General features: G+C 42.4%; 19 protein-coding genes across 55 annotated transcripts in view; 10 read left to right on the top strand and 9 right to left on the bottom strand.

Moving 5' to 3' along the window:
• The window catches only part of oxr1a (oxidation resistance 1a), a 169,462-nt gene extending 163,612 nt beyond the window's left edge, over positions 1-5,850 (top strand). For 7 of the 8 annotated variants that reach the window (XM_030394578.1, XM_030394582.1, XM_030394577.1 and 4 more), the window contains 4 exons: positions 693-845; positions 959-1,054; positions 4,223-4,296; positions 4,480-5,850. In XM_030394578.1, the coding sequence (XP_030250438.1) occupies positions 693-845; positions 959-1,054; positions 4,223-4,296; positions 4,480-4,615 (459 nt within the window). In that variant the 3' untranslated portion in view covers positions 4,616-5,850. Of the gene's footprint in view, positions 1-692; positions 846-958; positions 1,091-1,313; positions 2,425-4,222; positions 4,297-4,479 lie in introns of those variants that run through there. The other variant, XM_030394581.1, reaches the window with a different exon arrangement.
• A 2,383-nt stretch (positions 5,851-8,233) lies between these two features.
• On the bottom strand, positions 8,234-17,884 carry sqlea (squalene epoxidase a). The gene is made up of 11 exons (XM_030394575.1): positions 17,371-17,884; positions 16,091-16,349; positions 14,853-15,030; positions 14,413-14,509; positions 14,155-14,268; positions 13,000-13,171; positions 12,366-12,461; positions 11,304-11,446; positions 10,918-11,014; positions 10,647-10,734; positions 8,234-9,475 (listed from the first exon to the last, which is right to left on the bottom strand). The coding sequence occupies exons 1-11, from the start codon at positions 17,647-17,649 to the stop codon at positions 9,283-9,285; spliced, it is 1,716 nt and encodes a 571-aa protein (XP_030250435.1). The 5' UTR covers positions 17,650-17,884; the 3' UTR covers positions 8,234-9,282.
• A 1,528-nt stretch (positions 17,885-19,412) lies between these two features.
• Positions 19,413-25,396, bottom strand: LOC115566703 (xylose isomerase-like). The gene is made up of 14 exons (XM_030392647.1): positions 25,282-25,396; positions 24,905-24,981; positions 24,740-24,812; positions 24,480-24,592; positions 24,346-24,371; positions 23,805-23,942; positions 22,731-22,840; positions 22,551-22,646; positions 22,371-22,454; positions 22,165-22,291; positions 21,946-22,051; positions 20,817-20,999; positions 20,642-20,716; positions 19,413-19,903 (listed from the first exon to the last, which is right to left on the bottom strand). The coding sequence occupies exons 1-14, from the start codon at positions 25,307-25,309 to the stop codon at positions 19,820-19,822; spliced, it is 1,320 nt and encodes a 439-aa protein (XP_030248507.1). The 5' UTR covers positions 25,310-25,396; the 3' UTR covers positions 19,413-19,819.
• Positions 25,397-26,649: 1,253 nt separating this feature from the next.
• Positions 26,650-42,004, bottom strand: rnf144b (ring finger protein 144B). The gene is made up of 8 exons (XM_030394963.1): positions 41,692-42,004; positions 36,159-36,431; positions 34,755-34,859; positions 33,339-33,399; positions 31,098-31,311; positions 29,964-30,108; positions 29,768-29,857; positions 26,650-27,804 (listed from the first exon to the last, which is right to left on the bottom strand). The coding sequence occupies exons 2-8, from the start codon at positions 36,333-36,335 to the stop codon at positions 27,637-27,639; spliced, it is 960 nt and encodes a 319-aa protein (XP_030250823.1). The 5' UTR covers positions 36,336-36,431; positions 41,692-42,004; the 3' UTR covers positions 26,650-27,636.
• A 2,231-nt stretch (positions 42,005-44,235) lies between these two features.
• On the top strand, positions 44,236-47,415 carry LOC115566733 (uncharacterized). The gene is made up of 5 exons (XM_030392690.1): positions 44,236-44,376; positions 44,952-45,093; positions 45,259-45,297; positions 45,889-46,038; positions 46,228-47,415. Exons 1-5 carry the CDS (start codon positions 44,287-44,289, stop codon positions 46,410-46,412), a joined length of 606 nt encoding a protein of 201 aa, XP_030248550.1. The 5' UTR covers positions 44,236-44,286; the 3' UTR covers positions 46,413-47,415.
• A 127-nt stretch (positions 47,416-47,542) lies between these two features.
• On the bottom strand, positions 47,543-50,791 carry drc9 (dynein regulatory complex subunit 9). Its single transcript, XM_030392689.1, has 10 exons — positions 50,653-50,791; positions 50,161-50,290; positions 49,956-49,990; positions 49,754-49,876; positions 49,521-49,605; positions 49,205-49,366; positions 48,949-49,023; positions 48,344-48,475; positions 48,156-48,245; positions 47,543-48,075 (listed from the first exon to the last, which is right to left on the bottom strand). Exons 1-10 carry the CDS (start codon positions 50,691-50,693, stop codon positions 47,956-47,958), a joined length of 993 nt encoding a protein of 330 aa, XP_030248549.1. The 5' UTR covers positions 50,694-50,791; the 3' UTR covers positions 47,543-47,955.
• A 2,084-nt stretch (positions 50,792-52,875) lies between these two features.
• On the bottom strand, positions 52,876-93,815 carry spire1b (spire-type actin nucleation factor 1b). Of its 6 annotated transcripts, none has more exons than XM_030394134.1 (18): positions 93,140-93,815; positions 88,991-89,019; positions 75,976-76,212; positions 72,760-72,885; positions 65,975-66,049; positions 65,456-65,620; positions 65,212-65,298; positions 64,358-64,487; positions 61,332-61,382; positions 60,201-60,364; positions 60,007-60,100; positions 59,705-59,847; positions 59,045-59,236; positions 57,417-57,554; positions 57,149-57,219; positions 57,005-57,032; positions 56,477-56,781; positions 52,876-55,553 (listed from the first exon to the last, which is right to left on the bottom strand). In XM_030394134.1, exons 1-18 carry the CDS (start codon positions 93,507-93,509, stop codon positions 55,298-55,300), a joined length of 2,661 nt encoding a protein of 886 aa, XP_030249994.1. In that variant the 5' UTR covers positions 93,510-93,815; the 3' UTR covers positions 52,876-55,297. The 6 variants fall into 6 exon arrangements, with proteins under 6 accessions (XP_030249994.1, XP_030249996.1, XP_030249998.1 ...); XM_030394135.1 differs by lacking the exon at positions 61,332-61,382 and adding an exon at positions 63,645-63,686 and having other exon boundaries at positions 55,298-55,553; positions 93,140-93,509; XM_030394136.1 differs by lacking the exon at positions 61,332-61,382 and having other exon boundaries at positions 93,140-93,814.
• Positions 93,816-96,341: 2,526 nt separating this feature from the next.
• LOC115568009 (V-type proton ATPase subunit C 1-A) lies at positions 96,342-105,305 on the bottom strand. Its single transcript, XM_030395001.1, has 13 exons — positions 105,142-105,305; positions 104,458-104,619; positions 103,780-103,847; positions 102,119-102,204; positions 100,971-101,065; positions 100,764-100,855; positions 100,466-100,564; positions 100,255-100,323; positions 99,992-100,084; positions 99,730-99,823; positions 98,994-99,091; positions 98,724-98,850; positions 96,342-97,042 (listed from the first exon to the last, which is right to left on the bottom strand). Exons 2-13 carry the CDS (start codon positions 104,587-104,589, stop codon positions 96,944-96,946), a joined length of 1,152 nt encoding a protein of 383 aa, XP_030250861.1. The 5' UTR covers positions 104,590-104,619; positions 105,142-105,305; the 3' UTR covers positions 96,342-96,943.
• A 4,022-nt stretch (positions 105,306-109,327) lies between these two features.
• On the top strand, positions 109,328-118,479 carry LOC115567398 (antizyme inhibitor 1). 3 transcript variants are annotated; one of them, XM_030393941.1, is made up of 12 exons: positions 109,328-109,568; positions 111,216-111,337; positions 112,834-113,044; positions 113,229-113,402; positions 113,828-114,000; positions 114,345-114,479; positions 114,673-114,754; positions 114,899-114,973; positions 115,266-115,431; positions 115,749-115,864; positions 116,872-117,092; positions 117,212-118,479. In XM_030393941.1, the coding sequence occupies exons 3-12, from the start codon at positions 112,943-112,945 to the stop codon at positions 117,324-117,326; spliced, it is 1,359 nt and encodes a 452-aa protein (XP_030249801.1). In that variant the 5' UTR covers positions 109,328-109,568; positions 111,216-111,337; positions 112,834-112,942; the 3' UTR covers positions 117,327-118,479. The 3 variants fall into 3 exon arrangements, with proteins under 3 accessions (XP_030249801.1, XP_030249802.1, XP_030249800.1); XM_030393942.1 differs by lacking the exon at positions 109,328-109,568 and adding an exon at positions 110,202-110,452 and having other exon boundaries at positions 116,875-117,092; XM_030393940.1 differs by lacking the exon at positions 109,328-109,568 and adding an exon at positions 110,202-110,452.
• Positions 118,480-118,730: 251 nt separating this feature from the next.
• On the bottom strand, positions 118,731-121,714 carry LOC115567397 (Krueppel-like factor 10). Its single transcript, XM_030393938.1, has 4 exons — positions 121,550-121,714; positions 120,691-120,921; positions 119,558-120,482; positions 118,731-119,401 (listed from the first exon to the last, which is right to left on the bottom strand). The coding sequence occupies exons 2-4, from the start codon at positions 120,910-120,912 to the stop codon at positions 119,145-119,147; spliced, it is 1,404 nt and encodes a 467-aa protein (XP_030249798.1). The 5' UTR covers positions 120,913-120,921; positions 121,550-121,714; the 3' UTR covers positions 118,731-119,144.
• Positions 121,715-129,001: 7,287 nt separating this feature from the next.
• Positions 129,002-159,215, top strand: ubr5 (ubiquitin protein ligase E3 component n-recognin 5). Of its 13 annotated transcripts, none has more exons than XM_030393160.1 (59): positions 129,002-129,247; positions 132,875-132,919; positions 133,033-133,114; positions 133,793-133,869; positions 135,412-135,531; positions 136,159-136,438; positions 136,622-136,781; positions 137,009-137,158; positions 137,960-138,171; positions 138,411-138,527; positions 138,662-138,772; positions 138,976-139,130; positions 139,627-139,744; positions 139,944-140,128; positions 140,271-140,380; positions 140,851-140,963; positions 141,162-141,308; positions 141,429-141,540; positions 141,634-141,788; positions 141,898-142,095; positions 142,287-142,497; positions 142,815-142,941; positions 143,156-143,307; positions 143,685-143,780; positions 144,389-144,512; positions 144,653-144,750; positions 145,128-145,285; positions 145,715-145,806; positions 145,935-146,081; positions 146,299-146,417; positions 146,580-146,706; positions 147,020-147,149; positions 147,384-147,544; positions 147,706-147,945; positions 148,202-148,325; positions 148,585-148,696; positions 148,847-148,978; positions 149,369-149,401; positions 150,023-150,280; positions 150,371-150,639; positions 150,840-151,051; positions 151,325-151,558; positions 151,911-151,984; positions 152,203-152,375; positions 152,772-152,936; positions 153,301-153,518; positions 153,838-153,958; positions 154,178-154,550; positions 154,732-154,819; positions 154,918-155,062; positions 155,382-155,512; positions 155,653-155,713; positions 155,869-156,050; positions 156,219-156,303; positions 156,420-156,575; positions 156,861-156,974; positions 157,141-157,285; positions 157,419-157,504; positions 158,458-159,215. In XM_030393160.1, exons 1-59 carry the CDS (start codon positions 129,186-129,188, stop codon positions 158,668-158,670), a joined length of 8,595 nt encoding a protein of 2,864 aa, XP_030249020.1. In that variant the 5' UTR covers positions 129,002-129,185; the 3' UTR covers positions 158,671-159,215. The 13 variants fall into 13 exon arrangements, with proteins under 13 accessions (XP_030249020.1, XP_030249023.1, XP_030249029.1 ...); XM_030393163.1 differs by having other exon boundaries at positions 137,978-138,171; positions 158,458-158,734; XM_030393169.1 differs by having other exon boundaries at positions 152,787-152,900; positions 158,458-158,734.
• Positions 159,216-160,065: 850 nt separating this feature from the next.
• Positions 160,066-170,535, top strand: LOC115567627 (protein LYRIC-like). Of its 6 annotated transcripts, none has more exons than XM_030394387.1 (14): positions 160,066-160,735; positions 160,986-161,105; positions 161,790-161,868; positions 162,202-162,375; positions 162,764-162,814; positions 163,013-163,153; positions 165,008-165,091; positions 165,208-165,276; positions 165,391-165,536; positions 167,039-167,149; positions 167,474-167,581; positions 167,824-167,950; positions 169,413-169,414; positions 169,532-170,535. In XM_030394387.1, exons 1-14 carry the CDS (start codon positions 160,406-160,408, stop codon positions 169,664-169,666), a joined length of 1,677 nt encoding a protein of 558 aa, XP_030250247.1. In that variant the 5' UTR covers positions 160,066-160,405; the 3' UTR covers positions 169,667-170,535. The 6 variants fall into 6 exon arrangements, with proteins under 6 accessions (XP_030250247.1, XP_030250246.1, XP_030250250.1 ...); XM_030394386.1 differs by having other exon boundaries at positions 165,208-165,303; XM_030394390.1 differs by lacking the exon at positions 169,413-169,414 and having other exon boundaries at positions 165,208-165,303; positions 167,824-167,902.
• Positions 170,536-171,382: 847 nt separating this feature from the next.
• LOC115566590 (lysosomal-associated transmembrane protein 4B) lies at positions 171,383-184,561 on the top strand. Its single transcript, XM_030392442.1, has 7 exons — positions 171,383-171,693; positions 172,699-172,810; positions 175,435-175,508; positions 175,903-176,025; positions 176,224-176,322; positions 178,316-178,411; positions 183,257-184,561. The coding sequence occupies exons 1-7, from the start codon at positions 171,598-171,600 to the stop codon at positions 183,335-183,337; spliced, it is 681 nt and encodes a 226-aa protein (XP_030248302.1). The 5' UTR covers positions 171,383-171,597; the 3' UTR covers positions 183,338-184,561.
• A 1,738-nt stretch (positions 184,562-186,299) lies between these two features.
• LOC115566790 (matrilin-2-like) lies at positions 186,300-196,577 on the top strand. The gene is made up of 14 exons (XM_030392780.1): positions 186,300-186,466; positions 188,649-188,849; positions 189,007-189,579; positions 189,695-189,817; positions 190,819-190,941; positions 191,603-191,725; positions 191,926-192,048; positions 192,606-192,728; positions 193,059-193,181; positions 193,912-194,034; positions 194,116-194,526; positions 194,624-194,776; positions 195,771-195,863; positions 196,293-196,577. The coding sequence occupies exons 2-14, from the start codon at positions 188,723-188,725 to the stop codon at positions 196,346-196,348; spliced, it is 2,274 nt and encodes a 757-aa protein (XP_030248640.1). The 5' UTR covers positions 186,300-186,466; positions 188,649-188,722; the 3' UTR covers positions 196,349-196,577.
• Positions 196,578-196,902: 325 nt separating this feature from the next.
• Positions 196,903-205,797, top strand: LOC115566994 (calphotin). 2 transcript variants are annotated; one of them, XM_030393107.1, is made up of 4 exons: positions 196,903-197,314; positions 200,982-202,397; positions 204,292-204,357; positions 204,508-205,797. In XM_030393107.1, exons 1-3 carry the CDS (start codon positions 197,227-197,229, stop codon positions 204,351-204,353), a joined length of 1,566 nt encoding a protein of 521 aa, XP_030248967.1. In that variant the 5' UTR covers positions 196,903-197,226; the 3' UTR covers positions 204,354-204,357; positions 204,508-205,797. The 2 variants fall into 2 exon arrangements, with proteins under 2 accessions (XP_030248967.1, XP_030248966.1); XM_030393106.1 differs by having other exon boundaries at positions 196,909-197,314; positions 200,979-202,397.
• Positions 205,798-206,922: 1,125 nt separating this feature from the next.
• LOC115566996 (2-iminobutanoate/2-iminopropanoate deaminase-like) lies at positions 206,923-211,842 on the bottom strand. Of its 3 annotated transcripts, XM_030393111.1 has the most exons (6): positions 211,679-211,842; positions 210,756-210,861; positions 210,606-210,660; positions 210,446-210,514; positions 207,552-207,607; positions 206,928-207,446 (listed from the first exon to the last, which is right to left on the bottom strand). In XM_030393111.1, the coding sequence occupies exons 1-6, from the start codon at positions 211,741-211,743 to the stop codon at positions 207,387-207,389; spliced, it is 411 nt and encodes a 136-aa protein (XP_030248971.1). In that variant the 5' UTR covers positions 211,744-211,842; the 3' UTR covers positions 206,928-207,386. The 3 variants fall into 3 exon arrangements, with proteins under 3 accessions (XP_030248972.1, XP_030248971.1, XP_030248970.1); XM_030393112.1 differs by lacking the exon at positions 210,446-210,514 and having other exon boundaries at positions 206,923-207,446; XM_030393110.1 differs by lacking the exons at positions 206,928-207,446; positions 207,552-207,607 and adding an exon at positions 208,947-209,225.
• Positions 211,843-212,044: 202 nt separating this feature from the next.
• On the top strand, positions 212,045-224,896 carry pop1 (POP1 homolog, ribonuclease P/MRP subunit). Its single transcript, XM_030393104.1, has 16 exons — positions 212,045-212,182; positions 212,419-212,530; positions 214,408-214,533; positions 214,882-215,057; positions 215,182-215,442; positions 215,553-215,640; positions 215,904-216,082; positions 216,284-216,558; positions 216,663-216,756; positions 216,857-216,965; positions 217,081-217,200; positions 220,396-220,517; positions 220,732-220,923; positions 221,804-221,958; positions 222,643-222,879; positions 223,560-224,896. The coding sequence occupies exons 2-16, from the start codon at positions 212,422-212,424 to the stop codon at positions 224,257-224,259; spliced, it is 2,943 nt and encodes a 980-aa protein (XP_030248964.1). The 5' UTR covers positions 212,045-212,182; positions 212,419-212,421; the 3' UTR covers positions 224,260-224,896.
• Positions 224,897-225,509: 613 nt separating this feature from the next.
• nipal2 (NIPA like domain containing 2) lies at positions 225,510-253,077 on the bottom strand. 2 transcript variants are annotated; one of them, XM_030393109.1, is made up of 12 exons: positions 252,800-253,077; positions 242,761-242,824; positions 242,396-242,464; positions 241,481-241,649; positions 234,609-234,668; positions 233,736-233,857; positions 231,414-231,510; positions 230,971-231,106; positions 230,599-230,687; positions 227,316-227,379; positions 227,127-227,224; positions 225,510-226,094 (listed from the first exon to the last, which is right to left on the bottom strand). In XM_030393109.1, the coding sequence occupies exons 4-12, from the start codon at positions 241,590-241,592 to the stop codon at positions 225,988-225,990; spliced, it is 885 nt and encodes a 294-aa protein (XP_030248969.1). In that variant the 5' UTR covers positions 241,593-241,649; positions 242,396-242,464; positions 242,761-242,824; positions 252,800-253,077; the 3' UTR covers positions 225,510-225,987. The 2 variants fall into 2 exon arrangements, with proteins under 2 accessions (XP_030248969.1, XP_030248968.1); XM_030393108.1 differs by lacking the exon at positions 242,761-242,824 and having other exon boundaries at positions 252,800-253,076.
• An 8,446-nt stretch (positions 253,078-261,523) lies between these two features.
• kcns2 (potassium voltage-gated channel modifier subfamily S member 2) lies at positions 261,524-264,384 on the top strand. 2 transcript variants are annotated; one of them, XM_030392646.1, is made up of 2 exons: positions 261,524-262,162; positions 262,433-264,384. In XM_030392646.1, the coding sequence occupies exon 2, from the start codon at positions 262,454-262,456 to the stop codon at positions 263,891-263,893; it is 1,440 nt and encodes a 479-aa protein (XP_030248506.1). In that variant the 5' UTR covers positions 261,524-262,162; positions 262,433-262,453; the 3' UTR covers positions 263,894-264,384. The 2 variants fall into 2 exon arrangements, with proteins under 2 accessions (XP_030248506.1, XP_030248505.1); XM_030392645.1 differs by having other exon boundaries at positions 261,526-262,162; positions 262,340-264,384.
• The last annotated feature ends 19,377 nt before the right edge of the window (positions 264,385-283,761 follow it).

The following is a 283,761-nucleotide window of genomic DNA, read 5'->3' as shown; positions in this document are numbered from 1 at the left end:
GCTCCAAATGAGTCCTAGTTGGCACATTCGCCAACAGTTTGCCAATATGCGGCTTCCTTTAATCATCCTTAGGACAGAGCTCAGAGCTCAGGCACAGCTCACAGCAGAGCAGAGTTGAGCCAAGTCGGGGCTCATCTTCCCGTGGCTACGTTTCCAGCTTGCTGATTACAGGACAGCTTCAGAGCCACCAGTGGAGGATGTGCTGCTGAACCAACAAGAAAAAGGACTGACCAATTATTGGAAAGCAAACAGAACGTCTAATGGCCTTTGTTCCACTCAGAGGAAATGGTGCAGCATACTGTAAAAAGTTGTCATTTTAATTCCATGTTTCAGTCCGCGTCTGTTTTATCTGTCTATTAACACGAAGCATACACTGCTCTGCTCCTCCAGTGCCTTTGTTGGCTTTATCTCCCCATGCACCACAGCCGCCGTTAATCCTTCAGTCTGTCAGCAGCAGGGCAGCAGGCTCTCTCAGGGAGTGCTGGACCTCTCTTTCTCTTGAGACGGTTCTGTGTTTGGAGCCCTGTTACTATTCTTTAAACGCCAGACAGTGTTAAAAGGTCACCGCAGATGTAATTGAGCATTGGTTGCAGTGGCCTTTCTGTGTTTCATATCCTCTCTCTTTTTCCCTCTTCCACCCTTCCTCGTTCTTTATTATTCCCCCCCCCCCGGCGCGCCACACACACACACAGCTTGCCCGGAATCTCCCACCACGGACCATTGGGTACCCATGGACACTTGCTTTTGGCACGTCAAAGCATGGCATGAGCATTAAGACACTGTACAGAGCCATGCAGGGCCAGGACACCCCAGTGCTCATGGTCATTAAGGACAGTGATGGCCAGGTAAGCTTGCAGAGGCCTTAATTCATCATGGCATCATTCTCTGGTCAATGATTTAGTTACATCCCAAGTACACAGTAGTCAGTTGTCCTTCTGCTTGATTTCTTTGTTTCCAGGTATTTGGTGCGTTGGCATCTGAGCCTTTTAAAGTCAGCGATGGCTTTTATGGCACAGGAGAGACCTTCCTCTTCACCTTCAATCCAGAGTTTGAGGTACGACACCTTCCTCACTTTGAGGATCGGGTTTAAATTTTCTTAAATACTTATGTCATTTCTGGTTCACATTTTTATTTTGGGTGTGTACTAGAAAATGCTGTTGTTCAAAAACACAATATTTTGCTCATACTGTACATTGTTGCAGCACCTGCTGGTGTTTTTGCAACCACTTGCAGGCTGGGGGTGTGGCTAAGGCTGGTGGCTGTATAGTTGTGACTTAACAACCTTACAGAAGTTGATGGCTCGTTTAAAGGCGAGCTGCGTGCTTTTCTTTGTGAAGTGAGACCTTTGATACTGCAAATTTTACTTCCTATAATATGGACCCTTTTAAGTTGTACATTTATATTTTCAGTTTTGTTGATATGTGCAGTATACTCTCAGAAGACATACAGCAGCACTAGTGCACTTGTGGCTAATATTACTTTTTGAATATTTTCATATTAACAATGGGTAAAACGACTGTGTGTAAAGGGAATGGTGCCACTTGTAGTGACAAGCCATCAGAAAATAACTACCCAGCTCTATAGTTCCCCTGAGCTCAACAAAACTTGTTCGTTGCTCATTCTTTTGCTTTTACTACTAACTTAACTGTTTTAGTTTAGTTTCATCACTGACAACAACCTGATTTCCAGCTGTTTTCAATGAAAAAACGTTGATGAGCAGACTGTGCACCAAGTAACAAAAACCTTTAGTAAGAAACAAGCTGGTGAACATAGTGGAGCTAAAACCAACCTAAAAGGAGAGCTAATATTTGATTTACGTTCATCTGGTGGACACAAACAGGACTTCAAATGAATGCTAATGTTGCTTTGTATCTGCTGGATGTTTAAATAAGCAGCTGTTTGCGAATACATTCACTATGTCAAGTGGCAAAAAAAAGAAAAAGCTTTTAATGCTGTTTTAGAAGATACTGTTGTTGTTCCACCAGGGCCAAAACACTTCTTACATCAGAGAGTGGAGGCAGCATTGGAGTACATGCATATACACCCATTTCCAACACAGTGCCTCACGAAGTCTTTTTCAAACTTGTTCTTAGTTCCACACAACAGCAAAGTGTGTTTATTTACTACATACTTGAACACAACTGTATAATGCACTTAACGTGGCAAATGCAATGCAACTCAATTACAGTGCGATACACCACATAATGTATTCTGTGAATTTAATTGCTCGTCACATGCCGTTCTCGACGCATGTGACACTCTAAACACATGCTGTAATAGAGATCTGTTTGTACATCTTTATAGATGTTGAGAGTATTTACACCACATTTATACAACCCAGGGTCACCGAGATGAATGGGCTGAAGGCAAATTATTAGCCGTTTTTAGACAGAGCACCAAGCCGTCAATTTGCTCGTCCTTTTGGCGGCTCGGTTCACGGTTTTAGACTGAGGGCGGCAAATTGGGGGTCTGTTTTGGTCCACCGATTTTCTGCCTCAGAGGGTACACATATTTCCGCCTCGCCTGCTATCTAAAAACGAGGCGGAAATGTGCCGGCCTCAGTGTGAGGTGGGCGGAGGTGTCAATGACCTGCACTGTTGTGCGACCCACAGCCGGGGAGTTTTAAAACCAAGAAACAGCTGATCACAGCAGTCAGTCCATCACTTCATCCGCGGACATTAAGATGAACAACTGGACAGCCACTGAGATCCAGGAGATGCTAGCGTCTCCTCTGTCTCTGTAGCTGTTTGGTTGTGTTAGCTTGATGTTGTGTCGGCAAGCTAGGAACGGTCGCTACTTTCAAACTAAAAGCCCCCGGCTAAGAACCCAGTTCTAAACTCCAATGGGGTGCAATGTAAAGCTCTTATTTTGAAGACAAATTCTATGTCACTGTTCACAGCCCAACTTCGAGCTTCACGTCACGTCACATGTTTACGCCTACCTCAGAGGCGGCTTTTGGAAAAGGAGGAATATTACGCCTCGGTTTTAGAAAGACAGGCCGGCACATTGCTTTCCTTACCTTGGAGCAAATGTGCCGCCTTTTCTATCTAAAAAGGACAATTGACAGCATCTGGGTTTATAACAAGAACTTATACCACAAGGAAAAAAAATAGTATGGCTTACACTATAATGTAAGTTGTGAATCTCTAGGCACGTTACACTTTGATTGTGATTCAGAGGGCTATTACGCATTTAGAAAGTGATTATCAATCTGCATCTTGATTTCTGTACACTATCTATTTATTCCCACTGTGTGACTTCTTTCTACTTTTAAAGAGGTAATATGATGCTAATTTTTAGGTTCATACTTTTATTTGGGGCTCCTAGCAGAATAGGTTTACATACTAAAATAAAATAAAAAAAAAACACATTATTTTTCTCATGTGATGCATCCCTGTTTACACTGTGTTGAACGCTTCGTTTTAGTTCAGAGTGAGACATCTCGCCTCCGTTCAGTCTTTGGTGAGAGTTGCACATGGACATTACTTCAAGGGCGGGATGCAGCCACTCAGAGGCATAGTAGGGCCCGTCATGCCAAGCAAGGTAGTGTGATCCAAGGACGTTAAAATTGATCCAAACCACAGCTACAGCTGGTAAGCATGTTGTGGTACAGCCGGATCATAAGTTACTGAGGTAAAGGCTCGACTCCACACCAGGTGTTTGAGGCAGTGCAGGAGCAGTGTTCTCTGGGGGAAAGAGTAACTCCCTTTGGCATGGACTTTAGGCTTTTTTAACTTTGCAGACCTTTCACATGCACAAAAATGCTACAGAACACAATAAAGGAAAGGCGAAACCCCAAAAGCAAAATATGACCTATTAAAAACAGAGAATAATTCTAAATGATCCATGATAAAAATAAAGGATGAATTTAGATCCTTTATCTTTGCTCGCACTCCATTAAGTTTTCATAATGTTGAGAACTGATTTTTACATTTCCGATTTATTGACTTTTCTGCACCTCGACATCATTTCTAAAGAGAGAATCACAATTCCGATAAGTATCAGTCCCCCACCCTTTATACATGGGCGCATCAGATATTTCCTTTGGTCTAATAGCTGTAACTGAATTATCAGACCTTCATTCTGGGTCCACCCACAGAGGGAAACATGCCTCTCCTGTTCTCAACCCGATAAAGACTACCGCCAGAGAATATTAGATTATGTAAACATTGACTTTGTCGTACAACGTCTTTCTAATATATGCTCTTTTTGTCTGCAACAGGTGTACAAATGGACGGGTGACAACATGTTCTTCATCAAAGGAGATATGGACTCCTTAGCTTTTGGTGGAGGAAGGTGAGCACACAGTAACAGCAATGTAGCAATTCTAGCCACATCTGTTTAATTTGAATCTGTTGTTGCAGGAGAGTCTAAAGTGAGGCTACCAAATGAAATAATGTTATAAAAAAGAAGATGATGTATGTTGATTGACATAGGCACTTTGAGAAATATTGACTTTTGTTCTTTTTTTCCTTTTAGTGGTGAGTTTGGCCTGTGGCTGGACGGAGACCTCTACCATGGGAGGAGTCACTCTTGTAAAACATTTGGGAACCCCATGCTCTCGAAAAAGGAGGATTTCTATGTGCAGGACATAGAGATCTGGGCTTTTGAATAACAAAACAGTGCACCACAGGGAAAAAAAAAAACAAGTCCTGCAAAGGGCAAACAGAGGAGTCCTCCTCCTTTAGAACAATGGCAACGTCCCAAACCTAACTGCACATCACCAGGGCTCCCCAGGCCGGAAGCCAGCTATCGGATGCTTGTTGTGCGTTACTACTGCAGTTATTACGGAGCTTTTTTTCTTTGTGAAAAATTACCTTTGTGTGTATCTTGTTACAGCCTTGTGCAGCGTCTTTGCAGAGTAGGGGGAGTGTGTAAAGCAGTGAAAAATGATCGTGAGATGAGGTTGTGTCAGGGGGATGAAGAGGGGGAAGCATCCAGGCTTGAAGAGGCAAGGACCATCGGAGCTCCTCTCATTTGAGAGGTGGTGAAGATGATGGCGGCTGAGGTTTGGGACTGCTGCGAGAAGAGAGAACTGCCCCACTGGTCCAGATTGTGTATCTGAACTTTACAGAACCTCGAGGCGTCCCTGCACCCTCTCAGACCCCCCTAGAACTTTGTTCATTCAGTAGGATGTTGCTCACTGTGCTGTCAGCCTTGACGGAGAGAGACCCAGTTTGAGGGAAATAAACGAGACAAAAGCTGAACACATTCCATTACTCTTGATGATGGTGGAGTGTCAGAATAAGTTGTGATTTGCAGTAAAACTCCAATATATACAAAACTCATCAGCAGCAGGATACGATGACGCTTAACTCAGAGAAGAGAGGATATTTGCTGGGGGGAGGGAGGGGTTGGTCTTTTTTCAGTACAGTACAGTTTTGGGTTGTCTTCTGAGGCTAAACTATAGAGTATCGTGTATTGTAGTCCTCCTGTTGTTCACTGTCATAGCACACCATCTGAAAGCACATAGCTATAATCAGATCACCCATCGTCGTAATGTTCTGTTCAGTGGGTGTATGTGTGAGTCCAGCTAACACCAGCTCCTCTCGCAAGGATGCTGGCTGTACTGTTTGTAGACAGTAACGTGTTGCAATAGATTTGTGGAATATGCAAATAACTGTCCTGTGACCTCAAATACCCGCAGGTCGTGGCATTTTTGCCGCCGCCTGTCGCTCTTTCAAGAGAGAAACTTGTAAAGCTTTTACGTCTTGATACACAATTGCTTTTCTGGGTATCATTTGAAAAGCCTGAGACGTGGTTAACTGTTTTACATGCATATATGACAATTATATATTGGTATATATGATTATATATGGATTTATATAATCATATATATTTTGCTGTTAAGTGTGACAGTGATCTCTTTGTGCTGATATTTCAGCTATTACAATATAATGTATATTACCCTGTAAATTAATGTTAAAATAGTAATTTGTTCACTATATATATATATATATATATATATATATATATATATATATATATATATATATATATATATATATATATATATATATATATATATATATATATATATATATATATATACCAGAAAAATATATATAAAGTGTGGATTGGTGGGTTGCTTCTAGCACTTTAATCTGGTGTAAAAGCGTCATGGCCAGGTTCTTATATTCTCTTAGCAGTAGCTGTACAGTACTTCTTTGTTTAGATCATTAAGATGTTAACTGTTAGTAGAAAGCTTGCTGCTACCAATATCAATAAGGGTTTGCCCTAATGCTCTGTATGTCTAAAAAGGAGGATTACTCTAAGGTAGGAAGGGGGGGTTGAACGTGGTTAAACGTGGCAGCAGGGCTGGTTTCTCTCCTCATGTGGCTGTCAGGTGAGTCTCAGTAGGCACAGGTAGGTATGCAGGCAGACTGACCTCTGACAGGCAGATGATGGCGGGCGAAGGGAAGTGTGTACAGAACATTACCCTCCCCAGGAGCTTTCTTCCCCCCTTTCTGGTCTTCCACACCAGTATTTGTGTCCTTGTGGAGCGTCACAAAGAATAATATGGATAATTCTTCCAATTATTTCACCAGAATACAATGTATCAGTGATGTATAAATAACAATAAAGCTGAATTAATTGTTGTAACCTGGGATATGACTGGATTTGTGCTGCGTCTTTTTCACAAGTTTTGTTACCTTTTGTTTTAAATCCTCTGACTTCATGACGAACCAGTGATAGACGGTGGTTGCTGGTATATTGAATCGAAAGTGTGCCACTTAAGCAGTGTTGAATTAAGATACATTTATATATTTATAAAAGCCATTTTAAATTGTCCAATTAAAGACAATTTAACTTAGAATAACAATGAATGTTCAGATTAATAATTGAGCTGTTCAGTATTGGCAGGGGTCCTGCTGCTGCTCTGTATGTTTTATCAGTTAATTAAGTCATACACTGCGCACACACACCTTTAAATTATTTACCTGGGCAGCTGTCTTTGAATAAGAGAAATTATTAGGAGGTAAAAACGACATGTTCAGGTCATTCATTTAAAAAACAGAACAACAAAATTGAATTAACTAGTAAATGTAATTATTGCTTTATCGGTCTGTTTACCTTCACACTGCCTCCTGTTAAAGCAAATTGATCTAATCGATTCATGAAAGCTTTTTTAAAGTGAGACAGTAGACTTTTAGTTGTGAACTCCAGTTAATAATGACTGTCTCAACCCTTACAATGGAGCTCGGCCACTGGTTTGAAGTTTAGATGCAGGAATCAAGAGACATAGCCAAAGGCCTGTTTCTCTTTTGTCAAGTTTTCTCTTGAAAATGGGATTCAACATCTTGAAATAGGCTCTGACCACAACAGAAAAATCAGCACAGCCTGCCTGCCACATCGGCCACTCGGTCTTTGAAGATCTTTACAGGTTTGTGTATCTGATGGGTCTGATTGCACTGTACCTACAGTTCTTAGTGTACCTTGTACAGTGACCTTGAGTGAAGTTTGATTTTTTTTTTTTTCAAAATAAAACTGCAAATTGATCAACTTGGTTCACCAGTGAATCTCTCAAGTGTCAGTTTTTCATATTTAAAAAGTATAGTGATGAACATCAGCATTGCTACAACATAGAAATTATTTAAAAGGTGATTTTATACGGCAAGAATAACAAATGAGGCCTCTGTTTTGTCTAATGGCTGCTGTTACAATCATTATAGTTTGTTTTTAGATCATCTTACCCTCCAAGTTTTTTTTTATTTTTACATCCCTGAGTTATTAAACATGGGAACATTCCCTGGTCGCTGACTAACTGCTACATTTATTCTAGTTGAAAAAAGTAAAACCTCTTCAGTGTTCCCACTGTGCTTTATTAAAACCAACCCAGATAAAAATAGCTAAAGCAATATTGAAAACTCTCGCAATGTCAACAATTCATCGTGTTCCAATACATTTCTCCTGACTTTCGATGCTGAAGCACAGCAGGGTACCACAATCCATACCATTGAGAGCTGAACCGTGATAGGCAGAATGATAAACAGGGCCTCTGTTTCTAACAGAGCTCCTTTAGCTGTGAGTGAGCGCCATCTAATGGTTGCATTTGGCAGTGATGGTCCGGTAGGTGTAAAATTTAAATGTATTGGTATGCCCCCAGGGGTCCATTAGGTGCTCACTCTATGCTCTGGTTATTCTCAGATATTTAATCAATACAAATAACTGTAATTCTACAAATGACCCAAAGAAGTCTGATGTAAGAAGACAGGAAAACTGGAAACAACAATTCTTGTCTGTCACGTATGATTTATTTAATGGCCCGTCAGGCCCACGGCAGGCACACCTTGAGTTTTCTTCCATGTGTCAGCTCAGGACAAACAGCACCTGAGCATTATCCACCGATCCTGATGCGATCGTTCCTTCTCTCACAGGTCCAAGTCAAACCCAAACTTCCCCCAGGCAACATGCCGTGTCAGCTCCTTACTGACACCCGGCAGGACCAAAATAGTGCTGGGATCATTCTCGGGTTCTGAGATTGGGGTTTTGTCAGCTGCACTGTCAGCATGTTTTAGGCTGGCTAAAAAAGCACCAAAAATGCGCTACAAAAAGTCCCTTATCACAATAGGTACAGAGCAACAGTATCAGGAAGGCAGGAAATGATCATTACCGGAAAGAATGTGTGTGATGTGAACAAATGAAGTACTGAAAGCCTTTTCCTAAACAGAATCATGGTGAAGTATACTGGATTTTTTTGTGTGTGTATGAAGACGAAACCGCTTCCTGTTTTTATGACATCCCATCATCAGTGCTTCAGATTAAAATGAATTTCCACATTAAATACAGGCCACAGTAGCTCAAACAGCAATATGTACAGAACAAAAGTGGCTCTATTGCAAAATCCTTATAAAATTCAGACGCCATGTTCCACACAGCAGTTCTGTTTGGCAGGAATGATTCCACAATATTGAATATTCAGTGTAATTTAGGGTGTGAGTTTATACGCCGTGCATTGCAATCCCCCAGCATATAGGCCAGAGTGTGGGTGAGCACAAACAGGTTTACACCAAAGGCATTGTTGCATAATATGTCCAAATTAAACAAGGCATTAAGTAGGACACTGAGACAATGACATCTTCAGTAAGGCAGGGGGATACTGCAAAAAAAAACCCCACGATAATAAAGTCACAGTCATGATTTAAGATGGCCAACAGTGCCACTTTCAGCAGGAAGGCACACAGAGAAACTACTGACGAAAAAAACAATGTTTCGTTTTGCTTCCAAATCAGCCAGAGGTCTGTTGGGACCCGGCCTTTCTGTGTCCACATGAAGCGCTCCTCAGTACACCAGGTACTTGAGTTCAGAGTAGATGAGAGGCAACATGACTGTGCAGGCCCGGTACAGGATGGCTCCGCTCTTGAATAAAGCTCGAGGTTTGGTGCTCCACGACTCAGACTTGAAGTTGTAGTATATTGCGTACAGTGCCACGGCGAAGAAGTGTCCGATGAGGGTCATGGGTTTGGGTGACAACCTGATAAAAACCAAGATGGCGTTTATTCAACAACGCGCTGCGTCTCGTGTTTTTAATGTTGTATTCAAAAGCACACCGTGTCGTTTCTGCCTCTAAAAGTCCCTCAGACGAAAAATAACAACAAAAATGTAGTTTGAAAGTTGTATACAACTCAACATTTAAGACGTTTGAATATGTAAATGTTATATATGATGCCTTTAAAGGTGCACTATGTAGTTTTGGGGAAGACATTTCAATCAATAAGAGAAAGATCTGTATTGACTGATTTTATTTAACGCCTAAACCAACCAAATAAACAAACTGACCCTAAAGGACGACACAGTTTTACACTGCTTCAGTTTTTTATATTTGGCGGACCCTGCCACCTTTCTAACTTCAAACAGTGTTCAGATGAGAGCAACTTCTTTATGCACTTATAGAAAAGATCAGTATTCCTGAGTTTGTATTATTACCTCGTTAATCTTGTCAATATAAAAATTCGGATTTTGAACTTCATCTCCAAAAGTACATAGTGCCCCTTTAAAGAAAACATTCAACATTTTGGGAGGCAGGCATATTTGCTTTCTTGCTGGGACCAAGACGAGTAGACTGATACCACTCTCATGTCTGTATGTTAAATACAGCTAGCTTAGCTTAGGACAAAGTCTGGAAACTGAGGAAAACGGGCAGCAACCGCTGCTCACTGGTCCCATCTATGAAGCAGTCCAGCACGTAACCCCCTATGAAACTACACTTGACACAACAGTTAACTAACACGATGACATTTTAATAAGTGGTCTTTAGTTTTATGCTAACTTTGTGAATCTGTACAAAAACAAGTTGTCGTTTCACAGGGAGTTGCGTGTCGGACTATCTCTTGACTTGACACAGTAACTTCCTGGAGTCTTGTCGTCAGAGGTGCTGGTAGGCCAATTTTGGATTGAGAGAAGCTAGCTATTTCCCCGTATCCAGTGTTTATGCTCAGCGAGGCAAGCCGGCTTTAGTTTCAAATTTAGACTGCAGACATTAGAGCGGCATCAATCCTCTCATTTAACCCGAAGCAAGAAAGCAAATGAGTGTGTTCCCCAACATGTAAAACTGTTCCCTTTACCCCGGCCTGCTTTCAATTACGCCATATCAGAGACATCGCGTCTATCCTATTCTGTTGTGGAAGACATTATTCAATGCTTACACTGAGAGGAGTCCAATGGGCCCATTAATACACTCTCCACCAAGCTTGAAGTAGCGGAAGCAGGCTCTCCTCAGCTCGTGAAGAGACTCTGGTTGACACAGAACACGCACATAGACACAGGGATCAAAAAGGCGATCAAGTGTTGTTTGAAATGATTACAGATTTTTGACTTTTAGTGCTTATTCACTGCAGAATAACAATCGTGTCTGATCCCTCTGTCATTGTTTTTTTCCCCGAGTGTTATTAGATGCAGAGGCAGGCAGAGACTCACTGTCAGTGGCTGCAAACAGCTCATACAGGGCCTGGGCCAACACATTCACCACGAAAGAATGTGATGACTTGCGTTCCCAGTGGAATTTTTTCTTTGCCTATTGAGAAGAAGGGAAAAAAAGCAGAGTGTAATATCGCACGCTGGCCTGCAGTCTCTCACCCTCAGCAGAGGGAATAATAGGACAAGCCAGATGTGATGCAGTGGAGGCTCCAAATATAGCTTCTGTAATCAATGAACCTTGCCGCTGGCACTTGTTTTTTTTGTTTTTTTTTTCTGACTTCATACATTTTTCAACAGTCTTAACGTGAGGACTTGTCAGCCCTGACAAGGAAAAGGTTCTTGAATTGTGGGCATGAGAACGGGGCGGTTCTAGTTCTTGCGTTCACCTGCAGCATGGCCTCGTCGTCGTACAGATCGGGGATGTTCTGGAGCAGACTCCTCCAGATGCGAACGTCGTTGAGCGCAACGCTCATCCCCCCTCCCGTCAGAGGGTGCCTCATGTTGTAAGCGTCGCCCAGGAGAAGCACGCCTGAAAAACAACAGACTGCTGTTGGTCTCACATCCAAAATACATGACCAGTTGTCGTCCTTGTCTTTTTTTTCCTCTTTCTCGTCAGCGCTTTGTAATCCGCCAATTAGTGTCAAACACGGCGAGCGGGATGGCGCGTGGAAGACGACTTGTACCGTTTCTCTGTGCTATTATTTCTGATGTTCCGACAGTTAAAACCTTACGGGAGTGTTTAAGTTTGTCACCGCTCATTACACCAACGGAGCTACAACTCCAATCCAACACCCACATACACACACATGAGTTAAATGAGAAGATGATCCCACTCGTGTGTGTGTGTCTGCGTGTGTGTGTGTGTGTGTGTGTGTGTGTGTGTGTTCTGTGTGTGTGTGTGTGTGTGTGTGAGATACAGATGAAGCTACCAGAAATGTATTTTAAAACCTGGATATGTTAGCCTTGTTTCCAAATCCAACAATTAGCAAAGTGTAAAAACTAAAAAACTTAACAAACTTTTTCCATTTTTTTATGCTAAGCTAAGTTAACAGGCTGTGGGACTGAAGCTTCATATTTACCATACAGATATGAAAACTATGTTGATCCTCTCATCCAACTCTCAGCAACAGTTCACATGGGCTTATTTCCCAAAATGACTAATCTGTATAGTGTTGTAGTATTGTCCAATCAGGCTAAAAAAATATATTAATTACGCATTTTCCAAAACCCCTGGGAGGAGCATGCATTCACATCAATTTCTGAGTTTAGCTTAAAATTCGGACTTACTGCAAATTGGGAAAGCTGTTTAATTTGATTCGTCTCACAGTAATGACCAAAGTGATGCGCTACATAGCTTCCTGGACACGCACTGTACACAAGCTGGAATCAGATCAATAGATTCCCTCTGGCTATCTCTAACAACGCGGCGGTCAATAACACTTCAGTACCTGGCTTGTTGACAGGGGAGGGAGGGAGGAAGCTCGCAGGCATGGACCTGAGTCGATCGTTCTGCAGCGCCACCATGAAAGACTCCTTTAAATGCTCTGAAGGGAAGAGAGAAAGAGAGAGCGCAGGGGGTCCGTCACTCAGCTACCTCTGCGGATAAAAAAACCAAAGGTGCACACCGGGCACCTGCACACGAAAAAAGCCTTTTCTTTTGGTCTCTGAATGTACATTTATCAATGTATCAGTGTGACTGACTCCACCGTTTCAGCCGGACCTCTGTCAAGGTTACCCGAGCTAGAGCTTTGATACCGAGGCTTTGATATTTCAGCTGAATAGCGGAGCGCACCATGAATGTCAAATCCTTCAACTGCAGCTTCCTTGGCCGTACACACACACAACAGCACAGGAAGCGGTCCGGACATATTCCTGCCCACCGAGGAGTCTGGCATCACTGCTTCATGAACAAACTCTGGATGGCTTTCATAAAAACCTGATTACAAAGTCGGATCATTTATCACGCTACAGGGATTCTTCCTCAGGGCCAAAGGCCTTTTCACATTAGCGATAATTAGAGGAATAAAAAACCTCAAGGGACATTTTCAAAATGAAGTTCAAATCTGCCCTTGTTTTTTTTACCTGGCAGCTGTGGGCAGATCTTCTCAGCCATGTACTCTGAGAGGTTGCGAGGCATGTCCCCCCTGATGTCCACCAGTACCCTGGTGTCCGAGGAGGAGATCTGGTAGATTAGAACCGGGCTCGGGTTGGCCAGCACTAGCTCAGCGTGGTTGGCTTTAAACTGAGGACAGTCCTGGAGAGAAGCACAGCGATGACTCAGACATGAAGATAATAATAACTAGAATCCTGAGCCAGTGTTGTCATGAGTCCAGCCGAGTTTACAGAGTCGTTCACAGACACGCGTTACATTGGAAACGGAGGGGGCCCTTCAGATTAAAATATCATTAATATGTACAAAATGGTCACAGATTTTAATCTAGAGCGCAATTTAACATTATTTCCATTATCGATTTACTGTACAGTAAATTAACTGATTAATCATTTTGTATATACACTCAGTGGCCACCTTATTAGGCACATCTGCAGTATCTAACTATGTTGTTCAATCTGCATCGATATGAAAACTTTTTTTCACAGAGCATAATGCAGAGAAAAATGCTTGGAGTAAATTATAATGATTCAATTCCCAGTGAAGTTTACTGTTTGAGTCACGAATGGAATTTGTGTTCATGTTTATTGGCTGATACATCGATATCTATACTTTTTTCAACTACCTGATACCAGAATCTGGCCCAAAAATCAAGTATTGGCCGGGTAATGATAAATTTTAGCATCAAGGTCATGGTTCTTTTTGTGTTGTTGTAATGAGCTGCATCATATTCAGAGATGTTTCTAATATTCTGCCCCAGTCATGTATGTAGACAGGCAGGACAAAAATATTAGATAGACCTCTTAATATAATTTTGTTGAGCACAACACCACACCACCTTAAACAATGGCCACAGTCATAAACATAAACTGGAAAACTTCCTCATAACCCTCATAAAAGTAGCATTCATGGCAGGGCTGTCGTGCTGAGTTGCATTTAGATTGTAATGTTTAAAACGTCTCAGAGCCCACAGTGTCATCTTCAACATATTTTTTTCGGTTCAGTCTCATATGTGACAGAGAGAAACTGGCTTTTAGGAAAGATTCCTATTTATAAAGCTGGAAACAGACAGTGTTTTCCATTCTCAGTGCAGAATAAAAACTGCACTGACACCGAGTGGTATTTACCCTCATGAGGCATCCGACAAAGTGAGAGGAGGTGTGAGCTTTGCCCGAGACCAGACTCTTTCTGAATTTGGAGAAACAGCCGTCGGCCACAACGGTCAGCGGTGCGTGGACTTCCTGCAGGGCACACATCACACACACACACACACACACACACACACACACACACACACACCATTCAGCACTTAATACATGTTTCTTTCCACGAGGTGAGGGGGCCGGAAAGTGGAGTATACAGTTGCAGAGTTTGCCTCTTCTCACCTTGATGTCTCCGGTTTCTTTATCTTTGTACTGGACTCCGGTTACGCAGCCCCCCTCCTCCTGTAAGCTGGTCACCGAGCCTTCTACGATTGTGACACTGGGGGGCGCAATTACACAGTTAAGAGACGACACCGTCACGCGCCAGTGAAGAACAGGTGACATGAAAAGAACAAACTAATCTGACAGGCCAAAAATGCGCTTGAGATATTAAGAGCTCCTCGGTAAACCATCATTTCCTTGTGTTACAATATAGCACTACATTTAACTAACCACTGGTAACTGCATAAACAGTCCTTTACATGAGAACAGAACGTGTGACTACGAGACACGAGGCGGCCACCAGATTTTAAAGGACACTCCTGCACATTTGAACTCAAACACAGTCCGAGCGGCCAGATGGTCAGCTGGCACACGGGCTCTATTTTCAGGACTCTGCTCACTTTGGCTCGGCCAGCGCGGCCCTCCTCAGGCCCATGATGAATCGACCGTGATGGAAAGCGCGTCCGCACTGGATGCTCTCCTCCGCCTGGGGGTAGGGGATCTCCACCTCTGTGCTGCTCTCCATGTCATGGATCACATAACCGTTGACCAGATGGGCGTCCAGACCCTCCACTGCACCTGAGGGCGCACACACGCAACAGGTTGTAGTCCCAGTGCGCACATTCATCATTCACTCAGTCTGCTGCTGCTTGCATAGACTTGTGTGTGTGGGATTGAATGCATGAAGACTAAACGAAACACGGGTGAAGAGCCACTGCTGTAAGTGGAGGATTTGGTTTAAAATGATGAAATGATGATGATTTTTTTTTTTAATCATAGCAGAACATGATGTAGCGTAATTTCTGATGACCTCAGACTACATTTAGCAGATACTGAGTGAGTACTGATTGCTTTCACTGGCTAAACTAATAAATAAATCATTTGAGGCAGACCGAATAGTGTCGAATAGAATTTTTAAAAATCAGTTGGGTTTTTCTTGATTGAAGTTCCAGAAAACATGTATTTTCTGAAGCCAGTTTTACAGATGTAAAAATGAAAATGTCATTGGTTGTATGAAATATCAGGAACACTGTTATTTTCCCTGCAGTAAGATAACTGCAGGTAAAATAAAAGCCATCATTCTATAGTGAATTTCCCTTTCAAAACAATACTGACATGAAGCAGGTGGAGTTATTCATCAGTATTCACTGAAAGCTTGGTTTTAAATCTTTGATTTCAGCTGATCTGGTCCTAAATAGGGAATGTTTTTGACAGAGTTAAAGGAAAAGAAAGCAGAAGCTTTGTTAATACTGTATTGGTCAGATCTCGATTGACAGCAGTGGCAACATGAGCAAACAGCCAGACTACTGTCACCAGATACTGATTTAAGTGCTGCTGGTTCCGATTGGTGCAGAGAAATAAGCGTTGTCACCTGAGCCCGCCCACTTCAACCAAGAGTGAGGAGCGCAAGCAAAATGACAAATACAGAAAGCTCCAATGTGAAACACACACAGCAGTATCTAACTTTAACAGAAAGGAGTGTTTTAAGTGTAGTGTGAGTATGTTTCTCTTCAGAAGCTCGTTGAGAGATCGTTTTTTCAGCGGAACTACAAGTTATGCAAAAAGGTCTGACTATGAGGCCGAGGCCCCTGATAACGTGTCACTATTCTCTGAGTCACCTCCAGCTTCTGTCACTGACCTTCCAGTCCCAGCTCTTTGAGCGCTCTGTATCCTCCAGGCTGCAGCAGCTCCCCCACGATCCTGTCAGGCTCCTTCATTTCCCTCTCCACCACCGTCACCCTCTTCCCATCCCGGGCCAGGACGGCCGCCATAGCTGAGCCAAGGACCCCGGCCCCAACTATCACCACATCTGGCTCTGGTGCCGCTGAGGGGCCACTGGCTGAGGCGCTCTGCGAGGCAGAGGACGTTATGTCCACTCTTTTCCTTGTTCTCCGGCCCTGGGAAAAAACAGAGAGCCTACTTACACACAGAGTCCAAAGTGACTTGCACTGTAAGGCAAACACTGGAACATGTACATTAACCAGGTATGTCCCTCTGATGTAAGCAGCTGTCCTCCAGGTGGAACATATAAGTACATTTACACAGGTGGCTTACTTCAGTTCTAATTCAGATTTTAATTACTAGTTACTTTAAAAGTAAAACCTTTACACACAACACATACAATGTGTGAGTGGGAGAAATTACAGCAACTACATTAATCAATCACAGTAACCAGCCAATCAATGATCAGAAACGCAACTATTTTGATGACATTTAAGTTTTTTTTCCATGTAAAAATATTTCAAGTTTCCAGCATCACATGTGAAGATTTGCTGCTTGTCTTTTTACTTACTTTTCATCATTTTAATCTATTTTTAAATAATGTTGAGGTTTTAAATGTTTGTCGAACAAAACAAAGTCTGAAGTTCCACTTTGGACTCCAGTGATAGTGAGACATTTAAGAGCTTATACAAGCCAAATATTCAATTTATTATTTAATCAATTACAGTAACCAGTGCATTAATCTATCATGAAAATAGTCATAAGAGGCAGTACTTTAAAAAATATATCAAAATGAGCTCTAGGTCAGCCAACATCAGTATCATATCATTACATAGATAAGGATGTAGTTACATTACTTAGTCACAGGGGACATTTTACTTTACTGAATAACTTTAAATTCAACACTACGAGTACATTTTCCAGATTATGCCAGCATACTTTAACTCGGGTAACATTTTCAATGCAGGAATTCTACTTGTGACATCACTTGTATTTAATTCAGAAATGCTTAAATAAAAGTTGAGAAGAAAAAAACGCGTTTTTTCTTTTTTTTCTCTAAAGAAAACAGAAATAAAACAAATATAGTAACTTTAACCTCAGTTAAATGGACAAAAAAAAGTTTTTCATGCAGGTATCTCTTTGTCTTCCTTTGTCCACACAAATAAAGCCATCACGTCTCCATATGAACTGTCTTACCTTTTTACAGTTGTTCTCTGCTTTCTCGCTGCTCCCTGTTGAAGACTGCGGGATAAAGTTGTTGATGACAGGTAAAGAAGACAAGAGGCTCAGAGGCAAATGGATCACCTGAGAGACTCTGAGCTTCTGGTCCTGAAAGTACCTGGTGTATGAGAGCATCAGCCCGGCTGTAAGTAATAAGGCTGCGGCCATCACCAGCTCTTTAGGAGCCAGAGTCAACACTGTGTCGGACTTTTTATACAGGTATGTGAAGCTCGCTATTCCCAGGAAAGTCCACATCTTTTTGAATTGAGAAAAAAAATTAAATACGAGAGAAAAAAAAATCAATTAAATGGTGAAAGCACTGGTGAGAAACGGGGTTGTGGGCTGACAAAAAATAATAATAATTAGTAAAAAAACAAAACAATAATTACCCCTCTTCAGATATTGTTTCTCATGTGCTCCACAAACAAGTCAGCCAGCCCAAAACAAAGTGTTACCTTATTATCTCATGATAACTTATCCAGGCGACCGGAGCGATGCTGCTGAATATTTTATGATAATGAGAAACACGGACCACTTCTGATTCGCTGGCTTCACATCCCGCCTCCTCCACAGCTCGACCCTCCAATCAGGAGCGACGCGACGGTGAGCAGAGCTCACGCTATCCGCCGATTGGACGGCCGCGCCGACACTGGGCCTCCCCTCGGCCGCTGATTGGACAGTCGGCTGGCAGGATGGTAGTATGATGTGATGTCAGGGGAAAAGGTGCGTGTGTCATTTCACTTACAGAACAGCGACCTGCTTGCAGAGATTGTTCATGTGTGACAGGAGACATCACTCTGTGGCGTATAAACCCGGACCATCCTTGAGTCAGCCTAGCTGCTCTTGTGCGCCATCTCGAGATGACAAGATGTTACCATGGCAACCAAAGTTGTGCCTGCTCTAAAGATCTCAGTAACAGATCACCAATTTAAAAACACACACTTTCGCATACTATGTTGCGTGATAGTGAATATTAGTAAATCTTCAGTGTTTGTAACAGAAGGTCAAAGGTTCCACAGCAATACTTTTCTACACTCAGGGTCGTGCATCTGAAGCACACAGGAGAGACATTCATGGTACCCAGAAAAGGCGCAGAGTGAGACCTCTTTTTTGCTTCTGTTGGTAAAATAAAGCTTTGTTTGGCTGCAATAAAACCTCTCTGTACATTCAGGGAGTTTACCTGCAAAGTACACGAGACATGCATCCTGCATAAAACACCAGCTGACTGCTGCTAAATCACACTGCGGAAGAAGCTGTGGTGAAAAGAATGCAACTCTATTTCTGCCCAGAACTGAAAACCCAGCTTGCAGTCAGTTATATAAGAAAACATTTAAAACATGCATTATGTTTGGTAGAACACTACTTGAACTAACTTCGGAAATGGATTAATACACAAACAGTGTCCTCAGGACTGCAGCTGTATATCATAACACTGGAATTATGTCGGATCTAGAGGCCGACTGATATACCGGTTGGCCGATAATGGCGTACCACGGATATATTGGTATCGGTGTATATCTTGTCCAATGTGCGCCAATATGATTATTTTCAGACATAACAATGCAGAAAAATACGTCTGTGGCGATTCGTGAAATTGCCAGAAAGGTTTACGGTTTCAGTGATATAATTTTGACAATAAAAGTTTATTGTGAAACTGCAAAATATCCTGCCTCTGTTACATATCTTAGTCAAGAGTGTTTGATAACAAAATGCACTGAAATGTACTCCCCAAAGTATCGATTGGACTCTAGTTGCAACCCGACTAACCTTTCTCCTAAAATCAGAAGTTAGCAATGTTTACGGTGATAACTTGTTTTCAAAGATATATAATTATGTATGTGGCAGTTTAAATTTTATATATAGTTTCCTTTTATTTGTTTTCCCTCACAGCAATATATACTGTATGTTTATAACAACATTGTGAGCTTTCACAAACTATGCAATTTAGTAAGAGATGCTCTCTTACAATAAGGTCTAAAAATAGACAGACTGGATTGCATAAATGATCAGATAAACAGGACTTTGTCAGGAAAATGTGTTTTATTACACAGTAAATATCAGTCTTCAGCTAACATGAATGATGCTTCTTGGTGTCATATCAAACAGCAGATGAGCACTACAAATACATACTGATACACACATTTGCAAAAGTCTACATTCAGTTAGGCTCTCACTCGGTCTGTCACAGAGACTACAGCACGTCAGGTCCCTTCCTACACTGTTCAACATCAGTTTTTGTACTTTTTCTATTAGCGAAACAGCTATAACAAGTGTTACTGTTGATCCCAGTAGGATTACCGAAGTGCGCTACCTTTCTAACACTATGTGCGATTTGCTCAGTCGTGTTTCAACACCGGTACTGACGCAGAGCAGCTTCTCCTCAGGGTCATCGATTAATCATATGCAGACCCAGATCGTAAAGTTTTCATATGTAATGATTAAAGATGGATTCATACTTCTCTTGCTTCCCCGATGTTACTTTCGGCTCCCCGTTCTGCTCGATGAAGGCCTGCGGACACAAAACGCAGAATATTATATATCTGAGACCAACATGTCTCACGGAGGATTTCTATTCACTTTAGTGTTCTGGATGTGAACCCAGCAAGGGAAATAAGACCACTGTGATGGGCCCCGAAAAAAAGGATTCTTCACAAAAACTTCTGGTTATAGGTTCAAAAGGTGCTGTATATGGAAAAACTGGCCACATGTTGAATTCATACTCAAAACAAATAGGGGAGATCATACCACTGAACTAACCGCTAGCTGTTGCTACCTGTAGCTGCCACTAGCAAGTTAGCTCAATTAGTCCTGTAGCTAGCTTCATAGCTTTTTATAGCGCTAGCAGTGGAGCTTTGGAACAGGACCAGCTGGTTTGCACGCTAACTTCAGTAGATATCTCTGCACAACAATACATAGATCTCATCATGTCACACTGTTGTGAATTTCTATGTTTTGCGATTGTGTTTGCAACAAAAAAAATCGTACACATTGCACCTTTAAAAACAGGACGCCGTTTGAAACTCAATACACGTGGCAGACTGGAAACTAGTCAAATTCCATGCTGGAGCAACAAGTCTTCCTCATCCATCTTAATTACATCCGACTGATACCGTAATTAAACCTAAGCACAACGCAAAGGATGAAATACACAGACCATCAGATAAACATGTTAAGCTATAAGACAACAGAGATGGTCGGTTAACAGTGTGTGAAGTTAAATACACAACTCTCTAATAGTCCCAGTTACCTCCATTTCCTCTAAGGTGGCAGAACCGTCCTCCACTTTCTGTCCGATGCCGTGACCGAAGCTCGAGTATCGCTCCTGTTTAAATTACACACACAACCAGACAGAGACCAGACATGATGTAGCACGTTTCGTAACATCACAGTACCTGACAATCAGAGTCTATCTGCACACATACCTTCACCATGCCAGCGATGAGCCCGTCCTCAAGAATGCGGACGGCATTTCGGAGTCCTCTCGCGAAGGCGTCCATGGCCCCGATGTGAGCGATGAACAGGTCCTCCAGGTCTGTGGACTCTCTGCGCACCTTGGCGTCAAAGTTCAGGCCTCCTGGCTGCAGGCCGCCTTGTTCGATGATGGTCTGCAGGAGATTAAACACAGAAGAATAACTATGTTCCTGGATCACTGGGCTCATCTGAACAGGTCTTGTGCAGCTGATGAAGTACTGACCGCGAAAGTGAGCCAAAGCTTTTTTCACTCAAAATTCCCCACGTAAAATGTTGTGTCAGGGTGCAACAGACGTTCATATGAATATCAAAGCTGCACTGATCAATGTTTTAATATCAAAAAAGGATCGGGTGAATGTGTAACGTGAGAGGGATCCCAGCCAGCGACCTCCTCATAAACCTTGTTTACTGCCGCAGAACGCTGCTGATGTCAGCGAGAATGTCCTCGTAAACCAACATGAACCATAAACCACATAAACATGCAAGTGTTTGCTAACATTTGCTATATGTAAAACACTAAGTATATCAGCAATGTTAGCTGAAGCTGATTGTTTCCCATACAACAGTGTTCAGACAATTAAACCTTCACAAACTTTGCTGCCAATAAACAGCTTTTACAAACCGGTGCACTCAGTAGAGTAGAGACTGTATCATCATTACATGTTGGGTGTGGAACACATCTGCAGAATCTCTGGTTCGAGATGGGACCAGACTCTTCTACAAATGTGAGTTTTTGAGCCATGAGAAAGGCCAAAATGTGGCCTGCATACAGACTAGTTATTAATAATGCATATTGTAAGATGTGCTGACAAGGACAAAAGTCACAGCTTAATGATACACTTTAAAGGGCTTTATCAATATTTATCTAAATTCACAACACAACCTGCTGTCAAGGGACTGAAATTTGGCACCAGCTGATCCAACGCGATCAGGTACTTGGTAGCAAAACAAAGTACTTCGCGTCCAAAAAGAAAACAAGATTCCAAACTGAAGAAGTTAAATACGAGGCTGATTGTGGACTGATACACACCCTGACACACTTCAGGTGTCTGGAGGGGGCGCTTAAAGAAACGAGCTCACCTTCATGACCAAGGTGGTGTTCCTGATGTCCATGGGGAACTGGTCTGTGTCCCAGCCCAGGTCAGGAGAGCCCGTGTTGGAGTCAACTGAGCCCAGCATGCCAAGCCTGTCCACCATCAAGCAGCGATGACACGTAAAATCAGGAACAATGTCACAGTGCAGACGTCAGCTGAGCTCAGATATTAAGTGAAATGTCTGGGAGCAGTTAAGATGTCTCACGCTGAGGCCATGACGATGTCGTGTTCATACGAGTGTCCTGCCAGCGTGGTGTGGTTGGGCTCGATGTTCAACTTGAAGTGGCGCTCCAGCCCATAATGCTGAAGGAAGCCTATAACGCTCATGGCATCTATTTGAATACACAGAGACGTTATGACACGCGTGACATTAAACAGCGCATTCATCTGATCACGTGTGAGTCGCCTCACCGTAGTCGTACTGGTGTTTGCACGGCTCCTTCGGCTTGGGCTCGATAAGAAACTGGCACTTCAGCCCGATCTTCTCTTTGTACTCTGGCGACAGATACGCAGGGCACGTGAAACTGAAGGCGTGACCCATCCTGACCCAAAACTGAGATCAACCCCAATGGCATTCGTGTGCACACTTACTGACGGCCATTTTGAAGAAGTTGGCCATGTGCTTCAGTTCAGCAGCGACGTCGGTGTTATGAACGGAGAGGAAGCCTTCCCTTCCTCCCCAGAACACTGAGGAGACAATGACACAACGAGCAGGACAGTGTTATTGCACGGACGGAGCGTGTGGATATTTCAGACACCAACGAGCCGTACCGAAATTTTCTGCGCCCAGCTTCTTGGCGATGTCGAGCCCCTTCTTCACCTGAGCACCAGCGTAGGCCAGAACGTGACAGTCAGGGTTGGTGGCTGCGCCGTTCATGTACCTGTCGCAGCAATAACGGGAGTATAGCACGAGTAAGAGTACAAATCCCAACAATGGAATTCTGTGTTGCTATTTCTAACATAGGCCGGGAGCGTACCTATGTTCCCCGGGTTTAAAAAAAGGTCCTATGTTCCCCGGTTTGTTCATCAACCGGCAACAAAGCGGGGAACATAGGACCCTTTTTTTTTAAAAAAAAAGGGTCCTATGGTTCCATACAAAGCGGGGAACATAGGACCCGGGGAACATAGGACCCGGGGAACATAGGACCAGGGGAACATAGGACCCGGGGAACATAGGACCAGGGGAACATAGGACCCGGGGAACATAGGACCAGGGGAACATAGGACCCGGGGAACATAGGACCAGGGGAAGATAGGACCCGGGGAACATAGGACCCGGGGAACATAGGACCAGGGGAAGATAGGACCCGGGGAACATAGGACCAGGGGAACATAGGACCCGGGGAACATAGGACCAGGGGAACATAGGACCAGGGGAACATAGGACCAGGGGAACATAGGACCAGGGGAACATAGGACCCGGGGAACATAGGACCCGGGGAACATAGGACCCGGGGAACATAGGACCCGGGGAACATAGGACCAGGGGAACATAGGACCCGGGGAAACATAGGACCCGGGGAACATAGGACCCGGGGAACATAGGACCAGGGGAACATAGGACCAGGGGAACATAGGACCCGGGGAACATAGGACCCGGGGAACATAGGACCAGGGGAACATAGGACCCGGGGAACATAGGACCAGGGGAACATAGGACCAGGGGAACATAGGACCAGGGGAACATAGGACCAGGGGAACATAGGACCCGGGGAACATAGGACCCGGGGAACATAGGGATGATCCCCGTAGGCCCCACAGTAAGATTTAAGCCTAAATGAGGGAGAAACTTGCTGTTAAAACCTCAGGATTCGCTTGCCAGGTTTTCAAAAATAAAATACTGACCTCGGGTGGGCAAAGAGATTGCAGGTGACCCACAGCACCTTGATTCCGGTCTGAGTCTGCAGCTGGAGAGCCAGGTCTGTTATTTCATCCAGATTCCTGTTGGACTCCTCCAGGGTGGAGCCCTCAGGGGCCACGTCCCTGTAGAAAACAGAGGACAGACACGGATCAGAGTACTAGAATACACACGAAAACATCAAAAACCGTAGATTTCATTGTTTTTCAAACTTTTTAATGCCATTAAGTGTATTTATCGTGGCAATGTGGCTTTAAAGAAAATCAAGGTTTTAAGGACTTTCGCCCACCACAGCACCACTGAGCATATCCTGCAGGTGCTAGATATGCCAGTGGTGGATGTTTGAGAGTCAAGGACAAAAAAAAATGTTTAAACAAGGGCACCAACGCTTAGAAAGCCGTCATATAATTATGGTGAAGACAATGCACTTCACCGTGTTTTGTCCCCCCTGAATCTTGCAGTGAGATGATCTAATACTTCATTTAAACCCTGACCCATTAAAACGTATCTTAAAAAAAGGTGGGTTACCTGTCATGGAAGGTGTAATATTTCACCTGTGAAAAACAAGCACAGAGGAAGCACAAAGTGAAGAGAAATTATAACACGGGTATAACTCAGTGTAACAGTGACTTTCATTCTAAAATGGAGGCGATTTCTCTCACACCAAGCTTGGTGAAAAACTCAAAAGCAGCCCGGAGTCGCTTCCTGGCTGATTCCATCGGAGGGCCTTCATTCCAGGGTCGGTGGAGGGTTGGAGACCCGAAAGGATCAGCGCCTAAGAAACACAAAACAAGTTAATAACACACCGTAGACACAATGATGAATTCATTCCATTTATTTAGAATAGGATGAGGAAAAGATGAAGAGCCCAAATTAAGGAGCCTGCTGTGCAGGCCTCTGTGTTACAGAGCTGTTACAGTACCAGTTCCACAGAAGGAGTGCCAGTAGCAGACGGAGAACCTCAGCCAGTCCTCCATCTTCCTCCCCATCAGCACCTGCACACAGGATCAGAAGCGTCACCTCACACTCCCTCTGTATTCACATTCTGTATGTAAACTAATGCACATCATGTTAACTGTGTGCCCACCTCCTCTGCATGGTAGTGTTTGAAGCACATGACCTCTCCTGGCCCAGCACTGGGTACATAGGGGATCTTGGGAATGCCTGTGCAGCAGATATGTCATAAAGTATTCAATTAAATAGATTTCGAGTGTCCAAACGTCTACACTGTACCATTCATTGCATACAACACAGAGATTGCAGGCCTGTGTGTCAACAGCCAGAAGCAGTACCAGTGTCATCCACTGCACAAACAGTTTGGTTTGCTCGAGAATCGGATTCATTCGGACTGCACTTCTGCAGAGCTCCAACACAGCCTTCGACACTTCATGTCCGCAACACACACGCATACACACAACAGAGCCCGTGCACGGTGATTCCGAGCAGTGAAATGAAACATTTTACCCGTGAAGAACTCCTCCTGCGCTGCCATGTCTCGATCACAACTCGTTCAGTTCCTGCAAGTGGGCTGCGACTCTGTCCCCGTCCGTGCCCCGGAACAAAGACTGCAGTACCGTGTTCACACCACAAGGTGTCACTGAATCCCTATAAAACAAACCTGTTAGCCGCCACCGGTCAGTTCAGCTGAGTCAGCTGCTGCAGTTGTGTTAGTTTGTATTTTTAGTAGAAATGTACAGGGAATTGCCGTTAATTCCTTGAATATAGCAGTTACACGTGTTCTGTCAATGCATGTCTCTCATTGGTATTCAAGACATGTGTATGCACACGTTCAGGCGCATATATTTTTGAACATAAAGCAGAAATGGTTACTTTTGCATGCATTACTTTTTATTTAACTACTGCAGGGTTTTTTTTCTCTCTACCTCTTTGAAACATCAAACATATTTTGAATTATGACTTTATTATATTATTATTTTGCATAAAAATGTACTTAAAATTGCTGTCTGACCCTCCGGTGTTCCTGTGGGTGATACACTGTAACATCCTACAGGGATATTCATACTGTGTATATAAGATGTAATGTGTGGGTTTAGTTTTAGCTACAGTTTCGTAATACTTACAAGGTGTGAAAGTATTCAAATGTGTCTACAATGTATGCGGAAAACAGATACTTGGTCAGAATACATGTAAGCACATACAGTCCATTATTTACCATCTATATTCATATGTCGAGAGATTTTTAGATTTTCAAATTGAATTTTCAGGAAATGTTTAATTGTTTTGAATATTCTAACATAATAATAACATAATATGTTCAGCAAACACTTCACACAGTAAACACCAGACTTGCATCATTCATATTTAGGAACCAGATGACCTCAGGTCAGATCCAGATGTTTGTATTGTTTGTGTTTTTTTTAAGTCAAGGCTGAAGTTACTTTGTTTGGTACTGAATTAAAAAAAAAATAATAATAATAAGATTATTATTCCAGGCTGGAATTTCTTATTCTCCACTTGAATCTGTGTCGATCAAAACTCCATTTTAAGTTTCATGCGCATCTTATCGTAGTGTGTTCCTTTAATAACTTGTCTCTTAATGCCTTTCATGTCTTATGAGGTGCTATACAGATAACCTTGTCCTGAAATAAGAACTGCATAAAACTGCAACATACATGAGTTCACTTCAAGGCTGTGTATATATTTTACTTTCATACACAGCTCTCTAAATTCCAGGTACTGCGGTTTGCTACCTGTCCTTACCGAGTGGCCAGTGAATCTTTATCCATCTTTATCCTTGCCGTGAGAACGACACGTGAGGCAGACGTGAAGCACCGAGCCGTGAAATGATGAACGTCACCAGCACACACACAGTACCATCTGATGCATGTTTATTTTCCATTACAATGGTGCTTTTATAAAATATCTGATGCAGAAACATCAACAGAAACGTAGAAATCATAACAGGAAACCATACACACTGAACCCATAAATACATATTCACACACTTTAGAAAAAGTACACATTATCCTTTAGAGCCTTTGGTCTAGAACATTAAGCCAGGTGGAAACAACAGACATTAGCAGAAGAAGAGTTCTCTGTGCACCAACTGAAGCCCTATTATATTTCTTAGCAGTACAGAATATGCGGTGCACACGTGACGCCGTTCGCCTTCTCCCGTCGCAACAGAATGTTTTGCATCGTTTAGGGATTTACGACCCTGTGTAATCCCGACGGTTGTCCATTTTCATAATGCTAAAACCTTTGCATAAGATAAAGATAGAATGGAAGGCAAAAGAAATACAACCAAGCACCAGGCACTGTAGAGTGAGGCACTTGAGCACCTAACACCTCTGGTTTGGCATCATGACGTTTGGCACATGAGGGTGGCGTTCTGAACTGTGTGTGTTTGTGTGTGTGTGTGTGTGTGTGTGTGTGTGTGTGTGTGTGACAGAGAGGTGGGCCAGAATAAAAGCCCTGTCCAGGAAAAACTCTCACAGCCGTCGCCCTCTGCGCTCTCCGTACCCGTTGTGCATCTGAAAACGTCCGCTGTAGGTAAGTCACGTACATTCATTCTCCTCATATTTACACTTCCGCCGTAGAAAGTACGCCCTTTTGCACTCCACGAGTGATTTTTGAGCCGCTCTCTCACAGAGCTTTAAAAAATGAAAAATCCACATTAGTTCGTCCAGATGACTTTACTGAACCACAGGCTAGGCCTCCGGTCTGGTCTGTCGACTCATGAAAACGTACTCCATTGTTCCACAACTTTTATCTTTCCCACTCGCACTCCCTCGTTTTCCTCGGCCCTCAGGAGGTCAGAGGAGTGATCCTGGGCTGGGCTGATGAGAGGGGGAGCTGCTATGATGTGGAGGAGTCCGGCTGGCTGAGGTCCTTCTTCCTCTTCTTCTTCTTCTTCTTCCCGCTGCAGGGCTTACAGACGCAGCACAGGATGCAGGGCGAGGCCAGCAGGAGGAGCGGCGAGGTCACCAGCACGATGATGCTGACCCCCACCAGGATACCCACCACCTGAAGGGCAGCATGACATTTTTAAAAGCTGCATTAATCGGTATAAACAGCGGATGAAGTGAGTGTGGAATGTGACAGCCACACCTTTCAGTGATGAATGTCAAGAGCGTTTTTTTTTTCCTCCATCTTTTAGCTCATTGTTTGGATCTTAGGAATGAACACTGTGTGTGTTTTGATTCAAATTTCACTTTTTCAGCCCTGATATAAACCTACAGCACGAAACAGTCAACAGACAAAGTTAGCACCTATCTGATGAACACAGTGGAGCATTTAGCAGCTGAAGGGCCGGATCTTCCTCAGGTGTCGGTGGAGAGAAAAACAGAGCTAAAAGCAGAGTGAATATAGATTTTCAGAAACAAAAGTAAAACTAAAAGGATGCTGATGTTGCTCTGTGTCTGCAGGATGTGCGAGCTAACACATCAAGCCACACCAACTCCATCAGGTGATGTTCTGTCAGTGTAAGTTATTTAGCAAAGACGTTAGATTGAACGACCACCCGACTGATTAGAATTATATAAAATAGGAGACGCTGCCGCCAGTGGCATGAAATAGTTCTATTTTGGAAAGGATCCTGTTACTCCCCAGTGTTTTGTTTGTGGTGCTAAACTAATGTCAAATATTCAGACTTGGACTATAGTATAACGTGTAATATTTCCAACATTTTAGCAACAGTTTGAGTGTGGCCCTGTCCTCTTTTAACTTGACAACGGCCCCGCGCACAGAGAACATGGTTCGACATGTTAGGTGTGGAAGAATCTGACTTGCTCAGAGCCCTGACCTCAACCTCATCCAACACCTATGGGGTGAACTGGAATGTCGACCGTGAGTCACACTGCCCAACACTGCCATCCAGAGTCACTAATGCTCTTTTGGCTGCTGGGTCACTGTTGTAGCAGCATATAAAATGGCTCTGGTAGGGGAAGTGACATGTTCAACAGTCACACGTTGGTGTAATGTTCAAACGTCCATGTATTTTTGGCCATGTAGCGTACATCAACAGTTAGTATGGTCGTCTATCGAAGTCTAAATTTGGAAAACATTCAATGCCAGTGTTGTTTACAGCGTAATTTGAAAGGCAGCGTCACTGCGGTCGGATTCGGAGGCAGCTGAGAGGGAGTTACAGGGGCAGAGGAATTTGTGACGAGCAGATCATAAAAACTGTTCGACCTGTTGGGCAAGGGTGTAACCAAGTCAGTCATGAGTTGTTTTGCAAAAGGCGCTGCGCTGTTGCAATTGGCCTCTGCAGACTTGTTGCAATGTAGACACACCAGGACGCATTCAGGAGGGCCGCCGCAAACTTGATACCAGTCATGTGATGATGGCATCGGAGCAGGAGGAGCGGAAGAGAAAGCAGGGTTTGGTGGCTGATCGCGATCATTACGTTGAACGCGCAACGTCACCGCGGGGCAGGAATTTGAGATTAGCGCTGGGATTAGTTCAGCTTAATGTCTGATAAAGGACAGTTTGGGCACACTGGTGGAAAACAACAAGGAGCTAACACAGACTTTATGGGTCTTAAAAGAGAAATTCCGCAATAAATGGAGCAGCTGATGAACAGAGCAGAGCTGACAAAGGTTTCCCAGGTCTGATGGCGAACGAGACTAGATATATGCGCCGTCTTTCGACTTCTGTTGAGGTGTTCAGCAAAGTGAAACCTGCCAGACTGGAAGTTTTACTGTCCTGCGTGGGCTCCTGTAAAGTCCTCACCGCAGATTATTTCAACAGGGGCGAACGGAACGGACAGCCAAACAGTGCGGCGGCTGGGATGGAGTCCAAAATCTTTACAGTCCAATCCCGGTAGAGTGATGGCACAGTTTTACTAAAATCAAACCCACGCGTGTAATAACCTACAACCCGCAGATGAGTGGCTCTGCGGGCTAATCCATTCGGTCAATGACAGCGCCACCGCAACCCGCGAAATGAATACCGTGCGTCTGCTCTGCCGTCTGCTAAGTGGCCTCACCTGCGTCCTGTTCCACATAACTGAAGCCCTGGAGTGTCCCAGCTTGTTCCTGCACGGTCCCTTGTCGTAGTGCCGCAGGAAAATATCACCCTGCAATTACAAAAACACACATGTTAAGACATGAAATCTGCATACAGACACAGGCTAGGCAGTACGGTTCCCATGTGTTGAGGTGGGTAGCAGAGGGGAGACTCACATCCAGGTTCTGCAGACAGTACCAGCAGAAGGTGTGTTTGCAGCTCTTACACAGCATCTGTGCACAGCCCTGGTTCCTCTCGATGTAGATACCGCACATGGGACACTGCTTGATCGGCATGTCGGAGTCACTGTCGGAGCGGGCCCTGAGGGAAACACAGGGGAGGTGTCAGGTATGGAGCACTCGGCGGCCTGTTGTATGAAGCCGTGCAGGCCTCACCAGTCTCCAGGCGGAGTGTGAAATCTTGATGTAGCGGCAGAGTTAAGGGCCAGCGCACGCTTACGAGATCAGATGGCGGACCGAGTAATCCAATGAAAGCTTAATTTCATTTCAGTGGGATTATCAGCCTAGTTTCATTAGATCATTATGTGTGTGGGTAGATAAAATGAATTCAGTTAAGTCAAAAAGTACTAAGGTGGGCAGAGGGCAGTATTTCTAAAAACACCGGCTACAGCGCGGGTACATCGGGATCGTGTTTGATGAAGAAACCTGCGGTCTGAGGCAACGTTATATCATGTTCTCAAGTTCAGCTTGAAAGGTGACTGTCCCCCATGCCTGCTCCATCCTGGACAGCACACTGCAGAGACCACCGCTTCACTGCAGTGCACGGGCTCCTTCTGTACAGTGAACTAACTGGCTCGGTGCCCGCCCTCCTCCTCCCTTTGGCACTGAGACAATGGAATTCCAATATAAGTCAGTGACTCCCCAATGACATCAGTCAGTCTGGCAGAGCCACAGCTTCGGAGCAGCACAGTAATGTAGCTGTACAACGGGGACGACACAGAGGGCACTGCCGAGGAACACCGAGCTATTAATCCTGAAGTAATGTTTACATTCAACTCAGGGCCTCTGCTGGGAGGGGAGGAACGACACATCACTTGTACAGTCAACTCAATAGCTGTCAGGTCTTTTTTTTTTATATGTAATGGAAGTGCAGTACTTTTAAAAATAGGAAATGTGTCTGCACTTTTACAGTTTAAACAGTGAGCAGTGAAAAAAAAAACAATTAATTCAATCATGATTAGGTTAGCAGTTTGTTTACAGCAGTAACAGGTTTTGTCCCAACGAACACCCTCAACCTGCTTTCACCACAGCTCAGACTGTGTGGCTGCATTCAGCGGGCGCCTGACTGACCTGCTTTCATGAGAGGGTGAGGGTGACATCATGGGCTGGCGCTCGGGGCAGGTATGGCCGTCCTGCCACGGCCCTCTGCACCCGGAGCAGAAGACGGCGTGACAGGTCAGACACGGCACGGCGGTGGGCCGGCCCTCGGTGCTCGGCTGCAAGCTGCACACCGCCTGGCATTCAAGCACCGGGCACCAGGCTTTACTGGGGTCCAACTTCACTCCTGTAGGAAGAAAAGAAGAAGGTGTGGAGCAGATGTTGAAGTAGCTGAGATATAAAAAATGTAAAAAAAAGACAAAACAAATGTGTGTTTTGCTATTTGCCCCAAGTAATCCCAACCATACTGTCTGTGTCAGTATCAGTCACGCTCCTGATCTGACTTGGAGGTAGCTCAAGTGCTTTTTATGTCGCTGCATGGTTCGGGACTAACAGCATACACGATGAAGCAATTAGTTAGAAAACATGAAAATCCTCTGAAAATTGTGGTAATTGTGGTTTTATCAATAATATCTTTGAGTTATGAACTGTGATTGGTAGACCAAAGTCAACAGTTTAACTGACAATGAAAACATGCAGCCCTAAATAAATCCTGTAATGTTAGATGTCAGTTCAATCTCAACTTGATGGCTGCGCTCTAACAGCTTCAGGGACGTGGTGAAGGTAAGAGCACCGAGGCAGCTTCTTTGCAATGCAACTCTGTGCACTTTGAATGCCTGCCAACAATCAAACAACATCAAACCCTGCACTTCATTGTCTTACTTGCAGCTTGTCACTCTGCCAACCTGTTTATACATCGGTCCCCTCGCTACACACACAATTACAGGATTATAAATATAACACACCAATATATATACACACCTTATATATACTGTATGTAATCACCACTTATGAAATTGCGTCTATTACCCTAACAAACCTTTGTAAAATAAATTAGTGTTCAAGACAAATCTCATCTTACAAAACCTCACTGCACACTTGATAATGATAGCGCCATGCTTACACAGAAAACCTCATAAAGAAGCCAAAACTACTGAAAAAAGAGATTCTAGCAGTTCTTTAAGGCTGCACTGACAGTAGCTAATGCTAACATGCCCACATGCTCACAATGACAATGTTAACACGCTAATGTTTACCAGGTTCGCGATCTTAATTCAAAGCGTTAGCATGCTGACATTGGCAAATTAGCGCTCAGCACACAGTTTAGTGGGGGGAGGCAGGAGCTTGGTCTGGGGAACCGAAGGGGGGCCTCTTCTAATCCAGCACAGACCAGTCAGTGTGGAGCGTGAGGTCAGTTCAACTCTGTCTGTGAAATAACAACTGTGTGACTACCCATGAGGGACTGATAAAGTATACAAAAAGAAAATAACAAAAGCTGAGACAGATGGTGAATGTCACGTCTTTGAGCTGATGATACTTGAAAAAAGTGAAGGGAAAAAAAAAAGTTATTATGGCTAAAAATGTCCCACAAATACATTGTTCTAATTCCTAACTGGTTATCTGTGAAGGCAAAGGACACTCCTGTTTATACCGCTCGGAGGGATCAACATTCAAATGCAACACGAAAAAAAAAAGAAATCTGTGTCGCAACCCCAACAGAAACTGGAGCTTTCATGATGTGCTGCACCAGCTCATACTTTCATGGTGAATCATAACAGATGACAAACATTGTTGCAAAACAGCCTGCACTTTGCACTTCTTTATACTTCCAATATTATGAGTCCTGTGATTTATGGCCAGAGTAAACGATAACTATTATTGGCTTCACAGCGTATTGTTACTGTGCAACTGGAAAAGACCAATATAGCTACGAGGCAAACCGACCCTCGGTTTTGCAATTTGTAAATGTCAACAGAACCCTTCCTGCTCTCAGGCCTCCGCTGCACCGCCGAGCCTTCACCAGCATTGTGGTGCAATCGGTTGCAAATAGGTCACGCAATTTATTAGCGCTGAAGCGCTCATTACTCCCAATTTTTACAGAATAGTCACATGGACCTCTTGAATCGTTATTGAATTTCCTGCTGCTAATGTTCGGTTTAAGTGAAGGTGCCACACTTTCAGCAGCCCCCAGGGTGAGACTGGACCAGACCAGGCGAGAAAACAGGGCACACACACACACACACACAATATCCCAGGCATGTGGAGCTCAGCACACTGTGGGGCTGCTTAGCGTAATGCCACCAGCCGAAGTGCGACCTGAAATAGCCCACTGCCCGACACCGGTCTCCAGCATGCTTATGCAACAATACCCACCTCTCTCAAACTTCAGACGTTGATACAGCTCCCCCTGATCTTCTGGGGCTAAGTAGGCTATCTGCAATCACAGCAAGCACAGGGGGGGGGGGGGCTTAGTCACGTGTTATTACATATAACTCTTGCTTCTCAGTGCATGCGAGACGTCTGTAGGTCAAGTTCATACGTGAGGGTCAAGATTTCAATGCTACGTGGTTTAAAAGTTTAAGTTTAAAAGTCAATATGCAACACAAGATTATATACGTTTGTTGTCTAATCTAATTTGAGTTACTACGCTACTAACAGAAAAACACAAAACTATACAAAAATAAAAACAAAAATAAAATAATGAGTTAATAATGAAGATGAGTTCAGGAGTCTCACAGCCCAAGGAAGTTAAACCTGCTCTGTAGCTTGATACCATATACAGTATAGGTGTTATATGCTCTATATCCTTCGCTGGTACTTCACAGATCATCTAGGATCAACTGGTCACCTAGCAACTGCAATTGTCTGCATTGGTCTTAAGAAACTTTAGAAGTTAGCGAACTGCTTCTAAAAGAAAGAAGACGCCATTTTTATGTTGCAGTCAAGGCTGCAAGGTGTCATCCGCACACAATCTACTAGAAAGATCTTAGAAAAGTTGCTTGGACCAATATTAGCTTACTGTAGCTAATGCTGAAACAAGCCGGCAAGCTCTAGAAAAAATGTATTCCTTACTCAAATCTTTTAAGACTAGGGACAGACTTGAATTAGTATCAACACTACTTACTATGCAGTTTATTCCCCCACAGTAACACTGTTTCCAAGTCCAACATCTGCCCTAATTTCACTACTGGATAATAGGGGATAGAAATTCTACAATCAAATCAGTTTTAATTGAAATAAATGGAAGGCCAATGAGCACCAGCTAAAGCGTCTTTTCTTACAATTAGTGTCTGAACGCAGTCGTTTTGAGACAAGAAAAACATCGCAAATGAGGAACTGAGGGGCAGAATTCCTATTTGTTTGTGCTGTTAAAGTTCTTCTGATAAATGTGCGACAGCTTGTGGAGTTTCACTTTCTGTCTAAGTGCTCGAAATGACCTCACTGTACTCTTCGCAACAAGAATTTCCTTAGAAATTTCATTGAGACTGGATACACGGCATTTTCGCAACACTTGATCATGATTAATCCAGCCCACATCATGTTAAAAAAAAAAAACACAAGGGTGCAAATCCAACTTCTTAACACATCGGCTTGCAGCCCTGTGAGCTGTAAAACAACGTGGTGTAGCCAGCAACATAGGAAGTCTGAATTTACCAAAATAACAGTTTAGCTAAACAGGTTTTGAGTTCAGTTTGTGCATCAGCATCATGTTTGTATGTTGTGGCCTGTGAAGACTCTTTAAATGTTTCACTCATGACCTACATATCGCTGGTTTTAAGCAGGGCATACCTCAGAGTCCAGTAGCACTCCAGTCTTTTGGCAGGCCATATCTGGGCAGGTGATGGGGGCCCCCCCACCCTCCATGATGGCCAGCTGAACATACTGCTGCAGACACTGAGAGGGGGAAACAGCGTCAGCAGCATTAGTCTGGATACTGAACAGGAACAGGGAGAATTGTACCATCATTCATAATGTCATACATATTTACCGTCCACAACACAGAGCACACAATACATCAAAACATGACATTTGACAAATGGAGTAAAAGCAAAGAAAGCAAAGGAAAATCAGCTGTTGTGCAAAGAGGGCAGGCCGAATGCCAAACAAACATGAGTTCATATCAGCGTCCACTCGTCACGTACGTAAGGGTAGGGGGGAACTGTTTAAACATTGCGCAAAGGCAGACAGTTTTGAGGAACAGAAAAGGGAAACAAGTTTAATTGTCACTTTTCTCTGGAAGATGGAAAAACAAATCTATGGCGGAAGCGCGGCACGTGTTTTCAGCGCTCGGACCGCGGCTTATCATGTGCTTTCTCATAAAGCGTGATGTACTGTTCCTCCTAACGCCGTCTGAGCTCTGAGTGGAGGAGATATTTCAGCTTAATAAAATGAAGTCCAACTGATAAGCAGGGTTTACTGTATCCATTTCCCTGCCTCTTCCCCCGTGACACGGTGCATGCGTGCGTGTGTGTTTTATCTGTGCGACCTTGTGCGTACAAAACACTGACAACTCCGCCAGCCTGGACAGAGATTAACACCTGCCACTATCGAGCAACCTTTGTGTGTCAGGGCACGATACCATCAGCTCAGTTTCGACAGGCCAGGCAGGCGCGTGTCAGACAAGAACAGAGCAGTGGTACAACTCTGTACTTTTGGTCCAAGTAAATGCGCTCTGTATTCTACTGGTAGCACGCTCATAAAAGGACTGAGAAAGAGTTTGATATATCACAAAAAAATTCCGATGGAGACTAAGAACGTTAGTGTGAGGCCAATCCTGTGTTGAAACCACTCTGTGTCACTGGGGCTGTCGTATGCGAGATTTGCTCATAAAGGGTCTATTTTAAGATCGTAAAGGAGGAAGTGGTGCCGCAATAAAAAGGAGCATCCCATTCCAAGTTATTTAATGTCGGAGATTTGCCTAAATTGCCCAAAGAAAAGTTTGCTGTTGGATCACTTGTGCAATCTTCACCACCTACAGAAAGTGACTAAAGCCGTGAGCAACATGAGTGTAGAGGACACTTGCATTTTCTAGGGAAATCTAAATATAGACTGGTGGCACCCTATTCTGTTTCAACAACAAAGGTTTGGTTTCCAAAGCAGCTAATGTGTCTTGAGGAGTTATCCTGATAAAAAAAAAAAAAACACTTGGATAAGAGGATCATCTGCTGTTAATGCGTGTCCGCGCTCTCTTACCGCTGAGCAGAAGACACAGTTGCAGCTCTGCAGTTCCCTGGTGGCTGCAGGCGGCTGCTCGCTGAGGCACAGCTTGCAGAAGACCTCGGGCCCTGGATCTGGATTGATGCCGGCCTCAGGGTTCCCCGGTGCCGAATCCCCAGCTTCCTGGCTCGGTGTGGGTCTCCTGCTGGCCATGTTGGGGCGAGGTATGCAGGGAAGGGAAGGAAGGAGGAATCAGGCCGCTGCTAGCCCTTCTGCCGGGGACTGAGAGGAGCTACAACCTCCATGTTCCTGAAAGCAGAAACAATGCAAATCCCTTCAGTTGGAGGTGTATCACCTTCCTTTCCCTCTTTGTAACTGCCGGGCCCTCTGACAACACTGCACCCTGTTTCTGGAAACCTGTCGTCTGTTCTGGTACCTGGCAGACCAGCAGCGATTACTTCACTTATACCTGAAGCAACACATTGTCATTGTCTCGTTACCCGAGAGACGGATTAGTCACCGTTTAGAGCTGCGTGGCTCATGAAGTACAATATAATTATCTGGAATTACTGCAGTATTATAGATTTCTCATCATGCCGGTTATTTCTCCATAAATGGCTGTCATTTTTGAGGCTAAATCCCAAGGTCAGTGTTTACTGGGCCTACAGTTATTGACCAGCTGGTCGTTTAGAAACATGGTAAATAGCTTACGGAGGTGACACGTACGTACTTAGCACAAGCTATTTTGTGTAACATGTAATGCCTCCATTAGGCAGAATAACAGGGGTTGAAGGGTGGAAATAAGAAAGTTTACTCAAATAAATTACTAGCTCTGAAAACTCTAAAAAAAAAAACGTGCAGAGATGAGAGGAGGATTCATCAGGATATCACAGACGGGTGACATTTCTGAAAATGTTTTTTTTTTTGTTTATTTGTTTCTGATGATCAGATTAAGAGAAGAGATTAACATGAACAATGTGGAGGAGAGGCGCCGTCATTACAACATTTCTCACTTTTCAATCTGCTTAGAGTGATGAGGAGTGAAACCAAACGTGTCCGCTGTCCGATGTTACACATGAAATTGTCCAGTTTGAGTCTTCATTGTGACAGCGCGAGCTGAAGTCGCAACACCGTTAAAGACAGAAATGAAACTGAGTTTAATTGATGTCCTTGAAAAGCAACAATGTTTTAGTCGGGCGACTGTTGTTACATTAATTCATGGCAAGATAATGTTAAAAAATTAGAATGATATCAGATCTCAAACTTCATGGATAACAGCTGGAGTTTGCGTGTCCTCCGTCTGGGTTTAGATGCTCTGGTTAAGAATAATGTTTATTTTCCTTATATTATTGTTTTTAATTCTTATCCAATATATTATTTGAATATAAATATATACACAAGAAGTATGCCTAAGTAAAGAAATGAAGAGGGTAATTACATCACAACAGACTACACCTTGTTATTATAAAGCTAAATATAAAACCTTGTGAAAGGGCATCCTCCCCTATGACCCGGTGATGACCGTAACGTCTGCTCATATTAAGTACATTTTCTGTCGTCCCAGGAGGAGGACGATGCGCTGCCGTTTGTTTCCAGCCCTGCAGCACGAGAGCGAGCAGCAGGCAGAGCTCACAGCTGACCGACTTAACAACTGATAGCGGAGCGAAACACACACAGCAGGACTGCGAGTTTCTGTTCAGAGGAACATAAAGTGATAAACAGTGAACTAGAGCTTTACGTGACAACACGACGCAACTTTTAAATGTACTGAAGTACTGAGTAGAGTTTGTAACGGACTTTGAGGCTGGAGTTACACTTTGCATCTGTGTACGTCCGATCAATCTTAAACCAACCAGCTACAAGCAGTGGCCATGTGGGACTGAGACAGCTGAGACTGAGGTTTATTTCATTTGAATCAATATGAAATAAACATAATTTTTCATTTCCTCAACTTGTTAAGGGCGATTTCACTAAGCCATTTATGACTGAAAACTACAGGTGATAACAAAGTGAAGAAACATTCCTTTGATCAGCTGATACTGCTTCCAGAGATCGGTGATCATTATCAAGCACCCTTCATATTTACTACCCCTACAACATAATTACTGAATTTGATTGAGTTTATAACCCTAATCTGATTCAGTATACAACTTACTGACATCTGAATACTAGCCAATAGTTGGAGAACATTTTGAGGAGGTCCATGAAAGTGTGCGCAGACTCTTGGGTAGGTCAAACGTAATGCCACAGCCACAAATGTAACGTATTGCAAACGAGCTGCTGGTCGCACCCATGCACTGGCGTTCCTGTAGCACGCATGAGTTGCGGAAACTATGCAAACTGAGGAAGAGCACATTCAGTACATGCAGACAACTGCGTGAATCGTATCTCCACAACATTTATTTATGTTGTTTGTTTCGGACATGTCAATTCATAAGCATCACATTTCATCATTGTTCAAATAATACAACACACATGGCCGAAAGGGAAAAGCGGGAGAAGCCAAAGCTTATCAAGTCCCGCCCCCAACATCACAAACACAGTTTAATATTCGAAAAATAACCCTGGATCTTAATTGTTATATGTGTGCATCACAACTCTCAACACATTTAAGACTGTCGACTGTCCCCTACAGACACGGGACTAAAGTTAAAAAAGTCAAATGGAAGTTTTTGTGTGGAGTAACTTATTTCACTCAAGTTTACAGCGAGCAGCTCTGAGGCCGTCTTAAATTGAGGGTTAACAGCATTCTCACACGTTCGAAGTGATAACGCAAAAATGCTGATGTTCATGAGATTCAGTGCTAACTGTGTTAATTTTAGTTTAGCAGGTTAGGATCCCATCATTTGCCAATTAACACTAAACACAAAGTACAGCTGAAGCTGATGGGAATGTCAATAATTTTGCAGGTATTTGGTCATAAACCAAAGAACTGGACATGTTAACGTTTTGACCAGATAATGGTTGGTAATGGCCATGTTAGCCAGTCATAATGTTAGCATTGCACCAAGCCAACACTTGTCAATGAACACTTAAAGACAGCTGAGGCGATGAAATGTCAGAGGATCACCAGAGTTATTAAAATGTATCCAGCCACTGTTTGTCAGTTGTCTACAAATGTCCCTTAGAAAAAGGTCCAAAAGAAATTGAATGGAAAACTCCCAGTTACGTTTTTTTTTAATCAGTGTATAATCAGCTGACACTCAGAAGCAGTATGTTATTATTATCTGAAAGTGAGACATTTATATCAACAGCGAAAACAGGTTTTCTTTCGCGGCAGCCATCATGTTTCTGTAGAAGTCCAAAGTGAAACACTGGCTCTAAAGACGGCTCGACACGTTTTTAGTCACCACCATAGGGGAGAGTGAGACAAGTGAGTTCAGATGACACCAAATATTACACACTGGACCTTTAAACCAAACATGTAAACCTTGTGGTGGTGCTAAAGGAAAAGTCAGGGAATAAAAAGTTACAATACAAAAAAATCTGTTTGACACAGCATCAAACTGCAACATCCACCTTAGGTTATCAGACATCTTGCATTAGTTCCACATTCTGGGGCAGCACCAAAGAGGTGTGTGGATAATAAAGGCCTAATCTGGTGTTGAAGGGAACCAAAGTCACCAAACCCAAAAATGATCCCTTTGGTTCGGTCCAATCCCAAAAAGCATGAGCAATAATAACCCCATAATCTGGGATTTGTGATTAATCCCGTAGATAACAGTGGTTGGGCACGGAACAGGGTCACACAGGAAGCGGTGGCGTTAAAAACACACTCTGCAGACTGAGGCGGCTGTTGAAATCACACATTATCCCGCTCACAAGGCTCTTCTATTTCGGCAGGCTGTTAAAAGTTGGCAGGGAACTTTTGGAGCGGCTCAGTCGATACAGCCACCACCGCGGCTGTCCTAAATTTCAGCGAGCGCTCTTTTATCATGTGCTATCGATCAGCGGCGACACACATTCAGATGGCTGATGGTGGCGCTTGTGGGGCTGCGTGTGTCAGTATTTCTGCACTGTCACGCTGTATCCTCCCGCACCGCCAGCTGAGCCGGCTGCAGTCATCATCCCACAAAGCCCTCGGTCCCGTCCTGCCCCGGGCGTAAGCAGCCCCGCGGTCCCACATGGGAAAATAACAGGTCTCTAATCAGCCGGCTTCGCTGCACGGAAACTCCAGTGTGTATCTAATAACAATGTGGAGCCTTTAATTCGTAAACATCTCCAAAGTTTACAGGAACTTGAGATCGCCTGGGTGTTTTCTGTCAACACACGAGGCTGGTAGAAGTGTCTCGGCCTTGTCTGACAGATTAAATCAGTGTTGTTCCACCCTTGATCATAGATATGAGTACGTGTGATTCGTCATAACCACATTTGTGCCTTTAATAAAACTGTATAAGCCGTGGTTGTCAGATTCTGATGACACACACAGAGGATGGATTTTAGTTTGAAATGGGTTTGAGGGCCAAACCATTGTCTCAACACCCTTTCAGAAGAATTCCCACCCCGAATGTTTGCAGGTGTGACCAAACTTCGATACTTACTGTCAATGCAAAACGCTGACAGCCTTGGCGCTTCCCAGGAAATACATCACTGTCGGTATCAGCTTTCGAAAAAAAAAAAAACCTGCTCGACTGCTGCAGTCGCAGCTCCTGAGCAAGCGATTAAAGCCGAGGAGTCCACATTCAAACTTGACTCTCCTCTGCTCGAGCTGTTCATTAATCAAAAACGCCCTTGTGTGCTAAACAGCTTCCTTTTAGGTGTGTGGAGCTGGCCATTCAGTGATTAGCAGTCCCGGGCGGATTAAGGTCTAGATGGCATTTCAGCCAAGGGTGAGGGGGGGGGTCAAAGCATCATTGTTGACCGGGGGGGCAGAAACGGAAAAACCAGATCTGCCCGGTGGGGGGAAAAAAAAAACTGCCACTGCTTTTACACAGACCGCCACTGTGTTGGGAAGGAGGCAGCTGGGACTGTGTGCTCGGGGAGTGAGTAGCAGAATTTATATGGCATCATTTGTACAGCTGCAATCACTCCCCTCCCTGGCCCAATAACCTGTGTGTGTGTGTGTGTGTGTGTGTGTGTGTGGGAAGGAGCCTATAACAAGAGCGCAAGAAGTTAAAACACATGAAGAAAATGATGGGGTGGGGAAAATGCAAGCCCTCACCTCGCGTACATCAGTTTAACCAGAATCCAGTGTGAGTGCGGTGGGGATTGACTTTTATAGCTGTCACTTGAAAAAAGGTGCATTCTCTCCAGAGTTACATCCTGACAGGGTGCTGCGAAATGTGCGTCTCCAGTCACCCCGTGGGTGGGTGTAGTATGTTTCAAGACAGAGTAAAATGTGCAGCATCTCACCTGTCACAGTGCACGCCAGCAGACCACACATGAAATCTGACACATCTGCATCATCCCCCCCCCCCCCCTCCCCTTCCTCCCCACCTCAAGGTTGCATTCTCGGATAGGTCAAAACTGAAATTCTGACGCATTCACGGTGTAATATTTCTTAGGTTCTTACGTTATGTGATGCAGGCAAAAGCCAGAAGGGCAGAGGAGAGAGAGGGGGGGAACCTACCTTGCCTGTGGTGTAGGAGCTGCCCGAGTCCAGATCCACAGCCGCAGTGCTCCTCCAGTCACACATGTGTTGATACAGTCTGCTGTTGTAACTACCTCCGCTGTCAACGTCTAATTCCACCGCCGACCCGATGCCGCCCGTCTCACACACGTTACCGCGCTGAAAGAAAAACCTGAAACCATGTTGGGGGCGTCCTGCTCGCTCCTGTCTGGCCCGTGTCGGTGTGTGTCTGCTCAGCTGCTGCGTGTTGTTTCCATCCAGGAAGCAGTGGCTGCTCTCTCCGCTGCTCGCCACTCTTGACTGCTCCTGCCGGTTATTTCACTATTTTCATGCTGCTTTCAGGTGCGGTCGGAGAAATGGGAGTCGCACCACGAACGGCTCAGGAACATGTGATGGGCGTTGAGGCCAAAAACCAACAATAGCCTACTAAATAGTGAAAATACTATGACTTAATAAATTAGTGAATAGTTAGATAATTAAGAAATCAACTGATTGGTGATGAATGAAAAAGGAGGGAGTTCTCACTCACAAACAGTGGCGGTTCTAGACCAGTTTTAATAGGGGGGTCTTTTTTGTTAGGGGGCACATACAACCTGGAAAAAAATATAAATCCCTCATTCAGACAAAACAGTGTTTACAATTTCAGCAACTTTGATTGGGTAGCTAACTGCTGAGACACTTTAGTTCTGCCTTTCCATTCAAAACAAAATCATTGCAAGAAATCAGTCATTGTATTATTGATGCAGACTCCCTGTCGGGGGGGCCACAGGGGGGTCCAGACTCAGAGTTACGGGGGCACTGGCCCCTGTTGGCCCCCCCCCCCCCCCTAGAACCGCCCCTGCTCACAAAGATCGGAACACCAACTTGCTAATGAAAGCCTATGACCCTGTTTGTTTGTAACCTTAGGAGAATGATGGGGAGGTGTACTTTTCTAAGATCATTCAAAGTCATTTCAACTCAATATATTCCCATTTAACTACTTTCAGACTAACAACAATTAACAGATAAATACTATATAATATTATTCTATTATTATGTAATACTAATATTTCTCCCCTCGAGTTATATTCCTGGTCATGTATAGACCTTGAACCCCTCGTAATGGGAAAGGCAATTTGCACAATAGGTACTGTAGAACTGAAGGAATACTGAATATATTGAATACATTACATTTTGAATTTTGGGGGTTTTAAAATAAATTCTTGATCTCGGACCATGTTGATGGTTTATTTTCAGGAGGCGTGAACAAGGACTTTTCAATTAGTCCATTTTATATCGATGTTTGTTAGATTCAAAGTATTTTCTAATTGTTTGTTTGATATTTGGTTCTCTTTTTTTTCTCAGTGTGTGTTTCTTTAGTATTAGAGTACGTGGCATTTTGTTTTTATTGTACACCTCACTTAAGAGGCACATTTTGGGAAACAACCTAATTTATACCAGCGTCCTCGTGGTTGCACTTCTCCTATTTAATGTCCATATATGGTGTCATCCATATATCCATCATTGGGCTCACACTTTGCCCATCTACCAGTTCAGTAATATGATCTGGGTGACTGTGACCAATCCTTACTAAACTCATCCATGTGTGTATGCCTCATTGGCTCATATGCAGGCTTGTGTGTATCTGATTGGTTACTTCCATTTGCACTTTTGATATCGTGGCATCACAACATTGTTTCTATACTACAAGCTTTGGTTGAGTTTTGACCCTTTTAATCTATTTCTCTTCTCGTCATACAAATTAGGTGGCGGATAAAGTTGGCTGAAGTTTCCCCACACCTATAATGGTGATATGCTCAGTTTACCTCTGAAGAGGATCGTCCTGTTTATCTCACCAAGTACTGACATTTAGCTTTGCATTATTTAATTTCCTACAATGGCATGGCATTGAAAAGATTTCATCACTCATCTTTTCAAAAGCAGGCCATGTGAACTGCTCATGCCTTTTGTGTGGCACGAAATCAGCTTGTGTTCCTGTTGCATCATTTCCTCCTCTTTGTTCTGCTGCTTCAGTGCAAAACAGGTCCTCGCGGTCTTATATATCCAGGTGTAAACAACATGTACCACTGTGCAAATTCTGCGTGTATCCACTTGTTTAATGAATCACAACTTTTAAATTGAGGCTTCAGCGTTATCTGCGAATTAAGAGTTTACGAGGTGCATTGAAGGCATCGGGACAGAGTAGGTGAGACTCGGCAGAGGGGCAGAGACAAGTTCCCTGTTTATGCAAACTCGGGAAAATGTACATCGGCCTATGACATAATTCAATATTGAGAGGCTGCAATATGACTGATGTATCCGTGGCTGTATATCTTGCTGACTGCAGGCACACACTTGGAAATAATGTAGGTCCGCAAATGTCACGCAGTAATGTCATGGGGCCACGGGCCAATCAGTTCTCGGCACATGCTCGGTGTTTAGATATTACCCACATCAGGCAGCCGGTAAACAAAGGGTTTTCTTCTGCGTATGGAAAGTCCAAGTTAAAGTGCGCATGCGCTCCTTTGATGGGGACTTCTCCAAAAAAGATTTCTTTGGGCTATATGAGTCTGTGTTGGTCCCTCGGAGGAGTAAAGTGTCACTACCACATGAACGATGCACAACTCGGACCCTCTGTCTCTGAGTCCGTTGAGGGCTGACAACAGCCATTTAACTAAAGTGAAGGAGAGATCGACGATCAGTCAGGTAGGTCTTTTTAAATTTTTTAAATAAAATAAATATATATTATTCTACTAACCTGTTTGCTTCCTGCCAAGTGCTTCGACCCGTGGTTTGGCGTTATTTCTAGAACAATATGAGTTTAGATTTCATGTAAATCAAAGTACCTGTATGTGACTGAGGTCCGCCTGTCAGACCTACACCTGGGCAGAGTTAGACCACAACTACAACTGAGAGGAGTCAACTACTGCCGCCGTGCAAATAACACTGTACAGTATGATAGACCAGGCTGCTGTGAGTGGCAGAATTTAATAGTTTTCATTTCACAAAAATAAATAAAGAGAGATAGAGAGAACACACTATATTTAGTTTTCAAATTGGTAAAACATTTGCGGATACTTTCAGGTGCGGTTTACGGTTTGTTTGTTTTTTTCTCCCAATGACATAAAGTTTCCAACCGCAGCGAAAGTGCATGTGATCTAAAAAACCTGTAAGGTATACTGCGATGTAAGCTGTTGTTTGTACAACAAAAAAACATTTCAAAAAGTGAAATAATGGCGTTGTGTGACGTATTGGATAACGTGCCTGTGTTTCTCCGGTAGGTGATAAGGTGTAAGGCTGCCAACATGGAGAGGATCCTCCAGCTGGTGCAGCGAGTGGCGCAGAAGAGCTGCATAAGAGCCTGTCAGCTGTTCTGCTGCCCTGTGGACACCCTGCTGTATGAAAAGATCACATGTTGCCCAGGTAAGATTCAGATATTCTGTTATAAAATGGTGACAACCTGCATGACAAATTCCCCTTTAACTGCTCCGATATTGTCATATTTACATGTAAGCTTGTAGCACAGATGCCAAAAGACAGTTTCTAGCGAGTGAAAATGTAACTTCACGTCTCTTTTTGTCTATAAAGCTCGAACTCAACAAACTATGGATGCTAAAACTGCACAAGGTAAGTTCACGTTAAGTGTTTCTGTTCTTTGTTCCTCAAATCTTTTTTCATTAATGCTTCCTTTTGTACTGCGTGTCTTGCTTTTATTTTTTGTATGGACCTTGAGTCTGAAAATAAAGCTTATCTATCTATCTATCTATCTATTAATGCATTGTAGGTATTATTGTTCTTGCATCCTCAGGAACATTTTCATGGTTAGGGTTTTTCCAACCTCATTTATTCATTTTGTATTATTACAAATATATATGTTATTACGTTATTACAAATAAACTGTTGAATCACTGCAGTCTTAAAAGATGCCAGTGCCTTTTCCATCATTTAATGCATCAGTTTGATACAAACTGGTTTTCAGTCTCTATGTTTCACATGAGTGAGGATGACTTGAACGAAATCATTTCGTCAGCAGCACCTTTGCACTGACCCAAACACTTTCTTTTCTGCGACTTTTCAAGCTTTTTCCAAATTTACCGGGAACTCGCAAGGAGAACCCTGAGGCAGTGACACATCTCTCTTACGTCACTCTGGAACAACTACTTCCCTTTCTCATATTCTCTTCCCTTTTCCCCTTTCTCTGTCTCGCCCACATATAAGCACTGGCAATCCGGAGTCCGCCGTCGACCATTTTGATTGTGAACATCAGCAACTCAACCTTGATCGACTGCGTCATTGGCAACGACACCTACTCATCTGTGATGGCAGAAAGTCAGCCTCTGATGACTGAATCTCAGCTCCACATGCACGGTTGGTAACAGCCAAACGTACATTATTCTACAGAACATTTCATGAAACTGAAAGCACTTCGAGCTGCGATTTATACTACCGTTGTTGTATGAATTGCCAGTTTTTTGTAGTTTTGTTTACTGGACATATCATAGCGCTCAAGCTGCACTGATGAGAAATGAAAACATGTCATTTGTTCACGTGATACAGATCAGGCCAGGTGCAGCTATGGCTGTGGACAGCAGGGGCCAGCACAGACCACCCCTGCTCCCCCGCCATCAGCCGAGCCTCCAAGCATCACCATCCACAGCTCCCAGCTCAACTGTGTCATCATCGGAGACAACAACTACATGCATGCTGACCAGAGCCACTCGACAGAAGCAGAGGAAGTGTGACGCTCTGGACGCACAGAGCTGACACTCACACTACCCACTCACAGGGAACTGGCATCGTTGGAGGGAAAACAACGTTAACTCAGTGTTTGGTCAAACAGTTTAAGTCTCCTGACCACTGTTTTTTCGCCTCAGTTTCTGTTCGGAGTCAAAGTTGTTATGGGCTTGGCCACCATTGGCTATAGACCTAATAGCTGTCTTTTGTACTCTGTCAACATTAGTTTTAGGGCTACATCTAACAGAGCTGGAACCAGATCATTTTTGTCACTTTGGATGGTGTAATAATGACTTTAAATGATAAATCAATGACTGCAGATCACTGAGTCATTGTTTCAGCTCTGCTATTTGACCTTTGACTTCCGTAGCGGTATCGGCTCTGGTTTTGGGTCAGACGTGCCCCAAACCAGGTGTCAGCGCTGATTTAAAAACATAACCATCGCTCATCATCACAGTTCTCCAAGTGTTGTAAGTGTCTGTACGCACAAACAAACGTCAGCTCTCCAGCCTTATCCTGAAAATAATTTAATAATTTCCTGTTTCGCAATGTTGGGCCTTCTGCTCCTCTGTCAGATGTGAGGACATACAGTTGGGATTATTTTACTGCATTAATTTCCCTCACGGATGTGACTTTGGCCTGACTCATCTCTCTATGATCTTTTGATCCTTCTGTATTTGATGTGTAGTGGTCAGATGTGCTGACTCGTGTCCTCTGTTAGGAAAGATGTGTTGCTGTGTAATTCAGTTCATCAGCTCGTTGTATATTGTGTGATTGCAGGAACGTGCAGTATTGAAATGCTGTTCGACTGCGACTGAAATCCTTATCATGTCATGATAAAGGCGTTGACATACGTTCAAATGTATGGCCTATGGTCATTAACAGTAGACTACTTAGTAGTGTTTGTTGCTGGAAGTCATGTTGATTTCTTGGAATTGTATTTTCTTGTTTTTAATCTTAAATCGTTGTTTTACTCAGGTCAACCTGTACATAAAGTATGGAGTAAGGGGACTTTGGATTAAGGTGCTACTTTTTTGTTTGCTCATATGTTTACATACAGTATGATATGATGATGATATGCTCCATGTTACCTTCACACAATGTACTACTTTTCTTAACCTTCTGAAATTCAATTCAATTCAGTTCAAACAACTTTATTTATCCCCACAGGGCAATTCAGTTTGCAGCCTCAGTCACATAGAAACAAAGAAACAACAACAAAAACAAAAGACACATACAGCATCCACTCTGTCAGTACCGCAGGTTGGCAGAGGCAACCGGAGCTAGCAGCATGTAACAATAGGAAATAAATAATGAATAAATATACACATTAAGGCTCTCAGGTATACAATGCCTGGCCTGTGTTCATTAGCTGTCAGCAGCATTTAATGCTTGTATGTGTTTTGTTTTGTCATACACTGTATGTTTGAAATGGCAAAAACATGTTTTTATATTTTTAATGAAAGAACAAAGAAAAAAGTTTGATCAGGAATTACATGACTCTTTATTATTGAATTCTATGCGTTATTTAAAAGTCTCCAAGGAGTAAATTCATTTCTTTTTCTTCTTCTTTCCTTCCTTCTTCTTCTTCTTGCCTTTCTTGTCTTCCTCTGCTTTTTTAAAACTGCCGATTCCCCGACGGACCATGCAGCCTCTCCACCAGGCCTGTAGCTGCGGGGTCAGAGGTCACAGAATCAGAATCAGGAATCAGACCAATTCATCTGATCTGAGACGTGATTGGATGTTGTTACCTTGGTGGCAGTTCTGGCCTCTGCCTGCTGTTGCCGCAACTTCTCCTGCTCCTCCCTGTCTTCTAACACCACCTGCTCCATCTCCCTGAGCTGAACACAATTCACAATGTTCATCCAATGGCGACTTTGCATCCTGTGCAACATTGGCATATATTCATTGAGTCGTGTTCAGCACTAGAACTGCTCACCCTCCTCTTCATCTCCATCAGTCGATCCAAATTCACTGTTTTTTTGCAGCCCACAGTGTTGAGCTGCTGCTCCTTCTCCTGCTGCATCTGCTTTGTGTCCCGCTGCCACTGCTGCAGCTGCCGCTGCAACTCCTGAATCAACAATGGCAACTAGATTAGCTGCTGCAGCATTTCATGGATAGTAAGAATAATTAAATCAGCAGAAAAAAAACAAATATTTTCAAAAAAAAAAGACAAAATATTTAAAAAATAACTTTGAAAGACACCCCCCCCCCCCCCCCCCCCCCCCCCCCAAAAAAAAAAAAAAAAACTGTTAAAGTCTGTTATATATTACAACTTAAGCATCCTCTTAACTTTAAAGTATTTCTAAGTGGTAAGATGTGACAACCTTTTTGTATTCCTAAATTTGCAATCACAAGCATTAGAGGCAGTTTTTACTTCCATCAAAGTTTAATAGTTTATTAATACAAGGTACAGTGACCTCTAGCGGCTCCAGGGGCATTTCTTCAGGACACAGGACCTGGATTTATACTAAACCTGTTCCTGTGTTGCAATAATAATTGATGATAAAATAAAAAAGTTAATAGCACTGTTGCTGTACCAACCTCCTGGTGATTTTGCAGGAATTTCTCTGACTCCTCATGAACTCTCTCCTCCTCCTTCAGCTGTCTCTGCAGCAGCTGAAAGACAAGGAGATAAAACAGGACGTGATTTGGACACCGTTGAATTCTGGAGTCTCAGCGTACATTTGTCACTGTAAAAATCTGACAAAAATGTGAGAACACTAGTAAACTGCATATTTTAGACCATCAGCTTGAAAACATCCGTTTCTGTAGACTGGACTTGAGTAGATTGACCCACCTCCACCTGGTCCTCCAGCAGCTTCTCAGCCTGGCTGCACTCTTTTTGTGCCTGCTGGAGCTGCAGCTCATTGTTTTTCTCCACAATCTTCCTCCTGTGCATGATGTTTAATGACTGTTCATGCAGCTGGTGCCTCAGGGTATTGGCAAATTGGTACATGTCCTGAGAGGGGGTAGATGTCAAAGTTCTAAAGTACTGCATTCACATGTTTGATTTTATTCTCAATTAAAGGGTCAGTTCACCCAAATGACCACATTTTCACTCCCCCTTAACAGACATTCATGCACACAGTTTTGGTATTTGGATCGTGTCTCACCTGCAGTTTCTTAGTTTTCTGTTCGAGCTCCTCTTTTTGCCCATGTAGATTTTGTTTCCTCTGCTCCAGCTGTCTCTTCGCCTCTCTGGGTGGAGACGTACTCACATCAGTGATTTGATATACATACTCCTTATTCTCTCTTCCTACCACACTGTGTCGACAAGATCTGTAGTCGCGCATTCTTATGACAATTATGATCAGTATTATAGTTTTCAAACGGTGCAGTGATAAACCTTCTCATGTTCTCGGCCTCCTTCCTCTGCTCCTGTTCTTCTACCACTCGCTGCAGAGAGCTGAATCGCTGCTTCTCCTTCAGCTCCACATGCAGCTTGGAGAGCTGCTGTGAGATGTACTGACTGCAGAGAGGGACAGGGGACAGACTTAATCAGAAAAAATGTTGATGCGACATAATTTGATTTTGTCTGTACGACTCACCAGTCCCTTCTCAGCTTGGTTAGTCTGGCTTTCTCCTAAACACACACAGGAGAAAGAGATCATGAAATGGAGAATAGGCTGTGGCCCCTTTATGTTACACAAAAAAACAAATACATACAAATATAATATATGGGAAGCAGCAGACAGCTGTTTTACAGATGTTTTCTCTGGACTGTAAACAGGTTATAAGGACAGTGAAGCTCACCTGTGCTGCTGCGGCCCCTCTCTCCCGGCTGATCTGCACCGTCAGAGTGTGTCCCACTATGTCCAGCTGATCTGAACAGTCCTCCAGGACAGCGGCCACAGTGAGCCTCTGACTCTGGGATAAAGACATCCTGTGGAGAGTGTAGGACATTACCGGCATTTAAGATAAAAACAGTTTCCCACAGATACGTGCGGTTAATTATAAGCTAGGTGGATACACATTTATTCAGGTCGGTGCTGCTTGGTGCTGTTGGGAAAATTTCAACACATCATTAATATGCCGAATTTATCAAAAGACGATTAAATAGAACTGTCCTTTAGTACAAGGCACGTCATTTAAAAATACGCACTGTTACACCAAACTAAGAGATGTTTATAATGGTGTCTGGTGTAGTTATGAAGTCCTAACGGTTGACTCTATCAGGGTGCAAGATAACTTTAAGTTCCGCGGGAGCAGACAGTTTCAGCTGTAACAGGTGTAACAGTCACTTACTTCAGTTCTCCCCGTAACAGCCCCTCTCCCTCTGGGTACATATTACTTTGTCATTCAAGAAAAACAACATTATTTTCTCAAGCACATTAGCTAATGGTGGCCGACAGTTTGACCGTTTACACGTCACCATGGCAACACGTCAACCCCCCCCCCCCCCCCCCCCGGTAAGACGTGACACTGTATTTTTATGACGCGTTCAGTATCGTAATGACAAACACGATGTTTACCTTCTTTTCAATTTGCATTACATAGGCTGTTTGTGCAACCAGATGACCTATCCAGAACACACGCACTGAGTGTGAAGGGAATGAATTAATATGGACTCACCATGGATGCAAAATGAGCTTTCAAGCTAATTATAGCAGTGATGCAATGACATGAAGAACAAGCAAGTGTATGGAACATGAGGCTAATATATAATATTATTGTTGGTAATTAATCATCACATCCAGATATTAATTAACTTAAAGTTACCTAATGATTAATAACAGTCTCCCAGTGTGTCCTGTAGTTACTCACCATTATCTACTATAGACTTTGAATCACAGGTATTCAGGAATTAGGATTAATCAATCATCAGGTCCTTCCTGATTCATTCCTCAGTCCTTCCTTAGTAACCAAGCACTCTGTGTATCTTTATTTCAAGTGAATCTAATAAAATGGCTGGACTCAGGGCCAAAGACAGCACCATTATCACTTTAGCAATGAGGTGTAGTGTAATGCAAGAGGGTTAAAAGAAACGTTTTGAGACAAAGATGATTTACCCATATATATAATATTGGAATAATTCTTTAATGGAAGTTTAATGTTTGGTTTGTTACCAATGAAAATACCACACAAGGGTGTGAGGAAAACAAACTTTCCACAAAAACATGCATTCATAAAGTTTTGGCAATTCCCAAACATAGTAGTTTATACATTTGGAAATGATATGGGAGCGAAACAAAGTCAGGATCACAAATGGAAGTAGAATAGTCTGGGGACATCTGGTGGACAGATACAAAATAATGCTGAAGGGAGACAGGAAAGATTGAGATGTGGTGGTCCTGCATAGCCAGAGCTATCTCCACAGCTCTGTGTCATTGATGAGGTTGGGAGAGGAGCAGACATTGTGACAGTGAGGAACATCTCTGGCTCAGGTTCTACAAGCTGGAACCTCAGTTTCTGGGACTCTCCCCAGTGTTCGGTGTGGTTCACCAGGTAGCTTTTTTCTTTCAAACCCAAGTGTATTAACTGGCAGGGTTGGGTAGTAACATGTAATCAGAGTTACATTATTATATTACAAAATATAAGTCACTATAAACAGCTCTGATTACAATAAAAAAAAATGTGATAGGTTAGTCGTTATACTGTCAATAATTCCTTTTCAATTACGTCTTCAGAATGTGTCAATTTCAGAATTATGAGACTTTTCCTCATGAATATGAACATGCTGAATAAGTTGTATCAAAAATACGTTACTCCTCTCGTGTTGCCAATTTTGTTAATGGTGACTTAAGTAATATTCATTGTTGTTTGTTAATGATTAAAATGGAGCTTTCATTCATTTTCATGTACATCTAAAATGGAAGGTGAACATTTTGGGTGAGTCCTCCTCTTGTGTTACAAGAACAAAGTCCTTCATGTGGCCTGTGATTAGAAACAGCAACACAAACTTACATCTCACGTGTTGTACTATAAACAGAGTGCACCTGCAAAACGCACTGCATTTGCATTGAAAATGTTTTTGAGATGTTTAAAGAGAAGTAAGAAACTCTTAATGTGAACTCAAACCTTTGTGGGTGCATCCATTTCTTTTAGTTTTTAGTATAATCTGCAACGTTCAGTGTTTTAGTGTAGTAATCCTAAAGCAATCCAAAAGTATTGGGATAAGATTCAATTCATTGGACTTCAATAGATTGTGTTGCTTATTACAAAAATATCCATGTAATTTGTATTACTTAATTTACTACATTTCAATGTAAGCGACCCAGCCCTGTCAACTGGATACTGCTTCTCCATTAGATTTCTTTTGGATCCCATCACCGAAAGGGAGCCCAGTACCTAGTAGGATAGGATTGTTTGTAGTAGCGCTCCTGGATCTCAGGTTATGACATCGTGGATCCGAACTCCGTCATCTGCCTGACTTGCCTGGAGGGAACTTTAGGAGCCAATCCAAGAGAAAGCAAAAGTTTCTCTTTTTTGTGCATACTTTTGAATATAAGACAAAGAAGATACGGATACTTTGATCAGGTATTGCATTACAGTTTATTGTTGTAGTCATCATTTGTTGCACTCTCTGCAGGGAGATACAGCATGAAGGTAATACAGACTGAAGGTACGAGCTACACCGTAGTACATGCATGATGCTGTCACACTGTGAAGTTTCTTCTGTGGACATCCCTGTCCTCCCCTGAACACACTGTACTGGGAGAGTCTCCCTCTCAGAGACACAGATTTACAGCAGTCTCACGGTCAAGATACCAACGAGGCAACACCGAGCCGATCTACGAACAAACCAGTAGAAACAAAGTATGTACACATACAGTAGATGACTGTTCAACATATGCGTGTGATCATAAAAAGGCAGTTCTTAAGGCAGAAACATCTTAATCAGGAAGATGAGGAATGTGATGAAGAACCAAACAGACATCCAGGCCTCGAGTCAGGTGCTTCTTCCTGCCCACGAGACTCTGACTGATGGAGCGAAAATCATAAAGGCGTTTTATTAAGACTTTAAGTATGCGTTGAACGGCAAGACGGTATGTTCCTGCCTGAACAGTGAACTAGGTTTCATGGTGTACATCTGTACAAACACATAAACATGAGCTTGTTGCATTATGACTCATCTTTGCACAATACCGATACAAGTCAGGAACTTAACATAGTTAATATATACTGTATATTTACCATTGAATTTATTTATAGGTATTTAAAAATGCAAAAATATGCTATTTCCTGTAAATTATTTAAAAGCAAGTCTGAAAAAAATCCTCCACGTGGTACTGCAGGTAACAGTGTTTCCATACCTGCTTTTGTGCACATCTGAGTGATCTCAGTAAAAACATGGGTGCAAATGAACGTAAAGTGTGACTGTATGATGAAGAAATGTGTTTAAAGAGTAGCTCCACTAATCGTACACATTAAAGTGTGTTTACAGGTCTTGGGGAATACTATTGCAAATGTGAAAAAAAAGCAGAACAAAGTGGCTCCAGTGGAAGCTGCATGGAATCTAAAGAAAATGAAATCCAGTGATGTCATTCAGCGGCTAGTTGCATTGTGTGTAATGTAGGCAGCACATTTTGAAAATAAGGAAGAATGCGTGGATTCAAAAGGTGGTATCTCTCATTCTACTGTATCGTTTTGATCATTTCGGTTTTAAAAACTGTCCATAATGAGTTCAACATTGTTGAACAGTGCCACCCTACTTTACACACAAAGCATCTTAGTCACTTAGTAATATCACTGCTGGCAGTTTATTAGATTACATGCAGCTTCTCCTTGAGCCATAAAAGGATTTATACTACTTTATTCACATCTGCAGTAGTACTCGCCAAGACCTGTAAACAACTTGTCAATGTGTATAATTGGTGGATTTACCCTTTAAAGGCCCTCAAAACATTTGTTTCTATCTGATCCTCACTCTAAGCTATGAAGCACAACATTTTCTGTCATTTAGAATCCATTTGGTTATAGTATCAGAGGTTTTTTTGTATGTTCATTTTTTGTGCTCTTGTGCTCTGCTCACTAGTCTGAAAATGGGAATCATGGGAGATGTAGGCTATGGGATTTTATTTAGCTTGACCTGTGTCAACATAAAAAAGTTGGCATTTAAAATTTTGCAGCCTCTGCAACTTTTCAGGCGACCTAATGTAACATCATTTCTCTTCGAGATCTGAGGAAACGACTTCTCTTTTGTCGACATACAGATCAGGATGAAGTTATCATTTGGCACTAAATCTGCATAAAACGGTTTCTTTTCTAAATGTGACGCCAAAATGAAGGACACAAGGACGTTTATAGACTTTCCAGGAGCATGCCTTCAAGCAGCTTGGTGACGAATACAGAGGGGGGGACAGCAAAATAAAATCTAAAACAGACGGTGACTTTTCATCGAACAATCATTTACTGTACACACACATGTAAAAAAAAAAAAAAAAAATACAAAATGTTTTATACTTTGAGTGTCACTCTCAGTTACAACACGATCCCTCCCTAGGCCTTGTGTCTTCTATAGTGCCAGTGCCTGAGGAAAGCCAAACACACATCAGACCTTCTTGTGCTTATTGATTTGAGTGTGAGTTGGGTTGGACCGCGCAGTAATGCCATCGGAGGGGAGGGAAGCTGACCCACTTTGAGGCCTTGCCAACAGTTCTTGTCTCTCTACTCAAACACCGTGTCCAGAGATTAAAGGATCGTCATGATATGGTAAAAAAAAAAAAAAAAAAAGATTGTCCGATCTACAGTATGCTGTTGTCTGTAGGAGCTGTACACGATCATCAGGACACCGCGACAAAAAACACCACCACCGAGGTTCATATCAGCCATTCTGACAGCTTTATCTGACTGAAGTATACATGAACAGAAAGATCATATCCAGTGCTGAGTCTTTGTAATTGTGCCATTGATGCTGGAAGCAGCCAGAGAGAGATAAACATAAAGAGTTTTAGATCTCCTTGATTGTCCGTTCAGAGGGCCGGTACTCCTCCCTGCCTTTAGGGGAGGACATGTAGAAGGACTGGGTCTTGCGTTTTAGGCGAGCTCTCTTTGTGGCCAGGGAGAGGCTGTGCTTGCTGGAGGCGATAATGTCAGTGATGAACTTCTTGCAGTCCACGCACACCTCCATGGTGGCCCAATCCTCCGTCAGCTCCGAGGGAAGCTCCAGTTCCTCATGAGACTTTAAGGAGCCGTGCTTTGAGAACCTACAGAGAAGAGACACAGGATCAGAGAACTATATGCTGATTTGGGGAGCACATTTTGGTTTACTTTGAACAAAAGTTTGACTAAACTATCCAGCGTATGTGGTCATAGGCAACCCGTTCTGCAGGTGGTCATAAACAAGTACTGGGAAGGATCACTTAATCCTAATCAAAACATATTTTCTCATTTACATGCAGTATTGTCTGGTCATGTTTAGGGTTGCAACTAAAAAGTATTTTTTTAATCATCCATTAAACTGCCGATTATTTGCACGAGGAAGTAAACAATTAATTGTTTAGTCCAAAGAGACATCCTCTAATTGTTTTAAGCAGTCCAAAACCCAAAACAGAATATAGAATACAGCAGCAAATCCTCACATTTAAGAAACTTTTTTTTTTTTGCAGCTCTAGAATTGTTCTAGGTTCTGTGTTCATCACAGTTCATCATATATATATATGTGTGTGTGTGTGTGTGTGTGTGTGTGTATATATAAGGTTTGTGTATTTTTAAGAGTAAAAATCTCACAAGTAGCAGTTGATGAAATTAACAATGAAGATTTGACTCCTCTCCTCTTATCAGCCACTAGATGTCACAGTGACAGTGCACTGTGGTACACAGATACAAACTAGATATACTGTATGAGCAGTAGCTAATATGATTGAAGATCTGTTGTATTTTTATTTTGTTTAAATGTTTCTTTTATATTCTGTGATTATGAGCAAATGTGTTTTCATCTTTTGCATATGTTTTAGTATTTGCAACATTGTGCAATTCATTTCTTTTTAAGTATGTGCACTGACTCACTACAGTGTGCATTTTAATCCACTGTGCCAATATAATACAAACTCTCTATAGGAGATGTGCATTATAATGACATAAATAGTATGACTTCCTCTATCTGAATAATTATGCTCAAAGCTCTTACTTCGACATAGTCTTCTGAATGCCGTGGCGCTGTGGGCTACCACTGGATTTCTCAGATTTAGCAGCAGCTGCTGCTCCAGGGGCTTTTCCAGCTCCTTTAGATGCTCCTGCTGTCGCTTCTTTAATAGGGGACTGCGCCGTGGCCCCTTTTACTGCTGATGGCTCTGGCCCCGGCCCTGGCCCTCCTGCCACAGAGAGTCCTTGTCCTACAACAGCCATGGCACTTAGCCTATCCCTGGGGAGAGTGCTTGTTGAGCCAATGGAGTAGATGGGCAAGCTGGAATAAGGTTTGGATGGCAGCCGCATCTATTAGAGTGGGAAGACATGAATGTTAATAAAGAGAAGCATGATAGTTATTGGCAGTCAATTCTGATGTCAATCATAGTTTGATTTTAATCCTTAAGTTTGCCTTCAACAGTATTTGCCCTTATTTTGAATGTGACACCACAATACTGACAGCTGACTGATGAAAACAACAAGAGGCAGTTTTTCATGCTGCACAGGCAGCTGACTGGACTGTCTGGCCTACCTTTTTGCAGCACTGCGAACACACAGGCCTGCAAGGAGAAAACAGAGACAACAGAGCAAGTGATGAATGAACTCTTGTCAAACGTCCTCCTGAATAGTTTTTATTTGACGTGCAAAAGGTGAAGATAAGGTGAAGATGTCTTACTTTTTGCAAAACTGGCAGATGTAGGACCAGGTGAAAAAGGAAAACCTTTTGGTTCGACAACAGAAGCAAAGCTGCAATAAAAAAAGACGAAGAGAGAATAAAAATAGTCATGCAAACATTAGATTAGTTTGACATAAAATGTGATTAGTTGGAACTCTGAAGAAAGATGTGCACTCTTTCCCTCACGGGGAAGTCAAGAGCCCAACTCCTTCACTTGATGTCTCATACTGTACACCAAACAAGGAACATGTGTCACAAAAGAAGTCACCTTTCCCTTCTTCATAGCGTTGTAGATTTCTTTGTACTGCTGGAACTTCTCCAGCTCTGCCTTAACCAGCACCTGTCTGATGTGCATCACCTCCTCTACGGTCAGAGACAGACACTCCACGGGGAAACAGAACTCCTCCTGCAGCAACACAAGCGCGTATATTGTACAGACACACACAACCGTCAGTGACCCTGGCAACGGCAGCTCTCACACACAGAGCTCAGTGTTTATCATTCAGTGCACATGCGGCCATCCCTCTGCATCTTTCAGTGCAGCCTGTGTGGGTCCAGACTGCATTTGGCTCACAAAGATGTTCTCACTGTTCTTACTGAAGAAAGAGGCAGATTCAGAGAGGGCTCACGATGCGTAAACAACTGGACTGACGGGAAGACATGATCCCAGCAGCGATGCAGGGCAGCGGAGCTCCTCACAAACTGGGCAATAATTGCCTGGAAGAGGTGTGTGTTACCTGCCACTGTATATATTCTGTGATACATACCTGTAAAACATTTTTTAATTTAAACTGACTGGGGGAAGGCATTGTGCCTTGGTTCTGTTGGTATAACTAGGTTCTAATCAAAAGGAAGTGGGTTACATCATACTCTCTGTGAAGTAACAAATGAAAAATAAAATGTTGACGATGTGGTTGATGGTTTTACATTTCAGTACAGCAAACAGCTGTAACAGCTCGTACAGATCTTTGTTTTGGACTCGATTAGTTCATTTCACATTGAAAAAACATTAATGTAACTGGTGTGTGTTTTTTTGGTTTGCCATGACATCCTGTCGGAAGCATTTAAACAGTCACACATCACGAGTCACTGACTGACTTCTATAGTACAAGTTAATCCACAGTAGCTCCTGCTGATCTCATGACTCCTGACAGCTACAGAATGCTGTGTTGTGACTGAATGGGAGGAAAAGCTGGGGAAGAAGCATCAGACAACAAATCTTGAGAAATATGTGTTACTGAACTGTTTCCTTATACTGAATTATAGTGCTACAAATTAACCAAACTATGGAGGTCAAAATCACACACTTTATTGTAAATACACCCCAGAACTCGCAGACATATGCTTCATTTTTTGTTGAGCACCACTGCTGGTTTAAATGAATTTTAGTTGCGGCTACCTACTGTCTGGGTGTTAAAATGTGATCTAAAGCAGTGGGGAGAGAGATTATTAAAGGTCCCATATTGTGTGCTTATTTTAAGATTCATGCTTTTAATTTCAGTGTCTACTAGAAAATGTTTGCATGATTTTTCTCATACTGTCCACTGCTGCAACACATCTATTCACCCTCTGTCTGATCACTCTGTTAAAGAGTCTCTTTAAGGCTCCCATCCCTAAAAGCTCAGTCTGCTCTGATTGGTTAGCTCAGACGGGCATGAGCATGCAACCGTAAACGGCAGGAAATCTCACTTTCTGCAATATGGGACCTTTAAATAAATGATATTGATCACTAGCTGCATGATCACACATCTGATAAAAAAAGCAGTTCTCCTCAGTCTATTATTGCAGCATTGTGCTCTACAGGTGACTGATCTCTAGCGAAGCAGGAAGCAGTAGGAGAGGATGGGCAGCTACAGTTATTATTAAACCAGGACGGACTATGGGAGACTGGCAAACCTTGTCCGACTCTCTTCCTCTGATGTAAATGCCCCTGCACAGGGCAAAAACTGCCTTCATCAACCCCAACACAAATGCCTCGATAGGGTTGGAGCTCCGCAAGGGCTGGAGAGTGAAGGGAGAAGGGCGGAGGAGAACCTGAACGAGAGAAGGTGAAGGTGTGTGTGTGGAGGAGGAGGAGGAGAAGGTTTCCTGCAGTTGCCAGGGGACAATGCGAGCACATACAGTGGATTTAGTGACAGAAGAAGAGGAGGGAAGAAATCCAGCAGGACACATGTCAGGCAGATATAAAAGAGAGATGACAGTGAGTGTTTCATTTCAATCCCGTCTCATTTGTTTCTCTGTGAGGATCCTGCCCTCCCTCACCAATTCTCCAGTTCTCCATCTTTTCCGTCTCCTTATTAAGTCACTGGACAGGATCTGTGGTTCGGGGCTGGATTAAAACTTTGCCAGGCGACGCTGCCCTCAGAGAGCCCACAGCAATATGCCGTGATACTGTTGCGCCATTCGTTGTTTGTAACTGCTCTTACGAACCGTTTGAAAATAATAAAACCACAATGAATGCTTCGTATCCTGCCTCTTTTTTGCAACTTAAGCATCATTTTTATCTCACATTTAATCCATTGAGGATAAGCAGGTCTTGAAAGGTGTCTGACTCACCAGAGACTTGGAGTTCTGTTTGGAGGGCGGCAGAAACTGTCGGACATTGGTCGGGGTTTCCTTCTCGATGGAATGTCTCCTCTGGGGGGTCTTGCGCCTCTCTGGCTGGGGTGTAGAGGAAATGGGCAGGAACATGGGCGGAGCTGGTGTTCGTAGAGGAGAGAGAGGTAAAAGAGAAGAGACGCAACAGCTTAACTGGTGGGTTTCATTGATCGGTTAAAAAGAGCACAATCTCAGGAAAACAGTGTGTGGTGTAGTTGAGAAGGCATTCTTCAGGGATGTAGAAATAATTCCCGACTCACTTTTCTTCCCCACCGCAGACTCCGGGGATGTATCATCCATCACAGATGTAGCCACACTGGAGCTGCTGGCTGATCGGCGCCCAATAATCTCATCCTGAATGAATGTAATAGCCAAGCACTTCATAATTACAGGCTCCGCACGTGCCAGACGTAATTTCTAAACATTCATCCCAAACATGCAAACTCATACTGACGTCAGAGTCAGAGCTGTCCAGCTCGGCGAGGCTGGGAGCCTTCAGAAGCCTCTTCCTCTGAGGCACAGACTGAGAGCCGGAGGGTTCGGCCCTCGGAGATGCTGAGCCATTGGTCAGAGACAGAGTGCTGGACGTCCTCCTGCCCATGTATGGACTAAACTCATCTGCACAGAGTCACACACAGGGGAGTCATTGAGATAAAAGGAGGAAAAAAGCACTTGAGATGAACCTCAAAACACCTCCTCGTGTGATTCCTTGCATCCAGCATTATTCTCGCTCTGCCTGTTCTGTTCTGCCCCCGGAAAGGGGGACTTTTTTTCAAATCACAGCTTTTATACGAGGTGAGAAGATGCGATGAATCTACAAAGAGGACTGAGTCTTGAGATCCATTCCAAGGTTAAAGAGGTCGGGAAGGGTGAGTTAAGTTGGTCTGAGGGGGGGCAGAGGAGCAGGCTGGTGTTACACACAGAGCATGGATGCCTCTCTCATGAAATATTCAACCTCTGAACTCCTAAAATTGGATTCTCTCTCCTGACATCCTCCAGGGTATATTTTGGGGGGGAGCTGAATCATTGAAATTGACAAACTGACTAACAAGATCATTCTACACGGAGAGGAGTTATTACTGTATGTCCGAAAACAACCACATACCAAGCTGCCTGACACTAGCTGTTGTTTCTAGGGGTGCAAAATGGTTGAAAAGAGGGAGGGAGGGAGGGAGGGAGGGTGAGAAGAGGAGACAGAGAAGTGCTGCAAAAGACAGATAAAGAGCTGCAGCTGATAGGATCTATGGGAGCCCTGAAACCTCTCTCTTCTCTCCTTTCAGTCTCTTGTTTGTTGGGAAAAGCATCCACATGGGCCCGCCATTTCAGCTGCTGGACTGGAACTAACTGTCCGTCTGCAACCTAAGATGCCTACGAGACTACATCACCAGGCTTTGGATTTAACTCCAAACACAAATAAACCGGCCATAATCAGCCACAATGGTGCACTCTACCTGTTTCTCAGCCAGGCTTCAAGCTTCAAATACTCAAAGAGGAGATATTAGTTTACAGCCAGGGAGGCAGACAGATATGGCCATTAGGTTTAGGGTTAACAAGGCCTTCCAAACCACAGCAGCTCATACTTTACCTAGTCCAATACGGAACATATCCTGTGGCATACTGCGAGTCATGCCAAAACCTAAAAAAGGGGGACACCTGCTGCATTAGGATAGCTATAAGACTACTCCAATAATTTATGATGTCTGTGTTGTTAGATCCCAATAATGTGTCAGGATGCTTTTCAGCTGAAGCCGAGGTGTAGCTCGAAGAAAATTCCAAAACACATCAAAAGCAAAACACACCGTTCATGGCAGCAGCAGCTCAAAACCGGTGGAAATGTCCCTTATTTGGATTCTCACTGAAAATTTGATGAGCAGAGCTACCTGGCCAACTGAGGTACACGCCAACGTCAGCTGGCCACTTCAGCCAAAGATAGCTACAGCTTAGAGAAGCAAGTCCCAGTGTGGAGAAGTGTTTGCCAAGAAAAACACACACATTTAACTCTTATTAACTCAAGTTAATAAGTGTGTAGTATATTTTTTTAAACACTGGAGGGAGCCAGGCTAGTTCCCCCCCCTCTGCTCCTAGTCCTTATGCTAAGCTAAGCTAATCACCCACTGGCTACGTAGACATCTTTGACAGAACATGTTGTTTGTTCTCACTCACATCTAATTCTGCAAGAAAACAAATACAGGTATATTCTCCAAAATATGAAGCTATTCCATGAAACTGTTAATGCATTAGAAACACCCCATTAGGACACATCATCTCCATTTTGCCAGTTACCGAAAAAACTGCCAAACATAACTTAAATGATCCAGAGGTGCATGAGTTGTGTAACCACCGTGTTTATATCTTGTGAAATGGATTTCCCCCTTGAGGGAGCATTTTCATGTTCCTGATTAAAACCTTAATCATGTTTATTAAAGTGTCAGTGACTTGTGGGCTACCATCTCCCCCTGAAATATGGAGCAAAGTAAGAAACAACCTGCTCACTCCGAATAAAAATGATCCACTGTAGAGGGCAGGTCTCACACACACACACACACACACACACATTATCAGACAGCATGAATGAGTAAGCGTGAGGTGATAAAGCTTGTGGTGTGATGAGAGATACTAGCTTCAGTAGGAGGGCAGTGGAGCACAGCAATAATCTGATTCGCCTGCCTCAGCAGTATTTCCTTATCACCTCAATCAGAACTGTCTCATCTGGTTGGTCATATGAACTTGAAGCGAAAAACATCACCACTGAGAGAACATAACTCAGTTTGCTGAGTGTCCAGTGCTGTGCAGAGCATGAGGCTGCACACTGATCCTTCTGCACCCTGATTAAATTCTGCAAAGTCATGGGGGTACATAAAAGACTCTTTTGTATGAAGCTGATGGGTCTTTAAGAGACAGAGGTGGCAGGAACTCTTTCAGCTGCTCCTTTTCATTCCTTGATTAGATGGCTGGATGCATGCACATCCAATTAAGATTCGCAGTACAGCAGTATGTTTGATAGATGATGTACTTAGCAATGGTAGGACTATTCTTAGCGGTTAGAAATCAGTAGGCTGATTTAATTATGTCCATTTCTCTCACATGAGCTGCATATAAGAAAAAAGTGTATGAGCTGTACTAGCTCTCAGTAGCACCATCACACCAAATGACTTCCTCTAAAGAAAGATTTGAAGTGCACTGAGGCACTATTGCACTTTTTGCTTAGTGAAGCACTTTGGGCTGCATGCCTCTATGAAAAAGGTACAATACAAATAAAGGTGAGTTGAGTTGAGCTATTGATATTGTGATAATCAATATGAGTTCAAATCCTATTTGTGTACTTATCTCCATCATAAAAACACATTTGTGTTTTTTTTTATTAGATAAGCTACTCTTGGATCTTTTAATGTGCCCCCTTGTACCTGCACCTGGGGTTGGATCGTACACTAATGTACATAGCCCGAACACAAAAAAAAGTATTTACGTTAATTTTATTTCTTATTCATTCAATTAGCTTATATTCTCTTTTCTTTTTTTTTTTTCAAAAAAGAAGGACTTAATGCTTTTTTTTTGTGCATTCATTGAGCAGCGTATGCAACACCCACCATATGTACCCATACCCATCAAATTCCCTAGAAAAATTAGAATCCTGTTGGTCCATGTGTCACTCATCATTTTGCTCTCATCAGCGTCCTCCTACTGACCAGTGTCTCACATCACCATGATTTCACCTCCACAGACCCCGGCCAACCATCACCAACCACTGAAGCATGACATGAGATGCGTGTGCGGAGTGCTGATACACTGTGTTCGATGTGTGTGCGGGCTGAGAGAGCAGATGAGCGGCCAAACGAGGAGGGAAAGAAAAAGAGATTTAAAAAAAAAAAAGCCAGGTAAGCAGCGGGGTAGACTTTACCTGACGCATCAAAACTGAAAGACATGCTAAGTGGCCGAATTACTGCAACGAGAAACAGTCATGGCATTGGACAGTTATTGCTTGTGATTAGGAGTCAGATTAAGGCAAGTGTTACTGTAATACATTCAAAGATTGTAATCTGCTTCTATTAGGCAAAGGAATGCAGGGGTACAGCATGCTTATTCCTAAATTGTAGGTATAACCACCCTCTTAACAGGATTTCAAATAAGTCACAGCCAATGGTGAGAGATTACTGACATTGAGAAACAATAGCGGTAACAGTGTTGTTAGTGGTAACGGAATTGCAGACACTTAGCATTAATATTAATGGAAGACTTCCACTACATATCGCCATGTAGTACAGCAAAACAATAAAAGGCATTAGTTGCAACACAAATATGAAAAGTTAGAGAGCATTAGCTACGACAGCCAAAAGCAGAGGCACAAATAATAGTGTAGTAATGTGTAAAAGGAAGCTAAACAGAGTAGCTCAAAATGATGAAGCTATTTACACATTTCTCAACTGAATTTAGTTGCTTTGCACATGATGCCCAGCAGGTGCAAGCATCAGCTCCATACTTCAGCTTAAAAAGTACATTTCAGACTGAAGTATGTTTTTTTTTTTCATGTGCATGAGGGTGTGCATATTTTTTGTGACACAAAAGTGTAAAATATCCCAACATCTTGGAATAAGAAGCGCAGAGTGTCCTTACCCAGCCTTCCCCTGCGGACCTCACCAGGCGACACCGGTCGAAGTTTCCTCTCTGATTTGATTCCCTCCAGGATCCGCTCATGGAGAGTCGGAGGAGGCTGGGTCTGTGGCTTCAGCTTACGGGCTGACACCTGGCGCAAGTCGACGATGGGCAAATTGTGCATAACGACAGAGAATAAGCAGAGTGGAGCACAACCTAGACTAACGAACAGGGTTACAGCCAGCAGACTTGTTCATCACTCCCTCCTCATACCTCCTGTGACTGATTGTTCACCTCATTAACAAGACCTGAGGGCCCTGCTGAAACAGCGCCTGCTACTCCTGCAGTAAGATTCATATCAGCAGAGAACTGATGAACGCAGCATTTCACTGGAATGAGACAGCTGCAACATGCATATTTCACAGAGAGGCTGTGGTGGTTTTTAAAATTCAGATTTTAAATATACTGCATTTTAAAAGAGATTTATTTTTTATGTGATGGTATTAAAGAAATAGAATCCAGTTTAGAGCATCCCTTTTTTCTCCTATAATCTTTGCATTTTTACTCTCATTTACTGGATTATTTCACCTCTTTGAGTCTCTAAAACGTGTTCAAATAAAACAAGGGATCGATTCACCCTTTGGCTGAAATGGTCACCGGCTGATAAACACATGATAGAACTCAGAGCTGGTTAGTATGTACATAGATCCTGCTTTGCTTAAAAAGTCACCAACCTATAAAGGTAGGAAACCCCTTTTCTAGCTAAATAGTTATTGAAGATAGTTCACTGGTCTGTTCTAATGAACGCAGGTTTCTACAGGCTGCCTGAGGATGGGTTGTGATATTTAAGCCCATAGACCTTAAGTGGTACTTACAGGGTTGAGAGGTGGTCTGGACCTGATGAACTCCAGGATGACTTCGTGAGCGCTCTTCTTTAACCTGGGTGGGATGTCCCCATTTACCTGAAACAACAGATTAGGGTCAAAATGTAGGAAAAGGTTAACACAGACATGAAGACTGACATTTTTTGATTGGAACAATAAGAAAGCAGAAGTGACCCAAGCAGCAGGCAGGCATCTTGGCATCAATATCAACGTGTGGTCCAAATTGGACACTGACCATGACTTTGCGCAGTTTGTAGCGTTTGGACCTGATGTCGTCCATGAGCATCTCATAGGGAGTGAGCTGGAACTCGATGGGCAGCGGGTTGTACTGGCGCTCCTGCACCTTCTTCAGCTTGACTCCTTCACGCAGGTCCCTCATCACCTGAACCCAGAATCGAGCCTGACGGAGCAAGCAAAGGGCAGCATGACAAAAAAATGAAGCAGAAAATACCATGACCCTGCGAACATGAATTTATTTGGACAATGGCGATCACCCGTTCTCTGACCTCTCTGTGCTCACACAATAAGGAGGGGAGCAGTATCCATCCCAACATGGTTCCTTAAAGGTTCTTTAACCGCTGCCTATTTAGAGTGTAACATGCATTCGTAATGATTTCTTTACGAGAACATGTAGTCATGGAGAATCTTTGATGTAAAACCATAAGGGAGTATGATTCCCCCTTTTTGTTTTCAGTGAGCTAGACTTGAGATCAGTTGAGGCTGGAGGTCAGAGGTCAGAAGTCCAGTTGCCTACCCAGTCGTCATTCTGTAGCTCATTCAGGTCTCGGCCAGGCTCCTCCGATGACTCTGCCTCCATCTTACGGAGATTCTGGTGGAAAGAGAGAGAGAGACACACAGTTTGAATATTAAAGAAGAAATCAGAAAGGATATTTAACAAAAAAAAAAAAAGCTCAATAGAGAAGGATAAAGAGCCAGTACACGTGGACCAACAAAGTCACTGCTGTGTCTCCAGTTTAGCCCTGTGGAAGAAAAAAACACTCTGGTGCCATTCAGTATCAATTTAACACTTAATATGTGATACACTACCAGGCACCATTTTCACACACTGTATCTTCACAAGACTGGCGCCACCTCAAAATAACTGCTCGTAGTTTATGTAATGAAAGATTGTCATTTTACCTTTGCTTGACTGACATGACAGGAGGGTTTAAAGAGGCTTAAAAAGAATGCAACTCAAGGGCAAAACACACCACATTTGCATTTTTTGCAATGCTAGCAACTACGCTCAAGCGATGACAAAGTTGGTTGATTGGTCATCTGGTCCAGACTGAAATGATCTCACCTACTATTGGATGGTAAGCCATGAAATGTCTGTTTATCTTTGACTTTGACGGCTCTGTTTGCCCGGTGCTAATTTCACATGTCAGCAAATGTAAGCCTGCTCACATGCTAAGTAAAGAATGTGCCCATGGTCCACGTCATTACATGCTAAACACTAGCATGTTAGTATTGTATCTGTCAGCATGTTAGCATCACAAACACAGCCTTATTGTCGTTTTTATATTAACTTCTCCACGACCGCTAAGAATCAAACGTACCCGACAGGTTGGTTTTCTTTTCATTGAGCATTAGCCTGGTGGTAGCATGGCTGTTGGCTCACTGACTTTCACTGAAGACATTTTGACATGTCACAGCAGAAAAGGCAGTGTAAATACTAAAGTGTAAATAATAGCACAGTAACGACGACTGAATTCCTTTTAGCTGCTTCTGTTTCAGAGTATTGTTCATGCCAGCAAACTGTCACACTGTCATGGCTTACTGGGACACTTGAATAATGTTATTAATGACACCTGCGCTTTTCCTTGACCATGTCAAGTCAAAATGTATTCAGTGAAAAAAAGGCCCATTCACAAAATTGCTGACATGTTAGCACACTTAGCTAAGACGGTGAACACAGTAAACCTAATGAACATCAGCATTGTAACATTTGGTGAATGTTGGCATAACAACCACTTTAGATTTAATAATTTTTTTACATTTACTTCGTAACAGCAGCTAAGAATCTAATTTAGACTTCCAACTCAGGTTTTTGATTTGTTCTGTTTTTGCGAGCAACACTACACAACAGAACAGCTCGCATTTTCTTGAAGATCATTTTTCCGGAGCATGCTCCCCATCTGCAGAGGCTGTGTCCTCAATGCAGCAGACCACAGGCTCCCATTCAACCTGTGGCCCTTTGCTGCGTGTTGTTCCCTCTCTCTGCCTATTTCCTTTCAGTCTTCGCCGGTCCTGTCAAACAAGTCCACGAAAATGCACAAAATATAATAAAAATCCCCTTTTTATGTTCGGCACCACTTAAAAGTGGCAAGACATGGACCTGAGACAGTTCCTGAGTGAGTGAGGCAGTCAACAGTAAACCTAGCTCCTCCATCCTGACACCTGTGTGAACCTGCGCGACGTGAGGCAATTAGTGTGTTGTAAAACACTAACAGCCTGACTGACAGCATGTCTGTGGGAAAACAAGGAGCTATACCTGCATTCCTCTGCTGCTTTCTAAGTTCAACTGAGGACAATGCCAGTGTGTGTGTGTGTGTGTGTGTGTGTGTGTGCGTGTGTGTGTGTGATAAAAGAGAATAACAGAGAAAGAGGAAGTAGTCGAAGGAAACAACAGCGTTTGAGAGCAGTAAGCTGATGGAATATGTTCCCTGTGGTTAATATTAGCGGTGAGACCATTCTTGTCGCGTCCCAGCAGAGTTTGATAAGACGATCAGGGGACGGGAGTCTGCCCAGCCCACGCCGACCTCGTGAAATCACAGTCAACCATCATCCTGACAGGGAACAGCTGCCTCGACTGAACTGTTAGGCTTAATGTATCGGTTACATAATATGACTCACAACATATCGCACTTTGCTGCATTGTAACTCTGCATGCCTTTAGTGTTTACAGTACTTCGGTGTCATGAGGTAACACTCAAGAGCTTAATGGTTTATAACAGCCCGTCTAATTAAAACACTCAAATCCAGCCGGTGAAGAGCATAAAGAGAGATTAGTTCAGTTGCTTTTAAACACCATTATCTTGTTGGTGTGAGTGGCGTGTCATGAAATCACATCAAAGCCACATATTTCCATTTCAAAAGGTTTGATTAAGCAGTGTTCTCTGCACTCGATCGGGACAGCATTTTAATTAAAGCATGCGCGGCGGCCCTTGTGTGGACAACACCGCTCTACTGCTGCAAGTCCGCCTGAATAATTAGAGCATTTATACCAACTGCATCCACTACCTCATTTTTTCAAGTCCGTAATTCTGCTGTTTGTTATTCATTTTCAGCTCTCAAGAGCTGACAAGAAGCATTTATCCGTGAGCAAACAGGAGGCTGAGTTGTTTCTGTAAATCACCAATAATTCAGCTGCCTTGCTGTGAGTCTCCAGCAGCAGGAGGCGTCTTTGTGGAGAGACAACTCGCAGCCACGGCTGGCGCGGTGGATGGATAAAGATAGATCCCCCTGTGGGCTGGCACAGCTCTGCCATGCACACTGGCAAGCGGGGGGTGGGAGGCGCCTGGGTGTTTTTGACACACATAATGTATATATGGAAACTGAGGCAGAAAATCAGACAAACACAGGCACAGACTCATATACATACATTAACAGGCAGGAGCTTTCACACAACTGTTACACACCCACTCATCCTGCTCACGCTGACTGATCTGCGAACGCATCATGCAGGCATAAATATGCAACCACAGAGTCACATGCAGACACACACACACTGGTCTTTCTGACCTTGCCTCACACGCACCAGTTCACCGGGAGGCTTCCCAACATTTAAGTCTTCCATATGTGCTGCTGATGACACTGAAGTAAGATCTCTTGCTATGCTAGCATCTGGAGACAGTTGGGCTTTCTGTTGGCCCACAATTTGTAATGTCCTCAATGTGTTTATTGCATTTCATATTTTTTATGATGTCATGTCAGTGTTGGAAGTAAAGCCAGGGGTCATTATTATGGGAGCGATTAACGTCTGACACAATTAATGTCAATCAATCCAGTGGTTGTTGGACAGACAGGCAGCTGACAGACCAACATCACTGAGGTTACTAGCTAGTTTTTTTTTTTTTTTTTAAAGGTACAATAAAAGGATACAATGGAAAAGTAGGATAAAATAATAATCAGTCATTATACAATATTTATTTCATCAGGGTCCCATTTCATTCAGTATTTTTCATTGTTGTCCTCCTTTAGCCATCAAATCTTTGTCCTTCAAAAACAGCATGCAAGAATTGTGTACCTGTGTTACCTGAAGTGCCCAATACAATGATAAACAAAGTGATGACTGTTTTTAAAAACATTTCTTGTTCACTCTCAAGGCTAAAGACGTTGCATTCCCTAAGTTTCCTCTCCCTTAGTGTTGTTTCTCAGCCTTCTCCACCCCTGCAATAAGTTCTCTCTCCTAACAGAGAGTTATGTAACCAACCAAATCCCCTCTATTCATTCAGATGCATTACGCACACTGAAAGGGCAGCAGCAGTAGTGCATAGCAGGAAGGAACCCTGAGGTGGAACACACACACACACACACACACACTCACACACACACACACACACACAGACACACACACACCACTCCTCACGGGAAATGTTCCAACCCACAGCTGAGCTCCAAAATGCTCCTGAGCAGAAACAAAGCCCAAATGACTCCTGCACTTCGTCTAAATGAATGTGTTGAAGAACAAAAGAATGAAGACCTGTACAGAAACAAATCATGTCGTTGTGTTTGGAGGAACAAGCCCCAATGTGAACTTGATCTGAAAAATGAGCTAATATAATGCATCAGTGAGGAAATTATTATACAATGAGCTCATGGTCATTCTCCCAAAACCATTCATTTTCAAGCCATGTCATCGAGTGGACAGTGATGATTATGATGCATTCTAACTGTGCAAACCTGCTAATTACACATCACTGGGGAATATAATTGGAAATCACCAGCAGCTCCCTTTTGAAGAAGGACAAATGACCCATAACAGGCTGCGCTCCAATCATACATCGAACATTAATCCTTTCTGGTATGTGAACAAGTTGGAAACATGTTACATCACAGACCCACCTACCTACCACGACCCTCTCTCACATGATTACTTGACTCATGCCTGTCTGAATATCAGCTGAGAGAACCTGAACTCAGAGTCAGCATGTCTCTGGATATTGTTATCTACGCCTGACATGCACAACAAACATCCATCCATCCTCCTTCACAGTGGCCCATTATCAAAACTGCCAAAATGTACGTGTATATCATTGTTTTTTGTCACGTTGGAATATCCTCTAAAACAGCATGGAGGCCATGAAACTAATAATAAAATCTACTTATCTTTAATTATATCCATTATTAATGTCATTCTTTTTAATGTTATTGTAGCTGATGGACAGCACAAGTGAAATGCCGATTAGTGTACCAAATCTATAAACACAACCCACATTAGTAATCGAGCATCATCAATACAAGGGGCTGTAAAAAAGTGACTTTGTGGTGAAAAAGGGGGTTGAACCATGCGTTACACATAAGTGAATTTACTGTTGGAAAATAATGGCAACACCCCTCCAGTGTATATACCTTTATATCTCTGAACTTCTGATGTGCACCACATATCAATGCAACCCTGAAAGAGAGACACTGCTAATTCTCTGCAAAGGCAAAGTGATATCTTTTTTTTCCTCTGAACTATTTTGCTAATGAATGCTTAACTAACATACAAATTAAGGATAAATAACAGTCAAAAGACCCTCTCCTGCTCTTTGAAAAAAGCCAGACTTTGTCACATACCTTTGCTATAAGTTTTTATTTGTATTTTTTGTTTTAATGTATCAACGTAATATATCCCTAAACCTTTCACTGAACAGCTACATCAAGGTGCAATTGTCGTAGAACTGTAACAGTGGATAAAACACCTGTATAAAGTCATCGAAAGACCAAAGAAAAGCCTTATAACATACCTCATGCCCCTGACTGGGGCCTGTCTTCTAATGTTGCAAATTAAAGCTGCTATAAGTGCTGTTTTAGCTAACTTCCTGTCCGCTTTACAGTTAGCGATCCCTTCTCTTCCCTTTTACGTCACGACACTTGCACGACTCCTTTCCTTTTTGGAGGCAGTTATCCTTGCCTCTTTGTAGCTTTCTCTGTTCTGCCATGGCCAATGTCGGTACCGTAACAGGAGGATCCTGCTCTGTGTTTTCATCAAACAGACAGAACCACCTTTATATGGACATCTGTGTCCCGATTGGATAAAGTGGGCAGGGATACCAGAAAATGTTTTTTGTCTTGAACTGCACGAGCAGGGGAGGAGAGACACGGTCTACTGACCAAATATTTTATAACAGTGGTGTCTGTTGGCACTCATTTTAACAAGAAGGTATCGCTTACAGCAGCTTTAAGGGAAACACAAGTCATTAAATTGAGAGCTGTGAAAGACCCAGGGTTTATTCAAATGGATATATGTATCAATAATTCACGATTTGAAAGATGCTTTTAAGGGATGTTTGTCCGCTAGTATTTGTTGTTTTTTTCTCTTGTGTGGCGATTTCTGAAAACCAGCACTCTGGTATAAGCGATCTAAAACATGTGTCAGCATATTCTTACATGTTGTGAACAATGAGGAAAGCCAACGACGAGGGTTAAGCTGTCAGCGAACGCTGTGAGTCACATTTATTGGATGCTGGATAAGGAATACAGGCTGTGCACTCATGTGTCCATTCATTTCTTTATCCACAGTCATTACCACGGATGCCTTTCTGTATCAGCTGAGCGCCTCTGCTCCGTCACACAGGAAACATGGCTGTCTGACTGCTGTCTTAATGTCTCTGTGTGTGTGTCTCTGTTATGTCCGCACCTATTACATGCTACAATACAGCCCTTTCTCACAGAAGTGATGGCGTACTGAGATATAGGCAGGATGGCGCACTAACATGTGATTTCTTTATGCTCCGCCGGTTTGCCCATTTAAACCTTTTATACACAACAGCAGAAAGAAAAACTGACTTTAGACTGGCATCAATGCTTAACATTAAACACTACAGCACCTACTGCTTTCACTTAGGTTAACATTACCAGAATCACCAAAGACTGACATCAATTGTGTGTGTGTTTCAAAATGGATACATATGGAGTGTGTGTGATATGCAGAGCAGTCATATTACTTTCATATGGATTACTGTCACGATATATATCAGGAGTTCCGCAGTATATGACCTCCGCCAACACTTTCAATAGTCTCCACAGAGAGTGAGGCTCGTGTTAATTATAGGGTGAATGAGGGTATGTAAGGTCACAGATGCCCGGCTATGTCATGCAAAGGTCAGTGATCATCCTGTAACGAGGGGAGTAGAGGGAGTGCTTTTAAATAACACTGGTGTTATAAAGCGAGAGTTTATGCATACACCATACCCAAAAGTTATGTTGCTATATATTTTCTGTGTACTGTGTAACTAAAACACACACTCCAGCGGCTTAAACTGCAATTAATGTGTCTGAAACAAAGAGCAGAACAAGCCCACAGCCACGATGATGGTGACAAGGACCCACCTCTTTGGCACTCTTGATCTTCTCCAGGAAAGTGCGTAGCTCCCTGGTTTCTGTGTACAGGGCCCGGCACACTGCCTGGTAGTGACTGGGGGCGTCTGATAGATTGGGCAGATGAACCATGCACAGCTGCAAGAGACAATGAAGTAAAGAGATGTTCAGTACACAGTTCACACGGTGCCCCATCGCAGCCATGTTGGAGGTCATCGGCGCTTTCTCAACACTGTCTGTGAACAGATTTCTAAAAGAATGATGATAAGTTGCCTGCTGGCTTGACAGCCAGCGACGTTATGGTGTTACATGTTATTTTGATTATCAGTTCATCTGCCAGGTATTTTCAATACGTCAATCAATCGCGTGGTCTGTAAAATGAAAATTTAGAAAAGTAAAAAGAAAATAGTGAAACATGCAAACAATTGTTAAAGAAAATTTCAGAGGCTGGAACCAAAGAACTTGGCCAATTTTTATCAAAAAATTACTTACTTAACTGAAATGACTGATTAATTTTCTGTTGAACAACTAAGCTTGGGTGTCCCAAACACATGTTTCCAATGTATGTGTTGTGTGAATGTTGATTTCACAATTTTTACACTTTTTATCATACTTGATTATGAATCACTCAACAGCAATTTACAGTGAATGTTTAAATGCGCTCTCAACTTGTTTTTCCCTAATTAAACAAAGGCTACTTAACTACCTACCTACCTACCTACCTACATACATACATACCCAATTATCACCTTCTCTAAGGGGGTAATGTTTTCACCTGTATCCGTATGTTGGTTTATTGGTTTGTTGGCTTGTTGTTCTGTACCAACGGTGAAAAGGCCTTAAAATCAAAGGGGACTCTTGGGGCCTGGCAGAGCTCAGCACTCTATCTCTATCTATATTTATCCTCTGCACCTGCACCTGCACCACACTGTAGAATTGGTGATGCCTAACCGTGAAGCTTTGCCAAAGGATGTAAAGGATGTTGCATAAAAAACTAAACACCCCTAAAAAACATTTGTAGAGACACTTGTAAACAACTGTTACTGCCTTCTGAGCACAATCCACAAGACAGCTATCCCTGAGGTCATCCATGCTGCTGCTCACACACACAAACACACAGAGAGAATTTGAGAGAAAACAACAGTGATGACAGAATAATGTCCTTGTCTCTATCAGAGGAACAGAAGGTACCCTTGGTGAATTGCTAGGCATGCTCTTGGCATCCATTTGTCCGGACATTGTTCATTCCATTTAGAGAAAATTTCACTTATGCAAAAAAAACAAAAAAAAAACAGACAACTGTCTGCTTTCACACATGGAATAGGAATAACAGAAAATGTTGTATCTAGGATAGATGTATACCCTATTGTTATTTTTTCATAGAGTGAATAAATGTGCTACTAAGTTAATGACAGTTAATACTGTATTCCATGTCATCCAGGGTGAGTACAGTAGGACAAAGGGTGAACTAAAGGAGCATAGAGAGTGAATGGGCTGAGGGAGAAATACGCTGAGACAACAATTGGAGCTGACAGCTAGCCCACCATCGGGTCGGCCACACTGCTCGGATACATCTCCTTGGAGGGCAGCGTTTGTGTGTTTTTGTGTTTGCAACTGGGTATGTGGTCATTATGTAAACAGTGTGAGGCGATGTGAGGACTGACACAGTGACTCTGTGCACCATAGGACATCAGAGATACATGACTCCCAGCAAGGATGAGGCTGGCAGCCAGACTGCACTGTGGTAGTAATCTGTGTTGGGAGCCATGTTTAACATTATCATATTCTCACACGTCCTTTCCTCGCCGACCCTCCCTGATATCATCTGTTCTTGGAAATTCATCTGTGGATTACGTTCAGTCTAGAACTGTATTTCCACTTTAAGCCTCTTTATACTTTTTACTCCAGCAGTCGACTTATTTAACAGCTCTATTACGTAGTTACTTTAAAATGAACATTTATGTGTAAAACATTTGATGAGATTACAATATATGACATATTGTTCTATGAAAACTAGTACTGTACAGTAATTAAACTGGCTCCGCCTCAAACAGCTTGTATATTTGAATGCTTACAAGGAAATGTGTCGGTAATAATAATCCATCAATATGAATGATATAATCATAGACCACATGCTTTACTTTTGATACTTGACGCATATTTCACTGACAATACTTCATTCACTAATGCAAAACTCTGAATGGCAGACTTTCATTTGTAAACGACTCAATCTAAATTGCGATTTTGAAGCTAAGGGTAGGTAAATAATTTGTATGAACTTTGTCCATCACTGAACTCCATGAATTCAGATTCCTCACACCTGCACTTCTCTAAGAAATCATGACTTTAACATTTCTAAATGGATCTTCTGTCACCTAATAGCTATTCAACAACCTATGTTCAGGGAGGGAGCCTGGTGGGACCCATGCCCACTGCCGAGTGGCTGTTCTCGGCTGCCTCCAAGAACAGGCACTTGTAAACCTTGGTGCCCTGGTAGCCCACTGGACAACCACAGGGAGGGTGGGAAGTCAGTGGGCCACAGTGAATTCACTGTTGAATCAAACAACAAATGAAACCAGAATTAGCTAGATTGTGTGCTATTTCCTAACTGTAGGTTCAGTGGTGGTCTGGTGTTCATGGTTTAGGTCTCAACAGCTAGCCAGGGAGGAGTCATTTGTTTTGAAATGTTTTTTTTTGGGCAACTCAATGTATTAAAGCGTAACATTCACTCTCATTTTAGCTCTATTTTGGTTTCCACCAACCCCTGACGAAAAGATTTGACTCTTTCGTTGTGAAATGCTCAACCCTGCTGAAAAGAAGGTTGATGATAGCCGTGATAGTGACCCAGAACAGTGTGGACTTCAACCAAAACAGTGAGCTCAAAGACACTAAAGTACTCTCTAGAGTTGAGAGGACCTGGAGAGTAAGGTAATCATTTTCTGATGGGTCATCAGTATGAGCCACATCTTGAACATAACACATAGTCGTTTGATCCATTGCTCATCCAAAAATGGTTGAATTGTATTATCTGTTCATAAAACAGCCTTCCCCTAGAAAAATCTACCTGGAAACAGGAAGTGATGTGTTTTATGTCTCCAGCGATAGCAAAAATGATTTGTTTGCAATCAGTCAAGAGGCCAAATGGCTAATAACCTTAAGAATAAATAGCCAACAATGACCAAACAAACATAGACATGACAGCCACAGTCACTTATCCACTGTACCTACCTGAAGGACATCTCTGTAGCCGTGAACACTGGAAATGTTGTCAGGGTCATCCTCTGCTTCGTCTTCTTCCTCTGTGGCCTCATAGCCCTCATCAGGGCAGGCATCCCTCTCCGTCTCGGCCATGTTGGTCATGAGGTCAATGAGCTCCTCCAGAGGAGGGCTGAGCTCCCTCTCCTCATTCTCCTTCAGCCCGTAATCCAGAGCCTTGTAGATCATGATGCCCAGGGACTCAATCACCTGAGAGAGACGGGAGATAACCAAAATTTAGCGTCACATGATCTGTGCTCATCTTTGTTCTTACTGCTCTGACATATTTACACTCATTTCTGCAATTGTCACGTCTTCCTGTAAAGTTTAAATTTGACATGATCTGCATGCTCTCATGTTTTGTTTAGTTTTGTTTTAATCGGTGACCTTTGTTACATCCACCTGCAGTAAATAACTAAAACCTGATAATGAAAATGGATAAATTCATTTTCAAGCAAACAATACTTTAATTTGTAAAGAACGCATCTTTTATCCTGGACATTGTTCTGTTGTTCATCTGCCACATAATGAAAACAAATATGGATTTCTGTCTTTGTTATATAATCTGATCCTCTTTTGTGTACCAAGCCTGAGCTGAACAGCTGTAATATGTTGACCTCATGACCTCAACCTTTGATGAGCGAGCTCCCTCAGCCATTCATACACACACGCAACTACACTCGCTCAGCGGCTTTTTCCACGCTGGTCCTGGGAGCAGATTACAGACAGTGGGTCTTGTGATTAAGTGACGCAGCAAGGAAAGCACCATCCTCGCATCATACACATCCACACTGAGATAGAGTCAGTCTTTTTAGAGAATGTCAGAATTCAGAGGCAAGAGCCGAGGTATGTAAGAGGTCAGCTGACATTTGTTCACTGTTTGGGATTCATCCTAGATTTCGAGGACATGTAGACTAGAAAGATTCTCGATCCAAAATGTTAGTATAAAATTCTGACACCCAAAAGCCGGTCTTCAAATGTATTCATCTATTCAGCCACGATGGCTTAATAAACGGAATGACATTAGCATTATGACACAGAGGTTGCATTTGTCTTGAGGGACTACCTTTGCTTAGCAACCAATAAAAGCATCCACAACAAACCAAGCAGTTTTTTTCCAAATACAATTTGACATTTGGTGAAAATACAAGTGCTCACAAAATTCTGAATGCTGAATAGTTTGAGATGTTTTTAAAGATCTTCTGATACTTTGTTTTTGCCATTAAAAACCTTATCTTAAACACAACAGTTTTGATCTAGGTATAAAAAAAACCTTAAACCTGCATTAACTGATCATTTGACCACTTTAGGGCGGCTTAAAATAAACACACATTGACACATTTATGTGTGTTAGCAAGCTATTTTTTAACATATCCAGCAAACACACCCCATATGTCCCATTACCGTTCATTTTGAGGCGTGTTTCTGGTCACCATTTATGTAATGTAACTAATTACCTTTTTTGCCGCAACTCAGTACAGCAATACTTTTTTAAAGGTTCATGCAGATTAACACAAGCTTTTGAGATTGCTTTGAGAAACCGCGCTACTGTTTTCACAGCCAGAACGGAGGAGTCAGCTGAGCAGCAGTATCTCATTTCATCACATCTATGTGGTAAAAAAGTCAAACTAAGAAGACAGACAATGAGCTCAAACCGCCTGTGGGAAAATGGAAAATGTGACTTTGATGGTGTCTCACATTGACCTCCGGCAAATCTTAGAAGTCTGACACACTTGAACACACCGCAATTACACTTTTTCTTGTGAGACTACAACCGTTCCTCGAAACTGAATTCGCACAATTATATAACTTTGACAAAAAGGATCAGCTAATACTGTAAGGAGAACCAATGGCTGCCGAGATGGTGGACACAGTGCATTATTCAACCTTAACGAGGGTTAGGGTAAATGCAAAGTGTATTAGAACGAGCAGAAAAGTCTGGTGAGTTTTACAGTCAAGTTTTTAATGACATTACTTTACTGTAATGCAGCCTTTAAAACCAGTAAAAGACAACACTTAGGTCATATGGCGATATAATGATATCCAAAATCGCAAATGGTATAGTCTCATTTCACAATAACCATACGTGTTGTTTATATTGCCCAGCCCTAAGTGGTTGGTGCTTGTAGTTCAGGAGAGGCTAGGCTTAGCACTCAATCTGGCTTGGAATTGGACTGTCATGGTGGATAAAGGCAGCAATGCCAAAGCCAAGACAAAAGACAAGAGTGGGAAATCACACTGGGGATTATTCTGCAGCCCTGAGCATTGAGAAAAGACTTGGGGAGACAGCGAGACAGCATATAAACCACTGAGAGGAGAGAAAGGGAAGAAGGGGGAATGAGGGGATGCAGGAAGGATGAAAAAAGACAAAGACTGACGACAGGAAAAAGAAGCAGTGAATGAGATGATGAGGGTCATCAAATTGGATCAGAAAGGTCAGGGGGGAGGAGAAGGTGAGACATCAAGAGAGACTAAATCATAAAGAGTATGTGTGTATGTGTGTGTGTGCAGACGTGAAGATCAAGGGCAGATCAATGGACACTAACAGTGGGAGGAGGAGTCATATGAGAGATCTGTCCTCCTCTCCCCCATCAGCACCGAGAGCTGAGCTGGGTTTCCTCAGGGGGGAATGGCTGAATGCCACCTCTTTGTCTAAGCTCCACCCGGATCCACACCCAATGATATATGACACCATGCAGGCGCGCGCACACACACACACACACACACACACACACACACACACACACAATGCACATGCAGACGTACACCTCCAGGGACCCGGTGTAACCTCAGGCTATAACTGAGAGATCCCCAGCTGGAGCAGCCTGTAGTTGTAAGTGGGACTGATTAGGATTGTTCTGCGCTGTCAGGCAGCTTATGCTTTCATGTGTTAAATTTGTGAATTTTTCAGGCTCCTGTTTCTTATCTTATCTAAAATCCAACGTCTTCAGGAATTCAGTCAAAGGCTAAAACATAATCTGATCTGCAAAAATAGATTCACTACAGATTTTTTACATCTTTCTGATTTTATAACATTTACTGACTGATAAAAAAAAAAAGGTTTTAAGATTTCGGAAATTAATCTTTAAATCTTACAGAGATTTAAGGCATCAGAAGGCTAAGATGTTCCACATTTTGAAATATATTATCGATCTTTCAGTCTCTGTACCCTACTTCTTTGGTTTACTGTAGAAGTCAGAACACAGTACAGCGTCAGGAACTCTATGAAAGATGTAGTACAGCGACTTGCCTATGATATAATCAAGGTTGAATTTGTGACCATTATAATCAGCTGTCTTTCAAGGGGGCACTTTTTATGCCAAGCACTTAGAACCGATGCTAAATGAGGCACTGCTTAACACAAAACTATTACATTTATTTTTTTTATCAATATTTTTCATTTTTGTATTAATTTTCTTTTCCTTATTTATGCTTCTTTACCTGCAGTACTTGCTTTTGATCTTTCTTTATACTGTCTTTTTTCTACATACTATGTTTACTGTACTTACCAATAAAACTTGTGTCTGATTCTGACATAGATAGTCCAATATTCTATAACCAGGATGTTCATGTAGGTGGCTATCTGTTACTTTACATGAATGGAGTGGAAAGGCAGTGGCAATTCTTCACAGGGATGGCCAGGTGGGGCAACTAAAAAATCTTGGAGTGGCGAAAGTTGGGAGTGGGGATGTGACGGATGATCAGCAGCAGTGACTGGCCAATCATTTGTCATTTCGACAAATTAACTATTACCAAAAAACAGCCATTATTGAATGATTATTGATTTAAATTATTGTTGATAAATATGTCTTGAAAAAGTAACACTTCTTTAAATAATCTAACATTCAGAGACAAGTCGCACTTTAGCAACGTCAATTAGTATTCTTCCTCCACAAATGATCCATCTCTCTATAAAAGCAGGGAATCTCTGTCTGTCTGTCTGTCTGTCTGTCTGTCTGTGTGTGTGTGTGTTAGTCAAATATCTCTGCGGATCAGGATCAGACTGACCTGAGACTTACAACATGGCTGCTGCGTGTTTCAGTGGTGTGCGATTTGTTTGGACTGCAATGATACTGTTAATAAATTATTTCATAAATGCTTTACAAATTCGCGAGCATTGTCCACCAGAGCCACCACAGTCACGTGCGCACCAGAGCCAATCACTGCAGAGCTCAAGCCCACAACATACCTGAAGAAACAAGCGGATTTATACCTGCAGCGGCGCGAGCTGGACCGGGAGTTTGCCGGCGGTTCGGTTCCGTTCTGTTCTGTTCTGTGCATCTAAACTGACTGCTGTGGATTAATGAGATTAAACGAATCCGGACCGAGTCTGTTCGGGTCTGAGGAGATCCGGAGATGCGCGGACAACAAAGTGGAATCGGAATCTGTGGATGTTCGTGTGTAGCTAGCCGCTAGCTAGCAGCTAGCTGCTATCCACTAGCTACACGGCCCATCTCCCGAGGCGACGGACCGGACGCATCGGCACAAAACCGGACCTAGGATAAATAATGTCCGCCACGCCTTTTCGCGAACATTGCTGTCACGTTTGCTTTGTGTCTGGTGCAGGAAGAAACAGTAAAAACAGGCTTTTGTCACGAAAGTGTCCAAGCAGCAAGTTTGGTTGTTGAGGAACAGGAAGTCGTGGGAGGGACGTAGGCGGATGATTGACATGCAACGACGGTCGGACAGCGATACTGAGAGTTGAGAGATTTGTGACATTTAGCGTGTTTGGAGTGTGTAGTTAGTGTGTTATGTAGTGTTTGGTGTAGTGTGTTTAGTGTGTAGTGGAGTCGGTTTTTTGTTTAATGAGTCAGAACAATGAGAAGATGCTGAATGTGGAGCAGGCAGTGCAGCTCTTAAGGAGCTCAGGCAGACCTGAGCATTGCCTGCATTTAAATGTAAATAGTTACATATAACTTCGTAAATGTTTAAAATGTATGCACAAATTTAGCAAACAACAACTTATATTTGCATTATAAGAAAAAAAAAAAAAAAGGTTTTTTAAACATATTTGTGGTTTTCACAGTAAAAAAATCTAACTTTTTCTACTCGGATTGTATGTTGTTTTTTTTTGTGATTTTAGGTCCATTGTGTTAATACAGTATGCCAAAATAAAAAAATAACTGTACAGTCACACATGTGAGGTTGTGCTGAAAATAATGACACCAAGTAAATAGTTTTTAAGGTGAAATATAATGGCAAAATCAAAAATAGTCAAAAACGGCCAATTATACACTGGAATATCGGATTTCACCACAAACCTAAATATCCCTGACGCCCCACCTTCAAACACAGCCTCATTCGGCCGTCCATGAAAAAGCTACTTAACCTCCCACTTTTTTATAGGAATACACTTTTCTTACAGGCACTGCACTAGTTATAAATAAATCACTGGTTCTACTTCTCCCCAAAATGAGTACTTAGAATAAAATACTTCAGTCCCCTAATTGTTCATTTTGTCCTAATGGAAAGTCAGGAACTCACAATGAATGAACAGGGTCTTAGATAATTATACTATATTTTTCTTTTGGCATAGCTTCCCTTTACTATTGGCATGTACTGTAAGCATACCAAATGTCTGCATGTACTCATTGGTGTTCTTGCTCCTGTCCTCCACAAGGTGTGAACAAACATATGTAATATAGGGGACCAAAAGGAGACTGAAGTTTAAAACAATTTTTAGAAGATCACAAAGGAGATGTGTTTTCCCCTGTCACAATCTCACATCGTGCATACTTCAACTTACTCCCTGATCATGACAGCATCCTGTTTAGTCTGTCACTCAAGCAAAGAAAAGCCTGATGGAGTAATTACATACACATTCTTCACAAATGATTAAATGCAAACTGTGACTGATTGCAGGAAATAAGAACTTCGCCCGTGACTGTGAGGCGAATGAGCATGAAGGCAGCCGAAAGCCAACGTGTCTCCAGTCCACTTAGAAATCTCCCCCGACTGGTTCCCAGGCTTCCGGGCGGCCAAGCAGAATGATGGGATGGAAGGAGGAAAGGGGTGGAGAGAATAAAAAAAAAGAAAAAGGAAAAGAAGGGAAAAAAGTGGGAAGAAGATGTCAACCAAAGGAGATTTACCGGTGATGCAAATTGCAGCCGCGGCCATCATCACAGGCAAGAACAGCATCAAACAGCTTGGCTTACATTTCAGCATTCCTGTCACGTAGAGGAGGCGAGCCGGCCAAAGGCACAAAATAAAAACCTCTGTGACGCACAGGGAAATGTTTTTTACATTGTTACCCGAAGCCACTTAATCGCTGTTGTCCTCATGACCTCACCTGAACTTTTCATTAGTCGCAGTGACCATGGCTCTATCATGACACAGTCTGAGAGAGGTTTCTTTGCAAATCTTGCAAATCTTAACCTTATGTTATTTTTCATCTCTTGATATGACTGCTGGGAGCGGGCTCAACATGTCATGATGGTGCTCTAACAATTGCAGTTGTCATTTTCCTTAGCTGTCCATCTCCTGGCATCAAACGCATTCTCAGTTATACACAAAAGGAGCACTATATCACCTTCAAGGCCCTCTCCAACCTACAGCCAATATAAATCTACCATTTCTGATATCACACCTGAAGGACTATTCAGGTTTTTACATTGCAAACTGAAGCGTTTCTTAAAGGGACACCTGAATGTTATGTGCAGGTGTCAGTTTTCGATGCAGGCAAGGTTGAATTTCACTACAGCTTTCTAAAAGTAACTGTAGCGCACAGTATAACCTCAGGTGCAACACAAGCAAACAACACAGCTTCATGTTGACAAGAGTACATAATATCATGTAACATCTAACCTTATTTCCAGTTCAGTACGTTATGTAATAGGACCCTCTGGGTTAAAATGGCCAGGTGTCTGCTGCCGTGTATTGACTGTTAACAACATATAAAGACAATATGTGAAACCTTTCAATGCAGAGATGGAAAGTAACCAAGTACAATTACAGAATACTGCAATTAAAGGGATATTCCGGTGTAAATTTAATCCATGGTCTAACACATCGTGAAACTGTGTTAGACTCCCTCTCGAGAGATCAAGGTAGTGGACCGCTAATTTACAGAGTTTTATCAACCTCAGAAACGACCGCACGACAACAATACACTGCAGTAGATGGATCCAAATATAAACTGCCACCAAAAAGCCACAAATAAAGGTCAGAACAGCACCAAACTTCAGCAACAGTACAAATATGGTCTCAGCACATAGTCCGGGGCGTTAAAACTCCACTAGCTTAGCTGGATTTCTACTGAAAAGCTGACAAAATTTACCACGGTTCTGCAGCAGCTTCCTGTTGACGGGAAGTCCCGACGAGTCGATTACCGAGTGCAGTAGAGTTCCGCAGCTCATGGATGAAAATGTATGATTATGACTCCATGGAAAAACAATCAAAGTTCATATGTGTCTAATCCTGCCAGTTTATTAACAGTTATTATCGAGAGCGGACAGGGAAAAGAACGGAATTAAGCATTTCTAACCGCACTCGGTAATCAACTCGTTGGGACTTTCTCAAACCGGAAGCTGATGGGGGAGAGTTGAAGTCTGTTTTTAGCATCCCAATAGAAATCCAGCTAAGCTAGCGGAGGTTAGATGCCCCAGACTATGTGCTGAGACCCTATTTGTACTGTTGCTGAAGTTTGGTGCTGTTCTGAGCATTATTTGTGGCTTTTTGGTGGCAGTTTATATTCGGATCCATTTACTGCAGTATTGTTGTCATGCGGTCGTTTCTGAGGTTGATAAAACTCCGTAAATTAGCGGTCTGCTAACTTGATCTCTCGAGAGGGAGTCTAACACAGTTTCACGGTGTGTTAGACCATGGATTAAATTTACACAGGAATATCCCTTTAAGTACAATTTTGTGTGTTGTGTTTGAGTGCTGACATTTTCTGCCACTTTATTTGCATCCTCCACTTCACCACCGTTTGGAGGGAAATAATGTACTTTTTCCTTCACTACATTTGTTTTTATAACTTCAGTTACTAGTTACTTTTTAGACTGCATGCTGTATCTACAGCCAGAAGCTCTCTGACCAGCATTTGAAATCTAAAAACATAGTATACCTCTAACATTCAGATTTAAAGGATTAACAGAAAGTTACCAGTTGTGAATTCTTTCTCAATGAAAGACTTAAAAAGTTGAATCAACGAATCTAACTAATTATCAATCAATACAGTTTCTGCCACTTCACTCATCATTAATCAACTTATAGTTTGAGCGCCGTATGAAATCCAACTTTGGAACATATTGTCAACTTACTGACTAATGAGAAGCGGAATTATGTGAATGAATGACAGAATGAGAGAAACATGAGCTTGTGACAGCCCCGTCTGACTGAGGAAGGTCAGGAAGGATGACCCGTGGCAAGGACACTTGTGGTAAACTGGTTTAGGGATCTTACAATTAGATGATATGGTCGGTGCATTCTTAGTGGACTCAGACACCAGCTGTTAGAGACTGTGAATCACATTAGTTTTAGTTATGTAGCTTTGTGTGATTCCCACTGACAGAACACCAGAGCCAATTTGCGCTTATTAAATGCTAACGGAAATCTATTGGATCTACTTACTCGTACACAAAAGCCGTCCCTCTATCAGTGTTAGCCAACCAGCGGAGGATTACCAGAATCAGCACAAACTGGTCAGCATTAAAGGATTGTGAAAACAATGTGAGGATTTCTCACATTTACATTTACTCATCAGTGGGTTTGCAGGAATTAGGTCATGGCAGGGAAATAAAACAGGAAGTGAGCTAAGTAGAATTTTTATTCCGATTTCAAAAAGAAAGCACGACGATGAATTACCTCTCTTCTGATTACTGTTCTTTACACTTTTATAAGAAAAGATCCTGTGTCAGCTATCACAGAGATCTGACTACAGGAGCCAGGGATCAGGCTCAGTGCCAGTCCATCTGGGACATTTAATATCAATTCTTAACAACACATCCTGGGTTTCTAATTGGACACTAATGAGCAGTTTACTGTCTCATAGTCTCTTCCTCATGAAGATAAGTGAAGCACATCTACTCACGTTAACCAGCCAGCCCTACACAGCACTGTGTCAGCGCTGTAGAAAAGACTGACTAGGGAAATATGTATGCCATTTTCATCGTCTAACATGAGAAATGAAAAGAAAGCATTATTCATTTTGGATAAAGACAAATATACTGTATTGTACCCCATCCAGCCAAATATCTGTCAGGGTCATCCTCCATATTGGACATATTGAATACGTTTTCTTAAAACTTGAGGACCCACAGAAAAGAATGCATAATACACAACTCCTTATCCAACTAACCTATCATGTGGTTTTAGTAAAATCATTCTGTCAACTTTAAAAGTGAAAACCACAGTGTCTGTAATACTGGGGGGGACGGAATTATACAACAAGTACACTTGGTGAACATATTTCTTTAAAGATTTTCCCATAATGATAAGAAACATGCGTCATAATGTGTTTCGATTCAACGTGACTCGGAAGGAAGAGTTGAGTATTTCCTCCTGGGCACAAACAAACACTGAGGAGATTCCTTTCTGAGGCCTGACTATGCTACTGTGACCTCTGACTGTCATATGACTGAGAACACGCATGACGTCACATACAGAACAGAGAGCACACTTCAACTGAAGCACATTTCTCCACCTCCATTGTTAGTTTTCACCTCCCCTCCTCTGCATCTTCTCCCTTTTATGTTCGCTATAGCTCTTTTTTTTCCATGCGCATAAAAACCCTGTGGAAAGGACAAAAGCAGATGCTTTTCCTGCCAAACACTCGACTCCTGAAGTTTCTGTTTATATTAAACACCGAATGTGACACTAAACTCTAATCCCTTCCCGACTTCAAAGCTCAGACATTAAGAGAGCATGGAACATGCACAGTTAAACTTTGACAAGAGGGGAATGTGATCAAACATAATCCACCCATTTCTGAGGTTACACTGCATCACGGGACCAAGACAGTCGAGCTAGCATGGCCGCAGGGGTCATCCCAACACATTCCTTGCAAAAGCTACCGTATAAAAAGAGGAAATGTGTAGCTTAATAATAGAACTGTCACATTTGAGTAACAGAATAGATAATTGCAGACAAAATCATTCATTTCCATTCATTTATTTTGCTGTAGTGATTACTGTACAAAGAGCCTTATGCTGCAGCATGCTGTGCCAGGAACCTGGCTCGCTGGCTCTGAGGAAAAAAACAGCATCATCTGACATTCACAACCACATCATTTGCTAGGGTTCACACTGTTTGAAGCCATGTGTGGATAATGCGTGTCAGCGTTGACTACACGTATGTTCCTGTTCATCCAGCTTTGGGCTGATTCCACGGTGTACGCTTGGGAGGAAAAGACTCTGCTGCGGGATTTTTTTAGGCTGTCAAGCATCAAGCAGCTCCAACAACTTGCTACCAGTTTTGTTAGCCAGTCTGTAACACACTGCATTGTGAGAAAACTCATTTCTAGTGCAAAGCTGCTTAGCAGGGATTTGTCTGTATAGTTTCACTTTCTCTGCTTCGACAGGGAACTGTGTGTGTGTGTGTGTGTGTGTGTGTGTGCGCTCGAGTCATTTGCTGTCCATCTGTTTATACTGAAATCCATCCCCGGAGTCCCCTGAAAACCACGGCACATTGTCTTCAATAAACTGAGAAGCGATCCGCAGTCGACGCGCAGCTTTACACACACACAAAATATTCAGACCGAAACCATTTTATCAAGTTTGTGTTCATCAAACACATTAGCAGCATTTGCAAATTAGCATCCAGCAAAATATTCATTACACACAAAAGCGGATGAGCTTATCCCTCCACACTGTCAGACCCTTTTTTTTTTTTCCTCACAAGCTATCACAGTATCACAGACATTAACAGCAGCTGATGTTAGCGCAGAGAGCGCGTGGAGGAGGGGCAATTTCACGTAACCCGTTAATTATGTCTGAAACGGCTCCCAGAATGTTCATCAAACAGGAGGCCTCACTGGGTGACATTTCAACCAGCCAATCAGAGGAGCCAGCTGGGACTGTTGGAGGAAATAACTGGGTGAAGACACAAGCTGTGGGAGAAGGGAGGCTGGGACACATGCCAGGGAATCTTTGTGATAAAAATGAATCACTGACAGCCAACAACTATTTACAGGTTTGCGGAAAAAAAGAGTATTTTAGTGATAGACACTTGGAGAGCAGTTCTCTTGTATTTTGGTCCGGCTATATGCCCTGTGTTAAGAGATTATTTCAACATTTACGCTTGTACCTGCATTCTAGCACAGAGTAGACGAGAACATAGATACCACTCCGATGTCTTGGCAGGAGGATGCTAGCTTAGCTTAGCATAAAGACTGTTGCAGGTGGCAACAGCCAGCCTGATTCCATACAGCTCGCCAACTAACACTCTGTATCTTGTATGTTAAATCTCTCCACGAACAGAAAAGTAAAATACCAGTTACATGCCCTGAAGAGATACAAAGTGTAATCATGTCACGTTTACGCTAAAATGAGCGTGTAGTTGCAGATTTTTTTTTTAAACAAGGGTAAGTCCACAAAAAATAGGTGGTCAACTCCTTTCCCATTGCCAGGAGAGCAGTTTGCCTTTCCGGTTTGTTTGTTTTTTTGTGTATGTCATGTTCGACATCACGAAAGCAGCAGGTCATCCAGAAGAACATAAAAGTTTAAATACACAATATCATTCTGAATAAGAAACATAAATTTTTTTCTGCAGCTGATAACAGAAGTTGCTAAGGAGTTAGACATCTCGCTTCTTTCTCATCCCTGTTGAGAGCTGCACATGCGCAGTACCGATCAGGCAGCTTACAAGGCTCAGGTGGCGACACAGACGCCACTGACAATGTGGCGTTGGTTACTTTTATAAAATCTTTTATGTATCCCTCAAACTCGGCATGCTGCACATTTCTCGAGTGCTGTGAATAGAGACAGATGGAAAAGTATTAACAAGCCAGCGGCCTCCACTTCAAGAGACGTCACAGTGTCACAGAAATTAGCGTGTCAACCCTCTGGTGTTGTGTTTTCATCACAGCCGTTCGGAGCCAGAGCCGATAAACCCCCGCGACTACAGCACAGTCACTTGACATGGGAGTTAATGCCAGTCACAGACGCAAGAGGGCTATCAATCGTTTCATCTAACTCTGAGAATAACCTATAATAGCCTGAGAACAACCGGCACATTTCACACAATGTGTAACTACTGTATTTCTTTAAGGTATTACCTTCTGGCAATTGGCTGATGACATCGACATGTTAGCAGAGGTGTGATGATAGACGTTTATAGTGCAGCGTACCAGATCAACCAATCCCCGTTAATAACTTGCACTGGAGACTGTCTGATGTTTGTTTTGCTACTCTGAATGTGACGTTGAGCAGCAAAGCAAATTGCCTATTGTAACAACTACATTTGCACATGTTACATTTATATTAAAGGTGGTAGTTTAAGCAGCAGGGGTCCTGCAGCAGCTGCATTGCAGGCACGAGGATTAGCACATCTCACACACGCCCATGGCTTATGACGGTTTCAACCACAGCAGTACCTGACACTGGCTGCACTTGAAATAATCCTGCCAACTCTAATCTTAATGGAATCTCTGATGTTGTGACTGGCCGCCCGCTTTGGCTCTAACTAGCTAATGTCAACAGCAGCGGAGGGTAAATATTTGAAAAGGAAGTAATGCTGTTATGCTGTTGTGGTTAAGGGTGCCATTATCTCTCTCTCTCATACAGTATATTGCCGTTCATAAATACCTTATTAATTGCATGACTGGTTCCTTTCCACTAACGCTGAAGTTTCCCAGCCTTCATGCCGTGAGGTTAATGAGGTCGTCAACAAAAAACATTCCAGACAATGTTTAATATGTAGTTAGACACCAAACACCTGCCGCTGCTACTTTGATATTGCACAAATATGTCCACATAATGCTGTTAAAACCTCTGCAAGCATGCAGGATGGAACACAATAACTACAAGAGAGTTACAGAGCAGTCACTCACCTCCGTTGTTGTGCAAGGGCTGTATTTACCTGCAGGGAAACAAGAACACAGTGTTGTGATAGCAGCCGAGGTATGCCGGAGCATGACGCAGTTTACACACACATTGTTCAGTTGATACATATTGAGTATAAGTGCACTAGACGACTTTTGCTTTAGCAGCTACATATCACATAATATCATGTGAAATGTAGCTCACATTGTCTCACCATCCAGTGCAATCACTGGGCAGGAGGTATCGACGAACAGTCTAAAACTGTATTAGGGTGAAACGCTCCCATATTGAGAAAGAAAACCAGAAATACGGACTGCAGCTGAGCACCTGAAACTGAACTAATATCGGATGTTATATGAAACTCTCCGTGGAAGACTGTGGGCCAAACAGCAAAGGAAATTAATCTTGATTCAACAACCTCCAGATCAAATTAATTTTTTCAGGACTTGCCATTATGTCCACAAAATGCTAAAAACAGTCAAGGATATTCTTATTCTATTCTATATTTTTGGCAAAAAAAAAAATAAACATGAAAAGATCAGAACCCACAATACTTTAGTGTTTAGTCATTGTCATTCAACTAAGGACTGACACACATGTGCTGGTCTGGCACTCACCAGTGTAGCTCAGTTAACTGTGATTACATACTCTCTTCCTCATTAAAACAATTTCAGGGAAAGTAGCCTGCGCTCTAGTTATCATTACGCAAACTGGACCAGTTTTAATAAACGCTCAGTTTCATTTCTTAATTACTTTCGAAGTAGCATGTGAACCATGGTGAACAGAACTCCTCCAGAGAAGCCATGAATGCACTCCCTTCAAACAGGAGTCCCACTTTAATGTGTCTCCAGGCTACGTCGGCGAAGCTTTTACTTCACGTACACACAGCATGATAACAGAAGACCCTGTTAACAAACGGCCTTTTTGTATTGTCACACGCAGTAACGCAGCACCACAACAGCTCTGACAGCATCTCATGACGTTAACTTGCATCAGCAGATTTGAATGCCGTGCAGCTGTAAGGTGAATAGAAGTCAGACATTGTGACGTGTGTCCATGTGTGTGTGTGTGTGTGTACTTCAGTTGGATGAGCAAATATTTGAATGTGCTTTCTTAGTAACTATATAATGAATTAGGACAGTATCAGCATGACTTTAAATATTCATCAGTCTGGGCATAACACAAATATTTACCAAGGTCCTTTAAAGTGTCCTGCTTGTGTGCTGTCGGCTATCCAGATATAACACAAAGTGTCAGCTGCCCCAGATAAACTGCTGGATAAAACAATACTAGCTGTGGATGTGGTTCTGAGTGACAGCGGGGTCTTAAATGAACCCTGTCTGCTTGAAGTCAACTTTGCTGATGAGAGCTTTAATGGCCCTGAATGCTTCAATTTTCTTCCACAGATTTGTCTCATTGTTTACATGGATGAGTTTGTCCGACCAAGCATGTGCATTCGGGAGGGAGTCTGTACGGAACAGCACAGATAAGTGGCTATTAGGCCGGCAAATCACCCTGAAAACTAAAACCATGTGTGTGTTTAAACTGATCAAAACACTTGCAAAGCACTCCCCAAAACGACTTGGAATTGCTCGAAGACATGCACAGCTGTGATTCCCAACCAGGGGGTAATTCTGCTGTTGGACAGATGAGTAGAAGTCTTACGTGTTTAAATATAATCAGTTTTGGATTCACGATTAGGTGTTGCAATAGTGGCATTAGCAAGTAGGCAAAAGAAGATCGCGGTAATGTCTATTCGATTGAAATAGTTAACTAATGGTAATGTAGATTGTTAAAAAGGAACAGATTCACAATTAAAAATGCTCAAAGTATGTGTAGTGGTTGAATTAGTGAGCTACAAATAGGCCGAGCACAGCATACTGAGTAAGTGGTTGAATTAGTTAGTTATAAGTAATTAGTAAATGGTTAAAAAATAAATCAATAAATTAAAGTAATGATTAAATAAACAACTAGCTCACTGCAATGGATGAGAAAGCTAAAAGTACCTGATGAATAGGTTAATGGTTGACGTAGTTAGGCCAAATAAATTTCAAAATAAATAAATAGCTAGCTCAATGTAATGGATTAACAGTTGGCCTGGCGAGAGTAATGGATGGGCTGATGCTTGAATCAGTGGATTAGTAATGGATTAATGGTAAAAAAAAAAAAATTTAAAAAGAAAAGCTAAAAGTAACGGGTAAAGAGACATGTTAAAATGGAATAAGCATAAGCCGTTTAAATAGTTAGCTGAAAATAAAAGATACATGAACAAGTATTCATACAAGCTTCTGACTGGTATTGAGCAGCAGCTGTAACTGCTTTACTTGTCTCACTATATCCCCCTCTAACTGATACGGTAATAATTAACTACGTCTCCCTATTTCATGGCTGCCTCGAGGAGGGAAATGTGTATGGGCTACTGCATCTCACCTTATCTGAGAACAGAATGTATGTAGGCTATAATCTTTTGCACATTTGGTGTTTGATGTTAACAAGAAAAAAAAAACCAGTGAACGTGTTAATCTTTGAAAGAGCAACACTATTACTGAAGCAATATCGACAATAAGGCACACATGGGATCTACACGGCAAAACAGTTCAAAACAATCTTGACGCGTTTCGCATGACATTACGTGAGCAGCCGAGGAATAAAAGCCCGGACTCCCCTCTCCAATGGTCGCTTCCATGCTCCTAAAAATAGCCCATTCATTCTGAGCATATAGACCTACAGGCCACAAACCAGCACCGACATCGTCGCAGCTGTGCCTCTCAGATTTTCTCAGGCAACTTAATTAGACGGCGCGTTTATCAAATCAAAAAGCCATGGCATTGACTCAGCAGTGTTGTGTGTTGCGTACTGTAGCTGGGTTAAGAGCACATCCCTCAGGCCCTCAGGTACCATCCATTACAGACAGGGGTATATAGATAGGCGTTCACTCAGTCTGCTCTCCACTCTGCACCGCCTCACCAAATGTGATTACAGCCGGCGATTGACATGCCAGGCCTCTGTCTGACAGGACTCTGTAATGTGTTTGGTTCAAGTGCATGCTATCGTGCACAGACACACCCGTCACGTGGCGAGTGGTGTCATCGTGCATCGTGTTGTCGTGGTTTGAACCCTGGCCGATCCCTTGTTAAAAAGATTTGTATCAGCTGAGATACAAATGCCGCAGAGACAGCGGAACTCTCTTCAACGTGAGACACAAATTTACTTTAAAGCACAGTAAAGTCACTATAAAGGGACTGCATAGCCCCTAAAGGGATATTTCCAGTTTATCGCAGTGCTTTGTAATTTGGCACACTTTTTGCTGCCAGCACTGTCTCCTCTCGCTTTCTTGGCTATTTTCAGCTTGGCAATAGAAACACTGTCATTCCAGTCGGCCTCTTAGTCTTAATTCATATAGCAGCTTATCATTTGTGGCTTAATCAATGAGGGTTCTCATGTCACAGGTATCAGAAACCAGCTGATACAAGGTATGTGCGGGGGGGGGGACCATCACTCCATAACTGCCTGTTCTATTCACACAACATGGGAATCGACCCGGACCTGGACCCGATCATTGGCTGTGCACATTTCAGCCAGTCATCACATGCTATTATCAGATGAGGCTGAGCAAACAGGCTGATCTGATATGGGGTGGCAAACAGGCTGAGAGGCTTTTAATGAGAGATGGAGCCCACATGATGCAGTCGCACGTGCCTTCAGTGAGGAGAAGATAGTGAAAATCTGTGGAAAACAGGGGCCATGACAGTGAGAGCAGCAGGGGGCTCTGATGCTGGGGTCTCCTTTGTTTATCAGAGATCAGGTCATGTGTTCTGGAGCTTAAAACTCTGGCTGTTGTGTTCCCGCAGCAGATTAAGCACCTGATCTGTAAGAACATGTAAAGCCCCCCACATGTGCAGCCGAAGACATGTGCACATTTTCTGGCACATTTTTTTTTTTCTTCCTCCCTCTGACGCCACAATAATATTGCCATTGGTGATGATACACAAGTTGGCTATTGAGATTTTGTAGGCCGTGTTGTCCTCCTGGAATTTATCTAAGTCTTTTACATAAGAGCAATCACAACACCTCAGCCCCATTATTTGAAATCGGAGGGATGGCCTGGCCTAGATCCCAGTGGCTGAAGGCGCACTTGGTCTATAATAATGTTTTACCTTCACAGGCTTGCTGTTCCACCCTCACAGACCCGTCTCTCTGGATCCTAACATCACCCGGTCCGGAGATCTTCCTCGGAGCCGCCGCTGGTGATGCTCCGGCGGCGGCGGAGGAGGAGGAGGCGGCGGAGGAGCTCCTCCTGCCCCGGTGTCCCTTCGCCAGCGTCCTGCAGCATTGGTAACACACCGCCCACGCCTGTTCCTCGTTGATGGGCTGCCCATAAAGCCTCAGTATCTCCTCCAACGTGAGACCCTCCGCTCCCGCTTCCTCCGTTGTGTTCATCGTGTTGTGATGCTGCTGCTCATCCCGACGAGTCGCTGCAGCAGCATCCGTCAGCCCTCCGTGGTCCCCGCGTCGCTGCTCGGCCATCCTCTCATTATCTCAGCGCAGGAGGCCCGATGACGAGAACAGGTCCAGGCCGATATGTGAGACGGAACCTGGAGGCATTGATGCTCCCCTGCTCCTGCTCCCCGGGGCAGCAGCAGCAGCAGCAGCGGCAGCACCGGTGGTTGTTTCCCCGCTCGCCTCGGCTCAGGTGTCGGTACCAGCAGTGGTGAGACGGCGTGTGGAGGTTGTGTGTGTGTCCGCAGCCGTCACCGTGTGTGGTGTGTCTCACATCACAACTCAACAAGCCAGGCTCACTCCTTCATCACATGATCTCTCTCTCTCTCTCACTCTCTCTCTCTCTCTCTCGCTTTCCCTCTTTCTCACACAAACGCACGCACACACACACACACACATACACACAATGAATGTCCCTGCATCTATTTCCGGGCTTTTGAGAGATTGATGGATAGAAACACTGGCAGAGTAATGATGCAATTTGAGATTTTCTTCTTTTCTCTTTTCATATTCAGTGTGGTTTATTCAGGTTCAGTTCATTCAGATTGTGTAAGAGTCAAATCTGGATTACAAACCCGGTTAAGCAGGTAATGCTCCCAGGCCCCAGAAGCCCAGGGGCCCCATAATCCTCAGATTTAATGTCAAATGTTTGTAGATGGTTCATTTATCAACCATTTTTTCCCCGGGAATTATTAGAGGCGTGCTTACATGTAGATATTCTTAGATAAATAGTGTTTAATCAAATTATCACATGCTGATCGGCACACTGAAAACTCGTCTAGTGGGCAAACGGGATGGGTCCTGGCTCTCTGTGTGCTCTGTATCTAATGATAGGCTTATAACCGGGCATGCACAATGCACAGAGGGTGGGAGTCGTATGGGCGCCAGCGGCTGGATTTTGAGGTTAACCCGAGCATGAGTGGAGTGACTGTTACAAGATACTGCTAAACTGTGGAAACTACTCAGAGAGTTGCCAACTGGGATCATTTCTGTCCTTTTAAAAAATCATTATACACATGTTTTGGTGGTGTTTTCATAGGAACACTGATGTATTTTTGAAAAGTCTAGTCATCACTAATAATGAGTAATACTGGTGGTACTGGTAATGAGCGTGACACCCAGTCACCTGTGCTATACCATAGATACTGTTCTGTGTATTGGAGTGTCTTGGGAACATACGTTTCCTGCTGATTAAAGCTCTTTTTTAGCTGTCTTGAAAATGTTATGTATATTTGAAAAGAAATGTTTTATTTTGTGTTGTTCATTATTTATTTGTATTGTACATATGTACATGTTAGTACACTGCTACAACACTTTCAATTGTGAATGTTAAAGATATGAAAAGGCCCTACACAGCCATGGTCCACCCTCAGGTGATGTCAATTATTGAGGCATCTGTGCTTCACTCTCTCTTTTCCAGTTGTTTGTTCTAGTAAGGCGGTAAAGCTAACACTTTGACAGTGATGGGATGTAACTAAGTACATTACTCAAGTACTGTAATTAAGTACTATTTTGAGGTACTCGTACTTTATTTGAGGGTTTATACTTTCAGTTTACTACATTTTGGAAGCAGATGTTGTGATTTTTACTCCACTACATTTATTTGATCACTTCAGTCACTAGATACTTTGTAGACCGCATGCTGCTGCAGTGTTATTTTAAATCAATTTATTTTGTTTACACTTGGATAAAATACAAAAAATCATTGATTCCAACAGAAAAATGTTTCAGATCGATAATGGGCCATAGCTCAACCCATATTATACTGTGCTACACATGTAAGTATATTTTGGATTTACCTTTACTCATAATTTTGACATTTTAGCACATCTATTGATACTTGAGTACAATTAATATCAGATACCTTTATACTTTTACTCAAGTACTACTCAAATGCGTGACCTTCACTTTTACCATGGTAATATTTTTGCATGTTAACTTGCAAACGTTGCTTAAGTATGACTTTTGTGTACTTTTTACAAGACTGCACTTTCATCACTCTTATTGGTATATATCACGTTATTTCCATCTTAGCTCTGTCGAACTTCAACCTGAGCAGAAGTTTTAGTTTTCTTGTATTGATATTAATTCTGTCCCACTGCTGCAGTAGCATTATCTTTTTTTGATTTTTTGTGATTTAGATTTAACATGTTCCTGGATGATTTCATTCCAACATCATTTCCTATATTGTTCTCTGTAGTGTTTTATATTGTATTTATAGAATATGTGTTACCCAGCTCTGCACTGGTTCATCCAACAGATTGACTCATAATCAGGCGCATTACAAACAGCTGAGTGATGGGTGATGGAGTGGCTCTACCTCGACCAGTTACAACACAATAGTGCAGATTACAAGTGAACGCATAAATAAAAATGAACCAGTTTCACAATAACACTAGAAGTGACACTAGGCATAACCAGCACCAGCACTCTTGGTACTTGACATCTAATTTGTCACTTATAGTGTGGTGAGGGTATGCACCAAAACACTTCAAGCACACTGAAACATTCAAGCAGCTCATCTAAAGTGTATTCGGTGCCCTCTGCTGGCTGTTGTCATCTCCAGCTGCGCTCCTTAATGACGCCGTAGTTCTCTTGCAGCTCGATGGATTACAAATGATTTCTGCTTGAAGAGGAACGTTTCTTGAAATTGCCCGTGGCGCTGCATATGATCATGAGTCACCAGGAGGCTTCACAGAGGATCATTCTTTACTACACAGACACACTGCCTGAAACTCTTTTTGCATTTCTCTCGACATTTCACGCCAACATCCTACTATTCTCAATTCTCTTCCATCAAGAAGAAATAATACACACATACAAGTTATACATTAATCAACTTAAAAAAAACACGTGATATGATGTATTCACCAATCATATTTATTCAATCAATGGCTTACACAATACTCTGATACAGATCTCTTTTTGACAACAAATATACACAACATAAGACAACGCACACTCATTTAACACCTTTGTTGCACAACGTCTGCACAGGTGACCCCACAATCTCAGAAACACGCACCAGATCTGGTTGCCATGGGTACAGTGACACCATTTCCCACATGTAAACACAAATCTCTGAACACCGACACATAAGATGTAGCTATCAATACGCACCAGCACATGTGGAATGACACAGTAAAATGCAACTCTCCAGTAAGATTTCTTGATCCATTTCACATTTTTAAAAAAAAGGTTATTTATCTGTGTGACATGAAAAAAAAAAGAAAAGATGCAAGTAAACAAAAACAATATTTAAAAGTTTTTTTGTCCCTTAGTTGTAAAAGTGGCAGAAGCTCGCTGATGAGTATTTTCACCACAAGGAATGAACATGCAGCATCGTGATTCGCCAGCTGATGGGGAGAGGCGGCGGCGGTGTGGAGACTGACAGTGGGGGACAGGAGGAGGAGGGGGAAGTATGTACCAACACTCAAAATAAAGACAAAATGTGGAAAATGTTAAACTTTAAAGTCCAACAGGTTGCAGTCGATCTTGTAGTAGACATAAGGATAATACTCCTGCTGGCTCAGGTTCAGGCCTGGGATGTCCATCGCAGACTGGGAACAAAAAGAGTGCAGGCTGTTAGTGCGTGAAAGCCGCTGTTTGAATGTTTGTAGGAGGTTTATCTGTAATCATCTCCCAAATGAGGAGACGAATGAATCACCGTAATGTTAACACTACTGTTCAGTACAGTACAGGCACAATGCATTGAATCCAATACTCCAATCCAATAGCGCACTGAAAAATGAAACATTATCTAATGTGGTGCAGCAAAGGTTCAGGGCAGAGTTCTGAATAATTACTGAAATTAAAGCTTTTTTTCCCCATTGTTTTGTTTGTATGTGCTGTTTTATATAAAGCACTTTTTCTGTTAAGATACATCCTGTACAAATAAAGTGTGTTATATTATAATCATAGTAACAGTGGCTGGTTGGGGGAGCCAAAATCGCAGAAAAAACACAAGGACATTACCTATAGTGTCAAATGAGTTTTGAGTTTGACAGCATTTATGTTGATGAAGGTCCTCAGTTATGGTAAATCTAGGTGCTGTATCGCAGGCAACTGGACGTGTTTCAGTTTTTTGAAAACGTTTCACATCTCATCCAAGAAGTTTCTTTAGTTCTAACTAACTGAAGAGGAGTTGGCCGGCTTTTAAACTCTGTGTGGGAGTGTCCTCACAGAGTCATTAAGGTCACCTGTGAGCTCTGAGTTTAAGAGTCATTAAGGCCACCTGCGGGTCATTGGTCAAACTGGCCTTCAGGTGAGTCTTTTAGGCTAGGTGAGCCCAGGTGTGAACGGTTGTCAAGCTGTCTGGGGAGGGAACTCAGTACAGCATTGTAGGTGGGTGATAATTCATGTCTTAGTTCAGAGGAGGTGGCCTAAGACATGACTTATCACCCACCTACAATGCCACTGAAACAAGTCCAGTTTCCTACAATACAGCACCTAGGATCAACAGCATTTAGCACACAGCAAAAAAACTTATTTTTAAAGGTTAGATCGTTATCATTTAAAGTTATTTACACAAACCTGTCAAAAGACCAGGATAACAAGACCAGCGTCATGCCTCAATAAAAGGCATGAATTATTTGATATGTGACTACAAGTACACTCTAAAGACCTAATATAGAGAGGAACACACCACTGTAGTTTTTTGTTGTAGTAACCAGTCATAACCACTGGGGGGAGCACCTATTATTCCCTGACACAGAGATGCTCCATTGATATGTCTCAAATCAATGCAGACTACTTTACACACTAATTTCACCCATAATGAACAAAGAACAATTGACAATTGAATTTAATCAAATCAAAAAGGGAAAAAAATGAGTGTTTTCAAGCAATGAGCAGCCAGTATTCAATATGCTGATATCATAGTATATATAGTCATTTTGGCTGATTGTCGATTTGGATCTATGCACATTTGTTTCTACCTAACTGCAGAGAACATCAAGTCACTCCTACGGTGGAATAAACATATAATTACTACTCTTATCAAGATGCAGACATACAATGCTTTTCAAAAAATTTGAAAACTACTTCAGTCAACGATTCACCTTGTGTGTGCATAATAAAATCATTTCAGTTACCTTTTTAATACATATTCAGGTAATATTTCTAATTTCTGTCATGATAATCATAAAGTTGTTATAGTCGCTAACACTTACTAGTATGTTGTTTCAGCACGTGCAGTGTTATTCTCGATGATATGACCTTGTGTATAATCACAGTACTCACGTCTATGATTGCTGCTGCGCTGCTGTCCAGATGTTTGTACAGGTCATTGAGCACCTCCCTCAGCTTCTTCATGGTCTTCTTGCTTGGCTGCAGGAGCATGGCCTGAAAGTTCACCGGCAGCCCGTATCTGATAAAGCACAATACATAAATACACTCATCAAAATCTTCGCAACTGCTGCTAACGAAAAGGACGTGAGCAAAGTCGGATGATACTTTTATTTTCAGTTAGACGTGTGGGTGATAATAAGACTGTATTTCTGAACGCACTACCTTAGAACAGATTCCACAAAGACCCTTAGTGCTTTAATGTGGATCCATGCAATGAAGGCCTCACTGAAGTTCACTTTCAGCCATCGGACGAGAGGGCCCTGCAGAGAAGAGATGAAGATTAGGTTCGTATCCATATTTGGATGTGGCACTCTTGAGTCTCGTCCAAACAGGACAGGCCGTTTTATCTTGTTGCAATCAACAAGACAAAACTAAAAACTAAACTGAACTTTTTTTTTTCAAGCTACATTTCTATTTCTGTTCTCAACACTGCTTTTGAGAGACATTAATTACAGCAGTGGATTTGCGTGTGGTCAGCTTTTTCTGAATGCTGCTGCTGGCACAGCACTTTCTTATTCTTGGTTAATAAAAATGAAGATCACTTAAAAAAGATTAACCCAGCTACACAATCCCAGTTGGAAGATGCCCAGTACAGCCACAGTCTGAAAAATGGTAATCTTTAATACTTTCGAAAAACAAGAGAGCCTAAATTCTAACTGTAGGATGTAATGGCTGTTAGTTTATCTTCATAATGTACTGAAAATAGATCCAATGGCTGGACTGGAAAAGTATGATTGGTAATATTGAAACAATTTGTACGGTAGATGATGAGCTACAGTGTGCCAGGCCACTTGAGAGTTTCCTCAAAGAAATCAGCACGATGCCTTAAATGACCCAGTGTTAAACTGCATCAGCGAGAACAATTTAGCAGAAAATTCTTTCCCGTTCCATCACTTACGAACTGCTTCTTCTTATCCGTGGAGAGCCGTGTCATCTCCTCTTTGTCTGCCTTCATCTCCTCTTCGTTGTACTGGAAGTCTCTGACTGTGAACCTAGAAATAAGACGTAGAGGGCAGAACAGAATATAGTTGATATATTTAGTCACAGCTATTTATTTTTGCCGTTTTGCTCATTTTCTCTTTTAGACACTGGTCACACGTCGTGCTTGTGACTGTGCTGTCCAATGACAGCGTGTGTTTGCTCGGCCAAATAACTCTTACTTGTTCTCTCTCGCTTTGTGCTTGAAGTCATCAATAGCTTTCATAAATAGGGTGACACTGAACAGTCCACTGTCATTGTCTTCAAACAGCAGACTGCAAGAAAAGACAGGTACAGGTTACACTGCTGTAATCATACTGACAAACTAGATAAACCTCAAAGTATTCAAGGAACAAATCATAGACTAAAAATGCAGATATTTCTCTGGGTTTTCTTACATAAAATGTGTTTTAAACATTTTATTTGACAGGATGTCATTACTCACTTTGAGGATCGGGGCACCACCATCTCAGCCAGTGTTTCATATGTTTTCTGCCAGTCAGTGTATGCCGTCCTGAAAGAGCAAAAGACGAAGAGATGCTAAGTAAGCATCCAATTTATCTTTCTCCTGAATTACCCTGTAACGTGTTTAGAAATCGGTCATCAGTATCCAGACATGCATTCAATACTAGCCGTACTAGAGCAGTATTACTCACTTTGGTACAACTACCAGCAGAGTGATGAGGTACTCTGAATTAAGTACAAAGTCTTCCTTCTTGACGATGTCAGCAAGGCTCCTGGTCAGCAGGCTCCCCCTGGTGGCAAACAACGGTGTTACAATAACACGCTACAGGGCAAGAAGGTTTTTTAAGATGATAGTTGAATAGGCTGGGGAAGAAACTATTTGGTCTTTCTGACTTAGATGTAAACTGTACTTTGATTGGCTAGCTACATTACTCCATGTGAAAAGCGCTCAGTGTTAGACTTGCACATTTGTACACAGGGATCACTTACGCATTCTTCCTCTCTAAGTTTTGCAGGTTTCCTTTCAGGTTGTTGTAAGCTGATGCCCTAGTCTTCAAGTCGTTGTCAATCTGGGTTACTTGCTACAAAAAACAAAAAACAAGGTTTATTTATGACTGACAAACAGAATACAGAGTAACATACCCTTTAAGACACGCCTGAATTCACTAGTTTTCCTAATCTTACTTAGAGACATACCTTTGAGATGATTTCAGAGATGTTTTTTAGTGACTGTTTGATGGGATATTTCGCCATGTCCCATTGAAATCTTGTGATGTAGGTGACAAGATCAACTAAAAAAAAAAAAGACAACAAAAGACCTGTCAGGCTATTATAGTAAGACAGAAGTTCAGTAAAGTACATCATATGCTAAAGGGCTTATTATTTCTCCTTCCCAGGATTGTAATATATCCGTCTCCGAACTTTTTACAACCTCCCCGGATACAACGGAGTTGAATGAAATGTAGTTCGTAGCAATGCAAAAGGACTTTCATTTCAATTCAACAGCAACAAGGCTTTCTAGAGACAGTGACCCTGTTGGATAATCCACAGCTCTCACTGTGCAGTATTAGAGAAATAGTTCCAACAAAAACGGTTGAAAAAAAGCTTTAGATTATAAATAGTAACCTGGACACTGGTGCTAGAAATAGATGTTGCAGCTGACATCCTCTGATCTGGACAATACACCCTACATTTTCTGGATGGTTAGACACCACAAGAGGTAAGTGAGAGAAATATGTTTTGTTTTGTAGACTCATTGGGATCATCCATTGCATCAATCCTATTGTTTTCTGTCTGGTTTTTCTCAAGAATGTGAAGAATATTTAGAACAACATCAATATCAGTACTGCCCAGTTTACTGGCTTGGCATTCAGGGTGTGTACAGGTATTGGATATTCAAATGTAAGACCGTTTCAAGACAACTTTTCACCGAATTTGAGACTAATTGTAGGACAAATAATGTTTTCTAAACACAGAGGTAAGTAGTATATATATTAGTTTTTTTGTAGGAATATGGTTATTAGAGTTGGTCTAGGCTAGTCAAAATTCGGCCAATAGGTGCAAGTATTAGGTTCAACTGTAGACTGTAGAAATGAGGAATGCAGAGGAGCTCGACCCATTTTGAGAAAAATAATTTAAAAGATGAGCAAATGAGATTAGATCAAATGTTTGTGGCAATAAAGAAACTAAGTTAACCTCACATATTCAAATTTAAGACTATTTTTTAAAACTTTTTTAAATTAAATTAAAGACATTTTAGGACTTTCATCCTGTTTGCATTATCCCTTTTGATAATTACAGCTTTAACTGAATCGGCACACACTGTGTTGCAACCATCACTGTACCTCCGTTGGCCAGCAGGTTCTCCTGCACTTTGTCTCTGCTGTCCTCCAGCACATCGGCCATGTACTGAGCAACCTTCTTCACCACACTGTGAACAGCCAGGAGACATCAAAACACTGTGACCAACACACACTGCATGCACAGTTTAAACCCCACACGACCACCGCGACCTCACGCCCCAAATTTAAGACAAACATACACACACATCAAAAACGTTCACATATTCCTGTTAAGGTATTTTCCCGACAAGGCGATTTTTTAACATGGCAGACCTGCAGAGTTGATGATTTTTAACCACACTGTACAGCAGCACATCAAAGCACGTCTGTGTCTTTAGTAGAGAAGCCAGGAGAGACTGAGAGCCAAGTCACATCTCATGATGAAGTATAAGTATAACCGCCGCTTTGGTTTCATTTTTACTTTCTAGCAGACAGTTTTTCATAATTTCATTTTATTATTTCTATCTATATCTATATTGTCATATATTTGCCAGGGCTGCAGGATATGGCGAATAAAATTACCTGGCAATTATTTAACAGATGTTGCGATATGATTAATGATGAGTGGGAATGATTGTTTTTGCACGACAGTTTTTTTATTTTCAATGAAAAAACTATTAAAATCATGATGATTTGACATCATCACACCAAACAAAGAAGTTTCTGACAACTGCAGAAGATTTGTAGGCCGGAGAAAGTCAGCAGCTCTACAGCACTTCATTATAATGCTGCTTCATCAGAAAACTGCAGCTTCTGTAATTCGACTATTTCACTGTGCCGATAATATATTAATTAATTATGCGGACCAAAAACTCCTCACATTACGAGACAATCTCATCATTTTACCATGCTCTTTTTGTTTGTAATCATGCTTTTTCCTTGGTGCACAATGTATGTGACTTGGCTGTATACTTGTGTATTTTTGTGTTAGCACCTTGTCCCCTGGGAAACAAAATTTAATTTCCATATGCTCTCCATCTAAGAATTACAAATAAACAAATTTGAACTTAGAGTCCACTATAATGACAAAGCCAATGAAATAATCTGAATCCAAAATAATCAGATCAAAACAGGTGAAACTTTGAAACATTCATTAATTTCGGTTTTGTTTTCGTCCAGATAGTCTGGCTGGGAATGTCAAAAAAAAAGGAACTAGACTAAAGACAGGCTGCAGTCAAACAAGTGAAACCGTGTTGCAAGGCGGCTCTTTCTCACCGTCTTGGAAAGATCTACAGAGGAAGCAAAACAGCGCTCGGCAGTAATGTCTGGGTGTGAGTTTTGGATGTCAATATTTCCAAAAGACTTTAAACTGCACTCAAACATAGTTGCGGCACATAAGTCATCAGGTATAAATATGACTAAAGAAAGAGCTGTTTGTGTGTCACCCAACTGTAAATTGCCAAGTTTAGACTGCGAGGCCTGCTAGCCTCAGGCCACTGTGAAATTCCTCATTGTTACAAGGTAAGGGAAGGGATTAGGGAATGGTAAACTGGCAACATCAGAGAGTCAAGAGCGCTGTAGAGGTTAGAGGAGATTTTAAAACACAGACTGTATTCAACATGATCATGACAACCCAATTGAACACACATTTAATCACTAAAACAGGCATTTACAGATAGAGGAATGTAATGGTCATTCTAATCAGATAACAGCACAAGGCATACCTTTCAACAAAGGAATCTAATTTGGCCAGTTCATCCGACAGCCCAACCAAGACGTCTAGTGTTCCCACCTGTATGTGAACACAAAAAGTCGAAACATCAGCATATTAAGCCTTTTGACTCATCAGTCCTGAGATTTGGGTCGTTTTGAAACGGGGTCAGCAGGGTTGTGTTTAAACAGTGACATCTGGGGCTCAAACCGCCTACAGTGACATCCAGGGGGCCCTATGTGCTTAGGATGGCGCCGCTTTGTCCAGGGCAGTTCATGCATCGCTAACAGTTCCAGGAGAACATTACAGCCCTGTGTGGCAGCAAGGTCAGCGGGGTTACTTCACCTTCAGCGAGGAGAGGAACCGAACCAGACGAGCCGAGGTGCTCTGTGGATGAAAAACTTCACCAAACCAACGCCTCACCATGCACGCAACGGATCGGTGCATCGGCTGCTTCCCATACACGCAGTCAGCTTATTCTTGACAGTGGATCACTCCGAAGGTGAGCGGTTTTTACATGAGCCCACTTTTATGTTTAAAATCAACATGTGACTTTTTTTTTCTTTTTTAATAGATGAAAAAGCAATTATGACATAACTTGGATTTGCATTCAATTACCTTGATTCCTGCAAAGTACTAGCTCTGTAGCGCAGCATGGGAGAAAAGGCTGATGTTGTAAATGCATGCTAACCTTGAGGTCTGGGATGTTGAACTTGTGGTTGGCGGAGAGGTTGTTGGTTCGTGTGGTGGCTGCCATCATTTTGTCCCATGTTTGCTGGCAGGTCTTGTCACCAGGGGCAGAGATCAACCAAAACTCTGTCATGGTTACAGCTCTGGTGCAGCTAAGAGGAAACTGAGAGGAGGAGTCTATTTAGACTTATGGCATGCTGTGTTATTATTCATCTCAACAGTTAATAAAACACTGAGAAACACTTAGTCGGTCTTTTTTATCAATAGCACTGATATGGCGACAATAGAGGTACAACAATTGGGTTTACACAACATAACTTCATAGCTTTGGCTACATTTTAGCTCCAGAAAGCTGCTAGTGCTGTTGTAATGAAATGTCCTGACACTGTTTACCACCAGGCGAGCTAATAGAAATGATGCTACACTAGCAACAAGTCCAGTACAGGCTGACGTTACTCTTTTGCAAACACTGCATATTTTCATTCCCTGGCTGCTAACTAGCTCCACACAACTATATATGAGAATTAAAGGGCACATATAAAGCGAAGCTGCCAAAGATTAAGATGGTTAAGGTCAGGCAATATCCACAAGGGATTAGCTACCGTTAGCCACTTAGCTTTGCTCACAACAACAACAACACCACCACCACAGGTGGACATTGCTAGTGTTGAACAGTGTTACTCACCTGTGAATACAAAATGTGTCCGTAAACTAGAAAAATACAGCTGGTTATAGCGTTTCTACGGCTTGATAATTTTCATAGTTGCCATTCAATACAGTTGGTGAGGTCTCCTGACAGCAGCATCAGAGTCAGCTGATCTGCAAGAGGAAGCGGAAGGCCTCTCACACACTGTGCTCACCAAGGACTCAGCAGCGACCCCAGCTGGCGGGTGTTGCGTACTGCAGAGCAGGTAACCTCAGATGATAGCGGTGTGGTTGTGATTAGTGTGAGTGAGTTCGATGCCCAGGTTCAAAGGCACTTCAGCAGGGAACATGCTTGTGGACAAACGCGATAGAAGACCATGTCCTCCAAACAAAGGAGGGTATCAACAACTGCGCCACACTCTATTTGGAGCATATTTGTCCAGATATTATGAATGTTATATAACATTACATAGCTCAGTGGCTGCCATTATGACTTAGAATAATCAGGCTGGCATTTCCATGTCACAGTCAGTTTTACACAAACGTATTAAAGGTGCACTATGTAAGATTTTTTGTTGTTGTTTTAAACAGTTAAGCGTTTTTTTTATATTATTATCAATAGAGCGTGAAGAAATAACTGTTTTGGTGTCAATGACATCTGTGTATTGTGTTGCAGAGATATCTACCGAAGTTAACATGCTAGCTAGCTCTGGGCCATCCTTTCTCATAACAACACTTTGTACCTAAAGTGGTGAGAGTCCGATAGGTCAGCTAAGACTGCTAGCTGCACGGTTAATTGAGCTAACTAGCTAATTGCATTCACAGTTACTCTGGTGATGCTGCGCCCCACTTGTTTTGAATATGATTTCAACAGGTGGCCAATTCTTTCATATAGCGCCTATAAGCTGAGACAACATTTTTCCATTCTTGATGTGAAATGTAGCCAAATGTCTTTAATTCCCCAGGATGTGATAAGAACTCCATCCCAGGCTTGAACGTCAGTCAACATTCCAAGTGCATTATTTACTGTATTAGACAAGGAGACAGGCGATATCGAATGCCAAGTCAGCAGCATTTGAGACTTCAGAGTTACTAAATTTAGGAAAGTCGGGTCAGGTTTCCTGACTTTGGGTGTCTCCTGCACAGAATCTGAGGAAAACGCCCCCAAAGGGACATGTTTATAGTTCAGTGGGTCTGGGGTTCATTGTTTGGGACACAATGCTTGGTCTGCCTGGAGCCAAACCTCAACATCAAATGGCAGGGTGAGCTTGCCCATGGCTGGCAAGAGGCCAGTCTGTCGGGATGTTATCAGGACACACACACACACGCCATAATCAGTCTGTCTGCAGAATGCAGACTACCGCTGAGAGTCTGGTGCGTGATGTTCAATAAGAGAGAAAAATGTTGTTTGAGCAACAAAAAACACTGAATGGACAAACTCCTATTTAAAAGATGCGTAAGCCATCTGCTCTCACGCACACCCTTTAAAACTGCATGGACTCCTGTAGCTCTCTGGAAACAACCATCACAGTTTCTCACGCACTTTTGACTCAGAATTGTGTTAATGGTTGCTGATCAAGGCCTTGAAATGTGGAATAAAATAATTAAAATAGCTTACAAATCTTGAAGCGTGGAGGGAGTAGTATTGTCATCACCCTTTCCTCTTCCTCCGTTCATTTAGAAAAATGCTCTCGGATTATCTTCTTGTACTAAAAAAATGAGGCACAACAAAAGTTTTTTGTTGGCTTGCTCTCATACTTTCCCCAAATTTAGGTCCCTTTTTGATTTTCATACACTGTGTCAGTGTACACATCACCAATTTAATATCACCTGGACCACAGTGACCTACTGCTATAAGAAATGGACGCTCCTTGACACACACACACATATCCTACATCCAAGAGTCCCCCATCTGATCATAAGGAAGCTTTTCGAGGTTTTGTATGTGTGTGGAGCACATTACCAAACATTACGAGGAAAACAAATTGTTCCCCCTTTTTACTTGGGAGCCCTGATGAAACCCCCTCAAGGATCCTACTTCGACAACCACTGGTCTAATACTTAGGATAAGCTTACAGAATGTAGGCTGTATCTGTACGGGTGTCCACACACACAAATACAGGCAAATCCTGTTTGGCAGTCCTCGACAGTATTTACTTGCAGAAAACAAATCTTGGTGTCAATCAAATTCAATGGCAGTGTTCTTCCTGGTGGTAGGATTTTCTCAGAAACAATGTTCTCTTACAGTAAACCATGTAATGATCTCATCTGCTGACAGAGTTATCTTGTGAACTCATGATGATGACTTATTCTGTAATCTATCTTGGCAGAAAGGAAACAAAGGTGAAATGTCCGGAATTTTTTAGATTGTGTTATTGTTTGACCATGATGGTCTATCTCGCTGTACCTCTCCACCGCTTTGATACTATTGTTAAAAACGGCATGTGCTCGGAAAGCCCAGAGATAACGATAGTCCTTTATAGGTGGCATAAACCAAAAATGGAGCCGTTTTACAATTAATATTTGGGGTGTGTTAAAAAAGATTGCAGTCTGTAGTTGCAGTTATTGTCAGAGAAGAAATTCACTGGCGGTCCCAGCGACACTGATTTAGCATATGTGTTCTGTTCCTGCAGCCGGTTGCCTTTATATTTCGCTGCTTAACATTCAGGTCAGTGTGAGGAAAAGTTTGTTTGGAGCTCCTTTTTACTAGGCAACATTCTTTGGCAAAAAAAGAGCTGCTGAGTGACCTAACAACACTTACAACACAGCGGTACGTTGCGTAAGACCAATCCATGGTGGGCTGAACCAGTCACTCATGTCCATGTAATGAATATGTGAATAACTGTTGTTCAAATGTGAGGACATACTGTGGTGGTTCAGGTTTGTTATCTAATAATCGTGTTAGTATGTATTAATGCTTGTTTAAGACATTCATTCTGTGCTTAAAACTTAAAGAGGGGGATCAATTTTGTTGAGTTTGCCTCGTTATTTTATCTTTCCATCGGTGGAATATGTTGTTTATTCCTCTCTGACTGGAGACTGTTGGTCAGTCAGGGTCGATCTGTGCCGCGCGTTTCTAAATCTGTGCGTTGATGTCATCTGTTTGCAATGTTTGCAAATAAGAATTCCTGCTGCACAATGCAGCCACTGGAGTATTTGCCCTCACAGTGGGTGGTACACATGTCTCGCTGTCGCATACTCGGTGGCTGCGGTGGCTATTATGATCCAAACAATGGAAATCAAACATTGTGCGTTACTGGAAGCCACTTTAGATGCTATGCGTGATTAGACTTATATATACATGGTCGCATTTAGTGTCGGAGAGAACAGGCACAAAACACGGAACAGCTTTTGTGTTGCGGTTCGAGGAAAAGACATTGCCTGCGCAGCCTTCACAATGGACTCCAAGCAGCAGTTTTATTAGTGCAACAAACGCTGCTATTGTTTGTTTATTCCCTGTTGGGTGCTCAAGGCTCATCTAACACTCTGGGGAATCTAACAGTGATGTGAATTCACAACTGTTCTGGTTAGTCTATAAAAACAACACATCATGCACTGTTATATCATGTTGGCAAATCAGGATGGTAAAGATTTAAGCGGCTTTGTTTTGTTCTTCATATGATTTCAGTGGAAGTATAAAAGATTCTGGGTGGACTGGGTTAAAAAAAAAAAACACATACTGAATCCTAAATGCCAACACTGTGCAGTATTTAGCTGTGAGAACATAATTTATCTTAAGTGTATTCTTAGGATACCTATTTCAGTGTGTTTATAGTCATCAAAGAATGCAGTGCATGTCCCTCTCACTCTGTCTCGTTGCGATTAACCGAGCTATGGGCACATCGATTGGCTGAAGACTGCACAGACACCTCTCAAAACGGACTTTGAGTCCAGGATACAGGCACAAGTGGATCATTACACCAGACAGAAACTCAGAGATGAACTTTATACACATTTTCATTGATATTTTCCCTCTACTTCTAAATCAAATCTCCCGAGAAATTCTACTGTAATAATTTGACATTTGATTCGGGGATTTTATGCCCAGCTCTTTTATCTTTAAGACCAACATGACGAGTATCAATGTGGAGTCAGAAGAGAGCCAGTGAAAACACTTCCCTTCTGTTGAGCTAACAGTAGCCGAGACTTCCTTGGAACCCTCCTCCCCCAGTGTCGAGGAGGGAGACATGCAAATGTATCTCCTTGGAAGAAAGCACTGCCCCAGACCCTGAATTCTCAGAGGCAGGCACAACTTCTCAAAGTCACAACAACAAAGGCAAAGGAACAGAGAAATCCAGTTTGAGCTTGAACTTGGACATGCATCCTTCGACCTGTAACTCGTGGGACTGATGCTTTGCAGGTGTTGATTTAGTTCTGGGAAGAAAAAGGAACATTCAGCAAACTTTATTGGACAGCATTTTGTCCTTATCACTGAGCCATGGGGAACACGGTGAAGACATAACACAGGTAAATCTTGGAAATTGAAATTTGACAGCAGCCTGTTTAACAAACAATATAGCAAGATCAGGTTATAGATGCATCTAAAGTCAACCAAGGTGTGATCTTATTGCTGAAGATACATTTTTCTTTTCTTTCTGGAATAGTTCTTGAAATTTTATAGGAAAAAAGTGTATAATGGCAAACTCGTTTTAAGATTATTAATATAATTGTTGTTGTTGCACTTATCATTACTGTTATTATTGCACGTTAAGGTTGTGATTGATCATTGTAGACATGTATGGCCATGTTATTAAACGCTCGACACGTCATTTCTCATAGCTATTGTCACACTGAGGTCGTTGTGTTTGGTGGCGCTGGTTTTGACAGCTCTAAACTCCGCCCATGTAAAATGTGTCAAACTCGCCACACTTCAGCAGAAGCAGACCGGAAATTATTTTCAATATAATTTGTTATTTTTAAATAATTTCAATCATCAAGTGTTAAAAAAAAACACCTTTGTTTGATTACAATGTAATTGTATTGTGTCTTTATCTCCACAGGGGTGTTTTGCGTTATTCAAAAATTTCTATATTTCAGTGAAATTGTATTTTATTTTGATATCGCAACCGGATATTTGACTGTTAATTTATGTGGTGTTTTTGCTGCCGTCTGTCGGTCCGTCCGTCCGTCTCAGCGCACACACTCGACCTCCACTGTTGCCTCCGTTCGGTCGTAACAAATGATCCGTACAAGCTAGCACTCATCGGCAAAATCTCGAAGGACAATAACTCGACCCAGTCCACAACGTCCATGGCAGATATCCTTTTCTCTTTTAGTAACCCCACCAGTGTTTAAAAATTCCGCCTAAAAAGAAAAAGCGTTCTGTCCCCTCTTTTGGGTTTTCAGCAGACGTAAGTAACGTTAGCTAACCGCGTTGTTAGCTGGCTACTTAGCATGTTGTTAAATTAACCGAGCAACGTAGCCTCAGTGAGCCGAAAAGCCATAAATGCTAACTATCAGAGATGGAATATAAAGTCATATTTAGTAGCATTGTTACTTTAAAAATGAGTAATTGACTATTGTACAACAGCATTTATCTCACGCGAAATTGTGTGTTGCTAGGTGGCTAACGTTAATACCTAATGCTTACGTTACCAGTAGATGCGAAGCGACAAGTTAAGATGGCAAGCTAGGTTAACGTTACTGTAGCTGCAACTGTAGAAATATTAAATTTGGTTTTGCTTTGGCAGAAACCCGCTTGGCTTTGCTTAATAACGAGCGGCCATAGGGTGTGTTGTGAGACGAGTTTCGGTTTTTTTCACTCACAGCAGTGTGAATTCAACAATTAAAAAATGCTAGTCATGACTGCGGCAGTTCAGTTTACTTAGTGATGGACCATAGTTCCAACTAGCAAAGGGCAACATTGGAAAAAAAAAAGTTTGTGAAACTAAAAAACACTCATTGCAGACAAAGTAAACCATTAACAGTATGTGATATACTAGTACTGCCCTTCAATTCCATGCCCTCCTGCTTACCAACGTTACCAACCACTTTTCAGATTTGATTGTAAACACTGCATAAATGTTGAGATGGCGGGGTTGTTCTCCTTGTCTGAGTTGTTTCTCTGTCGGTGACTGATTGCTGTGCACTCTGTCCACATGTGTCCCTCTGCAGGTGTATATTAACTATCCAGAGGATCTAGGGGCAGCTCTATACCGAGAGCCATTCGACTTCAACGCCGAGCCACCTTGGGATCCTAGCTGATAGTGGACGAGTTCATCCCAGGACTCATCCATGTGAGTACATTTGGTTTGAATTACGAAGATTAATGCATCCTGTTTGATGGTGTGACTGAGGATCTTTTCCCTGTAGAAACATGTGCAAATATCTGTTTAATGAAAAATGTCGTCGTTTATGTTAATGCGCTGTGACAATTTATTTCATCAAAACTCTTTGACAGAAGGAATAAAAAAGGGTGCATCAACAAGCTGCATGCTCCACATGATTCACAAACAGTCTGTAGTTATTTTCAAGCATGCATTTCAGATCTATTTTCAGCACCTCTATTAAAATAACAGGACGTGGTGCTCCGGACTGCTTTTATTTGCAGTAGTTTCTCTCTTGCCCTGTTTTGGTTATATTACAAGAGATTCTTTTGGATATAGATATTAATCCTTCTAAAATGACTGTATTTTTTAATGTTATGTAATATGTAAACTGTTACAGCACCAACTGTGTGATCCCATTAACATATTCACTTCTTTGAAAAGGATCATGTTGTGAATGAGTGACATAGTTAGCCATTTTCAAAGTTACATACAGTCTTAGTTGATTTTTAAAGAGAGGATTGTGTTGAGTCATCTCACTGCCTTTTTAAACCTGTGTTCTTGCAGATAATTAAAAAAAATGAAACCTACACATTTTTGCAGAATTGCATTCATTACTTTTTCTTCACAATGACATGAAGGTTGCATTGCAAAAGTCCGTTCAGTGAATCTGTTTTTGTCTGACTGGCTCTCCATTGTTATTCTACAAAACTTCAGATTTTGCTGATCATACTTCTGAGGGTTTGGTGGAATAAAAAAACACATTTGCTCCTATTCAGACAGCACTGTAAACATGAGGCCAAAAGTTGTTTGTAGAAAGAACACAGGATACTGATGATCAGTGTCTTGATCATCCAGTGGTTTCACTTCCCTTGTACACACATCTGTCAATAACTGCACTTTTATGGAGCATCAGCCCTGCTTTGTCACAGTTGTCAGCAATATAGCAGGCTTTCTAAGCACATTGTTCATCTCCTAAAGCCCAAGCTATGTCCCATCTGGTCCTGTCCAGACTACTGTGCCTCTCCGATGTATTTGTGCAACATTTGTGAAAGTAAAGTTGTGACACCAACGCCGCCAGTATTGTACCTTGTTTAATGCCATCAAAAAGAACCGTTACGGGTCACCAGCTCAGGGATTCACGGTGATTGTTGGCAGTAATTGATGGTAAAGTAAATGAACCCTGTGCCCCAGACTCTGTGTTTTCACAGCAGCTTTTCAGAAGAATAGGCCTCTTCCACAGAGCTATCCTGTAACGTGAAGCCTGCTCTCTCCTCTGATTGGGTGCTCACTGAAAAAAACTTGTTTGAATGGGGATTTCGTCAGAAAGCTTTAGGTTCCAGCCTCTGAATAAACTAGAAAAGAGTTGGACAACATGAATGAATATGTGTTATCCAAATATGATTTAATTGTTTTGCTTCTTGAATTTTTAAGTCTTATCCTTACTTTTCTCTTTTTTTGTATAGTTTGTTGCATAAGTCTAGGACCCCAGGGGCTCGAGAGGGAACGAGCAAGAACACTTTGGACTAGCCACATTCTTTATGCCTGTCGGATTAGAAGAAAACGGTTGAGAGGATGAAGGGAATTGCTGATGAACCACAGTATTCTGTCGGCCTGCTGGAGGCAGGCACGACCCTCTGTGAAGTGATTGACAATCACATTTATGAACAAACTTTGGTAAGGGCTCTCACTGCTACAAATATGAATGAACCTGAGTTTCTTTAGATTCTCTCAAATACAGGTAGTTAGTTAATTGTATTGTTTATTAAATATGGTAAAGTTATTTACAGCTATGCTTTAGCAAAATCTTGCAGTGTTTATTTTTCTTATTCATTACCATAAGTGTTTCCTTCATCCTCAGTCGGAGAAGAGTGCATTCTTTGTAGCAGACCTGGGAGTTATAATGAGGCAGCATGCTCGCTGGCGAACCCACATGGCCCAAATTCGACCCTACTACGCTGTCAGATGCAACAGCAGCCCAACTGTTATTGAAGTTCTTGCTGCTCTCGGAACTGGATTCATTTGCACCAACAAGGTACTCTTTCAGAAACATGATAGATAAATGCTGTCAGTTTCAGTTTTCTCAACAAAAAAAATTCACAGCTGCAGTCCATCATAGTCCATAGGAAATTACTAGGTTTAATGTTTTTAAAGCAGTTTACTACCCTTATTTTATACTGTACTAAATCGGGTCCTGTTATACCCCCCTTTCTCTACCAGAGTAAGTATTGGTACATTTTTGTTGTTTAATATTACACAACTGCCGGTCCACAATCTGTAGAATAGACACCACCAAGTGGTCAGTAGACCTCAGTGACGACCTTTTAAATATGACTTATTATCTATTTTTCTACAGTAAACCATACTCTACGTAGTATCATGAAATGTTTGTTTACTAAATGTTTTAATGAGACTGTTTTAATAGAATGCTGTTCTGCCGCCTGTCTCTTTGTATTTCAGTCTGAGCTCGAGCTGGTACAAGGCCATGGTATTCCCTCTGAAGATATAATCTACGGAGGTGTTTGCAAACAAGTTTCCCAGATTAAATACGCTGCTAAGAATGGCATTGACCTCCTTGTGTGTGATAATGAAGCAGAGCTACGTAAGATTTCTCGCTGCCACCCCAATGCCAAGTAAGTGCTTAAAAAGTATTGGTGCCAGTAATCATGTGACTTGAAAGCTGCTGATTCAACTTTTCGAGTAATTAGATTTGTGCAAATGTGCCTTGAGTCATTAGAAAATATTAATCTTAGAGGATATCAGTATGTTTCCAATCTGCTTGCATATTAGGATTGCCAATAATAAGAGGCTTTATGTCAAATCAAACTGTATAAAATTTGGTCTCAGCTGCAGACATTTTGTGATTTTAATGTACTAGCGTCAACACTCATTTGAGCTGTGTACTTTTTGTATTTAAACTCATCTGGTTTCCTTTTTTCTCTGCATGCAAGTAACCAAGAGTTTTAATTTATTTCAGACTGCTGCTACAGGTTTCAACAGAAGCGTCCAGCCAGGATGATGAGATGAGCATGACTTTTGGCTGCTCCCTCAAGGACTGCAGGCATTTGCTGGAGAGGGCTAAGGAGCTGGGTGTGCAGGTGGTTGGAGTCAGGTGAGGCCTGCAGAAATGCAATATGGGTAGTAATGATGCACTTAGAAGAAAACTGTACAGAACACCCAGCAGTTGATGTACCTCTGCTCTCCCTTGAGCAAATGATTTAGTCCATCCTGCTGCAGCATCAAAGTTATTGCGAAGGGTTCAATGTTTAATCATTAACACTTGTTCTTCCTTGTTCTGCCCTCAGGTGTCACATTTCCAGCTCCTGTGAGGATGACCAGGTGTATGTTCATGCCATATCTGATGCCCGCTGTGTCTTTGATATGGGAGTAAGTAGTGTTAATTCCTGCTGTGGTGCTAGTCGCTCTGTTCATTTCTGTGATTCTGTGCTGTATGATTTGGACACCTGTGACTGCTCTAGAAATACTCACTTGTGTTTTGGTTACACATTTACAAGCGTTTGTCTGCCTCAGGAGGAAATTGGCTTCAACATGAAAATCCTGGATATTGGAGGCGGCTTTGCTGGCACTGAGACTCAGCTGGAACTGGTCAGTATCTAATCTGATTTTAACATGATACTACTACAAAGGACACATGGGTTAGTTGACCATGTATAAGCAAGACTGGTGGAGAAATATGTCACAACATGGATTTGGTGATACCCATTGTCTCTGACTAGAATGGATTATAACTTGTCACTTGTACTGCATTCAAAAAGCTTTCTTTTGAAACAATGAGAAGCAAATAAAATGTATTGTTACTGTCAAATATTCAAAATGTAATGTAAAACTGATTTCTTAAATGACCTTCCCATTTTGGCACTTGTCATCTCATTTTCAGATCAATAGTGCAGTCATGTCTATGATGGACCTGTACTTCCCCCCTTCTACTGGAGTGTCCATCATCGCGGAGCCTGGCAGTTTCTTTGTGTCCTCTGCCTTCACTCTGGCTGTGAACGTCATCTCCAAGGAGGTGGTGGCACGGGATTGCCTGGACCACGCACATGGTCTGTAGCATGATATTCACATTTATATATTCATTAAGATGTTCGGGCTTATTTACAAACAAGAAAAGGAATATGAGTGTGTGTGACAGATTACCAAACTGTAAGTAATTTAAATTACTTCAGCAGTTGTATACTGCAGGTTTAATGTAAAATGTCCAGGAATTGGTAAGATTACAACTCTTGGATTAAAGATGCATAAGAATGCGGAAAGTCCACCTCACAGCTGTACCAAATAAACTAGACAAATGTGTGACTCATAAACCATAATATGAAACCAAATGTAAACCGCCAGTTTCTAAATTTAATCCACTGAACAGATGATCCATCTCCAAACGAGGAGCCAGAGTTCCAGTACTACATGAATGAGGGAGTGTATGGATCATTTGCCAGCAAACTCTCTGAAACATTGATTGCTGCTCCATCTGTTCACAAGGTGAGTATCCAAGATTCTCTATGGGTCAAGATGTTATCACAGTAGAACTTTCTTCTTCTGTGCTAGTCAATATTTATACACATTTTTCCCTTTTATCAACTTATTTGATTAGTCAAACATGGGTAGCTATATTTACGCTCTGTAGACTAATCGAATATTCCGTCCTCTCCTGCTCTTACTTGGGGGTAATAGGTTATAAAATCAATGAAGGTGGAAGAAACGGCGCTAAAGGCAATTAAATCTTGCCGTATAATTAATCAGATTTCACGAACACCATTTTAAATATGTGTTTATATGGTTGCATTCTTAATTGACTATGATATTTAGATTTGTCAACCCAGACCTAAGCCAGTGGAATACATTTCTCTAAAGTTTTCATCACCTTTTGGTGACTAGGGCTGGGTATCACCAGGTACCTCGCGATACGATACTATCACAATATTTTGCCCACGATAACGATAATATCACGATACAGCGATTCTGCGATAATCGATATATTGCAAGAAATTTCATCCACGATACATCACGATATCTGTGTCACTGAAGAAATTCAGAATTTATTGACTGCACTGAATCCATTTCACAGGAATTACAAAACACTGTCAATCAATTTCACATGAATGACAGCCAAGTAAACAAAGAGTATATTGCACAGTGTCTCTTCTTAACATACACACACTGACTACAACTATCATTAAATATCTATGTTTTCTGTGAGTTTCAGAGCTACTTAAACCATTTTTTTTTAATTTTATTTGGTTGAATACCTATGTTTGAATAAAGATAAAGCTGTCCTCTGAAGAGGGGTGGTGGTGGTGGGCCAAAAAAAAAAAAAAGTTTTTTTAAAAAAAAAACTTTTTAAATATCGATATTTGGCACAAGTGTATCGATAACGTACCTCAAGACGAAATATTGCGATATATCGTAGTATCGATATTTTGGCACACCCCTATTGGTGACAGTGTGTGTTGGATTAGTCCATAAAAGATCTCTGCTCTTTGTTTTAGCAGAACAGCCCCCTGGATTCTTCAGTGTTCAGCAGCAGCCTGTGGGGCCCCTCTGGGGATGACCTGGACCAGGTAGTGGAGCACTGTCTGTTGCCTGAGCTCAACATCGGAGACTGGCTCATTTTCACCAAAGCAGGGGCCTACAGTCTGGGTCAGCCACTCTGCATCGCCACGGACTCCCCATCACCCCCAGTATACTACGTCATCTCTTCTAGAGACTGGTAAGAACTTCAGTGGTGAACTTATTTTAAATATGTTTGTTGCAGAGTTTATAGATTGAAATAATTGTTTCAAAAAGTGCAGATTCTGTGCTTGACTCATGTTAATTGTCCTCCACCAGGTTTGAGATGCAGGACACTGGCGTCAGTCATGAGGCTACACTGAAGAACTTCTCCTTGGTCCCTTATTTTCTCAATTCCTGCCAAACAGAGGCTGCGCTGTCTGTCCCAGCTTAGCAATCATCGTACCAGGAAGACTTGTATCTTTCCTTTGCTGGTTTCTGCTGCTTCCTCTGGCCCTACATTCCAGTGCGATGAAGTGAACTGACTGTGCAGATAGAGCTTGAATTTGCAGGGACCAGACTGAATTCATCTCGCAAACCCACATGTAAAGTATAGTAAGTGATTAAACCAGGAAAAACCCAAGTAGATGTTAATTTGTATGCAACAAAATGGATGACTCCAAGAAGATGGATGCATTCTTTCCTTTGCTTTGGGTATCCCATGGCACTACAGTTTACAATCATATAGTAGACACATAATGATTTAAATGATTATATTTGACAGATGTATTATCTATATCTCCATTGCCGTTGCCAGTCTTGTAAGATGTTTATCCCTGAGTGAAGCACTGTATTAAAACAGAAACACAGTTCTGAGATGTTGTAGGCTGTTTTGCTAAAAGATGTGTATTTATGATTTTATTTGGTTGTATAGTTTATTTTGTGTGATTTTGCTTTCACGATTACGTTTAAAATCTGTTGTTCTTCTCAGTGTTTTGAAATGGAAACTTGCATACATAGAGGCACATTTACCCATCTGTCTGATGTTGTAAATAAGGCCGGTGTGATCAATGCAAAATGTCTCCATGACATTCATAAAAAGTAGTGTAGTCTGCTCTGGTGTTTGTTGCGATACTAATGGCTCAGTGTTCACCAGTAATCTGGTGTTTCAGTGTTTTTCTTAAGTGCCGAGTAGCTTGCTTGGTCCAGCAGGTGACTGCTATGCCATCACATAGCAAAGCAGGTTTATTATACAGCATGTGCTGCAGATGGAACAAGGGAAGTGTTGATGGATAACGAATCAGTTGACATTGGAATGGAGACTTTCCAAACGAGAACAATTTATAAAACACTTGCTTTTTTGCCATTTCTATCTTTCTATTGAATTGTTCAAGAATTTTTTTTTTTTTTCAACATTAATGGCTGTTGAAAGAACAATAGTATTTCCCAACTGTTGAAATATACTTGCAAAGTGTGTCATATCTTTGAAATTGTCTCCCCATCTGTGTCTAAGGCATGATGAATTATTGGGCATATGTCTGTTAAAAACTTGTATCTGTGCTTGTCAACGTGAACAGTAATAAACACCTCATTGACTGGACTGTGAATCATTTTGTCTGTGTTTTATTATCATTAACAGACCATTAATATTTAAGTTGGTTAAGTCATGGTGCCATTGCACAGACTAAATAATTAAACACTTTCAGACAGGCTGTGATAACATGTCTTCTAATTCTCATCCGGGAAAATGGTTTCAGTGGATTTGGTTTAATGAGCTTAATTTCTGATGGGTGAAGATAACGTAGAAACTGTTGCATGTTGAACAGACAAGACAAACTAAAAGATACCTGCACACAACCAAGAGAAAACATATTCAAGTTTAATATACTATTTTCCCTGCTAGAAACAGTGCTGTGCAAAATTGTTTGATAACAAATAGATTCTCTTATAGCACAAAAGAACAATGTTGAACATTCTTTGGTCAAATACGATCAAAAAGTAAACCTATTTAGTATTCATTTATAAAAATTAAAATTGCTTACATTATCGGTCTATATGCTCAGTGTAACTTCTCAGTTTGAGGCGATACAGTCGCCCGAAGCAGAATGTAAACAGTCTCATTACCTCGTTAATATGCGACTCTAATCAAATCAAAGTGATGACATGTAAAAACCAGGCACACGCTCTTCCTCGTGCATTGTTTGACACTCGGCCACAAAAAAATCTCACATTCAATTTCACAGTTTTTACTCTGGGGTCTCATCAGGATGCCTCATGGAGAGTTTGTCGAGAATGAAGCAGCTAGGTCGGCAGACTGGGTGACCCCTAACGTCCAGATGGGCGTCTTCCTCGCTGCTAGGTGTCGCCGGGCGTGCTTGGCCAGGTGGTCGCTGCGCATGAAGCGGCTGTGACACATGGGACAGGAAAACCTTTTCTCTCCAGTGTGGGTACGTCGGTGTCGGGACAGCTCGTCTGAGCGAGCAAATCGCCTCTCGCAGCCCTCCCACTTGCATTTGAAGGGCTTCTCACCTATTGGACGACAGACAGCGAAGTGATGTGTTTAATTGTACAAAAACTTTTGCCATTATTTTGCATATTGTGTTGACTTTGTAAAATGTACGTACAAAAAGTGCTCAATCGTTTAAATGCATGTCCTTTTAAGATGTCAAATCCTTCATCTTTTACCTGTATGTGTCCTCATGTGGGCCTTGAGGTGGGAGCTCTTGAAGTAGGTCTTGTTGCAGTCCTCGCGGGGACAAACGTGACTGCGCACACGGGACACTTCTGGCTGCAGTGGGCATTGTCTTTGCTCCAACAAGGCACGGCCAGGTGCGGGGGCGATGTTTGGCAGCTTGGTTCCACCAGGGGTCACTGGCGCTGACTGAACGTAGAGTGTGGGAACTGCCGGCTGAGGGACGAGGAGCATTACAGGGCCTCTTGCCACCTGAGCCCCCAAGAGAAAAACCTGGGCAGGAGGAGCTGCTTGGGTTTGTGGTTGTGGCAGTGCCTGTTGTTGCATGTGCTGCTGTTGTAGTAGTGTGTGCGCAGCGGTTAGTGCTGATGGGATAGGTAGCAGATGTTGTCTCTGGCTCTCGGAGGCTGCGATAGGTTTTTGTGCAGCAACTGTGGAAGAAGAAGAAGCGATGGGAAGAATCTGGCAGTAGACAGGCACGGGAGAGACAGCTTGAACTGAGGAGACAGCTTGAGGTGCGTTTGATACAGTCTGGCTGGCCCCAACCACATTTGGCAAAGTCACAGTGGAAGGTTTCTGTGGTACAGCTGCGTTAGAGTCGGACTGTATTAAAATACTTTTTTCATAATCTCTACAGTCCATCCCATCTTCACAGATCAAATCCGTTTCAGAGTCCTTTGTATGAACCTGAGTAGATCGGTCTGCCCTGTTAGAAGAGTGGCGCTGGCCGTCTGAAGTGTGGCGGATCACGCTGGTGCACTGGAACCTGTTCTGAGAAGCAGCAGTGTGTGCGCGGAGGTACATGTCCTCTGTTGGCTGCCAGCTTGGACTTCCAGCTGCTGCATGTTGATGTAAGGGTGCTGCTGAGGGTGGATGGGTGGCCTCAAAGTGGGGGGGACTGTATGGCGGCGTCATACACTGGGGGAAAAAAAGGAGGTGTTAAATTCAAGCATATACAAGTTTGGAGAGGAGAACAGAAAAGCCTACAAAATAATGCAACATGCTCGTCCAGAAAGCCGTTGTTCACTCACGCTTGCTCAAGCATGCGAGTGAGAAGATAATGTTTTCATTTTGGGGTGAACTATTCTTTAATAAAACACCTCTCCCACATGTATTAATCACTCACCAAAGGCGATTCCTGTAGCACAGTATACCCGAGGGGGGCAGAGTCATCCTCTGAAAAGTCCGAGGATGGAGTTAAGGGTCTGGAGTGTCTGAACCTGAAGTTTTGGGTCTTCCAGTGCTTCGTCATGGACACCAGAGCTTCCACAGCCTCCATGTCACCTCCACACAAAGGGGCGGGCTGGAATTCACGCTGGATGTCTGAGTAGAGCTCTTCAACTTCCATGTTTCAACTCTGATAGAAAAAGAAAAAAAAGAGCAAAAAAAAGATTGAGAATACGACACACTGTAGTCTTTGGTGAACTTTACGTCCACTCATGTATGCACAGTGTACATAAAGTAAGCAGACACACACAGTCTATGTGTACCAGCATGCTCAATCAATGCTTTTGAGTTCTCTGATTTTGACATTCATCAACTTTTGCAGAGTATGTAATGGAGCATGTGAAGTGAGCATGATCAGCTGCTGCTCTTCAGCACTGGGGCCCTTTCACCTACTTCCCTGGGGGACAAAAGCTCCAACTGTGCTGCTTACACAAACACTCACACACTTGAAACCCCTCCCTGACCTGCCCTGCACACGCACACACACACACTACAGTCATTCTCCTCAGTGACCATCACTGGTGAAGCTGGTGGTAGCTACATTAATGAACTATGACCTAGATATAAAATGGCCACAATGTGTCTTGACAAACCGTCGTTAGGAATAAACCAGACAAAAGTCATTACCTGTGTTACATCAAGTCCTCGTATGTTTTAGATTTTAGATTTGTCGTCGTCACTTAAAATGACATTTAAGATATAATTGATGACATTGTAGAAAACATTTCAGAACAAAAAACAAAAAAACATTTACTTACATCTTATGAGTGCGTGTGTGATGCGTTCAGGAGCTTGGTCTCACTGCCGAGACGACTTGTTGTCTTGTGTCTTTGACTTCAAACCAATCAGTCGATGGTTCCCACTTTTCCCCTCGGCCTCGTTCCCATTCATCGTTTCAAACACGGTGGGGAAGCAAGGGGCGTGGCCTAACGCCTCGCCCAATCGGACGCAAAGGTGTGTTGAGCGTCGACCAACGGGAGAGAGACTCGACGCGTGATCGGAGGCTGACGGCGCCGTGGAGGCAGCGTGGTACACAACCAACAGCGTGGGCGTGTGAAACACATTCCTGTCTACCTCCCCCCCCATCACCCACCCCCAAATACACACACACACACACACACACACACCATCGACTTGGATGAATCACTTCACCCTCAGACACCTTCTATGATTGGGCGTATTATATTTTAGGGAGATTAAACTGATAAACAGCTCTGTGATAAGCAGTTGGCAAGGTGTATGTTCTTAATGTAGTTAACTCTAGATTTAATGTCATATTTTAGTATCACAGTAAACGTGTCTAAAGTAAAGTACTACCATCTTTATTCACAATATGAAGTCTGTAGTGCAGTGCAATTTTAGTGTGTAGGCTATTTGACCAAATAGAAATGTGGACTACTGCCCTTGCTAGTTGTGGTCAGAATGTATCTCCATAAAATACTTTGGCAAGTCTGACTGTAAATTGAATGTGTCTTGCAGGTGTGAATTATATGGTGTTTTAAAAGGTTCCCCATTGGATGATGGATCTCATCTGCATCACCTGGGAGAGATGGAACTCCTCTCAGACTACATGTTGGTAACATTTTAGGAATACATTTAATTGTTTTGCTTATTTGATAAATTCAAAATTGTTATTGGCAAAATACTTTAATAACCAAATGACAGCAGATTAATGCAAAGCCATAACAGGTAAAACACTACAGTTTGACAAAAACATGTTATGTGGGTAACATAGCGATATGCATGTATTGACATTAAAATATATTCTGAGAAGTTTAAAACAATGGAGTTTTTAGCTTAAAGCTGCACTATAGTTTTGGGGATGGCATTGAATAAACACAATTGCATACTGTTTATTGTGTTTATATTTGCTCAACTCTTCTTAGCAGCCACATTTCTATTTTAGCTGAGTTTATTCCCCTCTGAGGACCTCATGTTTATTCAGTCCGTATTCAGCAACTATTTTTGTTCAGTCAACAAACTATTCAGCAACTATTTTCAGTCAAAGATGTTATAATAGGACATTACATTTTTAAACATTTCAATTTTGCTTATTGATTCTTCTTTTAGAATTTTTTCTGAAAGTCAATTTCTTCTTTTGGTAAACTGTCTTTTGTGGGGAGGCAGAGATCAGCCAGCAGGAGATAGCCTCAGGCAGCCCTGTGGATTAGGTAAGTGTCAGCTGTCTAGACCTTCCTGCACAGCACAGAGAACCAGAACAAAAGGCCGGCTGTGGGCAGACAATGGAGAAATACACATGCAGTCTGGGACTGTGGGATGTTCCTCAAAAGCATTTCCAGGAATGACTTGCTGGGAGGGAAAAGCTGAGTAACAAAGAGAGTTGATTCATGATTGATAATATTGTTTTTTTCTTCGGGTAGATAACACAAATTTGAGTGTTCTACAATAGCTACCTCACAGTTCAAAACTATTATCATAAATTAACAATATATTTGGGTGCTTAGTTAATGATTTAAGCAGACCAATGAAATGAGACATCCTTGGGAAACGGTTTAGCCAGCACTAATAATTAAATATTATTATATAATTAAAAGATAGGAAACCAACCAAACCACTCCATACAGATCGACAATGCCGACAGGAAAGGAGAAAGCTGAGGACATGAGGAAGAGGGTAGTGATGGCCCATCAGTCTGGGGAGGGCTATAGGACCATCTCTAAAAGATCCCAGCTCCATCCGTTCACTGTAACACAAATCATTTACAAATGCAGGCCCTTCAACATGACAGCAACTCTGCCTAGAAGTGGACGCCCATCAAAACTGTATCTCGTGTGTGTCCATTATTTTAAAGGTGTGCTTCACAAATTGGGATTTCAATATATGTTTAACAAGGTCATTTGAATGTTTTTTACAAAAACAGTGACCGTGTCTGGAGGGTTCACATACTTTCAAGCAGCACTGTATTTTCAAAGGGAGCAGGTCCTCTTCCACACAGACCGCTGTGTTTCTACAGTCGTCTAGAACAGACAAACCAAATACTCACTTTAGAGAGGGCCTTTTTTTCCCATTTGTTTTTGTATTTTTTAAGCAGACACTAAAGGGGAGGGGGTATTTCATTGATTGCCATCTGCAATGTCTTTAAATCCTGCACACTGGACCTTTTTTAATTCTTTTGCTTTTTTGTGCATCTTTATAAAGCTGCAACCACAGCCTTGTTCATCTTACTGTGTGTAACATGTTCAAGTATTCAATTGACTGATATAGTGTCTTAGGTAGACTGTATTGTGTTACTGCAGCAATTAAAGGACTCCACCAATTCTACGCATGAAAGTCAGTTTACACGACGTGAAGAGTACCAGTCTGTCAGAACAGCAGTACAGTGTCCTCAGTGGTGCTGCTGGAAGCTTTCTCAAGTCTGAAAAGAACCCCGATGATGTCACGACCAGGATACAGCATTTTCTAAGTGTGACTCTCACTGTAACATTTGATTCTGACCCCTTCTTTTTGTTTTTTACACCTCTCTCTCACGATCTCATCTGTCTCTTTTAAATGATGCACCTTAATGATGGAAATCAAATGGCCTCGGCTATACTGAATACTGAGTCTTCACCACGAACTCAGTCCCAAGACTGCATTAGTCCATCTTCTTTGGCCACTTGGGGGCAGCAGAACAAACACAACATTGACATTTTTTCAGCTCATAAAGTTGTTATGGTAAAAGGGTTTGAAAACTAAATACAATACCAAAAGACAGCAGCCTCAGCCTGTTCACCCCGCTGCTGTTTGGGGAGCGATACAGAAGAATCCGCTGCCATTACACCAGACTCTGAAGCAGCTACTTTCCTCAGACTGTTTGACTCCTTAAAAAGGGACTACACAACCATCATTTTGTCGTACAGTCCTGGTTGTAAAATGATAATCAAACTGATCTTGAAAATTGGATCTAGACACAGTTACCCATTTATACTCCTGGCAGACACAGAACAAAATGAGCATTTATTTGGAGTCATGTTTCGGGGGAGCTGACCAGTGCTCAAAGTGAGCTGGTACTCACTTGGTAAGTCACTCCCACATTTTTCTCATGGTGTATCGTGACTTTTTTCTTCGCTCTTTTCTGCCCTCACCATATCTGGTTCTCTGGGCAATTCATAATGGCCCTAGATAAATGGAATCACCTGCGATGCTAACCTGTTCGCATTCTTGCCTGCCTGCTTTTCTCTGTCAGGGGTCATGTTTCATTAACCTTTCAATAATGTTGGCCTGGCTCCAAACAGACACAAGAGAACGAGAACACGGTCCAGTGGTGATACAACAGAGCTTCAAAAGTCCAGTTCTACCCAGGAACTAGAGCATCCCGGCCTGATGACTTCTTTGCACCACACACTGAAGCTAGTGTACATAGACAATTACTTTTTACGTTAATAACTGAAATGGATGTCACTTTGGTTAAATGAATTGTGAACATTAGCGATATTACCTACTATCTTTTATTCACAGCAGTCTATCTATATCGTCATAAACATTTTGCATCCTGGTGAATTCGTATTGCAGAACTGTCTTTTATAGTGCAAAATAAAATTATTAAATGGCCTCTGCAATAACGGTTAATGGTCTTTTATCCCTCTCCACAGGCTTATCGAGCTCCTCACACAGCAAAGTGAACAGTCCTGGCACAAAAGGAACACGCTTCTCATGGGTCCTGTGCCATGTAACTGGTCTTCAGCCAATCAGGTTTTATAAGCATGATGCAGCGGAGGCCAGGATTCCTGGCCAGTGTTAACTAGTTGCAATGGCCACGCTCTTGTGGTGTTGTGCAATAGACAAATGGATTTTGTTGGAACCTGATAGCAGCATTGCCCCAGATGTTTTAGCCCCCGTTACAACATCAGCCGATTTTCAAGAAGTGTTGAATGGCAAGTGAGACTATAGGCCAACGAAGACTCACTATTCACTTTTGCTGTTACTGAAATGGATGTTTCTCTCTCTCTCCAAACAGTTAAACCCCTTGGAAGACAGTGGACTATCTCATTAGTCCTCCGTACTCCTGGTATGCATTCAGGCCAGTATAATGCCCTTTAAGCTGTGCAGCATCTGTGAGTGGGTGTTAAGAGCAGAGGGTTTGTGCCCGACGCCTGGAATGACCTGGTGTTAACAGGCTGAATTCTCCCCTGATGGTCAGTCCTGCCCTAGACTTGTGAAGATATGCCACAGACAGCACTAAGAGGAGTTATTTTAAAGTCTCGCTCTCCAACCAGAGATCGCGTTACTACTTTGGGAGCGACTTATACTTCTGTTTGCGAAGTATGTGTGACTGACAGGAGCTAGTGCTGGTCCACTAATCTTGGAATGAATGTCGAAGCTGATATGTAAAATAGTATTGATCATAGCCTCGGCTCTCCGGGTCAAGAATTCAGTTTCATAACAACTCAAAAACCTTGTCTCTATATGTGAAATCTGTTGTGTCTTTTATCCATGTTAAAGGCCTTATGTTAAATCTGAAGTATGCAATTATTTTAGGAAAGATAGTTGATCATTGAGTGTCATTCCCATTCTGTAAAATCAGCATCATCCCAAAGCATCAATATGTAACGACCTGCGAATGAGACTCAGTAATCAACTATCTTTCCCTGGAGTTGTCTGTGAAATAAAGGTATACCTCAGCTTTGATCAAATTTGTTTTTCTGCATGAATATACTTATTTTCTCAATCTTCAAACCCACTAACCTTGCTCTCATGACGGTGCAGTTTCCTGGCACTGACTCTTTGTACCCATATTTAACAACACCGGAGGTCATTTGATAACCTGGTGCTCGATACCTAAAAATAGCTCTGCGGATTTCTGGGGTTTTGTTTGACTTGGCTCTTGAAAAAGGTTGCAGGTTTCATTAACCTGTGTGTTGAGCTGTGTAAACACGGGGGAAGACATCCTAAACGTTAGTCTGGTTACATGACGTGAGGCATTTGTATCAGAAAGTAAGGCCAAATTATCAAATCAAAACACACACAGTCTAATTCCAAGAAATGATATCTGCAATAACATTACACGTTATTTGGACTCCGACATTGTGTTTTTCATAGATTTATATTTGAGCTATTCAGGCTTTATTTGGATAAAACCACTAAGAAGGGGGGGGGGGGACATGCAGCGAAGGGCCACAGGTTAGAATCAATAACTTTTTTCTTTTAATCAGATATCCTAAATGCTAAAAACAATGACAACACATACAACACTGAAGTATTGTGTGAGTAAATAACTCAAAAATACAATTAGAAATAGTTTAATTAAAAAAAGAGACAGTGCGGTTTATGTGACATTTGTCTTTTTCGGTTCTCGATGACCACCTGATACATCGATTTGGTTGAGATGGTTATTTTGGTTTGTGTATAGATGTGCCGCAGCTGACAGGTCAATGAGGAACCTGACCTCGGCCAAGAAAAGGCTAGAACACATTCTGTCTGCGTCATGCTTCTTTTCAGATTGTCATGACATCTCCCTTGGTAAGAAACCCCTCAGTTTCCCGTTCCTGTTGTTGAAAATATTTTTTTGAAGAGTTTATCATAATGCAGAAATATTTGACAATTGGCCAATGCTGGACAGTTGCAGAGGTCTGAGGCTACCTACCTATAGTATGTCTATTATGTTCAAATGCACATGTCTCTCTCTGGTCTTTGGCAGCAGTGCAGGAAAGAGTCAAATACTTTCTTGACGGAATCTGATCTCATTGTGGAAGGTAAACCCTGCCACCTGCTGGTGTAAAAAAACAAAGGTTTTTTTTTATGAATTATGCTGTAGATTAGAGAGATTAGCTACATATCCTTTTGATTTCGACTAGTAGATAATGCTTTTTTATTTGCTTAACAAACTGACCAAGATTAAGGTATTTTTGTAATGGTTTATTGAATTTAACTTTTTCGTAAATTGATCGAGCATTAGCCAACAAGGGATAAAAAAAAAGCAGTCTGTTTGAGCAATCTGATATCATGACTTGATCCATGCCATGCGATGATTGCTTCTGTCCCCTCCTCTCCTTATAGCTGCCATATCTGGGCCAGTCCCCCCTCTTACATTCAGTCCACAGGCCAAGAAATAAACTATCCTCAAAGAAGACTTATCTTCTGTCAGATTTACAGATTTAGGTTAACCTTAAGCCTACATTTCTCCCTCCCACATCTTTTCTTCTTTGAACCAGGGAGCATGCCTGCGCCACTGCTGCTGAAATCATTTCTCGGATTTCACAGAGTTCAGATGATGTGGGAATATTACACGCTAAAAGTTTTCCATGGGAGGAGGGAGGCCAACATGAGCAAATGCCCAGTTCTCTTCCCTTTATAGAGCTCAGAACTGAGTTGGTTCAGTTTTAAATATAATTCTGGTGTAAGAATAGCAGCATTAAATTGAGGGTCCCACATGATTCTTTCCATTCCCTGGTGATGCTGACTATATGCCAAGTATAACCATGATGTTCCTTTAAGATTTTGGGACACGATGTTAAGTTTTGGTTGGGCACAAAATGGCGGTTACTCACTTCAAGATATGCAAAACCAAAAATGCATTTAGTTCTACAATCTAATGATTCTAAGACTAATATAAGTACTGTAATTATTTATACCATAACCACAGATTTTAGGTTTGTATTTTTTTTTTTTATTATTCTTCTAGGCTGTGAAATGAAGGAACTGGATTGTTGAAAAAAAATAAAAAATAATAAAGTTGCAATTGGAAATATCTTTTAAGTTCGCCTTGTATAAGCCAGTACTCTTATATCAGACAGGATAATGAGCAGACATTATCTCTGTGTTTCTTTTAATTCATAGAAGAACAAACACGTTTCTTTGAATTAGGATGCAACAAATAGGCATGTGGAATTATCACTTGTGCTGAGTTGTAAATACACACGCACAAAAACGCAGATTTTCTCGTTTTTCTTCAGTCTTGAGACTCCTGGGGTCTTCCTTGTGTTTTCATGTCCGTTTTTCCCTACGTTTTCGGATTGCATTGTCGGCTATTTCTATCGTCTTAGCTTGTAAATAAATAACTTAACTGAAAATGACTGCAGGTGCTAGAAAATGCTAAGAAACAACGATGCGTTGGCCGATCTCTTAGAGAACAAAGACTTTGGAGTGGTGTGAAAGTGTAGTATTTTTGATTACAGTCTTCCTGCCTTTCTTCTTGAAGCCAATCCCGTCCAATTTAACACATTTCCTGTTTGTGCTCGGGGTCCAACCAGCGGAGCGGTTGCATGTGCACTAATCAACACACAGAGAAGAAGCTTGGTAGAGTTAAGATGGCGGCATGTGGGTGAGGAGGCTGGGATCTAAACTCGAGGTTTTTCGCCATTAAACGATTCATATGAATCCACATATATACAGTAATCGAAAGAATATCAATTTCCACATCTTTCACACGTCTGTGTGTGATTTTGGATTGACCCCATGACATCTATACACTTCGTGGTTCACCCGCTGCCCGGGACCGAGGATCAGCTCAATGACAGGTATTTTGTAGCGGCCCGTGGAGAGGAATTTAAATCAATATGTATATGTGGGGTACGGGATAAATTAATCGAGACTGCATTTACGAACGAGGTTGACATTGTCATGCGTGTGAATTCGGGTTTAAATCAATCTAAATGACCCCCCGAGGGTTGAAATAAGGCCCGGCATCTTGAACAATCCTCGTTAGCCTGCTGCTACCTAAACATTCGGTCCAGTGCTAACATAGATGCTAGCCCGTTAACTGGCTACCGTACGAACAGCTAACGCTAGCAGGCTGTTTCCTTGGTTCTGTGGAAGGATTGGCTCACAGTCAAAGTTGAGATAGACAATGCGGGTTGGGGGATGGGGAAAAGAGAGGGAAATAAAGGTCGTAAAACACATCGTTGTCGAAAATATACGAGATATCGTGTACAAATTATACATGCACTCTTTTGACATGTGTCAGTGTTTGTTTTCTGGGCGTCTCGTTGATTATCATGATCAATGAAGTAGCTAACGTCAGCTAACTGATAGCTAGCTGCTAATGCTAGCAAGCGAAATTGCTACCACGCTCTTGACAAAGCCAAATATTTGTCTTTCGTTGTCTTTGTGTCAGGTTATTTTTGAAAGGTTAACAGCACAATATACTTGCGAACACAGCTGAAATGTAACACCTAATTTGTTTGTTTACAACATTGCGCACAGAGATAAATATCTAATATGCAGTGAAGCACAGTTAGCAACATTGCATACACATTAATCCTGTTACCTACTTTAATAAGTGGGTAAGCCATGGCTTATAAAGTGTGTATGAACCATGGTGGATTTTTCCGTGTTCACGGTAAGACATGATTTTCTTTCTTTGCTTTGTTACCAAACACTAAGTGGTCACAGTATATACGCACAGTGGATTCAATTACACACAATGTCGTTAGTAGTGACATGCTGTTGACATGCATCACACTGAGTTTAATGGGTTTTCTTAAGTAAATATCGATTCTGAAGAGATCATTATTCAGAAATTGTTGTAAGAAAGGTCCAGGACATTGTGTGTGACCTGTATTTTGGCAGAACATGTGATTTATGATAAATCTATTTATATCATCCATTGAGATTGAACTGATTAATGAGCTGTTCTACTTAAAGACAAAGAGGTTGCGAAGTGTTTTTAGAATGACCTTGAGATTAGGAACTGGATATAGGCTCAGGGTGTTTGAACACCTTTTTCAGGTTAGTGTGCATTGAACTCTGAGGGACCAGCTGTGATCTGACTGACAGTTTACTCTGCTGGTAACGAATCTTGTTGAAAAAACACTCAAACATCTTGGTGGTATGAACCATTGGTTCCTTAAAGAGGTCATGGCTGTTCATCCCCAGGCATGCATGCCATTGCATGCTACAGTCACCATGTGCTGCTGGGAGGCCCCCTCCTTTCTTCTCCATAAAGGAACTTGCAGTTGTCAAAGCAGATAAGTGCTTCTATCTGAAATAAAAAGGCTCGGTCCAGCTTGGCTCATTAGAAGAGCTTGCCTGGCATGAGCATCCGGTCACATTTCCTCATCCAAATGCCAGTGGTTTGTTTGACCTAACTGAGGTCTGCCTGGACACATTAGTTTTGCACAGTGCAAATAGCATTCCCTTGTAGTGAGATGGATTTTCAGTATGCTTTTGCTGTGCTTTAGTGACGCATTAATAAATAATAAACTTAGTTTATATGGCACTTTTTAAAAACACAATCACAAAGTGCTTAGTAGTGCACAGTAGATGATGTCTTGTATTGAGGGGTGCCATTTGTTTGATTGGTTGACTGACCTGTGCCCGTTTTGCAAGTTGTTTTCTCTTACCCTCCTGTAGTGTTCGAATTGATGCATGGGATTTAAACGTGCTTCTGTATTGCGAAAAGAATTCTACTTTTACCATTTGCGTGGCACTTATTTACACTTGAGGATGAGTTTTCTGCCGACAAATAAGAATGCTATTGCCTTTTAAATATATGCCAATTGGCATTTGTTGCTCTCCTTTATTCTGATTTTCAGGTAGGCCATTGATCAAAGCATGTGCCTCAGTACATCTATAGCTGTGTGTAATGTACATGTGTGGAAGAAACGGTTTGCTAAACTCTATATTCAGGAGCGAGGTATTGGCCAAAGAGGTGGCATGAGTTGCCAGTTGATGTATATTTCTTGCCAAGGTGAATCTCAGCATCTCGGCACGTGTGTGGCTTAGCATAATCATAAAACTGCAATCTGTCGAGTGTAAATGTGTTGTGTGACATGATAAACTGGCTGCAACTAATGATTATTTTCAAGTCAATTAATCTGTTGAATATTTATTAACTGATTAGTTGTTTGGCTTTGGGAAACACTGACATTCACAATTTTCTAACATTTTATCGACCAAAGATGACGCTCTTAAATGTCTTGTTTTGTTCACAAACCAACAATATTCAGTGTACTGTCATAGAGGATTAAAGAAACCAGAAAATCCGAATTTAACTAGCTGGAATCAGAGAATTTTGACCTTTTTTTTCCCCCCTTTAAAAATAACTTAAATCCAACAAATGGATTATCAAAATGATTGATCTTTAACTTAATGGCTGACCACTAATCAATTAATCATAGCAGCTCTCATGTTAAAACAACAATCAAATTAGACTGACAGCTTTTTAAAATGATGGGGCAGACTGTATTTAATGCTTAAACAGTTTTCCATTACATTATTCATTTCGAATCAGACATTGCTAGATTGCAGTGGCAGGCTTGAAACAAAAGTAGTGAGATGGCAGGAGATGTTTTGGGTGGCAGGGGTTTCAGAACTGTTTGTGTTATTCATTTTCTGCATGGTCAGTGTAAGGTTACTGGCAGATGCAGTACTTGGATGGGTATGAATGAATCTGGGTTGGCTTATCACAAAAACATGACAAAATTTGTTTATTGAAAAATACTGTTGTAGCGAGAAACATCAAATGATGAGTACACTATTCTGTTATTGCAAACCTCTTTGTATAACTCAGGAGTCTTTTCATTTTGGATCAATGCAGCTCTTGATTTTTAATCCAATCTATTTCAAATATGCTACAATTCTGACTCTTGTCTGACTGGCATCTACCCCATAGCAACAGCCACAGAGGCCGATTTTTGGAGCTATTTGACACACTAAACTGATTCAGGCAATTGGATTTGTTATAACCGAAGTCCAGAACAAAGCACTTTTTTAGCTGAATTCCTTTGGAGTTCCTTCACTGGCATCATCAGATTAGTATCCCCACTCATCAATCAGAGCTGTGACCTGTGTTCTGATGTCCTCTTGGTTGATGGCTTATGACAGATGTTTGCATGTTTAGCATCAGCAAAGCAGCAATCACACAGTCATCTGTCACAACTGATGTTACAAGCAAAACAATCTAAACTTTTATGCCATTGTCATCTTGTCACGACTGGCATCATTAATGTCCAGTGTCGGTTGGTTAATGATAATGAGGGGTAGATGCTGTGCTCCTAATTTTTCTCATACTTTTTTGATGACCGTTTTCGAACAAACTGGGAGTCAGTGATATACGCTAAATGTCCTGGAATTCATTATTGTTACATTAATTAGGCCTTAAACAGAATTGACAGGTGCTGATATAGTCTTTTTCTTTTTGTCAGGCTCCGTGAAGTTTCAGAGAAACTCAACAAATACAGCTACAACAGGTAAGTTTGTGTCACCATGTTGTTTGCTGCTTATTGGATCAGTTGCTGTAAACAGGATATTGTTTATTATCCTGTATATTGTCTTATTTGTATTTTTTTCCTTTCCAATGCAGTCATCCACATCTTAGTCTGCTGGAGCAGGCCACCTTAAAACAGTGTGTTGTCGGTCCAAACCATGCTGGATTTCTCCTTGAGGTAATTCTACTAGACTTTACGCCGATAATAAGCATTAATCAAGGATCTAGAGTTCATATTTATTATTTACTGCCCACCAAATACAGTTAAGTATAATAGAAACATTTCATTTAAACTGGGTTGCTGTTACCAGATGATTTGGGGATTCTGCTTCTGATTTACTTTTGGTTGTGTAGCAATTGTGGACATGGGCTGGATTTAATAAGATTGGAGATGTTGTTTATATACAGGACACCACCCTTATTAGGACAATCCAGTTTGAACAGGGTTTTAGACACCCTGCAGAGGCATGTAGTTATTGACTTCAGTTTTTTTTTTAATTGAGCTCTGACGGAAACATCAGCAAACTGGTCATGAGTGTGTGTGTATATAAGTGTGCTCAGGATGTGTGTGGCATTACCTATTGTTGCTTTTCTTTGTACTGCAAAAGTGAATTAACAAACATCAGATGGATAATCTGATGGCACAGGCTTTGATGTGGTTATAATAACATGACCTCTGAGATAAATGAGCTGCAATAATTTGCATATAGACTCAGTGTTAGGCTTTATGATGTGCTTTCAGTTTTCTATCTCTAATTTTATTAATTGCACTTAACAATACATTTCAATTATCTGTCTTCATGAGTTTTCATTTGTCAAATGTGTGACGCTAAAACCATGAATGCATCTCTTCTAGGATGGGCGCGTGTGTCGAATCAGCTTTGCTGTCCAGCCTGATCGCCTGGAGCTCAGCAAACCGGATGGCAGCGATGGGTGAGAAACTTGTTTATGATGGGATCTGTCCCGGAAACTGTTTCAGCTTTGGCACTGAGTTGGAAAACAGATTGCTTGTGGAAATGTCTATTACAAGATGCACTGAGCATGCTCAGGCTTACTGATGGTGGTTGCTGTGATTTCATTTTGGCACTTGTGCCCTTTTTGGCTGAGTATGACGCATTTGGACGTGATTTCACGTGATACTCTTGCTCTTTGCTATAATGGTTTGCGTCTATAAGGAGTGAAACAAATCTTCATACATGACAGGTCTATTCCCAGGAAATCCTCAGACAGGCAGCTGTTTGACTGGATGTTCCTTTGTTGTTATCTACTCAATGATGCTCACTGTAGAGCTGCTTTTTCTAATTTTCTTACAGAGTTGCATGTACTTCAGGGACATATTTGCCAGAATATAAATACTGCTCACTTTGATTCTAATCTTGACACCAAACAACCATCTACAAGTTGGGTTTTGTAACTTTCTGACAGTCAGCTTGCCTTTATGGTTGTGCTAGTGTGTGCTACTTAATGAAAACACCTTTTTTATTAGCGGCTCTGTTGTGTGTTGGCTATGAGCATGTATTTTTTTGAGAATGTCTCATTGGTAGTTGTCAATATCCTGCCAGCAGAACAACATCCAACAGTGATTTCAGAGTTTTCAGGGCCCCTCTAGCTGCTAAGTATGCATGTGAATCAGGCTATAAAAGGCTGAGGAGCTCCCTGCTCCAAACCTTTCTGTGGAACACATGTTTTGTTCTGCTGCAGACTCTGCAACAGAAGATGAGAAGGTTTAAAATTATCAGCCTTTCAGTTAGCACCATTGTAGGCTGCTGGAATGCCTACAGAAGACAGTATGGCAGGCTGTGTCTTGTGCAAGTTTGTCAGCTTATTGAACATGGCCTAATATTGCATATTATAACAGAAGTCACATGGTTTGTGTCAGTTTGTTGACTGTCTATATGAACTTGCTGTTTCTCTGTAATGAAACTGTGTTTGTGTATTGCATTGCCCTTTGTTACACTATGGTACTAAATGTCATTGTATTATTTTGTTAGACTGAATTTAGATACTTTCCAACTGTAGTCTCTGTTATGTGAAACATTGGCAAAATTGTCTCAATATCCCTAACCACAGTAAAACAGCATTTATATAACTGTCTGCTTAGGACACATCAATTAAGAAAATTGCAGTGAACTACTTTTGGTCAAGCTTAGAAGTCAATCCATTATAAGAAATCTTGAAATAGGAGAAAGCAGTTGCAGCCCCAAAACCCCAAGAACTTTTAAAAAAAGGAAAGTCTTGAAAGCGGAACGAGTTGCAGCCAATTCTGATTCCCAAGGGTGTTGCCATGCTAGTCTCCAAAATACCCCCTCCCATTTCACATTATAATAAAGGAAATTAATCCTGAACCAAGGGGTATCATTTAAGAAATACCTGGGGTAATTTTAGTTTCTGTAAACCCAGGCAATAAAGAAAGTCTTTTGGTCCTGTGTGGGACTTCTGTAGGTTTGTAACCGATCTCCCATCTTTTGTTTCCAGTTCAAAGTTGAGCAGTGGTTCAGGGACAGGAAGGAGCTCCAGGCCAGGCAGGACTAGTGATCCGCCCTGGTTCCTGTCTGGCTCTGACACACTTGGCAGACTGGCAGGCAACACCCTTGGGTAAGTTCTGGCAGGGTTGACAGAGATAAAATGGTCCTTTTTTAAAGCTCAGTGTTCAGAGCAGAGCACTGATGCTGCAGCGGGTTAGGGGTGTATTCTCTACAGGGTTCTTCATTAAGAGACAGAAGTTCGGGGTGCTGTAAAGTGTATTAGATAAATGTGTCCACTAAATCAACATGCATCGAAAAGCATGGGCATATTCATAGATTGCGCTAGATTTCCCGTATGCAGTTGTTTTCGTAGTGCTTTTGTTATGGTGACCACTGCACTATCACTTCTCTCTTCAGAATATAGTTGTTGTTTGTCCTAATATTCAATTTCCAGAATAAACTAACCTTGCACCCTTACACTTTAATAATGAACTGAAACAAAATTATTATGTCAATTTCCAAAATGTGTTAAATTCATTATACTAATATGAAACCTTTTCTATTTCAACACCTGATCAAATTAGGAAAAATGCCACCAGTTAATTTCTTCCCTGTCTATGCAAGCTGCCCTGTCTCCGCTGTCATAAAGGCCGAATCCTTTCTTACCCAGATGTGTGCGTGCGTTGAGTCTGCTCTGTTAGTCAGATGGTGTTTTTGGCACTTGTATCTGACCATGGCCTTGCATTATATGTAACAGGAGTCGCTGGAGCTCTGGCGTTAACGGAGGCAGTGGAGGAGGTGGGAGTGGAGGAGGAGCAGGGGGAGGTGGAGCAGGAGGTGGCAGCAGTGGAGGAGGTGGAAGTGGAGGTGGAGGCGGTGGTGGAGGCACGTCAGGCAGGTCATCAACAGCAGCTCGTGATTCCCGTCGACAGACCAGGGTGATCCGTACAGGAAGGGACCGTGGCTCAGGACTTCTAGGTAGCCAGCCTCAGCCTGTCATACCAGCTTCTGTCATCCCCGAAGAGCTCATTACTCAGGTACATCTTTTCCTTGTCAAACTATCTCTGTGGCATTTTCCTTAAACCTTTTCCTTACTGAAACAAATACATATTTGTTAATTCATTTACAGTGCAAAACCAGCATTTATTTGCTAATCTGAATCACAAGTGAGTATCAATAAAATCTGTTTTCTGCTTTGTTGTTCTTGTGCTTTTTCCCAGGCCCAAGTAGTTCTTCAGGGGAAGTCCAGGAGTGTGATCATTAGGGAACTCCAGAGGACCAACCTGGATGTCAACCTCGCCGTCAACAACCTGCTGAGCCGTGATGATGAAGATGGAGATGATGGAGACGACACGGCCAGCGAGTCCTACCTCCCAGGAGGTTTGTCAGGGAAAGAAAAACAGATGTGACAATAGATTGATGTTGTTGTGTGTTTTTTCAACAACAGCACTTTTCTGTTACCTACATCACTGTCTAATGTAAAATTGGCATGTGGACTTATGTCAGTGATTTGATTATGATCACTGTAAGGGTCCTTAAAAGTATTTAGCAAATCCATTCTTCTTTTGTCTTAAAACTTTCATCCTTGGTGTCTTTATCTCATGCAGAGGACCTGATGTCCCTGTTGGATGCAGACATTCACTCAGCTCATCCCAGTGTGATTATTGATGCTGATGCCATGTTCTCTGAGGACATCAGCTACTTTGGCTACCCCTCTTTTAGACGTTCATCACTGTCACGCCTGGGATCCTCCAGAGGTAAATTAACAACCCATCTCTGACTAGTACAGGGTAGGCAGGTTGCTGGACAGGCTTTGGTGATGGCTTTTGTCTTTGGGGATAGAGCTTTAATAGCTTAATAAATATACAACAACACAGTAGACAAGTTGGAAAGCACTACCATTTGGATGTGAGATGCACTATAAAAAAGAAATTTTAACAAGCAAAGCTGGTTGTTGACAGATGTCAACTGTAGGGCTAATGTAAAAGGCGAAACATTGTTAGTAGTGGAGAAAATATTTCCCTCTTTGGTGAATGTAGTAGCTGTACTAAGCTGTATAGTTTTTAAACAAATTAAACTTATTAAAAATTTAATTTAGTTTTTTGTTCCTGGGGAAAATGTTGTCAGTCTGTTAAACTGGATTTGTAATCTGGGTGTTTGGTGTTCAAGGCTATAAGTGTTTGGTGTTGTATGCTGCATGGCTGTAGTACATACTGTGAGCTCTCTGAGAAAGGCCCGCTAGGCCCACCTGTCTTAACAGGGACCCTTTAAGGCAGACTATTCTAAAAAACTACCTAGCCCACTCTTAGCCCATATGCATGCTTTCTTTCTGTCTATCCACTTCCTCCTCTAGCTCGCATTTTAACATATGAACGCGCAAACTGACTCACCCACCAGTTTAATTCTGACTCCCACTCAATCTTTAGTACTGCCATTTTGATTTGCATTATAGTGATTCTAAAAAATCTTTTTCTCTCTATTCTTAAAACTATGTTGACGGGTCTTTCCCAGAGAGTGGCTTACTTCTATCCAACTGGTGTGACCTTATTGCATACCAGTTCTCCTTCTTCCCTTAGAGCGCGACTCAGAGCTGTTGCGTGAGCGTGAGTCTGTATTGAGGTTACGTGAGCGCCGGTGGCTGGATGGGGCCTCGTTCGACACAGAGCGAGGCTCCACCAGCCGTGAAGGCGAGCCCAGCTTGGACAAGAAGAGCATCCCGGTCCAGAGCCCTGTCTCCTTGGGAGAGGAGCTCCAGTGGTGGCCTGACAAGGTAGGAGGAGCACAATCAGAGCTGTTGATGAAATTCCTCCATGCAGGATTTTAAAACACAAAATTATAAACTTGTACTATGACATTACAAGCTTTATTTATTTTATTTCCATTGATTATCTTGATGTCTCTACAGCTGGATTGGAGTCCACTAAAAGAAAATTAAGATCATTGGAAATTGAGATTAATATTAATTTTGTGTTACCTGAAATTCACTGAGATTTCCAATTTTCTTTCCAGGATGGTGTGAAGTTTGTGAGCATCGGAGCAATGTTCTCAGAGCTGGTGGCAGTCAGCTCCAAAGGAGAGCTTTATCAGTGGAAGTGGAGTGAACCTGAGCCCTACAGGAATGCCCAGGTGTGTACTTTTAACATGTATTTTTGGTGAAATGCATCTGCCAAATATTGTGACATGCTTAATTTCTAGAAAGCACAGGTTGTTTAGTAGAAATTGGGGAGCTAGTATCACTTATGTTTGATCTGTCCTATCAGAATCCTTCCATTCATCACCCACGTGTGTCCTTCCTGGGCCTGGCCAATGAGAAGATCACCTTATTGTCTGCCAATAGCATCAGAGCCACTGTAGCTACAGAGACCAACAAGGTAAATTATGATCCCTTCTGACCTAAGAACACGTGTGCTCTGCTTTGTTCATGGTAACAATATTTGACCACAGAATAAGTTGTATAACCATATGATTGTGGCTGAATTTTTAAAAGTATTGTTACTGACCAGTCACCATAACATTACACATTTATTTGATATTTTGTTTAATAACTCATTGTTTGTTTTTGTGTTTGGTATAGGTGGCCACCTGGGTGGATGACACACTGAGCACAGTAGCCTCTAAGCTGGAGCACAGTGCTCAGGCTTTCCCTGAGCTGCAGGGGGAACGTATGGTGTCACTGCACTGCTGTGCTCTCTACACATGTGCACAGCTTGAGAATAGCCTCTACTGGTGGTGAGATAAAATAGTGTTTTCCAATGAAGCTGTATTAAATAGGACATTTCTTTTTGTTTTTAAGAATAATATTGATTCTGCAATGTCATTCATAAAGCAATCGGTGGGAGCTGAATGTTACACATTGTATTTCACTGTGTTGTAGGTTGGGAAAGATTATGTCATCAGTATTATTGGGTGTATTAGTTTCGTCCACATTAATAGACACTATAGGTAGCATTCAGCCATGGGAATAGTGGGGGTTAAGGGTTATCAGAACATAGTCTATTCGCTCTCTACTTATAGTATAGGTGTGATTGTTAATTTTGCCAGGCCAAAAAAAAAAACGTTAGTTTAGTAATGTCTGTTCCTGCAGTCTTCAGCCAAAATACTAAATGAATCCTCTCTAAGACCTTACATTTAGCAAGGCTTACAATGTGATGTCTTTGTCAATTAAGAAATGAAAGAGTATGAATGGAAGGGAAGTATTAATGCTTTATTGTTTGCATTTCTGCAGGGGTGTTGTGCCTTTTAGTCAACGGAAGAAGATGCTTGAAAAGGCCAGAGCCAAGAACAAAAAGCCAAAGTCCAGCGCTGGCATCTCCTCGATACCCAACATCACCGTGGGAACACAGGTCAGAAATAACTTTTGAATTTTCATCTTTTAACTTTTGTCTGCTAGAGAAAAAAATGTCTGATCTTGTATAAGATTGACTGACTAAGCTCTTCTTCTGTTTTGAGTTTGTTTTCAGACATTTCTTTCAGACCTGGTGTCAGCTCAACAAAAGTGTCGAAGTTGGTATAAATAAAGAAATATACTGATTCCTTCTGTAGGTGTGCTTGAGGAATAACCCCCTCTACCATGCTGGTGCAGTGGCCTTTTCTGTCAGTGCTGGGATTCCCAAAGTGGGCGTCCTGTTGGAGTCCGTCTGGAACATGAACGACAGTTGCAGGTTCCAGCTACGCTCGCCAGAGAGCCTCAAGAACATGGAGAAGACCACTAAGACCCAGGAAATCAAGTGAGTTTCATTCTATAGAGAAAAATGTTGTCAGTTTTTTGATCAGAATAGTCTTCTCTCTGTGTGTGTGTGTGTGTGTGTGTGTGTGAATCCAGAGGTTAAATTCATTCAAATCATCACTTTATATTGCTCTTACCCACAGGACGGAAAGCAAGCCGGAGCTGGTTAAGACTGAGATGGGTCCTCCTCCATCCCCAGCATCTACCTGCAGTGATACCTCTTCCATTGCTAGCAGTGCCTCACTGCCCTACAGTATGTCTGCTCCTCTATTGCTATTTCTTTCTCTTAACCCCAAGCTCTCTCAACAGCACTCAAGTCTTTACTTTCCTCTCTGTCTCTCAGGCACAAAACCAATTTCTGCCTCACTCTGTGCTCTCATTAGTCCTTTGACTTTGAAACAGATGGTGCGCAGGCTTTTATCAGCACGTTTTTTTCCCCTGCCTGTTTGCCTGTGAAGCGAGTATGGCCAGCTCACAGTACATACTGCGGAACATTTGGTTGCCTTTTTACCTCTTTACCATATGAACCGTATGGCAAGCTGTGTTGATAATTAATTTTCCTGAATCCACACTGAAGTTTTTATCACCTGGTCAGCAGTATGTTTTAACTTTCCCAACCAGGAGTTTTGAACCATTTGCAATTACTGCATGTAAATGATTATAGAAAGTCTTATTTTTACATTCTTCGATCAAAGGCCTAAAAGTTTGCCTAACTACTTGCAGAGCGAAGGCGTTCTACTCCAGCTCCCAAAGAAGAAGAGAAGGTGAATGAGGAACAGTGGCCCCTCAGGGAGGTGGTGTTTGTGGAGGATGTCAAAAATGTCCCCGTGGGAAAGGTGGGTGCATCTGAAATATGGCAATACATGGATCAAAGTTTGCAAATGTAGTTCATATCTTGGAATAATAAATAATTTGAATGTTTAAGTTTCTGTCTACTCTGAGATTATCAATCATGTGTCCATGTTCTGTCTCAGTGGGATATGTTGAGATGTCCAAGTTTTGTAACTCAACATTACCCTCATATTTTGTCCCAGGTGCTTAAAGTGGATGGTGCGTATGTTGCTGTGAAGTTTCCAGGGACATCAAGCAGCATGAGCAACCAGAGCACTGCTGCTCCCACTGATTCAGACCCATCATCACTGTTACAGGACTGTAGGCTCCTCAGAATAGATGAGTTGCAGGTATGGACATAGATTGATATATTGTTTGTCTTCATGTCAGTATTTAAAGGTTCAGACTATGTGTGCAGGTGGGAGTATCACATTCATGAACTTTTTGTTTCCTTCAATTTGTTCTGACAGGTGGTCAAAACTGGTGGGACTCCTAAAGTTCCTGATTGTTTTCAGCGCACACCTAAAAAGCTCTGTATCCCAGAAAAGGCAGAGATTCTGGCAGTAAATGTTGACTCCAAAGGTGGGTCTTTGTTAATAAAAGGTGTATATATGCTTTTGCAATATATTTTTTGGTGTGAAAATGAAGATGTATCTTTCGCTCTCTCTCTTCCAGGAGTCCATGCAGTTCTGAAAACTGGTAACTGGGTAAGGTACTGTATCTTTGACCTGGCCACAGGCAAAGCTGAACAGGAGAATAACTTCCCCACTAGCAACCTGGCCTTCCTGGGGCAGAGTGAGCGCAATGTTGCCATCTTCACTGCAGGACAGGTGAGATAATCTCCCAAATAGGTGACATGTGTTTGCAGTTTTGTACCTGACATAAGGTAGAGAGCCTTTCTATGTACAAATCTTAAATGTTGAAATTGTTTTCCTTCAGGAATCTCCCATCATCCTCCGAGATGGAAATGGCACAATCTACCCTATGGCCAAGGACTGCATGGGTGGAATACGAGATCCTGATTGGTTGGACCTGCCACCTATTAACAGCCTGGGAATGGGGGTGCACTCTCTGGCCAATCTCCCATCTAACTCCACAATTAAAAAGAAAGCTGCTATTATTATCATGGCTGTTGAGGTAATTGACACTGTCAATCAGTCTGAATGAATAAGTAGATGTGTTTAGTTTTAATACGGGCCCTTAAAACACACAGTTCTCAGTTTTACCACTTTTAGTGTGATGGTGTCTATATGCTTTTACCGATAAAGCCACAGTGAATAATCAGATTATTGAAAGCAGTACTTACTCACCCTCTTTGTGTCTTTCAGAAACAGACGCTGATGCAGCATGTCCTGCGTTGTGACTATGAGGCGTGTCGGCAGTACCTGGTGAACCTTGAGCAGGCTTTCCTCTTGGATCAGGGCAGTCAGGCCCTTGGAGCGCTTCTTGATCATCGCTGTGATGGAAATCGCAACATCCTCCATGCTGCTGTCTCTGTCTGCTTCCCTGTCAGTAACAAGGAGACCAAAGAGGAGGAAGGTAAGCTGGTGTTTCAGATGATTGAACAGCATGTCTCTGAGAACTAGGTCTAACACCGACATAATAAGAAATTGTTTTGATACTTAAATTAGATTTGAGAAAGCAGTTCATCGTGATTGCTGGTTACATTCTCTTCCTCATGTCTCTCAATTTTCAGACTTTGCCATCTTTATTTGACAATGAAAAAAGTTGAAAAGAAAATCACCTTATCTCTCAACGCAGCATGGTTTTTAGTCTGCTCACCTGTGTTAAATTTAGTTGCCTGTCTCCCTGGGAGACTCTTCTCCATGCTAAGTGACTGGGTTCTTTTGTTTCAGAAGCTGAAAGGTCTGAGAGGAATACATTTGCAGAACGTCTGTCTGCTGTGGAGGCAATTGCCAATGCCATCTCTGTGGTTTCAAGCAACAGTTCTGGGAACAGGACTGGCTCCTCCAGTAGCAGAGGGTAAATAACTAATTATACTGTTTTGGTGCTACTCAGAATATATAAGGAGAAATAGTCTGTACAGAAAGTGTTATTTGAAGTAGAAGGCTCTTTATAGGAAAGGAATTGTTTTGCATCCTACTTCAGTGACAAGCTTCTCTAGCTGTATTATAATGTATGCATATCTGTTTTTTCACCAGCATTATTATGTATCTTTTATTATTGTCTTCACCAGGCTTCGTCTGAGGGAGATGATGCGGAGATCTCTAAGAGCAGCAGGCCTCGGCCGTCATGAGTCTGGCCCTTCATCCAGTGACCACCAGGACCCTGTGTCACCACCCATTGCCCCACCGAGTTGGGTCCCTGACCCCCCACCAATGGACCCTGGTCAGTGCATCTTTACAAGAATGTATAATATTTTCTCTACTTTTGCAAATATTAAGTCCACTGCCCTCCAGCAAAACAAACTGTCTTCCCAGTATGTGTAAGCTCACATACCGGTTATCATAGTAGTTGTCACCTTGTATCCTTGTCTTAATTTGCCATTTGACTTGTAAGCATCAATCCAGAGACTGGCAAAACAACTCAAGAGGCAACACAAGGGGGTGGGCTGAGGTTCGAAGATGTTTATGCTTTGATAGCGTAGTTGCCAGTCTGCAGCGTCTTTGCACATCTCTTTTGAAATGTCTTTGTGATCATGAATGTAATTATTCTTCTTTTCCTCAGTGAATGAATCTAAAACTTGTTTTTTATTGTATCCACAGATGGTGACATAGACTTCATTCTAGCACCAGCTGTGGGTTCACTCACCACTGCCTCCACTGGGACCAGCCAGGGACCGAGCACTTCTACTATACCAGGTACATGTTGCCTTCATTACGGAAGCTGTGTCCCAAATCCATACAACTTACACAATATATCATGGACTACATGCTGTGATTTTCATAGTTTGTTTTACTAGTTAATGTATACAACTATCTACACACTTGACGATTTTATACTGACAGGAAATTATACAATATGTGTGATGTTGGCTGTCACTAAAACTGCAACTTTCAGTGCAATGTCAAGTGCTAATTCAGTGCTAATTCAAGGCAAGGCAAGTTTATTTATATAGCACCTTATCATTCACAGATTTACAGGAAATTGTGATGATGACAGGAAATCTCTATTATTGTGTGGACAACTTAAGCGTGCATTGGTCTGGGAACACAGTTTGAAATTTTGACTGACCACTCATGAAAGGGTGTTTATTACATTTGTACTACGATAATGACACTGTAGAAAGGTAGAGAAAAGGCTGCAAGTTGTTTCTCTAAAGGAGTAATCATCTTGTCCATTCTGCTACCTTCTGCTGCAATTTAGATAATCTCTGTGGTACCACCAGCTGTAAATCAGCTGTACACTGTATGTGTGTATGTCTTCTCTATATCCGTCATGAAATGGACTGTCTTCTCCAAATGAACAGGGCCATCCACTGAGTCATCTGTGGTCGAATCTAAAGACAGGAAGGCCAACGCCCACCTCATCCTAAAGCTGATGTGTGACAGTGTTGTTCTGAGGCCACACCTACGGGAGCTGCTCTCTGCCAAGTATAATTCTTAATTTCTAAAAGAAAAAGGTTACTGTACCCAAATTGAATGCCCTTTCTTGTCCATTTAGATTGTCTTGATCTATCAGCAGCTCTTTGCCTATCTGCTCCTCTAAAGAGCTCATGTATATTGTTTGCTAGGGATGCCCGTGGAATGACCCCATTCATGCTGGCAGTCAGTGGGCGAGCCTACCCGGCAGCTATCACTGTGCTGGAGGCTGCTCAGAAAATGGCAAAGGGTAAGTTATTAAGCCATCATTCTGCTTTCTGTTGGAAACTGATTTGTCATTTGCAGGGACAAAGTGCGTGATTTTAGATCTGTACTTAAAATCTTTACTGCCCAGTATTATGTACATATTCTGTAGATGAGAATAGGGAGGGAGAAGGAAAGGAAGTTTGCCTGACCAATCATCGACCACCACTGTGAATATATTCAGAGAAAACGGCATACTTTTTTGAATCTGATGTAATTTTAAGTGGTTAGGTAACAGCTGGAACATTGGAGGTTGTCCATGAGTTATGTGAATGCTGACCTATTTTTGCTGCCCTGCTTTCAGCAGCATTGTGACTGGCATTTCTCAGTATCCATATTTTCCTTTTTGTTCCTCAAATTCAGTTGGTGACCCTGGCATTGCCGAGAAGGAGGATGCAGATTCTGTGTTCATGGAAATGATTTGCCCCTCGGGGACCAACCCAGACGATTCACCCCTCTATGTCCTCTGCTGCAATGACACCTGCAGTTTCACTTGGACTGGAGCTGAGCACATTAACCAGGTCAGCCTGACAGGATGAGTGTACACTGAAATTTAGAGAGCACTCCTCACCACTTTCAAGCAGCATCCTTCTGTGTCTAATGATGTGAATTTCCTTAAATAATTGTAATTTTTTAAAGATGATTCTGCAACTGATAACCAAATAAGTCAAACAGTAAGACAAATAAAAGGATGTCATATTTTTGGTACTTGGTACTTTTAATTAGTGGTGCTTTCCAAAGTAGCAGATCAAAATATTACCAGCAGGCACCAAAATAGTGAGAGCCTTCATATTAGACATGCCAGAGTAACTTCTGTAGCTTCACATAATGCTCCTTTTTCACTGCACAAGTGGAATCTGACTCGTAGTGTAGACTGTGTTTGTTAAGATCATAATGTTCAGTTGAAAGTTGGCACACTGACACTTTTAATCACAATGACTTGTATTTAGGATATCTTTGAGTGTCGTACCTGTGGTCTGCTCGAGTCCCTCTGCTGCTGCACTGAATGTGCAAGAGTGTGTCACAAAGGACATGACTGCAAGTAAGTATGAGTTTTGAGAGTGACCTTTTTTAATCTTTATAAAGGTTTCAGTCTTCATTAGATCGCTTTTCATAACTGTTATTTCTGACTAGATCGTATGTGTGATCCTAAATTCTATTCTTTCCTAGGCTGAAGAGGACATCCCCCACAGCATACTGTGACTGTTGGGAGAAATGCAAGTGTAAAACGCTGATTGCCGGCCAGAAGGCTGCTCGCCTGGATCTGCTGTACAGGTTACTCACAACCACTAACCTGGTCACGACACCAAACAGCAGGTAAGACCTCTGTGTTCTCGGTACTGGCCTTTACTATCTTCCCTTAACATAGAGTAATTCATTTTCTCTTGTGCTTCATAATTGACATGTAATGGGCATTTTAGGCTTAATCAGCTTAAGTGTAATATTATGGTGGACTATGATACACAGCAAATATTTTATATTGTGTAATTGAAGAAAAAGTGACATTTCTAATTCATTTTGTTTCCATCTGCAGGGGAGAGCATATATTACTGTTTCTGGTGCAGACTGTTGCAAGGCAGAGTGTTGAGCACTGCCAGTACAGACCACCACGTATTAGAGAAGACAGGAACCGCAAGGCTGCTAATGCAGAAGGTCTGTTTAGAATCATCTCGCACATTACGCATCTACAACCATCACTGGAGACTAACAATTTCCAATGTTGTAAACATTCTTCTTTAAGTACTAACTGCAGTGTAGGCTGCACCTTTTCTTAAACATTCCTTAAAGGCATGTCTTCCCCTTTTCCTCTCTCAGACTCGGATATGCCAGACCATGACCTAGAACCTCCCCGCTTTGCTCAGCTGGCTCTGGAGAGGGTCCTGCAGGACTGGAATGCCCTCAAGTCTATGATCATGTTTGGTTCTCAAGAGAATAAAGATCCGTGAGTATCAGAGCAAAACAGTACTCCCAGCATTAGTTTGTTGTGAAATGAAAAATCACAAAACACTGAATATTCTTGTCCTTCTAGAAATAGTATCCAGCACTCCAATGTGCTTCATGGGTATTTGTGTTAAAACTGACCTGATTTGAATAGTTTGGTGTCATCCAAATATTACTGCGATGTAGTTACAGCCTCATAACGTTACAGCTAGAAGTATTAGCCAATCATTTCCACACAGTGCAGTTTACAGATGAGTGTTCTGTGAAAAAAAATGGTATTGCAAGTTCTTTTTTTTTTTTTTTGGGCGTCCTAGACTTAGTGCCAGCAGCAGAATTGCCCACCTCCTGCCTGAAGAGCAGGTCTACTTGAATCAGCAGAGTGGCACCATTCGCCTTGACTGTTTCACCCACTGCCTCATTGTCAAGTGTGCTCCTGACATCACTGTAAGTCTAATTAGAAGTCTTCTTCTCTGATGGCATGCATGAGGGAACAAGATTATTATTTTCGTCCTCTGCTTCTCTTTTTATCGCACGCTAAATCTGAATCCGTGTTTAATGTAATCTTAATGTCACAAAAAACAAAGATAGCATCTACGTATATGTTTTATTTACTTTTGAGCCACTTTTGCAGTGGGAAGTATTCATCAAAGTTTTTTTTTTTCTTGTTTTCCCGATTAGTTCATAGACACCTTACTGGGTACTCTAGTAAAGGAGCTGCAGAACAAATACACTCCCGGCCGGAGAGAGGAGGCAGTCAATGTCACCAGAAGGTTCCTACGCTCTGTAGCCCGGGTGTTCGTGATCCTCAGTGTGGAGATGGCCTCATCCAAGAAGAAAAAGTAAGAGCATACAGCATTAATATTTTCAAAGAAAGCTTTACACAAAAACTCTCGGAATTAATTGTAACTTGATTGAACGATGAAGAAGGCCAGTTGTACACATTTGAATTTGAACATTTGAATTCATACAAATGCTGATTTTCTCTATTTTCCTTATATAGCAACTTCATCCCCCAGCCCATTGGGAAATGTCGGAGAGTTTTCCAAGCTCTGCTACCGTATGCTGTGGAGGAGCTGTGTAATGTTGCAGAGTCACTGATTGTTCCGGTGCGAATGGGCATAGCAAGACCTACAGCTCCATTCACGTTGGCCAGCACCAGTATTGATGCTGTTCAGGGCAGTGAAGAGCTCTTCTCTGTTGAGCCTCTGCCTCCGAGACCCTCACCAGATCAGTCCAGCAGGTCAGTTAGTTTTGGTATTTATTTTCCCATTTTTGGCACGTTATTTTCACTATGTTAAAATTATGCTTATTTTCTATCGGTGAGTTGGTTAAGAGCCCCATGGTAATGTGCCAAGGGAAGATATGATTTGAAATGTTGCAAGTTATTGAGCCATTAACTACATGAACTACTTGAAGACAAAAGGGGAAACAAGACGGTTGATTTTTCTTATTCACCAGATAATATCGATAATGACTTCTTGTGGTTTGTTCTCCAGTTCCAGCCAAACAGCTGCCTCTTATATCATCAGGAACCCCCAGCCACGGCGCAGCAGCCAGTCTCAGCCTGCCAGAGGAAGAGACGAGGAGCAGGATGACATCGTATCAGCAGATGTGGAAGAGGTGGGGAGCCTCATTATAAAATCATTAAGGCCATAATGAACTTAACATGCAAGTGAATCCGTGTATTTTGGTGCTTAGTTTCAAAGAATGCATAATGCAACCTTGAGCCCACACCCTGGTTTCCTCTTCCTGACATTTAGATGATTTAAATATATATAATTTGGTATACTCCTATTTCTGTAAAAAAAAAAAATAGGTTTGAATAAGACAAGCACTGTCTATGATTTCTCTGTAAGGATCTATTGTTTTTCTCTCTCAGGTTGAAGTTGTAGAGGGAGTAGCAGGTGAAGAAGACCATCATGACGACCAAGAGGAACAGGGAGAGGAAAATGCAGAGGCAGAAGGGCAGCATGATGAGCACGATGAGGATGGTGAGACACACGCATACTATATATATTTATAGTAATGCCGGAGAATTAATGACACTGAAGTTGTTAACAAAGTTTTGTGAATAATTACATGATTCTGACACTTTTGGCCAACAAGGAGTGAAGCATCTGTGTCTCTGTTTCTGCTTATAGGAAGTGACATGGAGCTGGACCTGCTGGCTGCAGCTGAAACAGAGAGCGACAGTGAAAGTAACCACAGCAATCAGGATAATGCTAGTGGCCGCAGGAGCGTCGTCACAGCAGCCACCGCTGGCTCTGAAGCAGGTTGGTCAACAGCTGTTTTTAATCTTTGACTTTAGATTTATATTAGATGTCTTTTTAAATGCCCCTACTTCATGAAACATTCACCTCAATTTTAAAGCACTGTTGTTTTTTGTGTTTTTTTGTTTTTTTTGTGGAAATGCGGTCACCTGTCACTGAATTCTTTCTATTTTGTAAGGCTGCTTACTAAATAGACATTGCATTTCTGTCTTGCTGCACTGTGGTGTTTTTTTTGTTTATTTTTTACCTTGAATTCCAGACTAATTCAGTCCTCACAAAGTCATTAGTGCTTGAGAGTCAGCATTTTGGATTGTGGGGATTTATGTTTGGAGAGCTAATGATACAGTAGACAAAATGGTCCCTGGCTGAATACCCCATGTATTTCATTTGCAGGCAGTAGGGTGTCCTTGGCATTTCCTATTTTTGGTATGAGCTCCTCTTTACTTCAATGCATATACAGATGTCAGGACAAGAGTGAATTTGCAAAGTGCATACACAGTATCCTGCTGAGAGTTCCTTCAGTCCGTCCCTTTCTCACATTTCACTTTTACTGTGTCATTGTGTCATTTTTAACATATACTGTCCCTCATCACAAGTGTAGTCTTGTTGTTCTTTCACCCAAATAACATACTAATCAATCCGTAGCTTTTTAAATGGTGTGGTGTTTTTTTTCTCCTTGGTCATCTAAAATGTCTTTTTCTTACTAATGATGTTGGTGTTTCATTTCCACTTAGGATATTCAGTACAACTGAGACAATGCTGTATTTCAATTATTACAAAAAAATGCAGATTTAAAAAAGAAATAAAGTCGTGTTATTTGTTACAACTTGATCAACGGAGAGTGCAGCTGGTTTGCATTGCAGCCTCAGTGTCATATTAGTGCTGATTGGCCTTGTAGTGGTGTGATTCACTAACATGCACTCCTGCTTGGATAAATCTGATGTGAGAGAAAAAAGAAGGGGAGAAGAGATGAATACAAAAGCCATTAAACTTGTCTCCTTCTATCTTTTTTTTCCTCATCCCTTATTGTCCTCCTCCTCTCTGAAGGTGCCAGCAGTGTCCCTGCCTTCTTTTCAGAGGACGACTCCCAGTCTAATGACTCCAGTGACTCAGACAGCAGCAGCAGTCAGAGCGACGATGTTGACCAGGAGACGTTCCTTTTAGACGAGCCCCTTGAAAGGACGACCAGCGCCTCCCATGCCAACAGTGCAGCCCAGGCTCCTCGCTCCATGCAGTGGGCTGTTAGAAACACCCCCAGCCAGAGGGCCACAGGAAGTGCTCCCACCAGCTCCTCAACACCAGCTGGTCAGTGGCGCTCTGTCAGTTTGTTGGTAAAATGTGTGTTTGTGGATCCACATGTATATGTAATGCTACCTGTTATGATCTTTTTCACAGCAAGCTCCACAGGCCTGATATATATTGACCCTACAAACCTACGTCGCTCCAGCGCTATCAGCTCTAGTGCTGCTGCTGCGGCAGCAGCTCTGGAGGCCAGCAACTCCAGCAGCTATCTGACATCTGCCAGCAGCCTAGCCAGGGCCTACAGCATTGTCATCAGACAGATCTCAGACCTCATGAGTCTGATTCCCAAGTACAACCATCTAGTCTACTCACAGTACCCTGCTGCTGTTAAGCTCACTTACCAGGATGCAGTCAACTTGCAGGTAAAATACACTGCTATAATGTGATGATCAAATTAGACTCTAGTCCCTCTTCTCTAAGGCACCTAGATACTGGTCTCTGAATGGATAAACAATATTTTCATTATTTTTCTGTTTAGATTTTTTGGCCCACATTGCATATGTTAAGAAAAAACAAGACGACCATGGTACGATGGTAAAATGTATGTCATGTGTTGAACCAGAACTATGTCGAAGAAAAGCTGATTCCCACATGGAACTGGATGGTGTCCATCATGGATTCTACAGAGGCTCAGTTGCGGTATGGCTCAGCCCTGTCATCTGCTGGAGACCCGGGCCACCCCAGTCACCCACTTCACGCCTCTCAGCACTCTGCTCGGAGGGAGCGCATGACTGCACGTGAGGAGGCCAGCCTCCGCACTCTGGAAGGACGCAGGTAAAAAAAAAAAAAACCACAACCCAGTATTTGTAATTCTCCTACTACACATTTATTGGTCAGCTGGTAACTGTTTAGTGATGATTAGTGATGGGAGAGCACCTTTAGAGTCTTGAGACACAAAAAATCAATCAACAAGAAGACCTGTAAGGCTATGAAACTTTGCAGTTGCTATATTCACAAGTCCAACTGTGCATGTGCATAAGATTCTTTGGTCCACACTGTATTAAAGTGGTTCTTACTTCTTTTGTCCGTGTTTTTTATTTGTTTCAGGAGAGCAGCTACCCTGCTGACAGCTCGTCAGGGCATGATGTCGGCACGGGGCGACTTCCTGAACTACGCCTTATCACTGATGCGCTCCCACAATGATGAGCACTCTGATGTGCTTCCTGTGCTCGACGTGTGCTCACTGAAACATGTAGCATATGTTTTCCAGGCTCTTATCTACTGGATTAAGGCCATGAACCAACAGACCACTTTGGATACCCCACAGATGGACAGAAAGAGGTAAATATACTCTCTGTATTAAAAACATGTGAGATTACTTCAACAGCAGTTTACTTTTATTTGGTCACAGCTACAAAGAGAAAAAGATATCCAGTATCTGAAATGTTTTTGCGGTTGTCATTTCTTGATTCTATGGCCAATCTATGTTGCTAGACAACTGAATTATCTGAATGAAACTGCATATGATAACCAACGGGAACAAGACATTATGTTGTGTTCCTTACTTGACTAGCCAACAGCAAGAGTGATTGGTGTTGGGGAATTCGAATAACCATGGTTTTAACTTAAATACTTGTTGTAATGTAAATATTTTTTTACCGTGTTTGTAATCCACTTTAACTTCAATTTGTAGGAATCGCGAGATTTTGGAACTTGGTTTGGACAATGAGGATTCTGAACATGAGAACGATGAGGACACCAATCAGAGTAAGCTAAATAACTCATTTTGAATAAAAGTCGAATGTGAAATGAATGTTTTGTTTATTTCCTTCCTGTATGTTGTATGGGTCTGACTGTGTGTGTGTGTGTGTAATGTAAGTTTGTATGTATTTGTACAGTAAAATGAGGGGAGGGGGTCGGGGTCGGTAAAGGAAGTATCAAAGAATCTTTTGTTGTGTGCTGACAGTTGTTTTGTTTCACCTCAGGTTCAACTCTGCAGGACAAGGATGAGGACCCGGTTCCAGCTGAAACGGGTCAGAACCACCCTTTCTTCCGGCGCTCTGACTCCATGACCTTCCTGGGCTGCATCCCACCTAACCCCTTCGATGTCCCCCTGGCTGAGGCCATTCCACTGGCAGACCAGCCCCACCTCCTGCAGGTAACAGCTGCTGCTCGTCAGTTTATGTGCCTGTCTGGGTTCTCCTGACACAGTAGAGATGAAAGGGTTATAGATACACAGTCCATGACCTACATAAATGTAACAGCATATAAGTATGCCACGAAATGCCGTACAGTGACATTGCTGGTAACTACTATTAACATTGGAACTCCTGAAGGTGCAAGTCAGCTTCCTAAAATTTCTGATATGCCAAAAATTCAACTGATGTCTGACATGCAGAACATTGATGTCCTTCACGCTATTAATGACAATTTGTTGTGGAGAGCCTGTGTAAACACTTTCAAGTGAGCATGCAGTCAAAAGCTAGACTAGCTTAACTGTTACCATGATATAATATAATGGCCAAGCTCTGTCATTGGCTTTGACTGAATTTAGCCTCTTCTCTTGCAGCCCAATGCCAGGAAGGAGGATCTGTTTGGTCGTCCCTCTCAGGGTTTGTACTCCTCCTCCTACATGGCAACCAAAGGCCTGGCTGAGGCAAGCATGGACAGGAACTGCCTGGAGGTAAACATGGGCTCCTCTCTACCCTCCCCCTCTCAGGTATACCACCCCTCTCTTCACTGGACAAACACGCTGCCAGCTGTGTTCTAATATCCATGCATAACAAACACCATTGAAATATTAAAGTAACTTCCATTTTGAATAGAAATCTGTAAAAACTATCCATGATTCATTAGTTCCTCATTATTTCCAATGGTATTTGAGAACACTGGAAATAATAGGCAGCAGGAAATAATGGATATATTGGATAGTCTTTTTGCTGTCACTGAAACTCAAGTGTGGATATTGGAACACAGTCTGTGTTCTGTCTCATTTCCATATTTCCATTCTTTCATCATCACACTGTCATATCTCACCATCAGTTTACATGACTAAATAACCCCTCTGAACCCCACTGAAACAGATCCTGCCCACTAAGATGTCTTACTCAGCCAACCTTAAGAATGTGATGAGTATGGAAACTGGCCAGAGGAGCACTGGGAACCAGTCACTTGCGGAACAGGAGCTGGAGGCTTCAAAACCGGGTCCTTCACCCCATGACCTCGCTGCCCAGCTGAAGAGCAGCCTTCTTGCAGAGATTGGCCTCACTGAGAGCGATGGACCTCCTCTGCCATCATTCAGGTACCAAACTAGTCTGTGCTCTAATGTTGGTTTTGTAAATGCAACCGCTGGAAATTTTCCTCAGATATATGAAAATGTCAGTGCACTAAAATGCCATCTGATTTATCGAAAATGTGAACATACAGTGTGTTGAAAGAAATTCTAGGCATCGGTTCATTTCTACATCCTTCACAAATGGTAACACTGGGCAGAAACGACAACTGCTAACATTGTATTAGAGATAGGATGATGTCTTAACCTACTATAATTTTGTTTTCATATTCTACTGAAATGCAATTACTGCATCAAATGTTGTTCTGCTTTTGTTTTGTCTTTCCAGACCTCACTGTAGTTTCATGGGGATGATGATTTCACATGACATGCTACTAGGTCGCTGGCGTCTGTCACTGGAGCTCTTTGGTCGTGTCTTCATGGAGGATGTTGGAGCTGAACCTGGATCGGTACAGTTTATCTGAATAGGCATTTAATTTAACCAAGTAGCGATTGATCTGACATTCTCTACTTTTTTGCTTAAGAGTAGATAAATAGATACTTGCTAACAACCAGCTATACAAGGATTGTATAGAGCTGCACTCTTGACTACTTACTGTATTTTTCCTATTCAATATCTAAAATATGTTGATGTGGATAATGATTGTGTTTTTGGTTGTTTATCCCAGATCCTCACAGAGTTGGGTGGTTTTGAAGTAAAGGAATCCAAGTTCCGTCGGGAGATGGAGAAGCTGAGGAATCTGCAGTCCCGTGACCTGGCCCTGGAGGTGGATCGGGACCGAGACCAGCTAATACAGCAGACCATGCGTCAGCTAAACACGCACTTTGGCAGGCGTTGCACAACCACACCCATGGCCGTGCATCGGGTGAAGGTTACCTTTAAAGATGAGCCGGGCGAAGGCAGCGGCGTGGCCCGCAGCTTCTACACAGCCATCGCCCTGGCCCTCCTCTCCAACGATAAGCTGCCCAACCTTGACTGTGTTCAGAGTGTCAGCAAGGGCATGCAGGCCAGCAGTACGTGTCATCACGATTACAATTCAAGTATGACAATACATAGAAACTATACTGTCTTAATGAACCTGTTTTCACTGTTGCATTCAGTAGTAATTTTTTGATGCTTTAATCCATTATGTCATATGTTAAGAGATTATTTTCACATAGAAAAAAAATCATATTCAAAGGCTAGCTTGTTTTTCTTCAATGTGTGTGTATTTGTCTGTAGATCTAATGCAGCGCTTGAGAAACAGAGATCGGGAAAGAGAGAGAAGAAGTGGAGGGCTTCGAGCAGGATCTCGGAGAGATCGAGACAGGTTAACTCCAGTTTAATACATATATACCCTTTTTACAATAAACGCAAGAGTAGGCGTTGTGTGATTTTGCAACAACCCTGTGATTTTGTGTTCTGCAGAGACTCGAGGAGGCAGCTGTCCATAGATACCAGGCCTTTCAGGCCTTCATCAGAGGGAAACCCCAGTGATGAGCCCGACCCCCTGCCTGCACACAGACAAGCCCTGGGTGAAAGGCTCTACCCACGTGTTCACGCAATGCAACCGGTAATGAATCACCTGCACCCTTCAAAGCTCTGTGTAAACAGATTTGTATCCATTTCAGAACAGGTCAATATGTCTTGACTACCACCATTTGCATGAAATTGTCATTACCCATTCAAAAGGCAAGATTAGGAAACCATTTGATTTTAGAGAGCACATGACCTTTACGTCATTGTCGCCAAGCACCATCAATTTTCACATGATTGGAAACATACTTTGACTACTACTGTTTTACTATATGTATGGCTACCAGTCTACTTAAGTGGAGATATTGATGGTTTCCATCAGTGTACTTAACCCAGCTGTGTGTTTGTCTCCTCAGGCGTTTGCCAGTAAAATCACAGGCATGTTGCTGGAGCTGTCCCCTGCCCAACTGCTGCTGTTGCTGGCTAGTGAGGATTCTCTCCGGGCCAGGGTAGAGGAGGCCATGGAGCTTCTCATCGCACATGGAAGGTATTGATATAGATGCTTAACAAAATGACTATCATAAGCTCTGTTCACTATAATAACACATATGGTCCTACTCTCAAGTGTTGTATGAGTACATCAAAATGAAATTGTCATGAACTAAATCTAAGCTCTGTCCCCCCTAGGGAAAATGGTGCTGACAGCATATTGGACTTGGGTCTCCTGGAGGCTCCAGAGAAAGCACAAGTAAACTCAACATTTCTATTTGCACCCTATACTATCGTAACATGTAGTTAATCATGTAATTTCTGGGATGGCACATTAAGAAATACTTTCTTTTTTAGACTGATCAGTCTTTCCACAATTGACAGTCTTTTCTCTTCCTCCTCGTGTGGTTGTAGCAGCAGGAGAACCGTAAGCGTCATGGCTCAACACGCAGTGTGGTTGACATGGAGCTGGACGACCCAGATGACGGTGACGACAACGCTCCTCTCTTCTACCAGCCTGGGAAACGAGGCTTCTACTCTCCTCGACCTGGCAAGAATACAGAGGCCAGACTGAACTGCTTCCGTAACATTGGCAGGTAATGAATTGTCTTCTTTTTTTAGTCACACATGAAGAGAATTGTATATACCATTTGATTAGTCAAATATATAAGTACTATTTTACCCAAATCCTCTGAAAAGGACAAAGATTGGGTCACGTCTTAAAGAAAGTAGGAAACAGTAAATGAAATGTATTTCCTCCACAGGATATTGGGGTTATGTCTGCTTCAGAATGAACTCTGTCCAATCACATTGAACAGACATGTCATCAAAGTGCTGCTTGGAAGGAAGGTAAGATAAAATGCAGTTTCTAATATATTTTTGCACCTGCATTAAGGCCTTATTACATGATCGTGGTGCTTTTCAGAATTGACTTGCTAAATCTCATCTCGCTTTTGTTACTGCAGGTGAACTGGCATGATTTTGCCTTCTTTGACCCGGTCATGTATGAGAGCCTGCGGCAGCTGATCCGCCATTCTCAGGCTGGTGAAGCAGATGCAGTATTTGCTGCGATGGACCTGGCCTTCGCCATTGACCTCTGTAAAGAGGAGGGAGCTGGACAGGTAAAGGACTACACTGTCATTGTGTCAAATAATGTACATTTAAATACTAAAATTTAACAAATGAGTTCTTAGTTTGTGTTGTTAAGTCTAAAAACAGGTAAAAAAAATAAAATGATTTAAGTATAGATGGTGCAAGGACCATGTTTCACTGGAAACTTATGAATTGAAATATGAGATTGATGATGATTTTTGGGTACAGTATTATTGTCGTCAGAAAATGTATGTCAAAATGTATGACAAACATGTACTGAAGTGTTTGTTGATGACGTATTCTTCCTGGTTCAGGTGGAGCTTCTGTCTGGTGGAGTCAACATGCCAGTAACTCCCCTCAACGTGTATGAGTATGTGAGGAAGTACGCAGAGCACAGAATGCTGGTGGTGGCTGAGCAGCCTCTTCATGTAAGTAAACCAGTTAAAAAATGTGACTCCCTACTAACTGCCAGTAAATACAGAGATATTCAGTGTTCTACCAAACTTCATCTCAAAGTGTGTCAGTTTTTTTATTGAACATAGACAAATGTTTTGTCAGTCGTCAATTAAGATAGAATGTCTGTGTGTTTCATAGGCAATGAGGAAGGGTTTGCTAGATGTACTCCCTAAGAACGCCCTGGAGGACTTGACGGCTGAGGACTTCAGGCTGCTGGTCAACGGCTGTGGAGAAGTCAACGTCCAGATGCTCATTAGCTTCACTTCTTTCAATGATGAATCTGGTATGCTGCCGTCTTTGGATCTTTCACCGTCTTATCTCTGTTTCCTGCATTAACTCAGACAAGAAAGATTTACTGTCCTACATGTTTTTTTTACTGTGACATGGTAAGCAAAGACTTGTTCTTCATCCAACAGGGGAAAATGCAGAAAAGCTACTGCAGTTTAAACGCTGGTTTTGGTCCATAGTGGAGAAGATGAGCATGACTGAGAGGCAAGATCTGGTAAGTCTGTTCTCATCGGAATTCTCCTACTAAACAGAGACTCATCGGGGCTCTCAGCAGTGCTTAGCATTGCCATGAATTATGTGAGATGCATTACAGAGCATTCTCGGTCAGGTCCCCGATGCTGATGAACAATCTGAACAATGATTGTCAGGTAGCTACAGAAGTCTTTAAGTCTCTTCCTTAAACAAACTTTCCAAAACGAAAATGTTTTTTGAGACTGTATTGGATGTCTTATTTTTAGCCCCACTTACAGAGGCGCAACACTTAAACAAAGTGTGTTTAATACAGGCTAACTTGGTTAATCAAGTCAGTTGTAACTTAAGTCCAGTTCGGTGCCTTTGAGGGGACCTAGCTGGGTTTTTAAGACTTCTACCTATTTCATTCGGGGCTTGTTAGTCTGGAAACATGTCAATGCACAACCGCCTTACACAAGAGCCCCACTATAGTCTTAAATGGTTGCACCTTTTTTAGTCATGCATTCTAAATAGTAAAAACAAAACAATGCAGGAGCAGTAAGGTGTTGGTCACTTATTGTTTCTCACCATCTCATTCTTTTTTCTGCTTGTTCTGTTTCTCTTAATCATCCTCGGTGTCACCTACAGCGTACATCTATTGCACGGGTGCAAAAGAATAGGGATATAAATGAATTTATTTGTCTTCTATCAGTTGCAACCTTATTTTGATATTTGTGTGAGTAAAATGTACTGTTGCATCCTGCAGAGGCGAGCCTTTAGTCTGAAATGTCATTCTAAGACATTAAGTGACGTGTACGACCAGCACTAGTGAATGCCAACCAGCAAAGACATATTCAATAATATAATTGGTTCAAAGCCTCTCTCTTTTGTTGCGCATTTTGCTTTTTACTCATCCCAGTACACACACATTTTAACAAAATAGAAAATATCTCAATTGCAAATGGAAAATGTGAGAAATGATTTCCTTTTCCCCAGGTGTACTTCTGGACCTCCAGCCCTTCTCTGCCTGCCAGCGAGGAGGGCTTCCAGCCGATGCCCTCCATCACCATCCGGCCTCCAGATGACCAGCACCTCCCCACAGCCAATACCTGCATCTCACGTCTCTACGTGCCACTCTATTCTTCAAAACAGATACTCAAACAGAAACTCCTGCTAGCCATTAAGACCAAGAATTTTGGTTTTGTGTAGAGGTTCGACAGAAAAGAGTTTAAAAAAAAAAAAAAGGAAAAAAGAAAAACATGTTTACTGTTGTGTAATATTTACCTAGCTCCATTTTTCTAGATTTATTTTTTGTCTATACAATTTTATGAAATTCGACATACTGTCGCTATCTCCCCAGGCGGTAATATTTGTTTGTGTTGTGAACACAAACAGCTTGTTATTTTTATTTCAATTTTTATTGTTTTTTTTCTTTTGTGTTGATGAAGAAGAGGTATACAGTCCAGAACATTCCTGCATTGGCACTGTAAAATGTAAAGCCCACAGCCCTGCTCTATTGGCTTAAACCTTTGCTTCCCAGGAATGTGGTTTGACAGAAGGCTGTCTGCCGAAACCCAGCCAAAGATGACAGCAGTAGAAGTATTTAAAAGAAGAAAAGAAGACACTGTGATTATAAGTTTTTCCTTCCCTAGTAAAGTACTATCACTGACAGTTCACTGCTGCCTTTGTGGAAAGTCCTCTTTTTCTTGTACAGGGGGAGTAGGGAATTTCAAAATAAACTTGGATGCAAATAAGTTGTCCAGTCTTTTTTTTTTTTTTATTGTTTTATATCAAGAGTAGTGGGGAATCACTGTTACATTAGTGTGAGAGGAGGCTATGAACATGTCACAAAGATTTTACTTGCTACACATCTGTTTAAGACCATTTACTCTTTTACTCCTGGTCTTCATAAACTACCGGGTAATTGCTGTTGTAGTGTCAATAAAATTATCATCAGCTGTATTATTGAAATGATTGTGTTCATGCAGTTTTGCACTAGCTTGTTGAGCAAGGACGCTTTTGTGTGTTTGGATTATATAAATAAAAAAAGAAATGTAAAAGAAAAAGCTGCAACTACAGTAAAAGTGATACTGTTTTAACAAAGTGTTGGAAATACACAAAATCCAAGGATTTCTTTAGTATGACTGTTCGGCCAATCACAGAAGAGAACTCGTGGCCCGTCCGTTATTGGAGCTGTCACGGCCCGTTTGTGTTGCCTTCAAGTGAACTGTCAAAAAAAGGAGAGACGCGAATTCAGTTGAGGAGGGAGGGAAAGTGCGAGTAGATGACACACAAAATCAGACTTTCTTAAATGTAATGCGGGTAAAGCACTTTGTCAACAACATATAGCAAATATGATACAACAAATGTTGGCAAATAACAAACTAAAGCAATGGAATACCCGAAGCGTTGACCTCCTCTTTCGTCTGCCTTTATAAACATATAGTATATGTGTTGTCTTCAAAAGTACAACAGCTACGAAAACACTGATTTTGTTCTTTTAACTTATGTCATATGACTGTTACAATGTACATTTATCACGGCTACATATACGGATGCGATATTCAAATTGAACGTCACGTTTACAAGCAACAGTGAAGGCAACACTTCTCCTCCAGTCAAAACGGAGCCATATGAGGTGAACCTGCCTTACTCGCGGTCACAGTGGATGTATGGTGGTGGTCAGCTAACGGCGTATTATCTTACAATGATATCAGCTAGCCTGATGGCTAGTTAGCTGTTCGTCACTGCAGACTGTACACGATATAGGTAGCTAGCTGGCTGTCTGGCTAGGCCGATGTTGCTGGCGGAGGAGGGGATGAATTTATTGTCTTCCATCATGTCGAAGTCGTTCCGTTATTTTTAGCTAGCACCCTTGGCTAGCGCAGCTAATAGCGGTAAGCAAAGCGTGACTAATCGGTCTGTTGTCTGAAAAACAATAGTAATGGAGCAGTGGCAGGACGCGGCCTCTCAGCAGGTCAAGCTGCTTACAAATCGTGTGAATGAACTGTTGTCTAAAGGCCTGGGGCTGCTACGCTCCGAGCTCGGTGTGGATTTGGGACTGAAGCCTGAGCTTATTCCGCCATGGGTGATCCTCTTAGCGGCATGTACCGGGCTGGTGCTGATGGTCGCACTGTGGGCCTCAACCTGCCGGGCAATCTTCAAGAAACGACCTGCTGTAAGCCCTGTGGACGACGGCCTTGAAGTTAAACGTGGTGTCAGTAAACCTGTCAAGTCTGAGGAACCGAAGAAAAAGAAGAAGAAGGCAGAAAAGGTACGTAGAATAAATGAAACCAGTCTACACCCTATCCTAGCTTGATAGCAGGACAGTTAGCAAAGCTAGCTGTCAAGCTACCCCCACAGTGACAGTTGAATCTCATGTCATAGCTAAAACGATAGCTAGCCTCAGGCTAGTGTCCGAACTAGCCCATTTTAGCCCTACTGTCAAATATGAATTGCTTGAAAGGAATATAGCTGAAAATGCTCATGACCCTCAACAGTTTTATTCTTAACGTGTCTTCCAGAAAGCTCAGTCAAATGGAAGAGCTGTGGCTGAACCACAGGAAGAAGCCATTGTGTCGGAAGAGATAGTGCCACATCACCAGCCGCCCCCACAAGTGGTCAAGACGGAAAAGGTTGCAGAGGTAATTTGTTGTACCAAAGACATGACAACACACGGGCAGAGACCAGAACATCTTGTCAGATGTAAAGGGGTGCCTAGGTTGTGCTTGTATAAATGACTGCACATGGCCTCTGTCGCTTGTAAGTCACATCATTATTTCGTGGGTTGTCTTTCATGGAGAGCTGCTCAGAAATCCCCATGTTTTCTCGCTGTCCCCTGCAATGATGTAACCAGGCCAGCTGCCAGTGTTGGGTTACAGTTTTTAGCTTGCATATGCAGCAAAATCCTGGAGGATGACTCCTGGCTTGGGACAACCTTTCATCTCATACCACACTCTGGATACTACAAAATAGCACAAAAGGTTCTGGAGTCAGGATGTATCTGGGTATACACTAAGAGGTGGGAATATTGCTAACAGGAAGGATATGTTGCAGATTTAGGGAGTCTTGGACAGTGGATGTAGTTTCACTTATAAATAGACGTGGCTGGAGCATGCTCATTTGATTGAGTGTCCATGGTTCAGTCAGCATGGGGTCACTCGCCCAGTTGCTGTTCTTGGATGTGAAATCATATGTCCTGCTTAGTATACATGCGCTGCAGCCCTGTCGTCTTCTTTCAGCCCCTTTTCACAAGTCCTGGTGAATTTCTTTGTCAAACACACACTGATGTCATTTTAACCTTATGCCCAACATTTTTCTTCTTAAAGACAAAGAAGTCCAAGAAGAAGGCCAAACAGTCCGTAAAGGAGAGCAAGACAGTGACAGATGGCAAAGAACCAGAAGAAGGTGAAATATTATTATAAATTCTGTTATAATTAAGTATTTTAGTCAAAGTGATATCTGGGTATCATCACACATACGGAGGATGCCTGTATTAGTTTTGTTTTTTATGTAGCCACCATAGTGGCCTTGGTAAAAGTAAACCGGCCTTATTTATAACATACTTATTGCAGTAGCATGGGAGCTGCAGTGGACTCTTTTTCTCAGCAAAATATATTTAGTCCCTGCCTCTGTTCCTTTATCCTGCCCTAATCCATACCATGTTTCCTTACTAATCCCATAATGAACCCTACAGTATTTTGCAACTAATTCCTCACTGCGCTCAATATTACCTTTCAGGCACATGGGAGACCAAGGTCAGCAACAAGGAGAAGCGTGAGCAACGCAAGAAGGACAAGAGTTCCAGTGATGGCTCAGCCAGTCCTGGAGGAGGGGACACCCCCGTGAGCACTCCCCCAGAGCAGCTCAAGGCCCCTGTGGCACCTGCACCTGCCAACCAGAAGAAGAAAAAAGGTGCCTCTTAAAACTATATATTTTCTTTTAGATGGTGATTTTTTTTTTTTCTTTTGAGGCGGTTTTTAAAACAATGAGAAAAGGAGTTTGCAACCTTACCTTGTTCAAAACATGTACACATTGAGACAAAGCAAAAACTCATAAGACCATCTTGGAAAAACAGCTTAATATGACACCTAGAGAGAGATATTTCTGTCTGTTGTTCTGTATAGGCTGTTATTGCATTTGGTTGGTGTCTTGTTGACAGGACCGACTATAAATAGAGGCTTTAGGGGAATTGAATTGAGTCTCGAGTGAGTTGTGTTTGCGCGTGTGGTCCCTTCAACAGTAGGCTCTCATGGATGGTGCACTTGACATTTATTGATCTTTTTAAATTCTTTCTTTCCAGGAGAATCTGCAAAAGTGAAGGCAGAGAAGGTTGAGGCTGTTGTACCTCAAGGTAATTATCAGTAGAATATGCTTCATCATTCATCATTGACCGGTCATATGTCAGTGCTTTGGGTGTCTTTCTTTAATTTTTCTAATCTCTAATCAACCAAACGTTCACATGCCTTACGGGGAACTCCTGTAATGGATGAGTCACCTTACTGATGTGTTTATTCTGGCTGAGTACCAAGTGTTTCTTTCTTGTTATTAGTTAACAGCAGCGAGGTGGCAGCAGTTCCTGTTGCTATGACTGACATGGCTGTAAATGTTCCTGCTCACGCCATTCCCACTAAGACGGTTCCCTGGGCAACCAATAGAGAACAAGCATCACGGTGCAGTGGTGATATTGATGGTAATAATGTTTTATCTCTAGTACTAATTTGATTTGTTGTTGAAGCCTACATGTGCTAGTCTAATACTTCAAAGCTTTATGCCGTTTCATGAAGAAGTCAAAGGCTGATAACTCTATCATTGCAGTGTCAGAGGCAGTGAGGCACTGATTGATAAACTGGATTGGTATTGATGCCAGTGTCAACCACAATAAATGTACCAGGTATCAGCAGATATAACTGATCCATATTAAAGTCTGTTTCTGAGTAATTGACATTATAACATATGAATATGATTGTAAAACAATTTATCTACCTGACCTGGGTTCAAAGTTCATTCTAAACCTTGGAAACAGCAATTGTAAAATCAATCTGATCATAAGACTTAGGGCGTTTTCACACCTGCCTTGTTTAGTTCAGTTGAATCGAACCCTGGAGCGTTTACCCCCTTGGTGCAGTTCGTTTTGGAAGGTGTGAACACATCAATCGCACTCGGGTGCGGACCAAAACAACCGGACCGAGACCTTGTGGAAGATGTGGTCTCGGTCCGGTTCCAAACAAAATCTGGTACAGTTCGTTTGTGGTGAGAACATGATCCAACTCGATCCGACCCAATTGCAGGAAGCATCAGTGCTTAACCCCAAATTTCCACTGGCTACGTGTCCGCAGCGTTACGGCCCGATCAGGTTTTTTGCTCTGCCATCCGCCATCCGGTAACCCCCGGTTGCGTTTTGAGACGGACACGGCGCAGTACAGTAGACAGCTGGCGTCTCGAGGCCGAGGAGTTTCCGCGATAATCACATGATCACTCGCGACTTGCTGCATATGCAAGGTCTGTGTCATAAAAACAACAACACGAAGTGTTTCCGACCGAAGGATCAGCAGAAGAGCTTGTGTTAGTCTCTTTTTTGAGATTTGTGTGCTGGTGTAAACACGGAGTGTTTTATTTTGAAAAGTAACCGGATGTCATATTGTTGTTGTTTCAGTGCTTGACTTCCTGTCTGCTTGGTGCTAAATTCAGCTGCTTTGCTGCTTCGTTTTCGAAATTTAGACCAATTAGAGAGCAGTTTCCTCACGCATCACACATTTTGGTCCACTTGTAAATGCTGCTGTGTGAACACAAACCAAACTCGAGGTAATATGCAACATTGTAACAAGTTGGTCCCTGATTCGGACCAGAGAAAACGAACTATAGGTGTGAAAACGCCCTTATTTAGTAGCTGTTCTGTGACCATATCACATGAACTCCATTTACAGCTCAAAACTAAATCGACTTATTGGTGGGAATATTTTTTGTGCAAATATCTACCTAAGAAGAGTAAATGATGTTGATGTACTTCAATCTAGCTCTTGCAAAGGTTGGACTCAGATTAGAATTAGACTGGCAACATTTCATGGATTAGATGACCAATAGCAAATTAATAAGAAAATTAGATTGAATGATCATTTTAGTTAATATTTCTAAGCAAATATGCATAAACCACAAATGAATATAAAATAAAAAAATCAGCTAACTAATATAACAAAGGCTCAATGGATGATTAAAGGATTGATTTAGCTGTTAATATTTTTTCTTTGGGCAAGAATCTGAGGCAAAGAGCTACTGAAAGGTCTTCTTCAGTTCAGTGAGTAGAGCTAGCAATTATTTTGTTCTCCCCAGTTTCTGTAGTGAATAACAAATGACTGGTCAGACATGATTGGCATTCTGTCAAAGGCTAGAAAGTAACAGCTCAGATTGGAGGGGAACAGATGTAATTATCCGTTCAGTATGCAGCCAGAGAATTGCCCAATCAAAAATCATGTGTGCACATTGTGAGAGAGCAGTTATTTTAAGCAAGCCGTGATATCGTAGCATATGTGAAATGTGTGTGTTTCAGAGTCGTGGACTGTGATTGAGGCGGGGATACCCACAAGTGAGCGTAACCTGGTGTCTTTAGCTGGACTGAGTGCTGCTACTGCTGGTAAGTATACATTAAACTGTTGATGTGACACGTGCAGGTCGAGCCTGGCAAAGGAAGAGTTTTCCATGGCCGCCCTCGTGGATGGTAGGCCCACTCCTTTTTTTGTGTCTTTTTAGAGCCCCAGCCTGTGATGGACCTGCCTTGGCTCAGTCAGCACAGAGTGGACGACGAGTGGTCTGGAATCAGTAAGGCCAATATATCGATTTTATATGGTGCTCTATTTAGCTTTGATCTATCTTTATATTTCTGACACTAATATGCACTTGTAACTATTGTCTGATGTTCTTTGTGTTTGACAGATGGTGGCTCAGTCGACCCCAGCTCCGACTGGAACGCCCCATCTGAGGTCTGGGGCAACTATGAAGAGCCCGCTCCTCAGCCCCCTCCCACTCAGGAGCAGCCCATCCCCGAGTCAGCCAAGGCGAATCTGCTGATTGCGGCGGCTGTAAGTATGCTCAGGATTTGGGACATAACTTGAGTGTTAGAAGAGTTTCCTGGAAGTTTTAGAAATTACAAACCAGTAATTGATGACTCCCTTGGGTGCCTGCCTCTGGTCACTGACTATGGCCCTGCTGCTCATAGTAGTGACTCAACACAGTAGACTGAGTACACACAGCCTTTGTTGTGCTTTAGGTCTTTATTTAATGGTGAACAGAGGTGTCTTCTGTAATTGTGGCAGATCAGACCACTTCTCAGGACTGGGTAGATCTACACAGATTATACTTAAGTCAAAATGTCTGCCATGAACCGTGTTTGTCATTGCATGTGAAAAATGAATTAATATCATGACTGACATGCTTAACACAATGGAATTGTTTTAACGCAAGTATAGTGGCATGCATTACTGTTTGTCAGTGGTGTTCTTAATACTACCACCAGATGGCAACCAAGTGTTGGATTTTCAACTAGTTTAGTTGGAGATTCAGATGTGCTATACCTGTAGCAGCTAAAGTAGCTCCAAGCAGTGATGACAGGGCAAGGTCAATTTATTTGTATAGCACCTTTCAAAGTGAAATTTGAAATGCTGTACATAATTAAGTTATTAAGATAGGATATAATAGAAACACAATGCAATAGAAAAGAGTCATGTAAATAAGATTTTAAGAGTAAAATAAAATGGACTTTACCGCAAGGTAAGGCAAGTTTATTTGTATTGCACAAGGTCACTCAAAGTGCTTTACATGAGCATGCAAATAACATTGAAAGAAATTAGAAATTGCATTTGAAATTGGACATCAAGAGGACATCAAGATACAAAACATTAAAACAAGTTAAGAAATTGGGAAGTAGGATAAAATAGAAAAAGTAAAAAAGAGACAAGAATAGAAAATAAAAGTCACAGTGCAGTTCAAAGCTTTAAAATTGCTTCAATGAAAAGCAGTGGCAAACAGAAAGGTCTTCAGTCTTGATTTAAAAGGGGTGAGAGTTGGAGCCGACCTGCAGTTTTCAGGGGGTTTGTTACAGATATGTGGCGCATAATAACTGAAAGCTGCTTCTCCATGTTTAGTTCTGACTCTAAGGACTGAAAGCAGAACTGAACCTGACAACCTCAGAGGTCTGCATGGTTCATAATGTGGCAGCAGATCAGAAATGTATTTGGGCCTGAAACCACTAAGTGCTTTATAAAGCAACAGCAGGATTTTGAAATCTATTCTTTGACAGACAGGAAGCCAGTGTAAAGATCTAAGAACTGGAGTGATGTGTTTAACTTTTTTGGTCCTTGTCATGACTCGCGCAGCAGCATTCTGAATCAGCTGCAGCTGTCTTGGATTTTTTTGAGAATAAAGGCACCATTACAGTAATAACCACAGAGGTTTGGTCGAGCCCACTTCTTTCTTAAACCAAAACCTCTGATTTTTTTTCATTTTAAAGGTGCAAATGATGACACAGTTAATGATTACAAATGTTCAGACTTCATGTCATGTTTTATCCATGTGTGTTTGTCAGGACGATGATGAGGATGAGAAGGACAAGGGAGAGAGTGCTGCTGACGGGTCAGGCAAAACTAAAAAGAAGAAAAAGAAGAAGAAGAAGGCTGCTGAGGAGGCAGCTGGCCAGGTAACTGCTAGTGAGAATTCACACAAACACAGTGCAGAAAAAGCTGTACTTGCGCATTCGTTTCGCCAAATATGAAATATTAGTGCAGTAGTACGACTAAACACTCCATTTACAATGTTTTGTGGCTGTGTACTTTGATGCGTGCACTACAGGATGCATCTAACATGTAGAATCCAATCATATCTATCCATTCAGAAGCTCTTTATTCTCTTGACCCAGGTGATCAACTAATTAATATTTTAGTCTTAGAAATTTCCAACAGTTTTTTGAAATTTGCTGCACAGTTTGACGTAAACTTGGCTTGTGTCCTTGTCTCCTGTGAAGGGCGAGGAGCCAGAGAAGGAGGCGGCAACTGCAGCCTCGGTTAAGAAGCAGCCACCTGTTCAGGAGAATACCGCTGCCGTCCAGCCTGTCAAAACAGCTGCTGTCGAGGTCAGTGCTGTAAATATCTGACTCGGGAGCACATCATCCCAAAGAGCCACAGAGCAGTTCCTGCTATGTCAGTTTAATATCAAAAAGGGATGTGAATAAACTATGTAATAATGTAATTCAGTCAAATTACATTGTGATTAGACAAGTAAACATACATTTTCCATGTGCAGTATTTTGTAATTGTATCACGTTTGTGGATTTTAATGTGATCAATACTTATCATGTTTCCATCTTTCTTACAGGCCAGAGTGGAGCAACCAGTGAAGGACAACATATCCCAGAAACCCCCTGTCACACAAGTGCCACAGAAGCCAACTGATGGTGAGCCCACTGCCAAGCAGAATAACCTCTCTGCTCCAACACAACAAAGTAAGCAGGTTAACCATACTGAAGGCAATACAGATTCTTGAGGGTGAGGCGCAATCATCCAGGGTAAAATATCTGATTGAGACATCTCCAAGTTACAATTCAGTTTTAAATTGCATTGGTGGTCTACACTCTTACTAGCATATATCAAGTAAAACATTGCAGAAAGCCATGTTTCTATAAAATGAAACTTGTGAAGTGGTACTAGCCCAGTCAGGCTCCCCTTTCTTTTTTAACTCCTGCAAGCCAGGGAAAAATCATTCCTCACATTGAGAACATACATTGAGATATCCCAGTTAGTCAGGTTGTTTGGGTTATTGATTTTAGGAGGCGGAGGAAGTGATGGAAGCCTGAGAATTATTGCCAGATGTCGTGTTTGTCTTTTTGAAATGGCCGTCCCAGCTCCAACCAGCTTTCTTTTTTTCCAGTTTAATTTGTTCAGCTTTTTACAAGGTAATTACAATAACAGACATTAGGGAAAGCCATGGGCGATCTCACTTATTGACACAAGTGGTTCATGTAGAGTTGTATGAGGTACTTGTCCATAGTCGGTGTATAACCTGCAGTAAATGACCTTCCTCCTGTGTGGTGAAGCAGCTTGTAGTATCGACAGGGAAGCATTTCACCGCCAACGGTACCCACAAAATATGTATCTGAACACTTTTGGTGCTTTTATCTCATACAACCCAAAACCCCACATCAAAAGACCTGAACTATCCCTTAAATACTACGGCTTTAGACCAGCTTTTCTGTCTTGCTCCTGGTCAGCCTGTCACTGTCACAGGTATCTGATTACCTAGAGATAGCTTTACATGTCCTGGTTATTTCATAGCCAGATATCTCTATCTCTCTCTATATATATCTATAGACGTGCGTGCATGCGTGCGTGCGTTTAACTGCTGTGATTTACATTAATTTAGTTTTTATAAACCATTCATCTCTACTATATAAAGTTGTGGTTCCTCTGATAAGAGAGCAAAGATCGGATAAGTATTGATCAGTTACATTATTTGATTGACTGAGGATTGCTGGGTTAAAAAATCCAAAACATTTTATCAGTCAATTTTATTTTCCTAAATATATGTGATTGGTTTGCTGAATAAATGTCATAATTTTCATAATGCACTTCTGTGCAGAAAATGTAGGTCCAAAAATGTTTTGGATTATAGCTAAATTCTAATTCCTTTAAGATGCTTACCATTATCCATATAATACCATGAATTACAGTACATATTTAGAAGGCTATTGTGGATTTGTTTTTAGTTTATTCAGTGGATTTATCAGTTTTGAACCTTATTATTCACACACAGATAAAACATTTTTCAACCACAGTTTATGCTGCTTATTGTTCCTTATTGAAGCTGAACCAAGAGCAGACTTGTTTTTATGTACCCTCCTTTTCTGAGCGTCATTCTGTGAGCCATCATGCCAATATGACACTTTTGGAGAATAATGATATGAACAGAAGTTAATGAAATCTGTTCTCAGCAGTGAACCAAATGGAAGTGTGATCTTACTGACTTAGTGGTGTGAATCACATGTTTGATGTTGGGTGACTAATTTCTGTCTTTTTCTGTCTCTCAGAAAAACCTGAGGAGATCCAAGCGCCTAAGCCGGCAAAGAAGAAGAAGGCGAGGAGAGAGACATGAGACCGAGTCCACTCTGCAGACCTCTGTATGCAAAAGACTTCATATCCTGTTTATGCAACACCTTTTGTGACAAGAACTTTGAACTAAGGTCTTCATGATGGACTTAAACCTTAAAACCTGTCTGGAAATTGAAACGACTTTTATACACCGAGTGTCAGCCGATGGATCATTGAAAACTGAACCTAGATGCAGTGCAATCTAATGTAATGCGGTGTTAATGATTTTTAAGAATGCATTTGATACTCTTGATTCTGTCTCCTAATTCCACTGAATCAAAATACTGATTGAGAGAGCTGTATTGTAGTAATTAGACATTTAGAAAATACTGATCATGTTTAGAAATTTGATGTTGTGGTGGCTAACGGCTGGAGTTTACTGTGTAGAGAATGAAAGCGGTCAACATGCATCAGGTCACACAACGCTGGGCCATAATGATGAACTGGCCTTTGCTTTTTGCAGTCTTTTATTTTGCTCTTACATTTGTGAGCCATGATGGTACAGTGAGTGGAGAGATCAAATGTCTATGTCCCATCAACGGTTTGGCTCAACAAGGGTGTAAACGTATGTCACTCGAATGAGACTTGAGCATCATTGTGTGCAGTAAAGGGAATCATGGCTGCTCTGTATTTTTGCATTCTTATCTGTGACTACAACAGTTCAACTGACTCAGTCCATCTGGTTTGTCCCTTGTCTAATGTTGTACTGCGGTGTTTCGAGACAACTGTTTCCTTGCTGTTCTTACTATCTGTGACTGCTTTGTGGCCAGAGCCGTGTGGGAGCTTCTGATCGTAGGTGTACCTTTGCAGTCATCATCATCTTCATGATTTTCCACCTGTGGTTGATTCGAAAGTCTTCGGAACCTTTTGTAAAACCTGTTTGTAATAAAAGAAAAGCTAAAGCCATATGTAAAAAGACTAAATAAAGGCCAGTTTTTCTATGTTTTGGTTTCTGTATATTTTTAGGTTTTTAGGTCAGCAACCCACTACTGTGTTGTACTCAAAGAACAGTGTGGCAAATTACTGTCATTAGTTGTCTGGGAAAAGCTTCAGGCCCGCAGGTTAAATATAGAAAACAAAAGATGGCTATACAGGAAATCAAAAAAGAAAATGTGACGTTTGGATTAAAAGAAAGAAAACGTCAGGGGAGATTGGAAATGCAGGAGAAGTATTTCAAATTTGAACAATGCTGTTTAAAGACACGACCTGTAATTTCTACATTTGAAGTGTTCGAGCTTCCTCTCTAACATTCTGGACATTCTGGGTTACATCACCGGATTTGATCCTATCTAGTCGGCCTCACGCTCCCTTGTTTATCATCAGCAGGACTGGTTAATGCGCCTTTATCCAGCCCCGTCAAGTTCACCAGAATAAGACCGGAAGCAGGAGGAGTCACACAGTCAGACTGTTACTAGGCAGTTTGAAAATGGGGTCTAAAATTCACCTGAACACGAGTCTGGGGCATTGATATGGCCGGAAGCATATCTCATGTTTTATTACTTTTGCAACTGAATTTTAATGCACAGATGATTGGATGCCATACTGGACATTTTATAATGGGCAGCTTCCAACTTTTTTCTTCTACATTCTGTGAACTAAACAATCGAGTAAATGAGAATATATTTGCTCGATTCGTTAGTAATGTAAGGCAAAATCTGAGATAAGACACTATCTTAGGGAGACTTTTTCTTTCTTTACTTATTCACAAAAATAACTGATAGATGTGCTTAATTGTGCAAAATGTTAATGTGGTTATTATCGGGGTTTTATTTTGAAACAGGAAGTGGTATTTATACTCCGACGCCAGCTTGACGCCCGCCGCTCCGCGCCGTTAAGCCGCTCACGGTGATAAGTAGCGGACAGGTCGGACGCAGTCGGGTCCTGGTCGTCATTCCTCAGCCTGCACCGACGCTCGGCGGACGCAGACAGGACAGCGCGGTCCGTGTCTTTTACGAACACCGAGGTCGCCTCTAAATGCGCGCTCAGTCGTGATAAATCAGACAAGATGATGATCTCCCCGTGGGACCGCTGGTACTCCACAAGCTGCTGTCTGTGCTGCCATGTCCGCACAGGAACCATCATCCTGGGGGTCTGGTACATGGTGAGCAACGCCTACTGCCTGTCACTCGCTACACCCATGCAGACACCGTATGGGAAACATGAGCTCATCAGAAAAAATTCACACAGTGTGCAGGATCCTATCAAAAGGCTGGATTTTTGAGTCTATTGCGTTATTATTTAAAAAAAAAAAACCAAGCCTTACTACCTGGAAATGGTCACATTTTTCACCTCTTTTGAAAGACTATACAAGTGAACTTTAAAGTATAGCCTATATTTTGTTATATTTATTCATTTGTGATGTATACACATTGAAAGTAAGGTTGCTGATGTGTTGGTGTACCTGCAGAGGCCTGTAATAAATGAGCAATGTTTTTATAGAACAGGTATTAGTCACTGAGTTTTAATTTAAGGAATGCTGTACATGACTGATTTTATCCTTCCGATTGGGAACCTTTCACATAATGAAACAGCGGCGTTTGCCTTTTTATGAAAAAAATGTAGCTTCGTTTTGTGCCGTGAAACTCTTGATGTGGGATATCTTCTGCTGAATGCATCGCGTCGCTGAAGTGAATGAGCAGGAGAGGGTTAACCGAACCAAACACCACATGTGGAAAAATCCTCCCTCTGCCACCTATGAATAAATTAGCACTCGGGCTCTTCAGGTGGCAGCTTTTGTGTCAGGCTGCCTATTGACTGCAGAGAATTTTCCATTACATTCAACTGATCAATGGGCATGTATGAGTCATCTGCATAATGAGCTGCACCAGCCAGACCAAAACAAAGATCCACGTATGTGCCTGTTCTTCGAGCTCCTGCTTCAGATATGTAATCTGACATAGCTGCACTATTTCCAGGACAGGCTTTTTATTATTTGGTTTGTGTCACTGTTTGGAAATAATGTATAGAAAGGGTCTGTTGGTGTTACGACCTTTAAATGTCGGAATACCTTCAGCATCTGATCTGCCCTTTTCTCATTCTAACTGTTCCACTGACACCTGTCCATATTGTCGCCTTCATCTGCCCATATGTCCTTCTTTCCCTTAAGCTCATCAATGCCGTTGTGTTGCTCATCCTGCTCACAGCGCTCAGTGATCCTGAGCAGTACCACCTGACCAGTGCTGAGTTGGCCAATGACCTGGATGTTATGGATGACGCCAGTAAGTAGCCCAGAAGGCCAGTACTCTCCAGTAAATGTCCCATTAGTGGTATCACAAACCCACTAGCAATCTGAATTGTCATGAGTCTTTGTGTTCCAGAACCGCAGCAGCTTTTCTTACATATAAATGTATGTGCCTGTTTGTATTCTGTAAGGGAATTCCATCGCCCTGTCTTAAGTGTTTCGGTTTCACCTGAAACTAAATCTCCTACGATTGACCGTGACAGATGACTTAATCTCTGCTGGCGGGTTGATTGGCTCAATAGGGTTGTCAGCTGTCTAACAGAATGATTTAATTGTGCTATTAGAATGACCTCACACATCCGTCTAGATCGCGGTCAGCACTTCGTTGAATCAAACACTTAAAGCCACAGACATGCAAGCATGATGTCCATCTGTGCAGAGCATTTAAAAAAAAAAAAAAGCCTTCTTAACAGACCAGGTGTACTGGAACAGTCTGACTGAAGGTGGGCCACAGCACATGCTGCTGGTAGCCTCTGATTGGGAATGACTGTTTTGTCCCAGTTCCAAGGGATTAGGGTGTCCCAGGATCCATCACCGCAGGCTGCCACCCCTGCATCAGAAACACTCTCTGCCTGAAAGATGGAATACAAAACGCTGCAATGTTGCTCACTTATTTTAGCACTGCACTTTAGCAATGTTCAGATTTGACAAACAACAAGCTGCAGTGACGGTCGTTGTGTGGTTGTCTCGTTTTTTAAACGTCGGACAGTCCATATTGGTTGCGAATATGCTGCTAACTCCCCTGAATAACACAGCTGATAATCAACTAAAAAGTGATTCTAGATTCTATTTTTTTTTTTCAACCAAAAAAAAACCTCAGCATGTGTTTGAAATTGGGCTTTTGTTGAAACAGACACTAGTCATTATTTTTTGGCGCACTGGCACAAAAATATCATTCAAAGCGGCATCAGAGCTTGTACAGCGGCCAGTTGGGGCTTCAATTATTAAAAAGCAGGACATTGAGCTGTGAGATAGACGGAAAATAAACCACCGAGCAACGAACAGTGCTCTCTGACTCGTTGTGCTTTGCTGTTGCTGCTCTCTTGCTGAGAGTTAGGTGTGAAGACTGATACCACTAGTACCAAACAACACTCATTAGTGGCAATAAGCTTAACTAAGCCATCATAAAGACTGGCAGCAGGAGCTTACAGTTAGCATGTCTCTTTCCAAAGCTAACAAATAAACCTCCCATCTCTTCTAAAGCTAGTAACTTACAGCCTCTGTCTGCCAGGGAAATTTTCCTGTTAAAATACTAATTTTATATTTTGACGTCTCCAAATTAAAGAAACAAGATTTCACATGTCAGTGAATTAGCTTCGGAGGAGGCGGTGGCCTCATTTTGTTATCGTTCATACAAGAGGCAAGTCAGCTTTTCCCACTGCTTTCAGTCTTTACTCTAAAATAGAAGTAACTCCCTGTGAAACTACAAATGGTTGTTTTTACATTTCTTCATGTGTCCAAATTGATAAAATGTCATTTATTGTGATGATAAGTGAGCTTTAGAGGAGTTGGTGAGCAGATTTTGTTACCAGAGCCAAGCTAGCTGTCATCCCCTGCTTTCAGTGTTTAAACTAGGCTAATCTGTCAACATTCCCAAGATGTTGTTTAGCCTGAAATAGCTCAATAAACCCCCTGTACACTACATGTCCAGTACCAGATGACCGGCAGAAAAAACGAGCAAATAGCTAGTGATCACAGTGGAGCATATAAGTGCTAAATAGCCAGGTATCTATAAAAGAAGTCAATGGAAGCCAGAAACAGAGTCAACAGGAAAGTGAATATCTACCAGAAAAACAATTCAAAATGATTGCTCATGTAGCTTTATATCTACTAGATTTGCATGAAGCCACCTTTTTGTTTGTAAGTTTGCCGTATCTGCCGGAAATGTGACAGTACTGTCAATGTTGTGTTCACAGCTCGTTTCCACAGACAGCAGTTACACAAAACTGCAGGATTAAATCTCCCTCAGCTTTTTTAATTGACTTTGAGGCTTTGTGCTTTCTTCTCTATTGACGGCCTCTTGGTTTGTTTTGGGTAATTGCTGTTTGATTCTCTAAAGGTCCGATTGTGCTCGCCCTTTTGACGTTCAGCTAAATTGGACTGCCTCTCTGCGTACCTTCACAAGTCCTTTTATATGAGCAAACGTGATTTAGCCTTTGACTCTGAGCTACAAAATACTCGGGTTGTAAGAGATGTCTGCGGCATTTTAATGAATCACAGGACGGAGAGATGTTGAACCGAATTCTGATTTTTTTTTTTTTCCCCCCCATTAGTGCCACATGTGCTGTATTTTGGTTTTGCCCAGCATTATACTTATGTAACAGAATGATGCTATGTTATTATGGTGAGCTGATGTGAGGTCGGGCTGACATGGAGCGAAGTAGAGTAAAAGTTAATTCCATATCTGATTGGCAGATGCAGCTTGTCATTTATCTTCTGCACAGAATTTCTGTTCCCCCAGATCAGCAGAGCACATGAGGGCTCTAATTTCAGAAATTTGATTTGGCACTGAATGTGCCTCAACCAAAGCGACCTTACACTGACTATGACTGACTTTATAACACACATCTCTCTCTCTCTCTCTCTGTCTCTCTGCTGCAGACATGTGCATTGCCTCGGCCATCTCTCTGCTGATGATACTCATTTGTGGGATGGCGACATATGGTGCATACAAGGTAAACTAATGAGTCATTAGATTTTTCTTAATGCTGTTAATGCTACTCACAAAACGCTGCTGACTACAACTGAACATACTGTATACTAATCCTTTGTGTGTGTGTGTGTGTGTGTGTAATCAGGGAACCTTCAGTGGTTTTCAAAACACTTGAACAGGCATTGATGTGACAGTCTACTACTGTGCTACACTTGCACCACACCTATTTTTGAAGTCCTTGAAAACGCGACAAATCCAAACAGCATCCCTCCTGCTTTGTTACCTTAAACATCTCGTGATCTCCATGCGACCCAGTTCAAGATCAGATTTACGTTCGCAGCATTGGTTAAAGAGCTCGGCTCTGCCAGAAGACACAGGCCTATAATAAATACCTAATATACATTTCTCTGTTTCAGCTGCGTGCCGCTTGGATCATCCCATTCTTCTGCTACCAAATATTTGACTTTGCTCTCAACACCCTGGTTGCTGTCAGCATTGTGGTCTACCCAAACACCATACAGGATTACCTGCAGCAACTGGTAAGATACCTCGAGTGCTCCCCTCCTGTGAGAGAAGTCAGCTACATTTTGCAGCAGGATTGATTACTTCTTTGTGTTTTTTGTAAAATTTGATGTCTCGATTTTCATTTCACATATTGATACAGCCGCAGCTGCCTCTGCTGTCTAAAGACTGCTGCTCTTTTTACCTAACGCGAAGTCTCTGCATGTTTTTTGCAGCCTGATAACTTCCCCTACAAAGAGGAGATTGCCGCCCTCAGCAACGTGTGCCTGGTCCTCATCGTGCTGCTCTTCATCGGCTGTATTCTCAGCTTCAAGGTGATGTTTTTTTGTTTTGTTTTTTTTTACATATTTTCTTCATACTTGGAAGCTGCACTTACAGTTCCTTGCAGTTCTGCCAGGCTCCCGACACATTTTTTTTTTAACAGAAAATACGTATTATGCAACCTCGTCACACGGGCTCGCGCCTTTTTATATAACTTCCAGCCCAGATGTGACTTTATATTGACTTAAATGGAGTGGAAATAAATTTGCTTCAACCAGTTCTGAGAAATAAAGACCCCCAGTAAGACCTGACTGTGAACCAGCCTCCATAACACCAGGACCCTGGAACAAAAGTGGCCAAATTGAAGTCAGATGTCGTTGGTATCTACAGTATCTATGTGTTACTTTTGGTTTCCCAACATCATTGCCAAGATTTAATATCACAGTGATAACCTACTTGTCAGTCACCTTTTTATTTTTAACCGTGTGGCTCGGCTCTAGAGGTAGGCACTGTCAGTTGATCCGCCGCTCGGGTCAGACTGAAATATCTCAGCAACTATTTGATGCCGTGACACGTGGTACAGCGGTGCATACATTCACGGTACAGAGAGTACTCAGGATCTACTAAACGGATTGAGATAAACTTGCTCTACTTTTTTTAGCGCTAGTTAGAAAATGCTGGCACAAAAACACGCTAAACAACACAAATTGTAAAAATGAACGAACAAATATAGTAATCTTTATGCTGCCATATTGTTTGTGAAGTAAAACATGGTCTTTAATTATGTTGGATCCCTGCTGGGTCTAAGCCTATTCTCTGATAACCAATGATAAGCCTGAGATTGTAAGACAAACTGCTGCAGTTGATAACAGCAGTTGATATCATGGTTTGAACCGCCATACACGAGAGAATCTAAAGATTGGAAACCCCGCGTGTGGATCAGCTGTTGTGTGATGCAATCGTTTGCTGTGCACTATCAGCATCATCATCACACTGTCAGTATGAATGGCTGCGGGCTGGGAGCTAAATTGAGTGATCCCTGTCTCTCTGCACACGGATCTCTGCATATTCCTGTGGGGGCTGTTAAAATAACCTAGCTGTCAGAGCGTAACGTGGCTCCTTAATTGGGTTAATACAGAAGTTACAGAGCTCGGTCTGGCGTTGCTTTGTGCTAGCCGATGGCTGTAGCAGATGGTGTTGTGTTTGGCCGGGATGTTCCGGTAGCACGCTCCCCGCAGAGAGCCAGATGATTCCTGGATGACAGAGGACAACAGCAACTTGTTTTTGGTGCTCTGAAGTGATGTATAATCCCGAGGTAGAACGTGAAAGCAGACTGAATGGATTATTATCTATATTTGATGTTTGAAGAAGTATTAGAGAGTTTATTTGGATTACACAACAGTCTCTTGTGCACCAGGAGACCTGGTGTGCATGTTGTCATGGTGCCTTCTGTGTCTGGAGATGAGAGAACCCAATTATATTTAGGAACATTTTGGTGCATGCATTTGCATAATAATGAGGAAAACATGTTTTTCTTGGAACCATGTTAAGCAACCCTGTACTTTGTAGCACCTCTGTAGCACAGAGGTGCTTTGAGCTAATTGCTAGTATCAGCAGGCTAACATGCTCACAAAAACAGCACTACCATGCAGATGTTTGGCTCTTGTCATTTAAATCATGTTTTCCATCCTAGTTTAGCATGTTTTTACCCCATAAAGGCACTGGACAAGGAATTGTCAATTTTATAACAATTAACCCTAATAGAGATAAATGTCTGTAAAAAAAAAATGGTAATCTGTTACACAGTTGTTGAGATATGTCTTGACCAAGCTGGTGGACATACTAACATTGCCATCCATAGGGCCATGGCGCTAGCACGGCTAACAACCACTTGTGTGTCATTACGTGACAATCAATATTGAACCAAACCAAATAATTGTGTACCATAACCCCTAAGTAGAATTTTTGATTTTGTTAAACAACATTTGATATTGACGGCAGGCAGTTCAAGCTTCTAATGTGTGCTTTTTTCATTCTTTCCATCAGGCCTACCTGATAGCATGCGTGTGGAACTGCTACAGATATGTGACCGGCCGCGGCTCTTCTGAAATCCTGCTCTATGTCACGACCAATGACACCACAGTAAGTCACCTCTGGCGGTCTAAACTCTACCAGAAGGTCCATCTCAGCAATACAGTAAAATACAATTGCACATACACATTTAGTGCACTACTGGGTGTTTAGGGCAGCATATGTATGTGGAATTGAGTAAAAATGAATGTCTTCTTGATAACGTTAAAGGTGCACTATGTAGATTGAGGGAAAACATGTAGAACAGGAGAGATAGATCTTCGTTAGCTGATTTTCTTTTTGCCTAAACAAACGAAATAAACACAATCTCTTCATTTTCATGACTGAATAACAAAATGACGTTAAAGGACAACACAGTTTGACTTTGTCTATAGTTGGAACAGCTTCTTTATTCAGTTATGGAAATAATAAATGTTTCTCAGTTTGTGCAATTACCTCATTAGTATTGTAAATATAAAAATTCAGATTTTTTATTTATTCTCCAAAACTACACAGTGCCCCTTTAAATAGATTTAGGATAATAATGGAGTCCTTTGGCACAGCACAGTTGCATTTATCACGATTTGGTTACGCAAGCAGCATTTATTCGTAAGAGCAAATGTTGTTGGTTGTTGGTTGTTGGTATGTTTTCACAGGGTTTGTTGATGATAAGAAAAATAAAACAGAATACCACTGTTTTTTTATGTTGTACTGGGGATGGAAGAGCATCGTCACAGGGCTGCGTCTATGCTCTGTTTAGCTGTTCAGATCTCTGGTTATGGTTAAACAAAAAAATAATAAAACACTTTTTCGCCCCGCAGACCACCTGTGTGAATGTTAATCACATTTTCCGATGAGCTCTACATGGTCTGAGCACTCTGACCTCAACACTAATACTAAAGACGCCGCTGGCTCACATGCAGTGTACAGCTGAAAAAACTTTTTTTTTTTTTTTGTCAGCATTAACTGTAAGAGAAATATCAACATGTTAGAGTGAAGAGGAGAACGTGAAACAAAAATATCATCACTGTGCATTCGTGCTTTATGTTACCATGTTCATAGTCCATTAAACTACCCTTTTATGTCTGCATAGTCACCTGGGGATCCGACATAAAACAATATTTGATCCTTTCTTTTATGTCCAAAGACAACAAACTCCTGTGGAAAAAACGGTTTCCTTATTCAATCCAGACTGTTTCCATCGTCTACGTAGGCTTCCTCTGCTCGGGCCAGTCTGGCAGCTGTAAAGTCATCATGTTGGGGGAGGAAGGAAGTATAAAGTGGGGCTGTAGTAGCAGGTACTTTCACACAGGCTAGCATGGACGAATGACAGACTTGAACAGAGAGCCGAGGCTCCATGCTGGCAAAGTCATTATGACGGTGGCTGAGGCCCAGTAGTAGTACAGTAAGTGAGCTCTGTCTGGGTGATTCTGGGTCTCCTGTCGGTGTCCTGTTGCCCAGGTCCGGCCCTCTGACCGCTGTAACCACGCTGCCCACACACTCGTTATAACACCATACACTCGGGCCGAAGGGAGAAGAAAAATGAGGCTGTAGAAACGCTAATGAAGTGTTTAGACTGCCACGTAGTTCCAGAAGAGCTCAGCTGTGAGAAATTGTGTTTTCAGCACGTACACATAAGGAGCTGTCAATAACTGGCTCCATTAAGGCTGCTGTTTGACCTCGCAGTCTGTCTGGTTTCACAGGTATTTTGAGGAACCCGTGCTCCTCAGTCTGCGGCGTGAGACTCCTCCGAGCCTAACATTCCACACAATTTGAAAACAATCCACCACGCTCGACAGCTTTACGCTCTTAATGTGATGTTTTTAAGAAACGTTCACAGGCTCCTGACGGGTAAAACACCTGAGCTGTGAAGAGAGAAAAACAGAAGGCAGCGCTCCAACTCACTGACATCATTAGTGAGCAGTGCCAGCAGCCTGCCCCTTTATTTCCTCACATTATCCTCACCTCTGCAGGTATGCTTTTTCAGTTAGAGCCAGACGTATTTAATTAGAGCTCCCCGCATCCCACGGCCACAGCTTTGGCTCTTGGTTAGCAGCTTGCGTGGCTGTACATCAGTTAGGTCAAAAATCCACCAATGTGTTGCATATGAAGTGAATTCCCAGACGTACAGAAAAGTCATCCGCACCCACGCAGGTGCATTATCTGGCAAAAAGGAGTCAAACAGTAAGTAAGCACTGAAAAGCCTTAGTGCGCACGCTGCTGTAAAACGTTCAGTTGGCTGAATTTGAGAAGGCAGTTTGAGGTAATTCTGTAATGACTGAAATGATTCATTGAATTATTAAGCCAGTTGTACTTTCTTAGACAATTCAGTTCCTTGAGATCTCTCTATTCAACATTAATACGTCATCTACAGTCCATTCTCCCTAAAATATCAAGTTCACCTGACGTAGTTATGTAAGCTTTATCACTGTAAACAACAGCTGTGGCACCTCCTGTTGGAGCTACTTTGTTCTAGAATTGTTACAAAGATGAAACCACTCCCAGTACATTATTTTTAAAAGTGTAAAAGTGTGAGAGGGTTAAAGACTGAATTTAGTACTAACCTTGACTTTGACTCATCTTAGACGGGTGATGACATAGCTGTTCGTTAAGTCCCACTCGTCCCTTAAAAACGGTTGCTATGGCTGTAAATATGTATTTTCCTCAAAGGCACGGAGAAGAAAAATGAGGCTGGTTTATCACTCGAAATCTTTTTGTAATTTTCAAAACGTTGGGACTTTCAGTGTCAGTGGATTTTGTAGGATGAAATTGGTAATTGGTAAATGCACAGTATAATTTCTGCCCTAGGGGGTCTCTCAGTCAAAACGAATAAAAACAAAAGACGTTGATTGATGATGTCGTGAAGCAGCATGGATTCATGGGAGTTGTTGTCTCTATTGTTAAACAATCACCATTGCTGGATAAATTCTGTCTGACGTGGCCCAGGCAGACGAGGTAATGTTTTAAGTTTCATTCAGGTTATGTTTAGTCTCTTCCCTCCTGAGCCATTTGAGGTTTCCTGTTTCCGTGGTAATTATAGTGACGGGGGACCAAATGAAACAAACATTATCTTGAGGAAAAAAAAATGCATTTTTGACATTTAATGTAGAAATGTCACCCTGTGGTCATGTAGAGATATTTCACACTTTCAAAAGTCAGTGTCTAGCCAGAACTGGAGCAAAACATCTCCTTATATTTTCAGTAGAAGTGAAGGAAGAAAAACCAAATGCCGCATGCTGAGGCCGGAAAAGCCAATAATAAAGAGGTGTAGCTTCACGATATATTGAGCCGCTGGGTATCCATCACGCCTGACATTTCTGTCGGGTCTTTGCCCTCAAATGCCAGATTCTTTTCTGTCATTTTGAGAATGTGTTTTTGTCGTTTCTGTCAATTACAGGTCACTACAGTTCAAGTGAGCATCGATCTGTGTAGGAGGATCTGGCCTGTAGTAGGGGCTGTTAAAGGTCATCGATTACTTAATGTCCGTGTCACCTTTAAAAGATCAGAATGGTTCACCTTCGCCGAGGGTAGAGGCAGCCTGTCTGTGTTTACTGAAGCCCTCAATGACTCATTGTTTGGAGACAGGTCACACATATGGTGTTGTTGTATATGAAGTCAGCTGAACCATTGAGAAAAGCCTCCAAGTCTGTTAGCCATCGCGTCAACAGCAAAAACCAGATTGTTGAGTCACACTTCAGATGTTCTGACTCCACACCGTCAAATAACCAGGGAGGCGAGCAGAGGAGGGGGATGGAATCGCAGGTTTTTTAAGGCAAAACAAAACAAAACAAAAAAAATGATGTTATTATCATCATTATCATTTTCTCTCCTAGTGGTATGGCTCTTTAGTTCTGCATCTGTCATCTACAAAGTGACCGGACGATAGACACTGTCTCTGTACAACTTTAAAACTAAATCTGGATTTTAACACCTGCTTTGGTTTTAGTTTTTTCCCTCGGCATAGTGTCCTATATATCTTATTCACCAGCCTCGTTATTCAAGACTCTTTCTGTGTACCACATCAACCTTTTTGGTTTAAAACACAGATTAGCTGTTTGGCTGCCACCCTGCAGACAGAGGACGACCAAAATACATCTCTTATCATTTATCAGTCAACAGAACATACCGTGTCATATTGTTCATAGGGCTACAGTCTACAGCTTCTCCTGTGCTGTCACCCACAGTAGCTCTCTCCACCCAGTCTCATCACGCGTCTATCTGTGTGGTGCGGGCACATAAACATGTTTTTTTATACACGCAAGCTATTCAGTATTTGTAACCGTGTAGTCCTTGCTGAACCGCAATACAAGGCAGTTGGACGTTTTCACTGCAAAAATATGTATTTATCGCAATGAAACTTTATGATCTATGAGGTATAAAAAAATTAATTAGGATACATTTAAATGGAACTATTTTTAAGTCGTTTTTGACAATAAATAGTGCAATAGATAATAAATAATAATGATTTTGATTATTTTTGGCCATTTTATATGACTCCTCTCAGATCATTCATTTAGTTGATTCATTTCAAAGTGTTTCCTTCCTTTTGGGTTTCTCTTTGTTTGAAATGTGCCGCACTAATTAAGTTGGCTTGCCTTACATGCTTCAGTTGTAGGTCTTACATAATCATATTTGGTTCAAATCCTTTACTTTAACCTATTTATTGGGAATTCATGATGTGCCATTTGAACTCCTAATCCAAAGCACCATTTTTATTTTGTGATTATTTTTGCCTGGACTTGCACCAATGCTGATGTAAAATGTGTTGCTTGAGGGCCCGGAGATGGACAGACTTGTCCTACTTTTCTATTTCACACTCGATCGACCCCATTGATTTTAAAGGGTACCTTCAGGAAGTCACGTGATAGAACAACTAAACTAACCAAAAATCTGTTTTTCCCTCCTCTCCGTCTCCAGGTGCTGCTACCTCCGTATGACGACAGTGTCAGCGTCCCGCCCAAGCAGGCTCCTCCACCTTACACCACCGCTACAGCATGAAAACATTCCCGGCACCCTGCTGACTGGACCCTGCTGTTAATTAAAACCCCAGTGAAAAATTAATGCACCACACTGCCTCTCCGGTGTACAGTATATTCATAGATATATTGTTGCTACACACACACACACACACACACATAACAGTACAGCCATGCATGCACTGACACGAAATCATCACACACACACAAAGGCGTGCACACACACACAACTCTACCACCGCCGTGACCTCTCATCCCTTTCTGTTATATTTATTTATATTATCGATGCTGTAACTCTTCCGTGTACCCATTCTGTTTTCTGTCAGTGTAATACCAGAAGTGATGCGCATTTGTATGCATTGGAACCTGGATGTAATAAGGCACTAGAAAGTTTGATAGATGATTCTATATATTTCTACTTATGCTGTGTGTGTACCTGTAATAGTATTTTATGTGTCCTACCTTTAATAGACATGTTTAACTTGTGCACTAATGCAAAAAACAAGGATCTCATTGCCCAGAGTGATGCGTGAAGATCATGTGTTTCCTGTCTGTCTCGTCTCTGCTCGTGATCAGGGTTGGATTGCCTTTATTCGTAACTTTCTCTCCGATGGGGTGCCCTTTCTGTAGATCCATGTGTGAGGTCTCACCTTGACTGGAAGTTTTTCCAAAGAACTGCGTCTGCCTGTATTCTGACATGATCAAAGAGCAACCTAGTGTATATCGAACATATCACCCTCTTTTACCGTTTTATTCAACTGCAGACAGAGTTGTCTTGTGTTATAAAAAAAAAATCACCAGTGTTGAGTTGTGCTGGTCGACCTTCATAACTTTTAAATGTTATTGTGTGTTTCTACTGATCGACGAGAAATGTCTTGGGCTGATATTTATCTGTTTTGACAGCGCAGAAGTAGCACTGATCTGGAATCAGTTTGCTCTTTCAAGTCTTAATGAATGAGTCACTCGAGGGAATCCTGGTGCAGTGACTCTGGATTGGGCCTCTCTACAAAGAATCTGCAGGATCTCAATAAATGTGGAACCCGGTTGTGTTTTCTCTATCAAGCCAATGGGAGCTTCTGGTCTGTGTAAACACACAAGTCTGTTCCACCAGATGCAGTTATTGGCAAGCTGCTCCCTGGACCCAAAATGTCCTGCAAGGACACAAAAGTCAAACGCTAAGACTGCTGCTGTATGAAGAATAAAGATGTGACATTTATTTGTCTATTAAAATCTGCTTTCACTGACAGATGTATGTGTTTTTATTTTGTTCAAGTTCAACTTAGTCCACTAAAGGAAGACCCAAAATGAAAATTCAGTCCTTACCTACCAAGCTCCATGCCGAAAGAAAGTAGGATGATACAAGCATTCTCAATAAAAAAAACCCAAACGCATTAAATGGCTCTGAACAGCCTGTCAGGCATATTCCAAGTGTTTAGAAGCCCACAAATCCGAAAATTGATTTGAAAAAACATGAATTATTCCTTTTCAAAAGCTGGAATCTTCACTGTAGCTGCTGAGCTAAAACCTGTGCCTCATCTGGAGTGAGTGCACGAGCTCAACTGCACGCTGAAGGTGAAAATGACTTTTTATTTAAATCTGGGATCTCAAGACTTGGATTACGCCAGACAAGATGTTTATTTTAAATTTTTCAAACAGCAGTTGTTTTGGAGAATGCTATTTTTTGCTGTGGAGCTCTAGAAATGTTTTGTAGTCTTAGAGACTTCGCCCCACTTTCCATCAGCATGGGGGTGAGTGGATGGTAACTGAATTTTAATTTCTGGGTGTAGTTATTCTTAACTTCTTTAAAGTTAGCTATGAGCAAATGATTTAAAAGGAAAATGTTTCGGATTGTTTCTGCAGTTGGCACTGTGCCCCTGGAAACTACTACTGTGAGGTCACTGTGTATAAAAGTGCTCATTGTGTGGCGGGCAGGTACCCCCACAGCGGTTGGAGCTACGGTGACTCTTCTTACCAGGTCTTTCCATAAACTGCTGCTGAAATGAGGATGTTGAGAGTTCGTCCAGGCATCACTTGTAAAGTTACAATGCACCTCTTTCACAGTGGCTGTGACCTGTGAGACTGCAGGACAGTATAAGTGAACAGTATTTCCTTTTTTGGGGGGGAAAGACTTTAAACATGATAAATGTCTGACATCCCAGCATCTTAACAGCATTTCTTACAATTAGCAGGAATTAGTGGACCTTACTAAGACAAGTGCAGTTTCTGATCTGTTAAAACATATCCGAGCCTTTAAAATCAAATGAAATTAGAATTTTGATTGCAATATTTTAATGCAGAGTTGACCGTGAAACACTGCGCACACACGATTTGTTTACACACCTCTTAAAACACATGAGAGATCCCTTAAATATCAGAATCACATGCTTTCAGTGTCCCTTAAAGGAACAGTGCGGCCCAAAACAAAAAAAATTCAGTCCTTGTCTTTTCACCCTTATGCCGATAGAAACTTTGGTGAAGTGTTGTACATATCTGCAGCTTCACAGCAAAACAGCATTGCAGCATTCTCCGAAAACAATTAAAGGAGATGGGGACTTGTTTAGAAACATAAAACACACTTGACACCCAGTCCAGGTTGGACGCTTTTAGCCTGGCTCCAGAAATGTTTTGAGAAACTTTGCTGACTTTCCGTCAGCATTGGGGTGAGAAGGTAATGAGTAAATTTTCATTTCTGGGTGAAGTTTTAAAGCTGCTTTAAAAAACTGCTTTAAAAATTATTTAATGTCAGGTAAAACATAAGCGAGGTTAAGGGCTGATGCATATTCAACCTAGATCTTAATGTGAAACCAGCTATAGCCCTTATGAGGGGCTTAGACCCCCGGCTATATGTTAGTAAATGTATCTACAGAGTTGCTGTTTTACATGAGCTCAACAGGAGGTTTCCCTGTGGTTGGAGTCAGAGTGGGAGTAAACAGAGAAACAGAAGGAGAGCGGATGGAGTAAGGGGCAGAGCAATGCAAGTGCCTGGACAGATAGAAAAAGTCTGGGAGCGGGCTGGGATATATGCATGTTCACTGTCTGGAGCTACCAGAGTGACTGATTCCTCCTGCTGGGACTCCTCTCTTGACTCAGCGTCCGGACTTACTGAGAAACTTTATCCAGGAGACAAGAAATTGTTGGTTTTGATAACAGGGTAAGTCATTTTTGGTTTATTTTATTTGCTCTTCAGTTGCTGGAGTACTGCCGACTCTACCCGCATACTCTGAATATCTTATTTTAGTGGAGCTAGTATGTCTTGTTGAACTTTTGTACAAAACAAGACCAAAACAGCTTTTACCAAAACATGGTGAAAGGTGGAATCCCCAGCTGCCACCTGTGTTCTGTGTTTACTCAAGACGTCATCTTAGTTTCCATCACCTGCATAATGAAAAGCCATTAAAGACAAGGGAATGTGCAAAACAGAGGTCCGCTTAGGTGCATGCTGTTTTTGTGTTTCGTAGTAAACACGCAGCCTTAGCTTTGATTCATGAGGAAACGTGAGAGGGACTCTCTGTGATGGGATCCCACCGTTGCAGCTACACAAACCGTTTATGAAACGACAGCAATAATTCATATTTTAAAAAAAGTGGTCAGGATAATGACGTGTTTCAGTGCTTTTTTTTGCCATTGATGTTGAGTTTGCCAGACTTTATATTTGGGAAATTGTTGATCCTTGAGCCACATGATGAGTACTAGTATGAGTGAGGGAAGACATTGTGAAAAGTGAGGAACACTTAAGTCTGGGAGCGTGGAGAATTATGGAGGTCAATGGCACTTAAATAGATTGTACATTTGTGACACTGGTCAACAGTCGATGAGGAAAACACTGTCGGACCTGTGGCAGAGAGACATCAAGCAGATGTGAGGTCAAAGGTCGACAGCTCTCTGCGGGGATGCAACACTGATACGTGACCCCTGCAGGTCTCAGGTCAGCTGCTACTATATACATGTCTTTATGGGACCGTGCATCGGCCAGAGCTGAGAGCGCTGGTCAGAGCTCCATTAAGAAATCATGGAATCCTAATAACTTACATGCATCCTTACAGCTAAGATTTCTCCTGCATGACCAACGCCACTTTATTCTGTTTTTGAATGTGGGTAATTCTGCGACTTCTACCCCAGTCACAGTCAGGTATCAGACAGCAGGGGAGGCTGCAGTCTGAGTGGGACATGTATGAATGTCTCTCCTGGGGACTGGATAGGGAAACAGTCTGCGGTGCTTTCAGCCTCTCTTAAATCACTTTAAACCACCTATGCAGCAAAACATCCAAAAGCTCCTTCATACAGAGTTTAGTTGACTTCATATGGTGGCGGATGGGAAAACTTGGCACTCGCGTCGCTCACACTCGTTTTGACACAAAATGGAATCCTGCCATAAATTACGACTCAGATTATCTCATTTGGAAATGCGCTCTCAGCTGTGGTTACGCAACCCCGGCAATGCGGCGATCACCACATCTATACACACTAAAATGGGAGAGCTGAAGCTGAGGAGGTCAAATATGCAGGAGGTGAAAGTGCTCCCTATTTTTATCCCTCCTCATCAATAACTTAAATGCAGAAATTCACCAGCAGCCACCTCACTCACACAGAGTCACCATATTTGTTTCCTCCAAGGAGGTTATGTTTAAACTCTGTATGGCTGTTTGTCTGTTTGTCAGCAGCATGTTCCAACAGATTTCAGTGAAGCTCGAACTTAAGAGATTTTCGAAGTTTGTGTTATTTGAGCATTTCACTTTTGATAAATAGGAACTGATTTGATATTTTTTCTCAGAAATGACTTTTATTGATGCTTATTGAGTCATTAAGGCATCGTTGGATCTTGTGTGTTGTGCTGGATGCCAGTCATGAGTCTAGGTTTAAATCAGTTGACCCCCTTTCTAAACTCACTGTAGCTACACTTGCTATCTGTGGATTGCCCTGGATTGCCACGGGAAAAAAACCTGATCCAAGTCCTTCACAAAGAAACCCGCCAATAACAAAGTGATTAATACATGCAACACATTGTCACATAGAGCCCCTTTAAAGGTCCTGGGGATAATCTTTGTTTTCAGGGACAAATTCAAAAGATTTGGATCATAAAGTATCTTGATTAGCCCAAGGGTTTTTTATGTTTTGAATTGTTTTTGCTCTTTGTCTTTGTTTTTGCTCGCGTCCGGGCTCCCGGCATTTGACATTTCATAATTAGGTCAGCAAGACCTTTCTAAAAAAACAATAACAGTTTTGTGTTACAAATAACATTCTCCTGATTTTGTCAATTTCCCTCTTGTCTTCCTCTTTCTTTCTTTCTTTCTTTCTTTCTTTCTCTCTCTGTCTGCCTGTACTCTTCCATGCAGGCTTGTGCTGTGCTTGCACTGCATTGTGGGAGTGAAAGTCTCTCTAAACGCTGTAGTTGTCACCTCTTGTCAGAATGAGGTCCCTAGCCTTCGGCCTCTTCTGCCTGTTGTGCTGTAATGCTGTTCGCCTGGACAGGCGCCGTCCCAGACCCATTGCAGCCAGAGGGCGAAATGAGACAAGTGCCCAGGCCAAAGCAGTGGGTGAGTGACCAGTTAGTGACTAAAATGTGTGTTTGCCTAACAGTATGTTTGTCTGTTTCTAAGACACAAGATGATGGATTTGACTTCAGCTCAAACTGAGCTGTGTGTTTGTATTATTTGCTTCCCTAAACACAAACCTCCATATCTTTGGTCACAGAGAGCTCGTGCAAAGCCACCCCGCTGGATTTTGTTTTCGTCATCGACAGCTCCAGAAGCATCCGCCCCCATGACTATGAGAAGGTCAAGACCTTCATCATCAACCTGCTCCAGTTCCTGGAGATCGGCCCTGACGCCACTCGGGTCGGTCTGCTCCAGTATGGCAGCGTGGTCCAGCCCGAGTTCTCCCTCAGCACCTACACCACCAAGGCTGAGGTGGAGCGGGCGGTGAGGAACATGGAGCACCTCGCCACAGGGACAATGACCGGTCTGGCCATCCAGTACACCATGGAGACATCCTTCACTGAGGAAGACGGAGCACGACCAGCAAAGCTGCACATCCCACGAATAGCTATGATTGTGACTGATGGGCGGCCTCAGGACACGGTGGAGGAGATTGCAGCTCAGGCGAGGCAGGCCGGCATTCAGATCTTTGCTATCGGAGTGGGCAGGGTGGATATGGACACTCTGAAGACAATAGGGAGTGAGCCACACTCTGAGCACGTGCACCTGGTGGCCAACTTCAGCCAAATAGAAACCCTCATCTCTGTGTTCCAGTCCAAACTGTGCGGAGGTGATGAATCGATTTTCTCTCATTTTGTTCCAGTGTCAAACCTCATTGATCGAGCATGTGTGTTTGCACACTTTGTTTCAGTATCTGTGCCGGTGTGTGTCCATGCATGTGTTAGGTTCAGAGATGTGTGAGGTGGTGGACCATCAGTGCGAGCACATCTGTGTGAGCAGCCCTGCCTCATACAGGTGCAAGTGCAGGCAAGGCTTCACCCTCAACCCCGATGGGAAGACATGTAAAGGTGAAGGAACTCCTTTTCTTTTCTCTCATCGGAGCTGTTCTTTTGAAATTTTTACCCAGGAAAAAATGGTCAGCTACATTAATGTTTTTAAACTGGCACAGTTTTCATCCCTGTGGAGCGTTTTCGCCTGTTTTAGCTAGTTGTTTTGGTTTTCCTGCCCAGAACGTACGTCTTAGCACAGAACCATCTCGAAAGACGCTTCTATTAACTGTTTGGAAAAGGGCAGAAACTTTCAAAAAACAATTTGCAGTTGATTGGACAAACCTTCCGCCTGTCATCCTTATCATGGAGTAACTACCACCAGCAGAGCCTGTTTGAAAATCAAACTCTTACCAAAGTCAGTCAGCAAAAACATATTTTCCTTTGAGAAAAGCCTTCAGTGATTTAAAAAAACTCTTCAGGTCTGATATAACAGATGCTATAGCAGCTCACTGACCTCTTAAGGAGCCACCATTGTTTTTCTTTAAATGAACAGTCGCATCTGTCCAGGTTGTCACACATAAACCACCTAATATCTCAAAGGATGCTGATTGGTTCAACACAAGCTCAAAGCCTTGTAAGGTACGCCATTGTTGAAGCAGGCAGTTATTTTCAGGAAAAAATTCTAAACCCCCCCCCCCGTATGCTGCCTGTCCAGCACCAAACAGCTGATAGACACAGTTAGCGATTAGTTTTAGTTCCTAAAGAGTCAAACGTTACTCTCAGGAATACCAAGGGGCCTAAACAGAGTTAAAAGGAGATGGAATTTCTTACTTACATTCATCAGGTGAACACAAACTTGATTCCAAATGAATAATAATGTCGATCTGTGTCTGTTAGATGTGTAAATAGGTGACTTTTGACCAACAAGTTCGCAATATCAGCTAAAGAAGTCGTGTGTGTCAGATTTTTTCTGCTTCCCTCAAGTAGCCAAAAAAACCCCCCAACCTATTTACAGGTTTAATTGTGCAAACTCAACTGTAGATGCCTGTCGTGTTTCTCTTCATGTTCTCACTCTGTAGCTGAGGATATGTGTGCTGTGGTGGAACATGGCTGTCAGCACATCTGTGCCAACTTACCTGAGGGCTACGAGTGCCGCTGCCGTCCAGGATACCAACTCACAATAGACCTGAAGACATGCAACAGTAATGATACATCTCTTCCTTCTTTATCACTAGAGACCCTAACCTCTCTCATCACTTCCTCTTTTTTTAGCTACTATTAGTTTGTTATTTTACTCCATTTACCCGAGAACCTTTGTTGAACAAAACACAGTGTACTGTATTATTGCTGGGCCTCCGATCCGAACGAGAGCCAGCACTCTTCCTGCCACTGACGTCCCTCCACCCACTGTTGGAAAAGGACCCTTTTGCTCCTGTGGTGGATGTTAACAGAAAGTAAAGTGGGGGAGATTTCCTGGAGGAAGTGTGCTTTTGCAATCATCGGAGCAGCTGCTGAAATGTGGAGGTGTATCCAGGGTGTCATAGTATCAGTGAATCAACACAAGGGCAGTCTGATCTTTCCTGCGCGGAGTGGATTTTTATTTTTTGACAAATCAATTAACCCTTATCATAATATATTATCTATTTTGCTAAATGTTAAGCCATACTTATAAGTTACTTATGTGTTCTTGCTTGTTTTCTTGGTATATTCTCTATGTGTTGATCTGACGGACATGAGTACAGCAACTAACAACTTGTAATAGGGGACATAGTGTTCAACACAGCAGTGTTCTTTGCTGGAAGTAGTAGTGCTGAAGTATAAGGAGAAGTTCTCTTGCATTAATAGGTCATTCGTCCTCCTCAGGAATAGACTACTGTGACCTGGGGAACCACGGCTGTGAGCAAGACTGTGTCAGCATTCCAGAGTCCTACATCTGCAGGTGTAAGAAGGGCGACGTCCTCAATCCGGATGGCAAAACCTGCAGCAGTAAGTGATTTTATCTTGTGGTAATCAGCCGCAAAGTGACTTATGTTATGGAAACATATCGAAATCTAATAATGAAATAGTTTCTGGCTACACTAGCCTTTCTTTAAGTTGCTAAGTGTCTTCTGCAGAAAAGATTTCTCATTTGTTTGATAGTGTTAAGAATGCCTCAATCGCTGTTCTTTACTGTTTATGTCACGCAGAGATCGATCACTGTGCTGATGGCACCCATGGGTGTGAACAGGAGTCTATGAACACGAAAGACTCCTGTGTGTGTAAATGCAGGTCAGGCTTCGAACTCAGGCCTGATGGGAAAACATGCAAGAATACGTGTCTGATGTTTTTTTCTACTTGTTATTTAAAAAAGGGATTCTGTAGGGTTTTTTTTTTCTGTACAGCAGGAAAACACTTTCTTATTATTTATACATTCATATCTATCTTAGAGGTAATCTAATAATCAATTTTTACAGGATTTCTACATAATTTTCAGTGTATCTGTTTGGTAGAGCAACAGCATGGTGTCAGTGCACCCTACATTGTTAGTGTTTGTATGAGAAGAGAGCTGTTTGCTGATAACTCTTTGAAAAACATAAATAGCTCTTAAATAATACAGGGACTGTACATGAAAACGTGTCATGTTTAGATTTAGGCCTCAAGACTATTTAGTTGTCTGGAGTTCGGTTCCCTCTGTTTATGCCCACTGAAACAGTGGAATATATAAAGAAGAATGTAGGAAAGGAACATACAGTAAATTTGACATAATCTGTCTGTGAGATTTTTGAACTTTTCAAAGCATAAACAAAAAGTCTTGGCCAGAGTAGCAGAACGTCCTCTAAATAATTGTGCCTCAATCGTGCCTCACCTGATCAATTATTTATTGCAGAGACTGACCACTGTGCTGCTGGCACCCATGGGTGTGAACAGGAGTTCATGAACACAGATGATGCCTGTGTGTGTAAATGCAGGAAGGGCTACACACTCAGGCCTGATGGGAAAACGTGCAAGAGTACGTGTCTGATGCTTCTTTCCTCTCATCTTTTCTTCTTATTTCATGTCATGAAATGTGTTTTCACAATGATGTCTGATTGATTTACATCCTGTGTGATGATCTATACAGTACATTCATAACTGTAGACGTCCTCCTGCTTTCTGTTAGTGCTACAGGATTGTCTAACAACCACACCTTCACAAGAATGATAACTGTAGCACAAGAGGAAACCTTATACTGTATTACTGTAATCCCCAATGGTGGTGAATACTTTCCATTGGTCCGACTGGACTACAGTCAAGATTTGCTTCATTTTCCCAGTATTTACTCCGTGACTGTTTCCTGCAGAGATAGACCATTGTGCTGATGGGAAACACGGCTGTGAACAGGAGTCCGTGAACACAGAACATTCGTGTGTGTGTAAATGCAGAAAAGGATTCACACTCCGACCTGATGGGAAAACATGTCAAAGTGAGTCCAAGCTCATATGATGTGGATATGATGTTAATATTCATAAGCACTGAATTGTCGGATACTACAGAATAGAGCTGCCTTGGAAGAAATAACACACAATAAAAACATGTCATTTCTGTAGTACATGTGTTACTTCCTCTGTTGTGAGCGATTCAGAGTTGAGGTTTCTGATTCATTTCATATTTTCCACTTCAGTTCGTGTGAAACTACAGATGCGTGAGGAAAAGCCTGATTTAAACATAATCTTAATCACATATTTGGCAGTTTAAAAAGCCAGAAGTGATGTTTGTGTGAGTCCAAGTGAACAAACTCAGAATGTAATCTTCCATGTTTTCGGTGTTGCTATGACTGTATCCATCCCCTCTTCTGGTATTTACATGTTACATCATTTCGAATGAATTTTGAACTAGTTGTGAGGTCAGTGCTAATCCCAGCGCTCACAGGGAATTCTGTTTCCCTCCTCCCCCCAGATTAAGGGGACGCTCTGTGTTTACTTTTCACCAGCATGCAGCATTCATGTCCTCAGACACCAATTAGTCTACCAGTGATGCTGATGACGAAAACGGAGGACAGTTAAGAATGCAAGTGACCATAGTCGCAAAGTGTGATTGCAATGGCTCCAACAAATCAGGGCCTTTCGCAATGTATCATACGAGAAAAGTATTTTGGACACTTAAATGTGCCACAGCAACATCACACTGATCTGTGTTTCTCCTCAACCTCGCAGCTCTGGATCTGTGTCAGACGGTGGACCACGGCTGTGAACATCAGTGTGTCAGCGCCAACGATTCCTACATCTGCAGATGTTTTGAAGGATTTACGTTGGCTGAAGACGGAAAGAGCTGCAAAAGTACGATCTCTTTGATACAGACCCTCTCCCTTTAGAATTTCAATAACAATACATAAAGCACGCGTTTGATGTTTCTGACAGAGGCAGAGTGCGGCGACGGAGTCATGGATCTGGTTTTCGTGATCGACGGCTCTAAGAGTCTGGGCCCTGCCAACTTTGAGCGGGTCAAGCGGTTTGTGAACAGCATTGTGGACTCGCTGGACATTTCCAGGACAGGCACACACGTCGGCCTTCTTCAGTTCTCCACGAAGGTGCGGACAGAGTTCACCCTGGGCCAGTACACCACAGCACAGGCCATCAAACAGGCTGTATCCCGGATGCAGTATATGGGGAGAGGCTCCATGACCGGCTCTGCCTTACGCCACATGTTTGAGTCCAGCTTTTCAGCTAAAGAAGGAGCCAGGTCTAACATCCCTCGCGTCAGCATCGTGTTTACTGATGGCCGATCCCAGGATGATGTGTCTGAATGGGCTACTAAAGCAAAGGACTCTGGTACTTTTCTTGCCAGTCAGATGCTGACAGCAGTTTTTAATCAAAGTTTTTTCTAATAAGAGTTTCTTGTCATTATCTTGTGTTCTGCTCTTTCCAGGGGTCACAATATACGCTTTGGGTATTGGCAAAGCCATTGAACAGGAGCTGAGAGAAATAGCCTCAGAGCCTGACGAGACGCACCTTTATTACGCTGAAGATTTTGAGCAAATGGGAGAAATCACAAAGAAGCTCAAGTTGAGGATATGTAAAGGTACTAAATCTCTCAAATATGGTTGAACCCACCGAAAAGGGTGTCCAGAAGTGTGTTTTTTTTTTTTTTTTTATCAATATTTTTATTAAACTTTTCACTTTTACAAGTAAAAGATGTCTACACAGTATGGTTCATGGAAATAAAAAGCAAAACAAACAAGTAGACAAGACAAACATATCAAAACACAAGAACACAAGAACACCAGCTCAGATCCATATAAATAATACTTGAATATACAGTAATAATGTACAGTATGAGCAGTCAAGAAAATCCCTGCAGCATGATGTTGGAGACATCAGGCTCCACATAGTTCAAATAGGGCTCCCACACTTTACAGAATTGGTCTGTTTTTGAATGTAATATACATGTCAGGTACTCCAATGGCACTAGATCAAACACCACTCTTTGCCAGCCTTTAACAGTTGGTACTTCTTCCTTAATCCACTGCAATAAAATATTCTTCCTCGCTGCGTATGTAAGAATACAATACAACCTCTTATTATGTTTGGACGTTAAGCGTCGGCTTGGGAGGCCCAGTATGAGAGACGCAGGGTCCATCTCCAGTTCTAGGCCCAATATCTTTTGTATCTCAGTCCAGAAGTGTGTTAAGTGCTCATAGATAAAGTCTATGAAAATGTCTAACCAAGTGATCAGTCATATTTCATCCTACAGGCCTGCATTTCTCTCTATTAAAGTGGTGCGTCACTGCCACCTGCTGTTGCCATGATGATCAATGCTTCTGGGCATTTACTCTTTACAGGCAGCAACATTGTGCAAAGACATATCACATAACACACACATCACTGTTAACTGTTTCCCACCCACAACCACATGTATGACAGTCTGTACAGCGAGAGACAGGAGGTAAAACCTGCAGGGAAATACTAAGAGAGACGGGGTGAGGAAAAGGGTAAGATAGGGAAGGTAAGAAAGAAAATAAACACATCTGAGGGCAGGAAGATCTTCTCATTTATTTTTGTTCCTCTCCCCACAGACAAACCATCTGATGAAAACATGTGCCAGTGTGAGAACGTGATAATGTTTCAGAACCAGGTGGCCGAGAAGCTGAGGAACCTGGTGCAGAATAATATCCTTTTCTAAAACACAGTAAACTTCACAGTTACTGGGACATTCGATATGTTTGTTTTCTGGCGATCTTAGGCGGATTTGCCCCTGCTATTCTCCAGTGCAAATAAACAGACAACTCCATGCAAAAAAAATATGTGTTTGACTGTTTAACAACAGAAACATAACATCTACGTGCTTAAGGATGCTCTATCAGACTATGCAGCAGTAGTGAAGTGAACGAAACGGATTAATGTGTCAGCTGTGAACTGTTTTGTGCTGCTTTTAACCTTGAACAACACTGGGAAATAATCTAGTACTAACTATTTCTTGTTAGTGGTGGTAGAGAAATGAACTTTGTATGACTTTACTCTGATTTGACATGTAAGAAGTCATTACTTGGGTTCAGATCACTCCATGCAAAAAAAGCACCTTTCCTTAACATGCATACTCGAAGCCATGTCAAAGAAGCTGGAGACCCTCGAGAATCAACTGGTGCTCAAATGAAAGGCTGAGACACCCCCCCACCCTGCAGTGTAGCATTCACGGGGGATCCATTTAATTTCGCTCCACAAGCTACACTGAATCATATGCAGATGCAATGCTTTCTACTGAAGCTATTTATACACGTTTGTATACACCACATTGTATTTTTGTGTGTAATGTTCTTTGTGTAGTGCAAATCAGAGGAATACTTTTGTACAGTAAACTGACAAATAAACATTTTACATTTTAACATTTTTGGTTTGTTTTCAATCAGGCTTTATGACAATGTGGGGGATATTTGGACGGTATTCAAGTCATCTATGGTACTTAACCATTTCTCACAACAGACAGACAAAATAATATAAACTACTCATTCAGTAGTAGTAATATCAAAAATACTCCGCCACTTCCACTTAATACAGAAATGCATACATTGTGCATGTGCTAACCTAAACATTACCACCAGGTGGTGGATCTTCCAGATGGGACACTCCTATAAGGGGGAGGAAACTTGCTCCAAGCACATGTTTTTCTCCTGCTCCTCCTCCTCCTCCTCCTCCTCTTCCCCCTCCTCCTCCTATATGAATAGAGTGACTGTGAGCAGGATACATTCAGGGAACTTTCAGCAGTAGTGCCTGCACTGCTCAGCTGCACTCTCACAACAGATCTGGGGCAAGAGGGCAGCAGGCCATGCATAAACACACAAAGTGACCAGAGGAGATAATGGTGCCCAGCTTCTCTTAGGAACTGAAGAGCTGTGCTGTAGCTGTCCATGTTCTCGCTGCCAGACAGGCTCTGTCTTTGCTAACAGAGAGCACTGTGGACTTGTCTTTGCTATTACATTAAGGTCCAAGTCTTTTTTTTTTTCTTCCAGTCATCTCAACTCTTTTTTTCCAAACATGGGGTGCTCTTCATCCAGTGCACAGACTGTTGATCAAGAGAAAAGGCCAGGTACAAAGCCAGAGGAGAGCAATGGAGATACACTGGGTAAGTAGTGATCACCTATGTAGAGTTTGTGTCCTATCTTTTTGTGTTTGTTTTTTGTTTTTTAACTGGTGAGCATGAGATACGATTTAGACATTCTTGCCAAGATGTATACAGTAGTTGCTCCAAGCTAGTTGGATATGTTGAGTCCATTCTTGCTGAGGGGTGTGTGACTGCAGATCTAGTACATCGTGTGCTTTCTCATTCTCCTCTGCTGCACAGCATACTACAGTACCTCCAGGACGAGAATTATTCATGTTCACCCACTTTCCCCGAAGTGGTTGCTATTTATTTTTAGTCAGTCATCTCCAGCTTGATGTCCATTGAAAGTGTGCGGACAAAAACTGCTTGACTTATTGATGAAATAGAACCTGAGAAGTTGCTGACTTCCATGATCCTGTAGTTCTTGATATTCCGGCTAACTGGGCATTTACATGTAAATGTAAAAAAAGTTAGATTGGTCCAATTTAGGTAAAGCTCCTGTGAGAAAGCCATCTAGCAGTGTTTTGCAGTCTATCTGCAGCCTGAGGCAAGAGTTGTAACCCAACCTGTTTTCTGCCACTATGCAGTTGTCTGATCTGTGACTTTAGGTTGTTTGCACACATGTAAAAAGGGGTCTTTTTCTGTGCGACCAAAGTGACATGACTCAAAAGATAGTATGCATCTTCTGCGTGCTCCTGAAGTGTTCACGCAAAGGTTTTCCCAAAAAAGTAAGCCGTACAGATGGCCATCTTCGCATGATAAGGAGTGTTTGAAATTTCACTCCAGGAATTTACAGGTCACACAATGGATGCAGGACTGCAAAGGAGACAGAGGAGGGGCTAGAAGACAGATGCCAAACTGAAATGTTTTCAGGCTACTCTGAAATTCCTGTGCATGGGACAGCAAATCCCGGCTCTAAAGCAATTTAGCAACAAAACATTAGAGTCTGACTAATATTATTGGCTGATGCCGACGCCGGTATGAGATAGTAAAAACAACTCTGATAGCGATACATCAGGTGATGAACACACTTTCTTTGCAAAGATCCCTTGACTGTGGTTATGACAAATGTGTGCAATGGAGGCAGGATAGTTTGGACAGTTTAACAATAAACTTTTTTTTAAAAACCTAAACCATGCTGACCTAAGCCGGGCCAAGTATTTTATTTATATATACAGAATCAAACCGCAACAGAAAACTGTAAAGAGACCGAAAAATAAAACATGAATGAATGAAAAATCACAAGCATACAGTCCAAGCAGGATTTAATCCCTGGTCTCCATTTGCGAGTCCTATACATAACGCCCTCAACCACAACTGCTTCCTCCAGATGTGGTTTCCGTCGCTATTTCTGTTAAGTAACGTTGAAATGATGGTCCTGAAAAAGATTAACCATCGTGCTCTAGGAACAGCACCAACACAGCGATACCAGATAGACTTTATCAGGACAACAATACGCCGATTCCGATATATCTCGATAGCCCAATATCAGCTGATGCTATCGGCCCACTGACATGTCATTCAGGCTCTGCTTAACATGTAGCCACGCTCTGTGGGCCTTGGTTTGCTTGGCTCTGCATATGGACTCCGTGTTCAAACCTGTGCAGACGCCCACCAAGAGGCCTGACACAGACCATGATTGTCTATTCATGACTCCAGCCCACTTGCACATGGAAGTGTCATGCCAGGCACGGCTGCATGTACAGTATGTTCTCACTGCATCTTCCCACATACACACGGTGGTTACAGTCATTGTCAGAAAGTGTTCCTTTGTGCAAGTGATAGCTGGAGTCAACTCAACACATGCAGCTAATGGCTTTTGAGGAAAACAAGCGAGTGACCAAAGTGTTTTGTGCCTATTATTATAGCTGGCACAGCTCCTCTGTACTCTATGTACAGCTTTTCCATCTTCCACTATGTCACTGTGTGATGTGTGTGTCAGGACATTGTCCCTCCAGCCAGCTATGGTCACCTGGAGAAGCTCTTGTTCCTCTCCAGGCTCTTACATCACCCCAACAAGAAAACCAGTTATTGTGCTCTTTGGCTTCTCTAAACATGGCTGAATGGGTGGAGGTTTAATTCATACAGTGTACAGTCTGTCTAACAGACCAGCTGTATGCCATCCAAGCCACCACTGGTCCCATCCCCTGTCCGGGCCCCCCTGTCTGCCCCCCTCCCTCCCCTCTGCGCTCTTGGCCAGCCATGGCACTGTTTTGACTGGGATCTCTGTCATCTCTGGCTGCTAAATCATGTTGACACACAAGTCATCCATGCCTGGAGAGGCCGTCTCTGTCCCGACCCGAACACACACTCGCACTTTTCAATCGCGGTTCTCGCCTGCTGTGCAGACAACAGCTTTGTATTGTCTGTTATAGTTGGCGATATCTGCTTAAACAAGTTGAAACGGATGGAAAACACGTTTAAAGGGAAAGTGTGTTAAGTCAAAGGCCTGTAGAAGGAGTTGAAGCTTATGGAAACATCCGTCTTAAAAAAACTCTGCTTTTGAAATTCTTCACTCTTATTTTCAGCAGTATGTCACTTCACCTAAAGACTTTTTTGTGCTGCGTGTTCTTCCATCGGCTCATTTGGATCGGAGTTGCCAGGCCTCCACATTCCCTTCCACCCATCACTCTCGGATCTTTTTACCACATCTGACAGACAAGTAAAACCAGGAAGCGGCAGCGTCCAAACTGTCCACCCATTCAGCTTCTGGTTTATCTCATTTGTGAATAAAAGTGTTGCTGCTGAGGAAAAAACCCCCCGATAAAAGTCACTTCAAAAGCCTCTGTCAGGTTGTTTTGATTCCTGTAACTGAGATGTGTGTTGCAGTTCCTGAGTATCCCAACCCTCTATTGTTCCTCATCTGCTGTTCACATCCACAGTTATGAGAGCAGGGTTCAGGGAATGAGAATAAAGGTAGGGTGTCTCCCCAGGGGCGAGCAAGCAGAGCCATCGTCACGTGTATTTTATTTCCTCTGCGAGTGACTTGCGTGTCCTCTGGGATTTCTTCAACGAATCTTATTTTTCAGCCACGGAAATGAAAGGATGTTTTCTCTAGCACGCTGTCTGTGTGCCATATTGCCTTATTTCCTATCATCCTGCCTTCCATGTTAAATTAAGCTGCTGTTTTGCTGTATTTGTGTTTTTTTTAATGTGTTTGGCACAAGAGGAGTTGAGGTAATGTTGATCCGATCATAAAAATGTTTATAAATGAATTTTTATAGGTTTAATATTGAGGTTCACTCTCCTGATTTATAAGTGGAACCACTTTTTTTTTTTTTTGCAGACTGTCACTTTAGTTTATCTACACATTTTATATATTCAGGAAAAGAACTTGCAGGGGAATGTGAAACGATACAGAAAATTGGTTCCTGAATGGTTGAATTTCTCAGTTCAGATCTATTTCATTACATTATAAGTTGACAAGAGTTGTTGTCATGACAAATGTGGTCATTTATTAACAAAACCCTTCAATCAATAGATTAGCACAAGGACGCCCCAAAGAAGTTTTAAGCTCAGTCAACAGAAGAATCTTCTTTGAAAGCTTTACCGTTGCTCAGCGTTGTCATGTAGTTACTGTTACAGATTAACAACCCGTCGCTAAAGGACTGATGAAGACTGATAAGCCATAATTGCAAGTCATAAATCCTAAACAAGCCTCTCTTTTGTCACCCTGTATTGACAGCAGTCAGAAATGGGTTCATCGCAGAAGATGCACAAACCATCGAGGACCAGATGCAGTTGCCTGTGCAGACTGCCTTACCAGAAGATCTTCAGCCGGGAGCCGATGACGAGGCGGAGGCCGTGTTGATAGCCCTGGAGGCCCAAGAGGATCTTGGTTCTGGGGAGGACCTACTGGCTGTTCCTGAGCCACAGCCAGAACTTGTCGTCCCTGCAGAGCCAGCTCCAGAGTCTGCTGCTCCAGCTGAACCTGCCACTGAACCTGAGGCCGCTGTAGTGGTGGTGGAGGCAATATCCCCTGTGGAGGAAGCTGCCCCCGTAGAAACTGTTGTGGCTGAGGCTGCACCCGAGGTCAAAGCCATTGTTGAGGCTACAGAGGAGGCCCCTACTGCTGAATCTGTTGTAGCTTTGCAGGCAGAGGCCCCTGCTGTTGTTGAGGAGGTGACGGCTGCACCAGCAGAGGCCTCTCCTGAAGTTGCCGCCCCTACTGTTGAACCTGTTATATCTGAGCCAGCAGAGGCCCCAGTGGTTGTGGAGGAGGCCCCAGCTGTAGTGGCTGAGGCCCCAGCTGTAGTGGCTGAGGCCCCTGCTGAAGTGGCTTCTGTAGAGGCAGAGGCTTCAACTGACAATGCTGCAGCAGTTATCGCCTCAGCAGCAACATGTGAAACCTCAGAACCAAGTGAAACATCAGCCCCAGCACCCGCACCAAGTGAAGCCGCTGTGCCAGCTGAAGCTGCAGCACCAGCTGAAGCTGCTGTACCAGCTGAAGCTGCAGCACCAGTTGAAGCTGCAGCATCAGCTGAAGCTGCTGTACCAGCTGAAGCTGCAGCACCAGTTGAAGCTGCAGCACCAGTTGAAGCTGCTGTACCAGCTGAAGCTGCTGCACCAACTGCAGCTGCAGCACCAGCTGAAACTGCTGCACCAGCTGAAACTGCTGCACCAGCTGAAGCTGCAGCACCAGCTGAAGTTGCTGCACCAGCTGAAGTTGCTGCACCAGCTGAAACTGTTGCACCAACTGAAGTTGCTGCACCAGCTGAAACTGTTGCACCAGCTGAAGTTGCAGCCTCAGCTGAAGGTGTAGTGCTAGAGGCAGCTTCAGCACCAAGTGAGGCTTCAGTAGCAGCTGCACCTGTGGAGGCAGCAGATACCATAATAATCCCAGAGATTGCTGTAGCAACTATTCCAGAGATGCCTCCGATATCTCCAGCCACAGTAGAGACCCCCGCTGAGCCTCAGCCAACAGTACTTCCAGGTACAGCAGAACCTGCAGCTGCTGCTGAGCCGGCCCAGGTTCCAGCAGCTACACCTGCTGTTTCAGAAACCTCTTCAGAAGCAGCCCCAGAAGCTCCGGCAGCAACTGTAAACATGGCAGCCCCAGCAGAGACTCCTGTGGTTGACTCTGCAGCACCCTCAGCACCTGCAGGTTCGAATCCCTGATTCCACACTGCTCTCTATCTTATATCGTCAGAAATGTTAAGTAGTTCTTCTGCATTGTACAGTAAAAAAAATAATTGCTTTATGCCACCTTAGTAAATAGAAATCATTTGCACAACATTAATAGTGAGATGAACAGATTCCCACAACTTTAGCCATGAAGCTATGTATAGCAGATGTGTCTACTCCATGTGACAGTTGACACACTGCAATGCAGCGTGGCCACATTTCTTCTGTAAAAGGTTTTAAAGGCTGATGGATAACAACAATAGGATTTCAGTGAGTGATGGCTCCAATTGTTAGGGAGAGTAGCGTATGACTTGAGGGAGTTTATGACAGGTTGTCTGCCTCAGTGGTTTACGTGATTAAACAAAGAACTGTTTCTGGGAAAACCTGTTTCACCCCAGGGAGTCCCACTGTGTTTTAACCTGCCTGATAAAGCAGAATCGACAAATGCTGACAGACTAACCCTCCACCCAGAAACTGACAGTCCCCCATCAGTTCAGTGTTGCCACTGGCTAAACTAGCTGGGAAATCTATGCAGGCATGCATCAGGCACTAAACATGTGCAAACAAGCAGAAAAAGCTTGGACAGAGACAGATAAAGCTAAGTTATGTGCACACAGATAAGGAGATTTTGTTTACATCCTAGTAAAACAATTACACCAGCCTGTCCATCTACCTGGTGAAGACGCGTCCAGAGTTCTCACTTTAACGTCACCCCCTTCCATTGCTGAGAGAGTCTCCAACAGAAACAAACACGGTTAGCAACACAAAGCTCTGAGTAAACCATTCAACCGTTCTTGTAATAAACAGCCCTTCACATAAGTTCCCGTCTGTGATTAGTCGGAGCTGACAGGATGAACAGGATATTGTTGGGCCGCAAGGCTGAACAGATAACACAGTGTGAGGGACAGAAAGCAGCTACACACTCTGCCAGTGAGAAACGAACGCCTGTCTTGGAGTGTGTCGATTATGGCAGGAGCATGTTGTCAGCACAACAGCTCCAGTCACACAACTCTCTCTCATTGTACTCTATTGTGGACTGACTACAGAATAATCATGCCCTGCTGCTTCGAATTACATAAGACAATGTAAATGCGCCACGAGCCTGACTGGAACCTAGACCTCATGCGAAAACAGTTTTCACGGCTCATTTTAAGGAGAGATTCAGTCATAACGTGTTTGTGATTGCTCTGCACCTTAACACTACTGCAGCTAATGTTTTTAAGACAGGAACAGACAAAGCAGCCCTGTTTTTGCACGCCTGACCACAATATGTGGAATTTGACACCTTTTCACTACAAAGTAAAGTGATATCTCTGGTTAAACTCTGTCCATATTTAGAAAAACTAATGACTGAAATCATTTCAAATCAGTGTGCTAATTATCCGGTATGTATTCTACATATTAACTCATTAAATGCACAGTTCCTCCAGTGGTCAGTTGCCCTGGCTAAAGCGCTGAGCTTGCACAGCCTGAACCCCACTCTTAACTCTGAGAGAACATGTTGTACTTTTAGGGCAGAGACGCCCCTCCAGGCAGCACGTGTAAAATACTGGTCTGGTGAGGAAGACCTATTACATAACTTTTAGGAGACTTTTTTTTTTCCAGAGGCTCGGTATAGCATGTGTGTATGTGCGTGTGTGTGTGTTAGATGCCAGGTAAATTACTGGTAAACCTGTTCAACGGAACCAGATGTGGTTTAGAGGGAATGTTTGTGCTTCTGTGGTGCCATGTGACAGTAGCTATGTCTTCAGTCTGGTGACGAATGAAGTCGTATGTGAAACGAGCTCAATGTGCCCTCAGCATGAAAGACTGCCGTGTGGCTTGTTTAGAATGAAAATGTCATATTGACTTCTTTTCAATCTCTCTGTGTGTAGTGGTGTCTGCAACCGAGGCCTCTCAGGATACAGGGAGCGAAAAAGCCAAAAAGGAGGATTGAGTTGGTAAGAGCACAGCCACAAACTGCACTTTAACCTAATGAAAATACTACAGGATCAGCTCAGTAACCGCCACTGTATGCAAAAACACTGAATATGAATAGTGGAAGTGATGTCCTGGGCTTGTCTCACTCATATTCTTTTATCTTCTTTCAGAGAGAAGTGGTTCACCAAAATAACCAAAATCCCAAAGCTACCATTGTAAGACGAGTGGAAGAAAAACAAGACAACGCGACAAAACACCACATTTTCAGTATTGTCTGACCAAACTGTACACCAAATCATTAATATGCATGGTGCCTTAATAACATGTGGTTGAAGAAAAAGATCAGGAATTTTCCTACATTTGTAAATATAAACTAAGTTTTTCTACTGAGACCATACGTGCCTGGCGCCACATACCCTACATACAGGCCTATGCAAAGGAATTCTTCAAAAACACTTACTCGGATGGGTCGGATGAGACAAGAGGGTGCGATATCCTGTGAAATCTGTGTGAGTGTGATGGACTAGGGAAGGATGATGTTTTAAAATAGCTGCTTCTGAGGAGTATAAGCCAAAACATGACTGTGAATAAACATTATGCAAAGCGCTCAAGGTGACGAAAAACACACAACACACTGGCTAGTTTACAATGCCAGCTTAAATTTCTATCACTCCTTGCGATATTAATTTCAAAAGGATCACATTTAAATTCAGCCATAAATCCAGTGTCGTTTGGTGTTTACACATTCTTTAATTGCAGCCTTTCTAATAAGGTTCATCTGATTAATAGGAATGACCGTACTAAGTGTTGAGTAACAGAGTGTACAGTGTAATACTGATAAGCACTACTGTAGGTCAAATCCATGTTTTCTTCATCAGTTTCAGGTAGAAAAATCATGAATAAAATGTGTTTTTTTTTGTTTTTGTTTTGTGTACGGCAGAAAAAGGCATGCAGGTGGCATACAAAAGGTTAGTAAAGACATATTGAATCAATTCCAGGTTGAGGAGGCAGATGATCCAAGTACCGATATGTCATCTTACCATCCATGAAGCCATTCTGTGCGGCTGCACTTTAGCTGGCAAATGTTCAAGAAATTCTCTCCTTCAAAATTTCCAACAGGCATTTCCAACTTAAAGGCTTCACAAGGCCGGGCAACGCTGATGTCATATGCGCATTGGTAATGATTTGAGTGCATTACATACATGTGTAGCACAGTAAGAGATCACCTATAGGACATGATTTATAAATTATCTTTAGCTCCACATGCTGTGTCTAAAGAGTAAAGTTCTGTTATTTCCGTTGTGTAAGATGTGATGGGCGCCGTGGGAACAAAAACTTGTTTTGATGTCCGATATCTTTTTTTTCCCCAGCTGTTTCTTCCTCTGTAATATATTCATTTCCTGAGCTGTGTCTGTGATTCTGCTAACCTAGTGTACAGAATAAAGTTTTACTCACTAATATATGTGCCTTTTGTTTTTTAAGTGAAATGGGACCGTTTTAGTGCTCGGAAACCATCTTGTATAGTTGTGTATGTTTTTAAAAAGAAAGAAAATGCGTACATTTAATAAAAAAAGCAAACAGAGTGCTGATTGACAGTTGGACATTTACATTATCCAAATGTACAGGACTCACCTTTTAAAGAGTTGTTTTTCATTCATGTGGCCTATGATCTCACAACTATTTGAGCAACACATTAATAACTGATTCAGTAAATAACGACATATCTATCCAGCACACTGCTCTATGATAGAAACTAGGAAAGTGGTCCTTGATCATTTCAATTTGTAATATTATGCTCAGAACATGCAAAATGAGTTCACACCCCTGCTCCTCATGTTAGACAGAATGCAGCTTAACTATAACAATACTGTACTATGCACATAATGTTGCGTGCGACCCTGAAGAACCATAAGTAAGCCAACATCTTAGAAAACATGAATGTTTTTAAAGGATAAGTGCACCTAAAAAAATGAGAATTCAGTCATCATCTACTCGCCCCCATGTGGAAGGAATGTCAGGTGAAGTCTTGTGGTCAGCAAAACATTTCTGGGGATTCACAGCAAAACGGCATTCTCATAAAACAAGACTTTCCAGCGCCACGAGGATGAGTAGGCGATGGCTGAATTTCGTATTCGGGTGAACTTTTCCTCTAAGTACATTTTACGTTACTTACTGTATATACAATTGTTTAAATGCCTAGCCTTCCACAGCATGTTTTAACCTGTCCCAGTTACACAAACGTGGTTTTGGAGTTGAGCCCTTCTCGAGATGTGAGAGGGTAGGTTTATGTCGGCCTTTCTCTATTGATTATTTTCTGTTGTTTACTTTGAAGTCAAATGAGTGAGCTAACATTTGGGATCAACTCCTTTTGCTCACAGTATAAAACAGAGATCAAAGCTATGGTTGGAGCAGGATTGCAGTCATCTAAACTATAATTTCAACCATGGTCTGAAGCATAACCCATCCTGACCTGTCCTCATAAATCCTGTACAAACCCCGGGGCATCAACACATTCCCAGCATATAAGAGCCGTCCCTAAGGAAGAACAAAAAACACACGTCACCACGTGATCGTTTACATACCAATCATCACCATTTTAGCAAATTAAAACCATTTATTATTGAGATGTATTTGATCATCCATCATCTGACGTACTGAGAGAGGATACTCTTCCATGGGTATGTCTGGTGACAACATGAGTGGTGGTGCAATTCAATAAGAGCAAACACGCTTAGACAGTCAGCAGCTACTGCGAGTGAAATGTGAGCAGATGCGCCGCTGTCTCCGAACACGTCTCATCAATAAGAGCAGAGAGAGAGCAGAGAAAGTGTGTGCGAGGCTGACTGCTGTTAAGTCTGCCATGTGACCCGCGACATGGTTAATACATGACAAGCACTAAATCACTAGTGCCCTACAAAAAATATTACATCTCTAACAGAAATGATCATGTGCTGTACAGGAATGTCGTTTGTCAAATCCATACTCGTCTGCAAAACAAGGCACATTTTTTTTTGGGTGGTGGTTTCCCATTGTTGGATAGATGATTGCGTTAGGGAGCACTGGTCAGAGGGCCCAGTACAGCAACTGCTTCAATCTCAACCAGCCCACCCTACAGAGTAAGACAGAGAGAGAGAACATGCAAACACTGTGAGTTGAGTGTAAATTCAATACTGAATCAACCGAGAAAGAGCAAACGTATCCATCGGATACTTACCCTGGGAAGAGCAGTGACCTGGTAGGCGGCTCTGGCTGGGTAGTTGGTGCTGAAGACTAGAGATAGCAGCAAATTCAATGGCATTAGGTTTGCCAACACACACACACATATTTAAACATGTTGATAGTTCTACAGGTGAATAGGGTAAACTAATAAATATCACCATGACACTTCCCCAGTTGATTACTGACATTGAGGCAGTTGTTTTTTTAATATTGATTCCAGTGTAATTTTAACTTTAAATATGTAAATGAGGCCTAGTAAATTTAAAACGTTACATTTGCGTTTCATTTTGTTGACATATTAGAGTCAAAGGTTTTTATTGATGGTATTTTCATCTCTCTTTTTACATAAAAAACATAAAAAAGTAATTTAAAAAATATAAAATCAAGCTATGAATTATACATGAACAAAAACCTCAGAACAAATCTTTAGAATACAGATAGGAATCTCTCCTAATAACATACACAAAAAACTGACTGTCAATTCCTCATAAAGTGGCTTCCTTCATCGGGTCTGGAGGTAGTTTTTCTAGCGGGTCATGGCCGTGTTGGGCCGGCCCCGTCCTACAGGAGCAGCCAAAAGGATGGACTAACCAGTCTAAATAAATAAAACGGTAATAAAAGTAAGATGGGGCATTGGTGAAAACATTAGGCTCAGTACTAATGTGTACTCTGCATTTCCCTTTATATTTGGCCTTCTCTTTCCGCTAAACTGGTGCTTAGATGTTCATCTTATATGAAACAGACAATCACATGGCTGAGCTCTGGCAAAGGTTTGATCACTGGTAAGGTAACACTTGAGAGTAACTTGTGGTTTCTATGAGGGACATGTTTTATGATTATGACAGTCAGAGTCTTCTACCTCTGATTTGATGATCTGATCACAATCAGAAACATCTTCTGCTACTTTGTGCCACTGACTAAGGTAAAACAAAAGTCATTGCAGATGTTGGGAAAAAGCTCATACATACTACAGAGCAGGGTGTAACTAATAACACTAATTAGACACTCTGGTCCATTGTCCCAGTCAGGCCGCACAAGCAGTCGTTAGTGTGATTAGCCGCACCTGAGCTTTCCCTGCTGTTACAGGTCATAAACATCTGTTGTTGTTCATCCAGTTTGCCAACGTTTTTGTATTTGTTGTTCATAACAATAAGTGACAGGTTGGAGTTCATTATATAAATCTTCTTGTATACAGGGGAGTGTGTGTTTTGGAGTGATGCTCACATGCTGTTGGGATGAACAGGCATTGCAACATCAAAATACTGAATCTTTGGGCAAACATTTGCTTTCTTCCTTGTGGATCTTAATTGGAAAATGTTTTACTGTCTTTTTGACAGCATTACATAATTTTGTGCTCACAAAAAAAAAAAAAACCCCACACCAAACTAACTAGACATAATAAAGTAGTTGAATCCGTGATACTGTTAAGGGAAATGGCTCCCTCTACAGAAACTCAAACTGCAGTAACAGAAAACCAACAAAAACATTATTGGACACAAAACTGATCAGAGATTTCATGGAGATGTAGTTCAGTAAAGCCACAGCAGTGAGGACTTAAAGGTCCTGCACAGCTGTGATATGCTAAGACATGTGTTTTCACTTCTTTGGTTCGATAAGAATTCTTCAGACTGTGAGCAGGCTTGATAGAATGTCTCTGTTGTTGTAGAACCTGTTGGGGCAGGAGGAATTGTTCATTCCGAACCTGTACTACTTGTTTTGATCAAGATATATCTTCATCACATAAAATCCCATATTGTAATGAAACTAATCCCCTTCATTCAACCCATCCTCGAGGAGCATTGGGGAGCCAACCTACGGCATCCAAATCCAAATCCAAACGCCGCACAGAAGGGCTTTGCTCCAGCTGGGAACTGAACCATGAACCTTTTTGGTGTGAGGTAACAGCTCTACCCACTGATCCATCATGTTGCAAATCTTCCAGAACCTGCTGGTGTATTTTTAAACATATCTATTGGGGGATTCTTCATTCACATGAATGCCTGGAACCAAACTCTGTCGTACCAGATTTTACACACAGATGGTGGCACACTTTCTTCCTCTTATTCCCCTCCAAGAACATCAATGAGTGTGGAGATGCTCCTACTACTGTTCTTTTTGTTGATATAAAACCCCCTCAAATTACACAGAGAGAAAAAAATAGTGCATCTGGATGAAATCCACACTGTACAGATTATTTATGTATTGCAGGTTTTGCAATTAGAGTTAAGGGATTCAATTGGTCGTCTGTGGATCATCAGATGTGGCATGTTGTCTGACATTTAGTTTAAGTTTAAGGCTCCGCTGGCGGCAGCAGCATTAGCAGCAGCTCAGGTTTCACTCTGTTTAGTGACTCAGCAAACGTCAGCAGTCCTTGTACCGGTGTGGCCAGCTGTCAGCTGCGTTTCTGAACCTTGTTTCATACCTCCTGAGTGTACTTACTTTGGCATATTTACTTTAGGAAAATGCAAATTCAAGGCTGGGGATAATCTCAAGGATGTGCCCAGACAAATAAAGTGGTAGGATTGATTGATTTTCTGTATAGGCATTCACAGTGAATGAATAAAGACTATAAAAGCACTGTTGAGCATGCAAACCGTATAACAAATGAATCATCATATGATGTCTGGGTAAGAACAAATTGTACAAAGGCAATGAATAGGCAGCTTCCAGTCAACCAAGGGAAACGTCACCTATGTAGCAACTTGTGTGGGGCCTAACCCTGGTCGATGCAGGTTCCCTGGGTTGTGGTGACACCCAGTGGCAAAGTCTGTATCGACAAGTGAGGAACTATTGTAGTCACAATGAGGCCTGTGATGACCTTGTTTCTTACCATGGATCATGCCACCAATTGTAAATGAAAAATAATATAAGTGAACAAATGACACTCACACTGCTTGTAAACATCGTTGACGGTGGTAAAGTCATTCATGTCAGCCAGCAGCACTGTTGTTTTGACAACTGCAGGAAACAGGGACAAAGATTTCCTCCACTGAACTTCAGAGTGATCGAGTCAAAATGTAATACCGTTCAGACGGCAGAGTTTTCTCACCATTCTCATAACCACATCCAGCAGCTTTAAGGATTTCGCCCATATTCACGAGAGCCTGTGGGAGAGGAATTCTCGTATGAAGGTGGTCGGTTTTCCGTCGGTTTAATAATAAATGAATGATTGATTGAAAAGGTGCTTATGGTGGTTAACCTGTCTGGTTTGAGCCTGAACACCTCCTCCCACCAGCTGTCCACTGGCAGGGTCCATCCCCAGCTGTCCTGAGATGTACATGGTCCGATCAACCAACACTGCCTGGCTGGGAGACACAAAGCGAGAGCAAACATTCATCTACATTGGATTAAAGGCTGAGTTACCTCTTTTAGGAAGAGTGTGAAATCTCCTTGTCTCATATTCTCCAGTGCTACATCAGGAGAGCAGACAGTAAATGCATATATTTTGATAGCAAAAGTTGCTGGTAATGCAGAAATTTCAGTTCTAAAAACCGTTGCATTCGTCTGCATTGTTCTCCTTTGCATCATCCCTACTCCACTTGCTTTTCTTTCTTATCAACTCCAAGAGTTCATTTAGTGTCACGCCTGTTTACACTATCTGGCTAACATACACACCTCTGCTGCTTAAACAAAAATAACGATTTAGATGATTGATCTTCCCCCCCCCCCCTTTAAGATCCATTATAATGCTGATTGTAAAATACAGTAAAACACTAACAGGCGGTGGTCATACAAGGGCTGCATATTACACAGTCACACTGAACATGACAGGGAGACAGCTGCATAGAGTAAACTTCAACCCAAAATTATGAGCCTACTGTGTTGTGGATCTTAATAGTTTAGTCTTACAACAGTTTAAAGTGCAATCCAAGTCCAAAATGGTGTACTTTGCTCTGGACTACTGCTCCACCTCCTACTGGACGACTAAATTGTGCAATTAAACACAACGGTATGACTTTACTGAGCAGTTGTCGATAGCCATAACTCTCGACATCTTACCTTGAACTCTAAACATGTGGTCAATAAATGTTATTTTTGACTGGTAGGCCCTACTGCATCAGCTGTGCGCCAGCTGTACCTTTACAGCTCGACTTGACGTTTCAGCCTGAAAGCTCTTCTCACCTGTACGGGCCGATAGCAGCTGGAGCCTTTGCTGTGCTGATAATTCTTCTGATAAGTGCAGCCATTTCACTCACAGTATGTGATCAAATCAAGAGCTGGGACAGAGAGCAGAGAGCAGAGAGCAAGCAGAGGAGACGGCTGCAAGAGCACGCGATGACGTAACGGGAGCTGCCGGTGGTCGGACTGTAAATGGTGTTGCAGACGCGCACACAAGCTTTGTATTTTCATTTTGTTTGGTACGAAGGGGGGTATATGGAAATATTGTATTATTAAGTCAAGCGTAGTCGTGTCTTGTGATGACAGAAGTTTTCATTTCCACGATACAGTCGGTGGTTTGGCCTGGTATTTTTCAGTTGCGCCGACACACCACATATCCCCCACATACCCGGAAGCAAACATTGCGTCAAACAGCGTGAGGAAAACTCACATGGTAGCCAAGAGTACTAGCTTATCTTGCGTTTAGAGCACACTTTCGGACGTATAATCATACTGGGGAATCTAGAGGTGAATATATGCTGAGTAATCATTCTGTACTCACATTTAATATCCGTTGTATTTGTGTTTATGTTAACTAAACCAACAACCCAACTTTACGTGGAGTAACGTAACTAGCTAGCGACTGTTAGCCGCATTGGTTAGCGTTAAGTCATGTAGGTGTTTTGAAGTGTCATCTTCGTTCAGCAGCAGCCAGCATGACTGACGGCAGCTGTGTCCAACGTGCCTTTTTTTGTTTTCTGCAGAAAATGTCTGCTGCTAAGGTGAAGATGCGGGAGAAGAAGCTGAGAAATCAGCCCGCCAGTGTGCAGTATGCATCCAGCAGCACGCAGAACGGAGCGGACACCCCGGCCACTGGTGAGTGACAGCGAGATCGAAAAGTGGCTAAAGGTATGTCGATTGCTGCTCAACGGCATATACCGATCCCTAGAATGGCATACCGATCCCCAGACTGACATACAGATTCTCGGAGTGGTATATACCGATCCCCAGACTGACATACAGATTCTCGGAGTGGTATATACCGATCCCCAGACTGACATACAGATTCTCGGAGTGGTATAAACCGATTCCCAGACTGACATACAGATTCTCGGAGTGGTATGCTGCTATTATGCCGCTGTTATTCCACCGACACATGATGGTATGTGCCGCTTGAGATTGTTACGGCACTGAGAGACTGTTGGATGGGTACCGCTCCCTGATGAATATGCAAATGTAATGCCACTGGGCTGGTTTGACGACAAGTGCAGCCGTAAACATAAACTTTTTTTTTTTTTTTGTCTTTATTGACAATGCTAACTTTACACTTTACCGCAAGTAATGTTATGTTGTTGGAATTGTAGGCAGATAGACAGTAATTACACGTGGGACTCTTACGATATGATAGTAAAGTAATATGTCTAAATATCCGCCTATAAACTACTTAAAGCTAATGAAAGCGCTAACCTTAGCTAACATGGCTAATATTAGCCCAGCCACCTTATAGCCAGTCTGACTAATCGATAGCAGAACTTTTGAGCCTGCCAACAAAACAATACTTAGTGATGGGTTTTCATTATTACGGTGGCTGGGCTAATATTAGCCATGTTAGCTAAGGTTAGCGCTTTCATTAGCTTTAAGTAGTTTATAGGCGGACATTTAGACATATTGCTTTTCTATCATATCGTAAGAGTCCCACGTGTAATTACTGTCTATATGCCTACAATCCCAACAACATAACATTACTTGCGGTAAAGTGTTAAGTTAGCATTGTCAATAAAGACAAAAAAAAAAAAAAAGTATATGTTTACGGCTGTACTTGTCGTCAAACCAGCCCAGTGGCATTACATTTGCATATTCATCAGGGAGCGGTACCCATCCAACAGTCTCTCAGTAACAATCTCAAGCGGCACATACCGTCATGTGTCGGTGGAATAACAGCGGCATAATAGCAGCATACCACTCCGAGAATCTGTATGTCAGTCTGGGGATCGGTATATACCACTCCGAGAATCTGTATGTCAGTCTGGGGATCGGTATATACCACTCCGAGAATCTGTATGTCAGTCTGGGGATCGGTATGCCATTCTAGGGATCGGTATATGCCGTTAAGCAGCAATCGACATACCTTTAGCCACTTTTCGATCTCGGCGCTACTGCCACTGGTACTGATACTCCCGTCTGTTTATCTGTTAAGGCCAGCCTGTATGTGCCCTCTTCTCTCTTTATTTCCACTACTTCGTCTCCTCTTGCTGCCGCGTGGTCCGCGTCTCCGTATGTCTCTGTAACCTAAATGTCATTCACAAATACAATCTTGAATATATCCAATTTTGCTGTCTTACATATAACCTGAATCTGCTTGTGGAGGTAAGACAAGCAAATAAATAGTTCTTGTACAGGGAGTACCGGTAACAGTGATCTACATACAGGGCCGAATGAACTCCTCAGGGGGACCTAATGTTAAGTTAGCTGTGTTGATTCCTTTTGAAAACATAGTATCAAACACACATATGTTTTCTGAATCTGAGGAGTGTATATTATCGACAGGAATAGTTCTTGAAACTAGTTTTTGACACTTTAAGGCAGAACCCCCATGCAGAGGTAAACAGTACAGTACAGAAGCCACCTCCATAAGATCCTCACCATTTCAGTTTTTATCATTGTGAAAACATCAACCCCTGAGCGCCTGTGGTCCCCTGTTGGTTGTCTGTTTTGCCTGCCTTGGACATGACTAATTGATGATCTGCCTTAAGGTGGAGCGGGTGATGGCGGTCCATCTACAGAAAAGCCAAAGAACGCTCACCAGCGGAGCGGATGGGTCCGGGGACACCAGAAAGATGGTGGAGGCTATGTCAAGGAGATGCCCAAGTACATCACTGGTAAAGATGTTGTCCTACCACTATTAAGTAACAATGTGCTGGGTACTTTTTGTGTTGAAGGATCGCATACTGACTGCACCACCAATTGTGAGAACTCCTGATGACTTTGACAGTCTTTCATCATTTATTATCCTGCGGGAAAATGAAGATGATCAGATTTCTTTTTCGACCAGATTCTTTCAGGTGGTACAGAGTCTCTGCTTTGTCCGCTGTCCTTCAAGTAATCATAAAGTTTAGTCCAACTCGGGATATATTAAGTCACAAGATGAGGAGCAAAAAAAATAATCATTACAATTCTTAAAAAAAAACTCCAAATGCAGCATCACAGTCACTTTTCTCCCTATCCAGCCGGAGCTTTTGCCAGGACCAGGGCAGCAGAGGTGAGCGCCATGCTGAAAGCTGTCAGCAAGACAACGGGCAGCTGCCATCTGTTTGAAACCCTGCCCAAACACATGAGGAGACGGGCCATGAGCCACAACACCAAGCGGCTCCCTCGCAGACTTAGAGATTTGGCCAACAGAATGGTAAAGTTCACAGTTTTTCCTTTCAGCATCTTAATGTGCAACTTACTGGTTCAAGTAGCAGGTTTAATACTCGCCTTCTCTGAGTACTTCTGATTTGTTCAGTGACATTTTCTTCCTCCTCCAGCGGGAGAAGAGTCTCCTAGCCGGTTCAAAGAAGAAGAAGGAGCAGCCAAAGAGCAAGAGCCGCAAGGCCCGCCGCCGGCATGGAAATCTGCTGCTGGAGTTTAACCGCCGGCAGAGGAAGAACGTGTGGCTGGAGACTCACATTTGGCATGCCAAGCGCTTCCACGTGGTTAAAAAGTGGGGTTACTGCCTTGGGGACAGACCCACATACAAGTGCTATCGGGCCTCCTACAGGGCAATGAGCAGCCACTGCCTCCTGCAGGTAACCATTGAGTGTGTGATGTGTTTCATGTTTGAAACTAAATTATGATTTGAATCAACGGCATGTCACTGCTGGTAAAATAAGACCAACCTTTGGTTTTGTACATTCAGGACCTTTCTTACTACTGCTGCATAGAGCTGCAGGGAGAGGAGCAGAAGCTGCTGGCTTCTCTGTCACAGCTGACCAGCAAAGAGGCTGGTGAGTATACGCCCCAACCACACACACACACACACACACATAAACATCTCATTTTCATTCAGACAAAGTGCTATAGAACATTTGGAAAGTAGACCTGTTTTCTCCGTGCATCCTTTCTCTCAGGTATGTGTGGTAATCTCTGTACTGTTCAGAGACACACAGTATGATCATAAAAGTAGAACCCATAGATATAATGATAAATGTGAGTGGAAAAGTTCAGCGTTTAGTTTGGAGTTGTTTGCATCTGGGATGTGTGTTTCCAGGTCCTACATTTGCTGCAGCACTGAGCCTATCAGGGAGAAGACAGGGCAGCGTGGTGGTGTACAAAGCAGGACAGTACCCCTCGCAGCCCCTGGGCCCCGTGACCTTTCTCTGGCGACCTCGTGTGCAGGGCTCAACCCACAGGCAGCTTTGGATTTGGGCTCACCCCACCATTAAAAAGGTACAGTGAGTTTTCGGGAGCGATGTGGACTTGATTTATTGTAACTTGGACTATGTCATTGTTGTGATGACCTTCAACTTCAGTTGACCAAATAAATTGGTATGACAAATAAAATGAAAAATGTATTTTTTATGAATATATATGAATGCAGTGACAAGCTCGGCACGACCATTAACTCCACTGACTCTGTGCTCCCTGCAGGACCTTCTTCCTGAGTTACAAGCTGTGTGCCAGTGTTATGAGGCTGTACTTCCCCCAGCTGTTCCAGTAGTGACACCTGCTGAGGTTGTTCCAACCCTAGAAACAGAGCCAAAGCCTGAAAAGACCTCTGATGGCAAACAGGTGACTGGAATCAAGAGAAAGCGAACCTGTAAGGATGCCAGTGGACCTCCAGCCAAGAAGATCCTGGGAGATGGAACCAGATCTCCCACCACCCCGGTTACCTGGAGGTCAAGCCCAGCTGGAATAGTTATAAAGTTAGTGTCGTTTAGAATTTCATTGAGATGTCGACTAAGTAAAACATTTGGCTTGACTGAAGAATTTTATTTTATTTAAGTTTTTGTATGTCACTTTGTTGCAGTGATCTCACAATGGAGATTGTACGCTATCGCCTGATTGGACCACAATCCCATTCTGTTCTGGCAGAAACCTTGGAGGCTGCTACAGACTGTGATGTGAGACATGTTGAGTTGGTAAAATGAAAAGCAAAGAGCCATTGAAGTATATTTGCATTTCACGCTGAAGAACTGAGTTTTATTTTATTTCTCTTTTAAGGAAATACACAAATCCCAGCCCTCTTCCCTCTGGTGGCCTGAGCACTGCAAAGATGAGAGCAAGATGAATCTGCATAAACAACAGGCTGATGTCTATCAAATACTCAAAGGTCTATTGTTAAGTTATTCCCTGCAGAAATCATAATATCATTGCTTTTACTTGTTACCATCTAGTTGGGTGTGTGTATGCATGTTTAGCTAACCTTGACTTTGTATTTAATTCAGGCATCTATTCTACTGGAGAGCTGCCCTCAGGCGCAGTGCTGGGTCTGACTGTGGATGACCCCAGGCTCACTTTACCAACAAAGAAGGTTAAAGCTTTGCCCTGTGTAAAGCAGGCACAAGGTAAAATCTGACCTACCAGGCAGTCAGCCAGAATCACAAAGTTAAAAGGGTGTGGAAATCAGAGATTATGTCTCCAGACTGGAAACAGTTGTCATCATATCATCCTCATACAGTGTGCAGGAAGACATAATGTTTCTTGTCATGAATGCCAGCAGAAACATGACAGTTAAACAAGACATATCAATAGTTAAGCAAAGAATCAGTCTGTTTCTGGTCCTGAGGTTGTTTTCAGAGAGTACACATCTGGTTCTGTGCTCCGGGGGGCCTCTGCCTGGCCATGCAGATGTTCCAGGTTCGAATCCTGGCAGGACCCTGTACTCCAAACACAACTCTCAGTTACCGACAACAGCTGATTCGCCTGCTATAAAGAGATTCTGAAAAGATGAGGGCTTGGTTTCAACCAGGGCCTTCATGTTTCTAGATTTTATACCACAATGGAGGTTTTCTCAGTTTGCATATTTTCTATTTACAGTTACATCCAAATAAATTCCAATGACATTTCAGTAGTAACACCATAGTCTGTAATGACTAATGTTATGTGTTATGTCAGGGCTCGCACATGTCCATGCTTGCTTTACAATTCATTTGCTCATATATTAGGGCTGTGGGGGTAAAGCAATAGAATTACAGAATTAATTTAATGTAATACATCTTTATCATATGTATAGGACTACCCCATATACAAACATAAAATAATAAACTGAAAATCAACAATTAACAAACAGTAAATATTTTTTTGCTTTGCATTAGTTTTAACCAGCAGCTTGATAAACTGTAGCAGCCATAACAGCAAGGATGATAAAATAACTGGGGTTATTCTTCAAGTCCGCGACAATTAAGAATGATTTTTAGGGTAAACATAAGCTTACTTCCTTTTAATATTTCTTTGCAAAATAATGTGTTCCCTCTTTTTAGGCTGATGCCTTAATGAATAAGACCCCCTTTTTTTTGAAAGACACTTTTTTTCTGTAGGTCCACAAATGTATTGTCACATCACCCAGCTTGGGCCCTTTGTGAACACTCCCACTGGCCTCTTGTGATGTAGCCTCGCCTCTGCTTCATCAACAGCTTCCCCTGCCCTCTGCTTCTCGCCAGTCCTCACTTGAATCCCTGCTTTAGCCACCTTTTGGTCACTTGAGTCCCTGTACTGAACCACTTCTCTGGTAATTGTTACATTGAACTGCTCTTCCAAGGACTTCAAGGGCACTTGCAGTTTGCTGTGCTGTCCTTAGAGCGCAATGCTGCTCAGGCTCCTTGGCAGCCCCAGGCATCTCCTCAGGTGGTTGCCGACCCTCCTCTCCACATCTCAACTCTTGAGATTGGAACTGCATAGATGAGGAGGGGGACACAGGACTCGGGGAAGAATGCCATGCAGATTCACCCAGGCTTTCAACTTCCCAGGTAGGCCAGACTTGTCCACATATTTCTGACTCAGAACATGGAGACTGGCTAGGTAATGCGTCCCACAGCAAGCTGCCAAAGACCTTGTTTAGGCTCTTGATTGGTTTCTCTGTGATGGATGGCTATTGCTGTGCCTTCAATGTTGAACCGGAAGTTGTCCTCAACTTTCCCTTTCCTTAGCACCAAAGATCTGGATTTGGCTGGTTTGAAGCACATCTGGGCCCACTCCACTATCTTTTTGAGCCCCTGCAGAATCCAGCGGCAGCCTGGTACTGATTCTGTGCTGACTTTGAGGTCATCTGTGAATGCCCTGATTGGTGGCTGGTGCTGAGCAAACGTCGTCTCTGCACTCTGGTTCAGCCGACTGAATAAGCACGTCCATGGCTAGGGAGAAGAGTTTTGCAGAGATGGTGCACCCTATGATGCTGCCCACCTCCACACAGTGCCTGCTTGATGTAATTCCACCCCGAAGAGACCCTCATCCTCAAGTTGCTGTAGTAACAGGTGATGTGGTCTCCGACTCTGTTGGGGACATGATGTTTGCTCAGTGTGAGCTCCACTAGCTTGTGTGCGATGGAGCCATATGCATTTGCCAGGTTGAGCACAATGATAATCAGTTACCCATTCCCCACTTTTCTGGGATATTTCCCCCTCTCCAGAAACATGCAGAATCATCCACAGCTGAAGCACGAGTTTGGGACAATTCTTGTACACTCTGGCTGCAGTGCTGCTTGGTCTTGGAACAGAGCTTGCCCTTGCTTTACAGAAGACCTCTCTGACTTGCTTTAGCTGCAGCTCTGTCATGTCAAACAGCACTTCTGACTCAGGGGGACTGACTATTAGGATTTTGCACTCTCCCAACTCCTGCTGTCTTTCAGCGTCGTTGTAAATCGGCTTCAGGTGCTGGTCTATGTCTTCTTGCAAGCAGTCGAGTGTCCCACTGTGCTTCTGCCCCAGCAGCTCCTTGGTGACCTTGAAGAGGTTCGCAATAAAGACGCCACCTTTTCTGGCCTTGGCAACGCCACCTCAACAGCTGGCGCCTCCTGCGTCTCACCAGTGTGGACACTTGTACATTGTGGTACTCTTTCTCCCCAACAAACACTTCTTCCGTACTTTGTGGATCTTCAGGCCGCAGTCGTTTTTTTCAGATTTTGCCACATGTACCACACTGCTTGCTCACAGTTGTTTGTTCATATCCCTTGGTCTTATGCCCTTGTGTCTGTCCAATTAAGTCATTTGGATTCGAACCTCAAATCATTGAGAAAATACATCATATAATCAGTATAGAATTACAAAGCCTTAAGTATGGACTTAATTTACTATATTGTTGTATGTTCAAACATTATCCACTCAGTGACATCAAATGTATCAATTAATATTGTTTTGATGTATTGTAGCTTCTGTTTGGAGAACATTTCAGGAAATGGCAACACACAATATTGAAATGGTATATGAACATTTTTAATTTAAATTTTTCCCTGCTCTATAAAAAATCAGCATATGACACTATTTACAATTGAAATCTGGATTTAACACCATAACCTCCAAGTACCCATTAGGGCTTAAATGACACCTGCATAATTTAAGCTATATCGTACATATTAGGGGGTGTAAAAGCCTGTCTCTGTTTTTCCACACCTTAATGTGTTTAATAATCTGTGGTCAATCCACTGCTCATTTAGACATACCTGGTTATGTCAGAGGTAGATCGCTTCATATCTCTCTCCAGACTCTAGTGATGCTGGTCACACAGGAGCATGCCATGTGTGTGTGTGCTTTGTGTGTGTGTTTCAGAGGTGGACGAGGAGAAGAGGAAGGAGCTCATGTTGCGAGGGGTACCTGAACATTGCTGCCAGAGTTATCTCTGGGAGCAGTCTGTCCGGGACAATGTGACCGATAACAAGATATCAGAGCAGGTGTGTCATCATTTTCTAACAGAAATGTCATCCAGCAATTGTCAGTAACCATTATTGTATTTGTGCTTACGTCGACATGCCTTATTTAATATCTTAATGCTCTCTTGTACTCCATTTTTTTTTTTTTTTTTTTTTTTTTTTTACATCTCTATTTCTTAAACTAAAGATGAGCTTAGATGTTGCACTTACCTCCAGCATTTTCTGTCTTGTACAGGAGTTGAACTGTATGAGAAGTGAGGTGCTGGTGCCGGGCTCCAGGCTGAGTCCCACTCCACTGCAGGGCCGCGTCCCGATCCTGCTCGTTCACCAACCTGGCAAGCAGGTGGGACATGAGATGAGCTCCTGGGGTGCTGGATGGGACCTGCTGCTTCCTAAAGGATGGGGCATGGCCTTCTGGGTCCCACTGGTAGGTGCTGTTTACTCAATAAATTACCCCGTATTATCCTTTCCCTTTCTTACATGTAGTAGTGGTTTTGGAATAATCTTTTGAAGTTTGGTGTAAACATACTACAAGAAATGTTTTACCTGTAATGAAACAGTTGCAATTTAATACTGAACAACCTCTGCGATGATTAGCTGTTGTCTATATTGTTAATATAGTTCTAAATGCACATCACCAGGTCGGATCCCTACTTATTTTCAGATTGGATAAGTCATAAATTAAACCTTTTTTTGGCGAGGAGTGCTGAGCATGATTTGCGGAGTGTCAAAGCCTGAGGAAAGGATCTTCTCTATAGTATATCAAAACAAAAGTTGCATTTGTGTAACGGCCTTCACAGTGGCTGCAGGAATCTATAAAACACAAAAGCTCCTCATAGCTGCTTTAACTGGTTAAAACACAATTTAAGATCTGTTTCATTCGGATGAGCTTCTGCCTATCATACTGCTTTACGCGGTGTTCAAACCAGCACCGTTTCTCATATTCTAACACCGGCTGTTTTAGACATTATTACACATCAGCTACGTAATGCCAGACAGAGTGATGAGGCCTACTTGGTAAGGGAGACAGGAGTTTATTCAAACTACAAATGTGCATGTTTCCACTTAAGCTGCTGTGAGGCTGTATGTATACAGCGTGTAATACAGTGGATGTCAGTATGGAACACTCTGAAAGATGTTTTCATTATTTGGTTGCCTCGTCCATGTTTTGGGGCAGTTGTATTTCTTTTGGACAAGAACTGTGAAAATGTTAAATGTACCTTGAAATTTAAAGGCAGACCAGAAGCCCTCCGGTTCGCTTTATATGTCAAGTTCCATAAAATCGAGTGTTTACTCTGTTCTGCCAGGTGTACAGAGGAGTTCGCATCGGAGGGCTGAGCATGAGTCTGAAACACTCTCAGAATAAAGGAGCCCCCCACTTCCCCCATGACTACCCAGACTGCCCCGCAGGCGTTCGTTTTCAGGAGGAACAGGAGGCGGAGCTGCTGGTTAAGTTCAAAAGGTCAGCTGAAGAGTGAGCAGGAAAAGAACCAAAAAACACTAATACTGCGTGTGATTATTATCATTATTATTATCTGAAACATGGTAAAGACTGTTTTCTGTGGGGACATCTTGTACTGCCAAAGCCTTTCTCTATCTTATAATATTATTTTGGCATGCAACTACTATGTCAGCCTGCTGATGGAAAACAGAATCTCAAGAACTTGGCCCGAATATAGAAGGTCCATTTTACTTGTGGACTGAGGACGAGGTTTCGACAATATATTTTAATCAACCGCTGGCAAACTTAAACTGTGAGAGGAAACGTTTTCATCCAAATAAACATTAAGTGAGGTGAAAATTATACAATGTTTGGGCTGATGATGCTGTAGTACTCTGTTTACTGTGTACGGTATGACTGTACAATCATCTCTGAGGAAAAGATAGTATTCACTTGCCTGCACACTTAGTGAGTGGGGAAAATGTCAGTGGATTAGTGGTTTTGATAGAGGGAAGCACTCCAAAGCTGTGACCCCAGTTAATTTCCATTATTCAGATCTGTCCCATCATGCAGATGAGATGCTAATGAGGCTGCGTGCTGCTCTTCCCTTACTATCCGCTGCTCAGCAGTCATGATTTGTTACATAAATTGGCAGGGTTGCCCCAACAGTTTGACAAGGGTTTGACCTCCTGACCTCTTCTGTAGGCGTCCGCCCGCCAAAAGGACCAATTACATTAAACATGGCTGTCTGGCACCGTTCCGTTGCCCATGGCAACAGCTGGCTGAGGAGTGGGAGCTTATCTGGAGGGAAGCAAAAGAGGAGCCGAAGGGAAACGGCCAGATCCAAACCACAACTGAGGCCGACACGGCCATGGAGGAGGAGATGACATTACACAGAGATATGACTGTAACTACGCCTCAGAGCCACTTCACTGTACTGAGGTGAATGTTTGTCTTTATTTCGTTTTTGAGCTTTATACTGAAGATTTATTCATTTTCTTATCCTCTCTTGTCTTACTGTTGAAATAAAGACATATATTTATTGACTCAAGACACACCCACTGTAGGTCGACGCCAAGCTCCCTTCAGACATCTTGCACATCTAAATCACACTTCTAACAATATCAACGCTGTTGAATTTTAAAGGTCCCTCGAGCAGAAATGTGCACTGTTTTTGGGGGCTTTTGGCTCCAGCCATCACTTACCTCTTTCCTATTTTTTATTAAGGGACCCCAGCGCCGCTTTTGACAGGCTTGATGCATGGTGCTTCTCCAGTCTACCTCCCTTTCATCATAATGTCCCTGATGAGAATACCCAAAGTACATCCAGCCTTAAATTGCTGCAATAGATCACAGAGATTAGTGGAGGGGAAGAGTTGCATCTATCCTCATAAAACTATCACACCAGCTCTGAGTAATGACTGACTTTATTAGAAAAAAATTGGATTGATTTCCACTGTCCATTGGCTGCCTTTTTCTTTTCAGCATTAGGAATTAAGAAATGTTCTTGAACCAAATTTTATGTCCCTCAGGGTGCTTAATGGGGCCAATGAAAATGCAACTTCCTCGTGTTATTAATCGCCTGTTATGAACGGATGTTATTTGTTTTTTTATGCTTCCTAGGAACATAAAGTCGCTGAGGCTGCTTTCTGGTTGGTGCAGACCCACGACATCTAAAGGTCAACGGCCGTGCCGCGTTGGACAGGTGCCACCTCTCGACCGTTTAGCCGCAACATCGTTTCTCGCAGCACACGGGATGAGTCTGGTGTGGGTGCGTCTGTCGCTCCTGTCCAAGGGCAAGCCAGAGCGCCACGCCGTGGTGTGTGTGCCAACAGCAGAGGACCTGCAGCTGCTGAAGAAAGGGCCTGGCAGCAGCGGGCCCCAGGAACCCCAACACAGAGACCACTTTAAAAGCAGAATTAAACGCAGAAAGAGGGGCCCCAAGAAAGCTGCTGCATCCTCTGCTAAGGCCGAGGGTAAAGAGCCAGACCTTCCCTCTGCCTCTGAGCCAGACCCCAAATCCGCCTCTGAACCTAACGCCACCACATCCGAAGAGCCCAAATCATCCTCAGACCTCATCTTCGGGCTATGGCCAGATCCTCTGCCAAGCGTCACCTCTCACTGCTCGCGGGTGACTCTGGGCTGGGTCACTCAGGGGGACTTCTCCCTTTCTGCGGGCTGTGGGGAGGCTCTGGGATTTGTCAGCGTCGTCGGTCTCCTTAACACCCTCGTCAACCAGCCGAGGGAACACAGAGGCATGTTCCTGCTGCGCAATCCCGCCTCCCTGCACTACCGCTTTGCAAAAATCAACATAGAGATCTGATTGAAACATCTGTGCTCAGAACATGCGAAAAGCACTGAATTATTCTTGGTTAATGGGGAAAGATCGTCACGACTTATATCCTGCAGAGGCCTGAAATTATATCTCATTAAACTGCATGATGCTTCGGTCACTAAGTGATCCCTGTGCCTTGATAACTGCTCCAGTGTTTGGTGACATCATGTACTCTGTCGGTTGAAGAGATCTAATGACAAGCATGGGGCAGAACCACAAGCTACCTGGTGTGCTGTTGAATAGACACTTTTTAGTTTGGAACTTTATGGAAGAGTCCTCATCATTGTTTCAGTTGAAAAGGTTGGTTGTTTTCATATTTGTTCCCATATCGACGCATCTGTGCGCCACAAAAGCTTCAGTTTAATACAGTAATGGAATGAAAGCTTTGGTTTTTAGTTAGAGATTAGTTCAGCCATCTTTTCAACTGGATTGCCAAAATGAATTCATTTCTGGCACACTAATGATACTGAGGGTATTTATGTTGGTGGCCTTCTATGATTTTTACAAAAAGAAAAAATGAATTGGTTTGATTTTGAGCAAAGTGTCAGTTTCTGTTTAAATATGCCACTGCATTGAAAAGGCTTTGTTTGAACATTAGTTAATAAAATACCCATGCTGCACTTGACAGATTATGCCATCTGTGGGTAATTACTGTCACCTTCTGCGGTGTTGAATCATACAAATCATAATTTAACCTCCAACACTGAAATAATGTGCTGCGGCCTGGCCCTTTTTAAAAGAAAACGCATTGAGCAACTGATACTTTAACATGCATTCTTTTTATAGTTACACTGGCATGAATACTGGTTTCCCACACATCCCATAATGTGTAGGTGGCAGATAAGAGTTTTGTTGCTTGGCAACACTTAAGTTTGGTAGCAGCTGAGTATGTAGTCTGAGGTTTATTTAAGGTAAATATGGGTGGGCAGGCTGTGCATCTTTTAGACAAGTTATATTGCGACGCCATGGAAACAGGTTTTCAAAGTGAAGCATGCTCAATTCATTCCTCACGCGAATTAAAACCACCCATATAATGTGAGCAACTTTAAATGATCAGCCATTAGGGACGGTTTATATAACTACTACTGAACTTCTTCTGTCACCTTAAATCACATGAATTCACTTCAACTTCACGGGACACGAGCTGCCTGATGATGTTTGAGATCCCCCCCCACCATTAGAGGGCAGTAGTGCACTTATTTTGCTGCTTGACATGAAATCTTCAGACTGGTGAAACATCACATTTTGTCCTTGTTTATTGACAACCAAAAGCACCTGCACCAATTTATTCAATTAACAGAATACATATGTTATATTGGAAGGCATTTGTCACAGTAGCCTCCTGGACCTTTTATTAAATGAAACATTGCTAGTTGGGCATTTAATATTGCACTGTGATCCTGAAGTGTTTTTTTTTTTTTGCTTGTTTGTTTTTTTTTTTTAATCTCATTTAGATCCAGTTTCTCTTCATCAGTTATTCCTGACAACCCTGCTGGAAATATCTTGAACTCGAGAGAAACCAGAAATGGGAAAGATATTCAAAGAAACGCGTTTTTGACATAAAAAGACCAATATGGCCACCAATACTTATGCTCTAGTTGGCACTAGTTTGAATGAATGCCTTCCATTTATAAATAGAGATCGAACTGAAGTACCAATGGAGAAATATGCACACACAAATCCACAAAATGTCAGTCCCAACAGATGGAGCGGGTCCTATGAATCGTCTGCTTGACCAGCTCTGTTGCACATGAGTTTGGCTGCCAGCGATCCGTATGTCGTAGGCTTTGCCTCAGGCTGCACTTTGTCCGTCTGCCTTCTCCCTGTGAACACGGACAGCGGAGCTCATTAGATGGACCCTGCTGTCAGGGCTGCAGACGTAGACGCTTTTCACAGCGGACATTTTGACTGGTCAAGGTGGGAAAAGTGCAGGTTGGAATTTGTAAAATGAATGATGGCTGCATTCCATTTAGGTGAGCTTACTTCCAGGGCTCTGGGATTGTGCATGATCACTCACGTAACTGGGACAATTGATAGAAAGGAGCCACTGTTAACGTTGCTGTGAAAAGGGTCTATTCGCAGTCAGATAAATCAAGGGTCACTGCCGGCACATTCATACTGTTGATCACTACACCATGCTCAGTGAAGTAGAAGGGATGCATTATGTATATCAGGCTCATACAATAGGATTTTTTTTATAATATTGGTTATTTATTGGCGATAATAAAACTACGACGTGCGTCCGCTTACAAACACAGAGAAGAAAAAGAGCTAGCAGTGTCGGCGAGAGAGCCAAACAAGTGTTCGAGGAAGACGACAGGATTGCAATTTGCAATAACGTGTTCCAGAAGGGTTCAGAGAGGAGGGTAAAAGTCTATTGGTTTTAACACAACTTATTAGAGCTATGGGATATTAAATGATCCATCTTTGCTCCTGAATACCCGGTCTGCTCTGATTGGTCATCTCTCACATGCCTGAGCTAGCACAACAGAGCAGCGACATCAATTCTCGTCTGCCAAACTTGCCATTAGGCATAAATAATGGGAATGTGTGACATTGTGTGATGTCATAGAATTATAGGCGGAACTACTGATGAGGCGCTTCAGGAGCATTGTGTTCTGTAGGAGAGGGAAGCTTCTGTAGGTGCGGCCTTTTGAACGCTCGAGAACTTTTACATGCACGACAACCTATGTAAAACGCTGAAGGAAGAGAAAAAAGCGAAACAGTGTTTTAGGTGTTCTTTAAAGGTGTAAGCACGAGAAGCAGGTCATTTTTCAGTAGCGACTTCCGTCCCCATCATGCATCCTCGTCCATACGTAACACAGAAATGTGAAGAGAGCTGATCAACAACTTACCAGGAATTCTATCCATTGCGATAAAATTGCGATCTTGTTGTTTTATTTTTGGTCTGTTTCGGGCGATCAGGAACACTCCAAGGAAAGACAGAAGACACCTGGAGAAAAAAAATAAAAAATTTAGGGAGGACTGATTTCATCTTACAGTCAATACGACGTGCAATTGCTGCTGTGTTATTCAGTGCTTACCCAAAAAGGAACATAAAAATGTTCAGTAAAGCCAAGCCTTCAAATTCCTGGTAAAACACTATCCCTGCAATATAAAAAAGCACATCAAAATGCATTTCACGTCTCACAGAACAACAGAATATGAAGCTCGTCTCGAGTGCTTTGTTAAATGGAATCCGGCAAATCCTGAGCACACTCCACACCAGTTTAGGAGAGAAACGGGATTGATTTCTAAATGAATAGTGTAGCTCTTACCGATGAGCGGCACAGAAAACATTCAGGATCACAGACTAAGCCTCAGAGTATCAAATAAAAAAAAAAAAAACGGTTTCCTCCTTTTGGTAGGCTAAAGTGGGCAGAGAACAGAGTATCTTCACTTTCCCTGTGCTCACTTTACTCCACAAGTCTTCTGATGTGACCACGGTCGGCTGACGGACCAAAACAATAGCATTATCCAACATGGAACAAAGCTAATCTTAAAGGAGAAGTCCACCCCCGGGTGCTCTTATACTGCCAGACATAACTCATCAGCAATTTGTTGTTCAATGCAGTCAATTGTGGGTTATGTGTGTAGGCGGGGGGAGGGGGAGCAGTAGTAATAAGAGCAATATCAAAGAAGGAGACTCTCAGAAAAGGTGAGGGTAACTCGAAAACCCTACACGCCTCGCAGCTCTCCCTCTGTGATGGACGTCTCCGCGTAGGATTACGGGACGTAGTAAAAAACGGTGAGAAGGAGCTGATGTTCTCTTCTGAGAGACTGACACCGAAGGCTAATGTATACTGTTCATGTTTTGGACTGCTGGAATACTTTCTTCTCTCACACTCCACTGAAGCGGCACTAGAAATAGCTCAGCATGACGTCATGACACCAGCAGGATGTGCAAGTTATCCGCACAGAGAATAAGACGAAAGACGAAAATGGATTTAGTAATGAAATGTCTCGAATGACATGTTTTATTAAAATACTTTCGCGGTACCTTTTCGTAATTCTTTTTTTAGATTAAATGAAGAACAGAACACTCTTACTGACAGGATAATACAGACCTGACCTGGATGAATGCACATGCTATAAATACTGGGGCTTTTGCTGAACAAGGACTCCTAAGTGGCTGCCAGATGGAGGCGTGAATCATCATCTTGACTGTGCGTTGTCTTCCGCTGTGTAGCTTCTCGACTCGATTTCAACCATCGACGCGGGTTTTGGAGTGCAACTCCATCAGAAAAAGTGTGTTTCTTAAGTGTTAAATGCAGAGTTTAAGTTGGGACTCAACGTTTTGCTTCATACAAATGACACTCCTGTGTGAGGGTTCAGACAAGAAGACTACGCTTACGCATGCTTAGTCTTTGGTTTCTTTCTCGCGCTACCCTGTCATTCAACCCTTCTCATCGTGGCCGCTCATAATTGCCTGTCATTATGTGGGGCTGTCAATGGATAGCAGCTGCTGGTATCAGCCCGGCACATCTATCCGATACCACAGCAACGCACCTTCACTGCCAGCCTGCCATCTTGCAGCCGTCTTTTCAAATCCGATTGTCTCTCTGCCTTTCGTGTAACCTTTTGTGCACGCCCTCCGCCTCCCCATCACCACCCAGTCTTTGCAGATTCACCAGCTTCACTGTTTCATCAGCCCGTGTCTCAGAAAAGTCATGTGCCACCACCACTAGTGTCTGGATTCCATGGGGGGATTTTTCTTGCTGATGTTCAGGGCAGATACCCTTTAATCACAAAATCTCTCAGTACAGTCTAAGCAACAAAGACCTCCTAAAAAAAAGAGCTTTGTAACATTTCTGCATTCAAATGTCTCTAAACAACTAGAGTTGCGTACTTGCATTATCCTAAACGTGTTCAAACTCAGAGAAATACTAATTTTAATTGAATACCTATACCTGTAACTTCCTGGGAAATATTGGACGATGCGGCAGAGAGTGAGGAAGGAGGTTGGCGAACGTAACTAAAGCGAATAAAACTACCAAAAACGCATTGGTCTCACAATACGTTGTGATTTCACTACCCTATTTGTAGTTGAAGATGTGAATCTTTATCTTATAGTTTCATAGTTTGACAAATTCTAATTCTGTAATTTGATACAAATTATAGGGGGCAAAAAAATGTCATTTAAATAAGATTTTTAGTCCTTATACATTTATTCTTTTTAACATTATTCGTCATACATGTTGTATTGTATGCTTGTTATATGCTTTAGATACATGTTTGCATATTCAGGTGATGAGACTACAATACTTGAGTTAATGGGTAGATATTACAATTCCAACAATTTAGTAATTTTACTTTGTTTTTTCCTGTAATTAGTACCACAATAAACAATTCTCTGGAGAAAACTCCCTCTGGTCCAGACTAACAATCATAAAGGGGCTCTATGTAACAATTTGGGGTAAATTAAATGTATTAACCACTTTTTTAATTTGCCATATGTGAGCGGACTGTAGCGCTTTGTGAAAAATGAGACCTTCCCTGTCTTTCTAGGTTGCCGACAAGTCGTTGGACGATTTGTTTAAGTTGTTTAACGATGCTGGGCAGAGGATTTGAGTCTTTTTTTCGGGGACAATCCAAAGGATGTGACTTTAGGCATGTTCTTGATTGCCTCATCTCAGCAACTCTCTCCTCTCTGCCAGCATAGAGTAGTAGTAGCTAATGGAGAGCCCCAATTAGCACGCTCAACAAAAAGGTTGTAACCCTATACCTGCTAAACATCATGATGTTAGTATGCTGATTGTACCATTTAGCTCAAAGCCTTAGAGTACAGACACGCATGCACAAAATCAGAGAATAACTTAAGCAAATTTTGCATCTTCACTTCACCTGGAGGTCTAAGTGATCGTTAATGCAAATGTTGCCTCGGCAGGCGATGCTCACACCCCCGACTGGCAGATGTATGACCGTACCCTAATCCGGACAAGGCCATTAGCATGGTTAGACTCTAGCTCAGTTGGCTATCGTAGTTCTCAGTTCTCTCTTGAGCTGCAGAATAATACATATTTATTATGCTAGAGAGTATATGCGGCACCTGTAAAATGTTTGTGGGGTTAAGTAAAAACACGTCCCCCCAGTACAACAGTGTGGCTCAACTAAGTGTTTTTAATCATTTGTGTTCAACAGCTGAGCTCTAGGGCACAGAATAAGATATATCAGACTTTGCAAGAATTACCCGTATTGGATCAGTGTTGGTTTGGTGGTTTCAGGGGAGATGTTAACGATAATAAAACACAGAGTATCACTTGGCTCATCATTTCATCAGAAAAACTGCAGGCTTTGAACCCGAAGAGTGACACCTTCATGACATACCTGCAACAATAGCGCTGGCAGTGAAAAACACAAAGTTGATAGGAACCACCTCTGTGGCATCAAACATTTTCATTGCCTGATTGAGAAATCTGTTGAGAGAAGAAAATAAGATTTAAGAAGTTGCACGGAATATAATAACCTTGGTTATATGTACCGGTCTGTTCATCCATCATAATGTTGAAGGTGTGCTGCAGGTACAATGTCACCATGTCCGATATATTATTTTCCTCAGTTTGTTCAGGAACTGGAAAGCAAAAATTGCTTCTAGCCTGTGGCACACACAGGGGATTTGAGCAATAAAAAAGAGGCTGACAGGGAAAAAAAAAAAAAGAAAGTAGCAGAGAAGCAGAGAGGGAGAAAACCTTGACTAACTTGATCTGGAAGGCACAGGAGGCGACCATGATGACAAGCATGACGTAAAAGATGGGGTAGATGAGCTGCAGCTGGCCTTTTATTGACTCCGTGATCATCCCTGACACCGCTTTGACTGAGATGACCGTCAGCGAGGCTGCAGCAACACAGAGGCAACATCACTTCAGATTCATTAAGTTGCACAACTTGTAGCAATAAAGAACTTCCTTAGTGGTTCATGCTGATGCGTAGGGGGGTGGGGGGGGGGGGGTTGGGTCAACTATCTCCTGGTGAGTTTCATAGCAGTATATTCTTCCATCATGCTCTACTCAGCTCTTTAACTGGAATGATAAGAGAGCATGGGTCCATTTTTGGTAGCCAGGCAACAAAGCAACCTCTGACTGTCTAAAATGGGTGAATCCATAACCTCTGCCCTCAATCAGACGGCTTGCATTTGTCCATACCAAGCAGGGCCACCAGCAGCATCACAATGACGATGTGCTTCACATTCTTCCTCTTGTACAGATAGAGCAGGATGCAAAAGACGAGGACCTCTATGAACTGTTAAGAGAGAGCGAGAGAGAAGAGAGGGGGGTTTACGCAAAATCATTAATGCAGATTCCATTTTCTCAAACTTTGCACACTAAATGAAACCCCGACTTGCACTCAAATTGCACTTTTACCGACCATTTTATCTATATTAGAAAGTGCTACATGCAGGCAGCGAGCAGTGCGATTTAATTGAAACAAATGGCCGTGGCAGAAAAATGAAATGAACTGCTGGTCGTTAATGAGAAGGGCCCGGGGCTGTCCTTGTGAGTCCAATAGCATTCAGCTGTTCAAGGACCCCTGATACAACACCACATAGCTTTAATGGATGGAGGATAAGAAAGGAGTACAAAAGTAGAATTAGGGAAAAAGGAGCAAGCTGACCTTTAAATGTCTCTCAAAATCATCCTTGTGTATCTCTAAATGTGCTAAATGGGAGGCCTATTTCGAGATCTCATGGGTCTTTTTCAAATCGATTTAAAAAGACCCCGGCTCATTAGCGAGACATACCATTTAATGCGACACACACTGTGAACGGCACCAAAACTGTCCTTTCAGATGAAATCATTTGGTAATAGCGCGACCTCTGGAAATAATGACAAGACAGTGATGGATGTTTAATTTTCGTCTGATGAATCACCACCTCCGGTTAATCCCATGCTGTTGGAGGTCGTTTCTCCGCAGGCTGATGAGTATTCACAATGCATTGCCAGGAATGGAAAACAGCCACAGCCTTTTACACACCATCAATCACTGCAGCCAGAGGCAGCAAGACTATCTCAGTTCTAAAACATCTGCCCATCCATCCATCCGTGTTTTCCTTTTGTTTTTCATCCAATAGCTTTTTTTTTTCCCCTCCCTCTCTTCAATTTGTTTGCATTGGTTTCGGCAATGAGGACTTGATTCAAGAGTGGAATATGGTTGAGACATGAGAGAGAGAGAGAGAGAGAGAGAAACGCTGTGCACTGAATAATGATGGCTCTGCTACCCAGGGCACACATTTCACTGTTTACACCACTGGCTAGCACCCCTGATGAGCCGCTAGCTGTTATCCTTTTTCGGGTTTATCCGCGCCTGGTTTGATGGATTATGTGCAGATAATCAGTTGTTACACAAACAGTAAAGGGATATTCAGGACTTTGGAGAGAGATTTGGTGAGATAAATATTTAAGTGTTTAGTTTGTGGTGGAAAAAAAATAAACTGATTCAACACTCTCTGACTGTCAACAAAATGCACGTCACAGAGGGATGAATTCATTCGGGGAGATTATTATGATTTAACAGATAAATACAGTGTATCATGAAAAAATACACAAGAAATGCAATAAGCTCCAGATCCTCCTCTGTTCGAGACTACCACTGTTTTTAATGAACAACGGATCAAAAGTGTCACGCTTTCTAGCACGAGATACTGCCTCTCTGCACGCCTCGCTCTTGAATTACACAAAACCGCTGTGTTTCTACAAGAGAAGTTTAACCTGAAAAGGTGATGAAACGCACAGCTCCCTCCCTCTATCCGCCGCTATCACGGGAGTGCTGGGATCAATGGAAAAGCAGCGGGACGTGACCTTCCACGGCAGAAATTCTTCCTTTAAAAAACATCTGAGGTGTTTTCAGCCGGGACCGGTGGTAACGATTTGGAGCTTGCATTTACATTTTTTTCGAGGTTTTAAGAGAAACACTTTGTCTCAGCTCCGTACCGAATCTGTCACCATGGTAACAGCTATGTTTATGCCATCCCTGCCTGCAGCGGAATAGGAATATGAGAGCACTTGGTCGAGTGTTAATGCACTCACAGACCCCGAGGTGGGGGAAGCAAAAACAGAGACAGTCTCAGTTTTAACGGACTCGCTCCCTGCTTCATAAACAGAGGACTGTGCCGTGCTTCCAGAGGAACTAAGAGGAGATCTTTCATGGGTGAAAGGATTAATTACATCATCCTAAGAGGTCGGGTTATTCGTCCTGTCTTTGACAGAGGGCGAATAAAAAATTAATACTTTAATTAACCCTTCAGAGCACTCCTCTTCTTGCTCCTCTCCCCAAGGAGGGTTAAAGGTTGGAACGAGCTAATTGCCACCAGGGCAGGAGCTGCTATGTATATACTGGCATGCCTGAGGTCAGTGGAGAAATACACAACAATAGAAAGTTATTCAGCCATGCCAACAGTAGCTCCAAGGCAACAAGAACATGCTTGCACATAAGATATTACTAGACTCGGGCAGGAGAGGTTTACATACTAGGTAAAGCAGGAAGTGCCAGCTGACGGCATAGTACTGCACCAGATGGGCAGTGATGTGTGTGGAGGTGTGGGGGGCAAAGGTCACCAGGAGATATGTTCCTGTTATTGCCAGGGTGCCACCTATGAGAGAAAGAGAGAAGAGAGGGGTGAGACCGGAGTGAGCCTCAGAATATTCTATATCTTTATCTTTTTTGTCATTTCAAACTGGCAATAGTGATGTTTTTTTTGCTTTAACTTCTTATGATGAAATAAATGGGGGAATGATAACTATCATCATTACAACCTGTATAACCCTTTAAAAATGGGGCACTGCTAAAAAAAACAGAACAGCATGCTCCCAGTGATTCATGAATAAAACATTGATGCCATTAGATGTTTCCAACATGTCACTCAGAAATTAAAAGACAATAGTGAAAGTGGGAAAAATTTGCTGATGGGTTATCGCCTAAACCAACAATGAGCTGGGCTGTGCGGCGCTGATATTAATTTTCCAATCTAGCAGCAGTAATGATCGTCATTGTGACGACCATCACATTCATGTCGTTTAGCAGCATGCTCTACAAATTGTTACGGCAAACAATAGCTTTTAGTAAAACAATAAAATGGGACGTGCCTGCTGAACAGATGGTGCCTTTTTGTTCCACTGGCAGCAACACGCAGCAATTAGACTTTTAACCTTGTGGATTAAATGTTTGATTTCGATCCGAGGAAAAAGTGAAATACGTGTCCTCTGGCACAGGATGCTCTTCTCGCTGAGATGATCGGCAGAGTCACTTTGACGTAGCTGAGCTCTAGGATGTCAGTTCTCAAGTCAGATCTGAGGGAACAAGTATGTTCTCAAGTGCTATGATCCTAAAGTGTTTGTCCTTACCAACAATGTCAGAGGGACGCACTGTCTCCTTGAGGAAAACCACAGATATGATAGCGCTGGCTGGGAAGAGAAAATAGATTCTCGTTAGTTTAACTGCTAATAAAACGTGCTGTACTTACTGTTAGTTGAGTAGAATATAACACAGTTTTACACCCTCACACTGTATGGATTTTTAAAAAAGCAATTAACCCAGTATAGACTGCAAATCTTTTAAACTGTAGATTGAACACCACTTGCACTCTGTTGTTTGCTGAAATATAATAACTGATGCCTGTCCCTTAACAAGATAAACATGATTGGTGTCCACCATTATTTGCAACCTCATATTCTGCACTGATTCATTTTTTTTTGATGCATCAAGCCAGTTTAATCACAAGCGAGATCATATAAATGATTGAGTATTGACTTTATAACAATGCAAATTACATCACTAGTATTGCGAACGGTCTACACAGCTGTCTGAATGCGTGCACGCTGTAATTGGAGTAATCAGATATGACTGCGCAGCGTGCAATTTGGGAATAGCCCTGTAATTTCTCATATGTATCGCATGTACACACACATAGTATGCAGCTACACCAACACACGAGCACTCAGTCGGGCACAAGTGCACACTGTGAGACTATACTATGCGTGTCCACGTAAATAGATACATGCACACGCGGTGCAAACACAGTGCTTGACATGTTTATTGATCAGCCTGATAAAATCTGTCAGCCCGCTCAGATAAATGGAACTCATTAGGACTTCATAACAGCGGCATCAAATTGCAGCAAGATGCTGTTGCATGCCACATTCTTTATCGACCCATTCATCAATATCATTGTCAAAAACTGCGACGCTGAGAAGCAATCAGTTTCACATGAGCTCAGCCTCGGATTAGTCTTCTTAATGTTTCCCCAGGATGTGCGCCGAAGCAAGGGAGACGAATAAACATACAGCATTTGGCTATCAGAGATGGATAGCGAGGCGAGCAGACACGCATGCCGACACACAGGCGTGCAGATAAACAGGCGGATACGCAGATGGATGGCCGCACAGGTGGAGTAACTGTCTGAGGCGGAAAAACAAACTGGAAGACAAACTGGCAGTGGACAGACTGACAGAGACAAATAGATATATAAGTGACAGCAGCCTGTCACACTATGGAGGTCAGTCTACATAACATTGTGGCTGCCCTGTTGGAGGTCCTCAGCACCACTAGGTGCCTAATTTTACATCCTTTTTCTGTCATTATATTGTTATATATTCCACCAATATTCCAGCAGAGCCAGCTGTGGCAGCTGTGTTTGCTGCTGGGAGACTTTGGACACAACCACAATGAGCTGCTGCCAGGCATCCAGACGGAGTTGCAGGTGATGGCACGCAGACAGAGACAGACTAATTGCATGGAAAAATTGCTGGAAAATGCTGAAAACCAGACAGGCAGGCAGTTTGAGTTTGCATACAGGCTGTGCCACCATCATAAGGAGATTAGCTACAGAGCATAAACAGCTCAATATGTCAGAGACACACAGCATGTCACGCAGGGGATTACCGTGGCGTTGTGGCTTGACAGGCAGGTTCCCTACATGGATGTTAAACATTGCGGAACACAATTGCAGCTTTAATAGCGAACGTCTCCACCTGAGGGCCAATTTCTGGCAACACTAATAAACACAAGCTGTGAAAAGCTTCATCAAAAAACGGAGAAAATTTAAGTTGAATTAAAGCAAAATGCTCATGCTGATGGAGTGTCTGCCAGAGGAGACATGTGAAACACGGCGTGGATGTGCAGCATACCACAGGGACACTAGTGTCAAATTGGAAGTTTATAAAGACTCTCGTTGGTATTCTACTGAAACAGGCGCTTGTTAAATATTTCATACTGCGAGCATGTTCGCATACACGTTTAGGACTCTTTCTTAGCCTCTGGGACCAGCTCGATCTAACAAGTAACCATAGCAACTCTATACAAAGTGAGATTCACACGGCTTGACAAAATGAGAAATGTGGCAACAGGAACCTCTGGGGTCCACAGTTCTGTCACTGCTCCTTTGTATTTGCGGAGGTGTGCATGTGCTTGTGTGTGTGTGTGCAACAGATCAGTACTGTCCCCTCTACGTGCTCTCTCTCAGATGTGCAGTGATGGGAACCTCCCTGTGGGAAAACACACCATGTCAAACATTCTTTCACCACACAGATCTGACATGAACGGATGAAAGCAGCGAAAGTTGAGCTGTCACCTCGCAGGCGAGCTTTAATGTAAGAAGTATTGTCACAGTGCACGTATTGCGCGCTCGCCATGTCACAAATGACCAAAATAGTGACTTCTGAAAGCGTCTGTTCTGCCGTGTGAGAACTGGAGTGTCACAGGTCCAGTGTGTTGGCTTTAGGGGAGCAGGAATGTAATATTATATTCATAATGATGTTTTTTTATGAGTACGTTTGATTACCTAAAAAAAAAAAAAAAAAGGAATCGTTTTATGCAAAGTTTTCATTGCATTAAGCTAGAGCGGGTCCTCGCACTGCCATGTTTCTACAGCAGCCCAGAACAGACAAACCAAACACAGACTCATTTAAAAAGTGACGTATCAAACTTTGTAAAAATACCTTGATTTATTGCCATTTTCAGTTGTACATTCCTCAATTAAAGCCTGTGAATTTGATCATCATCTGACTGTTTCACACAGTGCTCGACAACACCATGTATCTGATGCTTAGGTGCTGCAGGTCTGACATCTGTGAACGGCGCTGATGCAGTGTGCGAATCGGTTTTCTGTTTATTGCGAACATGCCAGCCTTTTTTGTATGTGAGGACATGGTCCGTGACAGAGCGAGCTGACGCGCCGCTCCAGACAACAGCATTTCGGGGTGATGCTGTCATTCTTAATAGAGACTGGTGGGCTCTGTGGATGGGGACAGTAGTAATTGCTCTCCACGGAGCGTCAGACTGGCAGTGTGACATGCAGGGACAGGCGGATGACGGCAGCATCATCAGCTCTCACCGTCTCCTCCCCCTGCCTCTGCTTTCCCCCACGTTATAAATCTCTGCCTCTTGTCTTACTTCATTCACATCCTTATTCTCTCCTCTCCTTTCTCTCACCCCATCATCATCTCCTCTCAACATCCAGTCTCCTTTCTCCTCTCTTCTACCACTCGCCTCCTTCTTGTTTACTCACCCAAGGCCTCCCGCAGTCTGTCCCTCCCTCTGAGCCTTCACACAGCTCTTGGAAAACAGGCACAACAAGCGCAGCAGGAGAAGAGTGTGTGTGTGTGTGTGTGTGTGTGTGTGTGTGTGTGTGTGTGTGTGTGTGTGTGTTAGCCTAAGGAGCGTCTCTGGTCGAAAAATCCACCAGACCAGAGTGTTTTTACACACCACTACAATTATGCACGTACTTGTGTGTGTGTGTGTGTGTGTGTGTGTGTACTCATTTGCCTACAGTGTGAGTCAGCGTGTGAGGTGAGAGGGGGATTCACGACAGCACACAGCAGCACGTATATTTTCCCTGGGCTCTACTTGTTAGCTCTGAGGAGGGCAGAGCATGTCACGGCTGCAGACATCTTCCTCTCCCGTCTCTCCTTTCACCTCCTCACGACTGGCTTCAATAATTCTTTAAGGAACTACTTCAAGACAGATATGATTTTATGCACACTCCAGTGGAGCACTAGTGGCTGCAGCGATCAGTGCTTTTCATAGGGGATTATATTAATACTAAAATGGAAATGAGCACAGCGATTGTTTATACCTGTGGCTAAAAAGAGTCCTCACGTCAGTTTGACAAACACTGACAAAGCACTGAGAGGTTACTGCTCTCAATAGAAAATCGTGCTTCAGTCCCGCTGTTGTGTTCAAAAGCATTTTATAAAATAATTGCTCACTGAGGCAAATGCGGCGTCATGGCGAGGCTACAACGAACAAGAGGTGTAGCCTTCTTAAATAAGATTTGTGGGTTTCGTTCAGCGCTTTATTCAAACCATTCATCCACTCGCGAGACGTGACTATAGGAAAATCGTTTGCAGTAATAGCTGTCATTAATATCCATGACTCACCGCCACCTCCGCCGGAGCGAGTGATGGGTGGCGAGAGGTAAGGAGCTAACCTGTTCAATATTTAACCTGTGTTTAGAGTGTTTGCACTGTGCAGCGCTGCCAGCTGTAGCAACCGGGCCCGGCTTTGTTTTGATTGGCTGATGAATCCAGCTTAGGTCATGACAGCTTTAGTTCACACAGTGGGCTGTAAAAATGATTATTTCTGGAGTAGGATGCTGGATTTATAATGTCAGAAGTAATTGGACTTCCTGAATCACCCATATGTGAAGGGTGGAAATGTACATACTCGCCTTCTGTGTCCAGCACTTGATATAAACGAGGAACTGGAAGAATAATCACCCCCCCCCCCCCCCCCCCCACCCCCCTCCCGTGCAGCTACACACTGACCTGCTGTGATCACAAGGTGTTGGTTTTAATCTATTCTCAAAGCAATAGCATGAAGCTACAGTTGGATGTTTCTTTTTAAAGGGCATGTTTGTAAGCGTGAGAGACTCCGCTGAGTGAGGTGAGGACCTATCAGCCTCGCAGTGTGGGTAGCTGTGTAGTCGTGAGACACAGATGGAAACAACACTTCTACTGTAAATACAAAACATAATGAATTCAGCTCATTTGCAAGCTTTCATTTGAAAAAAGCTGCTGTGTAGAAACCTGTGGGAGAGCGACAGATCGTTTAAACGTACAAGAGAAAAGACTCACCAAAACAGGACAGAGGCATTGTTGGTGTGTAGCAAAAAAAGGTTACAAAAGTGCGCACATCCAGCAACAGCAATAATTACTAGTTCTCTTGAATAGAAGTTCATGTGCAAACAAAGTCATTGTTTTGAACGTAGTTTAAAAACCTTCAGTTCTTTAGAAGCTTTTAAACCACTGCTCAAGGAAGGCTAATATGTGCTGACGGCAAATGTATCACAAACATTGTAAGGGCAAAAGACGAAAGACACGCGCACTATACTGATAGCTCCCAGCGTATCTAATTTAAATGTACGACAAGGAACTTTTAATCAATTATAAAACGGTCTATATTTAATACTGACGCCTCTACATGACCTACATAAGCAAAAGAGACCATCAGCAAGGCGCTTGGCTATTCTATAGTTATCATTATTTATATAATTTATAGTAATTCTTAATGCCCGTCATTGGTTCTGTTCCTGATTTATTCAGTTTGGATTAAGTCATGAAATTAAAAAGTGCAGAGGATGATTTGAGGAGTTTCAGCCTGAGGGAAGGAGCTCTTCTGCAGTCTGGTGGTTCAGCACTAAAACAAAGTTTATTTTGTTTTGCCATTGTCATATCACAGTACATTACCTAATAGCCATGCATCCTAAAAACAGCTTCTAATTCACTTTTAATACAAAATCAGGATACGACATGAGGCAGTGATGCTCATACTGCTTTTGCCCACAGAGGCCGACAGAATCAATAAAAAAAGGAAAGTTCCTTCTGGCTGCTTTAACAGTGCACTGAGTGGATTGTAATGTGAAGAGAAAAATGAGACCTTCCCCGTCTCTCTTGTGGTTTCTGCAAGCCTGTGGACGACTAAATTTGTTCAATGCTGCTGCACTGCTGATTTCTCGCTGATCCGACTGCCCATAGGATGTGACTGTCGGCGTCTCTCCGCTCACAGAGAGCAACAGCAGCTAACATTAGTTTAGAAATGGAGTCTGCTGAAGTGAAATAAAAAAGAAAGCTGTGTGCACAACGCAGAGGTTCCTTTAACAGGACAGAAAAAACAGAAACCAATTAGTTATTTTCTAGATTTTTCTTTAGTCGTTTGACTTTGGCTGATCAAGCAGATGAATTCAAGTGGTGACAATGGGTCAGAAGTTGGATGTTTTTTGTAGAGGTCACAGCCATGAAGGTCGGGGAAGAATCCAAAAATGGATGTATCCTTTTAATTCCATTTAATGTTTCAGTTAATTTGCTTAATGTTCACTTTTAATTAAACAAAGTTCAGTTTCAGTTGCTTAAGCAATTAGATTTACAGCCAGGACATTTAAAATGATGAGTTTCTGGGAGAGGTCACTGGGGAAACGATTATGGGTGCCAGAAGTATTATACTGACCGACTGCACTTTCAGTGGGCAATGCAATAACAACAGTGTTTGCAGTAGTCACATGATAAAGTTGCTAAACTAGGTCTGCATGAACAAATGATATGCCTTACCAAAAGCTCTAAGATAGAGGATTAGTGTGCTGTTACCATGGAAAACACCAGTTCTGGCTGAGTGGCAGGATGTGCCATGCAGGTGGAAGATCTTTACTGAGATGAATCACGAAGCCTTTTTGCAGTCCGACAAATTTGACCCCCTCGATTAAATTCATCCCAACTTTTTAATTTTTAAGGTTATTTTCTCAAATTTTGACAGATGGATTCCATATTGGTGTGATGCTGCTAGGGAATGGATACACAAAAATACTACACAGAAGAACATAACATTCAGAGAAACTCTTCTATAATGCAGAGATGGATGCTCGTTCAAAACTATGGATCCATATAACAGCTCCTTTCTGATATAAAACGGAAAGCTTGCAACTGCAACCTTGCCTCTGTTCTTTTTTGGAGTGTGTGAAAACTTTGTTGTGAAACGTCCCAACAAAAACCTCCCATTCTATATTGATTACGGCTTTAATTAGATGTCAAACAGAACAGTAAAAGCTTCCAGACTGTCAGCATGTACAGTAATGTTAGCACGTATATGCCCGTTTGTGACAAGATCGGAAGCAAAACAATAGACTTCACATGGCAGTGGTTCCTGTTGTTCCCTGTGGACTCAACCCTTTTGACTCCTGCTGATATGCATGGATAATGTATAAAGGAAAAAAAAAGGTCACACTTACCTATGACAGACACACAGCCCAGCGGGGCTATGAGTGACGCTGGGGCAAAGCCGTATGCAGCAAAGTTCCCCAGCTCCCCAACACCCATGAGAGTCACACCGCACCACCACATCACAGAGGTGTAGTAGGGCTTGGAGCCACGCTGGGCCTGACGGACGTGGGCATATTTCTGTCAGGGAGAGAGGGAACAGGAGCATCAGTCAGATTAAGTAGATCCAGTAACTGGAGAGCTGCACAAGGCAAACTCTAACATAAAGCACAGAGATGACGTTACAGCCCTATATAACACTTGAAGAATAAGGTGCAATTTAAGAGACAAGCATTACAGAGGCGAAATACACTAAACCACAACACCCGCTGATGATTAGCAGGTCATCTCGGATGTAGAATGAAACAAGTTAAGCAAATCAAAGTGCTGGGAACCTGTACAAGCTGTACAAGACAAACACATATGTATACTTCATAATCACTGACAATTCTTTCTGTGGAAACTTACACAGCCTAATAAACAAGGTGATAATTAGTTGAAGCTGCCATGCCTTCTCAATCTGTCCATGCGTGCTACTGCCATAAAGACCCCAATTAAAGTTATATTGCTAACTAACTAGCTAATTAAGTTGAAATATGTTTCTTTTGTTTAAAATCTACTTCTCTGTATTCTAATTATAATAGGCTTTACTGGCAGAAAGTCACGTCTGCTGTCTGCTGCACAAAGCCTGCTGTGAACATGTCAGCAGATCACACAGTCAGTGCCTATGTTTATGTTCACTAAAATCCTGATGAACACATGGAGAGCCTGCTAAAGAGAGAGCAAACTGCAAACTGAGAACAGCAGTCTCAGAGTACTTAGAGAGTGAACGAATTGCCTGCTGCTTGCTGAGTGTCTACGGTTCAGCTGGATTCCAGCGTTCCTACCTGTATGTTGAGTGAAATGCTGATGAGGACATTCCCACATATGGAGATGATGATTCCCAGGAGATAGGTCTGTGGGAACAAACAGTAAATAGGCACATATTAGGTGACGCTCTGCTGGTCACACAACAACTCTAAACACTCCATAATACTCCGTGCAAGTCTTCCCTCCAGCTGTCACATCTGTCATTTCCATGACGACCAAAGAGAGTTGTTCCATTGGTGCTCCGTTCGAAACCAGGCACCAGGCTACTATAAATATATATATATCAACTTTCAATTCTCACGCACTCACATGCAGTAGATTGCAAAAGACACAACACAGATATTTAACAGAGATATGCAAAAAAACACAAACACTCCCTCACCCTCTTAACTCTCCCACGTTATACGACACCACACAATGGCCTGGATGCAGGTTGGTACACACACCTTTAGACACACAAACACCCTGTCATGATACATATCTAGGGTAAACACTTCAGTTGAATAGGATAAAATTCTTAACTTACAGATATCACCATGGAACGTTAAAAGTTCCATTTAGTAGTGGTTTTACATGTTTTCGATAACTTCATGTTTAAACATGCAAATAAGACAATATCTCATGAAACGTGCGCTAACATTTCCAAAACTGAAATCTGAATTAAAAAAAACACATAAATGCATATTTGTAGACTTTTTTTGCTACAAGTCTGGAAGCAAAATAGCCCAAAATCGCAAATTTGATCAATGCGTGTTTTTATCTGTTGTGTGTCCCTTTTAAGAATATAGAAATTTAACTATCACTAGTAACGTGAATTGCAATGCTAGCATCTTTAGCTGCAAGGCTGCACAGCTACATGCTAGTGTCAACATGCTAACATTAGTAGACAACAGTAAAATGCTGTTGTTTAGCCAGGTGGATTACCATGTTTAATCTTAGTGTGGTGTGCTTGCATCCAAACATAGCAAAGCTACGATGCTGATGGTTAGCAGAACTAATGTAAACCATATTAACTATATAGCATGCAGTATAAAGCATGCTATCATGCTAACATTTCAGCAGTTTGCTGAGTGGGCATGATCTTTTTTTTAATTCAACTGGAAGTAACAAAAAATGCCGACTGTAATCAAGACATGTCAGTTGTGTGTTGTGAATGATGAATGACAGTCCAGTTGATTATCCTGAACATACTGTTTGAAATGGTGTATCAAATCAGCTGACATTTTATCACTCTACATTCCAGTTCCCATACATTTATCATCACGTTCACTATTATGTAAGAAGCATTTACATCACTTCACATTTGTGTTGTGAATGATAAATGATGAAGGTAGGACTCAGTAAATAAAATAAACATGGCTCCGCTTTCATCAGGTCACGATCGCCCATTTTTGTCATAAAATTTTGTTACTGCCACCCTGCACATGAATTAGAGCCCAACCAATATAAATTCCCAGTGAAGTGTACTGTTCAGTGCACTAGGGTTGAGGGGTAATACGGTTACACAGTATCCTGGGGTATTTAAAAATGGCTACAGTGTCCTTGTCACCATCATCATGAAAGAATTATGCTGCACAATTTGCTGTTTGAAGATGCTATTAAAGTGGTGACAGAACTTCATTCAATAATGTAATTTGGCAAGTAAAGAACCTGTCAAAAAAGGGTATTTAGCTGTTCAGAAGCTGGCCTCAAAAGTTAATTTATTGGTGGATCTCTACCATGAGTGTATGTAGCCTATAAATTTCCATGGCAATCCATTAAACAGCTGATAAGTGATTTCAGTCTGAACCAAACTGGTGGCCTGACTCACAGACGTTGCCTTCCCCAGGCAACTGCCATTAGCAGAGTGGAAAAGCATGCTCTTGTGAAATGATGCCCTCCAAATATGCCTTGTATAATGAGACTTATTATTATTTTGATGTGTTTGAAAACTTGCACAATATCACAAGGTCCTTTGTATAGGAGGAGAAGAAAAATGGGCATCTTTTTATAGCCAACTCTCAGCAGGAACGCATAATTGGTGTTTAAGTGATGGGAGGAGAAACAGGATCCATTTGCTTTCATTGCTTCAAGAATACTCCGGGCTAAATTTTCCCCATATGCTTGGAAAATGATTGCCAAAAGGAAATTTAATTTTAGGTCATAAACATACCGGTGGCTGTGGGCGGACAAAGTTTACAAAGAAATGAAAGCGTGCAGTGGGGGTGGAATGATGAAACCCTAAAGAAAGAAACTCAATCACTACAAAAGAAGGAACGGCAGCCAAGCACATCCATGTATTTATCCCTGGAAAGAGCATTATGAGAGGGATAGGTGTAGAGGACAGAAGCGATATGCAGTGATGGGAGTTTAAACAAAGGAGTATGAGGAAAACAACAGAGAGGAGCGAGCTGGAAAATGAGAGGGAGGAAGGTATAGCAGGAGAAAATAGAAAAGAGGACAGCATTGCTGGATTAAAAACCAAGGAGAGGAGAGAGAGTCAATGTTCAGGTTGAGCGGTCCATACTGCGAGATAAGACAGGCAGTGGGTTATTGTCAATAATAACCAACTGATAATGTTGACAATGAGATAACAGCACTGCAGGCAAAGGCTGGCAGAATGAATGAAGTGTAAATTAATTCCTCTGGTTTCCAAACCCAACAGCTGATCACCATCACACAATCCAGAGGTCGTCTATCGCTCTGTCAGAGCACATTATTAGACACCCTCCGTGAAATTATGAAACATCTCTTCGCACCACTGAGGGAAAAGAGCTGTCATTATAACTTATTCTTGAAGCCATTAGGGAAAGACCACGGACCATTCTCTGGACAAGGAAAATAGCAGTGACCCTCTGCTCTCCCTGTCAGCCTCAGAGAGACTGCAGTGAAGCAGACAGAGGAACGCTGGACAAAATGATAATGGTACACTTCGCAGAACACAGTTTGGTAACCTTTCTTTAAATGACACCAGCAATAACAGTGTCTCATCCTCGGTGTGCTGGATCACAGTGATGATATATGAATTTGAAACGGGAGAAGTGCAGGTCTGAGACTGAGCATCAAAGATCTCACATCCCTGCAGCTGCAGAACTTCACTCGATTGTACTTTACCTTCAGGTATTTCCTCACTTTAGACGTACGTAACTGTAAAATAATCTTGTGTAACACGCATTGATAGCTATTTGAGGATACACATAATCTTTTATTTTCACTGGAGACACACCAAGACAACTACATTGATAATCAGTTGAAGCTCAATCAACACTGCACTCCCTTAAAACCTCCAAGGTGTCTGGGCTGCAGGGTTGGCCGACAGCATTCAATAATCAAACCAATGCTCTGACAGGAAAAAATATGAACATCTGGTGCCTGTGGCTGTCACAGGCTTCTACTATGCACATCTTACCAGTTCATTTGGCCCTAATGAAATGACTGGAAGACCCATCTGTCCATCTACCTACGCACTCGCCTAACCATGTGCTGTACACTTGTCGTGCACGACCAGAATCTAGGCGGTAATATTGCAAAAGCCGTTAGCACAAAAACGGCAGCTAGTAGCTAGTACTCACTGCTGCCGAGCTAGCGTTTAGTCACTGCTGCCTGGCAGCCATTAAAATGTGTTCATTTGGATGATGTCATTTGTTTTGTTACACGTGAAAGACACATGAAACAGGGTAAATAAAAGGTTTGATGACAACAATGTGCTAGGCTCTAAGTACACGGCCCCTGAGCTGAAGAGCAGGCCACTGAAGCAGACTGGCAGACTGTCGTTCAACAGCTAATCCAGTAGCACAAAGCACACAGCCGCTCAGCCTAATGCTATGCTCAGACCTGGTAACACAGAATCCGCCAAATTATTACAATTCATACTGAAAGGGACAAAACTGTGTTTACCAATCTGCGTCTTGTCGTTCAGTGCCGGCCCTCAAAAAACATCTGAGGCAGCCTCTGTATGAACACTGTCGCTCTTAATACCCTAGATCTTATACACTACTTGGGTACTGCATTAAACTGTGGTTCACTAACAAGCATCTGTCAGGTTAGGAATGCCAAATTGTAGAAAACTACTGGTTGCATGGATACCAGCAGCAGCTCGCACGTGTCACAGAATTATGTCCTGTCATCAGTGCTGTGCTGTTAGCTAAAGCAAGTTGTTCTGGTGGGCAACTTGGCAGCCGATGGCAGGAGGTGAGATAGAAAAGAGCATCACAGTAGAAAAAAAAGCTGCATGGCCGAGGAGAAAAGGAGCTTTCAGTGTAATGGATCAGCTCTTGCTTTGTCGAGTCTCGGGGGACAGATAAATCAGTCCGCAAACAGGTGACTTCAGTGCTCAATGATTTTAATGGTCAACACCATTATGAGAGCAATCATAAATCCTACGACGGGTCCTTTGGTTTTCCTGTATGGCGCTCAATCATATGCTGGCTGCTTTATTTTGCACATAGTCAATCAATAACATTTAGAACCTTATTGTGGCTCTGAAGGAACACAAGGATCACAAGAATCAGTGGATCCATCCTCTGCAGATCAGGGATTGCTTGACCAAACGAACAAATCACTGATACCGACATTCCTTAAGCCAGGCATCTAGAGTCTGGCTTTATTTTCCAATGTAAGTGAAAAAATACTTTGACAATGACCCACATTTTGCTGAGTCCGACATGTTGCACCTAAAGTGTATTGGATACACGTGCAAAGGTAATACAGATCAGACCAGTCAAAGCTCATAAAAACCCCTTGATCGATTTATCAGTCGCTGGATTAATTGCTTACACTTCTCAACGTGACAGGAACACACTTTCACTGTAACCTGTGGATGGATGTTTGGTGATCCATTGATTGACGCCACACATGGACTGCCACAGGATCTGTAGTCGGTGCGCCAAAAGCTCGCACTATAGGCGAGGATACGAGGAAAGACCGCCGCTTTCCCCTTAAACTGACAGCCCGTTTTCAATTGCTTTCGTCTCATCTGATCACAACACACCATAATTCCATCCAGCAGCACCACTTTACAGTAAAACCACTTGTGCTGTACCCTCTTTATTGTGTAACACAACTCATCATCCCACCTCACCAGCCTGATAAAGAATTTAAGCCAATTTCGAATTTAGAACCACACCAAACAACCCAGCCATTCTCCTCTAATACCAAGCCTGCCTCCATCTGCTCCTCGCCCTCTGCGCCACATTCACCTTGACACCAAGTCTGATGAGTCCGCTGACCTGTAACACACCTACAGCAATGGATGATACCACACCAGAGGTAAATAGGATTTAGACTCCACTGTGTGTGTTTGTCCATGTATGTGTGTGATGATTGCAGTGTATCCGAAGTAAACAGGATTTAGGAGGGGGAGGTGGGGAGCAGATGGGCGGCTCGATGATGAGATACCTCGGGGACTGATATCACATCAAGGTAAAAAAAAAAAAAAAAGTGTGTGTGTTGTTGCGTGTGTGTGGGTGTGCGATGATAGGCTCCATCCTCAAATGTGGAGGCAGACAGACAGAGAGACGGAGAGACAATGTGGAGGGCTGACTGTATGAGAGATGACTGCGGCTCGGCGGTAATTCGTGATCAGACAGGCGGCGTCGTACATCAGGCCAACTGTGCTCTGCTCACTAAACCAAGATCAATAACCTTGACAAGCTTAACAGGACGGAGTGTAAGTGGCCCACTGCTTTGCTGCTTCTGAGCCCATCAGGAGGCAGCTGCTTGATACTGAGGGAGGCCAGGGGGCAGAGCGAGGTGTCTGACTGTGCGTCAGGGTGAAAGAGTGTGTCAAGAGTACAAGGTGGTGGATGTATGACCTGAGGATAGTTCATCCACACACTTCACACTGAAGAAGCAATTCTGAAGTATCAGAATCATGTCACCTTTTAATGGACTCACTCGTGTTGGATTAAGCTTGCCAGCCAGTGGATTCCACCTGATTGCACTGAATTATTCTTGTTTTGTTTATTCCTTTGTCTCAGTGTTTTGGTGGAAGAGAGAGCGCATGCATTCGCGCAGCGGGGAATTATGCTCTTCACCCAGACGGCGGGAGTCTAAAGCTCTACCCACCGGGGGAGACAAATTCACACAGCAGAGTGGGAGAGAGGGTGAGAGAGAGAGGGAGGGGGAAGCAGGAGAAAGTAGGTGCGAGAGATAAAGAGAGAGAGCTTTCCTGTCACAGGAAGAGCAAACAAAGCTGTGGAGGCAGGCGAGGCCGGTGCACACTGGGAGTGCCTCTGGCTTGTAGGCTTACTTAGCAAACATTACACACTTAGCTCAAGGAAAGCAAGAGGCTTCGCAACGCAGAGCTGTCTGTGCTACACTGCACTGTGTGTTTACTACTATAGATTTCACCATCGACGTTAAACAAAGCTGCAAAACATTTTTCTGCTGTTAAACTTCACTGGACAGTGTACTGTATGTGTGGGAAATATGTCACTTCATCTGTGCAATGGTGGAAAGTACCAGTTACTAAAGTACTGTGCTTAAAGGGTTATTCCACCACATTGAACTGTGTTCCAGTATTTGCAAAGACCTATAAACACTCTTTAATGTATAAAAAGCTACCCTTTAACAGCAGTTTTGAGGTATTTGCACTTCATATGATGACGATAGGAGACAGAATCAATGGGTCTTTTTGTGTCTTTTTTGGCTGCAAGTAAAACTTTTTTTTTTTTTTTTTTTACCCCATGGACCTGATACTGACTGTGAAGAAACTTGGCAACAGATCCCAGACAGATCCCAGTGTTCCTTTGTTCGCCACTTTAAAGTCGGGATGACAAAAAGTCAGACTGCAGCAGTCGGGCGAGTTTGAATATCTGTATCGACACATGCAAAACTCAGCAAAAACTCATGAGCACATTCATCCTTAAGGCACAATCAAGGATGTGTCAAATAACGTTCTGTTTACTGACTTCTGGTGGAATTACTGTACTTGGTTATCTTTTAAATTAAACTGCAGTGCATTGTGCAAATTCAATTTCCTAAATGTCAGGGATAAAGTTTGAGTTTCCATTCAATTCTCTGTTGAGTTTTTGCAGCCCCAAGATACAAACTTAACATCAGGCACACACAAACGAAAATGAAAAGCGCTTGGAGGACTGGACTTAGCATCGGACCCAACATTATTTCAGTATACTTGTGTGGCTATATGTCTTTTTATATTCTTACTCTAACGTGAATACATCTTACTTTGTAAGGACACTTTTCTCATCTTCATGAAGGTGTGTGCAAAGCTCCACACATGCAACTCTTATGACGAGCAATTTTTCGTGAATGTGTACTCAGGCGAAGCAAACTTGAACACCAAACCTTTAACCCATCTGCAAAGCGTGTTTAGCTGCTAAGCACAAGTCTGAATCTGCTGCCTGAATCGAACTAACACTGACGCAACAGAAGCTCAATGAGCCTTCGAGCCCATGGAGGGACTGACAGCACAGATCCTCCTCCTCCTCACTAGGACAGTGACGTACAGACAGACAGACAGATAGACAGCACTTCCTTTGTGTCCACTGACAATGGGGATCTGTCCCTCCTCGGGATGGGCTGATCTCTGGATGAAGCCCTACGCTTTCCGCTCAGAGGTGGTGGATACAGAGGAAGTAAGGGCGAGAGAGGAGTTAGCTCAGAGACACAGGATGGAATACCACTAACCTGACGTCTCAACTATGTTAGGTTAGTTTGCATGTTTGATTATAAGAAAATACGGCTTGCCAATGATCATAATCACATACATCCTCAGTGGGCCGCCCATAGCCTCTCTCAATCCTTGACAGGGTTCCCGCACCTTCCAGACCAAATTCCCTCAAATTCTAGGATCCAACACAACATAGTTCGAGACAGGGATCAAAGGCAATCACTGCTACAGCTCTTAAAACTTTTTTTTTACTGAGAACTGTCGGCCTTTAGAAGCTTCAGAAGCTCACAGGCAACAATCAAAAAAGGAGAGAGGCTTGAATGTGTGAGCACGTCTAAGCTGTGCTGCTGTCTTACAGTATGTGCAGAAAACTGCAGAGGACAGACAGTGGAAATGGATCATTACTTCTAGTTCGATATGCAACTTTTTTACCTGAAAATAACAGCTTCAAAGTCATTTGAGTGTCTCTGTCTCAGCCACTCTGTCCCCCATGACTTGTTTCTGCACTATGTAACTTCAGTAAGGGGGTAGGATCACAGCGTTATATACATGTTTGGTTTTCATGACACTGTTGTGATGTAATGAGTTTTGCTTGTGGTTAGCACCTATATCACGTCTGACAAATTGCTACAGAGCTGGGATTTTTATTGATGAAAGTTGTGTCCCATTGAGATACTGTATATAAAATATATACATTCAAACAACTAACACCTGTCTATTAATGTCTATTTAAAAACAGATGTTTAAGGCCTTGATGTTCCCTTAAATTCACAAACCTTCACAAATTTCAAGGACCCACGGGAACCTTAGCTTGCTTACATTTTTACCACAAACTACTTGCAGTAGAGTGACTGTGTGCAAGGTCACACGGCCGGCCTGCTAGCAAGGAAAACTCGCAATATTGAATGTACATCCAATAATATAAAGGTCTTAGACAGGATTAACAGCATACTTGCAATTTTGCTATTCAAAGAAGTTTACAAGTAGTAGGTCTAAGAGGAGAAGGGAATATGGTGTCATTAAAGTCAAAATGATGTATTGCCCTGTTAGCAAGAATGTACTCTGTTATTAGATTATATGGGAAAATGCCCATTCAATGTTCTGATATTTTTTGTACAAGATACTTATATTGGCTTTACGATGGCATCTCACCAATCTCACCAAAGATGTTTACACAGTCAGTTACATGGAGGGTGACTAACTGCCATGTCTGTTACCAGGACAAAGACGAAATATTAACGGTGATGTCGCCAAGATTGTTTTTCGGAGTATTTCCACGAAACACTTCAATCACCCACAATCTCCAGCTCAAATGGAAACTGGCAATGTAGTGTCTGGTACCGCAGAAGCTCCCGGAGCAAATTCTGCACAAATGTCGTTTAAAGTTCTGCACAAGTTCTGTCCTCGTCTCATAACAGGGGAGCCGACCAACGGGATAATGTGCACCTCTAACGTAGGCATTTTCAGTTGCACCACTGCAAACACTTTCAACTCTGGGAGGCAGTTAACGTGCAAGACAGGCTTATATTGTCCCCTGGATGTTGGGATGTTCACTGGGATGGTGGGTAGCAATGGACAGAGGGGGAGCTGGGACCATTAGCCAGCTGTTCAGGACTCTTACAGTAGACCTATTCTCTCACAACCCACCCATAAGCCATTACTCATTACTCACGCCTCTCACTCCTCCTCTGTTACTCTCTCTCTCTCTCTCTCTTTTTTTCTCGCTCTCTCACACACTCTATCTCTCTCTGCCCCCCCCCCCCCCCCATTGGTAATGTCACACAGAGGGGAACATGGCAGAAAGAGAGCAACACACTGACAGAGGAGGATGAGCATGAGGAGAATGCGTGTCTGCATAAGAGTAGGAGGGCAGGTTGCTGCATACACACACACACACACACACACACACACACAGTGGAAGAGACAGACTTTACATCAGCATACACAATCAGATGTGCGCATGCTCAACTTAATGCACAGAGTCAGGAGAGTTACAAAGTCAAAAATTCGAAATGAAAGAAAAGGCTATTCAACAGGATGATTTACTGTGGGTCACTTTAGGAAACAGTCCTGACAGCCAGCACTGATGGATCTCTGCTGTCTGGCTTCCTCGACCACGCTGAGTGCTCATTAGCCAAAAAGCTTTGGAGGCTGAGGTTATATTTTGACTTCCAAGATTTTTTTTTTTTTTTTTTTTTTTTAAGACTAACTTAATCTCCTCTTGGACACTGGAGTGTAACTTCCTGCTTCAAATGAAGGTCAGGGAGGGAAGTTCCTGAAAGTACAAAAACAAAAAGAAAACAAAACAAAAAAAAACTAAAAGAGGAAGCAAGGATCGAAAGTCTTTTATCCGAGTCTGCAGTGTTGCAGTGAAGCTTAACAGCTAAAACAGGTTCACCATGATTTCTGTCACACATAAAGTAAGCAATGGAATAAAAGGGATCTACACTAGAGGAAGTAAAGAAGGTGGAAACTACACTATGTACTGAATTTATATATTTTTTATATTTTAGTAAATAATATGCTCTAAAATTATAGTTCTCAGTTTATAGATGTATTTTTCACTCATAAATTAGCAAGAGACTTACGAGATTGAGAAATATATCAAATTAAGGGTCTGATCAACGAATTTAAAGCATTCCCGGTTTCGTCAACATTACACATGAAACCTTTTCCACAACCTTTGAAATGATCAGCTATAATAGCTGTTGCCAGGACAACTGTCTCACATCACACCATTATGCTGCGCTCAGTATCAACTCTCCCCACCTTCACCTGAACAAACAATGTGAAAGTTAAACAAACTCACCCGGAGTGGATTTTCCAGGATCTCAGCGCGGTGCGCCTGAGCGGAGGTGATCGGTAGGGGCACATGTTCAGAGCTTGAATTTGCCATGTTTTCCTTATCGTTTAAATAAGGAAAAAAAAAGTTTCTCTGTATCGGAACTCCCACTTTCTTCACATCCTCGACCGCTGCTTTTCAACTCATCCCATCCCGTGCTGCCCACGTCCCTGTCACTTCAGTGGAAACTCAGGAGGAGAAGTCCCAAGAGCCAGCGAGGCGGATCAGGAGTTCGTGTTGTCTTCAAGTGCAGTCGGAAAACGGAACTTGCAATTAACGCGCTTGAAAATAAATTTGGGCATACCGTTTTGTGTTTTCTGCGATATGTTTAGTCGTTTATTTTGGGGGGCTGGATCAAAATAAAGATATTGAAATATCAGTAATCTGTCTGATGTAAAAAACTACAACAACAACAACAACAACTCTCCAATCAACTTCATCAAAGCAGTAAGCCTAAAACGCTGACTTTAGTTATTGCTTCTAAATTGAGGCTCAGTGTAAACAGTCACATTCAAGGTTTTTCTATCATGTTGAGTCAATTAAATAAGACATTAAATAAGTAGATTTGACACTATAGAATAAAAGCGTTAGGTACATGCATATATTTGTATTGATTAAATTTTTTTTGTTTTTCATTTAATAAGGCGATGTCATTTTTCTGTTATTAGTGGTGGAAGAAGTATTCAGATCCTCCTTAAGTAAAAGTCCTCATGCCACACTGTGGAAATACTCCTAGAGAGGGTGAAACACACAAGTATCATTGGCAAAGCTGTTAAAGTATCACAGATCAACAAAAAAAAAAGGTCCAAGTAAGTATTTTAATATAATTATGTTTTTGGATTTGTATTATATTGTTTATGTTGCATTTTACTGCTGCAGCTGTTGAAGCTTGAGTTAATTATAACTGCAATGCATCGCATTTTACAAGATCACCTTATGTTGTGTCTCCAAGCCAGTGAAGAGAAGGTTAAAAATGGTGCAATCCGTAAAGTTACTGGTTACTATAGTTACTATAGCTGTCAGACAAATGTAGCGGGGTATAAAGTTCAGTGTTTGCCTCGTGGATTCGAGTTCAAATATAAAGATGAAATATGAAAAGAAAATTCTCAAATACGGTACAAGTACTTTTAAATCAAAAACTCTTAGTAACGTTCCAGCACTGTTTGGTTTGTCTTAATTGATCAGTTTCTCTGGTGTACGACATGAGGAGGCGCACTTGAAGGCATCACAACAGGTGCGGATCCCGTTGCGCATGTCAAGAGCGCTCCAGCGCAGAAAACCACACGCTGGCCCGGGCAGCTGGAATAAACTAAACCTTAATTTGCTTTAGCAACACTGAGGACAGAATGGAGCCCTCAAAAATCTTCATCAACTTGGCTTTGGGGCCCGGCGCTCTGCATGGTGCCACCTGCTGGGCACATTTAGGATGACGGCGAAACCTGGGTGACAATCTCCCAGATGGCAGGACAACACCCCTGATTCAAAAGAGTCACATGGCGTCCCACTTGTTGTAATACAGATGATATTCTCAATCAAGACAACAGGTGTTTCATTATCTCTGAAAACTGCACATTTATTACCATCTGCTTTGCATCACCAGTTTCAGAAAACCTCATCAGCAGCTGAAAGGGAGATTTACAAAAAAACCAAAACAGAGCCCCTCGCAGCAAGCGATAATGCAAACAAGGCCGGCCACATCAGGAGGACAGTATCTGATCTTTTCTCACTGTGGTTCCAGCTGTGGGTATGTCCTGGTCAAAGGGATAAACTGGGATACATTGTTGTGATGTCCTTTATGGGTTCTCACTGATCCGGCTTCCTTTCTGTGAGCAGATGAGTGATGAATGCTTGTTTGTTCTGGTGCGCTCAACATAAACAAAATTATCATGCACAGATGGGGCTGCTGCTTTCTTTCAAATATGAACAGCCTTTGCTCTCTCTCTCTCTCTCTCTCTCTCTCACTCTCACTCACACACACACACACACACACAGAGAGAGAGAGAGATACACTGGTATAAAGAACAAACCTTCCTTTGCAATACCACCACATAACTCCATGTCATATTCCAAAGATATAAGCTCTAAGATCTACTTATGAAATGCATTTGAACTAGTAATCAGACTTTAAAAAGCCTCAGGTTGACTACATATGCTGACTGATACATCATTACTGAGGCGGACTGAAAAGGCACTGGACCGCCTACTGACCGTCTCAAGGTTGTACGCCTCTACCAACCAGTCAAGCTGCAATTTAAACCCATGTCTGTCCAGAGTGACGTAAAACACATAGTCATAGCAGCTTTTGGGGGAATTTAAGAACACGTGGCGCAAATGAACCTTGGAAGAATAAAAATGCTTAAGATTTAAAAAAAAAAAAAAACCTGTAAACTATTATTGTTAATTTTTTTTCTTCAATTTAATAAAAAAATGCCCAATAACAGCTTTAAATCACCAATTATATTAGTTAAAGCTGTTGTAGGTGATTGGAAAATAAGTGTAAAGTAGTTCTATATTCTAACAGTAATCACTGTTATAGTATCCGGTCATGTCTCACATCTCTCCTCCCCCCTGCTGGCTGTTAAAGACAAAAGCTATTTTCTGGTATCCCTGCACACTTTATCCAACCATGACAGAGAACTCCATAAAGGGGTGCTCCTGTCTGTTCGTGAACACTTAAAGAGCAGGGTTCTCCTTTTTGCTTTGTTTGGAAATGACAGAATTCGTGTGGTGTCAGAGAGAGGAGGGAGGGGATTGCTAACTGGAACATGGACGGGAAGCTCGCTAAAATGATGATGAATCTTACAGCGGCTTTAATAGCTGCTACTCGGAACTCCAAATGGTTCACAGCCACATTATGACTCCTGCATGTAAACAATTTGCATGTCTTAGTGGTCGTTTTGCTTCGCTTTCTGGTCATTTTGGGCCTCTTTGTGGTTGTTTGGTTGACTTTCCAACAAGAAATGTTAATGGTCACTTCATGCAGAGATCCTGATACTTACAAGCCAACTTCCACCTTAATCTGGTAACAGGGGGATTTCAGGGTCGGCCTGTGGTCACTCTGCTCCCATGTATAGAATTGCAGTTTTTCGAAATTGTGCAGCAGCTTGACAACCCTGAGGAACACCGCTGATTCTGATTTAAAAAGAAGAAGAAGAAAAAGGTGAAAGAGAGGTCAACAGTAACTCAATGCCAGGAGTCCTTTCATCCTCGCAGGGTTGAGGCGAAGCTCGGAGCTTTAACACTAACCAGTGAATCTGAAGGACACTGTGGTCCAGCTCCAACTGTCAACATCATGTGAAGTAGTAGCACAGGAATAAATTGCTCGGAGCTCTACCTCTAGCACAAGATCGCACTGTTCCAATTATTGTCATGCAGCTGCCTCTGTATTTAGGTCACCCTGTTGCTACTGGTACACATTATTACCTGACATCACAGCCAATTAGTGCTCATCATGTGTAGACTGTACTCTAGTCATCATTTATTAATATGCTATACGTATAATTACTGGACTTACACTCACGCGGTCTCGCTTTATCACTATGTCAGTGAAATTCTCTGGAGTGTCTGCCGGTTCATCCATCAGCGCTGGCAGGGATTCAGAGTGAACTTTGACTGACAGCTTCTGTCACGGATAGAGGTCCGTGGCAGTCTCCTCGGCGGTTCTGGAGTCCCCTGGCAACGCTTCAGATGACACCCTGACACCAGGGATGAGGTCAGCATACTGTCGAACCTTAACCTCAAACGCTGGAGAAAGATGGATGTCAGGAATTATGGGCGGGGAGTAAAAGAGATGGGACAGAGGATAAACAGTGGATATAGAATGTTGAGAGAGACACATAAAGGCAGCGAGGGAGTGGAAAAGAAAGCGAAGGAAGGAGAGAGACAGATAAAGGCAGCCGAGCAAGAGATAGGGAGCAGCAGATTTAGTCGACACAAAAAAACTCCTACACACTCTCACTTGAGCCTGCACCTCAGGCTTTGAAGGAGAGAGGAGATGGAGAGATAGCCACGTCCTCTCCTTGGGTCCTCTCTCCTTCGCTATCTTTTTCTCATTTGGCCCTTTCCATCGTTCCCTTCTCCTTCTTCCTTCCCTCTCTCTCTCTCTCTCTCTCTCTCTCATACACGCATACTGAAAGTCTCAAGAAAAAGTGATCTCGACTCTCTCAGGGGGATTAATTGGCAGATTGATTGTCTCCTCTTGACCCTTGTGGGTATGATTATGGAATTGGAAATGAAGATTTGAAACTGATTAAAAACTTTGAAACTGATTGTTCCTCTCTCCGCTGAGAGACGTCGTTCATAAGAGACTTTTAATCTATACCCCAGTCTCAAAACATTCACTATGAATTATGTTAAAAGCGCCTGTGGAAATCAAATCGAGTGAAAGTGAATGGCAGAAAGGCTTCAGTTAAAACTGTGAATTCAAAATCTGCATGGTTTTGCTCAAAAAGGCCAAACACAATATTTTGTTTCTTATGATTAAAGGTCGAGCCATAGATCATTTTAATACGGAGGACATTTTATCTCCTTTATCTACTGTTCAGCTGTCGGGGCAGAGACATGACAATAAAGCTGTCCGTTATTTTATGATTTAATTTATACTGGGGTTCTGCAAAAGTCCCCATCAAAAGATATGGGATGTGAATGAAAGCCCGCCAAGAGGGTGCAGAATATGAATGATGGCGGTTTAAAATGCAGGAAGCATTTCATGTGATTAGAAAAGGTTTTTGAATACACATTTTATGTTGCAGTCCGTGCTGCCCGAACAATCCCATTTAAGTTTAGTTGAATGAGTTGCAGAAAATGTTCAAATAACTGATGCTCATAACTTTTTTCAACAATACATTTTTACTTGCAATGGTGGAAAGAAACACTCTACAGTCACTGAAGTACTTGAGGTACTTGCACTTTTCTCGAGTATTTCCATTTGATGTAACTTGATACTTCCACTGCACTTTATGTCAGAGGGATTATAACATTTTGCTTTGCTGCATGTGACATTTGCATCTGACAGCTATTGTTACAAGTTAATATTACAATTAAGCTTTTACACTGTCTCTACTAGAAAATGTTCACAAGATTTAATGTTCAAAAATAAAAGGTTTATCTCATACTGTTTATTGCTTTAGCATCTCTATTCACCCTCTATCTAAGGCACTATGCTAGTGCTTGTCTCTTTAAGGCCCATCTCCCTAAATCCCAGTCTGCCCCGATTGGTCAGCTCTCAAAGGCCTGAGCAGACACCACCCACTGCGTAACTGCATCAGGTCTGCAGTTACACAGTGTCATCGCCCTCAGCCACCCTCAGCCACGCTGAGGGTGATGACTATACAGTTTTGACATTACAACCATATGAAAGTCCTTACAGCTCGTTTTAATGTACAATTTCAGAGTATGGGCAGGGTGCTTTGGATTGACACTTTTACAGTATTTATGTACCACCTGGACCTCCTTTACGTTTAAATAAATGAATTTCACTTTATACAATATGGGACCTTTGAAAAAATGATAAGCTCATGAAAAACATCGCATCACTACAGATTAAACCTGTAGTTTCCAGCATCTTTGGCTTGTGAGCCCACTTGGGTTAAACACTTGACTATACTACCAAAATGAAAGCAGAGTAGTTAAAAGTAGTTCCACTTCAATCAATAAAATGCTACTTGTAATACATTAATCCACTAGTACGATAAATCTATTTTCATATATAATATATCAGCATGATTTTTATCTACTTTGCGGATAATAGCTCTGTGTTTTTACTTTACTATGATTAAAGCAGAATCCTTATTTTACATTAAAGTACATTTGCGGCAATAACAGATCTGAGTACTCCTTCCATCACTGACAGATTGTAATAGTTGGATATAGCAAACATACCATGATATAGTGAGACAAAAAGATTTCTTTGAAAAGCAAAGCGTGCTATTAATAAGACAGCAAATCTAAGCAGACTTGTTGAGGAATAAGCTATGAGGAAAAGTTCCTCCTCCACAAAGCAGCACATTAAACTCAGCCATGTGGGAGCAGAATGAATCAAAAGCCACCCAGTTCAATGGAAAGCAGAAAGTGAATAATCTGCAGATGATAGTCTGGTTAGCACAAATAATTTAGAGCAAACCGCCTCAGTAATCCTGAACAAAGTCCTGATGACAGTCGCTATTGCAAGCATCAAGCTTCTTCACCCACGCTAATGAAATCTGAGGAGGTGTGTGTGTGCCGTCAGAGATATCATTCAGGACTGATGGAGCTTGCGGAGCGAGATGACACCCATTATTTCACCTAAATCAGATATCCTGCGCGGAAAATGAACATTTCCCAGCAGGTAGAGGATAAACACTGACTGTCACCTCATGATGTAATCCTGACAGCTGCCACGTCCTGAAGTGCCATAGTAAAGGCTTGTTGTTGCCTATGTAGGATTATAAAGAGTCCCCACACAATGAGAGGAAATAAGATGAGAAAAAAAATCTGAATAATACAAACATCAAGGAATCTTACTGAACAGGGGATGATAGCCAGGCACTCAATACGAACCCTGCAGGATGAGGATAATGATAGCCTAAATAGGATTATAATCATTGCACAACATTCCCACACAACCGCAGATGGATCCTACAAGTGAGGGGTATTAATAAGGAAAGGGCTGTAATTTCACAATATTGTAATCAGCAGAGACTGGTTGCGTGTGCTTTCAAGGCTCTTGTTAAGCTTTTTCAAATCCTACAAATCTGCGGCGTGAGGGCGTGGAGGATCTGTAGAGGATCTGTACCATGATAAGTAACGCCATACTGGGAGTACCTGAAGAGCACAGGTTTTAGTTTAAAGCATCCAGAATGGAGGAGACGGCATGTGTGAATACAAGTGTAAAGAGCCAATCTGTACTAGCGATCTCATGGGCTTTACACGCTCACGTTAAAGTCAAACTGTTAGAAGAAAGAAATGTAATGAAATATCAATGTGCCGGCTGCCTGTGAGTAAGAAATCTGGGAGTGAACGATGCTATTTAGGAGTAAACAGTTCCAGTGAAGCCTGCCGCCTCTGGTTATATTTCCACACAAGTACTGCAACACAATACAGGAAGTGGAAAATTGCTTTCAAATGGATTTTGAGACGCAGCTGAAGCCTGACGTCTTAAACAGGGTGGCCATCAGAGGGAAGAGACGATCGCAGCGGCACCGCCTGAGGAAGCAATAGCAGCTATTAAACATTAGGTCTTCTCATTCAGCAGAAAGAACTGCTACAGCCTTCATCATGGCTCCTTAAAAGTGTGGGCTGGGACCGAAAAATTGGACCTTTTTCAAATGCTCAAACAGCCATAACTTTCTGGATTTAATCAACAATTTACCAGCATTTCTCATGTGCAAAATACCTTCCTGACAAACAGCAACCCTGCAGCCAAGGGAAATTGTATAAGCAGCTTTGTCTGCAGCCGTAATCACCTTCATCAGACACACTGGGATATGTAAAAGAAAAACCTTCAGCGCTTAATCGATAAAAGCAAGGCTTTTCTGCAAGGCCACGGCTTTAACAGTGGCTCTGTGTTCTGCCAGACAGGGCTCTTAATGATGTCGGCACTGCACTGATAAAAGGAGATTCAGGTAATGGTGGAGATGGTGGCGGCGGTCAGTGTTTAAAGGACATACATTTTGTGTCCAGGATCAAACCGCATGATTCTGATACACTCACTGTAGCGGAGGATTAGTAAGCAGCTTTTTGAGTGAGGAGACACTGGCATGTATTTCATAATTCTATTGATCCGCACAGCATGACAGTGAATGTGTGTGATCAATGACCAGAGACGCGGCAATCAATTATAACCTTTACATGAAAGCATTGGTCCCCATGCGTTCAAATATTTAGAAAACAGTGTTTGTCACTGGTGCTTAAGAAAAAAAAAAAAATAAATCATGATAAAACTAACGGGATGTTCTCACAGGATGCTGTTTCTATGGTACCCAGCAGGCTCAGTTTCATCGTACAGTAATATTAAAGGTGCAACAGCTGATTTTGAATCTCATGACCAGGTCATCAAATACCAACGCTTTGGGTGGAGGCTGGCGCGACGCACCGACCCGAGGCACTGGTATTTGATGACCTGGGACTGAGAGTCAAACAATTGTACATCTATCTTCTGAATCTTTTTAATTTTTTTTTTGCACCTTTAAAGGGCTGCCCAGAGATTTTAGAGTAAAGTTCAGAGGACTGCTTCTGAGCCTGTCAGAACAGTTGTATAACGTCCTCTGTGGCACATGAGCTTTTGTGACACCTGAACCTGCATTACAAACTAGGACAATGAGGTCACCTTCAAGGAATTTCCCAGGCAGGAATGGTCTAATGAAACACGTAATTGAGTTGCATCATGGGAGTTGTAGGAGAACTGTTTGAGCTTGACCCACACAAGGGATTTAAAGTCGAAATAAAAGAGTCTTTCTTTTCCCCATGTGTCTCTTGTGAGTACTTTAAATAGTCCACCTTCAGCAGGGACCTTTATAATTTCATGGTTAATCTTATTTCTTTACTCTGTACTTATTTCTTTGCAACGATTCTGTGATGATTGTAACATCTCTTATTGCATCACTATAATATGAAGCTGATGAAACAAAGGTTTTTTTTGTTTGTTTGTTTTTAGTGTCATTGAGAACGCATCATTTTCACTTGATGTTGCGTGTCAGTGCTCTCCGTGTGTTCGTTAGTCGGTGACTCCCTCTCCTCCGGGAGCTGCGCCTCGCCCCGCAGCACCGCGACGCTGAGATCACTCCGGGAGGGCGGCGCACAGGGGGGGGGGAGCTACGTGTTGCTGCGCAGCAACAGATACAGAGCTGGGAGGGAGAGATAGAGAGAGACGGACAGAGAAAGAGAGAGACAGAGAGAGAGAGAGAGAGAGAGAGAGAGAGAGAGGAATTCCCTCGCAAAAGCAAAAGCTGCTACCAGGGCGTGTTTCAGTCCATATGACTCCCAGAATTTGTTGTTCTAAATGTAGCCGGTACCTGTAGCAGAAGGAGGTGTAATTCCCGGTGGACACAGGATGTAAGGACCAGCAGCTACACCAGGCGGGTATATTTGAGGAAGGCGCGTCAATTTATTTCTGGCTGGAGGCAAGATCATATCTGACACCGCGCCGACTCCCTTAAGAAGCAGCTTCCTCCTCTTCCACCCGGGCTAGGAAAATCAACCTGACAGAGACGCGCCTGGCTGGACTCCGGGGACAGAGGAGCTCCGCGTTTATCACAGGGCCACAACTTGGCCATAAACGGCGATATGCCGTCACCGGAGTTAAGATGCGGACTCTTGTTGTAGGAGGATTCTGTAAACTGGCTGCGCGTTGAAGTAAGTTCATTGTTCTTATGTGAGCTTTTGTTTTGCTCTCCGTGTAATTGTTAACACACGTGGATGTGGCGAATGGGATTTTATTCATTTTTGTATCTTTTAATTTTAAAAAGCAAGTGCGGTTTTAACCCAAATGATATTAATCCATTTATTTTCTTTCTCTCTTCTCTCTGAAAGTGTGCGTCTCTCCGTGGTGCCCATCTCTTCCTAACTGTCCCTCTGTCTTTTGTCTGTCACTCTTTCTCTCTCTGTGTGCGCCGTGCGTATCAGTGTGTGTCCCTCTACCCAGACATGACAGGTCAGGTCCTGGGGACACCGGGCGGCGGGGCTCACATGGATGACAACGCCGCCATCCGCATCAACGTGGGCGGCTTTAAGAAGCGTCTCCAGTCCGACACTCTCTCCCGGTTCCCGGAGACGAGGCTGGCGCGTTTACTCCACTGCCAGTCCAAAGAGTCCATACTGGAGCTGTGCGACGACTACGACGACACGGAGAAAGAGTTTTACTTCGACAGGAACCCTGCGCTCTTCCCCTACGTGTTGAATTTCTACAACACGGGGCGGCTGCACGTCATGGCCGAGCTGTGCATCTTCTCCTTCAGCCAGGAGATCGAGTACTGGGGCATCAACGAGTTCTTCATCGACTCCTGCTGCAGCAGCGCCTACCACTGTAGGAAAATGGACCAGGACCGGGACGACTGGGAGGACAGGAGCGATGAAGGGAGCACCACCTCGTCTTTTGACGAGCTGTTGGAGTTTTACAGCGACGCCACCAAGTTTGACAAGCAGTTGCTCGGCAGCGCACGGAGGCGCGTCTGGTTAATGCTGGATAACCCCGGCTACTCTGTGGCCAGCCGCATCATCAGCATCCTCTCCATCCTGGTGGTGCTCGGCTCCATCGCCACTATGTGCATGAACAGCATGAGCGAGTTCAGCCTGTTGGACAGCGAGGGGCAACCCACAGAGGACCCCCGATTCGAGACTGTGGAGCACTTTGGCATCGGCTGGTTCACTCTGGAGCTGGTCGCCAGGTTCGTGGTGGCGCCGGATCTGCTGCACTTCTTCGAGCACCCGTTGAATGTAATAGACCTGGTGTCCATACTTCCGTTTTACCTGACACTCCTTATAAACCTGGTGGTGGAGAGCACCCCGGCGCTGGCCAACCTGGGACGCGTTGCGCAAGTGCTGAGGCTGATGAGGATATTCCGCATCCTGAAGCTGGCCCGTCACTCCACGGGGCTACGCTCCCTGGGGGCCACCCTCAGGAACAGCTACAAAGAAGTGGGCCTGCTGCTTCTCTACTTGGCTGTCGGGGTGTCGTTTTTCTCCGTCATGGCCTACACGGTGGAGAAAGAGGACAGCGAGGATCTCTCCACCATCCCGGCGTGCTGGTGGTGGGCCACCGTCAGCATGACCACCGTCGGGTACGGGGATGTGGTGCCGGTGTCCATAGCGGGCAAGCTGACCGCGTCAGCGTGCATCCTGGCCGGGATCTTAGTAGTGGTGCTTCCGATAACGCTCATTTTCAATAAATTCTCTCTCTTCTACAAGAGACAAAAACAGCTGGAGATCGCAATGAGGAGCTGCGATTTCGACGAGGGAATAAAAGAGGTGCCCTCGGTCAACCTGAGGAACTATTACGCACATAAAGTCAAATCCCTCATGGCGAGCTTGTCAAACATGAGCCGGAGTTCACCCAGTGAACACAGTCTGAATGAATCCATACACTGAACCAGTTTTAACAAGGACCCCCGGTCGGGTTGGATGACTCTGCTCAGTCAGAGCGGCTGCATGAGGAGCTGTCCAGAGTGCTGAAACTCAGCCCAATTTCTTCCAATGATGTCTGACCGTTTGCCTCTCTGTAGCTCAGTGCAATAACGTGTTAACCTAAGTGTCAGTCACAATGAGAAAGTAAGCAAATGTACAGGAGAGCCTGAATGTGATGATCTCACTGTGCGCTGGTATGGCCCGTCACCAAATAGCCCAAAAAAGTGGCCGCATACTATTAAAAAGGCAGACAATGCTGTAGTTGTTTACAGTCCTCAGTGGTGTCACACTGTAGTCCCCCCCTCCAGCTATACCTGTCGTGATCCAATATGTCTGAAAGTAACTCCAGCTGTATCTCTCTTGAAGAATGTTAATGTGTAATTGTTCTGTTGCAACAAGATTACTTCAGATGTGTGGTTAAAGCAAACTGTATTAAACAGAAAAAAAATACACAACACACTTCCTCATGTTTTTCATGTGCGGAGAGAGGGTCTTACTGCTCAGGATAACACATGTAAGCCTGTAGGGGGAAAGATTTGGATTTAAAGCCGTGACTGACACAATATCTAAGACAGGTTGACAGGCACAGCAACAAGCATTCAGAGCTGACACGCTGAATTCATTTATTGTGAGGACTTTTTTTTTTTGGGGGGGGGGGGTTTCATTCGACGAAAACTGTTGTTTGATATCAATCCATGGATTTTTTTTACCAGTAATTCGTCACAAGTTATGCAAAGCCACAAACACGGTGTCATATTGGTAGAAAACACACTTCAAAACAGGCTGTCATAATACACAGTAATTCCACGGGCATGACTACTGTGAAGTTACAGTATACAGCTGTAGATGAATTGTATTTTACTGTGAAATATTTACAGTACATTATTGTGAAACATGTACAGTAAATTACTGTGAAATATTCACAATAAATTACTGTAAAATTACTGTGAAAGTAATGCAACTAGTAGCCAGGAATTTACTGTAAATTTACAGTGAAAAATTTTACATTGTATATAGATTCCCACTACATGTTTGTCGCGGCCAGATGAATTCACAATAACGATATAATCGTGAGATCTACAGAATTTAGGGGGGGGAAAAAATGCTACTCATCTTACACTTTATTCATCGTGTGCTTTGATTTTTTTTTTTTTTATGGAGGGGAATGAAAAACACAGTACGAGTGTTAAGAGGTAAACAACAAAGAACAACTACGCTTTGTGTGGAAGTAGTGAAAAAGCAACCAGATGAACTCAAGCAAACAAAAAGATCCACAAGGCCAAACATCTGCCGTAAATACAATGTCAATTATTTACACACACAGTATTATCATATCTGTATTTATAACATGAATGTCCTGTACAACTGCATGTCAGCTTTTTCTATCAAGTCTTACGGTTTCTGGACAAAACTAGTGCTCTTATTCCTGGGGGGCTGAGGGAAGGTTTTGCACCCCTCCGCCTGCTCCTGGTCAGCATCACAATAAACAACTCTCTTTCTCTCACACACACTCAATTGCAGTTGCGGGAATACAACAGAGAGCACTCACTTAGTGGCATTGATTTCAGTTTAAAGGATAAATAGCCATTTGATGTACCAGCTATAAAAGCTCAATTCTTTTTCTCATCTCATATTTCTCTACAGTTCGCCGCATTGATTTCAGTTTTCAATTTAAGGGGCATTTTATTTTTGTAGTCCTTCGGATAATCTCTGTACAACAACAGCTATTATGCTTTCTAGCTCATCAAGATTGTTGTGATTGGAGCGCATTAATCATTAGCACATTAATCACTGACGGGGTTTTTAGGGAAAATAATTCGTACATTCATGCGCATTTCAGCGACTTGAGCAATCAAACTGATCTGCTCCAGTGGTCGGTGAATAATTTGAAATTGATTGTCTCCAGACTAATATGTGCAGACAGGCTGAATGATTCTACATTTAGTTATTTACAGCTCATTGCTTTGAGCATACACAACCAAAAAGAATAAACCCCAGATAGTGGCCTGGTGGAACTCCCAAAAGACTGCCAGAGACTAAAATAAAATTAGTTCAACCTTATTGATTTTACGAAAAATTCACTTTAATAGAAATTAACATCTTTGCTGTGAATACCGAAAAGCTCCTGGGTTTACATATAAGATCATGACAGTATCAGAATCCTGAGGTTTGATTCGCTTGAGGGGATGACTGAGAACAACTGCGTGGCACAGAGGTAATCTCAATGCACTTCAGCAACAAGGTCGTGCTCACTAGGCAAAATCCTAGTGAGAAATAAACCAGTTGCCGCTTGTTTTCCAAGTATTTCTGGGGAGCTCATTTGAAATAATATTTACCCTTAGAGGCCAATTATACCGCTCTCCCTTTGTTTACTCCTGAACCTTTAAAGGCTTCCCCCCCGGGAGCAAATCCAAAGCGCCACGCAGCGCCATAGTAGCACGGAAAAAAATCAGTAAATGAGTTCACAGTGACAGTGGCGGACATTTTATCATATTAACAGAGGCATACCAAAAAAGAAAAAGCCTTTTCCATTTTAGGGAGGGGTGAGTAATAATAGAATTTGGAGCTAGATCTCAATGTACTTTAGGCGTAAGAGAAACAGTAACTAGATTAGGAGATCTGGAAATGTCGTCCAATTCCAAAAGTCAGTTCTTGAGTGTGTGTGTGTGTGTGTGTGTGTGTGCGTGCGTGTGCGTGTGTGTGTGTGTGTGTGTGTGAGACTCCTCAGGAGGAAGATGGAGATGTCTGGCCCCTGCGCTGCTTCCCCTTGGCTCGCCTGTATCATTACCCTCTGACTGTGGTGATAGATGTAAGGAGGGCCCGGACCCTGCCTGGCACACAGCTGAGTACAGATGGCGGCTCAGATCATTAGAGGGCGGCCACGGCCACACACAAAAAAAGAGTCAACTTTCCTCCTCCTTCACACCAGAAAGCTGCAAAGCTTAAACCGAGTCCAACCATTTCTTTTGATCATCAAGACTCAAATTTGTGACTCATCATGCAGAAAGAACCAGGGCACATTTGGGAGTTTTTAAAAATTAGTCTCACATGTAATCATCAAAGCTTTATGAGGTGCGCTTTTTAATGAGAGTTGGTTAATTATTTTTTTTGAATGGTTAATTACCAAATCAAAAGACTTCCTTTGTTCAGATATAAAGTGGGCTGCCTGTAGAGTAGAAAAAGGCCTTGGTTTGTTTGCCGCTTTTTGTATTTCCTGTCAGCAAAGACAGGAGTTGAAGCTCATGAAAAGATACTGACAATGTGTCAAGAATGCTTGCAATAATGTATATCAATGCAGAGCTGACAGGGAAGAAAAACTTAATGGTGAATGTGCCTTGGTGTGTGTGTGTGTGTGCGTTTGTTTGCGCGTGTGCGAACGTACCGTATAAAACTCTGTTACTAAGCAGACGTTCCGTGTTGTTGCACATTACCATCTGCTACTATCCCTGTGCTTTAAACAGTGTGGGAAGATTGGATCTTTTCAGCGAGCTTGTTTCTTTCCCTCCCCTCCTTTCTGCCTCTTCCCACCACGTCTGATCTGTGAATATCGCCAAAAATAATCTCTCATTACATGGATCATGGCATAGCTAATTATCACCTACAGATCTGACGCAAATGAGGAATGCAGGTAATGCCGAACAAGGATGGCTAATCGTATTGCTTTACGCCACCACTGCAGGCCGTGTTGGATTTCTCCGGTTCGCAGAGGACAATCAGAGCGTACTTGTTTTTCTCACATGTGATTTTTGCGTTATTTGTCAGACCGACATCAGGGTAACTCCACCAATTTTACACATTAACGTGGCTTAGTTGCCCTGTGGGTAATGTAGGCGGCAGGTTTTCGAAAGCTGGTCTATCATTGCACTGTTATGACACTGTTGGACTCGTTATGGACGGGTCAAAAACAAATGGTCAAATCGACACAGCAGAATCAGATATCAGATCCCCTTCCTTTCCAAACCTGGCACCTACAATACCCATAATGGAATTTAGCCTCTTGGAGTGACATCACTGGAGACTTCATACTACTTACTACTTATACCTGCTCATGATAATGCCAACATGTGGATTTTCTTAGCTGGTAAAATGTTCACCGTCTTAGTTAAACATGTTTGCATGCTCATTAGCACTAAAGCCAAAGTACTGTTCAGGCTAATGGGCGTGTCTCATCACATCACATCCTGTATCTTCTAAAAACTACTTCCGATTGAAATCCCAGCATATAACCTGTCATACCTCACAAAACCTCCAGCAAGTGTTGGCCCTTCCCCAGAAAACGACCACGGCCGCCTGATCGTAAAAGATCTTCCGAAGGACATGAACTCTAGAAAAATGGGACCAGTAACGTTCTTCCTTTTTAATGCAGCACTTAGTCTGCCGCCATTACGTGACTCATCGACAGAGACAGATGTTTTGGGATCTAAATCACAACAGCGTTCCCACAGAATGTTAATGGATAGCACACAATGGCCCATTCCAACACTTAGTGAGTACGATCCTACCTTTTACCGATGACTTTTATGAAAATCAACTCCCGGATTCTCATTGAACCTCCACATCTAGTCCTCTTTAAACAACCTGTAAGGCCGGAAATGCATTCCAGTTCCCTACTGCCAAGAAGGGGAGCCTAATAGTGTACTTTGGCAGTTTTGTTTGGACGGTACAGATGGTGAGAGCAGAACATTTATTATATGAGCCTGCATATTTTAGCATTTTTAGTGCAATTAGAGTCTCAGTGATCTCACCAAACGTCTGAGTGAGATGCATTAATTGTGGGAGCTGGACCGGAAAAAAACATCTTCAGCTGCAGTGTGTTCCAGCTTTTCAGTAACATTGTTCGGCAGCGTTTAGTGCTTTTCTCAAGAATAGTAAAAAAAAAAAAGATAAGGTAGGAATTTTTGTTCATATCCACCGCCAGGATACTCTCAGCTGCTTAGAGGATAACAGAGTCTTACTCACCAGCTTCTATGGACTGCAACACTGTAGCGCAAGCAGTGCACCGTGTACGTGATGGGAAATCATAAATGTGAGCAAAACCTACAGTATGACACGATTAATACTTCCCACAGATGATCTGGAATGAAAAAAAACCCCTCACGATCCACAGTATTCGGCTGCACACACAGGGGGATTCGCTTTCTCATTAAGTCATGCATGACATCATACAGGTCTGAAAAATGCTCTGGGAAAGAGAGATACCCACGTGGAGTCAACGTCTCTGATCCGGCATGTTTCTACTCGTAATTCACACGTATCACCGTAACTCCTCGGTGCTTGGAAGCGTGACTCACTGCATTTCAGTTGCAGTGCAGCTAAATCAGTGTTCCTGATGGAAACGTAACACCGGGCTACCTCACGAGGGCTTCGAATGAGACAGAATCTTTATACCAGCAACCCTGTAACCCTGAAAGGTTTTCTCAGAGGAGCCGGGAGGATACTGGCTCTTCTAAAGCACAATGGCAATTAAGAAAAAGTCTCCTGAAGCCCAGAATTGGGTTGTGAAGGAACATGCGTGCCAACACACAGCAGCCACACGTGCACAGCTCAGACTAAATTGAGACGAAAGTATTTCTCAGACACAGCTGTTCCCACAGGTGACACAGAGTCAGACAGACCCAGATTGGATCCATTATTATGCTTGGATGGGTGGAGGGGGTGTCGAGTGAAGAGGACAGACATCAAAGCGAGAGCAGGATCTGTTGGGAGATGCATACAGATCACCTATCTGTCGACCTTTGTGTGGAATGTGTTTGTGGGGGCTTTTCATTTGCATGTGCTGTATATGCAGTGCGTGTGCTTGTAAGTGTGTGTGTCATTACTCCCCTCCGGAATCAATTTCCTCCAGGATGTGCCAAGGACAGCGATGCAGACGTTTGATTTGTAAAGCTTGAGCGGAGTGCGTCTGAGATCCTCAGTGGCGGTCCACCTGAGCCCAGTGGGGTGACGTCTGTAATACCTTGAAAAACTGTGATAACTCGATGCGTGTTCTGCCAGAAATAGGAGCAATTATGGGCAAGGTTCTGCAGCAATAATACAAGAGTGAAGGTGAAGGTCTATCAAGCTGTCCTCACCCACAAGGCTCATGACAGCGCAGAGTGTGATGAAAAACGTATGCAAGATGCCCGGGAGCAATACTATGCTTGTATTTAAGGCAAAGACAAAGTGTATTTAAGTGGAGACTAAGAAGAAGTGAGGACAAGAATACAGATTGGTAGAATGTAAGAAAAATGAAAGTAACGGGGGCTGTGATAACACATTGCGAGACGTGATGTGAAGGTAAGAGCATCATGAGTCTATTTCATTTTAGGAATGCAGCCCCACTCCCCTTTTTCCTCTCCCACTCTCTCACTTTTACACCGTCCATCTTCCTGGATCATCAAGTCGCTAAATACGAAGGGCCACAGTCAACCCCCTACAGTACTGGAGAATGGTGATAATTGCCTAATTTGTTATAATTGCAGAGCTCTACCTTGTCTGGTGAAGTTAATTGCCTTTGAAATCCACCTGGTGTTAGAATTATACTGCGCAAAGTGCTACAGCCGCTCCGGGGAGACCTCAGCGTCTAAATGAAACTGATTATGGAAACAAACTGAGCTTCAGCCTGTAGAGTGGCCCTATGTTTTTTCATTATAACTAATCTCGGGTTGGCTTATGGTGGACGCTAATGTTAAGGAGAATGTGCCTGGTATCCCCTCCGACATACAAATGTCGGTTAATGTCGGTGATTAACAACCCGGGTGTTTCTCTGCTGGCGTGAATGACTGACGAACAGCACTAGCCAGTTGCAGTTTCCACAATTTAAGGGTAAGAACTACAAAACTGTACAGCTGGGTGCTAATCCTGACAAAAGCCAATGATTTGACTTTTCAATTCAACAAGCACTGTGGATCTTGAAGGGCTTTGGCGAAATGTTATTTTGCAGTGGTAGAAGATGTGATTGGCCTGAGGAAATATGAACATGACGACTTACATCTATGTCCAGTATGTTAAGGAAAAGCCCTCTGTAACTTTTTTTCTGTAAGGTTGTAACGTTTTGCTTTCACATACCTATCATGCCTTAATTGGTAGACAAAGTTGACTTTTCTTGACTTTTTTTTACACAAGTAAGTTTAACATCCTTTTGAATGTTGAAGCTGCTGCATGCATCGCCCCTGTTTTAACTCATTTCCTGTCTCTTCTGCAGTTAGCAATCCCCTCTGTCCTCTCTACATCGCGTGAACGTGCAGCGGTGACTGGCAGGCATAGCGGCGAACAAGCGAATTCTGCTCTTTGCGGGTTCACAAGCAGACAGGACCATCTCTGTATGGAGTTCTCTCTCCTGATTGGATAAAGTGTGCAGGGATACCAGAACATTTCTTTTCTCTCTGACTGCATGAGCAGGGGGAGGAGATCTGTGTGTTACTGTCCAGTGCTCTACAATAGTGATTACTGTTGGAATATAGAGATATTTACTTTTTTAACTCTTATTCTAATAAAAAAAAAAAAGCTTTTTCTCTCGCCTCATAGTTTGACTGATTTGAAAACTTTCAATTGAGCTGTGCTTAGCTCAGCTAGTACATTTAGCACTAATGTTAATTACCTATTAAACTGCAGATTGTTTTCATAATTAACTGATTAATCAGTCAGATTGTGCCTTTTGTCCTATTATCAGTCCAAAACCCAAAGATTCTTCACTTAGTATCGTAAATGACAAATGAAATGGGAACGAGTACATTTCTTCAAATTTCAGCTCAAACAATGAATAAGACAATTAATCAATTATTAATTACAATTGCCCTGAAATTTGGCATGGTTGACTCATCAATCACGACAGCTCATTTGCTGCTACTCATTTCTTTTCTGCAAACCCCAAACTAGGACAAATGACAACATTCACAGCAGCACATGCAGGTGCCATTCACACACAGGGATGTGTCTTTTATTCGAGAGGAGAGGGATAAGTAGGAAAGAGCAAGGCACGTTTAAGTAAGAGAACTGGAGGATCGACATAAAATTCAAAGCCAGGGATTTAGACAGAGTACGAGGGTGATTAGTTTGAAAGAACTTTCTGGATTCAAGTGATAGGATTCACACATGGGGAGCATTTTTTCGTGGGTTATTCAGCAACCCAAGATTAGAGAGGGACAAGCTGGGAGATGCTGCCTCTTGTTTATCATTCACCCGCTGGACAGTAGAGACGGATAGCTTCCCAATATGGATCATTATAGCATCCTGTGTGCCATATATCAGCTAATGTGAGTGTGGAGCATTGTTGCGTATTTTTATTGTGCTTATTATATGTTTAATGGGGTTGAAACAGTTTCGAAGTTGCTAAAGTGGCTTTATGTGGCCGTTCATAAACATAATGTCTCTTTAATATCTGGATAACCCTTTGCCACAAATCACAATTGACTGGTGTGTCACTGCGAATGTGCAGTCAAAGTGTAGGAGGCTCGTGTAATTCAACTGAAAAGTGTCCTTGGCAGCGGAGGCACGGTTACATGTAAGTTTGAAATGCCAACTTCCAGGCTCTGTCACATCAAATAGAATCACTGGTGAGAAAAGAAAATGGAGCCATGGAGGGGAAGAGGCAGAGAAATGTGCCGACCCCAGACACTTCTAATCTATTAGTCTGGGCTGCATGTCAACATCCATTGAACCAACACTCCTGAGCATCACTCCATTGTGTCCTGTAGAGACTGCCGCTCCTCAGCTGGTGCATCCCTATGCACACCTCTGAATATGTGTGTTATGCTTTTTCGATAAGGTGTTCCCCCTCCTAACAACCCATCAGGATTCCAGTCACATCTCTATGTGCAGCGATGCATCGAATAGACACCTATACTCCCGGGCGGTGCTGAGGTTCATGGAGGATGCAGTGCACTGACGACACAACAACAGGACCTTTGCAGTCCCCAGCTTCAGGAGGCCCTTTTTCGATGCTCTCACCTGCACTCCTGGGACCGGAGAAGAGGACAGTGCGGCCTCTGTGAAGCAGATGGTGGCGATCGCTGTCCGGTTAAATGTCACACCAATATTCCTTGCGATTGGAGATTGGATTCCCCTGTATCTCTTAGAGCCACCGGGGACTGATGCATCATTTGGAGAAGCTCATTACTCTTTCATGGGCGCGTCTCGTCACTCAAGGACCCAAAGCGAGCGCACACACACACACGCACACACACACACACACACACACACACACACACACACACCTTTTTCTAGTACAGGAGAGGGCTCTCACACATAAGGTCACCATTAATTAAGCTTCTCACAGTTGTGGAGATGATGATGGATGGTTGATATTTCCTCAGAAGGCCCACTCTGTTGTGGACGCCCGGTAAAAGGCTTTTCTCCATCAGTCAGCCAAGAATGTGATTTTTTTTTTTTTTTCTATCCAGAGGCATGAATCTATTTCCTTCTGTCTGGTGGTGCCACTGGGCTCCAAACACAATAGAGCTGATGGCGTCTGAGTGGATGTGGAGTTAATGACATTCTGTCACTGCTGATATGGTGTAGACTCCACAAAGGATTCATCTTCCCCTTCAGACCTGAAAGTGACGGAGCAAAGACAGGAGGAACAGACAGTCTTTTTCTTCATTTCGAACACTGTCCTAAGTTTCGTGTATAGTTCCTCCATTACTACCCTCCTCCTTTTTTGCTAAATTGTATATGTGCTTGTTCTTTTTTGTCCTCAGTCACAAGCTTTTGTTTCAGCAATAATATAATGAGCACATGCTACAGCTCTCATTATGTTATTGGCGGGAGGAGCAAAATACCACAAAACAGTTGCTTTGTCATCCATCTGGACACCGTCGTTTTTGCAAAGTTCCGAAAACATACAATCTTCTACTCTTCTACAGGTGTGTCTCACTCCAAAATTGCTTTGAAAAATGTATTCCAGACTGTTCAGATCATATCAAACAACACTGTTTTGTTTACATGCGACAAATCGTCCTTATTATGGAGCCTCCTATCATTTTATTGGTTCATGTTCTTCATGTGAAATCTGACATGGGGACTTTAAAAAGGTGATTAAACCAACAACCATAAAATTACGAAGAAGGCTCATCATTTCAAGTTGTCAAAACACTTAAACTCAAGTTAAAATTTGATCGTCTACTTTACTTGGCAATTCTGAGGTAATTTGTTTTCTAAGTAAAGCCAACTTTCAAACGAACACTGTAAGGAGAAATTCAGTGATCGTTTTACATCTATTTCTGTCAGACGTTTTGAAATATACAGAACCATTATTCAAAAACAAATGTGATGTAAAAACATTGCAGTAGTTAGCTCTTTACTATTAAATATGTTGGGTAGGAGCATCTGGTGAATATATTATGGGTTCAAAAGTCTCCTGAGAGTCCTGCTTTTGCAATAATTCCTCATGCCACTATGGTAGGAATAACACACTGAGACACACCATAGGAAAGTTATCAGGGAGTATTATTACACTGTTATTGCCCATAAAAAATAACTACTAAATAGTTGCTTTTAATTGTAATGCCTAGGAGCCACTTGTTATGGCAGAAATCAAACTTGTGTCATTTGGGATTGGGTAAGACAATGCTTAAATGAAGCAATTGTGGACAAGTGGGTATGAATAAGACCAAACGTCTACAGCCAACACAGTAATGTTTTTAGCAAATTGCTAACATCAGCATGCTTATATGCCCACAATGAAAATACTTAACAAGCTGGTGTACTTTTTTACCATGTCGTATACTTGCTCTGTGCAGGAGATGTAGGCTATAACAGTACACCTACAGAGTCACAGAGCTGCAACTCCTGTTGGACCTTCTTCACGTGCTCTCCTACACCTCCTACTTCTCACTCTCTCAACTCAAAAAATGAATCAAAAAGAAATCATTATGATTTTTAATCATCACAGAGAAAAGCAAATATTGATTAAATTAGTTTAAATGACTAACTTGTTTACATATGATATACATTTGGCACATTGTTGCCCTGCTTCAGCTTGCACCATTTGATTTTGTGTGCATGTATCCAAGCCATATACAGCCTGCTTTGAAAAGCTGACAGGTGTACAAGGCCAAGGCAGAGCCATGTTGACCGCATCTGATCCTGTTATCAAGACTCCTTCAAAAATGCAATTCTTCCACATCCAAATCACCGGACTGATCATTTAGTCTCATGTTTGTGACTTTGATTTCGCATTGCACGTATCCCGTTATCCTCTTCCTGCAGCTCCATCTGCCCTGGCCCTTGTCTCCAGCCTCCATCCTCGTCTTCTCTGCCAACTCAGCTCAAACAATCCCTAGACTCAGCCTTTACTCTCTAAACTCCACCTCACTCACCTCTCCCCTGGACCCCTGGCTCGGCTCAGTTCCATTCCCCACTCTGCTCACTCTAGCTCAAACCTCCTCCCTTCAAATTTGGCATTAAACTAATAGTTTGCATTTATTTCCAGTCTCCCTATCTCTCTTTGTCCAGTACTTGGATTCACTAGCCTAGGCTCAAAAAGAATTTAAAAAAACAAAGTGGCAATGTCTTTGCAACACTCTACCTTATCTAGGGTTTAGTGGTTCTCACTGTGGGACTACTTGTCGACACTCAGTGATTAAATAGGAAATTAACTGTATGGTGGATTCATGATAATTAGGCGCAAAGCCAATTTGGAGGCTTAAAAGAGGAGCTTTGAGAAGAATTTGTCTTGGTGTGCAGCACAGCTTTGGAAAGAATGTTCTGCTCTCTATGAATATCAGTATTTACTGTTACTGATGCAAGGAGTTTTCGGAAAAAAATGATCTATCTCTCGAGTCAGTCTCGCTCAATAACCAGATGAATAAATAAACAGCTGGTTCAGTCCCTCTGGACAATGGAGTCACTTACAAGGGTCATAGTGAGTCACATTGTCAATGCTAATTTTCAGCTGAACTGTGGGGGGAGTAATTGGATTCCCATCACAGAGGACAAGAAACAATATCCACACTTTATAATCAATACTGACAATTACAAACTACTCCACATGCTCTTTAGATGGAGCTAGGGAAAGTGCTCAGAATAGATCCATGTCAGCCAGGGGCAAAGGGGTCAACCCTATACAGCATGGCATGGGTGATGATGCTTTTTTGAGTTGTATCAAACAGCAGGGTAGGGTGAAATAAATATATGATATGGGCTCAGCATTCACATCACCAAAGCAGTGATTCATGAAATCAATGTTTCATGGTCAGGGTGACAATTTTTCAAGATGTCCATTGCTGTGACTTTTTTCTCTGCACTTTATCCCCTGATGACTGCTGCTGCCAATTCTGGGTTGAAACTTTTTCTTTGCCTTTGACCTCGGGTATCATTGGTCCGACTAACAATTCATTTCTTCGGCAGATATCTCTAGCAAATGAGATGTTGCTCTTGCAAGACCTGTCTGATGTGAAATGCAAGACCTGCTTTATATTTCATGTGGTAAAAGTACAATCCCTGTTGTGCTATGTCAACGTCACTACTTTAAATGCAGAAGACAGCTACAGAATGCTGCCAACATTGATTTCATCCCCAGAAATCAATGTGTACAGCACAGATTCTCAACTTTGCAGTCAAGACCACACATGGGGTCAGTGACTGTGTTGTTGGGGGATTACAAAGACAGTTGAATTGACATTTTATTCATATACACTGCTCAGAAAAGTTAAGGGAACACTTTTATCATACATCAGATCTTGATGAAGAAATTATCCAAGTTGAAAATCTTTACTGATGTCTACTGTATAATTTACAACATTCAGTGGAAACCAAATTCATCAACCCATTGAGGATTCAAAATGTAAAAATTGTAAAAACTGAAATCACAGGCTGATCCAACTCCTGACATGTGGGCATAAGTCTGGAGGAGCAACATGTGCAACCTGATTGGGCTGCAGGTACCGCCTCATGCTCCCAGTGGTGACATGACACCAGCAGAACACAAAACTAGAGAAGAATCAGTCAGGTAGGATAAAGAGGGAGAATTTGTCTGTGGCCACCACATGCAAAACCATTCCCTGTTTTGTGTTATTATGCTTTTGCATATTGTTGCACCTGTTGTCTCTTTCATTTCCACCAAAGCAGTCACTTGTGTTCCTAAATGGACAGATTTGAGCGGTGTAGTTTTAACACATTTTCAGAGTTTTCAGCAAGCCTTTGAAAATAGGATATGAAAGTATGCCAAATGCAAATACGCATGACAACTTGACAAGCTGTTAATGTCTGGGGCCATGAGAATATTTGGACTTGGTATTTGGGTCATAAGCCCAAAAAGGTTATTAACTAGTGTCTGAGGGCTGCATAATTTGGACAAGAAACGATATTAGCAGGGTTGTAGGACACACACGCCTGACAACTGAGAGCACACACACACATGTGGGATCACAAAGCCCGGCCCCCGCAGAGATAGACTCTCACACACAGACAGAGTATCAGACAGAAATCCCCCACCCCACCTTACACACACACACACACACACACACACACACACTTACACAAACACAGACACAAAGGCTCATTAAGGAGAAATGTGGTGCAGTTGATCACAGGGAGTCCATGCAGATCTAAAGCATTATCGACCTAAAAATGTCCCGGTCTGTCACTGCTCTGCCGCGGCTATCGACACGCTGTCTGCAACTGGATGGATGTCTGCTCCCCGACTTTAATGGGCTGCCCTGATATCCACAGAAAAGGCTTCTGGAGATTGATTGGTGGTTTCAGCTGTCTGCCTGGTCGGCCATTCACAGCTTAAGGATTAATCAAACAGGAAGTCACAGGATCAGCCACTTGTTGTCCAACACCTTCTGCACAAAATCTGATCAGAGTGAGTCAGACTGGGGAAATCTCCTCCACTCTCAGTGTGGGATTAAGTCACAACTGTGGTACTGTTATTTTCGGTTGAACTAAAAAAAATAAGTCCACATGTTTATTTATGGAATTTATATTGACCCTGTAAGTTCTACTGCAACCACAAAATCATCGTCATCCATCTCAGCAGTGGAGTTTCTTTATTTGTAGTTATACTTAAATGTATCCTTCATCTGTGGTGCAGGGTACTTTTGATGTCTGTGTCATATATTGTATCTCCTTTTTAGTCTTAAATAATAAATGATTATTATCAAAAAAATATAATAATAAAAATAACTAAATAGATATCAATCAATTAATTAATAAAATACAGAAACACAAACAATAGGCTTTGTAACCTGTTGCTCATCAACCAGTCCTGAATGTACAGTATTTATAGCCATGACTTTCCCCCATGTCTGTGCAGCTCTTTTTGTTGACCTCTCTAAGGCATTTGACCACTACTTTTAAAGTGCCTTGAAACCATTGGTTTTGACAGGAAATCCCTTAACTGGTTCAAAAATGATTTATCAGACAGATTTCAAGCCGTGCTAGCTGATGGTTATCAGTCAAACTTTTTAAGTTCATTAACTTTCGGCCCTATTTTATTTGCCCTATATATTCATGACTTTGTATTGGAATTGCAAATAGTAGAATTCATCAGTATGCTGATGACACTGTCATCTTTTCAGTCACCACCTCTGCTGATCTAGCTCTTAAAAACCCTCAGTCTGATTTTCACATTATAGAGCAAGCTCTGACTGACCTTAAATTATTTCTTAATCCCCAAATGACAAAATGCATGAGAAGCTGGTCATCTTCCTTTCCTATAGACATTAGTGTCTCTACATTGAATGGGTTTTAAATTACAAATATCTGGGCATCTGGATAGATGATAAGCTGTCTTTTAAAATTCATATCTCTGAACTTGTTAAAAAACTAAAGAGAAAACTACCATTCTTTCATTGGAACAGAGCTTGTTTTATGTAGAAAACAACTTTTTCAAGCCACTTTTATACCTCTAGATTATGCGGATGTCATCTACATGCATGCTGCTCTCTCAACATTGAAGCCCCTTGATGCAGTCTATCACCGGTTTTATTACAGGTGATGACTTTAGAACTCATCACTATGTTCTTTATAACAAAGTTGGATGGCCATCTTTATCCATAAGGAGGGAACAGCACTGCATGATTATTATCTACAAGGCACTGCTGCATGTTTTACTTGTCTAATTTCATGTGTTTGTAATCAGGGCGTCATTGGAAAAGAGAGCTTGCTCTCAATCGACCTTCCCTGAATAAATAAAGGATTCAATCGAAATGCACAGTGTTGCATTCATTTCAGTCTGACAAGTCAACTTCAGCCAGAAAAGATCGTCTGCAGGCAGACTTACAGCTCCCATACTGACCTCCTGACCTCCAGAGTTACAGCATATAGACGTGACTGCAATCTGTAAACCTCCCTCTGGATAAAAATGTCTCTAATATTCAGTAAGCTTTACATAGTTGGCTTTTAAAAAACACCTACAGGCTGATAATATTATCACAGTTGATTATTCCTCATAAATGATTACCCCATAGAGTTCCATAACAAATATCCTGCCTTACTACGTGATTAAAAATGATAATGTAGGCATGTCCAGTGTTTGTTGCAACACCTCCATTAGCATTTATGCCCGTATGAATTTTCTTTGAGCTTTGTGATAAAACAAAAAAATGAATAAAAAAAGGGAAGAAAGAAATTCAAAAGGCAGTAAACATAAAAAAAAAAAAATGTATTGTGATTTGTCATCACAGATGGGAAAAGAAAGCCTGAGACCACTATGGGCTGAAAGTCAGTGAAGTGATGCACGATTTATCATCGAGAGAGTTCTCCATTGTTCACAGTCATTTGTATGATGGTACGGAAAGTAGGTGGAGCGAAGTAAAGGAAGGTGCTGCTTGGGAATGTATTAGTCAATCCTGAGGTATACAAGTTTGGTGTTGAGAACTGACAACAGAAAGGTAAAAGCACCTTGGGTAGATGCAAAAACAAAAGGTAAAGCAAGCACAATGGTCACATATCTGACAGAGCTGCATGTACAGTATGTCTGTGTTTCTTCACATCTGTGCAGGCATATGTTTGTGTCTATACCTCTGAGTGTCTTTATATTTGTACAGGCAGGTACAATGCTCGGTGATAAGGGCGGTAAGTGTAACCTATAGAAGGGTTATATAACACTTGAGGTGAAAAAGTGCTTGAAAAAACACTGTTGCAATAGAAAATCAAATCTAAATATGCAGTTATATGAATGAAGTTAATTAAAAACAGAGGTTGGACCTCATCTCCTTAGGCAACTTGCTTTTCAATACTAACAAGATCTGATTATCTTTCCAGTGCGTGAACAAACATCTTCTCTCAGGCTGAAATGGGCTCATAGGGCATGATGAATCTTATGCTGGGCGCAAGTCTATCATGAGCCTTGCAAGTGAAAGCTATGAAAGTGCAGGACTTAAAAGAACCACAAACCAAAGCAATACGAACCTCTGATAGCCTGCTTGCTGACTGAAGGCTATGCTGTCCAAGCCCAGAGGCAGGTGTTCCTGCTTACTGTCATGTTTAGGGCTATAGTTTAGTTTGAGTCTCTCCTCGTGTGCCTTTTCATGTTTTACCTCCTGTCTTGGTGTGCAGCACAAAACAACTGAGAAGAACACTATGTGTAATAACAGACACCAAGTGCAAACAATAGGAAAAGCAAAACAAGACATGACAAATGTAAAAAACAAACATGCTCATTGGGATTTTGTATGTTGGCAGTGTTGAAGTACTTGCGTGTGTTGGAGAGCATGAAAAGGGGGAATGAATGGATTGGAAATTACTAGAACAGCTGAAAAGGAAATAGAATGGAAAGGGTAAAACGAAGTAATAGGTTCAATTTGAAGTCAAAAATTGATAATAATACAGAAAATAAATAAAATAGCCTGTTTATTTGTATCCTGTTGCTCTTCATTTAGTCCTCAGTGTACATTATAGCCATTACTTTCCCCCTTTCAGCTGCCAAATCGTTATGTTGTCATGTGCTCGTGTCTTGGTTAGTTACTGTTTTTGTTGATTTGTCATTAAACCATTGCATTTGGGCAATGCGTTGTGTTTTTGATTTCCCGGCAATCCCTTGGGTTTTTGGTGTAAATGAGTAACTGAACTGCATCCAGATCTACGTCATTCATCTGCATTTTGGTCCTTCCTCTGTATTTCTACTACTTTGCTTCCACCAGCAGATGTATGACGTGTCTCTGATAAGCACTTAAGAACTCCCACACTTAAGATATGAATGGAACCTGAAATTGTAAGTGCTGACAACTACAGCAAAACGGTTGCTGTGTGGATTGTTCCAAAAACAGAGAAAGATTCTGAGAAAGGAAAACTATATTTTTAACCTTTAGTGAAACTGCTATATCGGAGACGGATTTGACTTGTGTAAATAGTAAAAGAAAAACACTTTACCTGTTCAGTTTAAGTCACTGAACCACAGCACAAACGGGGGGGGGGAGACACTCCTCGCCGTCAGCCGGGGGGGGACGCTCCTCGCTGTCAGCCGGGGGTCGGACGGACGGAAAATACCGCGGCAGCCCACAAACGCCCGCTATAAAGCAGCTAACATTGAAAATGACTATAGTGGCGCTGAGCTAGCAGTATAGCGGCGCAGCGCCGCTGTTCCACCGTCTGGGGAGAACCCTGCTCTCTAAAACCCTGTAACGTGCCGTCTATGACCAACTGTCCTCCTATCTTTCACAAAACGACCCCCTTGACTCTAATCAGTCAGGCTTTCAGGACTGGTCACTCCACTCAGACGGCCCTCCTCACAGTGACTGAGTCCTGACTGCTGCCAGAGCCTCGTCCAACTCATCCGTCCTCATTCTCCTTGACCTTTCCTCCTCTCCAATTTGGCTGAACTTGGCATCGCTGACTCAGCTGTAACCTGGTTCACATCATACCTGACAAATCGCACCTTTCAGGTCATATGGAATGGCTCCAATTCCTGCTTTCTGGAAACTGGTGTGCCTCAAGGCTCAGTACTAGGGCCGCTTCTGTTTTCACTATACACTAGATCAGTATGCTCTGCAATCACATCACATGGATTATCTTACCACTGTTATGCAGACGACACCCAGCTGCTCCTCTCTTTACCCCTATCCTCCAATACCCTCTACATGTGTACAACATAGTGTTTGCTTTCCTCTGGAGTTTTTACACAAAGTACATTTGAGTAGGTCATGTGTTGTTGATGAAGGTTCTCAGTCATCCAGGTCATGGTAAATCTAGGTGATGTATCGCAGGCAATTGGACTCGTTTCAGTTTCTTGAAGATGTTTCACCTCTCATCCAAGAAGCTTCCTCAGTTTTAACCAACTGGAGAGGAGTTGGCTGGCTATTAAACTCTGTGTGTGTGTGTGTTCTTACAGGGTCGTTAATGACATGTGTGAGCTCTGAGCTCTCACTTGTGGGTCCTTGGTCAAACCGGCTTCATGTGCGTCGTTAGGGCTAGGTGAGCCCAGGTGTGAATGGTTGTTGAGCTGTCTGGGGAGAGAACTCAGTACAGCATTGTAAGTGTGTGATAAGTAATGTCTTAAGTCACCTCCTCTGTTCAAAGTCTAAGGCTGAAACTTGTCCATCCTTAGGAAAAACACCCAGACATAAACAGAGTAATGTAGTTTATGCAGCTCGAAATGCACAGATCTGAACATTGTACAAATACTGTATATAATGGGAGCAGAGAGGGAGCTAGCCAACCACCTCTCTCTTCTCACTTGTTCTGAACAGACACGCCAAGATGCAGCCGCTGAGAGTGAGATAGAGTATCTTGATTACATTTTTCATCAAAACAATAGGCTCTCTCCAAGACTCGCAGCCCGTAGCAGTCCAAGCATATAATTGAGAAGATGTAATATTGCCAGGTAGAGATGCCTCTTTTCCCCAAGGGTTAGGGAGGCAGATAATGGGAATACAAGCATGAAAGAACCATTTTCATACCGACACAAAGCACATTGGCCTAATTACTGACCACTTTTTAAAAAAAGAAATGTGCCATAATATAAGTGAGATGGATAAGAAGGTGGGCACGGAATTAAAGATGGACAATTCTGCCTGAAAATGTATCTTCATTTACCCACAAATAAAATCCTCTCGTTTTGTAATGAGTAATCACATATTTTGACTCACATCATGTCAAGATGTGTAGCTGAAAAAATGGTGAAGTGAACAGTAACAGTTACAAATGTGTTTTGACTATTGATCTTAACAACATGAACATTACTCAGAATTTCAGCCTTTTACGGAGAGCAGGGTATGACTAGATGGAGGTTAGAAATGAATGGAAAATGATGGTGAAGCGATGGTGACTCTCTTCTCCCAGACGGTGAAGGCTGCCTGTCTGGATGAGTCACTCTCTGAGCCCTCGTTTCCAAACAAATTAGAGTGAAAACAAGCACCAGAGGAGAGCAGCTTGATGAGGTCTGCGGAATCAATATGCTATTAAAACCTGTCTTTGCCCGCCTCTGCCCATCTGTGCCCCCTGCTCGACCTGACAATGACTGGTATAACTTGCTGTTTCCCGGCCAGCAATGCACGGCCTGCTCATTGAAGAGCTATCAGAGCCTATTGTCTTTTCTACTGACACACCCACATCTATACAGCATCTGGCCAGTTTCCCTGTATGCTGGCATCTGCTTCTGTTGTTTTGTAGCTAGATTACCACACAAACTAAATGCAATAATAATTACTTGACATATTCCTCATTTTCTTGTCATACAAAATTGTTTTCCGTGCCATGGTGGACTGAGGCTTACAATAGTGAAAGGAAAGGAAAGATCATGACGTTGTAGGAAGGCAGACGGACTCGTAAAATTCTAACCTGTGGGCAGTTAACAGTGTTAAATCCCCCTGACTTGCATGTCTGTGGACTGGATACAAATCAGTGTTTTGACGACTGCAAGGCAGAGTTACAAGATTTTGATGTAACAGCAGCGCATAGCAGGTCATCTC

This window comes from Sparus aurata, chromosome 17 (genome assembly GCF_900880675.1).
Source record: "Sparus aurata chromosome 17, fSpaAur1.1, whole genome shotgun sequence".
In the NCBI taxonomy this organism is placed as follows: Eukaryota; Metazoa; Chordata; class Actinopteri; order Spariformes; family Sparidae; genus Sparus; species Sparus aurata.
The sequence above is the reverse complement of the archived record's forward strand: the minus strand, read 5'-3'. Positions and strand labels throughout refer to the sequence as shown.

Coding starts and splice junctions, on each gene's coding strand:
- LOC115566996 (XM_030393110.1), bottom strand. CDS start 211,743: ATGGCTGCACTTATCAGAAGAATTATCAGCACAGCAAAGGCTCCAGCT. Junction 210,862..211,678: donor GCTGCTATCGGCCCGTACAG/GTGAGAAGAGCT, acceptor TGTGTCTCCCAG/CCAGGCAGTGTTGGTTGATC. Junction 210,661..210,755: donor TTCAGGCTCAAACCAGACAG/GTTAACCACCAT, acceptor CCTCTCCCACAG/GCTCTCGTGAATATGGGCGA.
- LOC115566994 (XM_030393106.1), top strand. CDS start 197,227: ATGGGGTGCTCTTCATCCAGTGCACAGACTGTTGATCAAGAGAAAAGG. Junction 197,315..200,978: donor GAGCAATGGAGATACACTGG/GTAAGTAGTGAT, acceptor CTGTATTGACAG/CAGTCAGAAATGGGTTCATC. Junction 202,398..204,291: donor AGCACCCTCAGCACCTGCAG/GTTCGAATCCCT, acceptor CTCTGTGTGTAG/TGGTGTCTGCAACCGAGGCC.
- LOC115568009 (XM_030395001.1), bottom strand. CDS start 104,589: ATGACAGAGTTTTGGTTGATCTCTGCCCCTGGTGACAAGACCTGCCAG. Junction 100,856..100,970: donor TCTCTGAAATCATCTCAAAG/GTATGTCTCTAA, acceptor TGTTTTTTGTAG/CAAGTAACCCAGATTGACAA. Junction 98,851..98,993: donor TTTGTGGAATCTGTTCTAAG/GTAGTGCGTTCA, acceptor GTGCTTTATCAG/ATACGGGCTGCCGGTGAACT.
- LOC115566733 (XM_030392690.1), top strand. CDS start 44,287: ATGCACAACTCGGACCCTCTGTCTCTGAGTCCGTTGAGGGCTGACAAC. Junction 44,377..44,951: donor AGAGATCGACGATCAGTCAG/GTAGGTCTTTTT, acceptor TTTCTCCGGTAG/GTGATAAGGTGTAAGGCTGC. Junction 45,094..45,258: donor AAAGATCACATGTTGCCCAG/GTAAGATTCAGA, acceptor TTGTCTATAAAG/CTCGAACTCAACAAACTATG.
- nipal2 (XM_030393108.1), bottom strand. CDS start 252,886: ATGGCAAATTCAAGCTCTGAACATGTGCCCCTACCGATCACCTCCGCT. Junction 234,669..241,480: donor GGGCTGTGTGTCTGTCATAG/GTAAGTGTGACC, acceptor TTCTCTTCCCAG/CCAGCGCTATCATATCTGTG. Junction 231,511..233,735: donor GGCACTTCCTGCTTTACCTA/GTATGTAAACCT, acceptor CTCTCTTAACAG/TTCATAGAGGTCCTCGTCTT.
- spire1b (XM_030394134.1), bottom strand. CDS start 93,509: ATGGCCGAGCAGCGACGCGGGGACCACGGAGGGCTGACGGATGCTGCT. Junction 64,488..65,211: donor CCAGACCACCTCTCAACCCT/GTAAGTACCACT, acceptor GACTTGCGCCAG/GTGTCAGCCCGTAAGCTGAA. Junction 57,220..57,416: donor ACGCTATGAAGAAGGGAAAG/GTGACTTCTTTT, acceptor TTTTTATTGCAG/CTTTGCTTCTGTTGTCGAAC.
- LOC115567398 (XM_030393941.1), top strand. CDS start 112,943: ATGAAGGGAATTGCTGATGAACCACAGTATTCTGTCGGCCTGCTGGAG. Junction 113,045..113,228: donor ACATTTATGAACAAACTTTG/GTAAGGGCTCTC, acceptor CTTCATCCTCAG/TCGGAGAAGAGTGCATTCTT. Junction 114,974..115,265: donor CTGAGACTCAGCTGGAACTG/GTCAGTATCTAA, acceptor TCTCATTTTCAG/ATCAATAGTGCAGTCATGTC.
- LOC115567627 (XM_030394386.1), top strand. CDS start 160,406: ATGGAGCAGTGGCAGGACGCGGCCTCTCAGCAGGTCAAGCTGCTTACA. Junction 160,736..160,985: donor AGAAGAAGAAGGCAGAAAAG/GTACGTAGAATA, acceptor CGTGTCTTCCAG/AAAGCTCAGTCAAATGGAAG. Junction 165,304..165,390: donor CAATATATCGATTTTATATG/GTGCTCTATTTA, acceptor TGTGTTTGACAG/ATGGTGGCTCAGTCGACCCC.
- LOC115566703 (XM_030392647.1), bottom strand. CDS start 25,309: ATGGCAGCGCAGGAGGAGTTCTTCACGG. Junction 22,841..23,804: donor AATCTCTTTGCCCACCCGAG/GTCAGTATTTTA, acceptor TTGCTGCGACAG/GTACATGAACGGCGCAGCCA. Junction 22,292..22,370: donor CAAACACCAGTACGACTACG/GTGAGGCGACTC, acceptor GTATTCAAATAG/ATGCCATGAGCGTTATAGGC.
- ubr5 (XM_030393160.1), top strand. CDS start 129,186: ATGACATCTATACACTTCGTGGTTCACCCGCTGCCCGGGACCGAGGAT. Junction 139,745..139,943: donor ACATCACCGTGGGAACACAG/GTCAGAAATAAC, acceptor TTCCTTCTGTAG/GTGTGCTTGAGGAATAACCC. Junction 151,985..152,202: donor CGATGAGGACACCAATCAGA/GTAAGCTAAATA, acceptor GTTTCACCTCAG/GTTCAACTCTGCAGGACAAG.
- kcns2 (XM_030392646.1), top strand. CDS start 262,454: ATGACAGGTCAGGTCCTGGGGACACCGGGCGGCGGGGCTCACATGGAT.
- sqlea (XM_030394575.1), bottom strand. CDS start 17,649: ATGTGGACTTTCCTGGGAATAGCGAGCTTCACATACCTGTATAAAAAG. Junction 14,269..14,412: donor AAGAAACCGGAGACATCAAG/GTGAGAAGAGGC, acceptor TGTGCCCTGCAG/GAAGTCCACGCACCGCTGAC. Junction 13,172..14,154: donor TTGTCGGATGCCTCATGAGG/GTAAATACCACT, acceptor GCTTCTCTCCAG/GACTGTCCTCAGTTTAAAGC.
- LOC115567397 (XM_030393938.1), bottom strand. CDS start 120,912: ATGGAAGTTGAAGAGCTCTACTCAGACATCCAGCGTGAATTCCAGCCC. Junction 120,483..120,690: donor TGCTACAGGAATCGCCTTTG/GTGAGTGATTAA, acceptor TTTTTCCCCCAG/TGTATGACGCCGCCATACAG. Junction 119,402..119,557: donor CCACATGAGGACACATACAG/GTAAAAGATGAA, acceptor GTCGTCCAATAG/GTGAGAAGCCCTTCAAATGC.
- drc9 (XM_030392689.1), bottom strand. CDS start 50,693: ATGTACCCAGAGGGAGAGGGGCTGTTACGGGGAGAACTGAA. Junction 49,991..50,160: donor GAGGGGCCGCAGCAGCACAG/GTGAGCTTCACT, acceptor GTGTGTGTTTAG/GAGAAAGCCAGACTAACCAA. Junction 48,476..48,948: donor TCCTGCAAAATCACCAGGAG/GTTGGTACAGCA, acceptor TTGTTGATTCAG/GAGTTGCAGCGGCAGCTGCA.
- LOC115566790 (XM_030392780.1), top strand. CDS start 188,723: ATGAGGTCCCTAGCCTTCGGCCTCTTCTGCCTGTTGTGCTGTAATGCT. Junction 189,580..189,694: donor CCAGTCCAAACTGTGCGGAG/GTGATGAATCGA, acceptor TGCATGTGTTAG/GTTCAGAGATGTGTGAGGTG. Junction 194,777..195,770: donor CAAGTTGAGGATATGTAAAG/GTACTAAATCTC, acceptor CTCTCCCCACAG/ACAAACCATCTGATGAAAAC.
- rnf144b (XM_030394963.1), bottom strand. CDS start 36,335: ATGGCCAGCAGGAGACCCACACCGAGCCAGGAAGCTGGGGATTCGGCA. Junction 30,109..31,097: donor TCACCCTCTCATGAAAGCAG/GTCAGTCAGGCG, acceptor TGTTTCCCTCAG/GGCCCGCTCCGACAGTGACT. Junction 27,805..29,767: donor TTATGTGGAACAGGACGCAG/GTGAGGCCACTT, acceptor GCTGCCCTTCAG/GTGGTGGGTATCCTGGTGGG.
- pop1 (XM_030393104.1), top strand. CDS start 212,422: ATGTCTGCTGCTAAGGTGAAGATGCGGGAGAAGAAGCTGAGAAATCAG. Junction 217,201..220,395: donor CTGTGTAAAGCAGGCACAAG/GTAAAATCTGAC, acceptor TGTGTGTTTCAG/AGGTGGACGAGGAGAAGAGG. Junction 220,518..220,731: donor ATAACAAGATATCAGAGCAG/GTGTGTCATCAT, acceptor TGTCTTGTACAG/GAGTTGAACTGTATGAGAAG.
- LOC115566590 (XM_030392442.1), top strand. CDS start 171,598: ATGATGATCTCCCCGTGGGACCGCTGGTACTCCACAAGCTGCTGTCTG. Junction 171,694..172,698: donor TCCTGGGGGTCTGGTACATG/GTGAGCAACGCC, acceptor CTTTCCCTTAAG/CTCATCAATGCCGTTGTGTT. Junction 172,811..175,434: donor GGATGTTATGGATGACGCCA/GTAAGTAGCCCA, acceptor TCTCTGCTGCAG/ACATGTGCATTGCCTCGGCC.